General features: G+C 40.8%; 2 protein-coding genes across 2 annotated transcripts; one reads left to right on the forward strand and one right to left on the reverse strand.

Annotated features, from left to right (window-relative positions):
* The first annotated feature begins 3,482 nt into the window (after nucleotides 1–3,482).
* ITGA9 (integrin subunit alpha 9) lies at nucleotides 3,483–209,463 on the forward strand. Its single transcript, XM_054384966.1, has 28 exons — nucleotides 3,483–3,652; nucleotides 10,245–10,372; nucleotides 11,670–11,776; nucleotides 18,700–18,823; nucleotides 27,513–27,580; nucleotides 30,133–30,262; nucleotides 31,796–31,881; nucleotides 34,442–34,510; nucleotides 38,140–38,277; nucleotides 40,414–40,519; nucleotides 41,927–42,021; nucleotides 44,992–45,082; nucleotides 45,623–45,668; nucleotides 48,624–48,778; nucleotides 55,788–55,948; nucleotides 111,636–111,791; nucleotides 122,978–123,054; nucleotides 136,391–136,541; nucleotides 156,308–156,394; nucleotides 157,780–157,859; nucleotides 162,319–162,408; nucleotides 164,947–165,055; nucleotides 167,783–167,890; nucleotides 183,939–184,064; nucleotides 184,669–184,788; nucleotides 186,392–186,493; nucleotides 193,706–193,825; nucleotides 209,365–209,463. Exons 1-28 carry the CDS (start codon nucleotides 3,483–3,485, stop codon nucleotides 209,461–209,463), a joined length of 3,099 nt encoding a protein of 1,032 aa, XP_054240941.1.
* A 76,446-nt stretch (nucleotides 209,464–285,909) lies between these two features.
* On the reverse strand, nucleotides 285,910–286,923 carry NEUROD6 (neuronal differentiation 6). The gene has a single exon (XM_054384963.1). The coding sequence runs from the start codon at nucleotides 286,921–286,923 to the stop codon at nucleotides 285,910–285,912; it is 1,014 nt and encodes a 337-aa protein (XP_054240938.1).
* Between the last annotated feature and the right edge of the window lie 1,435 nt (nucleotides 286,924–288,358).

The raw sequence follows: 288,358 nt of genomic DNA on the forward strand, positions 1-288,358 counted from the left end.
CTGAGCTCTACAATTTAAGTTATTTGTTAACAAGTATTGTCTAGGATGCTGTTTCACTGACCATCCTCAATTTACAGTTAAGTTTCCTAATTTCAAAGCTGATCTTGAGACTGAGCCCTGTGAAAACAGAGCATGTTCAACTCCAGTTAAGTGCTTAATTAGTATAGGTGGGTGTAAATTACAAATTAGTTCTCTAGTACAGGTGCAAAGCCTTCCTAGATGAAGGAAACATTGAGGTTCAAGCAGTAAGAATGGATATGGAAATGCAGACAGTTATTCCCAATCTGAACAGTTCCTTTACAAAGGATTTCATGTACAAGTCCTTGCTCTTGACCCTCCTTTGTACCATCACATCCATTTAAGAGTACATTATTACTGTGCTTGATGCTGCAGTTGGATGCTCCCTGTTGCTTTTCTAAAGGGCATGCCAGGATTTCAGCAGCAAAACTTATGCCATCAAGACAGGCAGTTTCTGTTTCTGCTTGGACTGACAGAATTCTCCTTGGATTAAATGTTGTGAGATGACTTCAGTACTTGGATGTGCAGTAAAAGGAAGAAAGGGATGGATGAACAGTTCCTGGCTTGTCTCTGGATAGGCTGCCTTGCCAGAATGGAGAGTTGAAATTTTTTATGGACTGACACAGTTCTGTCTCATATCACTCGTAGTTGAAATAAGTCCTCCCGAGAGCATGCTACATCAAGAGAGACAAGTGCTTCACTCACCTTGGCCAGCTGCTTTGCTGGAGACAGATGAACCCACTGCTCCCTCCAGCATATCAGCTCACATTTCCCTCAGCTTTGCTGGACAGCTGTCTGAGCAGCAGCAGCCAGTGCTGTGGTGATCACCTGAAAAGCCCCACCACTTTCTTGCTTCAACAGGCAGAGGATTTGGCTTGGTAAGGCTAATGGGATTGCATGTCATTTGTGGACCTTGCTTAATCATGGCATGTTGACTTTTTGGCCAAATCAGATTAATTTTATCCACATTGATTGCACAGTTGTAAAACCCCCATGAAAATCTTATAATTAGCTGTCACAAATCTCCCTACTAATAGGGTGTAAGTGCTCTGCTGTTGTCCCTTGATGCTCTAATGAGCCAATCAGTTCTTCCAGTTTGGTCAGGCATTGAAGGCTGAAAGGCTACTGATAAGTGACTTTTCCTTTTTACTGGGTGTGGAGCACTGCACCACTTACATCTAAGACTGGAAGGTGTTCACTTCTCCATAACTGTGGATATACACGAAGAAGAGAAGACTCAAAATAGTCTAACCTTTTTACAAGCCAGCTTGAACAAGAGCTTTAAGCAATCATGACTCCATGCTTTATCAAATACCCTGAGGCCTGGAAACCTCCCTTCCTTCATTGATGAATTTTTTTTCACTATGAAATTCCACAGTTTTTACTTCTCTGTTAAATTTGTCCCTAGAATATTCCTATACTCATGTCCACTTTCTAGCATCATAGCCAACATAAAAAATGGCAGTTTCTAAAGAGTAGCACACATATGGCACCAGGGCACTTGCTCTGATGGTGATGTGGACAGGTGGGAAAGTGTCCAGAGAAGGGCCACAAGAACGATCAGAGGACTGGAAGACCTGGATTTTTTTCAGCCGCGAGAAGAGGAGGCTTGGGGGAGATCCTGTTATCATGTTCCAGTACATAAAGGATGGCTGCCAAGAAGATGGGGACTCCCTTTTTAGGAGTCACATGGGAAAGATGAGGGGTAATGAGTACAAGTTGCTGCTGGGGAGATTCCAATTGGACTCCAAAGGAAAAAAAAAATCACAATGAGAACAGTCAGACATTGGAATCCTTTCCCAAGGGAAGAAGTGGATTCTTCTACACTGGGCACCTTTAAGACTCAGCTTGACAGGGTGCTGGGCCACCTCATTTAAACTTTACTAATGCCTAGAAAGGTTGGACCAGATGATCCTTGGGATTCCTTCCAACCTGTCATTCTGTGATTTATGAACAATCTTCTTCCTGACAAGGATGTTCCCTCCAGGAGCAGGCTGTGCTTTTGAAAGTCACATGGACATCACGAAACAGCTCACCACAAAATTATGTGATTCTGTGATTTATGAACAATATTCTTCCTGACAAGGATGTTCCCTCCAGGAGCAGACTGTCCTTTTGAAAGTCACACAGACATCATGAAACAGTTCACCACAAGAATCCCTGCTCACTGAACATGAATCCTGGTGCAAACCCTTTGTAGAAAAGGGTTAAACTTTCACATGGAGGTTCCTGCACTGAAAAACCATTCGACCTGCAACAGCGTTCTCCCACACAAGTTTTCAAACAGCCCTGACATCCAGCGCTCTTCCCTGGAGATCATTGTCGTCTTTGGAAGCAAATTCCCCAAGAACCACCCTGTACCTATGCAAGAAGTACTAGACTTGGCCACCTATCTCCAGCTACCTGCCAGAAGCAGCAATTCCTCTTCTATCAGAATTCCTGGCCCTTCTGTTATTGTGTTTCCCAGGGTGTGCTCTGCTTCTCCCAGTGCCCCTCACCATGAACAAGGGGAGTACATGGAAATAAACATCCAAAGCCAAAGCTGAGGACAACAAATGAAGATCCCAGTTACCTCTGAGGGAACATTTCTTCTCTGAGATCCTGGTCTTGATTCTCAAGAGGGGTCTAAACACAATTTCTCATGGATCACGAGCACTAAAATGTAATGCTTTTTACTGAAAAATAAAAGGATGGGATCCAAGGGCCCAAGGGTGTTCTAGCACTTCCCTCTATTTCTCCTTCAGGATGATGGGTCACTCATCTTGCCCACCAGGGAAGACCATATTCTTGTTTTTGCTCTTGCTCATCTTTTATTCCTTATTTGATTGATTCTTTCCCCAAATAGTCCAATAAAACATTATTTTCAATTTTTACTTATCCATGGAGGTTGTCACCTCTTTTTCAGACCTGAAAGACTTATTGAAGTCTTCTACTGAAAACAGTATTTTTAGCAGGAGCTGTTGTCACTGGACAAGTGGTGATGGCTTGAAACTGAAAGAGGAGAGGTTTAGGTATCAAGGAAGAAATGTTTTACAACGAAGGTGGTGAGACATTGGTACAGGTTGTCTACAGATTTGTAGAAGCCCCATCCCTAGAGACATTCGAGGTCAGGTTGGACGGGGCTCTGAGCAACTTGATCTAGTTGAAGACGCCCTTGCTCCCGCGGCAGGAGAAGGCGGCTTGAGGAGCGCTGGTTGGGGAGCTGGGGTGCCGGCAGGCGGGGCGGGGCGAGGCGGAGCGCGTCCTGTGCTCCCTGGCTGGGCGCTGCCCTGCTCCGCCCGCTGCCGCCAGGGGGCGCCAGCGCCGCAGGGCGGAGCAGCGCAGAGTGGACGGGGCGCGCAGTCCCCGCTAGGCGCAGCGAAGCTGATCCGAGCCGAGCGGCGGGGCGGGCACAAAAGCGCCGCGCCCGGCTGCACTGTGCTGGGAGTCGGCGCTGGGGGCTCAGCGGTCCCGGGGCTCGCAGGATGCCGGCGACTGCTCGGCGGCGTGGAGCGCGGGTGCTGTGCGCATTGCTATGGGTGGCCCTGGGGCGCTGCTACAACGTGGACGTGGGTCGCCCCGTGGTTTTCCAGGGTCCTAACGGGTCCTTCTTCGGGTACTCGGTGCTGCAGCACTACCACGACAACACGCGGTGGTGAGTAGCGCGGTCCTTGCGTTGGACGGTAAAGCCGCGGGGCCAGCTCTGCCGGGGCATCCCCCGCTCGGGCATCCCCCGCCGCTGCCTCCTCGGCCGCGAGCAGAGAGGTCCGAGCCCCGTTCGCAAGGACAGGGGCAGGCATGGAAGTGGCATAGTTTCCCCGGGTCCTTTCTGCCCCATCATGAGGGTGCAGCACCGAGATTTCACCCCTCTGTAACCCGGTTCCCGCTTCTTGGACGGTGATTAACATCGGGGTCCCACCCGGGCGCTCGGCACTGTCATCTCGCTGTCCTCCAGCGCCAGCAGCCCCTCGGTTCAGTGTTTTGCACCGTCCTGTGTCCTTGTGATGAGTGCCTAGCGTTTCATCTGTCCGGCAGACAAAGCCGGGGTGCGGGAGGTGACAAGTATTGCCCCGTTATACGGAAGGGCTGGTAGTGGTAATCCAGAGGGGGCAGCGCTGGTCCCTCCTTGCCCCGGAGAAAATCCCTCCGGTGGCTGCAGAGACCTTCCTAAATTGGCAGGCGTGCGCCCCTCCGTGTGCCCGCTCTTGGCAGGAGACCGCAGAGGAAGTGTCCATGTAACGGTATTTTTAATAAAGAATAACGAGCGATAATAGAAAGTTTGTCTACATCTCAAGAAATTATGCAAACTGGCAAGCTGGTTGTTTTTCCTGTGCAGTGAAAAGAGCCTTGGAGCATGGTCTGTCTTGCTCTTGTCTGGGTCAGGGGCTCTTTGTCAAAATTAAAACTGACTTCTTTTAATTGGACCTAGTTGATGTCAGCTGGTGCACTTCTAATGTGAGTAGGAGCCACTGCTGCCAGTAAATGACCACAAAGCTTGTCTTTATCTCTTACACTTAGATATGGCCTGATTACTCAGCTGTTGATGTTGGAACTGTGGTGCACTGTGATATAAATAAATGTATTCATGCCTCTGTCTCGTTCTTTAAAAATGAATTTCTTTCACACCCTTTAGTTCATCAGTAGTTGTGTGCTCTGCCTTTCTGCATGATGGCTTTCATGGAGCATTCATTTTAAGGGCTTATCAGAAGGCTTCATAGAGGAAAAGTCTGGGAGAAGAGAAGTGCTCAGTTTAAAGCAACACTGAACTTGGGGCAGGAACCAACAGAGGATGTGAAGGCTGAAAGCAACCAGTGTTCAACACAAATTGCTGGGCATTCATGGTGGTGTGAATGAAATGCTGATCTAGTGGGGGGTGGAGTGGAAATGATGTAACTTGTTGCTCCTTCTGTAGTGTCTGTCGTTCTGATTGATAACATGGTTTATCTTCAGGTAGCACCTGCTGGTGTGATGATTTTGACTTTTTTTTTTAATTTTTATTTTTGGAAGCGAAGGTGGACACTTGGGAAATGTTGCTGGGCTAGCAGTGTTAGGGGTCTGTCTGAAAGCAGGTGCCTCTAACTCGTCTGGTGCTTCAAAGTAAAAAATTCAGTTGTGCAAACTCCAGTTTTCTGAAAGCAGAGCTTCTTCACTGAGTCTTGGCTGTGGCACCCAGAAAAAAAGTGTCTAAGATCATGAAGTGCTTTTGAATAATGAAATTGCTAACCCCAACACACAGAAGGGTTAACAGCAGCTTAATATGGGCAGCATTAGCACTGGGCTGTTAAAAATCATGAGGATGGGATTGTCACCACTGCTGGGAACTGGGAAGTTTGTTTTCTTGGGTGCTTCAAGCTCCTGTACCCAGTTTAGGCTGAGGTAAGAAGTTGGGGAGATACATTTTTTTACAGTCTCCTTGACTCTAATTTGCTATGTGCAATTGTATTCCTAACCTGGCTATGCAGCCTAAATAAAGGTCAAGGCACAACAATGAATCTTTCTGCTCTTGAAACTGTATGCAGACATCTTCCAGTTTCCTGAAGATGGGAGATGTCACAGATGTGCTGAGGTTATTGTGTGTGTGGCAATGTCTTCTGCTCCTTCCTTAAGCAGATTTTATGGCTGTAAATCTTGAAAGATTTACCCGTTCCCCGTCATTGCCATTTTCAGTCAAGTAAGGAACCAGGTGGCTGCTTGCATTTGGAGTAGAGACAAGCCAAAGTGCTTCTGTTCTCTGGATGTAATTTTGAAGCTTGGAGTAAAGACCCTGCAAGGCAACCAAGAATGTTGCTTTCTCTGCTTTCCTTCAGACAGTTTAAGAAGAAACAAATGTCAGTTTTGCCCCAGTGAAAACAAGCTTGATAATGTGATATCTCAGATAATTCTTTTTAAAAATGTTACTTTATCTCTCTCCTTTACCTTCCCTTTAGCCCCTTCTTTCTGCACCCCCAAATCCCTCAACAAGTCCAGGGTAACAAGAGTATTCTTTCTGGCAACATGATATGGCAGGAGGAAGTGATGGAGTTAGTTCAGTTGCATGGTGTCCTGCTGTGAGTTTTACAATGAGGAATGAGTCTGGTTTCTGTGCTGTTGCTTCATTCCTTCATCCCCACTCTTCATCGCTCTGTGCTGCTGCTGTAAAGTGAAGGCTATTCTGCTCTGCAGGGTGATGAATACATGATTTTAGTGCTTGTGTGCAACAGAAGAAAGGTGCAGGAACAGACTGACCATGTATGGGCTGGGTTAAGGATGCCATGTTGCATAAACCGCAAACCTGATGCTGTAGGTGCTGCCATGGCACTTGGGGTCTGCTGTTCTTCATCACAGGTCCTCCACCTACTGCCCAAATAACAACCATCCTGCTTCTTGCTCTGCACATAAAGGATAAACCACTGGGGCTTTTACTTGAAGAGCTTAGCCAGTGATGGAGACTTTTCTGAAGGAAACTCGGCTGGGCTATGCTGTGGTGCGCCCTCCTCTGGTGCCGCTTTTGAAATCTGGTGTGGTATGTGAGGATATTTAAAGAGGTTTTTTCTCTGCCACTTAACATTGCAGTGAGGTGAGGCACCTACACTCCCCAGTCCTTGAGCTGCAATTGCCTAATCACAGCTGGCATGCTGCAGGCTGATGCTTAATGTGCTTGGCATCTCTCCATGCCATCGGTCAGCTCGACACTTTCATTCGCTGTTCCTTCTGCTAAATGCAGCACTTAATTTCCGAATCTCTATGTCCCGAGGGTCAATCATCAGCAAACTGATAGTTACTCTTCTGCAGGAAGTAATTTTAAGGAGGTGTGGATTTTCATGTGGCCAAAAATGCTTCTCATCATCCATTAATACTGGCTGCTGTGGCTCCTGCAATGTGATGATTTCTGTCCAGGTAGATGCGTAGTTGCTCCCATACAGATGAGAGCATTTGTCCTTGATTGTGTGACTATGAATGCAAAAAGAGAAGGCCTCTTTTCCTACTGCTCCTCGTATTGGTTTAGACTCTAATACTTGGTTTCACAGATCCAGTGGGATGGAGATTTCTGTGCACAAACCACACTGCTCTTCAGTTCCCTTCCAACTCTTTCTCCTGATGGGGTTTCCTCTTCAAGGTGTCTTCATGCTGCTATTCACAAATATCTTAAGGGATTCCTGCAGAGCATTACAGTTTTGGTGAGAGCTGGCTGGCACTGATTGCTAATCTATGCAAAGAGTATACTGCCCACATGATAAGCTGACAACCCAACTAGTCCTATAGCAGTGCTGGCAATCTGTGAAATCACAGCATTAGCCTATTTTAAACCAGAGCTAGTTAACATAGTTGGAATCTATTGGAAGGCTGCCCGATAAACAGCAGTTGTACTGTTGGCTGTTTATGTATCTTCTGTGTTTATGGCAGGCCAGACTCCAGAGCACTGAAATCCAAGAGGACTGTATTAGACTCTAAGGCTTTGCTTTGAGATGTATTTCGGATTTGAAATGGTACCAGGGAAAACCACCTTATCTGGTTGCAGCATTGTTTCATACAAATTGCAAAGCATTTCAAAGGTGTTTTAATATATAGGGGAAATACAAAACAGGTGTTTGTTTTGCTTGATGAGTCCCAAAAATGTTTGGATGCAAATGAGTCTTTTACCAGGTCTTCTGAAAGGCTCATGACAGTTAAATAGGTGACCTTTTTTTCCCCAATGGTTAAACTGTTAGAGACAGAAAATAATGAAAGAGTAAAGGTTCTTGATGAACAAAATATTCCATTCTCTAACCTTCAATAAAACTGAAGTAAGCAGTCTGTAGCAAATACCAACTTGACCAACCAAAAAAAGCATGTGAACCAGCAGAAAACCTTCGATTTCACTGAAGGGTGACAGTCTTGGGGCAGGGGTGAGTATGGGTCATGCCAGAAGGAACAGGAAATCTGCAAAGTTTTCACTTGCTGGGATCCAGATGCAAGAGAGAAAGAATGAAACAAGATCCAAAGATGACACAGTGTATGATGTTGGTGAAGTATCGAATTTGTATGTATGGACATTCAAGACAATCCAAAATAGATTTGCTTTTGGCACATATCACCACTTGCCTTTACTGAATGCTTCTTTTTGCTCTGTGTGCATGAAGAAATGGCAACAGACATTTTCTTTTTGGAAGGTATATTTTCTCAAGACAGCAATATTATTTTTGCCAAATCATTAATTATAATTTTTTTCCCATGCAGCTTTTTAAGAGCTGAAGAGCCTTTGATTTAGGCTCCATCTTAGGTTCTGCAACCCAAGGTATCTTAATGCACTGGTTGCTGAATTGTATTTACTTTTCATAGGTTAGAGCAAAGCTGCTTTTAAACTGGAGGTCAATGTGGCCTACATTATCTTATTGTCGTAACAGGTCACAGAAACAGTTTTTTGCTATTTGCAATTTGAACTCCTAACTCTTTAAGCTAGTAATATCCCTCCTTATTTATTTTTATTAGCCCTCATGACTGTCAATGAGTGAATGACACACATTCATCGCCTGTGTAAGTGAAAATGATTGGCATTTGATTTTCTGCTGCTGCCTGCCTGGTGGGATTTCTATTTTGAGCTATTATTTCAAGCTCTTTTGCACGCATTCCCAAGTGTGTGCAGACTTTGTAGGTTTTAGCAATTTAAGTATTTTGGTTATTAATTCTTCTCACTTGTGAAAACATGACGTGTGTTGTAGAGTGCAGCCCAAACGGTAGAGCTGAGCTCATGAAACTTCAGAGAAAATGGTCACTCAGGGTAGAGGTTTCTCTTCTTTTTGTAAACATATTTCCAAGTGCCACAGGACAGTTTTGCACATCCCACATCCAGGGAAGTGTGCAGGGAGAGGAAGCTTGCTGCTGTTTTCTAGACACCTGACAGATGCAAGAGCAGCCCTTCTAGGTGGCTCAGGTTGGCTCTGGACGTTTGCATGCCTTGTGCCTTGGGTCTCCCTGTGTTTACTAGGATGGTGATGATGGGTGGTACTTTGGGATGGAACTTTAAATTAGAGAATGAAGGAGAAGTTGTCTAAAACAGAATTGCCATGCTGGGGCTTGTGCTGGACTGTCTATTGTGGGTGGGCTTCGTTTGTGGACTGACTCTGCACTAGTAGTTCTTTACCTTTTTAATTGGTAAAACAGAACAGTGTCTCCTTGGATGGGAGCAGATGGCCAAGTAGCAGGCTCTCTGGATCCACACGAGTGCTGAGGGCTCAGTCTTCTAGAGATGGTCATCCTTAATTCCAGCCCTGGGCTTAACTTGAGCGAGGATTTTATTGCATACAGCAGCTCTGCCCTGCCTCACAGTGCAAAGCTATCAGCAGAACTGGTACTAAACTACCTGGTGCTCCCCACTCTCACTCAAGCTGCCTTCCTCCTCCTTAACCTCCCTCCTCACTCTCATGTGCTCAGATCTGGGCTCACAACCAAATGAAAAAGGTTGTCCCTTAAAATGAGGAGGTGGTTAAAGGGTTTGCTGAATAGTTGTGCCTCCCCTGTATTTCTCTGCAAAAAGCATCTCTTAGGGCAGCTCATTAAACCATCGACTGGATTGTGGCACAAGTGATTAAAAACTGCTCGTCATCTTTCAAGGGTATGTTAAGGAACCCTGTGGTCAGCACTTGTGGATTGGTGCTCCCCAGATACAGCAGCTCTCATGTGGACTCAATAGCCCAGGTACAATCTTCACAGCTTTAGTGCTACACATTGGGTGGTAGCGATGCATTGTGGATGAGATTTTCTCCTGTGTTGCTGGTTTGGTATTTTTGTTGTTTTTTAAAGTTACATAAAGTGTTCTGAGAATGGGATGCCTCAACCTTCTGAACAAGATTATTAAACTTTGGCTGGCTGGCAAGCACCCAGGTTCAGGTTTCAGTCTTTCGTGAGTGTGTGTATTAGCTCCTGTGGTTTTCTTGATTGATAGGTGTATTGTTAAAACTGAGGGAAAATGGTTGCAGCTGCTGTTGTCTGCCCTAATACCTTCCTAAATGTGCTTGGGAGTGAGGTGTTTCTTTAAATCTGTTACAATTCTAACTGAAATATAACTTGTTCAAGTATTTGTGGCTGCTCTGGGGAGAAATGCCTTTACTGTGTGTGGTGTTTTCAGTCATGATTGTTGATGTTGTAATTTTATAAGATTGCTGGAGAGAAGTCCTTCTGATGAGGAAGCTCTGGCCATGTGAACCTTGCTGTTAGTTATTTTAAAATTACAATTATTTTTTTCTTTTCTTCTGAAATTAATCACTCATTACTGTGCTTTTGGTCTCCAGGGTCTTGGTCGGTGCTCCCAAGGCAGAATCTAAATACAGCACCTCTGTTCAGTCCCCAGGAGCAGTGTTTAAATGCCGAGTCCATACTAACCCTGACAGAAGATGCACAGAACTGGATATGGGTCGAGGTAGGTTGTTGTGATGCTTGAGAAGTGAGAAGGGGGACACAAACAAACAAAAAAAGGCTCATGTGGCTAGCAATCCTCCTTCCAGCTTCAGAAGCCCTGAGACAGAGGGATTTGTCATCCTCTCCTGACACTTCTGAGCATTGGTAGAAAAGGTGTCATATTCTCTTCATTGTTATGAAACGGCATCCCACTTGCAGCTGGTGTCTTCCCAGTGGCCTTGCTTACTCCCTAGTGAGTGCCCAGGGAGAAGTGGGTTTTTCCCTGCTTACCCTAAGACACTGTTTTTTCTCCACCTGCTTCAGCATGACCCATCTTGTAGGTGGGTATGTGAATGTCTGGCAGTGCTGCTGCCCACGCCAGGCAGTGCTGAAACTGGGGTGTGTGGGATGACCCCATGCAGTGTGGTAGTGGGCCCATGGTCTTTTTAGCAGATTCTCTTGTAATACAGCAAATCATTCCTCGGGTTTGCTTTTCATGCTAAAAGAAATCAGTTTCTCAGTGAGAGCCATGCTTGTAGTAGGCTATTGCTTGTGATCAGGATCAACTTTGGTTTCTTTGATGTACAGTCTGAGTTGAAGGAGAGTCCTGAAGTAAGGCTCTGATCTAAAACCTTATGCTGGAGTCTAATGGAAAAAAAATGAGCCTTTTAATAGTTTGAGTTTCTTGGTGCCATACATTATTGTTTTTTCTGCCTATAAAAAAGGCATGTTAGTACTGTTCATCTGTTCATGACTGACACAAGTAGAATTTATTTTTATGAAGCTTACATGTGTTAAAACAGTGTTTTGACTAAGTTTTATTTTCTTTTTATCCCTTTTTTTAATTATTATTTTTTCCCTGCTACTGTAACATAAACTGTCTCATAGATTTGTGAATATTACTTGGCAGAACTAAAGATCTAGCCTTCAATGGGTTTTTTGTTTGGTGTTTTGTTTGGTTTTTTTAAGCACCCTAGAGTTATTTTTGCTTTGATTGCATTCTGCAGGCCATCTCACATCTCTCCCATTGACTTCAGTTGGATGGTTTACTCAAGCAGAGCTGTGGACATGCTGAAACAGCTACTGGTTGTTTAGGACAGTGTCTGTCTTATGCTGTGTATTTGTATGGTGCCTAGTAAAAGTGAGAGCATTGCCCCAACTAATGTGTACAAGAGTTAGTGATCAGGATAAAGGGGAAAAGAAAAGCACTGTCAGGCTGATGTTAGATAGCCAAACATCTCTCTTCTTGTAGGAATTCTTTGGTGTATGCTTAAAACTTAATGTCTCCTTGCCTTGCTGCCTTTCCCCCCTTTCTGTAGGCAATTCTCGGGGTGCACTCTGTGGAAAGACCTGCAAAGAAGACAGAGATGATGAGTGGATGGGGGTGAGCCTGGCTAGACAGCCAAAGGCTGGTGGAAGTGTGCTGGTAAGTTCACTTTTCACTTTGATCTCCCTAAACCTATTGCTGCTGTCTGACTCTAATGCTAAACACGTCGGGATTAATGTGTTCAGCAGTGACTGACAGAGCACAGCTTTGCAGGCAGCAAATTCTGTATTCCTTTTCTTTAAGCAGAGGGAAAAGTGAGCCCCAGCCAGAAAGCTTTATTTATAGAGGGTGGACTTCAAAGCTGTCACACCTGACTTGTGTCACCCAAGGATTTCTTCCTGTATCTGTGGGATTAAATCTTTGAGCCGAATAAATAGAACTTTGTCTGGGAGGTACCTGCTAGTTTCTTCTTTCTGTCCTTTGTCTGTGTTTGTGTAGGGAATATGTACACATCCATTTTACATGAGCATATGTATTGTGTGTCAGAAACTACAATGAAAAATATAAGATGAGTCTTTGTGCCAATGTTTTGTCTTTTATGTATGTTAAATTTCCATCAGGAAGGCAGAAGACTTGCAAGTAGAGAAGACTTAATGGTGTGTGGGTGGCCTTGTTGTCTGTGATATGGTTACCGTGCACATAGGTCAAGGAGAGCAGATGTGATTCTTAACGATGTGGAATTCGTCTTTGAAAAGCAAGGTTTCCTGTGTTGGAAAAAGTAATCATAAAGAGTGCTGGGCAAAAAGCTTTCCAAAATACATGAGTGTATTAAGATTAATAGTTGTCCCTCTTTATGTCTGTGGCTGGGTTCTAAGCGTGTGCCCAAGTGAGTCTGTCTGCAGGATTGGCAAATGAAAAAAACACAACTGCAACCAACTGTTGTAGATGTGGCAGGCAGATTTCAAGCTTTGTGTCAAAGTAACCCTGACAACAATCTAATTCTAAACACCACTGTTTGGGAGTTGGAAACTCGCAGTATGACTCCATCTTTCCAATGAGACAGGAGATATCCCTGCTATGTGGCATCAAACTGTCACAGAGCTGCTGGTGAGAAAGATCTTACACAACAATCACTGTGCCAACCACCTGTGTCAGGCAGGTGGACAAACTCACTTCACTCAAAGGTCTTTTTCTTAATATGCACGTAGAGTCCAAAGCCTTATGCTCTAAGTCTTTGCACTCCAAATTCCCCTTGAGGGGAGCAGGTGGTTTTGAAAGTTTTTTGTGGTAGCACTGTGGTATTTTATCTGATCATCTCTTTAGCTGCCAGTGCTATGGGACTGGCTGATGCTTTGCTTTTCTTGGATGTTATAAATGAGCATTAATAAAACATCTGTAAACCTGTACAGGGTGTAAAATTAAGGCATTAGTTCTAATGTAAGGGATATCCTGATCTGCATGTGTCTTAAGTGCTGCATGACAGCTAAGGAGTAAATTGCACTCATCAGGGTAATAATACCTTGAGACAAACATCCTCTCCATTTCCCAGTCATCATCATCGTCTACATAAAGTCTGGTCCCATTTTCAGAAGCTAGCAAGTATTTTTTTTTTTTTCCTTCCCCAGGCAACACAGAGACATTTTTGTAAAAGTGATATCTTAAGAATAATGGCCTTATGTATTTGACTTCAAAGGCAAGTGAGTTGCAAGCTGATGCTTAAGTGTCAGCTCCCTAGACAGAAGCAGCAAAGAAAGAGAAAGTTGGTAAAAGCCCGGCAGCTACCAAGGTTGGGGATAGTTGAGGGGAGGCAGTAAGAGGGAAAGACATGGGTAGGCTCTGAGGGCTTGGGTTGGGGCTGAGCTGATAAAAATTTCAGATGTGAAGCAGGTTAAAAGCAAAATGTAGCTGAAGTTAAATGTGCAGCTGGTGGTGTACTTAACCCAGTGCAGTGTTAGTGGTAAAATGTCTCTCCGAGTTACACTGATTTTAAGGCAGTCCTAAACCATCCCTCTGACAAGATTATGCTGCCCTCACCAAGCAGATCATGTCCAGATGCTTGAGGATGTTTAAATACCTAATTCTTGTTGATCTTAAACTAATTGCACATCTATATATATGGCCTGGAATGAAGGCATATGGATTTGTTTGTGAGTGGAAAGTACCTGGCTGTTTCAGAACATCGTTGCTCTCTATTTTGAGATAACTTTTTAGTGAAAAAGCTTTGTGCCTCTCCCATAAGCAGATAGCTTTTTAATACATGCACTCTTCTAATGTTAAAGACCAGGATTTCTTTAAAATGCAGTTCTTCTTTGAAGCCCCTATGAGAAACTGGTGTTCTGAGAAGAGGTGTCTGCAGGTTGAGGTGCAGCTTCAAGGACTGCTTCAAGGATTTGCATCTTTTTTTCCTTTATCATGGCCAATTTTTTAGCGTTTCAACAAAATTACTAGCTAAGTTTCATGAGGAATTTCCTGCAGTTACAAGTGTGTACAGTCTATATTTTTAGGCATTGTAGCTCTTGTTACTGCATCTCTTCCAGGAATTCCTTTAAGTCATGGTGGCATCTTTGTGGTCAGTAGCCTTGGATGGATTTATATACTTTTTTTTTAATTTTCTTTTTCTTTTTTGAATAAATAATCACTTTTTAAACCTCTGAGCTATTCCTGGTCTTGATGTCCAGTATTTGAGGAATTAGTCTCAGTTTAACTGTGGATTACACAAAGAAGTTGCTACTTTTGCTTTGAAACTGCTTAGTGTCTTAAATTTCTGCCTTATCAGCCTTCTTCAACTGCCCAATGACAGCACCAGCTTCAGTGGAATGGGGCAGTGAGGAGTGTGTGGGGTGGGGCGGGGGTTTAGCTGTTTTTTGGTAGAAAGTGGATTGTGTTTGATCCCATATTGTGCCAGGATGCTAACAGAACTAGAGTTTTATATTTGTGTGATGAACTAAATAGAAAAGCATCGAACAATGGGGATTTAAACAAGCAAAGAAGTAAGACTGGCTAAAAAAAGCTCTGAGTTTGCAGTTCAGTGATTTCTTGTCCTTGGGTATGCCATTAGTCAATATTTGCATTAATCTAAGTGCTTCAATAATACAGCTGAGACTGCCAGCTCCTTCCAAATGGATATGGCAGAAGTCATTTTGCTTTTGTTGGGAGAGGAACCAGGGACAGTGCATTCTGAGTTGGAGATAAGCCACATCCTTCAGTCTTGCTCTTACTAAACACCTGCTTGGTCTGTCCTTACTCTGGCTTTTATCAAGTGTTGCTATTTTTTCATTTTAAGCAGTTGACTTACTGGCACATCTAGTGATTGTATGTGTGTGTCTGTAGAAAACAAACAAATGACCAACCCCAAAAACAACACCATCAAGAAACCCCCAAACAAAACGAACCTCATCACTGCAGCAAAGCTGAAGTCCTCCTAGGGAAGAGTAAAACATATTTGGTCTGACAGTGGCGCATTCAAAAAGTCCCTTGTTTGAACTCTTGACTTCAGGAGTCAGCAGAGAGCTGTGTAAGAACCATACATTCAGGTGGGGCACTCAGCCTCTAAAGTGAAGCCTGAGTCTCTTATGTTGTTGCCTTTCCTATGGCTCAAAGCCCGTGTGTGCAAAAGAACAAAGTGGCTGCAGTTCTGAAATGGCCTATTCATTACACTGTGGTAATGCAGCGTCTGCCATCAGTAGAGACCTCCAAGTGTTTTGCCCAGAAGCATTTTATTTTCATAGAATCATAGAATTGTTTTGGTTGGAAAAGACCTTTGAGATTGAGTCCAACCCTTAACCCAGCACTGGCAGGTCACCAATAAACCATGTCACCACATCTACACGTCTTTTAAATACCTTCAGAGATAGTGACTCCACCACTTCCCTGGGCAGCCTGTTCTAGTGCTTGACAACCCTTCTGGTGAAGAATTTTTTTGTAACATCCAATCTAAACCTCCCATGGCACAACTTGAGGCTGTTTCCTTTCCTCTTGTTACTTGGGAGAAGAGACTGATCCTCACCTCAGTACAACCTTCTTTCAGGTACTTGTAGACAGTAGTAAGGTCTCGCCTAAAACCTCCTTTTCTCTAAGCTAAACAACCCCAGTTCCCTCAGCTGCTTCTCGTAAGACTTGTGCTGTAGACCCCTTGCCAGCTTCATTGCTCTTTTTTGAACACACCCTAGCACCTCAATGTTCTTCTTGTAGTGAGGGGCTGAAAACTGAACACAGCTTTTGAGGTGCAACTTCAAAGATTTGAATCCTTTCTTCCGTTTTCCGTGGTAGAGCTGGAGCCTGTGCCCTAGCAGCAGCTGCTGAACACTAAAGCTGCTGATGGCTTTTTTTATTGTACAGGGGCCTGCCTATGGCCTGCATCTAAAAAGGGTGTACAAGCTGTCAATTGTGCGCTGTCACATGAGGGGAAAAAAACCCAGAAGATAGATAAGAACCTTCTCCCCAGCATTGTATTCAGGTAACTCATCTCTGCAAGATGTTTTCAGACATGTGCAATCCAAGAAGGAAGGTGAGTTGCTGCCAAAGATGGCTTTGGTAGCACATCACCTTGCCTCAGCAACTTTGAATAATGCAGGGGCTGTGTATTGTAATCCAACTAAACACTTTTGGGAAGGCAGAAAATCCAAAAGCAGCTGTGGATGAGCTTTGCTGTGGTAGACAGACAAATGTACTGGTTGTCTGGCTTCAGAGAAATGATTTTCAGGGAGGAAGAGGAGCTGCTGAACTCCTGTTCATTGGGAAAATGTCAAAGTCTGCAGCTGTGCTGTGAGGGAGTCTGTGGAAGCCCCCACTGAAATAACCAAGGTGGAGCTCATCTCTGGGAGCTACAGTTACAAGCTGTCTGCAGACTCAGGCAGTCAGTGGTGAACTGGTATGCCTGAATACCCAGTGTGATGAGGGGACAGAAAAGTGGTCATTAAAAAGACCCTACACCAAAATCCAGGCCCTGACAGGTTAGGGCAGTGTGCCCAAACTTGCTAAACTGATCCCACAGCCTCCAGCTGATTTTTAACGTACTTTTTATGGAGCAGCTCCTTTCTTTCTCCGTATATTGTTCCATCTTTCTTGGCCTCTGCACCTCACTCCTGAGCAAATCCTCCTGCTTGTGATGAAATGCTGCTGCTCTCCCTGACTCTGTCATTTGTGCTCCTCTGGGAAAGATTAGTTGGTTAATTTATGTGAGTCCCTTGCAGTTTCCAAGACCTAAAATCTCAGGGAATTTACAATATCACGATCCTTTATTTATCTTTCTATAATTTAAAAAAATACTCTTGGTCTGTTTCCGCTTGAGTTTTTATCTGGAGTTGGGGTTGACTTGACTCTGGTTTTAATGGTATGTGTCTTTATGGTACTGTCTTCAAAAGGGCTGTGCATGTGCATATTTGTGCTCACAGCATAGATCCATCAGGAGAAAATCTGTTTCTTGGCTGCTCTGAAAATGAGCATTTCATGTGCTGTTTTTTTGTTGCAGTTAAATTTTGGATGGTGCATGGGGATTAAAGTCATAACTGAGCTTCCTTGAAGCACATAAGGGAGTCCCCAAAGCTGCTCTTTGTCAGAGTCCTCCCGTGTTTAGCTGTCAAGCAGTGTGCCATCAGAAGCATCCTTCTTGTCATGGGGGATAGCCTGTGCCATGTGGTAGCTTTCCATGACTCTCTACTCCCTTGTTATCAGTCTGCCCTAGCCATCTTCAGAACATGTTTTTCCTTGAAGGTGAAAGTTAGGAAAGCAATAAATATTAAACACCAAGTGCAGCACTGCTAGCAGCAGAGAAGGCTTTTGCATAATTGGTTTTGCTCTGCTTCAGTTAAAAAAAATGAGTTACCTTTTTACATCTTTCCAGGGTTAAGTATATGGGAAAAGAGGCAGTTGTTGACTGCTGGATTGAGTTTTGAGCTTCCCCGTGGCTGATACACTTTCCAGGTACTTTACTGGATGGGTAGCACAACTGTGCCTGTCTTACGCCTGCGCTTCAAAATGATGTCAATGTAGTCCTGTGGGCAGGTCTGAGGTGCTGAGGCAGAAAAGTAGGGCAGCACAAAAGGAAGGAAGACAGGGGGTATTTTGCCTGGGGTGAACAGAGTCAAATGTGGAGATTGTGAAGGGGGCTGTTGTGGTTTCCAGGAAAAGTTGAAAGTAAGTGAAGGAGATGATTTGTAGCATAGTGTCTTCTCTCTTTGCATGTGACCAAGCCTTTAATGATATAAATTGACACATCTACACTGACTTAGAGACCTAGACCAGCTGGAGATAAGGCCTGGCACATTCTGACGTTCAAAGCTCTTGCTGTTTCACCTTTAATCTCCTTTTATTCCAAGGAACACCTGAGCATCAGGGAAATTGTGGTTTGTGTGGCAACAATGCTGTGTGAATTTTTGGAGCAAATGGGTTCTAGGAAGTTGTGGACCAGGCTCCACATTGTTTCTGTGTGTGCCTGTGTGAGGCAGCTGAACTGGGTGGTCTTATTCTTTGCTATAAAGGGTGAAATGCATCTGCACCTTGACTAATGTTATGCCACAAAATCTCTGTCGCTTTCGCTTAAATGCTTTACCAGTAAACAAATCTCGGCTCTACTCTCATCAGAAAGAGAAACAAAGTTGCCTTTTGCAGCAAAACAAGCCTTTGATAGACGCATACATCCTCTGGTGGGATAACCTGCTAATATGGTCTTAGTAACCTTATGAGTCTTGGCATCCATTGTGATTCTCTTATGTGTATTCTCAAAGTCTTTTTTCCTGGTTTTCACCCTTTTTCAGTTTGACTGGGTTCTGTTAGTGCATCTTTGGTTAGAAGAGCTTCACTGGCCATGAGGATTCATACAGTGAGAGATATTGAGACGTCCAGCATGGGCTCTATCTTGCTCTGAGACCTTCTAAATATTTTTGTAGTTGTGTACATATGAAGATTGAAGTCTGAGCTGCCAGGTCAGGCAGCTGCAGAAGATAACAGTGAGAAGATACTTGACCTAGAAAGAGGGGGGATGTAAGGAGAGGCAATGCTGTGAGGTTTGTGCATGCTCTGCCTTGGTTGGAGGGCTCTCCTGTAAGTCTGGGTCAATAATGCATGTGATATGATCCGCTTAGGCATGCGCGCACCGCTGGAAGAACATCTACTACGAGACGGAGTACATCTTGCCCCATGGCTTCTGCAACATCATTCCCCCAAACCTGCAGCCCAACGGGAGGAAGCTCTTGCCCTGCTATGAAGGTAAGGAGTGTGGAGGCTGGGAGCGGGGCTTACCTCCCCTGCTGTGCTCTGTGCTCTCATTTTACTACTGCTGTGTTCTCTCTCTCTCTTATTTATTTATTTATTTATTTATTTATTTATTTAATTTTTCTTGACCATACAGCTGCCTTGTGGCACAGCTGAGAGGGGGTGGGTGACCACATGTGCCCTGTGACTTACTGTGCATGGCTGCACATACTAAAGGAATAATACATTTCTGTACTGTTATTTTGAAATAGTACAGAATAATCAGTGAATAATCAGTAGATATTGATCTGAGCTTGACCTCTTGTGTTTCACTGTAGCACAGACTAAAAATCCTGCATTACTTTGCTATTAGCAACCAATTTTTCCATCTTATCAAAGCCCCTACATTTTTGTATTGTGTTTTATCACAGGACTAGTGGGGAGGGGGAGAGGGAAGAGTTGCTTAACACCTTGCTCACTTCAGGGAACTGCTGCAGCAGTATTGGGTGCTTTAAAGTGTTTGGTTCCTGCTTGGATCCTCCAGAGTTCTGGGTCTAAGCTGCATGGAGAGGGCAGGCTCCAGCACTGAGCAGTGGGTGGCCATGCCTGTTGGTTCTGTTGCAAGTCCCAGGAGGCACAGTTTCAATTTTGCAGCTCTTTGGTGCATATGAGACTCTCGTATCATGTTTCTTTTCATAAAGGCTTCAGAAGACTGTGTCTCCTCAGCCAGAGGTATGAATGTGTTGTTAGGAAGAAGATAGGGTATTTCCTGAGATTTCTTGGACTTCAGAGAAACATTTGGTGGAAAGCACCTTCTTGGTTTCTCTTGTCTGTTCTGGTCATTCTCTTTCCCTTCTCACCTGAAAGAGCCTGAGTAAGTGTGAGAGTTAAGAGGTCAAGACACGGCAGGGTTCTTTGTGGGCACGGCATCTGATTTTATTTATTTGCCTTTATTCATTTTCCTCCTGTCCAAAGTTGCCAGCAGCAGACTTGCTGCTGATATTATTAAGTGGGAGAGGGACAAAGCAGTGGATGTCTCAGCAAGTATCTCTACTACTAGTTAGTGGCTGTATTCCAGCTCAGTGGCTGATGAAGCCAGCTCTGTGACAGAACTTGGCTCATTCTGTGCCTTCTCTTTCTCCTGAGGTGGGTCCTCACCTCGTTCCAGGCTTTGCTCAGGAAGCTGCAACCACAAACCCACACACCTTCTGGAGACGGCATACATTCATGCACTGAGCATTTCCCAGCTCTGAAACTGGTCGTTATTTGCCGTGTGAGAGGTTTTAGATCTCTTGACCCAGCAATGACAACTGCTCTGCAAGTAGAATGCAAGTAACTATCGCAGAATCATAAATTGCATTGGGTTGGAAGGAACATTTAAAGTTCATCTAGTCCAAACCCCTGCAGTGATCATGGATATCTTCAACTAGATCAGGTTGCTCAGAACCCTACCAAGCTTGACCTTGAATGTCTCCAGGGATGGGGCCTCCACCACCTCCCTGGGCAACTTGTTTCAGTGTTCTGCCACCCTGAAAAGTATATAAGCCTTCTGTTGGGAGCACTGTCCTACTGTATTTATTCTTTTATTTTTATTTTTTTCCTCCCTTGTTCCTTTCAACAAAATCAGGATAGGGCCTCACACTGAGGTAATGCACAGCAAATCACCTGATACTGACTTTATGGCCAACATGTATGTATGGGGATGCCTCTGGCCCTGTGTCTGTGCTTCTGCACTGCCTTAACAGTGACTTGTCTGAAGCCATGGCTGGGAGGTGGTTTCTGGAAGGGTTTGAACGTGCGTCATGTTTTTGGAGTAAAAGTGCTGCTAATCTGACAGGATATTTGCCAGGAATTGCTAGAAAATAGTAATGTGTGGGCCTAATATGCTCAGAGCAGCCAGTGGAAAGTTGGCAGGGCTGGTGCAGTATGATGTTGGCTTAATTTCAGTCCATGCTAGAATGAAAATTGGAGGTTTGGGACTGATTTTTCTCCATCCCCTCCCCCTGCCATCAGACATGAAATCACGAAGTATCACGAGGGATGGCCACATTTATTTACTCCTGCATCTTTTTGGTTTCAATAAAGCAAACTCAAAGAGAAATAGCCATGGTATGCCATGCAGAGGGATTTGTTGTTTGAGTTTTGTTGTGAAATAAGATTGCAGTCTTCCTTTTTTTCCTTTACTTTCTGGAAGCAGCAGAAGAAATTTTCCTCTGCTGACAATGAGGAAAAACCCAAAGGGCGAAGCACCAATTCTGACAGGGATAATAAAGGTGATCCTGCTCTGGCAGGGGATTTGGACTAGATGCTCTTTTGAGGTTGCTTCCAACCCCTAACATTCTGTGATTCTGTCATAAACGTGCATAATGCAGCTGAAGGCTCTCTGTGGCCATCACTGGGAGGCTGCCAGCCCTGTACCTGCAAACCTGGAACTGGGGAGTGCACCTTCACCTGCTGAGGTTCCAGGGTCTTGGTCTTCTTCAGGACTTGCCACGTGCAAATGCATGCAGGCAGCTGTGTGTTCATTTTCAGATGCCCTGCCTTTAGCATAGCTAAGGTGATAAGCCCTGTGGGAGGCTGGTGTGGCCTTATGGGACAAACCCAGAGTGGTCTCTCACCTAACTGGTAAAGGATACGGGCCACTTGAGCACATATCAGTCTCTGTCCACCTCTGTGTGCACCTTGAGATGGATTATTCATTTGTATAATGAAAGTTTTGTGACAGAAAGGGAGTCTGACCTTGGGACAGACATAATTCATGCATACAGTATGGCTTAGCCCCACATAAAGAGGGCTTAATAATTAACGACAAAGGAGGAAATGGAGGTTTCCTGACTGTATGGTAATGGTGCAACAACATAGTAGTACTCTCAATCCATCTTTTTTTTTTTTTTTTTGGCCAGCTTTCCTGAAAGGGCTGGCAGAAGTCTGGAAGTGCTTGAGAGCTAATGTGAACAGCAACAAGCCTAATAGTTAAATGCAACCTCTCTGAGTAGGAACTAATCTGGTTTATATGAGCTGGATGTCCTTTCTGGTATAGCTGGTGTATGGAGCCACAGTCTTCCAGGCAGTGTTTTCATTTGGTGATTTTTTTCCCCATAGTTCTAATGGCCTTCCCCCGCCCCCCCTTGTCCCCCCCCAAAAATAAAAGAGGAGCTGCCTCTTCAATCCCCAGCTGCATTCAGTTTTCAAAGAAGGATGGCTGTGTCTACCATGAGAATCAGCCCGATTGATGGGGAGAACTGGGATTGTTTCCTACTGCTTTGTGGTAGGAGTTGGTGGTGGAGGTGGGAAGAACTACTGGACCCTTTGGTTAGTAAATCGTTGGAACAGCACATGCTCACATGCCTTGCCTCCAAAGGGATAAGCAAGTTTTCCCACAGGGTCCAGACCACATTTGGTTTTCTGGTAGCTATCAAAACATCCTTACTTTGTGGTGCAAACCCAATACCACAATGCTAAAACAGAAAGATTACTAGCTTTTCTTCATAGTGTAGCAAAACACTATCTTAGATAGGAAGAGATGTCCAGTGCAAATAATAGTTTACTGTAACTGTCCACTTTGCTTCCATCTATGAAGATGAGAGATACAGGAACTTATTGCACTCTGGAGCTTATGCTGTGTTATGGTATTGAAGTTTGCTTAGATACTTTTATAGAGGTTTGCTTAGAGAAGAAGTTAAGGAGCATTTGCCTTCAGACTCATCACAGAGCACAGCTTTTCCTTTTTGTTTGTGTACTATTTAGTCCAATTCTTCCACAGCCTTACTTCTTTTTTAACCTGAGAGACCACCTTCTTCTCTTTTTTTGACTTGTGTATTTATTCGTGGCATGTGTTCAGAGTTGTAGAGGCAGCCACTTCCACCAGACTCAGCCTCATCTTACTGCTTCGCTCTTGTTGCCGCAGTTAGTTTAGTGACTTGTGATCTGTCATTGAGGGTGCATGGCAGTCTGCAGGCAGAGGAGAAGGAATAATAAAGAAGTGTAAAAACAAAAGATGTGTTCATGACAGCAGTTATTGCCTGGAGCTATGTGGAAACCACCAAATCCACTATGCAACATCTAAACCTCATGCAAATGTTGCTGTTCAGGTGTGCAAAAGCTCTGGGCTAACACAGTAACTGCATCATTTCCTGCATGGATGGATGGGAGTGTTGTACGAGTGACAGGTGTCACTACTATGCACCAAAGTGGAGAGGAGATAGAAGCAATCTTGATTTTCATGCCTTTTGGGCTGATCTGCTGCTTGAGAGAGGCAGACTCCCCTAGAGGGGAGTGTGAAGAGGTCTGTGATGCTGGGACATGACTGTTCAGGATGTGGGGCTGCTGTGACTATGAGTGTGTGGGTTGAAAGAAGCCTGGGCTTGGATGGCTATTGCAGATGATAGTTAGATGGGCTGATGGTTTTGTGTTTTTGTGCTGAAAGGGTTATGCTGGAATCCAGGAGCCCAGTGTCTGTCTGGGCTAGGTTGCTGGCTCCCTGTGTTGGACTGCATCTGTCTAGATTCTCCTAAAACACAGTGCTGATCTCTGCTCTATATTAGTGGAGTTTTAAGTGTCAAATACCTTCTGTATCTAGGGTATTTGAGACTCTGTGCTTCCATTTCCTCTTAGAAAACAATTTTAGTGACAGTTTGCTTCTCAGTGGTTGTTAGGAAATGAGGTTAATCAGTATATGTGACATTGTCAGACTCCATAATGATTGGATAGAGTCTTGATATCTGTCAGGAGCAAGGACAATCATTGCTTTGTTTTTTTGCTTTGTGTCATGCTGCACTGCTGGAATAAATTCATTTATTATCTTCTGTAAGCTCCGTTTTTTTATCCTGAGAAGTATTATCAGATATGTATTCAAGTCAAAATGTTTTGATCATAGAATGGTCTGGGTTGGAAGGGATATCTGAAGGCCATCTAGTCTACCTCCTCTGCAGTCAGCAGGAGCATCCTCAACTAGATCAGGTTGCCCAGAGCCCTGTCAAGCCTGACCTTGAATATCTCCAGGATGGGGCCCCAACCACCTTCCTGGGCAACCTGTTCCAGTGTTCCCCCAACCTCATGGCAAAGAACTCGTTCCTACCATCCAACCTAAATCTACTTGTCTCTAGGGTGAAGCCATTGCCTCTTGTCCTATCACTGCAGGCCTTTGTAAACAGTCTCATTCCAGCCTTCTTGTAGGCCCCCTGCAGGTACTGGAAGGTCATTATTACATCTCCCTGGAGCCTCCTCTTCAGGCTGAACAACCTGAGCTCCCTCAACCTGACCTCATAGCAGAGATGCTCCAACCCCCTGATCATTTTCATGGCCCTCCTCTGGACCTGCTCCATCAGCTTCGTGTCCTTCTTGTATTGGGGGCTCCAGACCTGGACGCAGTACTCCAGGTGAGGTCTCACCAGAGCAAAGTGGCAGAATCACCTCTCTGGATCTGCTGGCAATGCATCTTTTGGTGCAGTAGGGCTGTTAGTTCAAGTAGATAGTGCTAGCAATATAAGTGACTTAAAAGACACATAAAGTCATGAACAACATCTGTGAAAGCATGAGCTTCAGGGGACATACCACCTCAGTTTATCCTACAACCATTTAAACCACCAGATTTTTCCCATTTCAAATTTGTTTTGTTTAAAGAGTAATTGTTTTTTATTGCCTTACAATGAAAACTATAATGCATGTGTTTCTGTTCCTTTCTTAATGTATATATTGCTGTTAAAAGTTGGCTGTGTTGCATCCTCTTTTTGTTTCAAGCTACTCCAAGACATTAATTTGGTCTCTTTTAAAAAAAGTAGACAAAAACTGTAATAAAAGAATGTTGTGAATTCAGTAAGGTTTTTGACTTGATTGGAGAAACAGATTAAATTTGTGTATGCATTGTTTTATCAGAAGAAAAACCTCTGTCCTAAGAAATGAAGCAGTTTTACATGTTTGTTGAACACAGCAAGAAGGCACAGATCCATCTACCACCCTTCAATAACTTCATTGCTGAAGTTGCTGCCATTCCTTCTGCCATCCTACAGTTTTGCATGCCCTTGTTTTTTTCCAGCCTAATTCAGGGGACAGCTGGTGTGAACTGGGTCACTGACACCCACGGGGGTGTGTGGATGGGGCCTCTCAGGCAGCTGGAGTTATGTGGAGTGGTGGTTTGGAGGTGTTCCGGCTTCACCCAAGCCTGTGACAAAGCTCTGATGGCTAGGGAAGGTGCCATCATGTTTGAGGCTTTTTTGTGTTGCTGATTTGTGAAAAAAGTTCTGGAAATCCAAAATAAGAAACAAGTTCTGTTTGAAGCTTTCCCTGCAGTTATGTTATTGTTCTCCTGGGCTAAATCTTTCATTGTGCAAGTTAAATATCTCATGGCAATTTTCCTCTTTTATTTTAAAGCAAGTTGAGCTGTATGTTTTTTGAAGGAGACACTTAAGGAAACTGTGAGCCAAACAAAATACACTTTTATGGGGAAATACAACATTTTAAATCCATCAAATTGTTCGTGGGGCCTGCTTGCAGCGGTTGGTTGTGGGCTTGACGCGGAATAGCCATCAAGGCTTGCTCCCAAAAGAAATATGTGCATGAGAAGTCCTCTCCTCTCAAGTGCTAGATGAGGGGCCCCTTTGGCTTTTAAGCAGCCCTGCCCTGGCCTGAGTTGTGAGATATAGCAGGGACCATGGCTTCTAGTGCCTAAAGAGGTGGTGGGTACTCTGGCGGGCTGGGGGTCTGGTTAGCCAAGATTGTGTGGCCGGGGGTGGCTTGTCTGGCACAGTGCTCACTAGTGCTGCCTGAGCATCAGCCTGAGCCCCTCCAGCCCTCCATCAAAAAAAAACAAACAAACACTAATATGCTGTAAAGTGGGATTTAAGCAGGCAAGCCTTTAAAGCCTTGGGCTTTGACATTAAAAAGCCTTCTGCCAAGTTTAGCAGTGAAGGTCCATAGCCCTAGGGGCTAGGGTGTTTTATTCTGAATTACACTAGTTTGAGTGCAAAACCAGGAAAAGGCAAGGTTTGTTCACACTTTAGTACATCATTAAAAGGAAAAACCACGTCTGGAAGTGAAAACATCTGAATGGGCGAATGTGGGACTTGCTGGATTTCCTCCTATGCAAGGGTGGGAATCCAGCCATAGTGAAGGCAGGGCCTTTAGGACATGCACAGCATTATTTTTCAGGAAATGCCAGAGGGAGAAATCTCATCTCCTCAGCTCTCTGAATAATAACAAAAAAAAGTTAATATCAATAAACAAATATTTTTCTTCCCAGACAAGGAGTGCCTGGCTCTGTGAGAGACTGTATGTGGAGCTAGCAATTCAGACCCTTGGCACTTTCTGAATAGCTGTGAGCAAATATGGGCTCCGTTTCTCAGTGGAATCATTGTCGTGCATTCCCACTAGGAAACCCAAGTGTGCTTCTGGCCCTCCTGGTCTGCTGGGACACACATCTGCTTTTGCAGGACCCTGACTTGGCCAGGGCATTTGACATTTAGGCATTTGGACTGTAATTAGCTGATCAAATCACTGTCGTGCATGGCCTCTCCAATTAAACCTCTCCATGTGCAAGTGGTATGACATCAGCAAATTCCTTAAAATCTCAGCATCTTTATGATGTTAGGAAGAGTCTATATATATAACATATAAAAGGGGAATGGTGTGTGTATGTGTGCCTATATATAGACACACATACAATGATTTGAAAAAAATTTGAGATGGCAGCAGTTTATAATTAATATATTTTGATTTTTGGTAAGATAAAATGCAAATAAAAATTTTACCATTTAACAATGATTTAATCATGATTACTTAAAACAGATAAATTCACAATTAACAGACTATATAGTCAATGTTTTGGGAACCTGAATTATTGTAATATACAGGAAGTGGAAGTATGTTGCAGTTAGGCACTCATTAGCATGGTTAATATTTCTAAATAATGCTCTGGGAAAAAACCTACAAAGGTTCTGCTTCAACTCTCTTTCAAATGTTCCTAAACTGAAGTGTGGATTAAAGCAGGGTAGAAAGTTCTTTTCTTTCCTTTCCCCTTTTCCCTGCCTTTCCCAGATATCTTTCTAAAAAATCATTTTTTTTTCTTCTTCTGCAAAAAGGTGAAGTGAAAAGTCCTAAGATTTGGTAGGGGAAACAATTGCCACATTTTTGGCAATTATAGTGTTGATGGTTGTGTCCCCCTGTGAACTGTGAGCTCTGAGCATCCCTTAAATTTAACCCTCTTCCTAGTTACTGCCTCCCTCCTGGAGCTGGTGTCTTGAAGCATCTTTCTACCAAAAATATTTGTGGAGGCTTTGGTGACTGTCATGATAGAAGAAAAATCACTTTATTTCTCTGACATAGTTATAGGGTTGAGGATTAAATCTAGTGCAGGGTTGGTGGCATGCAGGTATGTACATCACCTTTTGCTCCTCTCTTTCTAGATGTGGTGCTCTAGCTGCCAGAGGTGAAAGCTTCTTCGTAATGCACCTTTGACTAGGGTGATGCTGCTTGCTTAGGGTCTCCCTAGGGAGCATGTCACCTGTCCCCACAGTTTCAGGCCCCTTGCTTTACTCTCTGATGTGGGTGAAGATGCTGCCATTGGTGGCAGATCCATTGGTAAGACTCAGGAGCCCTGCGTGCTGGTGTCTGTTCAGGCTGTGTGTGCAGCAAGGCAGATGGCTATGGTAGGGAGCATGTGTTGTGCCAGGGATGACCACTGTTTGTTTTCTTCCCTTCTCTCATGCAGAGTACAAGAAGAAGTACGGGGAGGAGCACGGCTCGTGCCAGGCAGGGATCGCAGGCTTCTTTACTGAGGTGAGCAAGGGTGCACACATAAAAGAGATGGGGCTGGTGAGCAGCTATCCTGCCACATGCCCCAGGAGAGGAGTGCTGAGGACTAAGTGGTCCTTTCCTGCCAGTAAACACTCTCCTGCACTGTCCAGCCTCCCAGGCGCCTGCGTCTTGCACAACCCCTGCCCAGTGGTTTGGAAGTAGGTGTATGTATCTTTCGAGGTCTGTGGACAAGAATGAATAAAATGATTCTGGGAAGCATCCTCAGGGAATACTTTTGTTGTGTACGTTCCAAAAATTGCTTAGAGATATTTCTGTGTCTAACATTAGCACTTTAAGTGATGATGTAAAACAGTCTTCCCTGCAAAGCTTTATTTATGGGTGTGTGTACATGTGTGTGTGTGTGTATATATATATATGTGAATATATATGCATATGTACATATGTATACATACATAAGATAAACACTTCATCTATCAGTTCTGCTTCAATTACTTATTGCAAAAAGAGGGGTAAAAAATAGCATGGTAAAATATGTGCTCCAGAGTTGTTCTAATAACCAGACCATATTCTTTCCTGGACACAAGTCTGTCAGCCGTATTTCAATTTTGTTAAGGGTTAATGTGTTCCATTATGTGTGTATTGATGGTTTCTTGTAATGTTTTGGAGTTGATTGGTTTTAATTTGTTGGTTTTGTTTGATTTTAGGCTTTTCATGTATTTTGTTTTTGGTTTTAGGGGGGAAAGGATATTTCAGCTTTAAGCTCTTTGTTACTATCACGTCATGTTCACACTTATTCCTAATTACAGATGTACTGGTCTGAGTTTATTTTCCAGGCTGATACAAGCAGAATAAAGATGTCCTCTCTGAAATTGCAGAAGGTGATTTCTGAGTAAACTGGGATGGCAGGCGATGTTGCCTCAGTGGCATTATCTGATAACTGGATGTTCAGCCAGCAGCAGCTGTTTCCTGGCTTGTCTGCTTTCTGCAGCATGTTTCTGTTCCCATGCTTTAAATCCTCCTATGCTACCCTAGTTCAAAAGATATCTTTGAACTTTCATTGCTTCAGCCTGATGGCAGCTCACTGAGCAGGAAACACAGATAAATGGCTTTTTTGGGTCAAACAGGCAAGTTCCTACCATATATTCAGTGCTGCTGATGGTAGTCGTTCCTGCCGGTAAACGATCCCTTGACCTCAAGGGCATGGCCCCTCTCAAGAAAAAAAGCTGTGGCTAAGCACATCCTACTCTTGCAGACCTTTCCCCCTGGTCTTATTAGGAAAATCCCTTGTTTAATGTCTCTCCCTGACTGGAGCTGGTCATCCAAAGGGATCCTGCTTATGGGAGCATTTTCCCTCAAGGATGGAGTCCACCCATTGAATGGAGATGTGAGGAAAAGCAGCTGTCTTCATGTCTCCGCCAGGGACAGAGAGCTTATGCAGGCTTATGCTTCCCCACCTTATTTTGGTCACTTGTTGGAGGTGTCTAAAACCACATCCAGGAGGAAGGTTTCCCTGTAAGGATGCTTGGTGCTCTGGAGCAATGTTTGCTCAATCTGTCTTGCATAGGAATGTACCTTGGGTTTTGATTCAGAAGCATTATCTGTGGACATCTACTTTTGGATGCTGGATCAAACTTTCCTTGATTTCTAGTCTCCTAAAATCCTGAATCATGCTGGGTGTCTGTAATGAAATACAGCCAGATTGTCTCTCAAATAGTAGAGCATATCTGAGCAGAGAGCAAGCCAAAATGTTCCAACCATGACATCACACACCCCCTGCTTGCTGAGTGCAAGGCAGCTCTTTAGAGTAGCAAAATCAAAATCCTTTGTGCTGTATCCTTAGTGATTGGTGTAGCATGTCAGCCAGAAACAGGGTGTGGTCTGTAGCTGAGGGGTGGGTCTGGGTGGGTTGAGGTATTTCCATCTCTTGATGAAGGGCTTCAGGTCTTTTGAAGGATGCTTGAGACGGGCAGCATGTGGAGAGAGATTTTGGTGTGGACTATTAGCAGGCATAAATTTGATGGTTAATAAAGCTAAGGAAGGTCTTCTATCGAAGCGGCAAAGCAGTTGAGCAGAAGTGGGCTGTGAAAAGGGAGACCATGTGCCTCTAATGTTTATTCAGTGACCTCCATGGCTGGGGATAAGGATAGAGTCATAGAATAATTTAGGCTGGCAAAGACCTTTAAGATCATCAAGCCCAATCATTAACCTAACACTACCAAGTCTGCTGCTAAACCATGTCCTAAGTACCATGTCTGCATGTCTTTTAAAAGACGTGTTTTAAGATGTATTAAAAGAGGTATTTAAATATCTCTAGGGATGGTGATTCAACGACTTCCCTGGGCAGCCTGTTCCAGGGTCTGACAACCTTTCCGGTGAAGAAATTTTTCCTAATGTCCAACCTAATGCTCTCCACATGGAGCCCATTATAGACAGGGTTGTAATTGGTGGTTTAAATTAATGCCCTGTTCCTTTCCCGTTAATGTGTATATCATGAATTGTTGTCTGGTATTGATTTTGATTTATGTTTTTAACCCATCATTTCCCCAACACCTTTCTTTTTTTTCCTGCTGTAGGAGCTGGTCATCATGGGGGCACCAGGATCCTATTATTGGACAGGAACTGTCAAAGTACTGAATCTCACTGACAACACCTATTACAAGCTGAACGATGATGCTGTGATAGCCAGGCGGTACACATACCTTGGTAAGCAACTCTCTGAGCTCCACTGTAAGAATGGATCAGTCCAACAGCATATTTCAAGGTGTTGATGATGTCAAGTTGATATTGATACATTTTTTAGTGGCTTTTTATGAAAAGTTTGAAAGAAAGAACATCTGAATTAAAAGGTTATCTACCTGGAAACAAATATGAGCAAAGCACCCTCCAGAATATTCCATTTTTGTTTGCTTCTTCTTAAAAATACTTTGCTAAAAGATATTTTTTCCTTAATATAGAAAATATATTTTAACAGAAAAAGCAGGTTGGATGGTAGCAGGCCTCCTACATTTCTGCTTTTGCTGTGTGACAGAAAAACTATTTGTTACTGGTTAGGTTTTGTGTCTGTTTACAACTGTCTAAAATGGGTACAACATAGAATTACAGAATGTCTATTGCAGATACAAATTCATTTCAATAAAATTAGCACCTTTTAAGCGAGTTATTTGCGACAGGCTGTGAAAGGATTTGCTATGGGTTTGTGTACATGTTTAGTTCAATTGGTTTTGCTTGCTCTAAAATCAGCTAATGTCCCCCAAATATTTAATTTAGAGGCTTCCCCCTAATTACCCAGTGCCTAAGACTGCTGAGACCTAGAAGGCATTTCCAAGAGTCAGTAGTTTGATATCATTTGACTCACACTGACCTCTCTTTTTCCCCTTAACCTTCAGTCTTTAAAAAAAATGCCACTTGGAAGATCCTGCTTGGTGATGGCTGAACGAGGAGTGTATATACACACGTATTGAAGGACATAAATGGGTTTTGCCACTAATGAGCCTGAATTACAGTGTTTACCACGTAGACAAGAGCCTCATAATTTACAGCAGAAGAGTGAGGCCAATACAAGACAGCCTTAGAAGGAAAGCGCTCTACTCTTCTTTAGTTATTATATATCATTTTAATATACCAAATAAGACTGAATCTTTGATCTCCTTCTTTCAAATACACTCCTCCTTTCTTTGATCTAGCCTCCCATTTTTCTTCTTGCCTAAACAAAAATCTTTTAAAGCCATTAATTTATTTGACCTCTTTGCCTACTGTCCTCTGCTCTCCCCACTCCAATCCTTACAAAAGGCATGTAATTTTCCAAGCCTTCCTGGGCAGTGATTTTTAGCTGAAGGAGGACACTTCTGTCTGGTCATGTGGCACTGGATACTTTCTCTGGAGCGAGCGCTGTAGTCTTTTTGGTTTGTTTGTGTTTTACAATGTCCCTTTACAATTATTCAACTGCTCCCAGTACATGCTTGCCCATCTCCACATACACTTTTCCTCGCTCAGCTTTTGGAAGAGGATTGAAGGGTGTGCTGTCACCTCTCACCACTGTGAGCTTCAGAGTGGAATATTGGTGCATCCTGAGCAGAATGGTTGTTAAATACTAGCTATGTGTGGCGCAGGAGGAGCAGTGAAGCTCGATGACTGTGATCCAGCTGGCTGACCTGTTTCTCAGGCTCTTCCCTTTCATGATTTATTTATTTAGTTGTTTCCTCTCTTCTCTCCCATCCCACCCCATCTCCCTTGCAGGATATGCAGTGACAGCAGGTCATTTCTCTCAGCCAACTACCACGGACGTTGTAGGAGGAGCTCCCCAGGATGGAGGCATCGGAAAGGTGGGTCTTTTAGCCAAATAGTGTGATCAGATACAAGGGGGCAAAAAAATTAATGCTGATGTAACTGCCATCTGCAGTGTCTGAGAAGCCAAGAGATTTTTGCCTACAGGGTAATTCTGGAGCACTGAGCAGGGGAGAGGTGAGGTAGTTTGACAAAGTCATAGAATTTTCTCGACCTGTCCCTTGCCCCTCTTTCCTTTCTTTCCCACCCAATCCTTACAATAGTTATTTTGGTGAGACGCAAGCAGCATTTCTTTCACAGTGCTGTTGTTTAGGGTTTGTTATTGCTTAAACCTTGCCTGAAGATGAAAAAGAGTTTGTCTTTTGCATTCCCGCCTCCCCCATTTCAGTATTTACTTACTTACTTACAGTAAATACTTACAGTATTTATTTACTTACTCATAAAAAGCCATTTACTAGATAATTTGCTGTCCCTCTTAAAACTTCAAGCTACATAGATGTGTAGTGGATTAGAATCTGGGTTTCTGCCAGCTGCATTTAGACATCTTGGTGATAGCCTGTTGAAAAGGAAAAGAATAAAGGTTTCCTGTAGGCATACATATGTTCAATGTCCTAAAGATGTAAGCAAGTGTATGTCTAGGTGGAAATGGCTGCTGGATTGGGTGTACTTGGTGTTCCTGTGCCAAGTACTTGGCTGCTATTGGGAGAAGAGGTTGAGCCCTGTAACCCTTAAAGACTTCTGAACCAAAGGGGAAGAAGTGGGAGTGGGGAAAGGAAGAGAAGGGATGTAAAGGATCAGCTTTCCCCCCTCATTCTTCAAAATCCAATCCTTTCAGGACCTGCTGTCACTCTTGCTTGAGCAGCTATGTTGTGCAGCATCCTTCCCTCTTCAGTCCCTCTGGCTCTCCTGCTCTATGGGAACATGAATTGTAGCTGAGTCATATCAATGAGGAATAAGAAGTCTCCACTACCAGGAACACTATCCCTTGGTTTAAGCAGATTTTTTTTTTTGTAGTACCTATGACTTAGGGCATAGCAATGCAAGTAGGGAAAATGGAATAAGAGTAGAGAATGAACTTGGTACCTATGCCTGATCTGGCATGACTATGACATATGGGGTATAGTAGCAGTGCAGTTGCTCCTGAGAAGACATGTGAGTGGGAGAAGCATAGTTTCCTTATTCCAGTTACTCTGTAACCTGGCTTTTCCAATATCCCTTACTTCCAACATGTTATTTCAGTGGAACAGATTCAACATCTGTACATTTGCCAACGCGAGAAAGCATCTGTACCTGTAGTTTAAAGACTACTGTTCTGTTTTCAGAAGTTCCTGTTGTTCTCCTTTGGTATGGGCCGTGGGCAGCGGGCAGCAGGAACACATGGCAAAGGGGTGATAAGAGGTGTTGAGCAGAGGGCATTGTGCTGAGCAGTCCTGTTGTGCTTTCCACATTCTCTAATAAGTTAATACTTTTCCACTTCCCTGATAGAAAGTGATTAGCATTGTCACACCCTTTTCACTGATGGTAAAGCCAAGATACTTAATGAGACTGAGTAATTTCTCCAAAGTCACCAAGAGTATTATTAGTTAAGGCTGGGTTTGAATTGTGACACCTGTCAACCTGCTCTTACTGCTAAACATGCCACTGCAAAACCTAGTGAGTCCTTTACATCTAGAGCAATTGTCCACAGTAAATCTGCGTTCTGTTTAGCTGAGAACAGCTTTGAACTCTGTCTCAACTCCTATTAATAACTCACCACATAGTAGAATATGCCGAGTGCTTGGCTTGGCTACATATCCTTAGAAGTAAGGGATCCTCCGTCCTGCAAACTGCCTGAGGACCTGCTAGGAGGTAACCTGACAAACACTGGAGGATTCTCCAAGCTGCCTGAGCCACCCTTCCTGCCAAAGGGAGTTCTTTTCTACAAGCCATGCACTTTAGGTCTTAAGTGTTGGTACAAGATCTGTTATTGAACCAGTATCCATACTTTTATCCCCGAGAGCTCCTGGTTAAACAGTTTCTCCTGTGGAAATGAGCAATAAATGGACTATGTTTGAATATTGTTCTGATTTATGGATTGTTTCAGATAGAAACAGTGCAAATGTCTTGGGTGGTCTGGCTGAGACTTCTGCTCTGACCTTTGCTGAAGCATCATGAAGCCTGCAACGCAGTATGTGCAGGCACATGTCCTTTAGAAGAGAAGGCTAGATAAGGGAAAGGGAGCAGGGCTATGCCTTCTCAGCCTTTTGTCCTGCTCATTTCCAGGCAGTCTCCAGATACCACTCATTTGAAAGCTGGAAAGTTATTTTACTAGGTGCTTTTTTAATACTCTTGTGCAAATACTCTAGTATCTACCAAAAAAAAAAGTAGACACCATGATACTATTCAAACATTTCTCATTAAAAGAGGTCTGTGATTCATCAGGGAAATGGAGAACTCGATTTTGCCTTTTAAAAGAAGACCAAGCAATGAAGTCGTAATGAAATTGGATGTTGGCAATAGCCGTGGTCAGGATTTAGATATTGCTTATAAAGCAGCAGTGCTGCTATTGTGTGCTTCATACTTAGTATTGATTAACTTTTTTCTTTTCTAACTTTTCAGGTTTATATTTTCAGAACAGACAGACGGTCAGGCTCTCTAATAAAGATTTTTCAGGCTTCAGGAAAAAAGGTGAGCTTTTATGTATGTGTTTTTTCTTTCAAGGGATAAAGAAGGGCAAAATCGCGGTAAGGTCATCTCAGAGGATCATTTTCATTCCACTACTTCACGAGTTGGCAAGCAAATTCTATTTTTCTTATCCTCCCGGATGAGTTAAACCTATACTACAGACAATTCTGCTGACGGTATGTCTTTTCTCCTGCAGCAGTTGTGACAGCAATGCCTGCTCAATGCCCATGGGACTGGAAGTAAAGATCTTGCTGAAAGTTATACCAGTGGTTCTCTTTAGCCTTATACAAGTGCAGCAATACCTTCTTAGATGTGGCATATATGCCACCAGGTGAACCTAGATGCAGAGATTTCTTCTTAGCATTACTGGGAGATGTGGAGGGGTTGGACCAGATGATCTTTGAGGATGCCTTCCAGCCTGTGTGACTCTATGTGGGTAGCTGGAGCTTAGTTTAATACACAAAGCCCCATTCTGTATTCTGTGTCCTGCTATGATAGGGGAGACACTAGAGTTATGCTCTTTTATGCAGGAACACCTTCATTGCCTTGAGAGATGATTTCCCCCTTCCCACCAGGAATCAGTGCCACGTTTTGCATTTAGGACCGGTGTCTTGCTCCCCAAATTTTCTGAATGCTACTGAAGTCCAGCTCCCACCATGCAGTGCTGTGTTTGTGTTCTTCACTGGAACTGGGGGCTCACTGGAAATGTGTTAAAGGGGAAACAAAGTGGACAGTATGTCCAACTATGGATAACATAAAAAAAATCTTATTTGAGAATAATGCAGTGAGGAAGTGGTGCCCCTTACCTGGGGTAGCCTGTGTTCACCTGGAAGGAGAGGAAATACAGAAGAAAAAGGTTACTAGTGGCTTCTGGCTCTAGGAAGACTTGTTGTCCTCAGAAGGACACAGTGTTTGACTGCATCATCAGATTGACAATGTTAGCGTATTTTGTTAGTCTTTTTTCCCTTGCAGTATTTAAAAACATGTGTGGAATACAAGACTGCAAGGATATGTAGGTGGATGGTGTGACTTGCATTTAAGGGCCTCTCCAAAATTTGTCTTTCTCTGCACAAGCAGAATTGCAGAGATCTTGAGAGGGAAAGACCTCCCAGTTCATCCAGGGCACCTCCTGTGTTTGATTGCTTCCTGTTAATTTCTTTCCTTGCTGACTTTTAAACGTCCCTGAGGATGTGCTCCTGAAGAACTGTACCTCAGCCTAATAAACAGAGCTACCAGGAAGTTTCCAAGTCTCAGCCAAAAACTTTCCTTTTTGAATTTAATTACATTATTCTTTTATGTAATTAAACTAATCAAGTATTTACATCCTTCAAGTACTTGTAGGCTATCATCTCCTTCCCCATTAGCATCTGTCTTCTACAAATTCTCTGAAATCCAAATGAGAATTTTATTTTCAAGGGAAAGTTGTCCTAAATTACCTTTTCTTTGTTTTGTGATTGAAACATAACCAGACATGCTCAGCAATGACCACTGCCTGGAAATCACAGAATCAAAGAATGTTGGAGGTTGGAAGAGGCCTCCAGAGATCATCAAGTCCAACCTCCCTGCCAAAAGCAGGATCACCTAGGGTAGTCTGCACAGGAATGCATCCATGCAGGCTTTGAAAGTCTCCAGAGGAGACTCCACAGCCTCTCTGACCAGCCTGGTCCAGGGTGCTCCAGTTACCCTCAAAGTAAAGAAGTTTCTCCTCATGTTGAGGTGAAATCTTCTATGTTCAAGTTTGTATCTATTGTTCCTTGTCTTACTACTGCACACCACTGAAAAGAGATTGGCCTCCTCCACTTGGCACCCACCCCTCAGATATTTCTAGGCATTGATCAGATCCCCTCTCAGTCTTCTCTTCTCCAGACTAAACTGCCCTGAGTCTCTCAGTCTCTCTTCACAGGGGAGATACTCAAGTCCCCTAATCACCCTCCTGGCTCTCTGTTGGACTATCTCCAGCACAAAAAGCTGCATCATTACCAGTGGTGCGAAAGTTCATTGCTCTTGTTTGACAGACATTAAAAACAGAACTTATTTATTTATTTATTATTTGTTTTAATTGCTGGAGGCAGAACTAGGCAATCAAATACAAAGAAGGAGAAAAGAAAATGCAGCACCTTGTTACCAATGTTGCTTGTGCAAACGTCAGGCTCTCACAGCGCCTTGAGCTCACCCACGCTGAAGGAGTAGCATGTTGCAGTTGAGTAAATAATAGCCTTTCCCTGAAAACTGCCTGAGTACATAGCAAAATACTTCTCATAACTTTCGCTCCTTACCCATGAGAAATTTGTTTTAAAACCTTAGTGGATAAAAACAAATAAATAAAAAATCCACAAAGGAACTTAAGCTACAAACTAACTGGAATCAAATGATGTTTGAGGTCTGACCTTAAACCCACACGAACACAAAAATCTGAATTACACACTGAAACTCTATCCTTAACTCGCCCCACTATATATATTTAGCAGGTTTTAAGTCTTATGGACTGCAGGGAATAGAGTTGCTGCTGTCCATCCTCTAGCATGCCCAGTAGCTCTGGCTTGTGCATCTGAACTTACCAGGAGTGGAAGGCTGTAGGTCAGAGATCCACAATGAGGAATGTAAAAGCATGAGACGTGTCATTTGTTCTCTTTAACCTAAATACTTATTTCTGTAACCTCATTTTTCCCTACTGTGTCAAAAGCTCAAATGTAAGTGGAATCTTTTAATTTTTCCTTTGGGAGTTGCTTTTAATTTTGAGACTATGGTTTGTAGTTGGTCTTAAAGAGTGGTACCTTGTGGTATTTTAGGAGAAGTGATGAAATTAGGGTGGAATATAATTACTGCTTTTGTTTTCCTTTTTGTGTTTAAATGTGGTTTGAAATTTCTAATTTGTATGCTGGTTGGGAGTTTGTTAACATTTAATGTTTACTTGTATCAAAAAATATGTGATGAAATGAATGTATTTCTTAAATTTGAGCAATTAATTTTTTTAAAGCAATAATACTACAGATTTGAAGTGGCTTAGATTTTGTCTCAACTGAAAAGCTTTTATTGAAAGTCTTCTTTCTGTGTCAATTCACCTGCCTGTACCTGGGAGGAAAGACTGTGATCAAAGTCCACAACCAGTACTTCTATTTGAAAGTGACTGATACAAATAGAGCAGAGGAAGGTAATCCACAACTGAGGAAATCTGAAATGACTCATTTCATGGATACTCTATCCCTTACCCTTTTTTCTTGTCCTTATTTCTTTAAGAAATCTATAAGAAGGTCTGTGGTACCCAATTTCAAGCCTGTTTAGGGAGCCTGGCACTGGACATGAACAATCACTAGTTATTTCTTCATCTGGGAAGCTTGTTTCACCCATTCCTGGTTTTAAGCATTTGACAAGTGAAAGCTAGTCTAAGAAACCTCTTTAAGTGTCTCAGTCAAGTACGTCCTAGGGCAGAAATTTTATCCTGATGCAGTGTTACAGTAAAGTGCTTAATTCCTGCCAGAATTATCCCCTGAGCTTTTTCTGTAGGAGTGCTTGTGAGTGATAAAGCTACGAATCATCATTTGAAATTAAAAAACCCCAACAAATGCCTAAATGACTTCCTCTTGTGTGTGGGCAGATACTGAATGCTTTGTTGTGACTCGGCTTGGTTACAGATGGGCTCTTACTTTGGCTCCTCCTTATGTGCAGTTGATCTGAACTCTGATGGGCTGTCAGACCTGCTGGTCGGAGCACCTATGTTTTCTGAGATCAGAGATGAGGGTCAAGTCACAGTCTATATCAACAGAGGAAACGTGAGTATGTACAGGAGATGACTTGGGTAAGATGAGGGTGTGGGTCTGTGCAAGGTAACCCTAATGGCCTCAACCTATAAAAGCACTGCATGATAAAACTCAATGTCTCAAATAGTGGGACTCTCTCTGGATGTCTCTGGCAGAGCAAGAAGTCATGGAAAATTCATCTGGTAACATGGTTTCCCAGGCTTGAGTCCACATTCATCACAGAGCTGTGAATCTTTCAAGGAGGTCTCAGAAATTTTCTGGTTTTATGTTGAAACTTGGTGGTATTTGTGGCTTTACATGAATTTGATGCCAAAACCAAGTAGGAGTCAGCAGCTTTGACTGAGTTTCCTTTGTGTTTTGGATGGTCAGTAGGACCTACAAATCAGAGCACAAATGTCTTGGGTTTAGGAAACCTTATAAAGAGAAACCAGAGATTGAATTTGTGTGCAGTATGCTCTGTATATAGACTATGGGAAGCTCTTATCAGCAGTTACTGCTGGATTTCATATGACCAAATAACAGAAAACCCTGAACTTTCTCGCATTGGCAAAACCATATCACTCTAATGTTTTATTTATGGAAAAACTTACATATTATTAAATATTTAATATTCATATCCCAAACCAGCTGTCTCAAAGTAGGAATTGTTATTGACTACAAGGAAATTGATTTGCTTCAGCAGTATTTTGTGAGCTTTTGTGTTTATACTAGACACATACTCACTACAAGTCCTGTAGGCAACATTTGGGAGACTTCAGAACTGCTTTTGGTCTGATTTTATTTTCTATTTTCACTTCTCTTTTAAATGACCTTTACTTTCTTTCAGTTTGATCCACAGGCTGTCCTACTTCTTATATAGCAGTGTGGCTGCTGGGTCCTTAGGTTATGATCCAGAGTGCCAAGCATATAATAGCCAACATTTCCTGCTCACTGTGAGGGCGTGCATGAGTTAATTTTTATCTTTTCTAAAGCAGTCAGGAAGCTAGTAGGAATTTCTAGTACTCCTGCACCAAGAATTCCTTGCAGGAGCAATGGCTTGCAGGATTGTGCCTTTTATTTTATTATTTGGATGTTTTAAACTGTTTGATTCTGGAAGTACCATTGCTTGAAAGTTCATTGCAGTGAACACAGAAGACTGCATTCTAATACAAGCATGCATAGGGATGCTGCACTTAACACACTTTTATATTTTGCCCTTTCCTGTGAGGACTGCAAAGAAATGAGTCACACATACAGGCCTGCCTGTCTCCTCTCGGTTGTGTTTCAATTTCATTATGTGGGATTTTCTTAAAGTCAGCAACTTCCCGCAGCCAAGAAAAAGATTTTATTACATGTTCCAGAGGGCAGTTTACTCTCATTCACAAAGGAAGCAAAAGCAAAACAAAACAACCCTTGAGGTGGGTACGGAGTTGGATTGCATAACAAAATTTTGTTTTCTTTTGGAAATATTCCTTTCCCCCTGAGGAAAGACTGCAAGAAGCTAAAGCTTATGTATCTGACCAGAAAGTAGGTAGGCAAATAATACCAGATTCATATAAGGCTTTTCATGGCATATGAGTACAAAGCTACTTTATTCAGAACTTTCCTCTGTCTCTTTATTGTATTAAGTCCCTTTCCATATTCTTCATTTCAGAAGTCTTTTGTGGGGCTTTGCTTTAACCCTTCTGTCCAATACTTTAAAAGTTTTCAAAGCCAATTGCTTAAATGTTCTTTGCTGTGGGGAAAATTCCTCTTAACTCTCTGGGGTTTAGCTGAATGAGTCTGGACTGAGGATTTCACTCCTTGGATGTAATCTGCTAGTGGAGCAAGCTCTGGGCTGTTACATTTTAGGCATCTGGAAACCTTCACGAACTCACCAAGTTCTGTGACTACATTTAGTTACATCATTGAGTTATCATTTAGTGAATGTAGCAGTTTAGTTCTATCTCTTACAAACTCATTTTTGTTTTGTTTTGGTTTTGTTTCTTTTTCCCCACTTAAAAGAGAGAAGATAATCAAATAAATAAGACTTTTGGTGACCAGGTGATCCATGTACAGTGAGGGCAAGAGTCAGACTGCAGCCCTTCCCCAGGCACTTCCTGCAGTGCAGGGGCAGCTCTTCAGGGCTTGCATCATTTCCCTGACCCTGTTTTATTTCATGCTTGCTAGGGAGTGCTGGAAGAGCAGCTTATCTTGGATGGTGATGGTGCCTATAACGCACACTTTGGTGAGAGCATGGCTGCCCTTGGTGACATTGATGATGATGGCTTCCCAGGTTGGTGCAATCTCCTCTCAGACTATTCCCTGTGAATACCAGTGGGGCTGGCAGTGTTGCTGGTCTCTTTGCATGGCTGGGTGCCACATGGCATCTATTGCTCCTCTGGATTCAAGCAGCAGCTGGGCCCGCATTAAGGATACATGTGCTCACGCAGGATTTGTCTGCTAAAGTCTTTTGTAGCTGATTGTCCTTTTTGTGGGTTTGGTCTATGTCCATACAACTTGCTCTGCAACGTCATTAACTCTGCTTTGATTTCCTTGGTATGGTTTATAAAATGATCCAGATACTAAAGCCCCAAACAAGACAGAAACCTATGTCTGACTCCTTTCTTCTTTCCTGTTTCCTTATGTCTTCAAGCCTCTCCATTTTTGTTGGCATATTGTATTTTTTTTTTATCATGAAGTCTAATTAAGAAGTAGCCTCTCACTCCTGATAGCATGTCCTCTATTAACAGTTTCTTTCCTCTGTTCTATTCTGCCCTGGCTCCTTTCACTGTGAGGGCTCATGCTGTGAGAGCAAAGCATTGATGAGGACACCTTTTCTGCCCTGATTTCTGGCAGCACAAACTACAGATTTCCAAGTGACTTACTCTTGTGTGCCTGTATTTCTTTCTTCCAGGCCATTCATGGCACTATATTCCATTAAGCCTAACTCAACCTCAATGCAAGTTGCTCTCTGAAATGGTGGGTGGGTGCCCTTCCTCAGCATTTGGACATGCATTTGTATGTTCTTGCTGCTGCATGCGGATCACTTGTAGTGATGGAGAGACTGCAGTGAGTTGTATCAGTCTGAGTATGAAGCCATTGGGAAGAGTTTGATTATACCAGCTGTGTAGTCGGTAGATCCAGCTAGGAGAGGAAGTGGGATCACTGTTTCTGCAGGAGTTTGCAGCAGGTAAATTGGATCAAACGTAGTTTGCAAGTGCATTCTCAGCAGCCCCATTTTTTTTTTACTCCTGCCTATCCGTTTCATACACCCAGCCTCAACAGGAGACTTGGGTTTTCCAGCAATGTAACACAACAATAAATGTGTTGGCAATGCTGTCTTGATTCACAAAGCTGGCATTTCCCTGTGTTGGAGATTTTGATATGGAAGGATTCTAAATTAACTTCTTGAGCACAGTTGCTGATTAATAAACACTCATTTTCATAATAAGCATGTTTCTAATAAGGCATAACTTAGCTACATGTGTGTACAAATCCAGATACATTTGTGTACTTTTAAAAGTTTATCTTAACCTGCGCTCTTCAGTAAATCAAACAAGTTCCTTCCGGCCAGGTTCCTGTGAACTGCTGATCATCATCATGGGGAGCTGTTTTCCTATGGGTTGCTGGCTTCTAAAATTGGGGAAAAGTTGTACTAATGGAATGGATTGTGAAGTTTATAATCTGTGCTGTTTTACAGATGTTGCCATTGGAGCACCTAAGGAGGATAATTACATAGGAGCAGTGTACATTTACCATGGAGACACCAATGGTATCGTACCTCAGTACTCTATGGTATGTGACATTATCATTCAAGATTCCTATCTGAAGTCAGTTTCAGAGGGCCTGCAAAAGGGAATCATACTGAGGGATCTCTTTATAGGTAGCCTCATCATAGCCCTACGTTCCTTTTCTCAATCCTGATTTGAAGATGGCTTCTCCCAAAGTTTGTTAGTGTCTGTGCTGTAAGGGTAAAATTATGTTAGTCAGGAGATATTTTGCACTATCTTTTGTTACAGTTATCAGCTGTAGCTTCCTTCTTGAAGCAAACTCTTGGGATTTGATGGTTACATTTTAGAGATAGTACTGCTGGAGAGGAGAAGTGAAAATCCCAGAGAGGCTGAGCATATACAAATGAAGGAGAGGAGAGTAGGAAGACAAGAGGTTGTGCTTTTTTTCTTGCAAAAGCAGGCTTAGTGAGAAGGAAGAGGTACTAAGTTTTCTTTTGTGCCCCACAGAAGCATCTTTGCCCATCTTTTTGGCCATGTCCTTGTGATCTGAGAATACATCACAAAACTGTTCTTGGGTGCTGTTTCTCCGATCGTTACTCTGGAATATATATATATATATATATATATATTCTGGAATAGACCTTGTGCAGACATCACACACAAGACAATTTAGCTGCTGCAGCCTGGCAGTAGAGGAGATGAATTTGTGCTTGTGCTGTCCAACACGTGTCCCCTAATTTCTGTCTAGCACATTTCTTTGTCTCAGAGCCTGAATCTTCCCTCCCTCTGTGTGTTTGAAGTTCTGGTTGTTTTGTTTTGTTACTGGGTGGGATCCTTCACAGTAAATCAGTTTAAGCAGAATTAAATAGCTTAGTGGTTATATTGGAGACTCTTCTAAAAGACCATAGAAGTTCAGTCCATCGTCTTTTTGCCTTGTACATGCCATGTGCTGCTTTTTAGAAAAAAAAAAAAAAGGAAGTTCAATGACTCTTCAGACTTCTAAAAGGCAGTAATGTGCGGTATGTGGAGGATTCTACCAGTTTCTTGCTGAAAGCCACTTTGTTAGGAGGTTCTTTTCTGGTTGTTGAAAAGCCTGGAGCTTTCCAGCTCTTGCTGGAAAGGATCGGATTGTTGGGTTCTTTTGGTCATTCATGGGAACGATTTACATTTTTGAAAGAGGCCAAGTCAGCAGGGTGGGAAGTGAAACACCCTGCTTGCAGTCTCACCCTCTCCATCAGAGCAAGGCCAGCAGACATGACGAGTGCCTCTCTGCTTGATCAATGGAACAAAGACGAGCTCGAGAGGATGGCAGGGTACTGTGATTATTGACTCTTGGTACAATTGCTATCATTGTCCCATGTCCTGAGGCAACTGAGGGGGAGCCGCTTAGAGGCTGTGTCTCTGTGCCATTTCCCAGTGCCTGCTGCAGGACACCAGACACACCACCACTTCACCTCCCACAGGCAAGCAAAAAAGATGTGTAACAACTTCAACTCTTTACCTGTCTGCCCTGGATTTGAACCCAGAGGTGAAAGACTCTGTATCTTATTACTATACTCCTGAGCTATTTTAATGCCCTGGATTTCCTTTTTTAAATAAGCTGAGAGAGGTGGAGAGGAGAGCTGCACAGTATATGTTTTTACCCTTTCCATTTTCTTAGCTTTCCCCTTCCCCCTTCATTTAAATTGCTGATCAATGTTGTTCTCTCACATTCCCTCAGCAGTTCTAGTGATGGCTTTGAGAAGTAGCTTAATTGGCTTTGTGGCCTGCTGTTTTCATTCATAGCACTCAAAAGCTGAGCAGCATTACACCTCTGCCTTCTAGGCTGTAATAGCATGCAGATGTCCACTGGGATGTCTGCAGGCAGGATTTATCACCCTAGCTGGAACCTCCCAAAAATGTGATGCAAGTGTAATGTGGGGAGGAAGTTACTTCCAGCTGTCTTAATCTTATCTGCCCACGAGTAGGAGAAGGAGATCTGCACACAGCAGAGCACTGGTTTCCCTTTAAACTGGCTGTCAGGACTGCAGGATCCCGTTCTTCCCTTCAACTTGTCTTTTTTTTTTCTCTGTGAATTTCCTGCCTGACCTTTTGTCCAGTATTATGTCCTTTTATGGGAGGCCGTGGAAAAACTGGTCACATACTGCAAGCTGTGAAGCCCCACCAACAGCCTCAAAATCACTTAGTGGGATAGGTTTACTCTGTCTGTAACTTCAGATGTTGGTTTGAGTTCAGGTCATGCACTGGTGGCCCAGTATAATGAATGGGAGCTGGGACACACCTGATTGCTGCCTTAGAAAATGAGATTTTGATATATCAGTTTGCTTCAGAGAAAGGCATTTGCAATTCAAAATGTTTAGAGAAAGTTTTTGTGTTAGTAACTAGAGAAAAGAAGTGATGTTGGAGGTTAATTAATCTTTGTATCAGGCAGGCAGAAATAACATACAGCTTCCAAACTGACACCAAATACTGCATAACACCTGATGGAAACCAGAATTTCCAAATGGGATAAAAATTAATCATTTTGACTTGAAGTATAATGGCAAATTTTCTAAAAAAGGAATGGTTGTGCAGGATTTTCTCTTTCAATTATTCATCAGTTTTGTTAAGATGCTGCTTAAAACATATTTGCAGAAGTGAAGGTAATTAAAAAAAGAAAAAAAAAAGAAAATCTCTAGGGTGCTGTTAAGTTTTCTTCTCCCCCAAGAAATGTTTGATGTGTTCTTGTGGTCTTTATTTTGCTTGGGTCTGCCTGAAGGTTGTCATGCAGGTGTGTTTTTCAATCCAAGTCAACACTGGCCTCCTCCTAGCCCAGAGCAGAAGGGCTTCCTGCAGTTGACAACCTTCCTGCTCAGGGCTGCGTGGGTGAAGTGCAAGCCTGCAGATGTGCAGCAGTTCCAGCCCGTGGAAAAGAGCTGTAATGACCATGAAGATTAGGCTTGCAGGGCTTTTTTTGTTTGCTTGATTTTTATTCCACCCCCCAGATGATTCTTTGTGTTACTGACTGATTTCCCTCGTGTGCTTTCCCCTGCAGAAGCTGTCTGGCCAAACAATAAACCCCATGCTGCGGATGTTTGGCCAGTCCATATCAGGAGGAGTTGATATGGATGGCAATGGCTATCCAGGTATGTCCGCTGCTCTGGCACTCAGAATGCTGGGGGAATGCCGCAGCAGGCTGAGGAAACAACAGAGATGGTGGTTTCCAGGTCGGTGGTGCCCACCATTGTGGGAGGCTGATGAAGCTGAGTATTTTCTTGCCCTTCTCATCTGTTATTTGAAGCTCCCAATAAGAATTTGAGCTGATTGCTTAATTCATGTGTTTGGGCAGTCATCAGGAGATATTAAAGTGGAAGATTTTGGTATCTGCCTAAGGTTGTAGGTTTTGTGGAAGCCACTCAGTCATTATGAGAGTCTTAGAAAAAAAAAGACAAAAAAAAAAAGACAGTATAGTACTAATAATTGTAAAAATTAAACAATGACATAGAAGTGAAGTAACATCACAGACCTATTCATCCTGTTGTAATACAATATTTGAAGGCATGAACTGTCTTGATTTAAATCAGAAAGCTTCTTTTAGATACATGCTCTTTAACTTATCAATTTATTTCAGAGAACTGAATTATATGTCCCTTTGTGTAACTGTCTCAATGTTACAAAAATTTCAGATGTGACCATTGGAGCCTTCTTGTCAGACAACGTGGTGCTTCTGAGGTGAGATGAATGTGTTTTTCAACTGCTCTTGTCTTCTTTTTTGTCTGTTTTTCTATCTTACATGATCTAAGTCCACCACCACTCCAATTGTCTCCTTGGTTTACTGTGGTCAGAAGCAGCAAGCTGGATGACTTTTAAACAGAATCTTAGACATGGATGGTGTCAGAGAATACAGTCTGATTTAAACAGAGTAGTGAGGGATGACAATACATAGACTCCTGGGGATAGGAAGAAAACAAAGGGTTGGAGCTGGAAGGAGATGTGTTGCATTTCAGTGCATCTTTAGAAAGGTTGCTCTGAATTTTTGAGAAGGCTTTTTTATTGTCCTTACATTTGCATAAAGTAAATAAATTATGATTTAAGGGAACACAGCTGAGCAAAAAGCCATCTGTGTATGATCCAGGATGTAATTTTGCAAGTTATAATGGGAGGGCAAATGAAATAGGACTCTTGAGGGAAATGGAATAGGGAGCCATTTTTATTCCACACAGAGTCTGGGCTGCTGTTTCAAGTATATGTGTTAAGTGCAATTGCTTTTCCTTCTGATGGAGAGAGGTGTGACATCTTGGTTCACGACATTATGCAGGTAGAAAGTTACAGTAGGACCAGGTTTGAGACCTGTGGAAGAGAATGGGAATTTGGATTTTGCCAATGTCTTCTTTGTTACACTTGTTAATATTTAATAGAAAAATCCTGCCAATACTTAGCTGTCATTAGAAATAGAAGTCACCAGGGATTCCTTCATCTTAATGGAAGATAGTGAGATTGGTGCTGGAGCTGCAGAACAGACCTGGCAGCCTGCTTCCTGTTCAAGGCAGGAAAAACATGGCTCTGTTTCTATTGAAGCAGTTAAACCAAAAAACCTAAATCCAAAAACCAACCAACCAACCAACCAACCAACCAAAACAAAGAAACAAACAAAAAAAAAAGGATAGAGGGGGGAAGAAATGCTCCTGATGATCAGCATGGCAGGTAGTCAAGTCTTCTGAAGAGTTTCTGTTCCTTCATCAGGCATGCAGAGGGAAGCCAACTGCTGCTTCTCTGAATAGGTGTGCCATGTCCAAGAGGGGATCTTACAGCCCCACATCTCTGAAACCACTAGGAAGAAAACTGTGCATCTTCTCCCACATTGTTGTTACTTACAGGGGAAGGCAAACAATCTGGAAGGCTTGCTATGATGTTTAAAACAACATACATCACAACAGCATGGTGACCTCTGTCTACGACTTCCCTCACGCTTGTGTATTTCAGAGAAAGTTAGCTCCTTACTGGCTTTATGGTCAACCTGATTAATTGCTGCTGCTGCCAATTTACAGGGTGTCCCTCTAGGTGTTTAGATTCAGAATAGGATAAAGAAATCAGCTTTTTCATTTTTTCCCCTCACCCCTCCAGAAGCCTTTGCAAAGTCCTTTAGCCAAAACTAACAAATGTTTTGCCAAGTGATATTAAAAGCTTTGGTGGAAGCCGCGGTGACTTGTTGTGGCAGATCGTGTTGTATTGCTTGTGTGTGTGCATGGCCATTTGACAGATGCACTGTCTGGCTTTGTTTTTTCCCTGTGAATTGAGCTGAAGTGAAGGGGAAAAAAAATCACACAGTGTGTTATGGCCAGAGGAATAATTTTCTCCATCATTTGTAGCATTTATGGTTTTTTATGTCTCCCCAAGCATTTGGAAAGAGTTTTTTTCCAAAGGTGAGAAATGCTCCTAGGAAGCTCACTCCTTTTTTCCTCCTTCCCCTACCCCTGTTGCTGTATATATTTCTAGGACTATCATTTATCTTCATCCTCCATCTCACAATGTGGATTTGCACTGTTATTTCAGGCTGTGGTCAAGGAGGTGGAGCAGCCATCTCAGAGATTGATGTGAATCTTGTTCCAGTTGATGTGAATTAGGTGTAACCACAATCTGTGCTCTCGTCTTTCCCCCTTTCCACTGCCTCTAAATTGTGAAGTGAGGGCCCCAAAGTGGTTTACTTATGTGGTCTGGCCTTGCATGACTTTTGGAACTACCTTAGAAGTGAATCTGCTGGTCGCTGCACATTTTTTTTGCTACTGGAGTTGATTTTGGAAGACTGTGTTCATCTTGAGTAGGTACAGAATGGAAACCATGAAGAACAACACTTGTGAATTTTTGGGCAGTGGGGATGGCTTAGGAGAGCCTGGGTCTCTGAACTGCTTTTCTCTACCAAACTGGAGGGGGTTCGGTGTTGTGTGAGAGAGGAGGGCCCACCTTGGCCCTGATGGCATTTGGCTTGCCCTGTGATTCTGGCTGAAGTCTTCTTCAGCCAGGAATAGTCATAACAATAACCTGATGCCACAGTTGCAAGGTTGCATTCACGGGGCACCAGTTAACTTCTGAAACAGAGTTCAGCAGCATGAAAAGTGTATTCAGTGTCTAACACTCACTGAGAGGGAATCAGCCAAAAGTTCCTTACTCCAGAAAATATGGATGTGTTGTCTGTTGTCCCTCTTACACTGTCAGAAAAATTATGTATGAATCAGACTCTGAACCATGTGCTCTCTTCTTGACTTTGAGGTCACAAATTTGACTGTAGACCATTCTCCTGAAACCTAGGGTCTCTGCCTACCTGTTCCTCACCATTCAGGCTGCTTAGGTTGCTGTCTCAGTTGTTTAAACTTGCTATCCTTAGTTACCACAGTGCTATTTTTGTTATCCACTTCAGTCATCAGGAAAGCTTTATGCAACTTCTTTTGAAGATGATGATTATTATATACTCTCAGTTTTCCCAGCTGCCTGCCTGCAGTCTGTATCTGAGCACTGAACTTAAAGCTGATGTTTTCCTTAAGACATTAACAGTCTTTGCCAGCCAATTTATGCACTCTATTATTCTCACCTGCTTGAAATTGTGCATTTTATGAGATTTATCTTCTTTTCCTTTGTCTGAGAACATCCCACTGCACAATCACTCAGCTCCACTTCTCTGTTGATCTCCAGATCCAGGCCTGTCATTACCATGGACATCTCCATTTTCCTGCCTGCATCCATCAATATCACAGCTCCTCAGTGCCATGACGGCTTGCAGCCAGTGAACTGCCTCAATGTCACAGCCTGCTTTCGCTTCAGTGGCAAGCGTGTTCCTGGAGCAATAGGTAAGGAACCTGCGCCAGCCCTGGGCAGGGGCATAGTAGCAGGTTAACCTGGAGTCAAGGGCTTCCTTCAGGGTCACCTCTTATGTGAAATTACTTGTATAGCTCAAGGTGAGCTGGGCAATACAATTCCAGAAAGTTGGAACATCCCTTGGCAACTTTCTTGGGCGTGTTTTTACTTTTTAGTGAGGATGCTGATATAATACTTTCACTTTCTCAGTTCAGGGAGAGAAATGTGTCCTTGGGCATACTGCAATTTATTTTACTGATGGCAAGAACACTTTTCAGGTTAGTTAATCTCTGTAAAACACATGGAGTTTCTCAGGTGATTAGAATAGTGTAAGATGTGTAATTGGTGCAAGCCTTTATGTCTTGGCTACATTAAAATACTACTTATGCCTTTTACATCCCAGTCTTTACAAGTGTTAGTTATTGTGTGAAGTGCTATGGGATGGATACAGTGTTTCTAACATTGTAAATCATGGTTCATTTAGTTCAGCCATGATATTTACCTTTGCCATGCTTTAGGCATGGCAGAGAACTTGCAGTGTGCTGCTCAGAGAGGTTATCTCAGCCTCGTAGTGTGCTGAATCTCAGTAATGGGTCTGGTGAGGAGATGGGGGAAGCAGTGACTCCTCCTGCTCTGTACACCAGCCTTTCTGAGTTGCTAATCAAGAAGGGTGAGAGTTGTGTCTCTACAGAGGTGCAGAGCCTGCTCTGGTACATTGGTTTTAAATGGGTCAGAGAATGGCTATTTCTGCCATTTACGTGGAGTGAGAACTACCAGCTGCTTGTTGAAGTTGTTCTCTGTAGCTTGTCACTTTATCACCTGAACAGTTCAAAAAAGTGGAGTTATTAAATTTAAGATTCCTCTGGATTTTTTACATATTGGTGCAACTGAGTGTTCAGTTTCTATTTTTTCCCTGTTTCCTTCCCTGTAAATGATGACTCTCAGCAGACAAATCCATGCTTGGATAAAGTATTTTTTGTACTGCCTACTACACTGTCAGTTAAGGAAATACTTATCTCTGAGTGCTCCAGGGGTTTTAATTCCATGCTGAAAATCACTGAATAGATTTGTAAATAGCAAGATGTTCTTATATTCCTGTGGGTACTGCTTAAAATATTTCCTGTGCTTTGATTTCATATCTCTGGACCTGTGGCTAAGAAGTGAGCTGCCTTTTTTTCCAATCTGAATCTGTGTTCCCCTTCTTTGCAAAAGACCAATCTCCCTGTTCATCATGTCTTGTAAGAGCCAGTTGAATTCTCCCCTGTGTTTTCATGTAAACTTTACTCCCCATGATGTATTGTGGTGAAAGCACATGTGTATCTTCTTTGATTAGTAAAGTCCATCTCATTACAAGGCATTTTTTCACTATTAAGCAAATGATTATAAAACTTCCAACCATTGTCCTTTCACACAATGCTTCTAGCAAAGTGATTTTTCTTGAAAATATTGCAGTTAGAAGCATCTGACTGTATAAAACCCCTTGGGGATATGATTTGGATAAAGTATCTCAAATAAGCTTTCAATTTGTAATCTAACAGCCAGGCCATTTTAATTATATTGCAGTTGAAGAGTATCAATTAACAAAGGGTGGAACAATTCTTGGATATATTACAATGGTTCATCTGCTGCCTGGTTAAATGTAGGAGGGGAAAAAAAATGTAGAATAGGCCTGTAAGTACATTGTTGTCCGGTTCAGATTCTGAAAAGCGTATGGTGGTGTTGAAATGCTATGTCAAAGTTTCGTGGCTAAGAATGTTGGCATTGTCTCATCTTTAGATGTCTGAGGGCGGTCTGTTAATGGCAAGAATGTAGTGCTGTCTGAGAAAGCTGCTCTTCTAAGGCTTGTCAGCATGGACTTTCAAGACTGCTGCTTACTAGTGAAAAGCTGGATGTTGCTGTTGCTTTTGGGCAGCTGAAGTTGGTCACCTACTACACAATGTTTAGAAAGGCAAGCTGAGCAAGCAGGCAGCATTCTTCCGTGGCAAATGTGTGTCTTCAATACCTGTTTGAATGTGTGGTTGTTTTGTTAACTGGCATGTGAAGGAAAGCTGTCTTGATCTAGTGCTGCCTCACACTTGCATATAAACTTTCCCCACCCTCTGTTTTTTCTTCTGGTCATGTTACAGCTATCTGAGGATTTGTGTTTACTGATGCCGTTTGATACTGTCAGTGACAGTATAATTCCCATCCATTTTGTGAGTACTGTTTGCAGACTACGGTCTTCAGAAGTATGAATGTATTGGCTGAAATAGGCTTGCCTGAAACATGGCCAAGTGAAACATGTGCTTTGCGCTGTGTGCCAGGCATTGTCTGAGCCTTTTCTCTGTCTCAGTGCTTGCTGGAGAGCTGAGCATCTAGTTGTAGGCCCACCAACAGAGACAGACTCTGGTACTTCTCAGATGTGTGAGAAATGCAGCATTTTAAGTTTTTATTCTTTCACCTCAGAATCTCACTCAGGCTGTCTCACAGGAAATGCAGGGATGAGAGAAAGGCCTTTCCTAGCCCCGATGACCAGGTTTTATCCTGTTCAGACCATGTGCTTCTGGGTGACTATGACAAGAAAAGGGAGGCTGCAGGCATCTCTGAATCAAGGGATGGTTTTGCGTTCATCTTTGCAGAAGAATGTGCCCACAGCTTGGATAATTTCTTCTACAATGCTAGCAACAACAATAATAATAACGTGAGAAATAACGTGTAAATGAAGGTTTTGGGGCATTTGTCTAGAGTTAGGCAGATGTGTTAGAAAATATTTCAAAATTTCTCCTGTGTTCTTCTGATGTGCATTGCTTCTGTGTTGATTCATTTCTAGGGAAATTCTCATGCCCCATATACTGTCACCTGAAAGGCTGGTGTGAGAGCTTAATGTGGCATAAGTGGCTGGTCGATATTTTCACTGTTTGAGTATGTTCCTAGAACTGAAGAAACATGCCTGATCCAAAACCTGACAAAGGTGGATGTTTCTTTTCTTACCAGTATCCTGCTGTACTTTGCTGCAGAAGTATTATTTCTGTCTGCCTCATTTTCCCAGTCTGCTTGGCTGCAGGGCTGAGTCAGTGCTACCCTCCGAACACCTCAGAAGGTAGGAACAACACTATGAGAAAGGATATTAAACAAGGTCTGAAGTGAGAGGAAAAGGAGAGTTTTTTTTGGAAGAGGACGGAGGGAATATCCTATGTATGTTGTAATTTCCTAGGGCATTTTTTATTTATCTATTTTTTAAAATACTTTTGTTACTTAAGAATTTTCTTTGCAAGCAAAGCTCATGAATATTTTTCTCCGTGTAGTTACTGGTAGAGATGGCAAAGAAACACATTCCTCTTCCGATGGCTTTTTGGTATTATTTAGGAAGTTCTTAATTTTCTCCATGTGGTGCCTCCCCTCCACACCTGTGATTCAGTACTATAGCTAGTGGTTAAACAAGCACTTAAGGTGTGCCTATTCCTGCTAGGCATTTTGCTGCCTGCTTTTTGTGTGCTGTAGCATCACCCCAGTGGGCGATGAAGGGGTGTGCCAGGCAGCTCGGGGTATGTAACTCCTCCATTAGCACAGCCAGCAGTCATTCCTGTTTTAGCTCGTGGGATACCCCTGCCTGATTTCAATCCCTCCTCTCTGCTTCAGAGTTGCCTTCAGCCCTGTGAAAGGATGACTCTTGTATCATGAGGATGCATGTGCCACTTAGGATGGAAATCCATTATAAGATGCTTGCTGCCATTTACTGGGTGCATCTCTTAGTGGCTGCAGTAATTCACCTGGTCTGCTGGCTGGTGGTTCTCTTGTGAGAATGGTGAAAAATTTCACAGAGGGAGCTGTTATGAAGCTTTTAGGCATTTAACTTGAGTTGTGGGGAAGGAATAGTCATTAGGAGAATCAAGTCCTTCATCTAAGGTCATCACATGAATGCCAGAGTTTTGTTTAGATCATATGAAGCTGGGTGGTTGGATTGCTAGAGACATTTGTAACCAGACACGCTTAAAGCTGCTGGAAAAAAAATGCTTGATGGCATTACCTGCAAGAGTTCATTTACTAGAGAAATTTACTAGAAGTAAATTTACTAATTTACTAGAGAAATAACTGGAAGTTAATTTACTAGATTTACTTATCTCCTGATTGCCTGCTGGAATGATCCTGAATAAATTATACCACCAGCAGTGTTAAGTGTTTGGCCAGTTATCTCTCCACCCTGGGTGCTGTTTGAAAGCAGGGAATCTGGGAGGGGAAAAAAAAAAAAAAACCTTACTCATGGTATTTCAGTTTTTCCACTGATGTGACATCATTGGATATAACATGGAAACAAGTTGTCAAAATAAAGAGGAGGAGGGGTGGAGGATGGGAACTGTGCTGCTTGATTGAAAACATCCACTGCCATTTCAGAGAGACGGTAGTTGGGATCACTTTGCTTGGAGGCCTGATATGGGGCTCGTGTTGGGATAGACGTTTCCTTTGGAGAGCCTCTGAGCCTCCCCAGGTGTCCCTGCAAGCTCTGCAGCCCTGCCTTGCTTTCGGCTTTGCTCTTTTGAAGAGGGCTGCATGTCCCAGCCAGGCTTTTTGCCTCTGCCTATGCAGGGCCTGGGTTTGTTAATGGGTTTTCCGATCTTTATTCTTGGGGTGCTGGTGCAGATGTCGTGTGTGCATGCTTGTGGGGTCTTGAAAGGAGAAGGGGGACAGCTGGGAGTGTGAGTGGGATGTGAGCACTTTAAAAAAGAAAAAAACATAGATGACACTATTGGGATTTTAAACAGCCTAAAACCTGTGTTCTGTTTAGGTGGGTGATTTTAGTGGGACTGAGAAAACACCACTTCAGTGAGAATTTTGGTGTTGAGCTTATCAGTTTGAAACACTTCTAAGGTATTATCCTTCTAAACAAGTTACTCTGCCAAAAGCACACTAAAAAAGTTCAGGTGGAGCCCTGTGATAGTAGCTATGCTGATTACTCAGCTGTGGCTTTTCTCACTACCTGGTGTATGCGTCTAGTTGCTTCATCACAATGCAACACACTGTGTGTGGAAGTGATGTTGGTTTGAACTATATGAATTCTGAATCTTCTAGAGACTTTTGCACCAAGTTTTACAATGTCATTAAATGCATTCTTCAAAGTAGTGACATTTTAGTGCAGAAATAATTGAAGGTGAGAGCATTGGCAGCAGTGTTAATTTAGAGAGAGAAGGATTTTAACTGATTTTAAAAAAACCTAGCAACCACTACAAAGCCAAATAAAACTGCAACAAAACCCAGCAAAGACTCCTTGCTGAAATTTGGTATAGCCAACCTCACTCCAGCAATGTGTTACATTTACATTGGTTGTTTATGAAATTCTGGCTTTAAAAAAAGAATTTACTTTATGGGGAGTGTATTATCTGGCATCAATCATTTAGGACTTAAAACACAAATAAAAGCCAGAGCAATAATTTGGCAAGCCCCCTACATATGTAACAAATCAGCACAGGAGCTGGTGCTGGCTTTTACAAAGATTATCAACTAATTAGGCCATTTATCACGAGCCAGTCTCATGGTATTCCCATTATTGCCTTGATAGCAGTTGAAATCAATACTGGCTGTGATCTGTGATGAGTAGAAGGACCTCACAGACAGGGTTTCCCTGGTCTGCAGACAGCAGCAGAACATGCATGCTTCTGTTGCAGTTTTATTCTTAGATTCACAGATTCATGGAATGGTTTGGGTTGGAAAGGACCTTAAAGATTGCCTAGTTCCAAACGTGCTGCCATGTGTAGGGACACCTCCCATAGACCAGGTTACTCACAGCCTCATCTAGCCTGGCCTTGAATACCTCCAGGAAAGGAGCATCCATGACCTCCCTGGGCAACCTGTTCCAGTTTCTCACCACCCTCAGTGTAAACAATTTCTTTTCTAATACCCAGTCTAAATCTGGCCTCCTTGTGCTTCAATCCATTTTCTCTCATTCTATCACTACATGCCCTTGTAAAAAAGTCCCTTACCAGCTCTCTAGAGCCCCTCTTTAGGTACTGGAAGGACACTGTAAGGTGTCCTTGGAGCCTTCTCTTCTCCAGGTTGAACAGCCCCAATCTCAGCCTGTCCTCACAGGGGAGGTGCTCCAGCCCTCTGATCATCTTCATGGCCCTCCTCCAGACCTGCTCCAACAGTTTGATGTTCCTCTTATGCTGGGGGCCCCAGAACTGGATGCAGTACTCCAGGTGGAGTCTGACAAGAGCAGAGTAGAGAGTCAGAATCTCCTCCCTCATTTTGTTGGTCACATTTCTTTTGATGCAGCACCAAACATGGTTGGCATTCTGGGCTGCATTGCTTATGTTGTTGCATTTACCAACAGGAAAAGTGTAGGCAGCTTGGATTATTCAATTGCTACAACTACTTCAGGTAACCCAGATACATCCAGTCATGACACAACTGATTGTGTTAAGCCACCTATTCTGTAGAACAGCAGGAAATAGGATTTACAGAGATACAGCTCATTAGTTTCTGGGTATGACTCCTATAAACTGTGTAGGGATGTGTAATGCCTAAGACAGGAATATTGAGTGCAGGACATCGACCTCTAATTAAGGTCTAAATGCTAAGATGACTGCAAATCAACAAAAGTAGTGGTCAGGAAGTGCTCCATGCTGGTTGACATTTGCATGGTTTGTGCTCTACTAGAAGGAAAACAAAGATTGAGACTGCTGCTGTTGTGTTGTGGTTTTGCTTTTGCTGTTAGCAGCATCGTTTAAATGCCTGTTGTTTCTTTTTAGTTTCATTAAGTGTGCTTGTCTAGATGTATTTTTACACATCACTTCCTATAGGAAAGGATGGGCTGTGGAACGTAGCAACACAAAACTGGGAGAACATTAGTAATTGGATTTGGTTTTGTGGGGCCACAGGAAACCTGGTGATTGATTGAGGGCCTGCAAGGGCTGACCTTTTTTCAAGCACACATGCCCCAGGGCCAACAGGATCCATTGATAGGTGGTTAAAAAATAACTATTGTTCACTGACATCCTTTGTTTTCTTCTTCTTCCTTTTTTAAAACAGGTTTGAATTATAACTTAACTGCTGATGTGGCAAAGAAAGAAAAGAGCCAGCAACCCAGAGTTTACTTTGTGACTTCTGGAGAGACAGCAGGGCAGATCACAGAGAAGTTACAACTCTCATACATGCAGGAAAAGTGCGAGCATTACCTAGCATATGTCAAGGTCAGTTCAGCCCTGTCCTTACTTGCATTGGTCTCCACTCTTCTTTAAAAAATATTAAACCAGTTAAAGTGGTGCTGGTGTTGCTTGGCTTCAGATGTTTATTGTCTCCTGACAGGTGCATGAAGTTTTTGGGTGGAAGCTCAGAATCTCTGGCTTGGTGTGATTTGTCAGTCTGAGCACCATCAGAACTTCAAAGACCTGATATTAAGAATATGTATTTTGCTTACTGTTGATTTGGCACGTTTGTGGGGAATTTCTTTCTTCTGGTGACTTGTTTTGTTGCTACATTTATACTCAAAATGAGGGAAAGTTTTGTCCTGGCAAAAGCATCGGGTTTAGTGTTCAATTCTGTGCAGGGTCAGAGTGCGCAAGGGCCTGGTGATGCATTCTGTGCAGGAATGTCAGGATAACATGAGGTATGACCTGAAGCAGTTGGGCTCCTCATTTTGAAGAACACCCTGTGTTTAATCTGGGCTTGAAAATAACAGTGGAAGAACTTAATTTCATGTTTCTTATGGTCCTCAGATTCAAAGAGTGCTTTCTAGACATGCTGGGACATAGCAAGGGTCTGTTCTTCCTGTGAATTCTTTCACTGATATCCTTAAGTAACAGCTAGTGGAACAAAACCAAATACCCTGAAAAACAAAAACTCCTGAAAACCAAAAACCTCTCTAAACTGCAACTGGAAATCTCCTTGATTGCATAGTTTTATGATGGAAGGGGTGATAAAAGACGTGAGCTTTCTTCCTTCCTTGTATTTTACTGTATGCCTAGTGAATTTGTCTCCATGGAAAACTGTTAGCAGTTGCATCCTTAATGTGTTCACTTTATTATTGTTCTTTTGAATTCCTGGTGACAAATAGGTTTAGATGGTAACACGAGGATGTCAGTTCTGGACTGCCTGTGACCAAGGATAGAGAAGCTGTGTGAATGTGTGACCTCATAAGCTAGTTTGACAAACGCTAAATAGTATACAGCAAAGCTCCAGAGGTTGTGTTAGTTAAAAGAAAGCCTTTGCCAGGCCTTGCTGGATGATAATGTCTTACCAGCATGTACTTCTAATATGTTGGAGGCATGAAACAGAAGGACTGAGAAAGTTGTGGAAAACCTCCACCTACAGAAGCTTGGTGAGATTTGATCTCAAGAGACCCCAATGAAACTGAGCACTGAAAGAGTTCTAAGCTGCAAATAAACTGAGAGGGATAGCCATTAAATTGTTTTTCAATTAATAAGTCTCAATGTTTCAAACTTGAGTTCTTTTCTGTTTGTGATCCCCTTTCAGGGCAGGTGCTAGTGTTCTTACTGCTGCTAAAGAAGTTGTTATTCCTCCTAATGGCATGCCTGAAACAAAGGGGTGTCGGAAGGTTTGTAGGATGTTTATATTTCAGAACTTGATCTTGTACAAGGCAGGCTACTGAATTACAGTTCCAGTTGCTAGAATTATGGTAATTCATAAGGAAATGTGTTTTTCTGGTTGAGAATGGAGAATGAAATGGAAATGCTTTGAGACTTCAAAAAGCTTTGACTTTGGTTTTGAAGTGGGCATGAGGAAATAGAGGAGAGATGTGGTTCTCTGATTAATTTTCTTTTCCACCATCCATCCCCTTCCTATTCATTGGAACTTGTTTGATGATTTCTTGTTAAGAAATTTAATGATACCGTGCATCTAGACAGTAATTCCATTGTTCAGTGCCTCAGGTGTCATCTGCAAAAGCTGCATTTTTTTAAATGCAAACAGTTTTGGGGGTTTTATACATTCAGTAGAAAACAGCTGGTGCCATTAATTGACATTCAGGAGTATTGCTCTCTGTTATATGTCAGTGTGTAGCTGATCACCGTCTCTTGGGAGGTGTTCTGCTGCTGGACAGTTCCTCCTCAACCACCCAGGGATGATGATGCTGACAGAGTACTCCAACAGTGGGTAAAACTAGTAACAGGAGATAAATATGTATCCTTCTGTCAATTTCACTGGAAGGCAATGAAGCAAAAGTTTAAATATGGTTAACTTTTACTTTTTTTCCCCCAGTGGATTTTTTCTTCTTTTTTTGTCAAAGGAATGGCAAACAGCAAGGTGAGAAAATAAAATGTGGTACTAAGAGCAGAGGTGCAGAGATGGATAGATGCAAAAAAGGTGAAGAAAATAAATGGGTTTGGAGGCTTTACACGTGTCTCCTTAATCTTAATTTCAGGGCCTATAGCTGAAATGTGAAGGTTTCACTTGGGAGGTGCATTTGTTTAATGGTGCTCAGGAGAGCTGAGCTGTGTGTTTAAGACATGCTGTGATCAAGGCATCAGCTCTGAGGAAATGTTGCTTTTCCCCTTTCCAATAACTGCCCTGATTGTTTCCTGCTTTTATGGGTTCCCTTAATATTTAGAATAAATTTACCTATAGATAAGACAAGAGAATTTGATGCAGACAGTAAAGCACATTGTGCCTTTATATTTATTCAGAGTCAGATCTCAACTTCCTTGATTTATCACAAAGTTGTGAGGATGATGATGATGGTCAAAGCCCCTTGTATGATTCCTGGATGTATTAAAGAAGCACTGTCTGTTTTCTTAATTTGCTGTGGCCCAGACAGCTGGGCTGCCTCTTGCTACCAGTCACTGCTGTCTGTGTGCAGAGTGAATAGCTTCAAACACCATCAGCAATCCTGGCACAGGATTAAACCAGACACAGCATTTATATTTTCCAGAGATCTTTATCTTGGTGACTCTCTGGTTGTTTTAAGTAGTCTCATGTTGCTGATCATATTAACTCTTAATCAATCTGATCTGTAGCTTGTGGGGAGGATGGGGCTGAGATGCAACAGAGGAGCAATGACACCAAAGGCTTTTCATAAAGGCACGCAGGTGAGGAGTTTTTGTTGTGTTTGTACAGGCAAGTTTGGGATAAAACACTGCCTTTTCAGCAGAACTTCCACAGCAATTTTTTTTTTTTTTGGCTAAATTCTGTAGCCAAAAATTTTCCTTTTTATAGGTGTGTTTCTGGCCTTTTCCACACATCACTGTTACCTCAGGTCTCTAAAGATACTCTGGACTGCTGATCTCACACTACATTTCTATTGCTTGCCAGTTTTAGTCACTGTCTGTGGTTGTGATTGATTCTCCTTCTGTAGCTCTTTGATCTCCTCTGAGGGAGATGTGTGTGTGTTCAAGTCTTTTATTCTTAATACATCACAATCTCTGCTTTTGTTTTGTTTTGTTTTGTTTTTTTTTCTGTAGTCTGGGTAGCAAGGCATTCAGTCTCACCATCACGTTGAACACAGACATGATACCACTTTGATCGTTTACAAGATGAACTTTCTTCTGAAAGTTGTCTACCTGTGAATTAGCATCTCTGTGTTAAGGCTTGGCTGGAGAAGAATGAGAACCAGAGACACTTGACAGGTTATTATGAAGTTTTGGATTTATTTCTTTTAAAACGAGGCCGGATTCTCCCAGATGGTCAACACAGAGCCTGTTGGAGAGAGGTTTATTGGCAGAGCTTGCTGCTGAAGCACCGAAATTAGGTTTGGCGGCTCCAGGCTGAGCCTGGTTGATCACATTTGGTGAGGGTTTTCCTGAGACATTGGTGCTACAGGTGAAGGATCATCTATTGGACAATAATCTGCTTTGAGGAGGGAGAGGTGAAACCCGGTCAGTGAGTGCAACTCCTCTCAGTAGTAACCCATCTGGTCCTGCTCAGCTCTCCCTGGGAGAGTAGAGAAATTGGAGCGAGTCAGGCCGTAACACTTGAACCAGAGATTGCTTTCACAGCAGCAACAGCTATGAAAACTTAGTCATGGTTATCTAAAATTTCACAGGGTTTGGACCACAGGGCAGACAAAGGGAGTGGTGACCTGTTTCAGCCTGCGGCAGGAAGTTTATCATTGCTGCAAGAAAGACGAAAGCCGCTGTGTAGTTTTGCCAGGAATGATGACTGCAGTGAGATTCAGTGCTAACACCAAGAGCAAAGCTGCTATCTTTGGGCTTGTTCCTTTTTGCTCTTTTATACAATTAATTTTTTTTCCCCTTTTGCTGAGCCAACTGGAGAAGCTGTCAGGCTGAGCCAGATGCAGTCATAGCATATGTTCAGCCTTAAAGGGCTCTGGTGTAGGTTGGGTGATCACAAAGTGCAGAGGTTTATTTACAGGAACACACTTTTCACAATAATTCTCTTTTCCAAAACTGCTCCAAGTGTGCTCATAACCTGTTAACACATTCTGCCTCCCCTCCAGCAGAGCAAAATAAACGCATTCAGAGTAAAATAAATAGTGCATTCTGGTCACTACCAATGGAGTGATCAGCCCTCTCCTTTTGGATGTGCTCTGGCCGGCACTGTGTGAAGCTGATGTCTTGCCTTGAAAAATAAGCCAAGAAGAAGAGAGTTACATTTTTATTGGAGTAGCTCATATGGGCAAGGGAAGAACAGTTGTTAGCTGCATAACTCTGGATTAATTTTCACTGTGTTTAAGTACAGAGATTTAGACTTACCAGAAAGAGTATTAAGAGTTGATGGGAAGACTGGTATCTTTGAGCTGAGCATTAACTCTATCAAGGTTTAAATACTATTGATAACCATGGAGTAGTCTTCAGCTTTTCCAAAGGTTTTGCAAGGTTCACCAAGAGCAGGTAAGATAGTCTTACAAGGATGAACTTAGAATCAGGTTCGCAACTGTCCTGCACAAAGTGGCTAAGATGAAGCCACTAAATATGCCTGGCACTAGAATCCTCTTAGGTGGGACCCATGCTGAAAGTGAAGTGCCCTAAGATCTACTAGGACTGGTAGTGCAGCTACATGGGAGAGCAAAATGTAGCAGATATTTGTCTATTAACTTTTCAGGGACTTTTTACTGGGCAGTGTAGCTAGTAGGACTTCATGGAAACCTAAAGAGCCTTGTGTCCTGAAGCCAGTGGAAGGTTTTCAGCTGTAAGATGAAGGCAGTTTTGTTTTTTTTTTTTTTCCCAGATGCCATCCTTTGCCAATCTTTTCAGGTTTTTAAGGAAATAACTTTTTTATTTAAGCCCTCACACTGATAGATGATGGAACTAGGTGGCATATATCTTTTCCTGCCTGATTAGAGGATGTCTTTGATTGTTTTCTGTAGTAATCTTGTCTATTATAACAATAATGAAACAAACAAACAAACAAAAAACCCTGTCCCTTTTGAAGTCTTGGCAAGGCAGCTAGTTTTACTTTAGTTCACTGTTGCTCTTTGACTTTTGACAGCATGTGTGAAAAAGGCCACAACTGGCCCAGGCAGAAACTTGGTTACTCTGATGAAGCTGCTGTTCTACAAATGCCTGCTTAATCATGTTCATGAATCTAAGTGGAGAGCTTTTATGCTCCCCAAATGAAATAAATATCATCTTGAATGAGACTCAGTCAGCAGATTTACAACACAGCAGCTGCTGAAATTCTGTTTTGCCTGCCTTGTATTCCATTTTACTTGCCCTTTTTAAACTATAGTGTTCCCTGCTAAACCCTAAATGGATCCAAATCTTTAAGCTTGAGCCTTTAATAAACTTGGTCCTTTGATATACTCTGTAGTGGGAAAGAAATATGATATATTTTTCAAATAAAAGTTAAGTTTTAATGGAGTTGAGAATTATTTCTATTACATATAAAGACTTGAAGCATGACACTTCACTGCTGCTTTTAGATATTCAGTAGCAGGCTTTACTGTCTGTCGACTGATGCGTTCCTGTTTGATACTGTATTTTCTCAAAAGGGTTTGACTTGCAGATAAACCTTTTGGAGACCCAGGAGGAGAAGATACTGACCTAGATGGAGCATGGCTCTATTAGGGAGGAGGATACCAGACCCCACTGTTTGGAGAGGCTGTCTATCCATAGGGCTTTTGTGAGAGGGGTCATTGTGTTTCCCGGTCACAGCACTTTTTAGGAAGTGAATGGCCAAACAGAGATAAAAGAGGTGCTGCACTTAGTGCTAGGAAAAGTCATTTCAAAAGGCAGGTAATGATGGACAGGAATATTTTTGCTTTCCCTGTCACTCCTGGTTAACCAAAAAGCTTGTTTTGTCAGGTGGAAAGAAGCAACAAAGAAGGCAGCACTAACATTTTGGAAATATTCTAAGCTTGTTTTTTGTACAGAGTGATATAAACTAAACACATAATAGCAAATTGTGCCATAAAAGTTTATTAGTACTTCTCTGGGACAAATTTACACTTAAGGGGGAACATGCTTAATGTTAGAGTATGCTACAGAAAATTACAATAGGGAACAGCTTGTTTATCTTAGTGGTTTTCCTGTTTATAACATATGGAGGAATATCACTCTGTGTGGTAATCTCAGACACACACATGTACACGCTCAGCTTATCCTGTCCAAACTGGGGAGTGCCTAAAATTACCACCCTTTCTTTTTCCTGCCCTTAGGAAGGAATGAGTAGGGCACTTCATCAGGAAGCACTGGAGGCAACTTCCAACAGAAAACACCTCTCTAGGCTAAAAAGAAAACAATTAATTTTGCTGGCTGTGGCTTCTGGGTATGTTCCAAACCTATAACCTCTTCTTAGAACAGACTGAAGTCTCCAGGGAGCCGCTTACGGATGCTGTGTTTGGTTTGGTTTGGATGGTAACACGTAATGCTAATCCAGTGCCCTAATTCATACTCAAAGTGCCTGACAATATGTTTAAAGAAATGTGGGAGTAATAGGTTGCAGGCATAAAGGTTTTTTGGCAAAAAAATACATTTTCTCCCTTTCTCTCCCACTATGTAACTTCGGTTGTGGAACTGAACTAATCTTAAACTCTTGAGGTCCAGAAACAGTTGAAAAAGGGCCCATTCTCTGTGCCATTACCCTCACTCTCACATGCCCACTGGTGTTTACAAATGCAATGGAGTAGTTGCTAATATTATGGTTGTGCTGGTGATCAAAAATTGCATCCTTGGTCACAGGCTTCCAGTTTGTTGCATAATTTTAAATATTGATTCCTCTTGTAGAGCTGGGACCTCTCCTGGAGTCCCAGGTGCTTTAGGGAATGTTTAGCTGTCTCTTGAACTTGCATGTTGTTCTATGCTAGCTGTTTTCCTCTGGAAATTAAATAATTATCCTGGAAATTAAATAATTATCCAGGATCTCAAATTGTTTTCCACTTGCCCACAACGTCTCTGACCTGCTGACATATGATTAAGATGGTTTCCTGGCTTGTATATTACAAGATGTTCTTATAGATTGGATACATTAGGCAAACTAGCTTGTGCTTCCCCACTTCGGTGTGTCATGATTTTACAATGGCCTTTTCTGCCACGAAAGATTTGTGGCCACTGTGCTTGCTTTCAGTGATTATTTTTACTTTGAAAAAAGGATCGTCTCTGAAAATTGGTGCACTTCTGAAAGCTATCCTCAAAGCAGTGAAGTAAACAAATATAAAGAATATGTGAAATTTAATGTTGAGGATTTCTTTCTTCCACTGGCATCCTCTGGCTGGCTCACAGTGTGATGTGCCATTTGTTTTCATCTGATGTTAACATTTGTGCTGCTGCATGTGAATTGATCAGCTTTGAAAGAACAATTTTCAAAAAGGGTTAGTGTAAAAGCTGTGTTAGAACATAATTCTTAAGCAAAACTCCAGTATTACTGCACCAGAGAGGTTTCTATGATCAAATGCCACCAAGAACTTCAGCATTTCACAGAAAATTTTAACAAAGGATCTTCTAGTCTGCCTTTAATGTCAGGTCGTTGGCAACTTTTTCTGCCTAAGTTGTGGCTGTTGTGTTCATGATTTCTCATACGTAACACAAGCAGTTTCCTATAAAGTCTTCCTTGAAATTATTTATGAACACTTAGTCTTCTCCACAAAAAAAACCAACCAACCAACCAACCAAACAAAAAACAAAAAGAGAAAAATAGTTAATAACAAATGCCTTTTTCATGCTTTTTGTGCAACTTGGATTATTTTACTGCCGTCTTGTTGGTCTAGCTGTCCTAAATCTCCATCTATGTGTAGGATATCAGGCACAGTGTATGTTTTATTCTGTGATATGTGAGTATGCCTAGTACCATAAGACTTGGAGTTGGTGATAGCTTGACTGTAATAATAAATAATGAAAAGGAAGATTGCTCCCCCTTTCCCCCCCTTTCAGAGAAAACTCAGATCTGGTGTTGAATTCTAAACTGAAATGTGAAGGCTTAGCTGTAAATCTAAGGGACCCTAATGTGAGAATAAAGTAAATTTACTACTTCCTTCTTTTGGCACACACATGGCATCATTTAAGACTTCCTTAGATGACAAAATATGTTAAAAATACAACTGCTTAAACTTGCCATGACTTAGTGATTTTCATCCTATTAGCAGGCACACAGCTTCTCATTTGGCAAGCTTGACTATAAGGGAACTGGCATGAATGTAACTTTGGTGTCAAGGAAAGAGTAAAAATAGAAACAGCTAACAAAGAATGTAAGTTAAAACAGAGTATGTCTTAAATAAATTTGTTTACATATTTTTGACCTGCTAGACCTTTAGAAAGCACAAAGTGGAACATACGGTTTGCCATGAAAAAGCCTTTTATGTGATATTCAAGTGTATAGAGACAATGGTCTATTAAAATCTCTTCCTTGTAAAAGACTAAGCACTGTGAGGGGAAAAAAGGGTAAAGTTTTTACCCACTTGCATCTCCCAAGTGGGAGCAGATCGTGGATGCCTTGAGAACTGACAGAATAGCTGAGGGTGTTTTGTAAGATATCTTGAACATTTTCAGGAAGTGTTGAGGTTTTCAGTCCTTAAAAAACTGTGCACAAACAGGAACAGTGTTGGAGTGGCACAACCTGCAAGCTTTGGTCTTCAAGTTCCACTCTGTCATTCAAATACAAAGTCTTTGAGACCAGATTGAAAAATTGTATAGCGGAACCTATTTTATTACTGTTTTCTCATAAGGATTTTCTTTCTTCAGAGAAAACAGGTGGTTTTGTGCAGCTGTGAGAGCTATATATGACTCCTATTAAATCATTGAACAGATCAGAGGGGTTTGGAATCACTCTTTTTGTTATGTGCCACCAAGGGAAATCATTGTTTCATGTCATGGTAAAGTACAAAAGCCTGACAAATTGACATGGTAACAAACTCAAGCTTGCATAAAAATATTACCCCTGTGAAAGTGAGTGAGTCCAGTCCCCATTTGTGGTGCGTGACTCCTCACCCCGCTGCCCCTTGTTTGCCCCCATTCAGTGAGCTCTGACCTTTACAGTGAAGAGGAGACGTGAGCACTCCAGCAAGCTTTGAGCTCCTTGTGACTTTGAGATGGTGGGGTCCTTGTCACATGTGAATGTTCAACTCATCCAGTGCCTGATTACAGGAAAGGATCTGGAGATGGTGGTTTCCATTTTCTTGTACCTGCGGGATCAGTTCTGTGAAAGCTGCCCCTGTCCACTCATGAATTGCAGTAGCAAAAATCATGAGCTGGCTTTGAGAGGCTGGAGTGCAGCCAGGTTCAGGAACCCAGTCCACAGGCTGTGTTGAGGCAACACAAGCACTGCAACCCTGGTGATATAAATCAATGCCAAAAACTATTTCAGGCTTCAGCAAGAGGTTGAGGATCTCACCTGGAAACCAGAGCAGACCCTACTCAGATGAGACAGTAATTTCAAAGCCTTTCCTGAGTCCACTTAAATTTCTGTTATGGGGGAATGGGTGAGAGTTTAAGCCAGCTGGGATAATGCTTCCACCTATGGCATTTCCATTTCTGATAAGTTGACTGGGGTAGATTGTTTGTCAGCATTTCATCTTGACCAATACACATGTAGTCAGTGGTGGCAAAATACATTCCTGAAACGGAGATACTGCTTGAAATTGTGTGGTGACATCATAGCCATTGCAGCAGTAAGTGTTACCTAAAGGCCAGTTTTCATTTGTCCCTTGCAAGAACTTGGCCAAAATGCAGAATTTATTTTTAAACTTTATATAAGTGACTTAAATATTTGTGATGGCTCATGTTTGTTTCCTTACTATTTTAGGAACAACCTTAACTTTGCCCTACATTGTTTCTGTTGGTCTTTTTTGATGACGGTTCCCTCTCTCCACTCCTTTTGTAACAAAATGATCTAATGTCCTGTGTTGATTGAAGGCTGATGGGTTCAACACAAGGTTGCTTGCTTCAGGGAATAAGAATGCATTTACAGGGCTTCTGCCATGTCCCACTTCTACCCACTAAGATGGCTACCTAAAAATGTAATGTTTCTGAATGCATAATCTGAATGTATCTTCCTTTTGGTGTTAAAACTGCATTTTTCAACTAGGAAATGAATATTCCAGAGTGTGGTTCTGGAGAGCTGCATGGTGGGCAGCCAGTTTAAGGCTTATAACCTCTTACTTTTGTAAGCTTTTACTTTATTTCTGTCCCTAATTCTTTAATGCAGTAGTTCTTACATTGTCAGGCTTGAAAATGTTGCAAAGGCAATAAAGGTAAAATGCTGCCTAGTAAGGTTCTGTAGATCTCTTTCTGTTGCTTTTCTGACTGCCACTACTGTACGGGAGCCACCTATGCCAGGGGCACAGAAGCCACCACATTCCTCATTGACTTCATTCTACAAAGTCAATGGGATTATTAAAGTAATGCAACGTATGCCTTTCATGATGATACCTCTTAGAAGCTATTTGTCTCTTTAGTGCCTGGCTGCATCAGTCCAGGATTCTGGATTGTGAGTTGTTGGAATCAGGGACTGCCTTTAGTACAGACTCTTGTATAAACAGCAGCAGTGCTCATGGCTATAAACAGCCAGGGTGACAGTCACCATGATGGATGAGGAACTTGTAAAGTTTGAGGGGTTGTTTTCTTAAAATAGACATCCCCAAAATAATCCAAAAGAGTATAAGCTGTCATTTAGACATTTTCTCAAGCGATTTACTTCAGAGAAAGCAAAGTTTAGGCTGGAGGTCCCATGAGAGAAGGTTTTTCTCTCCTACACTTCCCAGTTTTGGCTTGTCTGTAGATGCTTTGCAGGGGTGTTTCTGGGAATATATGCGCTGTCATCCTTCTAGTTCCAGTCAGAAGCAGAAAGAAGAGAAAGATTTGAAATAATTAGTGTCTTATTAAGAAAAAGAAAAGAAATCCAAGGCTTGAAAAGGCTCATGTAAAGTTTTGTATATGTGTTTTATTTTTGATATAGCTGCAGTCTTTGCCATCTGAAGAGTGCAGTATTCTGTTGGTGGCTGAGAAGCAGGGAATGAAGTAGATATCAAGAAGAAACCAAAGGCATCAGAAATATATATTCTGATATTCTGATTACAATATGTAAGGACTATTTAAGTGAGTTTAAGACACAAAGATGTATTTCTAATTGTCATGCTTCTCACATCCTCCCCTTCAGTTTTTCTCCTCACAATCTCTGTGTATAGGTTTGGAGAACTTAGATCTGTGCTATGTGCAAGGCAGAGAGCAATCCAGTCAGCCAGATAAATGCTTATGCTTTGTGATTCATTTTGCAAAAGACTTGTTACAAATATAATAGATTGATACCTAGGAATTGACTTCACAACCAAATGGATGTTATCTAGGGTCTAAATCTCTTCTCATTGTACTAAATGCAGTCCACCAGTGCCAAGCTGGATGATAGGTGTAGGCCAAGAGACAAGCATTGTGTAGCAGTTTTCCTTTGCCAACAGTTCAGCATTACCCAAGAAGAGCTTGGTTTATGATCCCTGGAAAGCATGGCGTGAAGGTTAGCTTAGACTGCCAAGAAGTGTGCTGCCAAGCTTGCACTCCACCTTGGAGCTCATTGGTTTGTGCTGGGCCTACAGCTAAATGTAGGATTTGGCAGAGGAGCTTAGCATCCCTCTCTTGCAAACCACTTCACTTTAAAATCTTTTGTCAACTGACAACTGGCAAAACTACATGTCTATAACGACAATTTGCAGTGCTTGTGCTAATACCTTTAGTGGGTGTTTACTTGGTAATAACATAGGTGAAGAGAAATATGATCAGGTTTTGCTCATTTCACAGTATTACAGTACATTAGAGGTTGGAAGGGACCTCTAGAGATCATTGGGCCCAACCCCCATGCCAAAGCAGGATCACCAAGGGTAGTCTGCACAGGAATGCATCCAGATGGGTTTTGAATGTGTCTAGAGAAGGAGACTCCACAACCTCTCCAGGTAGCCTGCTCCAGTGCTCCGTTTCCCTCAAAGTAAAGAAGTTTCTCCTCACATTGAGGTGAAATCTTCTATGTTCAAGCTTGTACCCATTGTTCCTTGTCTTATTATTGTGCACCACTGAAAAGAGCTTGGCCCTCTCCACTTGACACCTACCCCTCAGGACTTTGTAGACATTGATGAAATCCCCTCTCAGTCTTCTCAAGACTAAACGGCCTCAAGTCTCTCTTCATAAGGGAGGTGTTTGTGTGTCACTTGCAAGTTTTTAACAGTTGGAATATTCTTATTCAGCTTTCTCTTCACCACTAGATCTGTGCTCCACCCTCAGAAAAGTTTTTCCTTTTGAGGTGCTGCAATAAGTGTTTTTTGTGGATGCATACTGCTGAATCTGGGTATGAAAGGCAGGACTACATCAAGCTGTGGGCTGCAGATTATTATCTTATGTATACAGTAAACACAGATGATGAAAGCCTTGACCCAGGATATTTTTTCACTAGACAGATGGATGAAACTAACTGAAAACGTGCAAGTTTATTAAATTCCCTTAGGAAAGGCCTTTGGGTTATAAAAGGTCTCTGCAAACAAATATTTGTTTTTACTTTGGTATTATTACCACTAGTTTATTCATATTTTGACCCATATTTACAACTTCTTAGTATACATTTTCAGCTTATCCTTCATTTTATATAGACCATACATTTCTGAGTAATGAGCTGGAATAAACTCCATCCTTCTGCTGTTCCTCTTTTCTCTTGCTTTGGAGCAGTCTTCTTGATGTGAAGAGAGAGGGCGTGATGCTGTTTGTTAAATTTATTTACAGAAACTACCCCTAATCAAAATTTGTTTGAAAAAGAAAGCCTCTTTAGAAGGAAGCTTAAGAGACAACTTCTCTAGGAAAAGTAAACAAGTAAAAGGTATATTATAGGAGTGTCTAAAAATTCCTAATGAGGCATGAACTTTTACTGTAGTAGTCATGAACAAAAACATGTTTCGGAACAGCCCTTTGCCTTTTGGGTGTGGTAGTCTGGCAGGACAGCTCTTACCCTCTTTGCTTGAGAATCGCTGCTGGGTAATCCAGGAGAAGTCGCTGAAGGAGATGAGAGATCACAGAATCCTGGAATGTTAGGAGTGGAAAGGGACTGCGAATGATCATCTAGTCCAGCCCCCATGCAGGGCAGGATCACCTATACCAGATCACAAAGGAATGCATCCAGGAGGGTCTTGAATATCTCCAGAGAGGGAGACTCTGCAACCCCCCTGGGCAGCCTGTTCTAAGATGGCTGTAGCTCATGCACACATATAGATCTCTTTCAAGCCTGGGTTCTGTGAATGTAATTTCTGGGGGCAAAGGCTTAAATATCCATGGTTTTTATCATCAAGTGGTTGGGGGACTGTGGAGTTAAGCCAAACCCCCTAGAAGTGTTTACTGCCACATGCAAAACCAATGTACAGGGCTCTTTCCCATGGAGGCAATGGTGAGCAAGGTGAGATTGGGGCTAGACATCAGCACAGGCAGTCAGGGAGCAGACAGCTGCAGAGTTGGAACTTTGTTACTTTCTGGATGTTTTTATTTGTGACTCAAACAGGTGTATTGAAGTTTTGGTCTTGCATTTGCAAATAGATCTTTTCAGATGACCAATCTTCAGGGGTTTATTGAGGCACTGAGAACAGGTGTGATTTTCCTTTTTGTGTGTGTGTGTAGAAGAAAAAATTGTTTTTCTTTTTTTTGTTTGTTTGGGTTTTTTTCCATGTAATCTCTTTCCTAAATAGTGCAAAGGGACTCAGCTATGATGCTAACTATTTCTTTCCAGCTCAGACACTAATGCTTATTACCTCATAGCATTTTAGGCCCTCTGGAAGGAATTAATGATTCTACTGCAGGGGAAAGTAGCATGACTTAAGACATTTTTGAAGAGTTTGGAACAAGGTTGCTGGCACAGGTGTAAACGAAGCTGACATGCATGATGGGTGATACTCATCTCATCACACTTTCCATCTCTGCAGCTATTCACCTTTGGTTGCCCTTATAATTAATGATAAGAAAATAATTTTTAGGGCATGATTCACTTATCCCTCTCCTTGTGTGTTTTAGGGTGAGACAAGCTATACTCCATTGGCTTAGTCTACACTGGCTAGCAACAAAGCCAAGGGCAACTTCTTGGAGGTAGGCATCTGTATTCCAGATGTCTACATTTAGCCAAATGAATCACACTCAATCCAGTCCAGTGTGAATGACATTATTTGCAAGTTAAGAAGTAAAAATGCTCAGTTGCTAACGATGCACTGATCTGTTTCCAATATTCTATTGAAGTGGATCAGATTGAATTTTAGCCAAAAGACTGTAAGAGAGAAGTTACAGTCAAACCCCCACTTTCTACCCCCTGCAGTCACATAACAAGAAATAAAGACTTTTCAGCTATAACTCTGAACTCAACATGGGATAAGGTTTACTTCAGTCAGAAGAAATGAAAGTGAGCAGAAAGTGAGAAGAGCACAATTGCTGTCCAAAGTTTCTGTCTGCTGATCATAGGGTAAAAGATGTAGGAATCTTTTAAACATCCAAATCCTAGTAATTTTCTTTGGCTTCACCGAAATGTGATGTGATAGGTATCCATAATCAGCAAATTTGTCCTGTATGGTGGCTGGGTGCCCCACCTTGCTTTTAAAATGGCAACCAATGCATGTGGGAACTTTTCACAGCCTTTCTATTGGTAGTTGTAATGGTAGTTGGATCGGAGCCCCGGTGAACAATCCAACAGCTGTAAAAGTTGTTAGCTAAATTGTTTTAAATAGTTTCTATTACTTTCACTGAAGAGCTTAGGGGTAGCGTTGTTATGGTCTACTTCTTTTCCATGTTTAAAATGTGTGTATGTTTGAAGCCAGTCATATTTTACACCTCATTTTTTTTGCCAGGTGAGTGGGCATAAGGCTAAAATCTGCTTTGCTGGATATGAGATGTACATCAATTCAATAGTACAGCTCTCTTACGGTTTTCACCATCACTTAGAAGTTTGCAGAAGAGACTGTGGAGTGTAGAAAGCAGATGGTGTGGCATGGGAATGTTAATGCAAGAGGCTACCTGAGGTTTGTGATTGGACTCTGTCAGGATAAAGTGCCATCAACTTTTTTCTTCTTAGCGGTGTCCACAGCTGTAATAAACACTTTCTGCAAACAAACCTGTAGGAGTTCAGGAACAATAAATTCTGGCATTACTTTTGCTCCAAGCATTCACAGATGCTTCCAACTCAGTGTGGAGGGCAATATACTTCTTTTATTCTTCTGGGGAAATTATTTTTCTTTCTCCTGGATAGGACTAAAACCTCATCTGTTTCATTCTTCAAGCAACAACAAGGTAACAAACAGTGGTGCCTAGTGATGAGACAAGAGCTAATGGGCATAAACTTGAACATAGGAAGCTCCATCTAAACATGAGGAGGAATTTCTTTACTTTGAGGGCAATAGAGAACCAGAACAGGCTGCCAGGGAGGTTGTGGAGTCGTCTTCTCTAGAGTCTTTCAAAACCTGCATGTATGTCATCGTGTGCAACCTATTCAGTGAACCTGCTGTGTTTGGGGGGTTGGACTAGATGATCTCCAGTGGTCCCTTCTGACTCCTATCATTCTGTGATCTGATCTTCAAAGGAAACAAGAGGACAGGAGAGGAATGTGTCAACTGTCAAGAAAAGGTAGTGGTGACTGAGGATGAAATGGAGGTGGAAAGGGAACATGCCCATTCCTCCCAGTAGCAGCTTGTGTTTAAGAAAAGCATACTCTGTGTTTATATGGCCATTACCACACTTGTGACATCTAATTTGCCACTTTGTGAATGGAAATGTTAATCTCAGTGAGATGGTTTATTTATATCTAGTCTACAAAAAAGTAAAATGAAGGTCAGGCAGAGCTGGCTTCAGCAGTATACTGCATTAAGAAGTATGAATTTGTGAGTAGCACAAAAACTTTCAGAGTTTGTTTTCTGTCTCCTTTTCATAATAAACATTATTTCTTGTAAGGTAAAAGCAGTTCCTTGTCCTTTCTGAACACTGAAACAATCTTTGAGCTTTTTCTTTTAGAGATCTCTTTGCTTCATTTTAACCCATAAGCATGATTAAGGTGTAGGAACTTGATCACTGGCTGCATTGCAAAGAGGAGATTCAGTTCCTAAGGGACCACCAATGCTTCTTCTTGGGATGCTGTTCTTGTACCACAATTCACAATGTAGAGTTTGTTCGGGTCATGATGATTATTTCCTCTCAACCCAGAAAAAGTGCTACTAGTGACTTGTGGGATGAACTTCAGATCAGCACCTCAATCTTTGTAAACTTAAAAGTTTTTTTTGAATGATGTGGAGTTACTTGACTTGAACTTTACTGTAAAACAAATGCTTTTTCATCATCCAGGATGACCCCATCCCTACTGATGGCTTTATCCTTATTGCATACTTGCTGACATCAGCAAGGGTTTGTGACCTCTGTCTGCAGGTGAGGGAAGCTGAAACTTGGGGGTCTTTTTGCTCTGCCTGCTTGCCATGTAGCTACTTGGTGCAGTATGTAAAACAGGGATGCTAGGTGAGAGCAGTGGCAGTAATGCCAGGCCTAGTCAGATATTAGCAGCTTCTGACAAAGCAGGGGCTAGCTGGCATCCCCTGGTTCCTGTCTGTAGGGACTTCCTGCCTGCTACCTCTGAGGATATTCATAGAATTGTGGAATGGTTTGGACTGAAAGGGACCCTAAAGGTCATCTAGTTCAACATCCCTGCCATAGGCAGGGACGTCTTCCACTAGAGCTGGTTGCACACTGCCCTATCCAGGGAAGGAGAATCCTCAACCTGTTCCAGTGTCTCACCATCCTCAGAGTAAAGAATTTCTTCTAAACAACCAAGTTAAATCAATCCTCTTACAGCATGAAACCCTTACCCTTTACCCTATCACTACACACTCTGATGAAGAATCCATCCTATCTTTCCTCTAAGTACTGAAAGGTCTGTCCAGAGCCTTCTGTTCTCCTGACTGAATAATCCCAACTCTCTGAGCCTGCCCTCACAGGGGAGATGCTCTAGCCACCTGATTATCTTTGTGTCCTTCATCTGGGCCTGCTCCAACAGATCCATGTTTTTGCTTCTGGGGCCCCAGAAGTGAATGCAGTGCTCCATATGGGGTTTCAGGAGAGTAGAGTAGAGTAGAGGGTGAGAAAGAGTGGAGTAGAGGTAGAGAAGAATGGTTGCCTGGAAAACCTGCCATAATTAGCACTTCTTGTAAGTACTTCTATAGCAGCCGGGAAATGCCAGACCCACACACCCAGAAGCGTGGAGAAGTGTTCAGTGTGTTAGAGATGCACCTGCAGGAGCTGAGTCCTAATCATGGCAGCAGGCTCCCTTCCTGTCTGTGGGCTTTGCCCGTATTCTGAGGTGTCAATTCACACCTTGGAGATGTTTGTGTTTTTGTCCCCTATATTAGACTTACCAATGCATCTCAGAATAAGATGGGATGAAATAGTTCATGGGCCAGGGCGTGTTGCCATGTGAATGAATGATGGGTTTTAACCGTTCTCTCAGGAAATAAAAAGAAAATAGTGGGAGCTTTACTTTCTTTTTAAACAAACAAACAAAAAGCTTGAACCAACCAAACAACCAAAAAAACCCCCACAAAACCAAACCAAAACTCAAAAAACTTAAACCAAAAAAAGCCCCAACAAAACACAAAACCCAGCGCAAACTAAATAAAGCTTTATTGCTGTAAGCAAGTGGCTGATGTTTTCCCACTGGTAAAATTTTGTAGCCTGCATCTGATCTGTTAACCAGACATAGCAAATAATACTGCTGTAGAAAACCATCAGGAGCCTGTTGAGTAGGACTCATAGGGAAGAAGAGATATTAGTGAGGACACTGCTGATACCTACATTTTTCTCCAAGATCTGTTGCAGGGTTGCCTACTTTTTCATAGTCTGCCTGGTACAGGGTGGCCCTTACCATGTCCTTCATCCCTGGTTGCCCTACTGTGGTCGAGCTCATCCTTGTTCACTGTAGTGTGGTTGCTGTCTTAACAGCTGTCCTGCAAGACCTGTACTTCTGCTCACCCAAATTCATCTAGCCTGCACCTCACTGTGTGGTGCAGCTGCTGTAGTGGGAGGAGGCTGCCAAAGGGCTCACACAGCTGTGGCTCTCCTGCCTTCTCCTTCCTCTCTTTCAGATCTGAAAGCATCCCGCTGGTATGAGGTCTGGGATTTGCATGTTGCCACAAAACCTTGTAGGAAAGGGTGTAGAGGGTGAGAGTTGGTGGTAGGGGGCTGAGCAGGGCAGTTTCCCACAGGCAGTCAGGACCTATGTGTGTGAAAAGTGGTGATGAGAAAGCAGTCACTGATTTCTAGGCCAGTACTCATAGGAAGGGAAGCTTAGGAAGCCATATACAAGTTATAATGAAAAAGAAAAAAACCAAAACAACAAAAAACCAAAACAAAACCCCCCAAAACAATAACCAAACAACCTCCCCAAACCGTAAAATAATCAAATATTCTGGTTTAAGACTCAGACATCATAGAGAATTTGTTAATTTAAATTGCCTTCAGGCACTGAGTGCTATTGCTGTGACATGGTTCACTCAAATGACATGAGCTCTGCTCTGCTGCTTTTGCACATAACCTTGCTGAATGGAGTGCAGCTGTGTGTGCAAGCAGGGCAAGGAAACCTCCCATGGCTTCTAACCAAGTTGCTCAGAGTTCTGTGTGAGGATTTATGGCTCTGTAATAAACAGTCCCTCAGATTAGCATGATGATATTTTAGGTATCAAGTTACATCAATCAGTATGTGAAGGAAACCTTGACAGGGCAGGAAGCTGAGAGATAAACTCAGATGCCTTCAACCATAGCAGTTGTACAGCTTCATGTTCATCAGTAGCTGTAAGGCAACTTGTAATAAGCAAAATTATCCCTGAAGGTCTCTGATGGCAGAATTGTCATTTTCATGGCCCCCAAGGGGAAGAGAACAGACCACTCATGTATGTTCCTAAAGCAGTGTGGTGGGTTGCACTTACTTTGCCCAACTAAGTCTTATCTACGAATATCACCCACAGTATAAAAAGGGTGTTGTGGGAAGTCTGACCTCTCTAAGATGCCCAAATATATTGTATAAGGCTGTATATTGGCTCTTACGACTTAGGATAGAAGCTGTCAGTTTGGGGATCCCTACCTCTGTTAGCTGCTGCTCTCCTCACCCCAGGCTCCATCTTTCTCTGCTTTGTATTGCAGGTCTGTTTGTCTATGCTGCGTTCTCACAGCCCTTGTTTTTCCCCTTTTCTCCATGAGTGCCAGAGCGGATCTGGTCTTTGATGTTTTTATGGCATTGCTGCTTTCTCACAGTGTGTGGCTGCTGAGTCTGGTCTGTCACCAGTCCTCCCAGGCAGGAGCTTACAAAGTGCCTTGTTTAACTGAAGGAACTCACACTTAGTCCTATGACTTCCCTGATGTTCATTAACCATTTTATGCCACCATGTGTAATATAGAACAATGGTTTGGTGTGCCCCTATCTAGCAGCACAGTCCTGATCGCATTACCTAGCAAAAACACCAGTGTTCTCAGAAGCGCTTTGCTGTATATGCCTTTCTTGCAATAATACATCCAGAGCTCTGTGAAGTCTTCTTCCATTCTCAGATTTACTTAGAAGATCGACTCAGAAGACTTTTCTTAAAGAGATGAACACAATACTGTGTTCTGCCTGTTCCAAATACTACCCTCATCTGCTTGTTAATTTTCCTTCAGTTAAATTTATGCTTTTGGTATGGGGGATTTCTTACTTGTGTGAGAACAGCATCATTGGCTTCTGCTGTAAATGAGATTCTGTATTCTGTGGTGATTCCTAGTTTCAGTATTACCTGAAAAAAAGCCCAAGAATTACAGTTTTTTGGGTGGTGCTTGTTGTTTGGGTTTTCTTGACATATTTAGAAACAGTGAAATGTTTACTTCTTTTTTTTTTTTAAAAAAAAAAACAACTCTATATTTTTTCCAAGGAGAATTCCTAAGAGCCTAAGGGACCAAATTAAAAAAGAATAATGAAAAGTGTAAGATCAGAAAATAGATCCATCTCCTTTTGTTCCACTGCTCCTCTCATCTGTTTCATTTCAGTTAGACTAATTACAGTGTGCCATATTCCCATATAATGCTAACAGAAATAGTTTTTAAGCAGTGCTTCAGACAAAGGTGAAAATCCTGTCATAATTCCCTGTTCATTTGGTGAAGAAAAAAGCCTCTCCCTAGGAGAAAAAAAAAATTCATCCATCACATTTAGACAGGCAGAGGTAAAATTTTACTTACCAATCTTGTACCTGGGAACTTCTCTGCAGGGCTGCATGAGAAAGGAAGTTGTGGCCTGCCCAGGGAGGTGGTGGAGTCATTGTCCCTGGAAGTGTTTAAAATAAGACTGGATGAGGTACTTAGTGTCATGGTTTAGTTGATTAGATGGTGTTGGGTGATAGGTTGGACTTGATGATATCAAAGGTCTTTTCCAACCTGCTTGATTCTGTAATTCTGTAATCCTGCCAATGTGTCTGTCTATCTCCTGAGCCACCAGTGGCAGAGAATGCAGTTGTTTACTTGATTCTTCATTTTCATCAGAGTTCACTTTGTCAGGGTCAAAAGTATTCTGGGGATTTAATTATACATCGTATTTTCCTGAGGATCCCATGGGCATACTGCACACAAAGCTGGATGCCTCCATACTCCAATAGAGTGTAAACAGTCTGACTCAGGACATTAAGTAGCTGTGAGCCCTGGCCAAGCACCTCTTCTGCCACTTTTTCATTGACATAAATTTTTCAACTTCACCAAGAAGTGCAGGAAACCTTGTAAGAATTGCACAAAATTAGATGTGAACTAAAACTTCCCCTAGCATGGATGTGTGAGGCAGGATTTCTTTCTCTTGGCTCCAGAGCCAGACCCATAATGCAGTCTTCATTGGTCAAGCCTTAGCCAGCTCTTCAACTAGAAGACTTAGTAGCAAGTTTCTAGAAAAAGGATGTGGATGTAATGAGAGATTCATTAGACACAGCAGAACAAACTAGTTCATGGTAGATAAAAGCATCTGCACTTTTCATATCTAACAGAATCTCAACATTTAATTCAGTTGTCTTCATTCAGGTTACTGCCTTGCACAGCAGAGGAGGTGGCTCTGCCTGAACTGTCCACCTCTTTCTCTCCAATGGCACCCAATAATATAAATTAAATTATTTCTCTAAAGTGGCTATTACCCTAGCTTTGTGAAAACTAGATTTTGTGTGCCCTGGCTATCTTTTCCATTTTCTATATGTTTCTGAATTTCATGATGATCTTCTCTAGTTTTGGCTAAACTTAATAATTTGACATCACTTACCACTGCAGTGATTATTTATTTTTCCCAGTCATTTAAAATTACATTAAACAGGTCCTCCCTCTCTGAATACTAGACTGCACTCTTAACCTTTTGCTATGTTTCTTCTATTAATGGTTTACTGTGATAAAAAATCTGATATAAATCTTCTGGGGAAGAAAAATGTTCCTGCAAAAGACAATGCCTGGAGCATGGACCTGAGATTCTTGGAAAACAAAGCTTTTAGAAACAGTATCACATCACTCAGAATTTGCCCTCATTAACCTTTCCGCTCAAAAAATAAAACTTCAAAACTCAAAAACCAAAAGTAAGATAATAAAAGGCAAGAGATGCAGGTAAAGGCTAAGATTTTTTTTTTTTTTTACGAAAGAAGTTATTTTCTTTAAAGGAAATGGTGACAGAATGACCTTTTCCTTTTCACAAACATATCCCATGCTTTATAAATGAGTTTGGAAGCACTGAAATGTCATTGTTGACCATCTAAATATGGGAAGTGTCTGCATGCCTCCATGCTTTGGGTGAATTTCAGGTCTGGTCTGGTTCTTTGTCTAGCCTTGCTCAGTGTAAAAATAGACACCAAAGTGTTCAGTGGTCCCTCCATGAGCCCCCCCATGAGAAAGACAGTAATGTTCCAACTGTCCCCTGTTTGACAAATGTAATATTAAACATCCTGGGGTAGTTACCACATCCAGAAAAGAAAAGACAGCCTGGTGTTTGATCTCCAAGACACGCATCCCTACTGTTTGAACTTTATTAGCTGCTACCACTAGCAGTTGCCATCTCCTTTGTGAACCAGCCAGCAACTAGCCAGTGTATACCAAATGCTTCTGACCACCCAGTTTGTTGTTTAAATAATCCAGAGAGTTTAAAAAGACCCAGGCCCTTGTACCACCACCAAACCCACCAAACTTGGCATATTCTAGAGACCTTTGTTTGGAGCTGTCATTGTTCCCCTAAGAGGAAATATTGTATGTTTGAAGTTCTGGGCTGGGAGTTCAGAAATCTGAGTTGACTTCTCAGCAGTAAAGCAGTAATCTGGTGTGAAGCTGGGAGGGGAGTTTCTGATCTTTGTGCCTGTCTTCTCTCTTGCCCTTGAGGTGTCCATGCCTATTAGCTTCACAGGCTTTTTGCACTTTGAGGACAGTCTGTGACTTGCAGTTCCTGTGGTGATAATTTGTTTTATGTTTTTATGTATTACTGGAACACTAATTCTCTGAATTCAGCTCAGAATTCAGTGTGGTTTTGCCAGACAAATGAACGTGTTTTGATTATTTTATTTTATTTTATTTTTTCTTTTTCCTTTTTACTCTGTTTTTTCCTCTCCTTTTAGCTGTTCTGGCAAGGGCAGACGTTGCCATATCTCACTGCATTGAGGAGAGGGTGAAAGTGTGCAGATTGGTTACTCACAACTTCCAGTGGTATTGTAAGAGACAGAGTGCTCCAGGGTCAGGGGCCAAGGCAATACATCCCAGAGATGCTTTTAAGTGGGAGACATTGATTGTTTGCTTTAAAATTTTTCTCATCTTCCACACACTTTGTGTATGTGCACGTATCTGCCAGCTGGGCTACATCAGTCTCCTTCTATAAATATATTTTTCACAGTAGTTTCAATCATGTTCTCTGACTGGGACCTTCTGTTAGGCTGTTCCAATCACATCTATTTTAGTATCTATTTAGTATTTTAGTATGAAGATACAGCCACAGCTTAGATCTGTTGATGTTTTTCCACAAAAGTAAAATAAGCTGTTATTTATCCTGTTGGTAGCAAAGAATCGCACTGAGGGCCTCAAGCTATGACACCTCAAGTTGTGACCTTGGTAGATCTCATAAGAAAAATAGTCTAGCAAGCTGGGAAACTGTGTGGGAAATCTTGAAGACTGGAAAGTTGTAGCAAAGTGGGTGTGGGACTTTGTGTTTTAGCCTTCTTTCCTCTGACTTAGTGATAAGTCAGTTGCCTAGCATGATAATACCCTGCTCTGTTGTTGGAGGTGATTCTATTTCAAATGGACTAAAAAAATTTAGGCTTAGATTATTCCTTTTGGCTTCAGGCAGTTGACTAGTAAATTCAAAGGAGGCTGACATCTCTAGGAGGCAGGTGACTTTGGGTTCTTGGTGACTAGAGAGAGCGTTAAAGAAGTACACAGTCAGGAGTCTCCACTGAAGGTACTGACCTCAGGATATCTCACACCTACTTTTCAGGAGATACCAGTGTCACAGATGTTGGTGGAGTCAGTATTTAATTTGCTTCTTCTTGCCCTTCCACAGCTGACACCATCTTAGATCCAGAAGACAACCAAGGGAGGCAGAGATGAGGTTTAGGTTAAAAGACAAACCTGGGAGGAGTGTATCTCACAGCGTTTTTCTTTGAATGACTCTCAGTAACCAGGAGTATGTGTTTTGGGAAAAATAAGGGCTCCTGAGTATGGAAGAAAGTAGCTGGTTGGAACTGAGTTCCTCGTGGATGCCAAAAATCTGCCAATGTTCAAAAAGTGGTCACATGAATCCATGACATAATACTTCAAGGATAAACTCAAAGATACGTCCCTGGGCTTGGGGAGCCTTTACATATTGCTGGCAGTTGGGCCAATGTGTTGCAGGGGGTATCACTGTGTGCTTGCCCTTTGCTTATTCTTTGCTGGGATTTGCCATTGCCTCTGACTGGGAATGGGCACAGACTCAAAGGTCTTCTGATCTTACTGAGTACTCTTACCCCATATTCTTATCCTTGTGGATACATAGAGTCATAGGAGATCCTTAAACAGGGGTATAATGAATTTAAAATGTGCTTCAGTTGGCTGACAACCACCTTTCGGTAACTGGCTGCGCAAGTAGTGTCTTCATCTAAGGCTGCACCCAAAGTATGTTATGTTGTCGAGAAGAAGGCTACAAAATAATCTGTGCCTGTAGCACATTACAGGCACAGAAGAGTCAGGAACTGAGCTAGTGGGGAACGACAGAGACCAAGTCTGTGCTGTAACCTGAGGCAGGAACAAAAAGAGTTTTGTACCACAAAGAAGTAATTGTCAATGGGGCATGCCATTGATGAAAGAGTTAAAGGCAGAGCACTGAGACAGCATTTCCTCTGACTGTGGTTGTTCCTCCCAATTTTCTATAAATGCCTCATTTAATAAAGAGATGGCAAACAGTTCTGTAGTGTTCCTTTGCAGGTGTGCATTTGTTTCTAGAGACTAAGGGAGGAGGAACAGATTCTAAACTGTCCATATTGTTATTAAGCAGCAAGCGTTTTTATCACTGTTTGCTTTCAAGAAATCAACTTTTTGCACTGCTTCCTGTGGAAGTGTTCTTATTCACTGAGTAGGAAGCAAGTATTTCGTTAGGTTGCATGTGACATGAAGGTGATGCTGGCTTGGAAACCCTTCTTCCTCTGCTATCTTTTGTTCAACATTTTCTCTGAGTTATCATTGCAGAAGCCTAGGATGAATATCTTGGCAATTGTCAAAAGAGTGAAAAAATATGCAAGTAGTTCTCTGATTTTATTTTTATTTTTAAAAATAGTGGCTGTGTCTGGTCAACAGGTTGCTTGACAAGCCAAACATTCTTTTCTATTGCTGGACTTAAAAGCAGTGCTCTGATTTAATAGAAGGGGAAAGGAGGCTCCCAAAGAGGGGTTGAAGCAACTTTGGAAGCATTTTGTGGTTTGGTATTTAGCTTGTTAAAAATAAAGGGAAAACCTGAACTCCATGGGGAATTACTGGGCTGGGGAATATTGTGTGATTTCAGATGTTATTATTAAGCCCTGGCAAATGTGTTGTGTGATGGGTCAGGCAACTGTGAAGAGCTCTAGAAAATCTGATTTTCTGTGGGATAGAAAAAAGCAGCTACAGCTGATGGCTATGTTCATCTAATTCTCAGAAAGGAGGAAACACAGTTGACAGTTGGCAGTGTTCAAACATCTGAAAGTGTTTGGTCCCCTCTCAGATTACACTAAAATTTATTACTGTTCTTCTTCCCTGGTATACACAGAAACACTGATGACGGTATCTTAGCGATTCAGGCTGCTTTGGTTGTTTTCACCTCTGGAACCCCAAGTACTTCCGGTGCCAGAGAGGATAAAAATCATGAGATCTTAGTTTTATACCCTAGAGTCATCCTAGTTGTATCCTTCCACATGCCAGAAATGGCACCTTCCAAAATAAGGAGGTGTCCCACACAGTGATGGTATCTACTGTTTCTGAATGCTGCATAGGGTTTGGGTCCCAAGGCAATGTAAACTGATTGTTTGTGGTGATGTATAGGGACTGAAATGAGGGGCTGCTCTGAAGAGAGATATAATATTTAACAGGCTTGATGATTCATGGCTGGGAGCAGAAAGGATGCCAGAGCCACATGAGTAGGCAGAGATGGAGACTGGCTGGAACTTGGACAGCCCATTAGGACTGATTCAGAAGAAGAGATGAAGCACCCAATGGCTTTAATGAAGACTTCGGTTTTCTGATTAATTTGCAAATGAATACTTAGAGTGGTATTTCTTATCTCAGGAGCACTGGTTACTTAGAAGATAAGTGAATGCTAAATGAGTTTTGGCTGAGCTCTACACTGGAAAAAGTGGGAGGTAAAGGAGAAAGGAAACTAAAAGGATGTACAAACGTTGGATTGAACACAAGTGTTCTTGACAAAACTGTCCATTGGGGAAAAAACACCCACAGACATTTTCAAGTTTAATATTTCATTCTACTGAAGGCAATGGTTGTTTCTTCAGAAAGGAATTTTTTTTGCAGAAGGGAAATGATAGAAACAAAAAATTAAACTTCAAAAACGTTCATGAAATCAGTGAAAAGAGGTTGGTGGTGGACTGGTGGTAACAGCAGCTAACCAAGACAGTGAGGAGGAAGATAGTCAGTAAGGATTATTAGATTCCCTCTGCCTGAGGAAAGGAAGAAGCCTAGGTGAGAAACCAAAAGATAACCAAGCCATGACAGAAAAATCTCCGCCTGTTTAAGTTTCTTCTCAAAATGCTTTGAAGGCTTCCTTCATGACCTTTTCATTATGGGAGACAAATGAGGTGAGTTTTCTCCAGCTGAAGTGGCAGTGGAAAAGGTTGCATGACAAAGTGATGCAAACCAGCTGGTTTTCATCCAAAAGTTATGAGAGAACTCAAATAGTAAACTATCAACTTGTATTACACTTGCATGACAAAGTTTTGATAGTGGGGAGGCTACAGAGGTGGATTCTTTGAGAAGGTGATAGAAGCTTCCCCTGTGTCCCATAGAGCTGGTGCCAGCCAGGTCTGAGACAGACCCACTGCTGGCCAAGGCCAAGCCTCTGTGCTAACATGTTTTAAAAACTACACAATGGCAATGGCAGCCAAAGAGAGGGGTAAGAGAAACAACTCTGTGGTCACCAAGGTCAGTGAAGGAGAAAGAGGAGGTACTCCAGGTGCCAGAAGAGAGATTCCGCTGCAGCCTGTGGTGAAGACCAGGGTGAGGCAGGCTGTCCCCCTGCAGCCCATGGAGATTAATGGTGGAGCAGATGTCTGCCTGTAGCTTGTGGAGGACTCTATGCTGGAGCAGGTAGATGCCTGAAGGAGGCTGTGTTATCCCCCCAGGGAGCCTGCACTGAAACAGGCTCCTGGCAGGACCTGCACACCTGTGGAGAGAGGAGCTCATGCTGGAGAAGGTTTGCTGGCAGGATTTGTGACCCCACAGAGGACCAGTGCTGGAGCAGACTCTTCCAGAAAGACTACACTTCATGGAAGGGACCCACACTGGAGCAGTTTGTGAAGAACTGCAGCATGTGGGGAGGACCTAGATTGGAGAAACTCATAGAGTACTGTCTCACATGGGAGAAACCCCATGCTGGAGCAGAGGAAGGGTGTGAGGAGCCCTCCCCCTGTGGAGAAGGGAGAAGCAGAGCCAATATGTGATGAATTGACCACAACCCCCACTCCCAAACCCCCTGCACTGCCTGTGGTGGAGAAGGAAAAGAAAACAGGGAGTAAAGTTAAGCTCGGGAAGAAAACGAGCGGAAGGGAAGGTGTTTTAAGATTTGTTTTTATTTTTCACTGTCATACTCTGATGTGATTGGTAATAAATTAAACTAATTTATAAGTCTGTTTTGCCTGTGATGGTAATTGGTGAGTGATCTCCATGTCCTTTTCTTAACTCACAAGCCTTTTGTTATATTTTGTCTGCCTGGTGCAGCTGAGGAGAGGAGTGATAGAACAGCCTTGGTGAACACCTAGCCTCCAGCCAGGGTCAACTTACCACACAACTCTAGTTCATAAGCTTTCACTTGTTGTCAGATCAATGGCAAATGCGAGCAAAATTTAACAGACTTCATGGAGACTAATTACTGTTTGTTTTCCTTACATACTGGGGAAATAGGATGTGTGAAAGAACAGAATTATATCACAAGAAGTGGGAGATAAATAGAGAGCCAAACTGAAAATTCATTTGTGTTCAGAGTATGTCTGTGGTGCACATACATCCTGGGTACTGTCATCTTTCTCTGCTTTCAGAAAAGGGTACAGCAAAGCTTAGAAGAGGTGTAGAGAAATGAGGATGAAGTGAGATGACATCAGAAGGTGATTGGGCGAATTCAAGACAGAAAAGTCATGAAGGGCTAATGAAAATAGGTACAAAAAATTAAGTGCCTGAGCTTGGGAGCATTTAGCAGGAGTAGTGCTCTTCTGTCTTCTCTTGGCTCTTGTAGCCTCCCCATCAATATCCCTTACTGACACCTGTGCATGCTGCACCTACTGGTTTGTTTGATCCCATGCAGCTGCTCTGGGCTCCTGGTAGAAGCTGCATTTCTCACTAGCCATAGGAGGACCCTCATGACAAGGCTGGTTCTGTGCTCTTCTGGGCTGGGCTCTGCAGTGCAGGAATGCTGGAACAGCATTCCACTTCCTATCAAGTGTTGTAATCATGGGGGAAAAAAGTAATCTTTTGACCATAACCTGATCATGAACTCTGTGGCATGCCCTGAGTCAGGCTGAGAGTGGGTGTAAACTTGCTCAAGCAACTCTCATCCTGTGTCAGAAATAGAGGAATACTTCCATGGGGCAGCAGGATGGGGAAGCAGTTTGAGATTTTCCTTAGTAGTTTTGACTGAAAAAAATTATTCCTGCTGGATTCATAGGAAGACGGTGAGAGCCTTTTTCACCCTTTTTGCAGTAGGATCTGTGCACTCATTGGTGCATCCTGGCTGGAAGCAAAGGTCCTGCAGTCACTGTCAGCCCCCTCACAGGCAGATAGGAGGATCTGTGCATTTTGTGCAAGCAGAGCACAGGCACAGGAGAGGTTTAAGAAATAACATGTCTGGACTGAGTGATCCCAGAGTGTTGATTGCTCCATAAATAAGATGGGGAGGAGCAAAAGGTAGGTGTGAGTGTCCCCTCTAATTTCTGTGTGTTAGACAGTAGTTGGCTACCACTCCTGGTGACAGGAAAAAGTTCCTGAGTAGTTTTGTGCAGAAGTTTGTAACTGAGACTTCATTGCTTCTCAGAGGTTTTCATACTTTGTTGATCTAGTCTTCTCTCCTTATGCTTGTCACAATCCTGATAGAACATTCTAAGGAACTCAGGTTTGTTTATGATATTCTAAATAGGAGGAAACAAACAAACAAAAGCCTGGTAATGTGTTCTTAAAGATCTTAATTATGGGTAGAAACAGTAGAAACAGCAAACTAAACTATCATAAAGTCATGCTTTCTTTACACCATCTTCCCCCCACCCACTATGTGCATGTGAAAGGGAAAAGTGTGTATGAGAGTGAAGACTTGGGTCTCCAACAGTCTGTTGACACTGCAGGCATGAAATATGTTTGTTTATAGTATTTGGCAGGGGACTTCAGAGGAGATTCTTTGCTTTTATCTGCAGGGGGTAGGAAGTCCTCAGGCCTTCACTTGAGGAAAGTTATAAATATTAACTTTATAAAACCAGTGTTGAAACTCTACAGAAACCTGTAGAGCCAGACAGCAGAAGTCATTGTTGCAAATATGCTTGGGAAGGGGCAGAGCTGTCTAAAGAAAAGAGAGCCTGAAGATTTTGTGACCTTTTCATAGTATCATTTGCAACACAAAAGGGACTTCCAGGGCTGGGAACTGTTTTGGTCTCATCCTTTGACTCAGATCTGTCTTATTAGGTTGCACTCCTACATCTGATCATGGCAGGAAAAAATAATCTTAGCATTGGATTAAACTCACATGTGGGTTTTCACTGCTGGGTATCAGAATAGCTGCTTTTGTATTTGTTAATCTCTAGAAGCACTAGGAGAGTGGGAATGCAGCAAATAGATTTTGTGTGTTTCACTTCTGTATCAAGACAAACTGCAGAATACAATGTCAGGATAAAAAGAAGCAGATTATTTGTATCATGATGAGATAAGGTAATGACTATGCTTTACTGGAAGGAACAAAGTGTTAGTGGCTGAGCAAATCTTCTGGCGGCAGCTTCTTTTTCCATTCCAAACGCTTTTCCCCCACCTCAAACTGAGAGGAAACCTTGCAATGCTGCTTGTAAAAATTAACACTGGTGAGCTGACATTATTTAAGGGACGGGAGGTCACGCCAGCTGCTCTTCAGCTAGTGCAACAGATGTTCCTTCCTAAAAAGGACACTCTGTACTCTTTCTCCAGCGTTCTGGTGCCTCCAAAATGCTGTATATCAAGTGCTGCCACTTTTGTGCAGAAGTCTTGGCATTAGGTATTTATAGTTACTCCTACACGGCGTGACTCAACCCCTCTTTTACTCAAAAGAGCATGGTTGGTTAAAGCCTTCCAAAATTTGTCAAGTGGGAAAACTTTACAGTTGAAAAGGATCATGCCCCTGGGGCTTCCACTACTGTGTATTTTGATTCACTAATGAAGTGCTGTGGTAGTCTAGGTGCTTTGGTTCTTACCATTTGAAACAAACAAAAAAAGAATGAAGATATACTTCCTTAATGACTTTGCTACTAAAACCCCTCCAGTCTGATGTGAGGATGCACAGGATTCGTTTTTAGGCTGCTACTCGTTGACTTCTGCTGCTGCTGAAATGCAAAAAGACAGCTGGGGAAGAAAGATGTATTCAGGAGAATGCACTTCATTTAACTACAGTTTTGCATTTAGACTGACATTATAGATGGCCATTCTTTTTGTTACTCTCCTGAGATTTCACCTGCTGTGTTACATGATGCATTTTCATCCGTCTGCTTCAATAAATGACCTATCAACAAGTTTTTCAGATGAAGGTCCATTATTTTGATGCTCAGTCCTGGTCTGGACAGCTACCAAATAAGGTGATCCTGGGAAATAGCAAGGCTACTGAGCAGAAAGAGCAGTCACTTGTACACTGCTACCCCTATGCCTCCTATGACAAGTGGGATAGAACTTGCTGCTTGCATGCCAAAGCAAATAACATCTAGCTAATAATACTTTGATTTACTGGAAGTTGGAGATAATGGGGAGGTAGTGTCTTTTTTTGTGCCAGGAATTTAAAAATGTCAAATTTTTTTGGTTAAAAGATCAGATCTCAAGATGAGGGGGTGGTGGAACAGACTTCTGAATGCATTCTAAAGAGAAACAAATGGTTTTTCATCTGCTAACTCTGGAGCTAGTATACTTACTTTCTTTTCCTTCTCTTTTTTAATTTTTGTTTAATTTAAACAGTACTACAAGGACTGTGCAGTCCTATCACAGCATTCAGTCTCTGAAACATTCTTGTACACTTCTGAGCCTAAGGTCCGATGAAAACTTCTCACCCAAAGTCCAGTTCAAGTAGAGGTTTTGTAACTCACAAGACACTGTGACTTAGTAAATGAAAGTGCTGCAGCAAGAATCCAGCATTACAAAACTGAGTAGTCCATAGTCCCCAGCTGTCAACCAGAGTTTCCTACATGCAGTCATTTCTGTGTTTGACTATAGATAAGTTCACAGAGTATGCTGCAGCTCGTTGATTTTCATGTAACTTTAGGCTGCACTGAACAAATCTAACTACTGCTGCTGTGCTTTTAATCATTCAACTTCCTTCTTATTTAGTTGAAATAAACTAAATAAGTCAGTGGGAGGTGGCTGACTTTTAGAATGGTAAATATGCAATATAATAAAAATAGTTATTTCTGGGTTTCTGGGAAAAAAATGATGTTAGTAGCTATTTGGTTTATTAAATCTTACTGTGGACTAGGTTCTGGTGTCAGAAATTAGTCTCAAAGGCAAAAATCTCAGAGATGAGTTTCTCATGAAACCTGTAATGTTTCCTACCTGTGCCTTTTTCATTTGGAATTTTTAAATTTTGTTTGTTTGTTTGTTTGAATTGAAACAAAAATGAAACAACCCATCCTGCAGGTACACTATTTCCACTCATGTTAGCAGCAGTGCTGATCATCTGGTTCAAGTGACATGTTTCTTTCTGATCTAATGTCCCATTGCAACTCTAATTTTGAAATTGTTTCCCTTATTTAGTAACCAGTCTATAGCAGCACTCAAATCTATTGCCAGCATTGCATCATCCCTTATGTGGCTGAATCTGAAAGCAGCATTATCAGACTTTTCAGTTTCTTTTAGTGGGAGCTGCAGTGATTCTGAAAATGCGGTCTGGCAAATCTTGCAAGATGAAATCCTGCACTACAGCACAGGCTCTGAAAGTGCAAGGTCTCCTTCAGTGCACACTCTTATAATTGCACACTCTCTTTGCAGCTACTGAGGTAACTGCATCTAAGATTTGCACCTTGAACCCCAGCAGCTGTAAATCAGGAGTAAGTCCTAATTAACCTCCTCCCCTCCTCAGCAGGGTTGCTGTGGAATGGCAACACATTACACAGGGGAAAAAAAAAAATACCCCATATCCTATTTCCCACCACCTGAAACAGCCTGCACCTGGGTTTCAGTAAGGCAGCTGCACTGGTGGTTCTGCTGTTGGTTCACAGGGCCTTGGCTTCAGCCCAAGAGCAAGACCATTTTTCTGCTGGTCAGATGTTGCCTCTGAAGCGTGCAATGCACAGTGGGGCTGTGTGTTACTCACCCGAATGCCATGTTTCTATTAGTGCTGTTTGCTCTGAGCGTAAGTTTCATTGAGGTTTTTTTTGTGAGATAAATGATGTGTGATTACCCTGGAGACAATTTAGTATTTCTGTGAGCCTCATGGGAAACAATAGCCTTCTGCCTTGAGTTTAGCTCAGATGTTTTCCTCTACTTAATAAACACGATGGCCATAGGGATTTAGGTTAAAAAATGGTTCGGTTTGTGTTTAAAAAGTGGTTTTCTTCAGAGCGCCTTGTAGACATTAATTCATCAGTCTCAAGAAAGCTCCTTTAAGATAGGTGAATAGCATTAGCTAACTGTTACAGATGGGAAAGTGAGATAGCAAGACAAAATATTTTTCTCCAAACCACCAAGGACATAAGTGCCAAAATCCTGTGATTAATACCCTGGAGCTTTGGCTTCATTTCAGATAAGGTCTGGCAGGAGCAATAGGGCCAGATCAGCCAGTGGACGGGGAGGGACCTTGACCACGTTGTGCCTTGTGCAAGCTAAACCTGAGCACCAAGGTCCCCAGCAGTGGGTTAATCAGGGATAATTTCTATGAGAACTAGTTGTATTTATTCACTTGGAATGTTGGTTAGATGTAGTGGAATTTCTTTGTTGCAGGATTGTTTGTTTGTTTGTTTAGCATTCAACTGAGCTGTTTAGGTGGGGCCAAGAGGCTACGCAACCTTCAGAACTGTTCAGATCTCTTGAAGTAATTTTCTACTTTTATTCTAAGTTTTTTCATTCCTCCTCCTGTGTTTCTGTATATTCCTCCTTCTGTATTCCTGCTGAAGAGACTCTAAGTCTGAATGTAAGAGCAGCCAAGGAGAGAGTACAATGATTTTTTTTCCCCCAGACTTGAAAATTTCCTGTGGCTGCACTTCTTGATGTAGACTGTCTCCTGCCAGTAGATTTTGATAGGTTTTGGTAGAGAAAGATATTTCTGCTTTATGCATGATACCTTTGATATTTTGAAACTTGTTTTTATTCCAGTTTGGAATGAAAATGGCAAGTGTCACTAGAGAGGAATGGTGACTACAAAGATCATAGACTCTTAGAATGCTCTGGGTTGGAAGGGACCTCCAAAGGTCATCTAGTCCAACCCCCTCTGCAGCAAGCAGGAACGTCCTCAACTAGATGTACTGTCCTACTCTTGGCATCAACTGCCTTGCAGCTCAAGGTTCCCAGCCTTGGGTTAATTTATGTTGCTAGAGATTGGTGTGTAAATATTTATGAATTTAAGCACAGGATTTAGTTTTTGTGTCTGTGTCTGTATTACTGTACAAAGCATCACTGGAAGCTCTGCTGGCTATGGTTCAGTCACCTGTGGTGACACTTTTTAGCATAGCTCCTGGCATGTTTTTGGACCAAACTAGTCTTCTCCAATGATTCCCAGGCAGACTGTTGGAGCTGGTGAGTGCCGTGCAGCACTCCCAGTAAGTCACATGTTGAGATTGGAAGGGTAAAGAGTTGCCAGATGTGTTTACTTGTGGTCTTATCTGCCTCCTCCTGGGGTCCTGCACAGCCTCCAGGGTGGGTATGAATTTGGCCTATTAAGGATTTTTAAAGGGATTAAAAAAACTTTTCTTCTGTTATTGATTTTTCTTAAAAATAGCTTTTCAGAGATCCAAACTCATTTTGAAATGACTTTAAGAAAAAAAAAAATTAGGCATCAAGTTAAAACCAAGCCATTATGCTATCTCTGCTGGTGACTTAGCCCCAGAGGAACTGCTGTGTCAGCCTGTGGGCCGTTTCACCCTGGTGACAGCATCAGCAGGCACTCTGCCATCTTCTATTCTCAGTCGAGCTCCCCAAAACCACACCATGACTCCCCAGATAGCTATGGGAGCCCTGGGGCATGGCTTTGTTAGTGCTCTGCTGCAGTTAAAAAGAGAGAGCAGGGAGGAAAGCAGAAAGGGCATGTGCTCCCTGCAGTCAAGCCCTGGTGCTGCTCTGCCACTGTAGCTTGCTCCACTTGGCCCTGAAACACACACAGCCACAGTGTGTGCAGAGAGTTTAAAGAGGTGCATTTATTAGTGGAGAGGTTTGGTTTGAATTTGGAAGGTCAGTGAAGGCAAGTAACACAGATGGGGTGGCTTGTGAGGGTGCCTACCTCAATCATGTGGGGGCCTGAAAGCCTGTGGCATCCCATGCTGATTTTCCTGCTGTCCTCTTCTCCTCCAGTGCAGGGAAACTCTCTATGCTACTTGGGGAACTCATTTTCCACCCTGGCTGCATTCTGGTTCTTTATTTATAGTAATGTAGGTGAGGCTGTTCATTAAAGCAGCACTGTTTTCCCGAGGTGTGTTTTTCCATTCAGGGTAAGCTCTCTGAAGCTACTGCAGGTCACATGTGAAGGCTTTTTTCCATTTTAGTGAACCCATTTTTCTGCAAGCAGTTCCACCTGGCCCTCATCCTGGCATGGAGCTGCCCAAAGAAGGCATTGCATTGTCCCTGATAAAGCTCCCGTGGCACTGGGCAGCAAGGTTCCCTCCACAAGTGAGTGCGGCTCATGAAGCCCATCTGCTGCACTGTTCCTGAAAGCCTTCCCTCTCTGTGGGACTGCACTTGGAATTAATTTAAACCTCCAGCTAGTTTAATAATCCTCAGGGGACATATAGGTAGTGTTCAGTCCCCAGAGACCTAGTGGAGGATAGGATTTAATAAAGTGCAGCCACCACCATTTATCCTTGGTCAGGAAATGAGTCCCTGGGAAATTTTGAGGCTTTCAGGGTGGAAGAGTGTGATGACCCCTTGATAATTTTAGAGGGGAAGGACAGTAGCAGAGAGAGTGCAGATAAAAGCTTGTCCTCGCAGCTCAGCTTAGCCTTCTTTGATGGGATGGGTTTAATGAGAGGATATCTAATTCTTTCAGTCAATAAATCAAGATTTCTGCATCCCTTCTAGAAGCTGTCAGTGTCCAAGACTATACCCAGGAATGTGCTTGGAGAATTAAAAACAAAATTGAAGAAATATGGATGTATAAATCTCTTTGGCAGTTTTACAGGCAGTTTGTTTCCACTCCGAAAGGTCCAGAAGTCCCTCAAATTGCAAAACTGCAGCTACATACTTATCAGTAACTCCAGTTCAAAGCTAGTTTAGTTATAGCCACACAGATATACTCTTAGGATGTGACATGGATAATTAGATAATGGTCTTTTCCAAATCCTTCTGATTTATTCCCATTTATTTTATTCTGAATGTTCATTGTTTTATCCTCATGTTTATTTGTTTACTTTAAAGACATGTTTTTCATGTTCACATTTTTAGCTTATCTATACCTTTGATTTGCAGATAAAGTACCTTTTTTCTTCTTTTTAAGGTAGTATAAGCAAATTAATAGATCAAGAGATTAAAATATAATTTTGTATTATTTCCCTCTCCTTTTTTTTTCCCCTGAAGGCACTACTTGGAATAGTTTGAAAGACTGTGTTGTTTTTAAGGTATAAAGATGGAACTACTTATGTTATAGTTTGTAATAATGCATCTTCTGTTATACAATTGGTGGCATACATATATATGAGCAATATCTGACTCCACCCCAGTAAACCCTCAGTACTGAAACTGCAGCAGTCTTTCTGTGCCATCCCCAGAGGAATCAAAAAACTATCCCAAACCCAAGCCCTTTATGTGTGTTGCCTGTCTGATGAGTTTGGGAGCAGTCTTTGTCATTTGGATCAATCAGTGTCGGGTGACTTTTCATGGGGTAACTTTGTGCTTTACACACAAGCTTTTGTGGAAAGCATGGTGGCGTAGAAGAAATGAAACTAGTGTCTCATTGTGACCAGTCTGGCACAAACAAAAAAGAAAATGTGGTGTTTTTTACTCTGATGTGTAAGATGCATTGCATAGCAGTTGTTGCTCTTGGGAAAAGAATAGTGAAGTGTGTGAGGCAGACTTTTATATGGCTTAAAGTAGTGGGAACTTTCTGGTAACAGTGGGATAATTCTGTATAAATTAATTGGCATGAAGAAGAGATGTAAGGAAACCCTAATACTACTTTGTGTAAAGAGAGCTTTTTTTTTCTATAGAGACTATGTTTTGTTAAAAATGGGCTTGGTTTGATATGAGAAGAAGTTGCTGTAATTGAAATATGCATTTTCTCATCCTTCAGACCCCTGGAAGAAACAATTTGACAGTCTGGTTTACCTGTGTAAGCTCTGCATGATTGCAAGCAAGCAGCCAGTTGTACTGCTAATAAACATGAATGCTTTTCCGTATCAAATTCTGCTGTGAAGTACACTTTAAAAATATTTATTCCTCATAACATTTATCTTTTAGGTTAGATTTTTTTTCCACCCCCTATGTTCATCAGAACTGGGAGCTGAGTCAAATCACACTCTGTGTGATGAATGGCATTTGCAAGTGAGAGGAAAACTGTGATGTAGGAAAGTTAAGACATTATGCCTAAAAGGTACAGGGAATAAGGCGTAAATGGGGTTTCCAGGAAAAAAACAAGTTACATGCAGACATTTACGTGGCCATGAAAAAAGACACTATGCAGAAGTGGAAAAGATATAAAGTTACATAAATACTTAGAAGTTTGAAGATCAGGAAAAAAAAACAGTTTTTCAAGCTTTGGGCATTTTGTGCTGCAATATTAGAAAGCAATTTTTTTTTCTGCGTATGCTTATGTGGGAAGGAACAGTCTGGAACAGAAGAATTGGTTCCTCCCAGCTGTGGTTGGAGTGTTTTTTTTGTTTGTTTTTTTTTTTTTTTTTCAATCACCTTATTCTCAAAGTATTTTTCTATTTAGGATAGTAATTTCTGTGGGAATAGTTGTGAGTTGTGCCTTCATTTTTTTTCCACTTCCCCCCCCCTCAAATTCAGAACCAATTCTTTCCACATAGTTAGTTTTATTATTTTATTTTAATTTTAAAGTCCTTTCAGACGTTTCCTTGTTCATGACCGTTTTTCTTTCACCAAAAGAACAGACAATCTTTTTCCTTCAGTTTAGCAGAAGGTTTTCTGAACCTTGAATATAACAACTTTTAACTTTCTGTCTCAAAAGGGGCAGTCTCTAGAGTCCTGCTTATCTGTAATTACAGCTATAATCTTCAATAACCTTTTATCTCAAAGAAAAATTGTTTAAGAAGGGAAATGAGAAGCTATGAAAGCAAGGGATATAGACTTTCTATCTAAGTGGCTGATAATTAAGTAGTTTGGAAGGGGTGAACCAGTTCTTTGCAGTAATATTTTAAAGTTCAAGTGACTAAACCCAGCACTGTTTATTTTCTTGTAAATGTGGATAAAATGATAACTGTACTTTGCTGCTTTGTCAAAATGGATGCTTGTCCATGGTAAAAAGTGATACATGGATATTTTCACAAAGGTTTGTTTGTTGGCTAAACCAGCAATATGTCTCAAATGCAGGAAAAATAAAACACATTCTCTTTTTATAGATTAAAAAACATTATTTTAAAACTATGTGCAGAAGGTACAGAAAGAACTAAGATGGTTTATTTAAATAATGTGTTTAAGTCAGGATGATCACATTTAATGATTCCACATGATTACCATTTTTGACAACTGGGAATCCTCAGAGCTCATTAGCTGAGCCAATGCTATTTAAACTTAAAACACTACCTGATCTTGTAGCACTGCTGAATTTTGGAAAAATAGCTGATCCTGCTTGATTGAAGTGCAAGGAGAAACATGAGACCAAGCCCTTCTCTGAATTGTCTGCTTCTGCTTGAGCTGAGCATACCCCTCACACCCTGATCTCTCTCAGCATATAATAGGGGACCTGAAACATGTCTTCTTTAAAACTGGGAGATGCAGACATGGAGAAATTGTTTAAGTGAATATTTTTGTGTTGCTAGTATATCCGCTTACTCTAAGAAGCACTGGAAACATGTCAGATTATTCTCAGGAATTTTCATAGATTCATAGAATGATCTGGATTGGAAAGGACCTTAAAGATCATCCAGTTCCAAACCTGCTGGCATCCAAACCTTCCACTGGACCAGGCTGTTCAAGAGCTCATTTTACCTAGCCTTGAACACCTCCAGGGAGGGGGCATCCAAAACCTCCCTGGGCACCCTGTTCCAGTGTCTCACTTCCTTAGCTGCGTGGCTGAGTTTCTTTAGACCATAGGGCAGGTCTGGGAAGTTAGATTGGTTGCATGCATCCTTCAGCCTGTATTTTTCAGTGAATAAATCCCCTTGCAACTATGGTTACCTGACTGACTTGGATGGAGTTCTTGTGCCTGCTTCTTCTCTTTTCCATTAGCTTGTCAGACTCTTCTGATGTACTTGATGTAGATTAATAGCTTCTCTGTGGCCATATGAACATAAACCACTTCAGAGCCTATTGCCTACTGCAGAATTGGGACTTGCTTGTTTTGAAGATCATTGATTATTCAACTAGGAAGAGGGAGGATTCAATCTGGATAATGTTCCAGACAATTTACAATATCCTCTAATTGCATTGTGTTGCAAAAATACTGAGAAGCCTGGGTCCCAGCAGAGAGCATGTCTTTCATGTGTCTTCATGACCCCAGCCTTCACTACTTTGATTAAACAGCAGGAAAGGATGAAACCCTCCCTCATAATGTTCCAAAACAATTGCAGTACTTTTGTTCCTTTTGCTTTAGTCTGGCTTGCAAAAATTACAGCCTTGGCTTCATAGCAACTGCTATAATTACAGCTGCAAAAAGATTTCAATTATAGCACCCTTATTTCACACTATCATACCTTTTCAGGAGGCTCCTTTTTGGGGAATGAAATTTTCCGTGTGGCTTGGCTGGGAGATGTAGAAGAAATGGGACTTTTGCTACTTTCCTTGGGTTTGGGCACAGTTGGAAAAATCCACACTGAAGCTGTTTTATTTTTTTGTCTTTTTAATGTCTCCACAGACAGTTTGAATTGAACATGATGTGTAGATGCAACTGCTGAAGACAAAAATAGTCTTCCTCAAGGAGAATATTTTAAAAGTTTGAAACATTTAAGTGCCTACTAGTAAGCTCATAGTAATCCATAAAGGTCTAAAAGGCCTTTGAATGCTTTCAAGGGATGGGCTTTTATAATCAGAGCCTGAAAAATGTCCATTTTGTGACTGAATGTATTTTAGAGGCTGATGCCATGCAATGAGGGTGCACCAGGGACAGTATGGGTGAAAAGACAGCATGTATCTTCCTCTAAAAGCAGCAGAGAGCTGCTATCTGTTGAGATTTGGGGAATATCTGTGAAAGAGATGAAGGTACCACAACTTGGGTAAAATCTTTCAGTCTTTGAATAGCAGCTGTGCTAGATACCTGTACTGTTGGGGAAGATGAGGGGGTGTTGAACTGTGGAGATCATGAAGTACATATTTTGAAAGGAAGAGTGTCTTGAGAATAAAGAGGGCGTCAGCATTTCAATGCAGATAAGCTGTTCCTCTGGCCCTGATGGAGGCTGTCCTCAGAAGAGGAGGTAACTGAACCCAGTTGAAACTGGGCTGTATTAAGAGCTGTGCCAGCATAGCCAGGAGTGTGGCCCTCTGGATGTAGGAAGCAGCCCAGCATTACAGCCAGATTTTGTGTAGCATGGAAATGCAGCTACTGTAATCAGGGGGGTGCAGTTGGTCTGCACAGTGCTGGGATGGTCTGCAGCAGGGTTCCATGCTGGGGAGTCTAAGGCTGCTTTTCAAGTTTGTTGAGAAAAACAGTTTTACTTTCCATGCTGGGTTTTTTTTCCTGCTAGGGAGGTTTGCAAGATTCAAGCTAATGATCAAAGAATGGGTTGAGTAACTATGGGATGAACCAGTCTAGACCTTTGTTTAAAAAGTATACTCATATTTTTACCCACAAAAGCATACGAGGGTAGCAATATAATTTCATCAGTGTTTAAGTGTAACAGTGTTACTTTGAAAGGTTATCACCTGAGACATCAGTATGAGACCCCATGGTTTCAGCAGTCATTACTTGAGGAGTTTAGCAAATTTCTACCCGGAAGGTTGGAACGTATAAAAATATTTTACGTCACTAGGTGCTTCAAAGTAAGTATTAAAGATGAGAGTGAAGGATATGTAAAATACTACTGTCAAACTGTGTAAGATTTTTGTTGTGGCTTGCCACCAGTGTGTTTCAGGATTACCCAGCTGCTGTGAGAGAGTCGTACTCATTTGCCCTTCATCTATAAGGCGATAGTTTTATCAATCAAGTGTGCAGGCTTTCACTTCTTTCTTTGTGTATTTTCCTGTAGAAATGATTTCTGGACTTTTTGCATCAAGCAACCCAGACTTTGTTTGAAAGGGACAAATTTTCCCTCTATGGGTTTCCAGAAAAGGAAGTTAACAAAACTTTGTAATTTATTCTGAATCCTAGGGTAGTCCTGGCTTCTCCTGGGCAGCCAATTTTCATCAAAATTCCATTTGCTGCAGGCAAGCCTTCAGTCTTTACATAACTTCATCTTTGCAAAGCACATAGTATCATTAAAGTTTATGTGGTATGCAGAGAATAGCACAAATATCTCACTTGTTATTTCCAAAAGGTTTAACAGCACTATGTGTATCTGTCTTGCTCAAGGATTTGAAGTCATAGTGAAATATTTCATCCCTTTATGACAGGCTGGGGAATTGCCGGCAGTGAACACTTGCTACTTTAGGATCCTCAGGAGGATTTAGAATATATTTTAATGTTGTTTTGGGGGTTTTGTTTATTTTTTAAAATGCCCTTTTCCAAGGAAAAGATGTGGTTGTGGATTTGGTCAGCTCTAAAGGTAGACTTCTGAGATTATATGTGCTGCAGGCCAGCAGTTTAAGGAGTGGAAAAGTCAGTTGAGGCTATTTCTACATAACGGAAAGGGTTTTCCTCTCAGAGACCTTGGAAAAACTTGCTGGAGGTGGATACCTACTACCGTAACATGATCTTTATTTTTCCCTTTTTGTTTCCTTTTTAAATGTCATATGCTGAGAGGAGCCTCTTCTTTACTGATGAGTACTGGTAAAAACAGGTTTCTGTGGAAAGAGAATTCCACCCACTTTAAATAAAAAGAAAACCTAAACATCATTCCATATTTTTAACAAAATAGAGCTAAGTAAGCCTTTTCTTTTCATCCTGTCACTTGTGATGTCTTATTTTATTCTCTCTAGCCTGACAGAGGCCTTTTCAAAAGGAATCAGATCACCTGTGGGTGGCTGTAAATCATTTCTGCCGTCTAGTAAACACCTCCTGTGGTGCACAGAGCTTTTTACAAGACAGATTTCCATTCTTAGCAAAAAACTTTGTGTCTGTTGAACCACACAATACCAGTAACTCTAGGGTATATATTTGCCTTTGTGCTGTTATTTGTGGGTATTTTCATGATTTCAGATTACAGAGATTTCAAGCTGTCAGACTTGCAATCAGTCTGGATGGTTAGGAAGTTGAGGGTAGCTGTTTGGACACAGGCATTTATCTTTACAGTAAAGAGTAAAGGAAAAGGTGCAGTGTGTTTTTAGAGAGGTTTCTCAGCTCCCATCTCTTCCTATGTGGTTCTCTAAGAAGATAAAACATTTCTGTCCTATTGCCTGGCTGCTCCATGGCATCTGTAACAGGGCCATCAGTACTTGTGGTACAGCAGCTGTACTTTACCCACTCAGAATTTATGTGGGAGTCTTTTCCTTTGTGATTGTAGGCTCTTCAGAATAGAGTTGTGATGCATTAATTAAATAAATCCGAGCAATAATATTGGCCCATCATTTGATGATGGTAATAAAACTGTTCATACAAAAAGACAAAAGTGCTTCCATAAATGTTTATTCACTTTGTAAAGGAGGAGTGGAATTTCCTCTATATTTCACGGAGTTTACGCTGTGCTTTTAATGCATTTGTAAGTATCGACAATGTCAAATACTGTTTACCAGAAATAAACACACTAAAAATGGTCTGGAAGCTTAAGAGTCCCAAAGATCAGTTGAAGAGCTCTCTGACTCCATATTGTTAACTTTCCCTGATTCTTGTAATGCAAGGAAATTCCAGCAAGTATTAAGGGTTTTTTGAAGTGTCAATATACCAAAAAAGGGTAGGAAAGCTGATCTGAAAGCTAGTGGATTGACATCATTGTATAAGCAATATAATGGAAATACAAATAAGTCATGTTATTTCTCAAGAAATTAAAGGAAAAAATACAGTTTGATTAAAAAAATGTTAAGAAAGCCCATCAACAAACCAACCTTGAGTAATAAAATGACGAGTTTGCTCCGTGATGATATAATAGAGATTGAGGGGCTTGCAGTTTTGCTTAACACTATTAACTAAAAAAAACAACAAAAGAAACAGAGTTATACAAAACATGTGTGTATTAAAGTTAATACCTGGACAGCAGACTGATCTAAAGTGATGTGAGTGTAGGGTTATTAAGTGGGGTTGCTATGAGTGACATTCTTCAGAGATTGATAGGAAGCTTGAATTGAATGTAGTCATTAATAACGTGAAAATAAATACAAAATTATTCCTGCGTTTTGCAGGCAAAAATACTTGATTAGTAGGGGGGAATGGGGAATTTTTTATAAAGTGCTTTGAATCAGCTGCTAAACTGAGCCACTCAAGCAAAGTTTATTTTAATCCAGCAAAGTGTGAGGTCATACATGCAGGAGTGAAGAATGCAGGTCCCTCCTACAAAGAAGGAAGGGGTTTGTCTCCTGGAAAGCAGGGCCCTTGAGAAGGATTTCAGGGTCATAGCAGACCAACAATTTAACATGACTTCCCAGCATGATGCTTAGCAGAAAGGAGTAATGAGCTCTTTGGATATACAGAGAGAATGGTACCTTGGAGTGATTCTTCCCTTGTACAGATTACTGCTTTGGCCAGGGCTAGAGTTGTGCGTTCACTGATGAGATGCTTTCTATTTGGATGAAGTTGTAAGCAGGTGTAAACATCCAAGGGAAGGCCTAACTCAGAAATCTGAACTAGTCACAGCACTTATTTCAATGAAGACCAGGAGGCACCTAAGAAGGTATTTGTGATGTAGCAGAAAGATGTGACAAAAACCTGTGACTGAAAGGTGATGCCACATATATTTAAAGAAGCCAGACCTGGGACTTTTAAAGTTCAGGAGAGATTACTATATGACCTAACTATATGCATTTCTGGAAAATATGCTGTAGGTAAACAAATGATTTAATGTAGTGGAAGGTTAACAATTGAAATGTAATGTCTGGGATATAGAAGCAGGCAGACTAAATATAGAAGTAGAGAGACTATTACTGCCTCTTAGGATCATTTATTTTTACAAAAAGAAGAATTTAAAGGAGCATCACTGGTATCCCAGTGTTTATTTCCAAGAGTTTCCTGTTGATAAAATAGGGGCAAATTATAACAAAGCAGTATCAGTTTCTCTGTTCTGGATTTTTGAAGCAGTACCAAAGCATAGAGAGAGGATAAAATCCCACAGCCAGCAGGATAAAAAAAGAGCAGGATGTGGTTTGTGTCTGGGATTGAAGGTAGAATTTCTGAACCATTAATATAGAAATTAACATAAAAGTAAATATATTACAACTGCTAGTGCCAAGTGGGTACGTATTTAATACATTCATAGCATAGTTCCCTGAATATAGCATGCAGGTGGTAAATGTCCAAGTCTGGTCAAAGCCCCTCAACATGACTTGGTGCTTGAGCAGGCTGTGCTGGGAGTCTGATGCATGCTTGTGACTGTTTTGTGAAACACTCTCTTTGTGTCTTGAGTCTGACCCCTGAAGCTTCTTCCATAGTTATTTTCCTTTTGTTTCCTTTAGCTATCACTAAGCATCTAGAGTAGCTGGTGGTGATTTTTCCAGATTTAATATGGGCTGCTCGTGGGGTCAGCCTGTAGCTGTGGTTTCTTTTTCTTCTCCATCTCCCCTTTGCTTTGTCTTTCCCACGTTCTGAATGCCATGCTTCTGATGCACGTGCAGCTCTCTCAAAGTACTCCCTGGCCTCTGTTGTTGCTCCTTGCACTGTCTGATGTTTGTCCTTCAACACGTATACTGTTCTGCTTCAGCACTGCATCACAGCCAATTGGGACATGAACAGACCCTGGAAATAAGTTCCAAAATTTTGTGCAGGAAGAAAATTACAGAAAGACTTCACCCCTTGAAATGAAACAACTTCATATTTGACCTAGTTTCACAGCTAAGGTGAGCATTTTTGTTGCTGTTGGTGCTATGCACTGTAATGAAGCTGCTTCCAAGCCTGGTGCCACCAAACACACAGCCTTTGGAAGCTGAGTTACTCACAAGGGTAACCCTCATGCTGTGTTATGTGTTCCCAAACTGGAGAGCAGTGAAGAGCTCTTGTTCCCTTTGGGGCTGTAAACAAGGGTTGAAGTGATACCTTTTTGGCTGGTGATGGTGAAAGCTGCCTCCTGGCATGGGTCTGCCACGGTTCCCATTGTACAGCTGGTTCCAGTTGGCTTGTGCATGAGACTTGGAAAGATGCCTTTCTCCACAGTATTGGCTCTTGGTTTCTAATGGGTTGATGTTTGTGGAAAAGGCAATTTTATATCAGAACCCTGTATAAAAAGTGTACAGTGTGCCATGTATGAAGTGTACAGTGTGGTACAGTGTGGTACAGTGTGGTACAGTGTGGTACAGTGTACCACATAGATGATGATGATTGGGAGGAAAGTAGTGGTTATTTCTGGGCCACACAAGGAAAGCAGCTGGGTAAAAAGAGAAGCTGAAGAAGAGATGAGTTTTCTGATAATGTCACATAGTGTACATAGTGCTCAGTGTGCTGTCATGTCTTGTTGAGATTAATGTGAAATTAATTTCTACAGTGAAAAAGTAGAGTTGGCAAATGAAACCACCAAGCTTCCAACAGTTTGAATGTTGATGAAATATAACATGTTTCTCTTACTAGGGGCTGGTGGCTATTACCTGCACATGCTTTCAGATATTCTGTGAACTCTTCACAGATGGAGTGGTTGGGAAGTAAAATTACTGTCTTTGGAATTGAAAGTGTTTTTTTTTGTTGCCTGAAAAGGCAACATTTCAGGCTCTTCATTCTGGCATTTGTGTAGTTTTGTATCTCAGGATGATGTGCTGAATGCACAAACATTTTAGTTCTTGGGGTAAGACTGGTTGGCTTTACCTCCACTATGTAAGAAGAGGAGGCTTCCTGTTCAAATCAGTAACCTCGACAAATCAAGGTTATTTTACAGCTCTAAACTAAAAGATAATATCTAGTGCAGATAAACTTGTCTTTTTATGATTTTTTTTGTTGTGTTGCATTATGTCTTCTTTTTTCAGAGCTCTCTCAGGGATTTGTGCATGCAGTTGTCTAGAACCTGCAATTGCATAGGGCATACAACTTGCATAGGGCCTTACTCTGCCTTTTGTCAGTTTCGCTGGTCTCTCTTCTCCCTTGCCCCAAACCACAGCATATTGCAGTTATCTGTTTAGAGTCACTGTATGTTATCTATAGCAGTCTTATGTGTGAGCTATAAATTCCTGTTGCCACTGAAGCATAACATGTGGAAGTGAGAGACAGGGCTTTGAGGAAGTGCTGCTGTTAGGATGAGCACTCCTGTCTCAGTGGATAATATAGAAAATAAAAGTAAGAAAATGCAGACCGCAGCCGTATACAGTGGCAATACCTGCACTTCATCGTATTTGGTTAAAACCTTATGATGGCAAATTCAGCACTGCTGTTGCAAAGGGCCATTTTTGACACTCCCCATGAATTCACCTCCAGCTTCAGAGTAGAGCCCTTGACTTTGATCGGGGGAACCGTATGGTTTTGCACTTATTTGTGGAAACATTTGCCTTGTTTGTTTTTAAAGCCAGTGGAACTCAAAGGGGAAATTTTGTTTTTCCTTGGTTCCCCTGAGAAACACTCGTTCATCCCGCTCCCGTCTGCGGGTTTAAACAATCGCTCTTTGTCGTCGTGCAATATCCTCCAGCCCAGCCATTGCCGAGAGCTGGGCAGCCGTATCCGCTGACGTGCCTGCTGAGCGGGAGGCTCTGCCTCCTCCTGATTGATTATGGAAACGAGGGGAAAAGCCTTGTCCTTGCTGAAATGAATGGTGAGTTTTCCATTCAGTCATGAGTTCAGATATAAACAGAGAGCAATGGCCGTGAGGTTTCTGAAATATGTCCTGATTCCTTCCTCTTCTTCCTTCTGGATTTGTGTTGGTTGTGAGCAGAAGCTGGGAGCCTGAAGAGAGAAGGGTCTTAGCAAAGCAGGTCTGGATGTTCAGGAGAGGAAAGCGGTGGGGAGGTAGAGAACACAGAGACACTGTGTAACTCAGGTGATTGTCAGTGTGCTCATATGTAGGTACGTGCAGGGTGGGAGACCCAGAGGCTAAAGAAATGTTTTGGAGTCATCTGTAGTACCTGTGCTATGCGACGAACAAGTTTCCTTCAAATATTCTTCTCAATATTACTTGGTTAGTAATATTAATTCTGATTAATTATGTTGTTACAGAATAGTAAAGAATTTGTCATCTGTAGAGGCTCCGTTGTTTCCAGAACAATATGGTGGCCTCATCCTCTTCAGATATTGCAATTCATGTGCATACAGAAGCCATAACACAGGGGACCTGGTTTCAGAAGTTTTCTGGCAGGTACTTAGCACGTGAAATGCGAACTGTTTAAACATACAAGTAGATGTCTCAGAGGAACTCTCTTCACATTTTTAAATTCAAGTGACAAGGCAGACAATTGTAACACCTTTTCCTTGATTTAAAATCCTGCTTTTATCAGGATTTGACTAATAAATGCTATCTTCTCCATTTAACAGTGGAAGAATAGGCTTTCATCAAATTATTGCCACACTCTTCCCAGACCCCCATTGTGGAGCTCTCCATTCTCCTGTGACTGAAAGAGAAGGATTTATATTTTTGTCTATAAATACCTACAGATTTCTTATGTAAACTGTTTTCCTCTCAATAGTATTTCAAAGAGAAGTATATGAACACCATTCATGTCTGCATTTCTTCATTATTGAATGCATTCACCTCATGCATTAAACCTTTCTGTCTCAGATGCAGGCAAGAAAGGTGAGTAGTGTGCTGCTTTCATTGCAAGACTTCCAAGGACCATTCCTATCAGCTCTGCTCAACCAAATTACATTGCTGTCAGTAAAAACATCAATGATAACTTCTTTTCAGCTCTGCCTCTTCTCTTCTGCTGAGGATGATTCTACTTACTTTCAATCCTGACACAGTGCTACTAAATTTTTTTCTTTTTTCTTTTGTTTGTTTGTTTTTGTAGGATACTGGTCTTAAGTAGAACATTTCTTCATTCCACACATGTGTTTCTTATAAAACTGTATTTGTGAAAAGAATTTTGTCACAAAGGTGTTGATAGAATCATAGCAGTGTATTTTCAGGCCATAAAAGTATTTTTCTACTGTTATTCTGATGTTTCATAGCTTTCTGTCTTCTGCCCCGACTCTTCTGGTGGATGTTTAACCACCTTGATCATTTGAGATACCAGGGTTAGAACTGAAGGGATGTCTGGAGATCTGTCAGTTGGTACAGACTGATGCTTTTCTCAAACAAATTCACTGCCAGTCCTGGAAAGCAGCCAGATCTTATTCAGCCCGTCAATGTTTGACCTCCTGATAATAAGGTCACCTGCTAGATTTGAGGTAGACATACTTTATGGCACTGTGAGGTAATACGTGCTCTGGGACCCAGATACAAGAAGGAGTGTGGATCTGGTCCCAGTTTACATAAACTTCTGTTGCATGTTTACTCTCCTTGAGAAATAACAGGCACCTCCAAATGGGAACAAGCATTTAGTCAGCCACTTTGTGGGATGGTCAGTGGGAAACACCGAGAAGAGGAGCATGTCCTGTATCTCAGCCCTCCTTGGGGCTCCCATGTCCTCTGTAGAGATTTTGGGCAAAACTTTTTGATTATTTTGCCTCTTGAGATGCACTTGAAAAGGTGCTTCTGCCTTTTTTTTTTGATGAAAGGAGGAAGAAAATCTATCTGGAGAGCAAGGGAGTGAGAAAGGATGGCTGCTCTCTCTGACAGAGCAGCTCAGAAGTTTACTCAAGGCTGCATAGAAGCAGGCTGAGCTAAGGCAACGGCTGAGGGACAAAATGCGTTGGAATGTCCCCTGGCCATCACCTGCAGGGATGCATCACACCTCCTGTCTGACCTGCTACAAAATAAGTATAGGACCAGCAGGAAGGGCTTCTGACCACACCTGTGGGCTGTGATTTTGGGAAGGGGCTGGGAGGGTTGGACCTCAACCCTGATCCTTGCCTCTGAGGACAGCTTGTGTGTAAGATTTTGCACTGAAAGTTTGTTGGATGACACACATGCACAGCTGGTTTTATCCCTAGCTGGATGTATACAGGGAGAAGGCAAGAGAATGAGCAAGCAAATACAGTGTATGAATGCTAATGTTTACTGTGATGTTTTGAGCAAGCACCACTCCCCCAGGGTCCTTGGATTTGCTGAACTTTCAGCAGACATCGAGCCAAGAATCTTAAACTCCGTCTCCTCTAACAGCTTCATACACAGAGACCCTGTGTTGAGCTTCTGCATCAGAATTTGAGGAAAACTCTGTATAAAGGGAAGTAGGTAGTTGAATTAATTCATATTCAAGTCCCAATGTATTTTAAGACACTATTAAAGGAAATGTCTTTAAAGTTTGGTTTTAATAAAATCTTGTATCAGTAGGATATGACATGTGGTAACTCCAGTGGAAAAGACAAGTATATGATAGGGTTGCATGTGTGCAGGAAGGGTCTGGATTTAATTATTGTCTCTATTCTGCATATAATTCCCTACTGAAAGAGATTGCATTTTCAGAAAAAGAATGATATAAATAAATGTTTGAATTGTTATCCCTCTTCCTTCTTGGCTTCTCTTGGCTCACTTAAATTCAGGTCTTCATTTCACACAGAGCTGTTGGCTCCCTGACTTTTTAATTGTTCATATTCCTGTGCTGTCAGCATTGTAGGTATCCAGCCATGTGTTATGGAGATTGGCCTAGCATTAGGACAAAGCAAGGCATCTGGGCACAGCAGAGCTGCTTTCTTCAGAGGGAAGTATCATAATTTTAGGTAGCTGAGGAATTTTCCTTGTTTTTCATCTAATGAAGGGCTGAAAGTGAACTATAAAAGAGAGAAAGGGAATGGGTGACAAAGACATAACTGAAAACATTATATCCAATAAAAGACCCAACATTCAAATATATAGATGGGATGGGAATCTATATTGTCATCCTGCATTTTAGTACTGAGTTGGAAGATCAAGGTTTGAGCTCACTGATACATGATGATTGTATTTAGGTGACATGTATTGACTTTTCTTAGTGATTACCATGAAAGGATTGTCAGTAATGTATCATTGCTAAGCCTTTGTAACCTTTGACATGGAATATTTATGCTGTTGATCACAATCTGTCCCATGCCAACATTGTAATATGTTTGTCACTTCCCAGCTGATAGCAAGAAACCAGATGCACAAGGATGGTGAGCACTTAGTGAAACTGAGATCACAACTGTGCCAGACTGGGGTTTGAACTTGCATCTCTTCCCTTGCTATTTCAATATGTCCTCTCAGTGCACACAGGCTCCTGGGCACCTGGTGTTTATTTAACACTAGATTTCCCCAGGATTTGCCTTTTTTCTCTCTCACAACATGTTTCCAGTTATCAGTGTTTTGTAAAGAAGAGGCTGCTGACCTGATGGAAGCAGTTGTGTGCTGGACTAACATGTTTAGGAAGAGGATAAAGAAAGCACCCCCATTCCTCAAACATGAACACTAAATAACATTTGAGGGGGCAACACCCTGCAAATCCTCTGTTCTTTTTTAACCCTGCTCTAAACATTGTGGGATTCTTCAGAAGCCTTGTAATGTTTGAAGTTTAGCAACAAAGACTATTTGCCTACTCATTGAATTGTATCTGTCACAAGATCTTAAAAGAAAACAGAAGCCTCTATTACTGAAACATCAGGCCTCTGGTCACCTTCACATGCTATTAATTTGACAAGAATTTCACCAATAATTTTGTAAATGAGCTTTTACCAAATTTACCAAGTAAACTAGTCCTGCCTCTTCTTTGCAAAAGAATTTGCAGTTGATTTTTTCCCTGCTCTCTCTTTAAATACACTAGCATCTTGAAAAAACTCCAAACATACATACATATATCTATGTAAATATTAAAACCTCAGCTTGTGCATGGAGTAGAAACTAGATCTTTTCCAGTGCAGTGGAGAGATACCAATGCTAGAATTGCACCAATCTGAAATAAATTATATTAAATCTGAGAAATTTTTATCAAAGTAAGCACAGGACAGAAGAAGACTCTTGTGAGGATAGAAGTGAATACTTTTGCACGGGATTAGCAGGAAGTTGAAAATATGAGCTTGCACATGAAGGGATCTAAACCTGGACTTAAGTGTGGCAAGGGATGGAACAAGGAAGTTTAGTTGCTCTTTACTAATTTTCAGGTACAAGAATGTCAGGTACATATTCATTTGTCTAAGTGAATGAAAATTCCAGTTTAAAGCCAATCTGTCTAATTGATATTTTCATTTAACTGTATTGCACTTAAGCTTTTGGTCCTCAGTGACCCATGATTTAGAGAAAGAGGGGAAAATAATTCACTTTAAAGTCTAGCATTGTCATCTTGTTGGTTTATATGCCATAATGTATGTTGATTAAGACCTACAGCTAATAGTCCATTTGATAACTTGTGGAAGTAGTGGCCTTTGACTCTGAAGGCTGGTGGACATTTGAGTCATTTTTTATATCAGTGAACTGGGGACTGCTTATCCCCTGGGAGTTGAGGACTTTTGTGGCAGTGATCTGTGAGCTGTTTAAAGACTTATGCTGGATTAGCATTTCCACAATGGCTTTTGTACATATTACAGCATTAACATATTATCTATTAAATAGGGAATGTAAATTTTGTGTGTGTGTGTTTTAAAACTGTAAAAATTCCTGTAGACTATTATTAGTGCTTATTTAAAATTGGAAATAAATATGTTTAGACTAAAAGTTTTGAGTTAAGTGTTTTAAAAGCCAGGTTCTTTCATTCATTCTTAGTCATCAAAGTAAATAGAGCTCAGTTCTCAGAAGTACCGAAAAGCAGCACTGAATTCCATAAAAACTGTGGAATGTATGCATGGGTTGATGTCCTCAGGATCAAGTCAGAGGGAGCAGAAAAAAAAATCTGACATATCAGAGAATATTCCCACAGAGAAAGAGGAGAGAAACTCAAGAAAGATGTGAACAAGGACAAAAGCAAGGAGCAACTTTAGAAGTCACCCTGACAGTTCTGTTTATTTCCTCACTCTATGCTGTTCAGAATGATTTCATATTCATTGTTTTATACAACCACGTTTCATCCTTCGTTCCTTCAGGACTCTTGCTGTAGATTGTAGGGGTTATTTACATCTCAATTTATTTCTCACCCCATTGGCTGTAATTAAAAATGGAATTTGGCATTCTCCAAAGGCCCTGCTGGAGACATTCACCTTGTAGAAGAAAGGGAATTAGAAGTGATGATTTATTGTGCTCGTGTACAGTCCCCTGACTGTACTGTGGCACTGAGCCAAAGGAAAGCTGAAATGGTATTCAGTCCTCTTTGGCAACCACTCACGCTATGAGCAGTGCAAATCCAATCCCTTGACTAAAATCTTTTCTTGTTTTGTCCAAATTTGCCCAGGGTCCTGATGTGGGCTCTGGGAAGACAAAGTTAAGGTTGGAGAAGGCAGTGGCTGCCCACTAAAGCAGTGTGCCTTTAGCATGTTGGAATCTCTGTTTGGTGTGCTTGAGGCTGTGCCTATGAACAGCTCAGGAAATGATTCCTTACAGTCATCACACCCCATCTTCTAGAAGGAATTGAAATGATGTTCAGAATCTCAGCAGCGATGTTTTGTCATTGCTCTGTGATTACTTTTCAGATATTGTTGACATTTTAGTGCTAAAGTCAAACAGAAATGGATCATAAATCTGACAGAGGTTTTGCTTGCTTGCTCGCTTTCTTCTCCCTGGCTAAGCCAGAGAATAAAAAGGAAGAGATATATGCCTATGCCCAGTTTCTATCATAGCATTTAAAAAATGTGTATTTCTCTGAGGTGATTGTTCTGGGAGAGGTGATGGCAAGCCTGCTCTTTGTTAAGGTGAGCTTTCAAGACCTTGGTGTCTTTTGAATTGTCTCTAAGCACCTTATTGCTCTCCTAGAGACTCTTTTAAAAAGTGTGTTGTGCTCTTTTTGGACTCTGGAGTTCTTTGTCTTTGCTAGATACTAGTGAGGGATCATCCTGTAATGTCATTGAGAAAAACCCAGATGTTTTATACCAAAATGCCTTTTTCTTCAACTTGGAGTGATGTTATGCAACATACCTCACAGGACAGGACAAAAGGTCCTGATGGAGTGATACAGATGGCTAGGGCTTTTTCCATTGTAGGAGCGATGCTGGCAGAAGGGACTGGGACTGAAGTGTATTGATTTCTGCAGAAGCCTTATTGCAAAAGTTTCTTATACTCAGAATGAAATTCAGTCCAAAAGAGAAGGAAAAAAAAAACCCACCACACTAAAGAAACTGCTTATAGGAACAAAAAATAGCTGATGGCTGGTGAGAAACCCAGCTTTGGGTCCCCAGTCTAATTTGGGCACAGGAAAACTTGCAGCAGTTTAGTGACATGCAGTCTATAGAGACTGAATATTTATTGCTATTACTCACTGAACCCTTGTTGTGTGGCTGTTTCTGTTGATAATGTCACCTTCTTGGATATTACACTTGTTTTAATGTCCTCCAGACGTTTCTTCCATTAATGAAGCTATGCTGTCAGTGTGCTATGATTTGCCAGGGATGCTTTTTCATGATGCAGAAGTGACTTTAACCTTTGACACTTCCTCAGCAGTGTCACAGTGAAAAACTGTGAATACATCTAAAAGCTTCTTGTGGAGATTATTTCATTTGGCAAATCTACTTCATTAGGGCTATGTAACTGATATGAAAAGCAGCATGTACAGTTTCCATGACTTGAAGGATCTTTCAGTTTGTTTCAAACCTGATTGTCAGTGCAGCTTTTGCCTTCCTTTTAGAAAACAGGAATACAAAAATCTTTCCCTGGACTCTCATCAGTGCGTGATTCAACCACTTGAAGCAGTATGTTTGGGTAGACTAAAAGAGAAAGAAACTGAGTGTATTTCTACCCTAAAATATTGCTTCTTCAGAACATGTTTGGGCAGGTATTCATTATTCTCTTTATGTGTTCACATCCCAGACAGTCTGTGGTGTACCTGCAAGGCAGAAGTGTCTTGTCTCTGTGTTATTGAGGACAGATCCCATCGACTGTTGCCTTCATGTTTGTAGAACTGTGAGCAGAAGGGACTGAACATGTGGCAAAATTAATAACTGGGTAGCATTCATACTTTCATCCTTAATTAAAGACAAGTGGGTATGTGAAATTTATTTCCCCAGGGCTGTGGGTGAGGGAGTATCCACACGTGTAATTAATCAAGCTGCTGGAAGTCACAATTTCACCACTAAAACGAAGCAGAGACACCAGCGAACAATATGGTTACACTCCAACATTCATTGAAGTCAATGGGAAACTTGTCTTTGACTTCAAAGGGCATTGGACTGAACCTTACAAGACCATATTAAAACACTTAGGAAGTCATTAAGTACTTGTTTTGCCATACTGCAGTAATAGTGCTAGAAAAGTTATAGGTGGATTTTAATTTAACCCACTCCCCACATTTTTAATTATTCCGTGTTTACACAGTTGGTTGCATGCAGTTGGATTAGATGGTGATTTGCCTGGTGATTTATTGTGCTTGACTGTTGCTGCATGGCATGCTCTTTTAGAGCCTTCTTTCTTTCTGTAAGTAGTCTTCTTGTATGTGATGTGATCTTCCCTTAAGTTAATACGTGTGACTTTCTGAGAGGGCAAAGCTAGTAGCTTCTCTGAGTTGTAATGTTATCTGGTAATCTTGGTATGGTGCAGCCTCTGCCCTGAGCAAGGGACTATAGAAGGGACCAAAGGCATTCATGTCTCTTCTGCTGAGGGGTGCTGTGGGCTGCTACTCAGCACAAGGCACTAGCAGATGGTGGTAGCAGAGAAGGGAACTCAAGGCCTGGTTGAAGGCTTCAAGGTGCAGGAGGTTAAATGTCATCCAGTCTGGTCTCTAATACTCTTCACCTGGCTAACCAATTATTTGGGAATCTGGTTAGCCTCTAATCTTTGTCTGACTTCAGAGATCTGTGGTCAGTTGCCACATTAGAGAGAGCAAATAGTTGCCTTGACAAAGATCAAACTGGGTGGTCAGAAAGCCAGTTAGTGCCTGGGTTTCCCACATCTGGAAGCCGCAATTGAAATTGTATTGCATCTCAGTTGCTTCTTGAAGTTGGCAGGCTGTGTTCAGAGAAGTCCACTAACTGATGCAAAGCCGAGAGTTGGCTCACTTGAAGATTTGTTGTGCTTACTTATGGTATTTATTTATCATCCCAATTTTGTCTGTATGAATTCATGCTAAGTTTTTAAGTAGCTAGAATTTAAGAGGAATGTTTTCCTATGAAAAGGTAGAGCTGTCTGCAGCTTCTGTTATCTGGTAAATTGGATGTTGGAAGTCAGGAATGAACAGAGCACAATGAGCATTTGTCCTTGCACAGCAAACTGGGTTTTGGCATCTCCCATTGTGACAAGTGGTAGGAGTTTTGTGGCTTGGCCTCCAACAAGGAAAAGGCAATCTCTTTGTCCTATCAGACAAATAATGTGGCACAATTTATTACATCTGGTATGAAGTCTAGAGTATAGCAATAAAGAAATGGAAGAATGTTCTTCCTTTACACACTGAGTGTTACTGTGCTGAGGGTGGGGGAGCTGTGAGTTTGCTTTCAGGATCATGCTGGAAGACAACTTTTCTTGCCCCTGTATGTCTGTAATCTTGTTTTATAGCCACATTGGTATCTTGACCTGTCCATTCTTTTCATTGATATTGCAAAGAAGGCAAAGTGGAGTTTTCTTTTAAAGAGTGAAATGACCTCAGTCAAAATCCAGGATTTAGAAACCCCAGAGATGAAGATAATTTGCTCTTTGCTTCCCTGTTGTACAGGACTAATGGAAGCACTTCCTGATTAATTTAATTTTTTTCTGAGAAAATGTCTTAGTTTTATTGAAAAAAATGCTTGAATTATAGGTGTGTTAAATATGCCACTGATTTTGTGGAACCAAGGCCTTTTGTTTTTAATCCTCTGATTTGGTGGTATAACATACTTATTCCTATTTGACGCAGAGAAAAGTAAAGGAAGTAGAGAACCAGTCTGCAGTGTTGAATACAACAATCTATATGTGTTATTGTTGCATATAAATATCTTCTTGCCTATATGTATAATTGGAATATCTGTTTTCTTTTACAGAAAAGAGTCAAAGATGTCATATCTCCAATTGTATTTGAAGCTGCATACAGCCTTGGGGAACATGTGATAGAAAGAGGAAGAGAGGATAGAGAATTACCTGCTCTCAATCCTGTTCTCCGCTGGAAGAAAGGACAAAAGATAGCACAAAGGAATCAGGTCAGCTTTGGACTATGTTATTCTGCTAGAAAGCCTGTGGCTGACTGCCAGCAGTATGGACATAAAGCAGGTTGCCAAGCTCTGGGTCGTTTGCATGCAGTAGCCTTGTTTTACAATCCCTACTGTTGTTGCCAGCAGTGCTTTTTCATGATGTAGTAAAGACTCATGCTGATGAGGCTGGGCAGCTCTAGGTGAGGTCACTTTCTTGTTTCAGGGTGTTTGTGCTGGAAAGGAGACTGAATAAGGGAAAGGAAAGGATAAGGATGATCCTGCTCCTTCTGGTTCTTCCCATTCTATAAGAGGTTCTTGTGAAAGGCTTGGCCATGGCCATCTTTCCAGGTTGAGCCTTTGTTAGTTACAGGACAGGGCTGGCTTCAGCAGGGGATATGAAAACTTGCCTCTTTTAGGGGAGAACAATGGGCAGAATAAATAAAAATTTATCTGGCCAAACTACTACCCTGTTCTCTTGAGAGTTCCTCATGTTCAGCCATGTGGCAAGGGAAACCTGCTTTTGCGGTTATTGCAGTACATGCTGTGCTAAAATAGGATTGTTTTATGTCAGAGAGAGTAAAGTGTGGGTGTAGCCATGTGCTTACTAGCATCCTATTTTGATCCATTGCAGTGAAGAAAATGCCTTTGTCTTTAATTTTTGTGAAAGGAAAATTCCTTTAATGATGAAACACTTGTCATTGAGAGAGACCTTTTTTGCTTCAATTTTTCTCCCTAATTGTTGCCTAAGGAATTAAAGTGTGAGTGATTATCCCACTTTTCTTGTTTGCTTCACTTGACCTCACTAGTATCTTTAGAAAATGCTGGCTGATTTTGGCATGTTTTGACAGGAGTAATCAAGTCAGTGCTTATGAAGGTAGTAAACACCTTCAGGGTTCGTGAAGCAGGCAGACCTTTTGAAGAGAGAGACCTTCTTAGTGTTCCTTTAAAAGACTCCTGTCTGAGTGTGGTCATTTTAAGTGCAGGACAGTCTGGAGAGGAGGGAGCCTGCAGGACAATTCAGCCTCTTACCATGCTGGCACCAGAGTTTCCAAGCGTGAAACTTGAGGCTTCACAAGGAAATTAGACGACTTCTGTGTCTTGCAAAGCTTCTTGTGTGTCGGAATTGCAGGATTATTTAGGCTGGAGGGGACCTTTGTAGATTTGGTTCCTTGCTCAAAGCAGAGGAAACTTGAAAGTTAGAATGAGTTACACACATTCCATCCGTTCGAGCTTATTTCCCAAAGCATGCTGACAAGTTATCAGCTGACATTGCTTGTGAATAGGAAACATCTTTTTTTGCTTTGGTAATTTTTTTGTTTGTTTGTTCATTTCTTTGTTTTTAAAGGTAAAAATTATATCTAGAATCTGAGGTTCTTAGCAGTGAATGGTTAGGTATGATTTTTAACCCTGGGAAGTCCATGTCTGTTAAATGATGCTTGCATCATTGTCTATAATATTACTCTCTGATTCTGCTCATAAGGATATGTTCTTGTGTTGAATTGCAGGCATCTGAATAGTATTAAAAAATAAAATAAAATCCGGCCTACAATCTTAAACGATTTGCTTTGTTATATACCCAGGTGTTTTGAACTGTGTTTGGCTATAATCCTCATAATTAGAGACATGAGTATCTATTCAAGTATGCTTTATTTTTCTAAATGCATGAATGAAGAATGCTTCTAAGGATTACTTTATGAAAAAAGACTGTAGCTGTTATGTATCTGAATGTTGTATTGTTGCAACAGTGTGGTGGGAGTTTGTGGAGAACATGGAACTTGAGAAGTGTGCTGAAAACCTAAGTGTTACATGAACAAAACGGCTTGGCTGCTTTACCACTGGGTTTAAAATCAAAAGGTCATTTCTTGCCCTGCAGGCACAGTCTCAGATCAGTATTGAAATACCTAAATGCTGAGATTATGAAGTAGAAACAAAAATATGTTGAGAATTTCCCTAACTTGTTTTCTTGTGTAATTTGGATGAGAGGGAGCCAGTTTAACAGTCTCTTTCCATTTGCTTCCCAGATGTTGTTCACTTAGCTTAGTAAGAAAAGGATTTTGACATGGGGTGTGCCTGCAAGTGTGCTTTCAGCTGAGAAAGTGGGGAGAACTTCAGAGTTAGTGTGGCAGCCATGGTAACAAAGCTCTGACAGAGCAGCCTGGAGGCATGGTGGTGGTGTTCCTCAAAGCCTAATTTCATGGGAAAATCAGTGTAACTTTCTCTTTCAGGATTTTTGTTATCTCACAAATAGAAATTGCTTTAAAAGACCAAGGGGGATAGTAGGAACCAAAGTTTATATAGTAAAGATTTTGCATTTTAAAATAATTTAATGATTATGGAAGGACCTTATATTTAGGAAGTCCAAGACAGATTTAGTGGGCACTGTTTGCAGAAGATACAGCATCAGTGACAGCTTAGTGTTAGAGGAGTCTTTACATACAGGTAGTTGTGTGTGGTTTTCACAAGACCTAGATCCTGCTGATCCAGTAAAAAGTGACATTTTTAAATTAGAAATGTTGCATCTGTTGCTTCCAGGCACCATTTCAAGGCTGACACTTTTCTAAAAAGCCAGGTGGCTGGGTTTTGTGGAAGGATGCAGGAGAAGCAGCAGGAAATATTGAATAGCTGAGGAAAAGGGAGGGATCCATGACTGTGCAGGAAAGGGGAGGACTTTGATCTTTCAAGATCCTACTGCAAGTCTACCAGACCTACTTGAAAAGCCACAAATCCAGCAAATGTGGGGCTTTATAGTCAATTAGAAATGATTTTATTTAAATTAAAGTGATGCTAAAGCTGAAGTGATCCCTTTCACTGGGATGTCAGTTTGATTTTTGTGCACCAGATGTTCCCTGCCTGCATGCATGACTTCCCAACCAGAGTGTATAGTCCTGTGGCTCACAAACAAGAAGGTAGGAAAGCCTCCAAGAAGCCTCATGAAATGAGGATCGAAGATCATAATGAGCATATAAAGTTCTTTGCTTTAATACATTAAGGAGTCCTCCTGAAAATAAGTGTTTATGGACACCTGCCACTAGAAGTGACACCTCTGTTAAAAGATCACTGAAAAGTGTTTTGTTGGATACTCAAGCTTTAAAGCTATATTGCATTGTATGTGAGAGAATAGCCTGGTCTTGTATTATCACTTAGTCCAAAGCAGAGTTGAATATCATTCAAAATACTTTTATTTATTGGTCACCTTTATTTTCAAAGAATGCAATATTTACTGCAAGGCAGTGCAAAATACTTGTATTTAAAAATAAAGCCTAACCAAACCTTGAATGTTCAGTGAAGGAGCCTGTTTCTATTCCTAAATAGACCATGCTTGAAACAATCAAAACATGAAAAATAATTTGAATTTCTGATTTATTTGAAGAAAGAGATCTTAATGAAAATTGCCTAATGAAAAAACATACAATTATGAATCTTTGTGTACTGAGCATTTTTTGCAAGCAAGTAGGCTCTGGTAATTCAAAATGAAGGAATAATATAATTAAACTGGCCTGAGGGATTGTTTGGCCCAGGATATTTTCTTGGTTCTTGTATATACTCACCAGGAGTAATGGTTACTACAGCTTGGTGCAATTTTCTGTGGTAGCAAAAGAAAATACTTAAGGGTTATGTGAACACATCTACTAACACGTCTCAGCAACTTGTACAGTTATTGGGTGGAGACTTGTGTGGAGAAGATTTCAGTTTTCCAAGTTGTAAGTGGCTAGCCAGCTCAGTTTTGCTCAAATAGAAAAACTCTGATGGGTCAAGATTGGGTGGGGAGAAAAAAGGATGTTTTAATTTTTTTTGAGTGCATATTATGAAGTTTAAAACTTCCCAGCCTGAGGATGACTTTCCGTTAGCGTCTTTGTTGACTCCCAAGACCAGTTGCTACTTCTATCCACTGGAAAAAACTACTAAGTCTTCTTACTTCAGGGAAATTAATGTGTATTTAGGACTTGGTTTGGCTTAGTTCATTGTAAATGGTTTGTACTATAACATTTATTTTTGTATGCCCACTGTATAAATACTTGTCAACCAAGAAGGAGAAAGATCTCTTGCCAAATACTGTGGGGATTTGTTCCTAGTAGTATCCAGTAATGTATCTTAGAATTCAGAATGTGGTATGCTAGAGTTCTGCCTGTTCTAAACAGTAATAAAATCACCTGCTGTTATATGGATGGAGACACCATATTGTTATAGGAAAATATTCTTGGTAGATTTAATTGCATCAGTGTCTTCAGGACTTTGTGAATGGTTTTCCATAAAACTGCTTGTAAGTTATGAGAAGAGACAGAAAATGTTTAGGACATTCTGTTCCCAGCTGTGCTGCTGAGTTGCAGTGAGAATTTGGGTACAGTGCTGCACCTCTGAGTGGCTGAGTCTGCACGTCTTTGGGATAAACTTCAGCTTATTAAGGCAGAAGACTGGAAATACTTGTGTTTGGAAAGCTGGGTAAGGATTTGCACATAAATTAGATTAGTTGGCATATATGAGACAGTATAGGAGGAGTTTTATAGAGCTGAGTTATGAACACCTCTAGTGAGTCTTGGTTTGTTGCATAAATAACGCCAGTTCATATTTTAAAACATGCACACACAGCCCTCAGATCTCATACTGAGGTCAAAGCAATGACACACCTGGACAGGGTGAAATGTACACACAGTGTGGTCCAGGTTTGCCACTGGTGCCTTCCCCAGAGCAGAGATCCCTGTGTTCCTACTTGACTCAGGTCATGTCTCTGCCAGGAAACTGGGGCTTTTCTAGGCATTGGTAGAGAAAAGAGAGAAGATCATGTAAGCATTTGCAAGCTGAATCCCAAGTTAAAATTCTACTGGGTAGTTTCTGTGGTTCAGTGTAACAGTATGCACTTCAATTCCAAACTTCTCTGTGGACAGATTTGTAATTGTAAGGAAGGAACGGTTCCTGCTTATGGGTGGGGCTATAAAAGAAAATGATAATATTCTTAGAAAACCATAAAGATGGCAGACAGACTTTAGCAAGCCAGGCTTCCATTAGCTGTGTTCATATCTTTTCAGCAGTTATATGAAAGATGTGCAGAGCTTAATTGGAATGCCTAACATCTTGAGAGGAGATAATACGAGAGTATTAGTTCAGTCAGTTCAAATCCTTGTCAGTCCAGAGTAGCACTCATAAATGCAAACTCATTGAAGTGCAGGTGGATTATATGAGTGGACTCTGACATGCCCTTAGGAGGCTCAATAAGTTAAAGGCAGACATTTTGAAGACATTTTGAGCATTTCAGTTGACAAGACAGCTGCCACATCTGTTTTTAATTTGATATTGTTATTATAGATTTATATTTTTAATTATACTGTTGTGTGATGAGTAAAAGGTTTTGACTTGCATAAAATGTGTAAGTATGAAAGCATCCTGCATGAGAAAAATTCATCTTAAAGAGTTCCACTTTTAGTAGACAAATAAAGAGGTTTAGAGCAGAAAATGTTCTCAAATACAATTAAAGTACCCGCCTGAGATGATACAATTGATTTATTCTGTAGTCATCCAAAATAAATGGAAGACCATTTAAGACAAGGCAGGAATATATACGAAGAAATGTGCTGCAGCAATTCATCCTATAATGGTATGGGGAGATGGGACAATTAACCCAATAAGTCTTTTCCCATCTATTGTTCCATGAATTTATAAGGTCCGAAGTCCTGTAAAATGAGAACACTATTTGGATGATTTCAACTGTTAATGATTGAGAAAAGAAAAAAAAAAGCCTTATCCTGAAAAATGAGTGAGTCAGACTAGAAATCTAATAAAGCTCTGAAAGGCTTGGGGTCTGCTACAATTGGTGGCAACAGAAATTCTTCACCCCAGGAGAATATGAGTACAAAAGACTGCATTGTTAAATCCACTCATTGCAATGAGGAATAACCAATACATATGTTTGTTAATTTATGCTTGCTTACAATAGCTAACAGCTTTCATGCCTGGTCTTTTCTAAACACCTGAATTAATTTGAGAGTTCCTGTTCCTCCTCTCTCATTTTAGCTTGTTGCTCCAGTCCAGTTTCTAACCCTTACTGAAAGCAGGATGCAGCTAAAACAGGGGAGAAAGGATTACATTTGGCCTTAGGTCTTTTGAAAACTGTCAATGAGATTCAGGCCCACTCTTTCACTCAATAAAGTGAATGAATTCCCCTGTAGCCTTCCTCAGCTGGAGAAGTTCACCTTGCGTGTTTGCACCCTTAGTAGTCAAATCATGATTACTGGCCAATTGCTGGTTTTGTACACTAATGCACTGTAAATAAGCACCTGTTTTCCTTGCATGAAGGTGTGCTCTGATGAAATCAGAAGTATGGACCTGAGGGAGCTTGCTAACTAACCTTGATCCTCTGCACCATGCAGGGCCAGCATGACTCCATGGTTTCGTAGTAGGATTCTGCTGAACAGTTATTGCTCCCCTGGTAATCTTGCCCTTGTCATGTGTTCACTTTGCCACCCATTAAGGAATATTGTGAAAACCATTTATTATTTTAGCCAGAACATCTGATGAAATCCTGGGAAGGTTTTCACAATATTAATTGCTCTTCTAGTGGGAATTAAAATCAGCCGTTTTGCACTTGGCTCAGCAGGATATATGAATGGACACTTTTCATGAGTAGTGTAGTGAAGCATAGGATGTCTAGGGAAAGTCAGTTGCTATTTCTCTTTCTGTGGTCAATAGACCACAAAATAAAGGTCTAAAACCAGTCTTCTGTATCTGTATTTAGATATTCCCTAGATATTCTGTATCTATAGTTAGATATTAATATCTAACTCATCAGTTTGTAAAGCTATAAACCAGGAAATAGTCCCTAAAAGAGGTAGTGAGGTTTGCTTATAGTTCAATTCTTTTGAAAATTGGATCACATATCCTGGTCCTTAAGTAATGACCTAAGAACTCAGCTTCATCAGGTAACATGGCAATAAGCCATACAGCATCAATATCTGAAAAGTAAGGAATTGTTAGACTAAGAAACCCTCCCTTTTCCTGCACCCTTTAAATAGAATTACTTTAGTCTTAACTAGCATGATCTAACTACTAAGTCATCCCTGCACAGACTATGTAGGATATGGTGACAATATACAGGAAATCAGTGTAGAGATCAGAATACTGTATTCTTAACCCACTTCATTTTGTATGACCTAAGATATCCTGCTGAAGGATGTGGCACAGTTTATGAAGTTAAAGGAATGGATCCTCAGTTACCAGAGCCAGCTCTCCCACCTTTTAAGAGGTGCTATCTGAACCTTTTGTAGACTGATGAGTGAGGAAGTAGTTAAAGGCCTGATCCAGAGTGAATCACTCTTCTTTTACCCAGACCATAACTCATCAAGTTTTCAAGAGTTCTTCTGAGAGTCGTGTATCTCCTCCTTCTCTTCAAGCATTGTCCTGCAGCTGTCAGCTGTCACTTTCCTTTTTCTGTGAAAGGATGGGCACAACTCTTACTGGAACATAGTACTGGCAACCTCTCAAAGTCTTGATTGAACATTTTGGCTACAACTTGAAATTTCCATGCTCTTTCCTGAATTTTTTGAGTTTGAACATCTGTAAATATGTTCTTTTTTCTTTGTTTATTGGATAATTTCCAGTATTTCAGTGGGCAGGAGTGCCATGAACACAGGCTTTTTCAGTTTTTCTCTGTTCCTGTTCTCTTCTCTACTCCCAGAAACATAAATGTCTTTAATTTTGATATCCATTGAGAGAAAGTGAGCAATTTAGCAAGCCAGACTTGAAATCACATGTTGCCTTCCTCTAAGCAGAGAGCTCTTGCAATTAGGCTGAAGCAAGGGTCCTTCTTGCTTGTTTTACCTTCTAGCAGCGTTCCTTAGCAGTCCACTATCAGCAGGAAGGAAAAGGAGAATATCTTCACACCATATACACAGCAGCTTTGTGCTTAGGATGCCTTGGGATGCAGGAACTAGGAGTTCATCCTCCTCCTCCTCCTTCCTGAGGCAGAGGCCTGTATGTTTACCCTTGGGCTTTACCAAAGTGGAATTTAATCCACTAACTCTCTTCAAAAGACAGAATGGGCATAAAGGTACATCATCTGAAGCCCTTATCTAAGTGTCTGTCTAGATGTATCCTCTTCCTTATCAGCTGGCTCTAGGTCTCTCCTTACTACACGTTTGATTATGTGCAGATTATGTGTGTATGTTCACTCTTTAAATGTGTAGGCCTTATGTCTAACTCTCTGGGATGCATGAGCAGCACCCATCTCCTCTAACCTTTTGGGATATACCTCACACTTTCTTTGACCTCTCAAGAAGCATAATTCTTTCTACTCAGAAAACACCCTTAGGACACAAACACCTATTTCTGTCCTGGAAATGCCAGACAAAAGTACAGTGGCTTTGAGGTATGAGATGCAGCTGTCTTTCTCATTCAGGACAATTTTTGCCTCTTCCTCCTGCTTTTAAATTTTTCTTACGTGTATTTCTTATGCAAATAAACTTCCTGACCATCTCTGATATACATATGTACAGTATGAGTGGAATCCAATAAGAATCAGTTAATTGGACTTTAGTGGAACCACCATTTAGACTTCTCTTCACTTTGGGTAACAGTAACTGCAGAAATCGTGAAGTGTTTCTACACTTCTGCAATTTTTTCTGGTCCTATTTCTGTCTTTTTAGTTCTGCTAATACACACAGCCCATTGGTTGCCCTGTTCAATCTCTACAAATCCCTAAAGCTAAACTAAAACCACTTTAAAGATTGCTTAGAGTTAAAATTAGTGACCATATCGTAGCAGAGCCTGCGCATACCTCAAGCATGGACTCCTGTTCTAGCAACATGCAGTGCTGAGTTAGTTTCTGATCCAAAAAAATCAGAGCCCAAGTAGACAAGTAAGGGCACAGTAACAATATATATAAGCAGTATGCACAAATGTTATGATGACTTACAGTGTGTTTACTCAGTTCTTTAGGAGGGATCTGAGCAGGCAGGAATTAGTCAACTGGAAAGGCAGAAGAAGCAACAGGCTGGGGAAGGGGAGGCTCAAGTTAGTAGAGAAGAAAATAGAGTAAGTAAATTGACTGTGAGGATTGAGGCTCCAATTGGCATACGAAAACGGGAGGTAGAATAGAGTGGGGAACGATCAGAAAATAGCAAAATAATCCATAGTTGTTATTAGCTTATGATGGAACTGTGACTGCATTTATGGGTTCTAGCAGCTGACTAGACTGGAAATCCTTTCTCCTTCCTGTCGTGAATAGATTCAAGATCCTCTGCAAAAGCAAAGGGTTTGTTCCTACACAGTTATGCATCTGGGAACTTGTTGTCCTTATTCTTTCTCCCATTTCAGCGCTGTGTGGGAACTTGGGTTTCTATGACATAACAAAATACTCCAAATGTATTTCAAAGTAGCTTGCTGTCTAGTGCATGACATGTTGGAAGTGATACAAGCTCAGTAGTTTTACAAAATGAGGTATTTGTTCATTCTTTATGAAGAACCACAGCTATAGATTTAGTAACAAAATTCCAGGGTTATTAGGTAGTTACTTAAGTGTACTTACAGTACACTTATTCTTGGGAACGTGCAGGTCATATCTTTGATTGCTCTGTTCACTTTGCCAAGAGTTCTGCAATGCAAACAGGGAAACTGTCAGGCAAGAGTGTTTTTACACTTTATTTTTCTTTCTCCTCTGAAGGTCAAATGGTCTTTCCTATATATAGCTACTATGGTGACTGAGGATTAATTCTGAGAACTTTTGAGTCTATACCTCTGGAATGTGCCATCTTTTGAGGGGGATACCTTGTTGTGCTAGTGCCTGTGTTGGGGCTATTCTCATCCTTTGATGTGGTATTCTTTATTAAGGAAGAAGGGTAAATTCAGCCCTTGTGCTGAAATTCTCAACAATTTCCACTTCTGAGATTCTGAGAAAGCAAACACGAGAAAGTGAAAGGTTAAATATCCCCAAATGAACTGTCCATCTCCATCTTCCCTTTTTTTTTTTTTTTCACAACTCAATTCAACCTGCAGCATAATTCGATATCTGCTAGTCCAACAGCACAAAGGTCCACTCCTTTTTGGAGAGCTCTGACTCTCCATGTAGCAAAAGGAGAGCAAGCTGCCTTCTTAACCAAAAATCTTCCTGGAGAGACAAGAACTGGAAATCTCTGTGCCCTCTGGGCTTAAGTTTTTCTCTAGTGTTCATACAGTTTGGCAGAGCTCTTAAAAATGTATTAATTCTCTGTATTCTATTTTTCTCCCAAGTCTCTCCAACCCTATCTGACTATCATATGTCCTGCACAGATTTGCTGTCTTTGCATTTATGACTTAAATGTATTTACTTTGGTGATAAATGTAATGAAGCCAAGCCTGTAGAACAGAATATTCACATTAAAGGAAGATATCAGTGGATTGTCAGGTTTGCTATCTGAACAGGGTTGACAACCCTCATTTTGGGTGTCATCCTTTGGTAAGCTGAAGAGCATTAAAACTATGAAAGAATGAATCCTTCACCCTGAAAAGTCTGCTTATGTTCAGAAAGGTATCAGTCTCTGTTCTCAACAGCAGGAAAAGTAACTATGATCGTTACAGCACCTGTTTTTTTTTTTTTGGATGCCAGGAACATATTCCTGTCTTATTCTTTCACTGGTGACTCCCTGGTTTAGCCATGACAAACTACTGTAGAGGTTTGCATAGGCTCACAGACTTCTCACGTAGTCCCCTTAATTTTGATGCTTCAGTAGCATGCCTGTGTCTAGTGATATGTTGTCCCTTCACAGTTCCTAGCTTTATCAATCTTAAATTTTCTAAATGGTAGTCTTTACCAGAGCTCACAAGATTGACAGTGGTTCCATTATTTGAGTCTATTCCTTGTCTTTCATGAGTATGTTTGGTGCATTATTTCCTTATTTGGAATTCTGAGTACTGAAAATAGCTTCAAAGTTTTTCTGTTTCATTTACATGAGCATGCATTGGGAAGAGAAATGAGTGCCAGAGAGGTAATTCTTGTCAGATGAGAAGTGTGAATAGATTGAAGTAAACCTCCGAGAGAGTCTGATTTTTGGGAAACTTCATGTTCAGTTAGGACTGAATAAAACCAGTTCTGATAAAGACTTAACACTCACATTGTGTATTCATATATCACAGGTTTTGGTGTTTTCTTAATTCATCCAAGAATGTTCCTTTGAATTTTAAGCTTACTTCTCTCATGCTGTAACATTTCTTTTCTCTCTTTTTTTCCACAGACTGTTTTTGAAAGGAACTGTCAATCTGATGACTGTGCTGCTGATTTGAAACTTCAGGGTAAATTGCTGCTGTCCAGGTGAGTAGGTGAACTTTTATTCCCTTTCTTATAAACTAGTATGTTCTTCATTTTGTGCTAGATGGCATTGAAAAATAAAAATGCAAACACAGTCATTTTGTGTCCAGACTAGAAGGATGACGATAGTGATAGCATCTTTAGTGCAAAAGGATCTTGAGATATATGCAGAATCTGAACTCCTGTGATGGAAGGCACTGTGCAGGGCAAGACATCTTCACCTGCACAATCACAACAGAGAAAGCTGGAGAAAAAAATAAAATACCATAGCAGGGAGGGGCAGGGAAAGTAAAGATATGTGCCCACATCAAGTACCAATGTGTACTACTATATAATTTTCAAAGATAATAAAATACCATTTCTGACATGATTGGAGTAAAACTCCCTGGAGAAAAGCAGTCTTGTTCAGAAAAAAAAAAATGAAATGGAAGGTTAAAGATACCCCTCAGAATATTGCAAATTGTCATCTTCAAATTATCTTTCTCCGTTTCTGAACTAGCAGTTTTTCTAACTATCCTGAAATACTGCTCTCTTTTGTCAGATTCTCCTTATTAGCAGCTTGGAGAGAGATGTCTAATTTCACTTTCTTCTGAGATAATTAAGCCTCATCAGATAGACCAGAGGTGAAGTTTATGTTCTGTCCCTTGTGACTAGTGATCCTAGGGAAATACCTATTGTTTTGTCAGGATGTGGTTGTTAAATTTCGGGATAAATCAGGCTAAAGGTGAACTTTACACATCACTTCTGTTTCCTTTTTTTTTTTTTCCCTGCATTTTTAGCACATTTTTAGAAATGGAAGTGCTGATGTGAGTTATTTAATTGTGTGTCAGAGGTTTTTCTGTTTGATGGAGATGGTTTCTGTGAAATGCTTTGCTTTCAAGTCTGGAAAGAGGGGAAGAGACTCTCCTGCTTTTGGGGGGAGATAAAAAAATAAATAAAAACAAGAAGGCAGAAGTAAAAATCAGGAGATATACGCACATTTTATATGGGTCTACAGAATGTTGTAACTGTACTTGGAGACAAAACTGAACCAAAGACAAGTCTGACAAGTTAGGGGCTTCTCCAGACACAACTAAAGTCCACAGGAATATTTCAGGGGATTGGTTGGGAGCAGAGTTAGGTCTCAGGCTGCAGAGTCTGAGCTTTGACTGTGATTAGGCTAGATTTTTGACCTTGGGCTCCATCTTCATGGTGAGCAAAATCTGTTGGGAGCTGGGGGTGTTTCTGTGTAGACTAGGGAAACTAGCAAGGGATTTTGCTCTGCATTTTGAGGAATAATTAATAAAAAACAAGGGACAAGTCCTAAAAACTTGTTCATCGGTGTGTAGTAACCACAGCAGTAATTCACAATTGGAGCATTAGACTGTTTATTTTTGTGGCTGTTGTTTATGTTATCTGGGCAATTTAAAAGGCACAACTGTCAAAGAAAGCTTAGGATATTCAAATACAGTTTCCACATTTGTATAGCACAAGATGGAACAAATGCTCTCAAAGGTCTTTATCCAATAACACTCCAAAGTCCTGATTGAAATAAACAGGATGTTGTCAAATCCATCAGGTCTGCACAGAATGGCTTTTCTAAGCTAAAGGGCTGTGTAAGCTTTGGTTATTAAGAAACATAACATAACAAAATGGGTATCTCTAAAGAAAACAATTTTATTTTTTTTTAATTGCATGCAAAACTAAAAAACCATGCTATGGATTCTGATTTGAGAGAAGGGTCTGTCTGGAAGAATATGGTAGTTTTTCTAGCCTTATGTATTTCATGCTAAAGAATCCTATCAGCATTCTAGATAATCCCTGTTTATACTAAGTCAGCATACAAAGTATTTTTTTTAGCTGTATTCTTTTTTTAGAAGGAGCAAAAAAAGGTGACTCATTTATTGCTATCTGCACTAAACAATTGACTTCATTGTTAGCAATGTTATGGCAGTGCCTTTGTCTAAATAATCATCTAACTAAATTCGGTGGACTTACTGAAAAGACTGCAATTAATAACACATAAATACATTGGACTGAAATAAACAGGATGTTTTTTGGAGACATTAAGTGCATTTTTGGAGCAATTAAGTGCAGTCTCTCAGATCTGCTGCAGGTCTTTGAAGATGTCGCTGGACATGTGGACAGGATGATCCAGTTCAGATCATCTACCTGGGATTTTTATTAAGATTTCTCACTAAGGTTCACAAATTCAGTTGCTCAGATCTGAGAGGAATGATGTTTGGACATTATTACTTAATTAAAAGGTGGTCAACAAAGAGAAGAAATAAATAGTTTGTTTTTCTGATAGAGAAAACTCCACAAACACTTGTGCTGGGGCTAAGGGTGTTCAGCATATTCATAAATGAACAGCAAGATAAAGTTTGCTAATAATTCTAAACTCTTCAGATCAATGAAGAGAACAGATGAGGAGGTGTGATTTCATGAAGTTGGGGGTTGAGGATGTTGTGAATACTGAGGGTTTGCATGGTAAAGAATCGGCAAATATGAATGCTGGAAGCAGCAAAATAACACTGTGTGCTTGCCTTGTTTTTTCCATAGGCCTCTTGCTTTTAGGCATGGTTAAATACAGGGCTCTCTACTAGGTGGACCCACTTGATCTGGCTGTTTTTACACACTTTTCATGGATTTGTAACATGATAGGGCCAAAAGCAGTGCAGGAAGCCATATATTGTAAAGCATAGTTTTGTCCACCTCAATGTATAATATGCTTTCAAAAGTGTGTTGGTTAGAGCATATATGTGCATAGCAAGTTAGCTCAGATTACATTGCTACCAAGAGAATTGCTTGCTGAGATCACTCTTATGAGCTCAGGAATTGCACAAACTACTCTGATTTAAAGCTCACCTGGGATGTGTTTGAATCACCACAGTTGCCCAACTTTGAAGATGCCAAACCTGCATACCAAATGACTAATAGGAAAAACAGCTGGAAAGAGCTGACCTGGTTTGCTTTAATTTTGCTTTTCGTGGGATTCTCCTTCTCTTCTGAAAATTTTTTGTGTGCCTTCAAACAGGGAGCACTGCATTTTGATAAATAGACAGCTTGGGTTGTTAACCCTGGGTCTGGGTAACTACGTAATAGATGATCATTTATGCAAATCTACATGTAGAAAGTCAGAAACTTCACTGCCATTCTAAGCAGATATGACTGGGTTTGAGGGGCAAGAGCAGGAGACTGTGGTTTGCTAGATTTAGACCAGGAATTTGGAAAAACCCACTTGTGTAGGCAGTTTGTGCTACACAGGAGTGAGGTGTGCAGAGACAATGTGCTCTGCCATCCTGGGTTTCAGGACTTGGCTCCATAAGGTCCCTGCTGTCCTCATCTGTTACTATCAATAGACCTGTGTGGAAGAGCATGAGATGGATTGTATGACCTCTAGAAATCCCTTCCAACCAACTTTTCTTCACTTTTCTGTCTTGTCTCAAGGCAAATCCTCCCTGTAACATGAGAAAAATGGCCTCAACAGAAAACAGCTCTTTGCCAACATGGACACACCTTTCTTGGGTGGTTATGGGTGTCTTCCAGCCTCAGGGTTGGAAACATGCCTGTGAAACTCCTTGATTCTTGCTGATGTCACCTCTGCCATCAAGAACATGTAGTGTCACTAGAGGGGACAGTAATACCAAAGCCTGGGCCTGGCAAAACAAACTGTGAGGATTTAACTTTCTGTGGCAGACATTATGATATAGTGTATAGATACAGCTAGAGTGGTCTGTGCTAGTATTACTACAAATGGTCTTTTTATTAGCTGGCCTGGAGGTATTGGTAGGAGTATGAGTGCAGATGGCAACTTAAGAGCAAAGAAAAAGGAGCCATAGAGCGTGCTGGGGACTCAGTGAAAGCAGTGGTAGGAGAAATTGAAGGAGCAAAAGGGAGGTGTTTCATCTTTCTAGTCATGACTGGTTTCAAATCCATTTTTCTTAAAGAATAAATATGTGAGGCTGTAGCTGTGCAGAGCAGTGAGATTACTCATCACCTCCTCTTCAAAGAGTCTCCAGTGTTAAATCTTGCAGCTGTTGCGAGAGATGGCAAAATCTGGCCCTATCCGTGCAATAACGTTCTGTGCTGGAGAGAGATATATGAAGGGGAAAGACCTAAAAGTATCTTAGTGTAAAGAAAGTATTTATGTATTGCATATGGATAACTTTAATGACACAACCTGTAACCATAAGAGAAACAGGAATAGAATATTTTGCAATAAATTTTATTTTTACAGCCATAACTTTGGGACAGCAATAAGAAACCTGTTTTCCTTTACAGAAATCCAGTACTGAAATGCAAAATGCAATTAAAGAGTATTCTCTTAGCTATTAGTTTCAAATGTTGTTTAATATTGAAAAGATATTTGTTACATAGCATGCTTGACTTCAGTGTCTTACTCTCTTTTCTTAGCATGTCAAATGTCTTTTCCATCAGGTTTCTGTAGCAAATAGCACATTTTTTTTATTTCACTTCTACTTGTTTAGAAGCTGAACAGCATCTGTTTCCTCAAGATGTGCTGGGGGGAAACTCTGAAGCAGGTGTTCTGTAGAAGATTAGACCTCCCTGGCATTTAATATCTACTAATCCATTCCTCTGGTACTTTATGTGTGTGTGTGTGGGGGGGGAAATAATAATCTGGTCTTTTAAGAAAGACCTGAAAGTGCTGAGGGAGCCAGGTTTACAGGAGCACACATCTTATCTAACACATCAAGGCAGTTTCAGATCCCAAGCTGCTGCCTGTCTGTCAGATTGGCACTGCGAAGGCAACGGTAACAGCACTGTTTAGGCTGTGAGGGGAAGTAAGTGAAAACCATGGAGAAGACATCTGAGTTAACAGTGAGGGTGTTTGAAAAAACAGACTTTCTTCCAGCTGCAATAAACAAACCAGCTAAAAAGACCAGTGCAGAATGGGTAGTGGCTTCCCTGAGAGATTCAGCTAGGAAGGAAATCCTGTGTGGCTGTGTAAATATACTGACAGCCTGCATGTCACAGTGAGTAGAGCAGCTTTACTGAAAACAAACAGGGCAAGAAGAGAGATGATGTTGCAGCATGTCACATAACTGCTGTATTCCAGCACAAGCTGTGCACATGGTATGTAAATTGGATTGTAAGCACAGGGCTATGAGCCCCTTTGGACAGAACATGCCATAATAAATGCTGCTGTAATAAATATTACAGCAACAGAAAGTGATGGAATAAATAGTGCTATTCCTGAGAAGGTTCCAGGAGGAAGTCTGTCTTCCATATATTTATGTGACGTGAGGTTACCCTTCATCTGTCATTAGAAACAGAATTACTCACCCATCGGAGTGCTTCTGAGTTATGTTTTGCTGTTGGGAATAAGCAGCTTGCTTTTATGTGTTGGTTTAGAGCATCTTTAATGGCCACCATTCATTCATTCACCCTACAGACTGTCTGGAATTCCTGTATATACTGCTGCAAAATGTTTATATTGGAAGTGTGAAACTGGAAAAAAAAGTCATGGAAGGCCAAGGGGGTGACAGGTGCATTTTACAGAAATTTTCAAGGTTTTGCATATTGTTAGGGCTTTTTTTGAGTTGGAGTCCATGATTTTAAAAGTTCTCTTATAAAATGGGATTTTTTGAGAAATGCCCTTTTCCTGTTGAAAGGTCAAGTTTGTGACTTGAGAAGTTTCTGTTGGCTCCTCTGGAATTAGCTAAAAAAAAAAAAAAAAAACCAACAACAAAAAACCCCACCTCAGTCTGTCAAACATTTCAGTGTGCTTGAAATGTTTCCATTTTAATGAAATGGCATTTTATGAAAAAAGGATATTTTCCCAGTATTTTCTGGTCAGCTCAAAATAAGGTGCAATATTCTTCCCCCTCCAAATAAATTTCTTCTGTGACTTGCTGAAGGATTAACATATTGTCTGCTGACCCTCCTTTTGATTCTGTGATCTTCTTTGTCTTATGCATGGCTCTGTATTTGAGAGGCAAATAAATGATTTCATGTAGTGTTTCAGGGTGCATTTTCAAAGTACCTAACCCAGGTCTGGCTCAAAAGACAAGGGAGAATGTGCACCACCACTCTGTGCCCCCTGCTCCTAGCCCTTGATCTTACAACTCTGCACTTTATAAGCTTATTCTTTGTATTAGTGAAGACGGACTTATTGCACATAGATGACTAGCTATGCAATTGCAAAACTGGTTGTTTTGCAAATGTTGTGCATAGATGCAATGATGAATATGCTCATGGACCTACCAAAATCAGTGGAAGAATTCCCTCTGGATCACTGGGCACATCATCAACCGTTAGGCACCTGGATTTGACAAAATGAACCTTAGCAGTTTTATGTTGACTTGTCAATTATTACAGAACGTGAGCTGAAGGAATCCATAAATCATAGATAAAAGCATGTATTATGACAGCTTTGTCCAATTTGCTTTTCACTGACACAAGCTGTAATGGCACAGGGCATAGGTTAGTGTAGTAACAGTGCAGAAAGTCAGTGTCGTCTGAAGGAAGGAGCAATAACACCAAACTGTGATCAGAAAGTTTAAACCTTTTTGAGTGAATCTCATGAACACAGTAGTGTTTTATGAAAAAAATTAATGAAGGTTTTTGCTGATCACAGGCTTTTGCAAACCCATGGAGACAAGCTGAAAGCCTGTAATTTCATGTGGGAAGCAAAGCTTTTTCATAAATTTGACCAGGCTCACGCCTCAGCACTTATCTTCCTTTGATCACACAATGGGGATTTGTTTCCAGGGAAGCCTCACATTTCGTGGCATGCCCGCTGTGGTTTTACGCCCCTGAAGTGCATCTTAACAAAACAGTTGTGATGAGGAAAACCAATATCCTTTCATTTGGAGCTTAATTACATACTCTGATAATATCTGGTTTTCCTTTCCTCTTCATTCATAGCAGATGAAGAATTTGTTTTATCTTATTTTATCTTTCATTGAACAAACACTTCTTTCAAAAATATTTTTGACGGTCTGTTTACCCTAGACAGGCCACCCCAAACAGCAGAGCTGTTCTGCTCAGATGGAGATAATTTTCTGCTTTACAAAAACCAGTCAAAGCACAATGAACAAATGCTATGGTTTAGCATTTCTACTTCTAGGAGAGTGGCCTTGAGCTTTCAGTCAAAGTCCTCAGTGTATAAAGCTCTGTGTAGAAACATGGATATTCCCAGGACACAAATATGGAGGCGTGACAGTCACGTGAGGTTATGTGTGCAGTCTGCAGTGCTGTCCTAACTCACAATCCTTTAAAATACCAAAAGAGTTATTTCCAGGGAGAAAAGAATGACAAAGCATTGGAAAAATTGGATATGAGTACATTGTTTTCTGTTTTCTTAAAAAGTCATACCGAGTTTCACACTGTGATTGTAATGATTTCATAAATCAGAGTGGAGTTGAATGTTATTTCAAAGTAATTTGCTGCATTGTAAAGGGTTCAATGAAAAAAATGCTTATACAATTTCATGTGTATTAGCACATTTGTAATTCCTTTTGGGATTTAGTCTTTCAGTGAATCCAGGAAGCAGAATTCTGATTTTTAATTTATATTCATATTCATTGATCTTTTACCCACAGACAGTTGTTAGTGTGTTCAATGCTGCATTTGTGAGGCACATGGAGAACTTTGTTGTAGCTCATCCAAGACCAGATTTGTAGTTTCCTGAAAGGGCTACCCAGCAGAGCCCACAATTAATCAGGGTATAGTACAAGTTGCAGTGGGAACATTGCCTCCAGAATGAGTGGATATTTTCCCTTGTTGAGGCTGAATGGAGATGATTTCTTGGTTTCCATCTGGTTAGTTGTGCTCAAACCCTCATAAATCTCTCCCAAAATAAATGAGTAAGTGCTGTTTGATAGCAGTGGGCAATTCTGTTCCTCTTGAACATATGGTGATTGAACCCATATGGATCATAATAGAGCCATCAAGTGATGAGTGGTAACAAACCTCAGTAGTCCACATCTCATAGAAGAATACAAATTCGCAGTTCTAATAACTGGCCATTGATGATCAGTCAAGGATACTGTACAGGTCAGTCTTGTTGCTTCTTAAATATTGGATTTTTGTAAGAAACAATTGACTGTATCCTCTCAAATAGGATTTTAGTGTTTGTTTTTTCAAACTTGACCCCAAAAAACTGTTCTTCCATATAATTTGGGCTGATTGCCTAACTACTGTATAACCTGGCCCTCCTTGGGAACATCAGTATTTTATGGGCCTAAGATCACCATATAGTTTCTTGGTCCAGCTGACAAAACAAAAGCTTATCCTCAGGCAGATCTGTCAGATGTAAGCTGCCTCCAGAGGTGGAATGTCTTGGTACTGTACGGTCCACAATAAGTGGATGCAGCAATGTTTGCAGAGTACATCTTGACTGGTGCATGCATGCACGAGTCTGTCTGTATACATACATATATACATACTTGTTCATGATGCACCCATGTGAACTTTTTCTGTAGTATGTCCTGCAGTTACAAAATCTGCTAAAGCTGAGGTTCTTCACAGCTCACCAGTTACATTGTCTTGCTGGTTTTACATGAGCTAGAGAGAAACTGTGCTGATATGGATATACTTTGCTTATCTGTGATGTTTAGACATACTCCTGACATGTAACACCTGCTACTGCAAAATGAATTTCCTAAAGTAACAAACCTGTATTGTCTCTAATGTTTCACCTCTGATTGAGTGCCTTGTGTTGACCTCTGAATGTGATTGCTGGATGAAGCACTAGCCTTTTTCCTCCATCAATACTCAGCTGAGTATGCTTTTTAAATTGCATGGTGTACATGCAGGAATGGGAAGCTATCTGACAATAGGATATCTAGTTTTGATGGTAAATACATTACATGGTGTGATGAGTTTGTTAATGATCTAATTCCTAGAAACAGACTGAGTGCAACTTTCAGCTGTGTGCCTGGTACCATTTATCTTTAGCATTTCTTTCTGCCATGGGTAACTAAGTTTTGTTTATGTTCCAGCCTCAGGAAGATATCTTACACACATGTGCAGGGATAACTTTACCCCAGGGGCACAGTACCACTGATTTCAAGGAAGCTGCTTGTGATCAAAAAAGATGTGGGTTTGTATGTGTGTCTTCAAGGACGAATGATTAGATTAGAGCTTCTGTAGATGTTGTGGCTCATCTTGCTTTCATGTGACAGTTTCATAAACCAGGGTAGCTCCGTTCAAACCCAAGCTGCTTCCTGGAGTAAACATTGTGTGAAAACAGAGACAGTTCTTTCCCCATTGATTCTTCAGTTTTGTTTTTTAAAAGGTTGTGAATATCTGGGTACAATTGAAATCAGTGATAATAGTAAAAGGCACCAGATTTCTGTAGGCTGATAAGATAAGGGATATTTTTATGCAGATGTGGTGCCCTGCTTTGTCTTTTTTTGCATAAAAGTTTGAAGATATAGGTGGGTAAAAGTTATGTCTCTTGTGTAGTTTTGGGGAATTTGTGTGGAGAGATTACATTTGAGGGAAAGCTGTGAATATGTGGTAACTAGCTGTAACTAGAAACCCTTCTGATATTCCAATACCATAATAAAGAGCAAAAAGGATTTCCTTGAGCGTTCCTCCACTATTGTGCGCTCAGATGCATTCGTTTTTAAAATTGATGTGTAGGAAAGATGGAAAAGGCAATGCTCTGTGCCATATTCTTGAATTGCAACATATGTTATGGAACTGAAGCACTGGAGAGGGCAGCCCTGTGCCAGGAGGGTACCAGCATGTGCTCATCTGGGGTGTTCCACCTCCTTGGCCCTAGACTCACTGCAGAGAGTATTTATCCTATGGGATGTTTGGTGTCTTCCTATGGGGAAATACTGGCACGTTGTTACTCAGTCTTCCTAAGGAGCAATATTGGTATGATATTACTCCCAAACTGTGCTCTGCTGACACAGAACCTTGGTAAAACACTCCTCAAATTCTCCATTATGTTTTTCCCATCACGTCACGTCTGCTACTCAGAGCACGCTGGAGTTTCCACTTGAGAAATAGAAAAGATCTGTAATGAAATTATTTGATGAGCTGAGAGCTAGTTTACTACAGCCGACTTAAGTGCATCTCAGGCTGTGGTCATCAGCTACATCAGGTTTCTTTGTGCCTTTGCTAGCATAAGCTTCAATGAGAGACAGCATCTCAACTGATGCAGAATAAGTCATGGTATCTTGTTTGGCCAAGTCCTTAGTCTAAATTGTCTGTGACCTTTGCAGAAAGAATTGACATTGAATGCATATGTGATGGCAAGACAGTATAACCAAGTGGTGTAAAATCCAATAGCTTTGCTCCCTGTAGGGTTGTTTAAAAATTGTACTTATTTGGGTCTGTTTGTGGGGCTGCTACTTCTCAGTTTTGCACTCAGACATCAGATGAATTCCCAGAAGATCAGCTGAGCATTTCAGCTTTTCATTGTCCCTTGAGGTTTAAGTATTTGCAAAACCGCTCCTAAAGTTCAACTGACCATGGAACCTGTGACAAAAAACCAGCATGAGAAATGTTTTCAGAGTTGATGTAAAGCCTGCAGAGACGAAATTAATATTCAAGTATCATAGTAACTGTGAAGACCAATTGCAGCCCTCATTGGTGAAGGTAGAAATCTGTTTTATCTTTCACAGGACCAATGTTGATTCATTCACACCTGTTATTGATTTAAAATAAAGTGGGACTCCAATCTGATAGAGGTGAAGGACAGACTGGATTTTAGCTGTTTGAAGCACTTTTATTCACTTGCCATCTAAGTGGCCCCAGCAGTAACTTTCTCTGTCCATGGAGCAGTGCTGGTGATTTATCCATGTAGGTGCTGATTTGTTGTAAGGAAAGAATGGCTCCTAATATAAAAGGAAAATTGGTGACCCAGGCTAACAGTGTGTGACCCTACCACGTTCCTTGCCCTATGTATGATCTGCACAAGCTGAGAGGAAGTGCTAAATGCTTCTTAAAAAATTCTCTCTCGTGCAGGAAATAGAGAAATACATCCCAAAGTACCTTTTGGAATGCAGATTATGTCTCCCCTGGCCCATGTTATTGAAAACACCAGCATTGTGGGGAGTGGAGAAATGAAAATTGCAGATCTTTTCAGTTTGCCTTTCCCAGCTGGTCTTTCTTCCCTTACTGAACGTACTACAGAGATTAACAAAACATGCAAAAAAGATGATACTTGTTTTGTCCTGGAATTTAGTTTCCTTAGTCAGTTAGGAAGAACATATTAAATATGTGTTCTACTTGCATTTGATATGTGGTACCACAGACAGTGAATTCAAAACCACGGCAAAAATCTTGGAGCCTGATTTTCGGGACTGAATATTAACCTCCAAGTGTGGGTCATGCGAATGAAAGCTTCAGGAATTTATTTCTGAATATCAAATTTCCTTTGTTTTCCATGCAGCCATTGAAATATTGACATCCTTCACATGCATGTACAGATGTGCTTGCCTGTACTTACTGTATACATGTGCCTACAGTCTTCCCAGAACTTCTTCTGGTTCACTGTTTGTATGTAGCGTCTCATGTATTGAGATGGTGGTGTTCTGTCCAATTAAGTGATTATATCTTGATATTTTCTCACCTTTTATCTCCTTTTCTTTTTTTTTTTTTTTTTTGTTTGTTTGATTTGTTTGGGGATTTTGTTTGGTAAGGTTTTTCGGTTTATGTTTTTTTTTTGTTTACTTTTTGTTTTGTTTTGTTTTAAGTCTGATTTTATTTTTAAGCCTCTCCTCTTTGATGTGAACAAGGTTAAAGAGGGCTGTGGTGAGAATATTGGCAGCTTTGTAGTTAGCATCCAGCAAAACAAACTGAAAGCCATTGCTTGAATATGTTTCTTAAATGATTTTGACATACTTTGTTCAGATGGGGAGGTGACTTCAGTTTTTTGTGTTTCTAGTGGGTGACAAGTAGTTCTTTAGTTGCCATATTTTGCCTTGGCAGCTTGGCTGTTTCATATGCAGCAGGTGCTGGAGGAGGATGGCACTGGATTGGCAGCGGAGCTGCTCCAGCACTGCAGCAGGCTGTCTGCGCCCCATGACGTTACTCTCACAAGCAGCAAACAGCGTCTGGGGGCTCCTCTGTGAACAGGGAGATTCCTAATCCTCTTCTCACTGCAAGTGAACCTGATTCATTCCAGATGTACACAGATTTAATGACTCAGAAAGCAGCTCTGTTAAAATGAGGCATGCAGCACAATATCCTACAGACGTTCACAGGAAGAACTGGTTTTACAGAGTTTATTGGTGTGTGAATTTTGTGTAGGAGCAACTGCAGTGTGCTCTTAGAAAATGAGTTTTCTTTCTCTTCTGAGGAAAATGTTGTTACAAACCTCTTGCCAATGGCAGAGAGTTTGGAGTAGGTGATCTCTAAGATTCCTTTCAACCTAAGCCATTTTATGATTCTGTGATCATTTTGTTGTGATGTACTATTAACAGAGGAATGATAGCTTTAGAAAGTAGTAACACAATCCAGTGGTGTTTATTTTGACATTTTTTGTGGATTTAGTGTTAAATAGGGTTTAATACTGAGTATTTTTTATTATTCAGTAGGAAGGAGACCAGTCTTGATTGTCTTGACTTTATGTTAAACCTCAAAGTGCTGGAGGTTGCTTCAAAGAGGATTCTGTAGTGTGCATTGCATATGCAACCCAGCATAAGATGAATATCTTGTAATGTTCTTTTGCTTGTTGAAGCAATATTTCCAGATTTTATTAATGGCTTTGATAGATGCTGATTAAGTTTTTAAGTGATTGCAAGAAGTGAGATCATCAAATTTGTAAGAAATAATTTGCAGTAATAAATGGTTGGTTTATTTCTTTGCTTCCAAATATAGACTTTTGATTATTAGAAAACCCCAGCAGATTGTTTAGCATCTTTGTAATTTGTCACCTTTTCAACAGTAAATGTTGAATTTGGGATCCAGAAGGTTAAATGCTGCTAAGTGCTGTCACGTCATCGTGCCATTTATTTAGTATATACCAAGCAGAAAACTGGAACCTCTCAAACTAGTTTTGCAATCTGTGCTGTATCTATCTTCGCAAATATTTATTTACACCTATAGGTGACTATGAGAATAATGTTTAGGAAGCTTAGTGTCTCATTAAAACCAAATTGACACTAAGTGACATGAAATAGTTTCACATGAGTATTATGAGGTTTCCCTACAGTCACAGGAGTGTCAGAACCAGGACTCAGAGGTTATGTGTTCCAGTACGACCCCCCTGCCACACACACACATTGTGCACTGACTGTACAGCACGTTCCTGAGTTACCATCTGCTGAGCTTTTAAGCAGTTGAGTTGTGACATTTCCATGCCAGGCAGAAAGAAGGTCCAGAGTTTGAAAGGTGTCCGGAGTTAAACCAGTGTAACTGTTTCTGCCCACAGTGTTGATGACACAACTTCCTACCTGGCCCTGGGAGCAGTGAGGAACATCTCACTTAACATTTCCGTCTCTAACGTTGGGGATGATGCCTATGACACCAATGTATTCTTCAATTTTTCTGGGGAGCTCTTCTTCATCAAAATGTGGCAAAAGGTAAGAAAGGACAATCTTGCTGTAAGCAAAGCTCTTGAATTTAAGCCAATTTAAATGCAAGATGTGTAGGGACAGGGGGTGGCCTGCTGAGGCAGTTGGAAGTTATTTCTGGTTATGCTGGGCTTGAATTTCTTTCAGGCTCTTTACTGAGATTTTATTTTCAGGTTTGATCTGTGTAAATTGCACCCTTTGTGTTTCTGTTATTTGAGGTGCACAAAAGATTGTATGGTTGAACTATTAAGATATTAAGAGGTAGAGTGAGACGGTTTTGGAAGCTGGTTAAGGTACTGAATGGTGCTGAAATACGCAGGGTGCCTCTAGTTTGAGTAGTGACACACTGCATTCAGCAGTCCTGGTCATGTCCTGACCTGGCCTCCTAGGTTTTCTCCTTGTTGAAGCTATGATCCATGTTCTTTGCACATGTCCTTGTGCAAGTTTGGGGTGTGGCCAGGGCACCTCGCTAGATCCAAAAGCTCAAAAGTGCTTCTAATTTCAACTGCATGGAGTTAGGTGAGTATTTTGAGCCTTATTCTCATTATATTTAGGTTGAAATACTTGGATGTTTTCACTAGTATGAATTCATTTAGAAAGTTGTTGAAATTCAAAGCTTTTTTCAAACTGGTGGCATGAAAGCTGTCTGAGTGTGAGTTACATGACAATAATAGTGCAAAATGGGAGCTGTACAGTCTTAGCAATGGCCTCTCTGTCTTTTCCTGTTTTTTATTCTTTTTACTCATCTTTATTCATTTTTATTCATCTCTGTGCTGGAGCTTTCCTTTGCTGTGTGAGCCATAAGAGCAATACTGAAACCAGCAGTAGAACTATTGCAAAGTATGAACTCAGTCCATTGAACCAATGACATTTTGCCATTATTTGTCAGGGTTCATGATTAGACTTTGGTTGTTGTAAACCCCTTAAATGAATTTATTACATAATAAACCAAAATATGATAATTTCTTCTACATGTTACTTCTCTTGGTGTTCAGTTTTGATTATGATGTTTAATACAGTTGCAAGCTTCAGAAAGTTGTCCTTGTATTAGAAGCTTTTTTTTTTCATATATTATGTGCTGCAACTGTGCAATTTATCAAGAGGAAAAAAGTAGGGGATAAAATAGAAATGCCTTATGCCAATACACAATTTCTCCTTAATGGAAGTTTCATGTGAAGACATTCAAGGTCTGGCCCAGCTCCTGTTGAAGTCAGTGGGAGGGTTTCCATTCGTTTGCACTGGAAAAGAAATAACTTGAAGCATGTTCTTTTAAAAGGTTGTTGTGAGTTTTTTCCTTCTATGCTTACATGTTGAATACTTTGCACACATGGATTAACTGGAACACCAATTGCCTTAGCTGTTTTTCTTGGCCAGCACTGCGAGGGAACAAGCTGAAGATGATGTGCTGTTTCCCTTGGTATTTTACCTTGAGCCTGCGTCTATAGCAAGCTTAAAACATCTGTCCTGAGTGCTGAGTAGAAGGAGCAGTTTCTGGAAGCAGATGACATTGTTGTAGGGTTATCTCACTACTCAGTGTGTGTTTTGCTAATAGAAACTGTAATTTCTTTTTTTAAAGAGTAAAATTCAGGACGCATCAAGTAATTACACAGGCTTCATTCTCAAGTCTTGCCTACAGCATCAGGATATGTTTTATTCCTGCTGTTCTTATAATTGATTTGGTAGGGTTTGGGTTGGTAGGTTTTTTTTGTTATTGTTGTTGGTTTTCCCTGATAATTATTTCAGTAACAGTTTTGAAAAAACAATTTGTGCTGGCCTGTTTTACTTCCTCTCAGTCAACTTTTACCTTTAGAAAAACTAATATATCCTTGGCCTCACCGTTTGTCCAGTTGGGAAATTGGATTATGACCTCATAACTTCAGTTACAGTGTTATGTTATCCTTAAGCTCTTTCAACAATGATTTTTTTTTTTTTTTTGTAAAATATCACAGCCTTTGTGTTTCATAGCCTACTTCCATCCCTTGACATCTATGCATAACGTATATTGTGAATATATACTTGAAATAGATTATATTCCCAGTTAAACATTACCTAGGCAAAAGTCCAGAACCTAAAGCCAGAATGAAAATGATGACTCCTAAGATTTCCCTTAGTGGAACAATTTTTGAATCCAAAGGGCTTCTTGTTGTGGGAAAATTTTAGCAGCAATTACTTTTTAGTGAATAATGCTATAGTGGAAGAGAATGGTCTCTTCCATGAGGTTGCCTGAACTACAAGGTGAGAACAATGATCCCATGGTGGGCTTTTGTAATCAGTCTGGAGTCCTTTCATGTTGAGTCATCTGTGTGTTTTCCCTCTGTCACCACTGGGGATATTTCTAGCAGATTTAGTGCAGTTTTGATTCTTTCTATGGTCTGGTTACAATGAGACCAGACAGTGAAAGAGTTTAATGTTGGGGGTTTTGCAACAGAGTTATTGAGACAAAATGCCACATTATGTGTTTGAAATGGTCATGGTAATGTTCCTTGAAGGGTTTCAGTGGAGTTAGCCCTGCTGACATTTCTGGACACGAAGATTTCATGTGGCAAATTGGATAGAGATACTACCTAGAGGGCAGTCAGCTATTGGAATAATCTCCCCGGGGAAGTGGTATATTCTCCAAAAATCTGGACAGGGTACTATACAGTCTTGTATGGACTGTGCTTTTGCCAAGAAAGGTTGGACCAGATGATCCTTGAGGTCCATTCCACCTGGTATTCTATGATTCTGATAACTGGCAAGGGTTTGCTGAGTCTCTGTAAGGTGAAAAAGTGCTCACTGACTGGTATTTAGGAGTCTCCACCAGTTCCACTGTCTGATTTTCTTATTGCACTGCAGCCACTCCTCCCTGATTCAATGGCCAAAGCCCAGTATTTTCTTTCTGTAGTTCCTGACAGACAGTTTTTCTCTTCAGAGGTAAAGGAAGTGACACAGGCTGACTTCTCATTCCTATCTGTGCTCCATGTAGTGCTTTTAATTCACCACCACTGGTGAAGCTCATTTGAAAGTGCTGTCTTCACCAAGGCATCGCCATTCTGCACTCAGAGCATCCCTTCACCCCTTTTAAATACAGTAACTACAAAATGCCAGATTTCTCAACTGGTGAAATTCTTGAAGAGTTAGGAAACAGTTGCGGGTTTTGTCTTCAGTAGCTTATTGTGCATATTCTTTTATTTTATGTTTACATTTTCTGCCTGTTACTCTTATTGGGCATGACAACTCTTTTGTTATGAACCTTATCTTTCAGCTCCTAGATTTGATGAGGTTAAACTATTTGAGATGGGATTTTAGAAGCAAATTGGAACTACCATTTCTTATTTAAAGAAAGAAAAATACAAGTTCAGCTAAAATTAAAAAGTCCTTTCAGGGCTGGGCTCTTTTTTTAAGAGATTGGTGAAGATTAGATATTGATATGACTCTTGTGCAAAGTTTGAAGCTCCCATTCTGTGAGAACAGGTTGGTTTACAGGTACATGGAAGTACTGCACTAAGGTGAATTTCAAAAGGTGTCCACTAAGAAAACTGTTCCTTTTGAAACACAAAAAGATTTGATTATGCTGTCCTTAACAAAGAAAAAAAGAGAGACACCTTGTCCTGTATAGACAAATCCTGATCCCCTCTTTCTGTGTAGAGTAGATTTTTGTTTTTATTTTATATATTTTATTTTTTATTTAAATCCTGAAATTTTTGTTCCATAATCTTAATTGATCTTCAGGAAGAATCCTATTTCAGTATCTGAAAAAAATCTACTTAACAGGGGTGGTACCACTTTCTGATTGAAGAGTGCTGCTGAGTGCTGAGCCTGGGAAAAGAGTAAAAAGCTATTTGTACTAATTTCTACACCATTTCACATCTCTTGGAATTGCCTCCTGTCCTGTGATGTTCTGCTGCAAATAGATTTGTCAGCAATAGGCACTTTGCTTACCATTCGTTAGCTGCTGTATTTTCAGTACAGTGGCAGAAAGAGCATTGTCAGTGGCAGTTAAATAGTGTAGGATAGAGCCATATCTTTATTAAATCAGCTCAGCTATGCCATGAGATTTTATAGCAATAGTATCCAAATAGCATATATAACATGAGAATAGTAAGCCAACAGCAATAACCTAATATGAATAGTATTAATCTCTCACTGCTCTGCAAGGGCTAGCATCAGTCTGTCAGCTAACCCCATTTCAGCACTGGTTTCAGAGTGAGTCAGGAAATCCCACTGCTGACCGTCATTTCCAGCCATGGATTTCAGACAGGCTCCCAGCACCAAAAGCCAGCTGTGTGTAACATTAGTGCTGCTTCTCACAGCAGCTTTTGCAAGCAACAGCTGAGTGAGGTTAGCAGGGCTGGGCCAGGGCAGGGTGAACACCGAGGTGGTGTTTCCTCAGGCAGTCATTTCCCTTGATTTCTGCATGAGTGTCTACCTGAAACTTTGGTATTGATTGGGAATTTTGCTGATAATCAGAGCCATGCTGCTTACCGGCTCTGGGATTTTTCTTCTAATGTCGAGTGCAATACTATCTCTTTCTGGGTTAGCAGGGACCTTGTACAGTTTGGATATGAACTTTTTCTTCCTCACTCCCAGAGTGCTTCCTAGTGTCTCTTGACTAGGATTGCTCAGAAGAGCTGCAGAAACAGGCAGAGTTTAAGTTTTTCCAAATGGAAATTCTCTTAGCCTGGTTTCCTATAGTGCTCATATTTTCTAAGACTCTTAAAACTGTCCAAAGGCTGGATACTGATAGAGCACAAAAGCCAAGACATGCCCTTTTTGGATCCAGCTGTGCCACTGGAAGAAAATTCAGGTTCTGGGTATTCATTATGTCTCTTTTTCCAGCAGTTACTGCCCCTTTGGATCCAAGTTAACATGATCAGTCTCAATTCACATCCAGCTGGTTAGCAGAAACCTTTTAAATCAGTGGTTTGATTTAATCCAGCTGAGTTTGTGTGGAGTAAGTTGGACTTGCTCCTGTAAACCACTCTGCCAGAGGGTCAGAGGGGAGTGATGCCAAGTAGCATGAAAGCTGTGACCCGTTGTGCTGGTACAAGTGTGTCTGGAAGATTGCCCAAGCCATATATCACTTATGTGAGGGGATTTGATCCATTTTGCCAGGACAGCTTTGATAGCCAGGGCTTGGGAACGTGAGTAATGTGTCAGTAATCACACTGCCACACTCTGCCTCTGTTTAGGCAAATCTAATGCTTAACTCTAGCTCCGGAGAGCACCAAAATATTGTGCATCCCTGGAGTAAAACTGCCCAATGTCTTAACTAGGAAGAAAAGAAATGAGCAGTTCAAGCTATCCAATTTCATTGTTTAGTTTTTGTTTTCCTGTGAATGCTCAATGAATACCTCAGTTTTTATGCTTTCCTAATGATAGGTAAGGGACAGGACCTTTTTCAGGCTAGGGGCTTTTAGAGCCATGTAATATGCCCCTGCTCTTACTAGGTGAGAATCGAAAGCTACACTTTTGATCATTTATTAATCCAACATTCATGGAATGGGCATTGGATTAATTGTGCACTTAGTACCAATCAGAATCTTTTTTCTCCTGTACTGATTTGTCATGTACACCTGGAAGAAGTCTTTCTTTTTCCCCAACAAACTATATGAATAGAAGGAAAACCTCTGAAGTGTTTTGTCAAAATCTCAGTTGGACTAAATGATTCAGAAGCTGTGATTTTGCAGGACTTCAGAACTTGGTCTGCTCGGTGTTTTTAGAAGAGTCTATGTGGGTTTGATTGTTAAATCCTGTTTTCAGGAGCAGCTTAACACTTAGAAATCTAATTTCGGGTTGATAGTGTATTAAGGTGCCAAAAGCCTAAACGTCTCTGGCCTTGCAAACCAAATGTAGATAACTCCAACTAGCTTTAAAAAAAAAAAAAAAAAAAAAAAAAAAAAATTCAATCTTAAGCTACTTGCAGCAAAACAATGAGTTGCACCAGAAACTTTAGTTTCAAGAAAACAGGACGTTTGATGATATGCTTGTTTCTTTCCAGTGAGGTTAGGCAGAGTGAAAACTTTATATTGCAGTACAAAAAAAAAAAAAAAAAAAACAACTCTCTGTTTTTAAGAAATTGATGGTACTGGAATAACATATGTGACCAGATACATGGACAAGTTTTACCCTGATTGGTGGGTGTGGAGTTCGGATGTATATGATGTTGAAAGTACTTGTCTTGGAAGTAGCTCATCATGACTCTTGACTGTTGACAGTGAATTCTGTCCAAGTGAAGGAGGAAAAAGGAGATCTGAACTACTGAAATTTTGAGACTTCTTTGAAGGACTGGAGAAGGGCTTCCTGGGTGGCAAGCAGTAGTTTCCCACCTCCTTTTGGTCCCTGCATGGCCCAGGGCTTGCTGGCCAAGCTGCTTTCCCCTGCACAGCTTCGGAAGCTGTGCAGAACTGACAGCCACTGCTGTGGTCACATCTGTGCTGGCCATGTGAGAAGTCTTTGGAAAAGGAATTTGTCTCCTTCAGTTGCTGAGATTCAGCCACCCCAATCTAGGCTGTAATCCTGATAAACTACATTGCTAGGAGAAAGGGAAAAACCCTTTGCTGTGTAGAGCCTGAATACACTGAGCTTAATACACTTAATCTTGGATATGCTTATTTAAAGGCTATGCTGTCCCCACAGAGAGGTCACCAGTGACTTCCCTGTGTGTCATTGTCTCTCCTTGTTATATTTTACTCTTACACTCAGTGGAGAGAGACTTGCTAGTGTTTGAGGTGAGAAATGTGAGGGACAGGGTTGTTTCCTGTGTTTTTGTGATGAGGTTTAAAATTGAACTTTGACATCTTCTACAAAAGACTTAAATAAGAACCGATTTGCACTCCTTTCAGTGACTTTCATTACAGCAAGAAATGGGAGTTTGTTTTTGTTGTAACTTGAAGCTTAAAGTGTATTAAGTTTCTGGTATGAAAGGTCAATTCTATTCCTTCAGGAGTTTTCTTTGGTCACTTTTAAGACCTCAAGATGGTGCCAGAAGATAAATGATACCTCAAGTGGAAAATCCAATAGAACTGTAAAGAAACACATTTATGTTTACACTTCATGTAAACAAATATATTTACGTTATATGTATAATACACATGTACCATATATGTATGTATTTACATTGCTTAGTCCTGTGGGATGTTCTAGTCCCAGTGCCATGTGATTGGAAGTGGTGGCAAATTACTCTTCTTCACCTAGTTATTTGGATTTCCTCTGGGATGCTGGTAGACTCTATATGTTAAAATGGAACCCTCTTTAATTAATCTTATTAAGCACAAGGCATTATCCTACATCATAATTCAGGCAGCCTCTCTGAAGGCAACATCAGTTTTGCCTCTAGAAAGACTTAAACCCCATCCCCAGTTTGTGTAGTCAAAAAGATGAGTATGGATGTGGGCAGTTATTAGCTGAAAATCCAAGGAGAGGACAGCACTGCTTAAGAAATCACAGGATTTTCTTTCCTTGGGTTTGATACCAGGGCCTTGGGATTTTCCGACTCCCTGGTTTCTTCTGGTGTGAGATGAAAGCCCTGAGGTTTTGTTTGTTTGTTTTTCTTTCTTTCTTTTCTGTAACCTCTCCTTTTTGCTTGTTCTTTCTTTGCTCTTTACCTTCCTTCAAAACCATGGTGGAAGAGCTGTCAGGACAGCTTTGATTTCTTCTAACAAACTAGGTGAGGCATCCTCCCTTATCCTGGAGCAGCCAATAGTCAGGTATGAGCCCTGGGTTCAGCTGGCATCAGTCTGCGTTCCTGGTAGCAGAAACAGGCATGATAACCCCCCTCTGAAGAGGCCTCCAGGCCCCAAATCTGGTTTTGGTTGGGGTTTTTTTGTTGTTTTCTTTTTTTTTTTTTTGAGAGGGAGCTTCCTGTGGTGTTTCATCAAAACCAGAAGCATCGAGCAAGGCAGGCGGGAGGAGCGAGATGCATTTCACTTGGCTCTGTTTCAGGCTCTCTGGAGTTTAGTGGGGGACCCCCTCTCCAGGCCATCTCAGTGGACCCCCGCCCAGGCTGGCTGCAGAGGATGCGTTCACAGCTGGCAGTGCTTTCAGAGCCTGCTTTTGGAAGCAGGCCAGGAAACCTGTGCTTGACTTCTGGCTGTAACCCTCTGCACTTAGCAAGGGAAAAAGGAGGAGTGCACTAAAAAAGCTGCTCTATAAAGCAGAGTGGCACCTCTTAAAGTAAAGCCTTACAAGTGAACTGCTAAGCTTTTGCTTTAAAAGAAGGAAAAGATATATATTAAAATTCCTGTTTCAATATCCAGATGCAGTAGGTAATGGATTATACCTTTGCATTTCATCTGTGTCCCAAGGTTATGTAGCATTTATCATGTCATCAGGTTTTCCTGTGGAGAAGTCCTGATGTGCCTTGTAGTTGAATTTCTGAAAGACCAAAACCCCTAAACCTGTGTATGTTTGCAAAAGGCATTTCCTGGGGTTTCAGATTCAGCTTTGTTTGCTGGGGATTGTAGATTGAGCTAAGGTTTATTAATTCCAGGAAAATTCCTAGTGTCAAATTCATTATTGTTATTACCTTAATATTATTCTTTATTATTACCGCAGGAAAGAAAGAGGAGAAAGGGGTAGGGCTTGATTTTATTGATTGTGTTTACTCATCCAGTTTGGTTTTAGTTTAATTTTTTTTTAATTATTTGTGAGGTTTTCCATTTGCTTTCACATTGAATTATGTATAGCTGATGACATTTGAATTTATTTCCTGAACTCATTATTAAGTATGTCATTATAACACTAAGAGCAAATAGCTGTGTTGCAGCTGAATACATCAATGTGGAGTATAATTGATACCTTACACACAGAAGGCTGGCTTATAGTATATGGGGACATATATTATTTGTACTTTTAGAAATACCATTAGGAAATTGTTGGTTCTTTTATTTGGATTTGGCCACTTTTTTTTTTTTTTTCTGCATTTAATTATTAAGAGAAGCATATTTTGAGGAAGTTTTAGTTATTGCAGAATAATAATGTCTATAACCTATGGGTTATCTGCAATAATTAAAACCCAATTCCCCTGTTAATCACAGAATCACAGAACTATTTTGATTGGAAAAGATCTCTAAAATCATCAAGTCCAACCTTCAAACATGGCCATTAAAACATGTCCCACAGTGCCATGACCACACGTTTCTTGAACACCTCCAGGGATGGTGACTCCACGACCTCCCTGGGCAATCTATTCCAATACTTGACCACTCTTTCAGTAGAGATACTTTTCCTCGTGTTTAAACTAAACCTTCCTGGCACAATTTCAGTCTATTTCCTCTCATTTTGTCTCCTGATACTATGTAGTGTGAGATATGTGTGTGTGAGCACATATGTACATACATCTCCATGTGAAGTGAGGTGAAGGAAACCTCATCCCAGGGCCCTTTCTCCTCCCAGTGGCTTCCCTCTCTGGAATTTTTCCCTAGGTTATTGGAAACCATGCACTTGTATGCCTGACCACACACTGCTGTTATTAAGCTTCTTGTAACTTCTATGGTTGCTTTTTAAATGTATTACTGTGGTGTCAGAAATCTGATTTTCCCTTAGTCTTTATTTTCCTCAGGGTTTCATGATGTTTTTGTATGTGGAACTTGAAGGACCCAGTGAGTATATAGAAGTTGCCTTAAGCTTTGTAGTATATTAGCGTATGTACTAGCCAGCATAGTGATTTCAAAAGGTGGGTCTTCATGTATTTATAAGCAAGAGTTTTATCTTGGTTGGCAAACTGATGGTGCATTACAAAATAGGCACTTTGTAAGGTTTTGTGTTTTTCCATTCTGCACTAAGTCTCTGTTTTTCATGAAATCTTTGGTTTTACTTGAAAAATCCTGTGGCAATGTGTGATTCATAAGACTGGCACTTGTGCAGTGGGTTACCTTTTGAAGATTTCTTTTTTTTTTTAAGATGAGACTTGAAATCAAGGCATGCAGAAATTAAAAAAAAAAAAAGTGTATGTGAAATTCAACCATTTAAAAATGTCTCTTTTGCAAGGGGTTGAATTTACTGGCACAGTTGGCTCAAAGTCCAGTGATCATCTCTGCATGGGCCTTTAGCTGCTTGGCAGGATTATTAGACCAGACCAGTAATGGTACAAAAGCTAATACAAGGTGGAAGTACATGGGGAAGATGGAGTTTGAATTAGATTTAGTTCAAGTTTCCAGCTTTGTATCTGCCTGCATTATCTCAGGGACTGTTCCTGAAACTGTGGCTCTTGCAGTCGGCACTGAGATCCCACTGGCAAGAAGCATCCAGACCAGTGCTCCAGATGAAGAGGGGGTTGCTGAGTCCATTTTCCATTTGCCTTGTGAATGGTGGTAGTGTGCTGGCCAGCTTGCTCCCCAGTTATTTTGTTCCTGTTTACATGTCCCATTGTTGAATGCAAAAGGCTGTTGCCCACATCATGCCAAGACGTGGTACTGTGTGTCTTTAGAATGGAGAGCTCTACATCTCTTGAAATGAATGAAAAACAGTATATACATGACAACAAAAGGTTTGGTTTCTGAAGTGAGTACTTAAGATGGTAGCTGAGGAAGGCATCTAGTAAATCATCTGAGTGAACAGAGGAGTGGCAATGAGTTTTTCTGCTGTCCTGCAGACAGCAGAACCTATGTGACTAGAATTCCCATGAGCGTTGTTGGTTGCCATCCTTTCCAATATGGAGCTGGAAAACTCATGCAAAAGTGAATGGCATGTCTAAATTTCCTGAAAAGGCCTCACAAATGTAAGCATAACCTCCACATGCTTAGCTCCTCAACTATAATGTCTACTGATGGTAGTAACCTGTGAGGTACAAAATACCTGCTGTAAAGTGACTGTGTTTGGGTCATTTGTAGCATGCATGCAGTACTGATTTTGCCTCTAGGAAACAGTTTCTTTTGCTTGGATGCAAGTACAGAGTTGCCTTTCTGTTCTGCCTTATGCCTTGGTAATGAATGGGGCAACGTACGTGCGTTTGAATGTGTGATTGTGTGTTTGGAAGAAAGCAGCTGAATTTGCTCCAGAAGTGGTGCAGTGTGAAATAGACCAAAAATATAAATACTTCTGACAACACTGAGTCAACTCAGGGATTCTGTCTGTCCCTAAATCCTTCTCTAACTCAGACAGAACAGGCAATTTTTTAAAATAAAAATTTCAGTGGAATTAGTGGAATAGCAAGAACTTCTGAAAGTTGAATGATTGGTATTTCCACTTGTGTTGACTCTCTGATCCAAGAAGAAAACAAGGGCTAAGATTTAAAGTAATAGGAGCAACATATAATTTAGAAATATCTGTGGGGTCAAATTATCTGTGAAGGTACCTGGCATCATGTGAAATCTTACCAGCTCTGGTGAAATTGTGACATTCTTTCTCTCATTTCTCATCTGAGCAAGATTGAGGAGGAACTCAAACTGAGCAAGTTATGGGTCATGAGTGGAGTCAGTGGGTTAATCCAGGTTTGAAACTAATATACTTTGTCTGCCTGCCTCAGCTGGAAAATAGTATGAGCAGCAGACCTCGAATGAAGTTTGATGTTAGCTTTTTTTTTTGTTCTTACTTGCTTGCTTTCTTTTTTCCCCAGTGACTGTATATAGTTTTGAAATACTGCATGTAAAGAAGAGCAAGAGCAAAGGGGCTTGTTTATTGTTTTAGCCAGAGTTCCAAGAAAGGAATTCTTTCTCTTTCTATTCCAAGCAATAATTACATTTTTCTACTATAGAAAGTACTTGTTATGTGAAAGATGCTTGTGTCTTACTGGAAGTTATAAGCCTGATACTTTAGTGAGGGTTACAAAGGACAGGTGAATGGCTGGATCACTGGAATGGCTTTGTTTGCTTATTATTAAATGTGGATTCCTACAGGTGTAAAAAGGTAGTAATTTCTTGGTAGTGATAGACGTGAATTCCATTAAATTAATCAGTGGGTAATTCAGGCTTCAAAAACTGTCTTGAAGTCCAAAACTGATGCTTCACCTCTTTGCATTTTTAGTTTTAGTTGTAGAGTTACAGTGACTGCTCCATCCTACAAGCAAGCAGGCTTTTGGTCCTTGCTTTCCTTGGCTGACTAAAGAGAAGAAGTGATACAGTGAACAAGGCTACTTTGAGAGACAGCTGATCAAATTACAGCCTTAAATGAAGTTGTCTTGTTAGAAGTGCATTGTCATTGCTTAGCATCCTTTAAAGGGAGGGAGAATAAAGGAGCAAGTTAATTTTCAAGGATAAACCAGAAAGGGATCCAAATGCAAGCGGGACTCCCTGCCACAACCTGCTCAAGATGAGTTTTGCTTAAATACTGCAAGGAACACATGATTTCAGCTGACTTCAAGACTGGTGGTTCAGCAATATTTCCTGCAACACTTCCCAGTTCGTTCTTCTGTAGAAGCAGGCAAATCCCATCCCAAAGTGACCCCCAGCCCAAGTGTTAAAAGCAAGAAGTGTTGGCAGAAAATGGTTGGGCAAAGCTTTAAAGCCCTTACATGCTTCACCAAAGCCCCAGATAGCAAAATGCCCAGAAAATGACATAGCAAGATGCTTCCTTTGGCAAATTTCTGGTGCCTGTAGTCAAGGTAGCTGCTGGCCTCCTCCTTGCAGATCAAGTGGTTCTTCCCTCTTGGGATCTAGGCGGTATTTAGAGGCGTATGGGGATGGGAGGGAAAAAGAAGCTTGACGTTTCTGGCCCAGGGAAAATGTTTGATTTGGGTTGTGTTGTGGAGGTAGAGCAGCCCTCAGAAGCCTGCAGTTATCCTGACCAGCAGTCCCCTGCCCTGAGGAAAGAGGTGTGAATGCCAAACCTGAGCTAACACGTCTTCCCTGGGGCATGAAGGTAGCTGCAGGGGCCAGAGCCTCACCATGAGTTCCCAGACCAAAGGTGTCAACAATGATGTCACTTTTCAGATGCTAATTGGGGCTGAGAAGGGCTGAGGTGGACTCAGAAAGGCAAACTTGTCATTGAGAGCCTGATTCCAAAAAAATACATATTTTCTCTGCTGAGGACTGTTTTCCTATGTGATGTGTTTGTACCACTGTCTGTGGAAAGGATATAAAAGGAAGAATGTTTCCCATCTCTATTTCTAACTTTTATGAGATATAGTAAAGACATCACAGGGAAAGTCTGGGGCCTCCAGCTGTTACTGACCACTGGGGACACTGGTCATCCACCACTGTGAAATAGGCCTCCATTGTGTGCTTGGAGGATGCTGTCAGTTTATCCAAAATAACAAGCTCTGTGTGACTTAGTCACACAACCCTGTGCCCCGTTTTAAAGAGCATTCCTTATGTTATTAATAACACAGTCATGCCTGAGTGTGCTGCAGCGGATGAGTGCTGTCATGTGGCCAGGTGGAAGTCTGACCTTCAAGCTGCTCCTGTTCTGTTCTGTAGCCAGGAGAGGCTTGATCTCTTCTCCCAGGCAACCAGCACCAGAACAAGAGGACACAGACTCAAGCTGTGCCAGGGGAAGTTTAGGTTCAAGGTGAGGAGAAAGTTCTTCATGGAGAGAGTTGTTAGCCCTTGAAATGTGCTGCCCAGGGAGGTGGTGGAGTCACCATCCCTGGAGGTGTTCAAGTGGGGATTGGACATGGCACTTGGTGACATGGTTTAGTAGTCATAAGGTCTTGGATGACAGGTTGGACTTTGATCATCCTTGAGCTCTTTTCCAACCTTACTGATTCTGTGATTCTGTGCTGACAGTACACATAGCCATACATTAATGCATATGGAAAAGGGGCATACAGTCAGGCCTGACCAGACAGGGTAGTTGATATGTGGCCAATCTCACAGTGAATGAGAGACAGCTGTCCCCACAGGCCTATGGGAACAGTGGACCTTGCTGATGTTCCCTGGATTGTTTCCTATATCTTGAAGAAATTAAGTTCAGCAAGTCTCAAAAATTGGGGAAAAGAAAGATTTATCTTGTGAAGTACAGTGAAAGCCAATGCAAGTCTAATTTATCTGTTAAAAATGAGTTAGCATAGCTGCAAAGAAAGTGAAACTTCTCAGGATGACACCAAATGCCCCTTTGCCCTTTTAGCTTTACAACCAGCCCTGCAGGCCCCCAAAAATGGGAAAAACAAAACCACAAACGGCTGCTTTGACTGATTCTAAAAGTTGTTTAGGGGTTTAATCACGTGTGACCTGACCGAACAATTTCTGCTGCTTCTTCATTTTTAAAAGATCTGCTGCACTAGCTTTTCACTAGTTTAGGAGAGAGAGGAAACAAAAATATTTTGGGAATACCCAGTAAATAGAAAAGTTTTTTTTTCTGTCTTCCCTTATTACTCAAAGATTTGCTGCGTTGATTGGGGTTGGTGAGCTCACTATCTATAAATAGGTTCCATCCAGGCAGGAGAGGGAAGAGGCAGGAGGCTCTGATTAATTATATAGAAATAGTTGTTTTCACATAATAAGCAACAAATCCAAGATGTTTGAAGCCAGGCTCACTGGGCTGGGGGTGGGGTGTGCCTACAGCATTTACTAGTGAGATCATGGAATAGGACAGGAAATCTCTCCTTAATGCCAAAGAAAACTTGTTTTGTTTTTTGTTTTTTTTTTTGTCCCTACTTATTTCTTTTTATGAAGAAACAACTGTTGAGGTTCCTCCACTCCCTTTCAAGCTTATTTTCTGATAATGAATCATTATCCAAATACAGACCCAGGTGCCCCACTGCCCTGGATCTTTAGATGCACATCTGGCTGCGTGTATGTCAATGCACTGGGGTGTGTTTTTGCTTGCTCATATAAGCGCTGGAATGGCCAGGGTCTTTGCCTGTGAAACAGCAGGTTTTTTTAGCTGCAAAATTTATGATATGTGACATTCACATTTGCTCATTTGGATTCTTGAGGGAGTATCTGTGTGTTGAAAAGGAAAGGAAAACTTTCAGTCAGTGTGAAACTTTAGAAGCAGACCTTTGCAGCACACACACAAGATCTTTTTATTTTATTATATAAGTTGATTGAATATCCAATATTCTCCAATCATTGCATTCCAGAGATTAAATAGATTCTAGTTTCATGACAGTTGTCTAGTTGAGTAAATCCTTACTGAGTCCATATCTCTCTCTCTCTAATATTTTCTCTAGCAGGTAATGGCTGAGAATAATTTTCATGCTATAGTTATATTGCTGCTGATTTATCATTGGCTTGTCCTTCACGTTATTCACATTGTTACTTGTATTCCACCTGTGTTTGGAAATTATTTGCAACAGAAGAAACCTGTGAAGCTTAGGCAGTGGAGATGTTATGTTAAAAGAGTCAAGCCATCTTCATTTCTTTCCGTCATGAGCATCTTTTTTCCTCGTTATGTGTGATTCTGTCACATACTTGGCCTTGGCAAGTGGAGAAGTGCACGCAGAAGATTTTTGGAACACAGGGTGTTTGCTTGAAGTTGCCCAAGTAAACTATGTTTCAAAAATATGGAATGAAGCTCATGAGATTTTCACTCTGACAGAAAAAACACCCTGAAATGCACATGAGAATTTTTCACGGACCTTCAATTTTTTTTTTTTTCTAAAGCCATGGTCACCTGTGCCAGACCACTGCAGTCCATGTTCGAAGATACTATCAGTAGTAGGATTTTGTTTTATTCTTTCCCCAGGTTGCATTGCCCAGTCACAGCTCACAGGAGGCCTCATTATCTTCCCAAGTGCCACCACTTCCACCTGGAAAGCTGGCCTCAGGGGAGCAGTGCATCCCACCACCACACACAGCCTTCCCTGTGCCTCCCTCTGTCTCATCCACACGTTGTACAGTATAGGCAGCTGGATACCGATGGCAGTGGATGTTTGAATGCTTTGTGCATTTGTAACTTCTGAAACAGTTAACTGAAAAAAAAAGAAAACAACCCTCCAAACTGCTGTCTCCATATGTGAAGCACTGAAATTTCCAAACTGGAGTGAGTTGCTGATGCCTCTGGCTGTGGCTTTGGACTGAAGAACTTGGGCTCATGCAGAGTCAGGCCCAGAAACAGAAACATTAACTGTTCAGCTAACAGAGAGTAATGCTGACAAAGAGGCACAGCAGACATCGGGCTACTAGTTATATGAAGAAAACAGAGGCCCAAAGGACTTTCGCAGTGATAATCAGAGTATCTTTAAAGAGGGATCTGAGGTACTACCATTTTGGTCATGTCAGATGATTTTTTACTTGAATTACAGTACAGTGCCAACAATAGTTCCCAGTCAGTAATACCCCTGATCCTCTTTGTGTTCTTGTGGTTTTTAAATACTCAGTGAAGCCCCATTTTTTGAGGAACACGTGGTATCTGTGAATTTTGTGTCAGAAAAAACCCGAGCTATTGTATGCACAAGAAGGGGCCTCCAAGATTAAATTACTCTGAGCTGCACTTGCTCTCAGTCATAGGGAAACTCAGCCTGAGCCAGGTCTTTTTATTGTAAAAATAATCCCCAAGCTTTCCAGAGCTCAGGCATCCCTAACTGCTCTGTACATGTGGGTACCCGTGACCCACATTCTTTGGTGCCCTCAGTTACTGTGGAAAGAAAGTACAGGTGGGTATTAAATGAATTAACAGTCTTCATATCCTTGAAGCCTCAGTGAAAGCATTAAGAGGATTGTGAGAGATAAGGGTAATAGGAGGAAAACAAAAATCATGTTCTCAAAACCCATGAGAAATCCAAGTTTTGGTCAGGATGATGAAGGGCTCAGACCAAGATTATGAAGAGTGATTTGAAGAAGCTACCTCAAACATCATCAAAGAAATGAGCCTTTATTTTAGATTCCTGACATGGGAGGTGTTTGTGTGACACAGCTTTGCTAGCTAAGTGCTTAGGAAGGAGATTACCAGCTGCGAACAGACATATGTTCAGTGATATCTCCCAAAAGTAAGAGGCTTTTAAAATGCTGGTCAGGTCTATGTAATTGTCTTGTCGGTTGGAACAAAACACCTGGATGTTCATCTGAAGTCTCATTTGCAGAAGTGGCCCTCTGCACCAAAAGTACAAATTGGAATTATTGACCAATAAGAATATGTTTTAAATCAGGATCTGTGATGGCCATAAAAAAATGAACAAAATTAGCAAAACAACATTTTTTTTCCCCCAATGCCTGATGAAAAGCCTCTACCTTTGGTGCACACCAGACAACCTGTATTTCCAAGTAACTAATGGTAAAGTCTATAGACTGTAGAGTATATAATAGGAAGATGCATAGTACATAACTTGATTCCTAGCATAGTGTGGACAGTGCGAGTAGCCCTATTTTGTGTAATTTTCATAGTACATTTGTTTTATGACTTCTTGGATGAGGATACTTTTCATGATCCCCTGTGGTGGCAAGTGTAATAGTCCACAGACAAGCATTACAGAAAAGAAAAGCAGTAATAAGAAAAGCAATAACAAGTGTGTGTGCTCTGGCAACAAGTGCAGGGTTCCTCAATGTTCACTCTTCTCATTCTTCTTTTGTACCCTTTGAAAAATGTGCAGCAGCATGAAAAAATCCTTACAAGTTAAATAAATTCTCAACATCTTCAAAACAAGTGTTCTGCCAACACATTATCAAGGCTTCCAGGACGTTTTCTCCTCTATTCCAGAGTATGTGAGCTAGTAGTCAGGATTTGCAGGGCAGACTTTTTTCCATCGAAGCAACAACAAAAAAGCCTTAATTTGACTATAGCTTGGAAAGAGAAATATAAGCAGCTGGCTACTTATCTGATTGATTCTTCTAAGAATATGAAATGCTGTGAAAAGTTTCAGGAAGAAAACAAAGTTCACACTTCCTCATTGGAAGGGAAGCTTCCAACTCCTTTGGCTATGTTTTCTAAGCAACCTAGAAACTACTATTGAAAGTCATGCAATAAACTGGGTTCTCAGCTAGGTTGTGTAGTCATTGAGAAGCATTGCCCACTAAAAGTGTTGTCTAGCATCAGCATCCAAAACTTCTGTGAGCCCTGACTCATGATGTTTCTGTTCCCTATTTGTTAGATAAGACATCACCAACCCTTCATCCTGTTGGAACAATGTGAAAATTGAATGTATTTAGTACTTAATGAGTGTCCATGTGTTACAGAGCTGAACACCATAGGAAACCCTGTGAAACAATTTTCTCTGTCTTCAAAACAGTGCATTGCAAATAAAGCCTGAAGCCAGACAGTGAGCAACAAGGGGAAAAGCAAAATGTTTGTTTGGTAGCTGAGCCTTTCCATCTAATCACAGAGCAAGGCAGTGGGTCAATGGGAAAGGTTTTCTGGGTAGCCTGTGTAATTTAGAAATGTGCAGAAAACTGAACCAGTGTGGCATAGGCAGACTCATTTCTGGTATTTGTTCCACACCTAGAATTGAACAATTTGACTGTGCAGCATTAATGGAATCATACAATGTTTCAGACTGGAAGGGACCCATAATGATCATTGAATCCAGCTCCCTGTTCCTCACAGATCTACCTAAAACTAAATCATTTGACTAAGAGTATTGTCCAGACACTTTTTGAACTCTGACAAGTTTGGTGCAATGATAACTTTACTTGGGAGTCTGTTCTAGTCTTCTCAGTGAAGAATCTTTTCCTAATGTCCAATCTGAACTTCAATAATGTTGCATTAATATTAATCATTAAACAGGATGCTACGCTAATGAAACCAGAAGGTCATTCAAGTCAGTCTTACTGCATCCATCAAACTGTTGCAAGTAACAGCAGCAAAACCATCCAACGACACATTATCTGTCCTTTCCTTAACAAGAAAACAACTGGCATCTCCCTGCCTGCTGTCAGGCTGCAAAGGCAGGCAGCTTCCAACCTGCAAAATGAAGTACTGCACTTCATCCCTTATCAACAGGAGACTTCTTTCTGTTATCCTGGGTTTTGACATCTCTGAAGCAATATGGCCTCGAGGAGAGGAGGCAGCCTCTTGTGTCTGTCTGGTCAGTGTCACCACCAGACAGCTATGTAAATAGAAACTTCTCTTGAGTGAACAGAGGCTGGGAGTTGATGAAAGAGAGTTCATAGGTTGCCACAGTTAGACAGCAAGGGACATTTGAACAACATCAAACCAAGAATGTTCCCAGAGGAAACAGCTGTGAAATTTTTCATTTGGTTACGCAGCTGCTCAGAGCTTGTGTTTGCTTGGTCACTCATATAAAACTGGAGAACCTCCCAGACTGCCAAGAGGGAAAGGCATGTAAAGAGGATGCTTCACCCATGAAGCTCTTGCTCTGCTGTTTTGTGTTAAATGGAGGAGAAAATTGAGTGTAGCATATGAGGGTGAAAGGTTTTACAACTGAAGATAGGTGTCTGGTTTACTGGCTCTTCCGTCTACTAAAGAAAGTTGTCACTAAAAAAAGATTGGCACCCATTCTGATCCTGTGAACCAGAAAAAGAGATTAGGGCAGTGAATGACACCAGGGCTAGATGAACGTTTTCTCCAGCATCTGTGCATGGCATGATCTGGTCACCTTTGCCCAACATAGTTCTCCATGGTACTGGTACCTGGAAAAACTGCCTTGGGGAAGCTGTATTCTGGAACATTGGAAAGATATTTTTCAATAAGTGGAGAACAATGGATGTTCTGAGTTATCCAAGAAGTTGGCTGATACTCTAACATGTTTAGTCATGCAGTATTTCACCACTATCTGTCTCTTGGATTGCTGTTCTAGTGGTTGTCTTCTTCCCATTGCTTATCTGTCTGAGATGGAGTAAGGAAGTGTACTTTTCATTATTCCATGAGCATATAGCTTTCTGGGAATAGCAGTGATATAGTGGGAAATGTTTAATTTTCTGTGATACTTAATCACAATGATTTTTTTTTTTCCTGGCAATCTTTTTCTTCTCAAATTTGTCATCTCCTGATCTTTTTTTTTTTTTTTTTTTTTCTTACAGGAGGAGATGGGCATTGCCTGTGAGTTGCTGGAGTCAGACTTCCTCAAGTGCAGTGTAGGATTTCCTTTCATGAGATCAAAATCTAAGGTAAGGTGATATTTGATTTGTAGAGTGATGCTTTGTTCACTTCATTGTCAAGGAGTGGCTGGAAAGGCAACTACTCTGTTACATGTTCTTGATGCTCTCTGTAGCTTTATAGCTCAGACATCCAAGCCTTTCACAGTTACAGAGGGGAACCATCCCCATTCCCACCAGACAGAGCTGATGACAGTACCCGTTGAAAAATGATGCAAGAGTTGGCAGATACAAAATCCATGCATATTTTCTCTGCAGAAAACTGGAAAAGAATCCTCTGTCTTATTTATGCTGCCTTAGTCTGGTTTTATCTGTCTTACATTAAACTGCAACTGAATTTGTATGAATTACAATGAAAATGTCTTAATGACTTTTTCATATTTCTTAGCTTTTAAAGAGGATTTTGTTTGGTAGTAGAAGATGAATCACAATGTTTAGAAGTCCAGCAGGTTTCTTTCTGTCACTAAATTGAGGTGTGAAAATGACCAACCCAAAAAGGTGAGAAAATGAGAAATAAATTCAGCATGACCTGAACAAAACAAGTCTGCAATTTTCCTGAAAATCTCAATTTCAAACCCAAATCCTTTCAACTTGAATGAACGTGTCCTTTGACCCAATATGCAATTTTGTGGTTTATGTGTTGTTTTGACTGAAACTTGCTCTTTTGAAATATTTCAAAACGTTTTAAATGGAGTAGAAAGAATAAATTCAGTAGCAAGATATCATCTGGACCATAAGAATTTCAGTGTTTTGCTTCAGAATTACATATTTCTGTTATCTTCAGGATTTGTTTTTTTCCGCAAGCCATTGAAATTGGCATGAATTTGTTTAGTGTTTCACTTGGTCAGAATGTAGTTTGGAGTTAGGTAGAAAAGTTGTTGCATGGAGAAGCTAATGTAGTGGTACAGTGGTCATGAAAGCAGATTCTCTCTTCAAAATTAGTGCTTGATTTTAGTCATTATGATGGGAGCATTGAATGCTGCTTTAGCTTGTGCCAATTGCTCCAAGTCTCTGTGCAGGCCTATGATGAGATCTTTATTTCCCCAAAAGGTCTCTTCAACAAGACATAATGCACAGATTGGTGCTGAGGTAGCTTCAGGTAGTGATCCCCTTATATGGAAGACTCTTCTGGCAAATGATCTCCTCAAGAAGTATCTGAATGACAAGTCTAGTAAAGACCTTTTCACAATGAACAAAAAAATTGGACTCTCCTGTATCTGAACACAGACACAATTGCTAAGATGTAAAAGCTATTCTACAGTAGAGGAAGCTCTCTTAGCTGTATCAAAATACACTCTTTTGTACAGCCAGGCCAGTAGAATACATGTGATGTTTCAAAATAAATACACATTGAAGCCATATACAGTGTTGTTAAATATAAGATTTTCTTTCTGCAGTACGAGTTCAGTGTGATCTTTGACACAAGCCACTTGTCTGGGCAGGAAGAAACTCTCACCTTCCTCGTCACTGCCCAAAGGTAAGAGAACCATGGTACATTCTGATGATCTGAATATTCTTTGTCACATGGACTGTGCATTGCTTATATTTGAAGCTTGAAGAATAGTGGTGGAACACTGGAAGAGGTTGCCCAGGCTGGGTAGTGGACACTCCATCCCTGGAGACGTTCAAAGTTCAGTGTGATGGGGCTCTGAACACCCTGATCTAGTTAGGGATGTCTCTGCTTACTGCAAGGGGGATGGACTAGATGATATTTAAAAGTCCCTTCCAACCCAATGCATTCTGTGATTCAATGATTACTTGTAGACAAGTGTATGTATTATAAATGAGGTTAAATCAGTGGAGATAAATGTGTCAGTTTTGGTAATGCAGAGGAACCATGTAATACAGCTTCCTGAAAAAATTAAGTAAGAACTTTCCTAGGCATTATTTGCCAGCCAATTACAACTCTGAAGAAGCATTTTGTGTTCTCTCAGTCAGAAGGCCCTAGTGTTTCTGTGCCCATCCCTTTGGGCCCCATGTCAAGCTCAGCTCAGCTGCAGTGATCAGCACCAGGCAGACCCATTTGTTCCAGATTTTGAATGAAATAAATGTACTTGGATGCAAATCAAAAAAGATAAGTGCTTTAATCAGATGGTCAGGGATCTCACTCACAGTTTTCAAAGTTGCATGTCTGGTTTTTTTCCCCCTCTGGATCTTCACTGAGCTATGACAGACTGCATGAAACAGCTGAATAGGGTACTTCCCCAAGGGCACTTGGAGCAGGCATTCAAGTAGAGTGGTGCCAAGTATGTGTGCATAGGGGTTTTATCACAGGCAGAATAAATGACACACGCTCTGTGCCTCTGAAGATGATACACCAGAAAGACACAGGCTCTGTGGGTGGCAGTAACAGTGGCACAACTGCCTTAACCTGGGCATTGAACTGCTGCTTTCATGTGCTGGATGTGTGAATGGTTCCTCCTTCCTCTTACTGTGAGTGAGCAAACTCCATACCCTCCTGCATCACAATCAGGATCTTCAGCCTTTGTTCTCCTCCATAATTTGATGACACCTCACTGACCAGCTACAGATGAGAGATGAGTTGTAGCAGTTGCTGACTGACTGCTCTCATAAGGCATAGTCACAGCTGTAGGTGGGAACATGGTTCTGCAGCACCTGGGGCTGATATGAAACAGTGAAAATGAGCCCTCTTCAGAGAGACAAGACCATGTCCTGCACATTAGAGAAGTTTTATTCTCCAAGGGAGAAGTTCATCGTGTTCACATGACCCTGTGATGCTTCTAGGTCAGGGAGGTGCATCAGTATCTGCTAGGTGAATGCCAGATGGTGCAAAGATGAGTCAGCACTGCTTTACATTTTCCCAGACAGTGTCTTCCAAACTGTACTGCTCATTTCCCTGTCTTGGATGGCACAGGGCCTTTTTCTGTAACTTCACTCCTCAGATTTCTGTACCCTGAGAGAAGGATGAGAATCAGTGAGGAGGGTTTGTCAGTGCTTTTAACTGGAAGAAAGAAATAAACAGTAGTTTGTGCATGTAGTAGGAATGCTCAGAGGGGTGATGGATAAAGAACTGGTGATGGATAAAGAACTGGCTTGATGGCCACACCCAAAGAGTGGCTGTCAATGGCTCCATGTCCCAGTGGAGGCCAGTGACAAGCAGAGTCCCTCAGGGCTCAGTCCTGGGACCAGTCTTGTACAACATCTTTGTTGGTGCCATGGACAGTGGCATTGAGTGCACCATCAGCAAGTTTGCTGATGACACCAAGCTGTGTGGTGCAGCAGACACGCTGGAGTGAAGGGATCCATCCAGAGGGACCTGGACAGGCTGGAGAGCTGGGCCCACGACAGCTTCATGAGGTTCAACAAGACAAAGTGCAAGGTCCTGCATCTGGGTCGAGGCAATCCCAAGCACAAATACAGGCTGGGCAGTGACTGGCTGGAAAGCAGCCCTGAGGAGAGGGACTTGGGGGTGCTGGTGGACAAGAACCTCAACATGACCTGTCAGTGTGCACTTGCAGCCCAGAAAGCCAACCAGATCCTGGGCTGCATCAAGAGAAGTGTGGCCAGCAGGTCAAGGGAGGTGATTCTCCCCCTCTACTCAGCTCTGGTGAGACCCCACCTGGAGTACTGCATCCAGTTCTGGAGCCCCTATTACAAGAGGGATATGGACATGCTGGAAGGTGTCCAGAGAAGGGCCACCAGGATGATCAGAGGGATGGAGCACCTCTCCTATGAGGACAGACTGAAAGAGTTGGGGCTGTTAAGTCTGGAGAAGAGAAGGCTCTGAGGTGACCTTCTTGTGGCCTTCCAGTATCTGAAGGGGGCTACAAGAAAGCTGGGGAGGGACTTTTTAGGCTATCAGGTAGTGAAAGGACCAGGGGGAATGGAATAAAGCTGGAAGTGAGGAGATTCAGACTGGATGTGAGGAAGAAGTTCTTCCCCATGAGAGTGGTGAGAGCCTGGAATGGGTTGTCAGGGAGGTGGTTGGGGCCCATTCCTGGAGGTGTTTAAGGCCAGGCTGGATGAGGCTCTGGCCAGCCTGATGTAGTGTGAGGTGTCCCTGCCCATGGCAGGGGGGTTGGAGCTGGATGATCCTTGTGGTCCCTTCCAACCCTGACTGATTCTATGATTCTATAAGAGAAAGTTTCCTATTTCAGAAGGATGGACAGGAAACCAACTATTGTTTGAAAGATTCAGCTGAACCTCCAAAGGCAACAGTGCATGTCCCAGTATTGATTATAATTTTCTTTGTGACTTTGGGCAAATTGCTGAATTCCCTCCCTGTCACATAAGTGTAATAAAATTTTTCTACCACAAGAGAAGAAGGGACCCCTGGCATAAAATCAGTGATAAGGAACTGGAGAGGAAGTATGTATGCTGTGGCCAGGCAGCAATGAGTGGGGATATTGTTTTCACACAAAACTGGAGCTACTCTGTGAGAAAGGGCTGGACACAGAGAAGCTATGCTATGCTGTCGTAAGCAAGTATTGCCCTTCAAGTGGTCACTTAAGCTTGTCCCCTGGAGCTGCAAACTTGGGCAGTAACATCTGTAACAAGAGGCTGGTTCAACAGTGAGAGAGATCAATTGGAGAAAGAAATAAACATTACATTTACAAGTTTTGTTTCAAAAAAAAATCCAAATCTTCTTCTGTGCTTCCTCGCTTGAACTATTTTTCTAGAGCTAGATTCACTGAGATGTAGTCACCTTTCCTGGCAATACATACAGATAAGTACATACCCATGAACCTGGTATGGAATTCTATTGGCTTATTCTGCTTTCCACCATAGTATTTTGGCATTTGTGTTGAAGGAGAAATGTCTCTGTTTCAAACTCTTCTGTGAGCCTATTCAGAGGACCTTTTTTTTCCCCTCCTGGGACTGAAAGTTTGCAGGTTTTTCCATCTGGCCCATAGTTTTATTAGCAGACATGGCCAATGTGTCAGTTACTGAAAGCTGAGCTGTATCTGTGTATATAGCCAGCAGGCTCCATTTCTGTAATCTGAGCAACTCATCATCTGCATGGTATCATTTGGGATGTTACTGCCTGCTGTTGCCTCAGTGATACTGTCCTCAAATAAACAGGATCATATCTTTTGCCAGCTTAATTTGTGTGTAAATCCAATGAACTGCAGAGCAAAAGTGATTCCAGAGCCACCACTGAAGAAATTTGAGATATATGTAACACATCTTCAAGATTGTTCTTCTGAGCTGTCACCCACCAAGCAGACTCACCCTCAGAATTTATGCTAATTACAGGTTGGCATGTTGGATATGCATTTCAGGATTCTTTCCCATACTTCATATGTGTTCATACTGAAATAAATGGAATCAGATGAGAGATGATTGCTCACTTTTCTCTTTCCTCCTGCTTTTGACCAGTTAAGGCAATTGCCTTTGAAAATACAAAGTAGAAGTGCTTTCATTTTGGCAAACGAGTACAGGAAGAGAAGGGTGGAACTGCTGAGAGGTTACAGCCAGTTCATTATGAAGGTCTCAGCCAAAAAGCTGCTTGTAGTGGCACCAAATTGGTGCTGTGGTGCAATGAAAGTGCAGTTCCATTTACTGAGCCAAGACCCTCTGTGGGACATGTGTATTCCTCTGAAACTGACATGCTGTCAAAGTGGGAGAAAATCACCCTTGCACTGGAGTCTAAGTGTCCTTGTTTCTCTCAACCATGTGTGATGCCTGCTGTAGTTTTGCATTGCCCTTTGGATTACACCTTTGCTCCCAGACAGGTGTTTTGGTGTGAGCCTGGTCATGTCACAGCCCCAGAGGAAAAGCCTCAAAACAAATGCCCTCTCCAAGGTGGGTGAACAAATGTAGCTCTTAATCTTTAAGAGGCACTTAAGGAGAGCTGACATCACTCAAATAGACAGGCTCAGAATACAGGGCAGAGAGCTGGTGGCTGTGAAACTGTATGATATAGTGCAAAGGCTGACAATTTACAGCATGTTTGTTTTTCCTTTCTGGCACAGTGGAAACCTAGAACACACTGAATCTCTGCATGATAATACTCTAACCTTGTCAGTGCCCCTGATGCATGAAGTGGACTCATCTATCAATGGGTAAGTCCTAGTCACAAAATCAAAACAACAAAAAAAATAATCCTAACAATAACATCTGATTTTTTTCTAGCGAAAAAAATAAATTCTTCTCTTTGTTTACATGTAGCCAGACTGTTGCTTTTTCCCTGTTTCCCAGCCTCTGGAAATACAGACAACCTCGTTCATTATCTGGGAATTTTATTTGTCATGCCTTTCATTCCAGCACAGTTACCTCTTTCTCTCTCCTTTCTAGCTAACTCTAATTGATTATCATCACCTTTTTATTACGTATTTTAGTAAGCATATTTGAATTCATGTGATTCTGTAGATAGGATGGACCCTAAAATAAAATAAACCAGAACAAGTAAATCAATTCTTGTTCCTGATGGCATGTCTTTAATCACCAGGCCAAAGGTTAGGGTCAAATGTTCCACGATATTTCAGGAGCTTAGTATAGTTTAGCTGTTTGCCTTTTTGTTTAATTTGACAATCAAAATTCACTTTTGCTTCTGTTTATTTTCCCATTCCCTCTGCTCCCTAGTTTGTGAGGTGTCTGCATACCAACTGAGGAACATCACTCACCCTCTGACTAAAATACTGGTGTAACACATAGTCATTGTCCTCTCCCTGGGGTGCATATGTGCAAGTTACTGTCATTGTGCTCAGCAGTGTTCCCTTCCACTTCTGCATGACAATCTTAAGTCTAGAATAAAAGATTTGTGGTTAGTTCCAGCAGAGGGGCCCCAAAGACTGAGAAAGTTGACATTAACTCCTAAACTGAAGAAGCAAAAACTCATAGCAGTATCTGCAAGAGGTCAGTGTCTGTTTTAGTCACCATTTGTGGCAGGCATCAAAGTCAAAGATTCCCTTGACCAGCATGTATAGGAACAGAGTTACCTGCACTGACATGATTTTGCTGAAAAGCTTGGTGAACTCAGATTGATGGCCTAGTCTTAGGGTTTACCACATAAAGCTGATTTCCCCTCCTGTTGCATAGAAATCCCTTCATTACTGCCACAATAGTCAGAATGGGTAGAAGATGTGCTTGAGCCTGCTCAGGGAAGTGGAGAGTGCTGTCAGACCTCAAAAAAATCTCTATATTGACAGTACAGCCTCAGCACCATGTTCTATAAATTTTTGAATGCTTTCATTGAGATTATATAGGAATTTAACTATCCCTTGCTTCTCAATGCTTGGATACAGATGTATTTTTGTATAGCTTTGCAAATACAGATACTTTAATCTGTGTCTTTAGATCTCTGTTTATCATCTATGGAATTACATCATACTAAACTGATAAAAATTTGGCTTCTTTCATTCTCTTCAAAAAGTGCTTTTTTGAAGCACAAGGTCTCTGAATTTATAAGCCCCACCCAACTGGCTATGTGGATTACTTTTTTCTTTCTCATAGACAAGGCTTAGTTAATTCAAGTTCACAGAAATGTCTGGCTGCCAGAGAAAAGTTGGAGGGCACAACGTTCCCAGGCATGGTAACACTAGTAATACTCTTTTTGGAATTGTGTTTTTAAAGCTTATTTTTATTAGCTCTCCTGTATTTGAGTGTATGAGAGCAAACTTCACCCCTGGTCACAAATAGCCCGGAAGGGCTTGTACCATGTTTGGGAGGAGCCTTCTGGCATAATGCCATAAATGAGAGGAATAATTCTGTCTCTCCCTATTTTCCCTAGCAATCTCTGTCAGGCAGAATAAAAGGAAATGTACCTAAACAAGCTTAAAATCCTATCTTAAAAAAAAGTAACCTAGAGGATAGCCTGGGAAGGAATCAGAAATTTAGGCAGCCCCTCACCAAGGTTTGTCTGAAATTACACCAGGAACTTTCTTCAACCAGTGGAGCAGCTTGAGATCAGAAGGAGGCACAAAGGATGCTTAAAGCACTCCTAGTCCTCTTATGCAGGATTTCCAGGTACTGTGCTCTACTTCCAAGTCTTTTCTGATAAAACTCCACTGCATTTTGCTGTGTGGTAAGTTGATGAAAATAGTTGAGGGGACTTGGCCTGTGCCACTGTAGTAGGAGGCAGGTTTTATCCCCCTCTACTCTTACATTTATCCATCTGCTAATAATAAAGTTACTGAAACTCAGATGATTAATGAAGTGTTTATTCCTGCAATGCTATGTAAATGGTAGATAAAACCAAAATGTTAATTTAGTGAATATGTAACAAAGTATTCCTGTTAGTAACTATTTCTTCAGATTAATTTGGTAGTACAGTGAATTCCTGTCTTACACAAGCTACAGAATTTACACAAATCATTCATCCCAGGGGGGGGCTGAAGAGGAAGTTTTGTGATAGGAAAGGAGAAAAAGAGGTAAGTTACCAAAACAAGTCTGTTTCAATGATGGAGTGCTGGGGTACTACTTGTGTAATGTAGTGTTGTGAAGAGGCAGTCAAATCACAAGCAACAGATTCATGTAAAATACAAAATGGACCCGTGGAATTTTATATGGTCAGAAAGCAAGAGGTACAGTTTGGTCTGCCACAAGTATATTTCGTTTTGCTAACAAACACAGCTTACTAAATCTGTGTCTTGATCTTTCAGAGAAGTCTTCCCTACTTCATTTTTCTATGGAGATTCTGTGGAAGTATCCAACTTCGTCCAGTTGGAAAACCACGAATGCCTTTTCCAGTCTCTCAACTTCACGCTGCAGGTAAAAGTGATCCTTATTTCAGCTGCCCTCCTGCTTGATAGCACATTCAGGTTCTGTATCTCATTCTGAGTGTGGTATGACTTGGGGGAATGTTTCTGAATGACTATGCTGTGCAGGGCATTCTTGATTGGATGCCATATTTAGAGCACATAGAGATACTGTATTTCCTTATCTGGGTATATTATAACGAGAAGTGCAAATAGAGCATCTCACTTCAATAGGGATGAAGTTGCTGCCACTTGTTTCTCTTTTAAAAGGTAAAACACATGTTGAGTAAAGAGCTCTATATGCTAAAGTGCCACATCGAGAATGCAGTTGCCAGTTCAAAAGGGCAGGACTAATTCTTTTTACTGGTATAGTCATTGAGCAGTGGAGTGGACAGCCTTTATCCATGGAAACAAACACATACCTGCTCTAGAGATCTAGACTTCCCAGGGACTCTCAATATGAAAATGTTATAGCACTACTGATAACAGTACAGTACAGGGAGGAGACTGGCAGTAAAAAGCTGAGAGAAGATTTTATTAAATGTTTCATAACATCTCATTGTTACTCAAGTATTATCTATAGATTACACTTCAAGTGGCAGTTAGATGGGTTCCTGGTGTGGCAAAACATGATTTATTATAACAAGCTCTTTTGATGTGGCCAAAATGAACTCTTCTTGCTGCTGTGACTTTGTTTACAAGCATTTCAAATCCTTTTTGACCGCTAGATGGAACTAGGGAATGACAAATCATGGTGGGGGAATCATTTATTGTGAAAAATAGTCTTTTGCCTTTTTTCCCCTTTCTGTTCTCCTAGGCATGAATGCCACTCAGCTCTTAATGAATAACACGTGTCTGCCTCCGTGGACAGATTGTGGTCCAGAGCAATTAAGCCCCCACTGTCATGCAGTGCCCTTAGCTATTTACTGAAAAGGAGTGAAAGCAAAAATTTCAGGACATTAAAGCTTTTGTGAACCAAGCTATTAATTTGTGTGATTCTGATTTCATTCTTGAGGGTTTAGAGATCTTTCCCCACCCACAGCCAGTTGCTGGTTAAAACCAGATAAAGAGCAGATAAATTGATGCTTTAACTAGATTAATATTTTCAATAAAACAAAATGAGAACAAGGAAGAAAGAATCTATATATTGACAGTCACCATTTGTCATACCCCATACTCTTGTCTCTCATACACATGCTTACAAGTTGCAGTATTCTAGTTTAGTTTTTATTTTTCAATATAGAAGTAGAAAATTATGTTGTAACAAGTCACAGATCTACTTTTCACTGACATGTTAAACCTCTAACTGTGTGTGTCAGAGAGAAAGGGTAGAGTTTCATAATGGGCAATGCATGGTTAGTATCACTGTTTGCTTAATTGTTTTTAATGATTTGCCTTCCATTTATTAAACTCCAGATGGAGATAAACAGTAGTTTGTTAACCAGGAAAAAAAAGATGATTTGCAAAGCTATGGGACTTTATAGCAGTTTTTATATGTGAAAATCTATACCATGTCCAATGTTAATAAGGAAACAGAGATGGTTTTGGATGGGTAACAAGATGTGTAATGAAAATGTCTTTTCTGTATTAAGTCTTATATCCGATCTCAGTGAGATAATCAAAATTTTTAAAATGTCTAACATGAAACATTATGTTTGCATTTCATGCAGCATTTGTCATGCTCCACTGTAGTAGGATATCTCCCCCTGCCTGGAGCCTCAGGGTTTTTGTAAGGATTTGGCGTTGTAAACTGATTCTCTTTATCAGTCAGGCATTTTTTTTTTTCAAATATAAACAGTGTTTGAGGAATAAAAACTTATAGTTGGTTTTAATATTTGTACTTTACACAATTATTGAGTGATTGCTATGTCTTTTGGCAGTACTGTTCTAATGAGCTTAATGTTTTTACTGTATACCCTTATATATGAATTATTAGAAAGAATCAGGAAATATTTTTCCTAACAAAAACATGTAGATAGACAGGAAAACCTATTTTCATTGACATTTTTCCATGGATTGATTATTTTCAGCAACGCCCCACACGTTTGGAATTTTCACTGGATATGTTTCAGTGGTAGACTGTAAACTCTTGGAGTTTTTGTTGAAAATTTATTTTGAGGGTGGGGGGTATGTGTAGTGGGTATTGATAGAAAGTCAGTGTTTTCCACTAAAAGTTTCATTTAGTTGGAAAGCCCAGAAGTTGTATGGAAATTGTTCACATGCATTTCCTGGCAACTCTCTCAGCAAACCTGCGGTCCGGTGGTCACAATCATTATTACTTTGGCTCCTGCTCCATGAGGAAAACATGCGTGGAATATAATGCAGTGGTTTCCAGATGGAAGTGAGAATGTTAGCTGAGACTTCAGTGTTCCTTACAGTCTTCCAAAGGGTGTTACCAAAATGCTCAGACAGTACTAGCAGTGTCTCTGTATCTAAGGTAGAAGTCTTGTGATATTTGTATCAATGACTGGTAATTATCCTGCAAAGCTGCACCTCACTTGATATACGAGCTATGCCTAAAGACTGTTAGATAAACTAAACCTTTGACTTCATCTTGACACTTTGATGAAAGAATTCTTAGTCTGAAGACTGAAAAACTTGCATAGTATTTTAACTTTTTTTCGAATTTACCTATGCTGCCAGCTCTGTTTCTACAGTAGTTTTGCATTTATGAGCAGACATGTTTGTAATTTTGTTTTGATTTATTCTTTAAGCATTCAAATAATCTTTTTACTTATAGGTGTACAATGCAGGGCCAAGCACTCTTCCTGGAGCTTTTCTTGACATTTCATTTCCAAACCGCCTTTCTGCCACTGGAGCTGAAATATTTCATGTTCAGGAGATGATGGTGAGTACATTCTGATATAGTCTAAGCCCAGAGAGACACTGAGAGCTATCCATGATTGAAACAAACAAAAAAAGTCCAGCAGAACTAAATGAATCAGTTCCTTTTTTAGATAGTAATAGGTTTTCTGTATCTGTGTCCAGATCATCACAACTAGCTGAGACCCTCCAACCATTGACTGCTGTTCCTCACCTAGGGCAAGCAGCCAATTGTGTGTTCCTGGTTTCCAAAAAAGCAGTGCAAAACTAGGTCAGGTTAATCCCGAAGGGAATGAGGAGAACACTTCCCTGAGTTGCACCTCCAAAGAGGATTGAGTTTTAATCAGTCCTCCCTGATTAAATAGTGTATGGGATGTCTGCAGGATGTGTTACCAAGCTGACTCATATTCCCCATTTTCTGATGTGGTTACTGCAAAAACACCAGCTAGGTCTGAGTACATTATCAATATCTATTTTGCCATAGCCCATATTCTAATTTACTCTTTTTAAGTGTTCTTTTTACAAATGAAAGTGAGAAATTTATTCTTTCAACACAGTGTTTTTCAAAAGATAATTTTGTGTCAGCTACAAGGAAACTCAAAATAAATTGTGGTAAAGGAGACACATTCTTAAGTTTCATTTCTAATATTTATTTATTACTTCCAAAGTTTTTGTTAAACCACTAAAATACCATCATTTATATTGTGGTGGCCAAGAGACTGAAACCTTACAACTGAGTTAGATTTATTGCTGAAATTCAGAGTAATTTGTCTTTGTGAGATGGAACCAGCTCTTGGGGCTATTTGAAAAGAATTATTATAACTTTTGTTGTTTTTAGCTACTTTTCTAGCTTTTTGGCTGGAAAGTGTTACTGGCTCAGACATACAGGTAACTGTGGCACTCAATCTGTGTAAATATAGATCCAAGAAGACCTTTCTAAGAAGGGTTTCCAAGATTTGTGCTGTTGAGTGATATGAGGTACATATATATGGCTTACAGATGGGTAGTAAAGACAGAATCACTGAAAACAGATTTGGCACCAATATTGTATAGACTGAGTCAATTCTCCTACTGGAATTAATTCTCCAGCCTGTGTCTCATTTTCCATGGCGTTGCATTTTAATGCCTTTAGTCCAGCCTTATATGCAGAAGATCACCTTCACTTTGACACACTTCCTGTCAAAAGGATTGTAATCTCTTTCCTTGTCCCTTCCCTGGTCTCTGTGTACTGTGAGAGAGGATGTGTGTCTGTCTTCACAGCAACAGCAGTTTTTTGTGTGCCCAAATATTGGTGTCTCCTCTAAAGTCAGTCATCCTATATGCCCCTATATAACCAAGAGAGAGGAAGAGAAAATTCAGCCCATCTAACTTAGGATGTGATGAATTCTTGTGTGTTTCTCTGTGTTGACTCTTGCAGAAATCTATGCAGGTTGTGTCAGGCAAAACATGCTTGAATTAACTGAGGTGTACACTACCCACCAAGTGGGCAAGGGCTAATTTCCAGGCGTAGTTTGTCATCATTTCTACACAAGACCCTAAGTTAAAGTGACAAGGCTGGGATGGATGATATGGTTTTGAATAGCTGTTAGCAGGAGAAAAAAAAAAAGGCAAGGGAAAACCTTTAAATCTTGAACTTCCGTTGCTGTCATATCTCTGATGGCTTACTTGGAGGACATCCAGTTGGACTATGTGGTCTTGGACACTATGGCAATACTTGAAGGATTTGTATCCCTTTTCCCCATCAATGGGTTGTATTTTTGTCTCAAGTTATTTGATGTCTTCTGCTTTGCAGTTTGTCTTTGAGGAAATTTCAAACTACTTTTGAGACCTATTTGCACTGCAGGCTGAGGAGCGGTAGTAGGCAATTACAGTTTTATCAGGGGGTCTGTATGATACACTGCCATACCCTGGGTCATTTTGGCCACTAAATTTGGCTATATGGTCCATAGGGGTTTAATATATGAGTTTTTGAGCACTTCTGTCACGTTAATAAATGTTATCCAAACAAATCTTGTCTGGGATAGTGGTTATCCCCGCTTTACAGATAGATAATTGAAACACCAAATGGTTTGCCTGAGGTCACACAGGAAATTTGTGTCAAAGCCAGGCACTGAACCCATGTCTCCCAAGTCTTGCTATTGTAAGAAGAAAAGCATCCTACTCCCTTTCCTCCTGCCTCTCTCCCACTGAGATTTTATTGACTGAAAAGGGAACTAAAATCATGGAGCTTTTCATCTTTTCACAGACCAGACATACTTAAACAAACAAACAAACAAACCCTAAAAGCAGCAGGTTGGAAGGAACTTCGGAAAATGGGTTAGAGCAGCTCTTTTTTCAAGAGCATTTTTGTAAGCATAGTCATTAAATATTTCAAACTTTTGCTTATTTTGAACTTTCCAAAAGTGATAGTATCCTTTCAGACAGTGCAGGTGTTCCTAAACAGCTGTACACCTTTATACCTATCCATCGAATCATTCTAGGTGTCATCATTGCTCTCAGAATGGCTGCAATTAATAGAAGGGATTAGGAATTGTCCTTTACTGTAACTGAAACTGTTGATATAGCATTTGGGATCTGATTACATTGTGGGTTTGGTTTTGTAAAGCTAATAGTTGTGCTGACACTTCTCTAATAGTACAGCAGTGAAATTTGAAGTGTGAAAATGCGTAGTAAAAGCACTAAAGTTTGTGTCTCATACACATATACCACACAAGGTAGTGCTAGGAGCTAATTCCTTCATATTGTGTTGACTGATCTGGGCTTTCAAGCACAAAAAAAAAAAAAATAAAAGAGGAGAGATTCACATATGGCCCCCTGGAACGGTCTGTATCTCTGGGAGGTGTTAATAAGAATCATGATCTTGCTGCTCTTAGAGGAAATGACAGCCGTCATGCTTCCTCTGTTCCTTTTGCTCTAAGCTTTTGGCTTTATTGCAGAAAGTGCTTTAAGATTTTGTTCCAGAGAAAACCAGGTCACAGAGGTGTTTTGGTATTTGGAGTTTGCTTTAGAGATGTTCAGATGCTCTTCAGGGGGCTTTGGGAGTTTCTGCAATACTTCCCTCAACAAAACCTCTAATGTATAAAGAAAAGTAGAAGAAAACTAGGGGGGAAAAAAGTTAGCTTTCTCCCTATCAGAAATTTTAACAGTCATTTTAGCTAGGGAATTTCATCTTTGACATTCATTTTTACATAGTAGGTACTCTGCAGTAGTAAATGGTATCTTGGAAGCAGATAAGACAAATTGCTTGTTTGTTTTTCTGTATTTTTGTATTTGCCTTCTGGCAGAGGTTTCAAGCCAGGCTAGAAATTTAATAAATTTAATATCTCAGCTTGTTGGTAGAGGTATTGTGATAGCAACAGCGTAGGTGATGACACAGAAGAGCCTTACCCAAACAATAGTAGAGTAGAGTTAGTGTTAACAAAAACGTATATTTTCCACTCTTCAAGCCATGGATTATCTATTCTTCCACAAAGGAAAACAATGCTCATTATGCTTGTGTGTGTTTTGGTTTTGAAGTGAAAGATTAGTAATTTCCTTTGGGTATCCAGCTAATTTGGAGGGCAAGGGAATCGCTACTTGACTTGACAGCCAAAGAGCTGCTTTCCGGGGCATCCAAAAAGATTTTCACAATGGGATTTCCTACCAAATTAACCAGGGTATTTCCTCAAGCTGTTGATAAATTAGCAGTGTGTCCGGGATTACTCTGATGCTGGCTTGATGGAACTGGATCAGATTGTTGCCTTCCTATTTATTTTATTTCCATTGAAGGTAAACACAATTATGAGGAACAAGGGACTAACAGTTGGAAACCGAGTTTATCTGTTTGATCTGGAAGCCAACTGCAGTGCAAGCAGATGATCCTCACCCCTTCTCTGGAGGGACTGAGCTCTGCAGGGCTGCCAAGACGTTCAGACTCTAGTCAGACAATTGTCATCAGAATCAAAGATTCACAGTGTTAACCCAGTGCAAGTGCTGCGTGTGCTTGGAGGTTTTTGGAAGGAGCTATTGCTTCTTCTATTGCATGAGCCACCAAGCACTGATTTCCCATCCATACATATATATGTATATATAATATACATGTATAAATAATAAATATAAATAAATATATATAAAATAAATATAATAAATATAAATATATATATATATGTTACTAAATTTTTAAGAGCCTGTTTAGTTGAACAAATACTAAGGATATAAAGAACTGTTCCTTGCATATTGTTGCTGAGATAACAAAGTTGTTGGAAAATGAGATGCATGTGTTGCAAGACAGTCTCTTCAAAGAGTTTGCAGTCTAGACGATGAAAAAAAAAGGAATTTAGAAAAAGGAAGAAGGAAAGAAATACTGCCTTCAATTTTCTGATGAGAAACTCCCTCCCTGTATATAACTTTTGATATCTAGCTGCAGTAATGGCTAGCTTAATAATTGCTAGTAATAGAATATTTTAAAATTGGGATGTTCTCTTACTCTGGTAATCAATGGAGAGATTGAGACATAGAAAAAACAATGGAGAAACACTTGCTGGTCTCTGCTGAAAATACGAAAGCCATCTAGTCTCCTTGAGTTTCCTTAGGTGTCTAAGCTTAGACTTTGAGTATTATCTCCAGAGAGTGAAAAATGGGTTAAACCTCAGTCTTGTGAATCCTACTTCCATTAACCTTGAGTGTGCCAGACAGATCAAGCCCTTAATTTTTGATGCAGCATTCCCATCACTTCTTGGTTAGGGAGCAAAACAAAAGGTCCTTCTGTTGGAAATACAAACAGATGCCCTCCAGTTGTGCTGTTATGCTTTGCATATTCACTCCACGCTTCTCCTTTCTTCTGACTGAGTAGACAAGACCTTATGAAAACTAGATATCAGTTGTTGGGGTTTTTTTGTTGTTGTTTTTTTTTTAATAAAGAAAAACTGAGATGGAAATGAATTAACAGCATGAAGAGAATTTGTTTTCCAAGTTGCCTTTCGAGAACTGCTTGAGCATGGAACTGCAGAAGAGTTTGTCATGTTCAATAAGGAAAACAGTTGAAATAAACATTATTCTCTTCCTGTGAATATTGAAACAGACAAAGTAAAATGGAGTCAGTCCCAGAGCCACAAGTCTTTCCCAGCTGATGACAGGTTACATCTTTAAGGCCAGTTTTGTGTAGCATTCATGTCCTTTTTCTTCCTGGCTTTGGCACGGTAATGTCTGTAAGGAGCAAGAAGATATTATGGGGAAGAGTTAAAGCTTGCAGTCTTGTTCCATGTAAAGTCCCAGACTGCTTGAGGTTTTTCTTCATTTGTACAATGAAAAGGCAGCTTTGCAATTTCAAAAAATTAAATGTAATTTCTGCTTATCATGCTCCAACATAAGGACAAGATGCTTTGGCTACTGCATTACTGTTGTTTAAAACCATGAGCAAAGCAGGACTGTCAAAGCTCTCTAAAGTGCTCCTTGAAGCATAGGTTGAGATTGTCAGGCTTACTATTGCATGCTCCACGTACAGAGGAAAGCTCATATGTTGTTATCATTGTGTAGAACCCCCCTTTTTGTTGGCAACCAGTTTAAAAATTGTTTAGTTTGTGTCTTTTGAAGTTTTAGATCTTGGCTCTGAAAATATATATGCATAGTCCCACTGTGTGAAGATATAAATATTTGCTGATAGTACTTGAGGTAGTAATTTTTTTTTTTCAGCAGTAATTTATGCTGCTTCTGATTGCCACCATTGATGCAAGGATTGTTTAGGAACATTGTGGTCTTACAGCAGGATTTATTTTAGCCCTTTGTATAAGTCAGCCCCCCCGTAGTCTCTTTATTTCAGTGACTGTTATACACACACTGACATACACGTATTTTGGCACCATATTTAAAGGCATAGCTAGATTGCTGGAGGAAATTATTCATTCCAGGGAGTGTATTGTGCAGAAACTTGTTGACCTTCCTGCCTCTTTTATTTTAATTACTTCTTTAGGTGGCTGTTCCAAAACATTTTGCCTAGGCAGTTGTGTGTGTTCTTCCCACCCCGGTCTAGAGCATGTCTGTGATAACAACTGAATCAGGCCTTGCCTGGCACTCCAGTCATTTACTGGAGAAACTGATGCGTCTGCCCAAGTCTCAGGCTGGCTGTGAGGGGAAGCAGGAGCATGGTCCAGCATGGCACAGTTGCCGCTAGACATGGGAAGACATTCCAAAGCAGCTCAGGAAGCTCTTCTAAACATCTTCCTAATATCAGCATGATAAACTGAAGCTTTCAGTGAAGAGGAACTTAGCTCTCCTTTAAGTTTTCATTGTTATACAGGAAAGGGTGCTTGACCATAAAATTATTTCCTGCGTTGGATCCTTAAAATAAATCTAAAGAGGGAAAAAATCATGTTGTTTTTGCTTTACAGGAACCATCTGCATTGCCATACAAAAGCTCTGCCTTGTTTAGAGTTCACTGCATTTACAGAGTTTCAGAATAATCCTTTCATGCAGTGCTGGATATTGCCTTGAGAGTACATCAAAAGTACTTAACATGGTAGAAAGTTTCTGTGTGTTCCTAGTTTGGATTTTCAGGTGAAACAAGATTTGAAATAATTTTCTGACTTTTTCTTTTTTGGTTTGACCAAATCTTCTAGCACTACAAGTGGTCTAATAATTGCCTAAGCATATTTTTTTTTTAATTATGAAGGGAATGATCATGGAAAATACTTTTGAATGCAGAAAAGTAATTTTATCTTTCCAAGAAAAACTAGTACTATAAAATCAAGGCTGTTGAAACATGGAAAAAGTGCAATGTGATCTACATCTTAAATCAGGCCACGGCAAATCTTGACATATTTATTTATGGCCTGCTCATGATTAGCTTCTGAAGCAGTGAAATTTTTCAAATTACTGAGTTATTGACACTTTCCAACACTCTCTTTCCCCTAAATCCTATGACTTGTCAATGTAATGTGGCAGCCTGATTAATATTTTGGATGAACTGAAAGTCTTGCTGCTTTGTGAACTGCCCATGGTACCTGTTCTCTTGGCCGAGTATGTGAAATGCCAATTTTGACAAAGATGGTTGATTTGCCTTTTCATAGTGAATTTTCAGATAAAGAAAGAAGTCTTACAAAGTGAATTGGCTATACATGTTAGCTCTTATCAGATTAAGGGAGGAAGCAGGATGTTTGGTAGCTACCACAGTAATTAGAAGTTTTGAGGTATGGAAAATAATACACAGTAGACTTCTTGTAAGCTTCTCAGCCAGAGAAGGTAACTCCTCCTGATGAAGGAACTAATGAAGGTCCTAGAACTGATCTACAATATCTTTCTGATATATTCAAATACCTGCTTTAGTGAAATATCCCACTTGAGTTGTGTGATTCCTACAGGGAATGTATTTATCTACAGTTTTTAGAACTTCTCATTCTAACATCAACACAGCCTGTGAGGAAAGACCAATAATTAGGTGAAGAAAAACCATGGGCTAATTTATGTACCTAAGGAGACGTATATTGTTTAAGCACCATAGAACACATACCTTAAGATCTATTTACTGTCTCCTATGTTGGTGAAGCATTGCACAGTTCTCCATAAGGAGAAGAAATATACCTGTTGGTGACTCTTGGATTTTGACTGTTAAAGGCTGATACATAAGGAGCACATTATTTAAGAGCACACTCATAAATATTCTCAGTGGTTGGTCTTTCTTTACACTATATACATGTGGCAGTGCCTTCTGTCTAGGAAAGAAGCCACTGCCTTGTAAGTCAGGAACTTCAGATCAGAAGATCTTTGTTTTTCTTGTTAAACTGGGTAGGTGGCACTACTGCTTGAGAGCAGTGCCTCTGGTGACTGCTTCTAAGTAAGTGCAAAGCAGTTGCAGGGTCAAGACCAGGCAAGTGTTGCAGGACTATGCTGATCAAACTCAGTTAACAGGTTATTTAATTAAGCTACAGGGTTAAGTGCATGAGAGAAAGATCTACAGGCATTGCAATCATGTTACCACACTTTTATGCCAAACACACATCTGGTTGAAGAGCAGAAGCCAGAGCTACAATGAAGTGCTCTTCTATATTGATTTAATGCTCTAGCATCTCCATTTGCTGTTTAAATATTGCCTGTCCTCCTGGCCATGTAAGTTTACCTGTTGGATCTGTAGAGTACTGATTTTCTTTACCCGCGTTGCTACTTTTGCTCAAAATCTTTTGAGGGTTGTGTAAAACAGGTTATTTTTAAAAATTCTTTTGTGTTGTTTCAGTGGCTCTTGAATTTATTGCCAGAATCAACAGAACTGCTCTGATTCAAACATGTTTCATTATCTGTGAATATTAAACATTTTTGGCATATGGAGCAAGTACTCAGCTAATATTTACATAACTTATTTGTCTACTTTTGAAAGTCTGACCTTGTCTGGAATTTCTTGTCTGTTCCCTTTTTTTGCCTCAGTGTGACATGTTAGATTAACCATGCCCATCAATTTATTTCTGTTCACCTACTGAAGGGTGAATCAGTATCTTTGAAAGGGTGAATCAGTATCTTTGAATCAGGACACATACATGTTTTCCCTGATACTAGGGTGAATGTGCAATGAAACAACGAAGACAAACAAAAGCGCATCTGTTATTTATTATCCACTTCGCAAACTTGCACCACCAATCAGACGTGCACACATAAATAAAACAGTAAAAGAAGAAGAAGAAGAGGAAAGTAAAAACTATCTGGCAGCAATTTCAAGAAGAGTACAGCCAAACTGTCCTTTGAAGCCAGCATACCCTAGGGCTGATGAGAAAGGCATCCATTTCAGAGTTGAACAACGTTAACAATTTCATGAAACAACTGACCTGTGTCCAGACCTTGAGTGTCCTGCAGGAAAGCAGCTAAAATTGCTGTTCTAAATTCCCTGTGTTTTGTGACATTTTCCCTGAGCTTGCCCCCACACTTTTTCTGTGATCAGATGTAGGTTTGGTTCCATCAGATGTACTCATAGCTGAGTTCCACCTTTGTGCTTCATTTGTATCAGTTTAATTCTGCTGGATTCCAGACTCTCATTAGTAACTGCTGATGATTTAACTCAAGAGAGGAATTGGGCTTACTGGAAAAGCCTGGAAACTTTTAAGTTTTAATACCATAATTAATTCTTTTGCATTAGTGGCAGTGTAGCGTTGTCTGTAAGGAATAAGCCAGGATTAGTGCTTGACTTACATGCAGCAATGCAGCAGGGAGATTGTACTTAATGCTTCGCTAGAAGCAGCCGCTCCTTTCCTCTTGTTTTTCAGTCTCATTCTTCCAAGAGACTCCTATCACATGCACGTATTTAACCACATGCCAACTGTTAATTTCCATTTCCCTGTGCTTGGTCCCCAGCTGACCTTCCCAGCCCCCTGTCTGGAAATAGTACTTGTTTCACTCTCCCAGGTTGATAACTTGTGCAGGATACAGAGCCTTGTGCAGGCTCTGAAAAAATGGAGAGTCTTGCCTTTGATGCATATTAAACAGGTTGAGGTCCAGAAGGGACCTCTGGCTTTCAGTCCACCAAGGAAGTTTATGTTATAGGCAGTATAGCCTGTAAAATGCAAACAGATCCAATGATTTTTTTAAAGGCCCCGAAGACATTTTAGAAATGGACGTGTTCTGAGAGTAGCTACAGATGAGCAGAAATGATGTTACGAGCACCCTGAAGGTGGAGGATAGAACTGTTAGTAGAATGGGAATGTGCTGGGGCAGAAGGTATGTTGTTTCTCCCAGAAACTCCAGACCCTCTAAAACTATGGCTGATCTGGATTAGAAATGCATGAATGGTTTGATTGGCAGTCCTGGATTATCCTCTATGTTCTCAGGGGAGCACATGGTGATTGTCTGCCTTGTACTGGTATCACCTTGTTGGAGTGTCAAACCCAGTCCAAGTATTCTCGATACACATACAGGGAAAGTCAGAGAGAGTGATCCCTGTAGACACAAACCCATGCTGTCTCCATGCAACCTTTTCAAATATCTTGCAATTTTTAGCCTCTAATGTGTGCAGAGTGTACACAAGATGTTTTACATTCAGCTGTTGTGCTCTGAAATGTCCCTCTGACATTTTTTTTCTGAAGAGAGGTGTAATCTGATATGACTAAAAATCATTGCTACTTTAGGGGCTTGCCCCTGCTCTGTAACACCTTTCAGAGTACTCTGAAATTTTCTTGTGGAAATTTCTTCCTTGTTGCAGATACAGAATTTTTAAAGCATGAAGTAAGGCATGTAAGTAATGCTTTCTCCAGTGGTTACATCTTGTCTTGGAGAAGCTTAACGGTTTGTGCTGGCAACAAAAAAAAACAGGCTGAGGGAGCTGGGGTTGTTCAGCCAGGAGAAAAGAAGGCTTTAGGGAGACCTAATAATGACCTTCCAGTACCTGAAGAGGACCTACAAGAAGGATGGATAGAGACTGCTTACTGTAGTGATAAGGTGAGGGACAAAGGTTTCACACTAAAGAAGAGGAGATTTAGATTGGATGTTAGCAACAAGTTCTTTAGCATGAGGGTAGAGGAACAGGTTGTCCAGGTAGGTAGTTGAGGCTCCATCCCTGAAGATATTCAAGGTGAGGCATGACAGGGCTCTGGGCAACCTGATCTTACTGCAGAGGAGGTTGGACTAGATCAGCTTTGGAGGTCCCTTCCAACCCAGACCGTTCTATGATTCTGTGAACAAAAAGTTGGCAGAGTAACCCATTGTATATGCTGTCCTATTTAAATGTTTTTCACGCATGCTTATGGACTTTTGAAGAGGACAACAGCTTCCAGTAAGTTAACAGAGCTAGAGACTAACTTGTCTGTAAACATGTGGCCATTTATGGGTAGGGTAGGCAACATTCTGATTTTCTGCATGATGATAGATTAATAATAATCTTAGCCTTTGCAGAGTTATATATAGACACCTTTTATGCAAGGAGACACGTATGGTCTCTGTAGTACAAATGTTCTGGCTTATATCTCTTTGTGTTTATGTATATTCCAAGTATATGTACATGGGTTGAATACAATAGAACGTTCATGAGTAAACAGTGATTTTCAGTCTCTTATGTTGTGGGTGTCCAGCTAAAACTCTCTAAAAGATTGTAATTTTTAAGTGCCACATTTCAGCCTTCTGAAAGCAGGACTGTTAGGTGTCTAAATTGAGACAGCTAACAATAATGTCTCCCTAGAGAGAATTGCAGATGGCTGTTCTGGCAACCAGTGATGTTCAAGAATGCAGGTGAGATCTGAATGCAGGCTGTGCTGGCTTTAATCACACTGACATACCATGATGGGACTATCAGACTGTGGGTTTTTTAACCTTTCTTTTCTTTGAGACTAAACAGTTGGACAAAAGGGCCTTTGAACTTGAGATAAAAACTAAATAAATTAAAAAAAAAATTAAAAGCCACTTGATTCATTGATGTTAGAGGTTTTGCAGGCTTTAATAAGACGTTCCTAGAGAATGTGCATCTCCATGCACAGCCAGCCAGGTAAAAGGAAACCATTGTCACTAAAAATTTGTGTGGAGAAATTTTCCTTTTGCTCTTGATATTAGTTTGTCTCACTTAAAAGTTGAAGGCATTATTCAAAACATGCTTCATTTTAATCAGAACATTGACAAACGGTAGTAAGTATCTCCAGTTGTAAATAGTTTATGGAAAAGTTTTTTTTTAAAATGTTTGGGTTCCCATCAGAAAGTCACCCCCTTATGAATTTTTCAGTTTAGAATTGAGAGTATAGAATGAGGAAATGTAGACAGTAATTTAACACCTTTGAAACTGGTTTTATGCGATTTTTTTTCCTGCAATGTAAAGCTGTTCAGTGAAATCTGCCAAGTCAGGTTAAAAATACATGTATAACACTTCCAGTTATAGAGGGATTTTGTATGGTCAAGACTGAATGTAGTGTATTTTGCTCCAGAAGGATTTGTGTGTGTTGAAATATAACAATCCAAGTAGGTAAGAGACAGCATGAACTCCAGGAGCCCTACTTATAGGAGTTAATACAATATCCATGTGCATAGGTGAAAAAAAATAGAAAACTTTTTCTTATCAAGCATGCATAATGTATATTCTGTGCATCTTCAGAGTCATCAACCTTTGCAGAAGTTCTGCTGGACTGAAGAGCAAAGTGTGCCTTAGAGTGCTTCTTTGCTAGCACCTTCGTTCGATACAGAAGTGAGTTTTTAAAGCAAAATCTCCAGCCCTCCCGGTGCAGGAGCTGTCCTTCACATCACAGAGTGAAACCTGCTTTTCTTTGGGTCGAAAAGAAACACAATGGAGCACTTGAGGAGTGCACTTAACACTCATTCATAGCTGCAGCACATTCAGGCTACAGGATTAGACTCGGAGAAAGTTAGAAAAGGAGTTGAGATGCACTGTAGGTGCTGAGGTCCCCCTTATTGTTTGGCCTGGATTAGGTGCTCAGGTAGACTTCTGGGTACAGATTTTAGGTACACTTCCAGTACAGGAGATTTAACTGTAGTGCCAGCACACAGGATCACATTTTTTTTTAATGCAGAACTTAAACCACTTAAGTACCTTCGGGAAAATAGAATGAAACAACCTTTAGCAGAGACAACTCCAACACAGCTCCTTGAAAGTCCCTCCTTGAGAGGCTGCAGTGTTGCTCCTGCTTGGTACCGTGCTTGGGTTGTGTTTTTATTTCCCAAGCTGCTGTTTTAATGTAGGATTTAAGAAAGCCTCCTTTCTGTCCCTGTTCCCTCTGCCCCAGTTTTGTTGATGTTTGTTTGTGTTAGGAATTGGATGTTGATCTTTCTCTGTGGCTTCTGGATAGTCCTTGTACTGAGTATAAAGACAACATACATCTCTTTCTATGTCCTTTGCACTGCTTTGAAAGCATCTTTCTGCTATTTCTGTGAGAGTTTGATCCCAGGTCCTGCGAAGATAACTTTGGGGATAGTCCTTTTCTCTTTAGAGGCTGCTGAGAGTGCATGGATATTGCCAAAATGCTCTAGTATGTCACATATCCTGAAACTCCAAGACTTTGTCAAAGAGCCTGGCTACCTACTCCACTTCAAAAACTTGTGCACTTATTGCAGCTATAAATCATAAGCATTTGTTCATGCAAAGCCCTTAAATTTTCTGGAAATTTACTTCTCTGTGTACTAGATTATGAAGTTGGTCCCAAGGAGAAAAACAGGTGGCTGGGATAGCACCATGTTTGAAGAAGGAAAGCCTCATGTGTGAGGCCGAATCCTGATTTGTATTTCAGAGGTGCAGTTCAGTCCCAGCATAATGCAGGCAGGAGCTTTGTGCTAAGATTTTACTTACCAGGATGATCTCCTAGAGCTGATTTCTCCATTGAGAAGAAAGCTTAATGAAAAGTCACCATAATTTTGTCTGACTGGTTGACCTAACCTTACCTTTATGCATATAAATGTTTATGAAAGTAAGAGATAGTGTGAAGTTTTAAATGTCTGACAGTCACCCTAACAAACCAAACAAAAAAAGCCCAACCAAAAAGAATCCCAAGCCCAACAAAAAAACAGAATAAAAGTTCTCCCTAATAAACAAACAAAAAACCCCACCCGAAACCAACCAACAAAAAAACCCAAAAAAACCTGACAAACAAACCAAACCAAAAAACAAAAACAAACCCTGAACCTATAAAGACTGAAACCAAAAAAAAAAAAAACCACCAAACAACCCAACTGTAATCAGTCCTTTGTAAAGGCTGACTTTCCTTCTACCTCAGTGTGATCCACTCAAGTTTTTTTGTTATTTTTCCCCTAATTCTGTGGCTCTGCTCTGTGCTGAAAGAGGCAGTGCTTCTCAGCTGCCTTGCAATCCTTTCCTGCCTCCTGACCATCAGCATACACAGATTGTTTGCAGATACACACATGAATAGGACCTAATTTCTGACTGCTTGAATCTCTCCAAATTCTTCAGGCCAAGTAGTAGTATCTGCCATCTTCTAGAAAGTAGTGTCTACATTTGGCTACTGAAACAGGCTGTAGGTGACCTGCTGGTCTGTTCCAGGGCAGTGCAGGTGACAGAAGGTGCACAGTCCATGCACGTGTCCCTTCTAATGTGGGCAGAGACACTGAATTTAGTAGCTGCTTTGTGTAGGATTGCTGCATAGCTGGCAAAAGAGATAGGATATTTCCAAGTTCAGACTTAGTCATCTTTTCTGTGTTTCAGCTCAAGTGTTTTAAAAAGGATAAGCTGTAGCCAAACTTCAGTTTAAGAAAAGGTAATCATTCAGAGAAGAAAGGACTGGATTGATGTTGCTTCATGCCAGATAGTTCCATTTAGTCTTGTGAGATATTTCTGCTTTGGTTTGTTCTTATGTCGTATTTGTACAGGATGTAAAGCAAGACTGTTTGGGGGATGTGCCAAAAGCAGGGATAGTGCAGAAGCTCATAATGTCCTTTCTGTATCTCTTGTGTGAATCTAATGACATCTGTCCAAGTGTCTGGTAATTTAAACTTTCATGAAGAAAGAACAACTACTGAATAGATCTTGACTCTTTGCTATTCTTGATTTAACATAAACCTTCTGGCTGATCTGGATCTAATTCCTATGTGAATGTTCAAAGAAAATAAACGTCAGTGGGCTTTGTGAATCTCTTGCCTACAATAAACAATGAAAACTTATTCCAGGGGATCTGAGAAAATAGTGGACATTGTATTCTTAATTTTCAGATGATCTCAAGGACACTGCAAGTAAAGAGTAGCTACCTGTGCCTATATCTATTGGAAAATTAAAGACAGATTAGGTGAAGGCAGATTATGAGTATGTACTTCAAAGAACAGATTATGAAGAGCTTGTGGGCAAATAAAGCAGAAAAGATACATAAATATCTCTTGTCTGGAAAATGTCATTTAAGATCTAGACAGACTTTTGGGGTTTTCTTTTTTTGGCAATGTTTTGGCTAACTTGGCTATAAACGGTTTAATTTAGAATTGGAAATCGCAGTAATTTTATATCCATAACAATTGTTTTTTATCCCTCTCTTGTGATTAGAGTGAGGGGCAAGTTTTATTCCTCTCAGAGGAGAGGATGTGTGGAGGTCAGCAGCAAGATATGTAAGAATGTCACTTAGTGGTTTATGGGAAAACCTCCATCTCTCTCATTCTTGTAGGTTTTAAGGATTGCAGCAAGAGTAATTTGCTAATACTTTGCTGCCACAGTTTGTATTGAATTCAAATAGTCTTTCTTAGGATAATTGGTAGTACTAGGGGGAATGGAATAAAGCTGGAAGTGGGGAGATTCAGACTGGATGTGAGGAAGAAGTTCTTCCTCATGAGAGTGGTGAGAGCCTGGAATGGGTTGTCCAGGGAGGTGGTTGAGGCCCCATCCTTGGAGGTGTTTAAGGCCAGGATGGATGAGGTTCTGGCCAGCCTGATCTAGTGTGAGGTGTCCCTGCCATGGGCAGGGGTTGGAACTGGATGATCCTTGTGGTCCCTTCCAACCCTGACTGATTCTATGATTCTATGATTCTTCAGTGGTGATTCATAAGCTGCAAAAAGTGAGAAGGGTTTTATAGTGCAAGGTTATTTTAGGTGAAGACCATTTTATCAAAACTTGGTACATGACACTTAGTTCAAGCATCTGCTTTTCTGGACAAGCAAATAAGCCAATGATACAAAAAGGTTTACTCTTGTACTATTTGTGTCGAGAGGTAAAAGAATATATGCAGTGTCCAGGCTTGTGCATTTGCACAAATATTTAATTTAACTCATTAGTTGTGATATAAACTGTGAAACAGCCAAGTTGTCCAAAGCATCAAATAATACAATTACAAAAAAGGAATACACAGAGTGACACTATTGACTTCGAATGTTATGTGGTGGTTTATATCTTTTGCTGAGATTTTTCTTCTCTGTCTCTAATTCCAGATTTGGAGAACACAGACACCTACATGTGAGCTAGGTTAGATAGGTTTGTATTTTCTCCCATCAAGAGAGCCAAGCATTTCCATTGTTGGTCTGGCTTGAGATATTTTCTTCAGGATTATTTGACTCCCAAAGCACTTTTTTCTTTCTTTTGACTACTAATAGGTGACATTCAACTCAGATATCACTGTATTTTTATGGACAGGCTTATTTCACCTTCTTGTGTCGTTCAATTTAATTCAGAATAATAATTATGGTTTTAATTGTGCTTGCAGGTTGGTCAGGACAAAGGAAACTGTTCTTTTCACAGAAACCCCAGCCCATGCATTGTTCCTCAAGCAAATGAAAATATTTTCCACACAATATTTGCTTTTTTCACAAAGTCTGGCAGAAAAGTATTGGTAAGAAAGTCCAGTTATGGCAAACTTGAACATACTGTGTATCATACAAAAGCTTTTGCATGGCTTAGCATGAAGGACTCAAGCAGATAGTCCATTATAAAGCAACGGTTTGGTGCATGTGTTCTGATACTGATGTTGTGTCATGGAGATGTTTAGTGGGTTTAGTTATCTGATTTTTAAAGGGAAGTAAGAAGTTCCAGGAGGTGTAGTAGGGAGGGAATTACCTGGCATGGCAGTACATACTTGGTGACCAAAGCCCTTGCTCCCATGTTTTGACAAACCATATAGGGCAGCAGGGCCCTGCTCTGTGCTCGACACCTGACCTGTGCAGAGGGCTGATATGCAGCAGTGCCCCTGCTCCCCCTGGCCCTGAGTACTCACCTGGCTCAGCAGCAATGAAGAGGGATGAATCTTACCTGACTTACTTTGATGCAGGTCTTTGTAATGTCATCAGGTCTTGAATGCCACCACTATTGCAGCGCAGAAGTGCTGTATTTTAGCAGCTTACCAAGTAACTTAGTCAGTTGATGTGTTTGCTGTTGCACAATTTGTTGCTGAATTGTTTTCCTCATTTGCCTAACAGCTTTTCCCATATTTCCTGTAGGACTGTGAAAGACCAGGCAGGTCCTGCTTAATTATACGCTGCAACTTAAGCTCACTAGCCAAAGCAGAGTCCTGTGATATAAGTATCTACACACTGCTGAATACTGAGATACTGAAGAAGGTACGTGCTTCCTTTGTAGTTTAAGTACCCACTGAAGTATGTTTATGTGCATCAATGGACTCCAAACTTGCATTCCTTCCTCTCTTTAGTAGTATGTTACCAAGAAAATCATGCTGTCATAGAAAACAGATCTATTTATCAACAACACATATGGAGGTGTTAATCGAAGTTCTTACTCTGGCTGCTAATGACAGAATTAAATTATGTTCAGAAATGTATACAATGAGAAAGAATAAGTGAGGCCACTAATTGTGTGCATTGTGTTAAGGGTAGAGGTTTCTGAAAGTTGAATTGATTTCTGAAAGTTTTCATCCTGAAAAATGAAAAGTAGAGTAAGTGCATGTAAACTGTGACCAACTATCCATCATTCCTTCAGTAAGAGACATGGCAGGTTTTTGTAATTTTTTACTTAGAATAATTATTATTCAAAGAAGATACATCACAACTGTATTAATGCTGAGCTTGGCATTTGTGACAAGTAAGGAATGGTAGCAAGTTAATTCCTGTCTTCTCTGGACAGCAAATCTTTTGCATTTCTAGTGATTTACTGCATTTTGCCCTGTTTGCTTACAAAAATGCTGACTGTGTAGTTGTGGCAAGATGCTGGAAGATTATGAGGGTATAAGATAATCAGAGGAGGAAGCTGATAGCATGAGCCTACTAAAACCTGTCTTTGATGGCTGTAAAATTAAAAGCATTGGAGAGAGCAATTATTATAAAGCAGTTCCTAAAGCAATTGGTAGCCCTGAGCTTTTTCCAGCTGAAACCAACTCATCTGTTAAAGACTGTTCATAAAACAGGAAATGCAGGCAAGGCCAGAAGTTGTACTTGTTGCATGCTTGCAGAAATTCTGAAATATGTAAGCAAGTACCTGACTTCACAAAAAATGTTTCTGGCAAATTCAGTCCTGGCAATAGCCAAGATTCCTCCACTTTTCTGGGTTCTTTCCAAGATGACCATTAGCAACACTCCTTTAAAAGATATGCAGTGTTTACATATGCCTTTGGGTCAGCATCACCAATACGTTGCCATTTCCCACTCACCTACCCTCTCCAAGGTGAAGAGCATTCAAATGTCTAACCTAGGAGTTGAAGTGGCAACTGATTGGAATGCACTGTGTAAAATATAGGAGAAATAGATATCAATAAGGGGAGGTGAATAATGAAGCTATATGCAATGCACAGATTCAAATAATTAAGTTTTCATCTTGGGATATACCAGAACTTATCCCACATTCCATAAATCATTGTTCTGTTCATTTGAAAAAGAAATAGGAACTTTTCTTTGATGGTTACTGTTGAGTCTTTCTTTTGCACTAAAGCTGGCAAATATCAATAGGCCAAATACAAATGATGTCTTTAAAGTCCAGTGTATGAGATTTTGTTTTAATCTGAGATAATGTCCTCAGTTTTATCTCTTAGGAGCACAAACTATCTTCTTGCAGAGCAGGATTGTAACCTAACCTCCACTAAGCATTGTCTAGATGTGTTTGTTACACTGCCAAATGTTTGATGGTTTTGTTTGGAAGATTTTTGGTGCCTCTTTTTTCAACTCAAATCCAATTCTTCCTTTTTTTTTTTTTTTTTTTTTTTTCTTTTCTCAGGACAGTTCATCAGTCATCCAGTTTGTCACAAGGGCAAGGGTGAGGGTGGACCCTGACCTCAGAGTTGTGGAGGTGCCCAATGGAAGCCCAGAAGAAAAACCAGTAAGTAAATAAACCTGATGAGAAAGGTTTCCTGATCCCAGTGCGCTGGAGATCTCTGAGGGCTCTACACAAAATGGAATTTGTGGCTGGGCTTGGGCTAGGCTAGCCCACGAAAATGCCCAGACTTTGTTTGACTGGGCTAGCAGTGCCATGAACTGTGGTTTTGCTCTCTGTGATAACCATGCCATCACAACGAGTGATGTTATGTGAAGCAGGAGGATCTGTGCTGTACTAGCCAAAATTGTAATACCCTTGAGGTATTTGTGCCAAAACTAGGTTTAGCTTCCTCTGCTAGGATTAGTGTCTGCTTTAATCTAATTCAGATTTTCCTTGAAAACCTAGCAGAGACTTGAAACCTCAGAGAAGTCTTTTCAGATGTGCCAGTAAGAAATATTTAGAAGTGTTAATGATATTTTGGGGGCTGTGAAAACAGGCAAGGGGTGTCAACTTTCAGAGATATATTTAACTGTTGCACTGTGCTGAGCTGGTGGAAATCATGTATGATCTGATACCCCATTTTATGTTGATCTGCATGAGGCTGGATTGAAAACTGAAGGGGAAATACTAAAGTTCAATTCAATGTGTAGCTTTGGCTATAAATAAATCTGTGTGGGGCTATGCTTACAATATACCAGAGAAGGGGGAAGTGCTGGGTTTGGTTTCCTTCAACCAAGTCACCTAATACTTACACATGAAAACTGAATGAGGGCTACACCCAAATTCAGCTTTCTTTTTGCCTGGTGAAAATTTAAAGTTTTAATTCTCGTTTCTCTCTCATGTGAGGGACCAGAGGTTATCTGGACTACTTTCAATTTCTCCTGTTGCTATGTATTCTTCAAGTATGACCAAGATCACATCTCTCAGTTAGCCTTTTATCCCTAGTGATTGTCATCACTACTAGCCCATGCAAGCACTTTCTAGTTGGCTCCATTTAAATGAGTACTATTAAGGTTTGAGTGTGAGACTTTGGAAGACACTGATGTCCTAAACTAATGCATTCATCTCAGCAATACTGGATTTAAAACCCTACAGGCAAATGAGGAATTGAACTTGCAGCTACTTAGAATCATAGAATCATAGAATCAAGAAGGCTGGAAGAGACCTCAAAGATCGAGTCCAACCTGTCACACCCTAAACCTCATGACTATCTAAACCATGGCACCAAGTGCCACATCCAATCCTCTCTCGAACACCTCCAGGGATGGTGACTCCACCACCTCCCTGGGCAGCCCATTCCAATGGCCAACTTCAGCAGCTTTGCCAGCTGGAGGTCAGGCACAGCAGCCCTTTCCTCCACTCATACTTACTACCTTCAGTTTGAAAGCAGAGACACCACTATAGTGACCATCTTCTCCACCATTGTGTCTGCAACCCTAGACATAACTTCATAATTTATCAGACCTGTCAAACTAAAAGAAATTATTTTATGTGATAGGACCTTATTTTTTCTCCTTCTATTTTCTTTGCCAGGTTTCTGGGCCATTCTAAAGAGCATTAAAAAATGGCAGCTGAAATGGAAAACATAGCTAGCCTTGCTTGAGGATATGTCTTTTAAGTGATCTGCAGCCCTGATTGTTAATATGTTGCTTGATCTCTCTTGGGTTCTGCAGCTTGCAAGGAGAGAATCCTACAATTTTTTTGGCAAAATTTCATTGATGACTAAGTAACACCTGGCTGTGATACCCATGCCCCAGCTGAAATAGAAGAAGTCAGGATCTCTCTGTCAAATATTTTGATCTATAAAGGGGTTTGGAATCTCTAGGAATGATAGGCACAAGGTAAAATGTGTGGGTTTATTTAAGGCTTAAAATTTAGAAATGGTTTTATCTAGGAAAGCAAGCTCTGCTGTATTTCATTGCTATCTAATGCTTGGAGTAAAAAAAAAAAAAAACCAGCAACTCAAATTTTCTTGTTCCTGGAAAGCTTTTCATCAAGCCTTGAGTTGCAATGATTATAAAGCGCAGTGTGTGTGCTGGGAAACTATACTAATCATCAAACAAGGGCTTGCTCCTAGCTCCTGGGAAGCCCTATCCATAAAGGAGCGTGCTTGACATGTTGACACTATGTAACATCCATTTGTAATTTCAGGTCTTTTCTAATGTGAGTGCCATTTGCTGTCTCTTTTATGCTCTTTCCATATGTTGGTTGGCTTCACTGTGACTTTATGTTTTGCACAGGGTCATGTTCAGGGAAAAATTTAAGACATGTGGTTTGGCTCAAGGTGTTCATTTTTCTCCCTCCTCTTTTTTTGTGGAATGCAGAAGGGAATAGTACTTGTTGCAAGCCACAGCTATTCAGCTGGAAGTGGAGACAGGAGAGACAAAATGTCTTTGTTCATACCCTCTCCTTCCTTTTCCAGTTTATCCTGTAATCTTTTCATTGACCATGGACTGCTGTACTGTATCTGTTTGGGTAGCATCTCCTTCTGAATGCTTGTGCATGGGCCTCTTTTGAGTCTGTTTATGGATGTGTTCCCTAAAAATGAGAAATATTTTTGTGGGTGCTTTATCATGGCAAATTTGAAAAGGCCTTTTTGCTTTCCAGAGCTAAGTGTCAATTTATTAGCACATGGTTCTTCAGAATGAGATTCCCTTACTTCACTGACCACTTCTACAATGTGGTGTTCAACAGCAGAGTGCAAAGTATCTGTAAAAAAGACAAGTGGAAAAGGAAGGCTGATATTTGTGATGGCAGTGTGAGAAGTACTAGTTGTGGTAGGGCTGCCCATAAATATATCAGCTTTGTCAGAAACTCCAGTAGGTGATTCATAAGGGAGTTTCAATACTTATGTAAACAACTGCAACCTGGGTAGCAGGCTTTGAAATGAACCCTTTAAAAAAAAAAAAAAAAGGCATTCATGCAGTTTTCAGAAATCATTTATCTGGATATGATTTTATGTGATTTGGAATGATTATTTTCCATCTCCAGTTACAAGAGGCTGTTTGAGCTCTTATATTGGACAAGTCACATGAAGAAAGTGAGCAGAGTTTGGATTTGGCTCTGTGATGACAGTTGTATTAACATGAGTATATATTAGCTGAAACCAATGGCATGGTACTTTCAAGAGGCATATTTTCTTTTCTTGAGCATATGGGTTTCCATGAAGGTTTGGCTCCCTTCTTCTCTGCATGTGAGGCAAAACCAGCAATAAACTCCATGAGACCACAGTGGTCAAATACCAAGGTTCTGCATCTTGGGCTTACTGATTGTGTGCAGAGGGATTGCTCCTATGGAGCTAAAGGACATCCCTCTGAGTGCCGCTGTGGAAGGACAAATAAGTTAGATTTCACTATGTCAAAACCAGCTGAATTCCTTGGAGTCTCACCGTCTCGAAAGTGTGGGGGTGCAAAGCTGAAGAGATGAAAAGGGAACCCCGGATAAAATGCATACAGCTGCTTCAGCAAAGTGCCCTATAATATAGGCTGAAGGCTACCATACAGCTGTGTTTGTACCATCAGCTCAGAGCAAATACATTTTGTCAAGCATTTAAACCTTTCCCTCCTCCTGGGTAGAGTTCATTGTTCTCTCATTTTCATCCCAGTCACCCAAATGTAATTCAGCACAGACACTTGATTGCCCCAGATGGATTTTATTTTTTTTTCTCAGGGTTTGGATATGTTTCTGTTTGCAATGATAAACAGATATATTTCAGGGAAAACAACAACAAAAAAGAAAAACTTTTAAAAATGAAGTTTACGTTTGTAAAAACCTTCAACATGTTTTTTTTTTTAAGAGGTCTTTATTTGCATATTTTTATGCATGAAGATTTAAATGCATATTCGCATGCCTAAGCTTTAGCAGTCTGCTTGTGGTGCAGAGGACTCCTTTCTTTGGCCTGTTCTGCTTGTCTGAGTTAGATGGAGCAGTCTGGGGTACTAGACAGTCACAATGTCCTGGGCTTTTTTTGACGCACATGGGGGTACCTTTTCCACTCAGCAACCTGCTACCACCACCCCCTTTTGCCTTTTAGAAACACAGTATTTTAAAGCAACTATTCTCTTCAGCTTACCCTTGAGATGGGTGCAATATCCTAGCCTGACTGGAGCCAAATACATGCTCCCTCTAGCAGCTTTGCAGCCTCCTTTCCAGTAGGTTATTTCCTGCCTTACTGTTTTCACCATGTTTTGTTTTTAATTTTGTTGTTTCACCTTTACATCTGCTTTCATAGCTTTTCCTGTATTTGTAGTGCAGTCATAGAATCCTAGAATGGCTTAGGTTGGAAGGAACCTCAAAGATCATCTACTCCAAACTCTCTGCCATGGACAGAGACACCTTTCAGCTTGACCCAGCCGCTCAAGGCCTCATCCAGCCTGGGCTTGAACACCCCCAGGGAGGAGGCTTCCAAACCTCCCTTGGCAGCCTATTTCAGAGTCTCACCACCCTTGTACCGAAGAACTTCTTCCTAAGATCAAATCAAACCCTGCTCTGTCTCAGCTTCAAACCATTCCCCCTTGTCCTATTGCTAGACACCCTTAGGAAAAGTCCCTCTCCATCCTTCCTGTAAGATCTTTTCAGGTATTGGAAGGCAGCTCTAATGTCCCCCAGGAGTCTCCTCTTCTCCAGGGTGAACAACTTCCAGGGCTTGGGAGGCATAAGGACATTAACATGTGCAACATGCCTGCCCCTCTCCAAACCATGAAGACATGAATGAGGGGTTTTATGTTTGCATGTTGATTCCAAACTGCTAGTAGAAACTGGATAGATAAGAAGCTGCTGTTGTTCTCTCCCATTATAGCTCAAGCTGTGACTGCAGAAGCTGCAGCTAAGGTCTTCTAAGAAGAGTGCTTCAAACCTGAAATGTGGGACTCTTGCTCTAGAGATGATGTATGATTTGATCTCTGCAGCTATTGCTGGTTCTGTCTGTTACAGTATGATGGACTTGCAGGTCTGTTGTGCTGGTATGCAGAACAATACTATACTGTCTGTGGAATGGAGAGAATGCACTACCTCGTCTGCATCCAGGGATTGTTTGAAAAGTCTCTTCACTAAAGCTGGCAATACTTAAAATGTTAGGAGTTGGGGTTTTTTTGTTTATTTGTGGCTTGGGGTTGTTTTGTGTTTTGGTTTTTTGGGGGCTTTGTTTGTTTGTTTGTTATCCTTAAGAGTCAGAGAGGAAAGTAAAACTAGTTGCCTTATTACCTAAGAAATAATCATCTGAGTTGTGTCTGCAAGACTGATGCTAACCATAGCCTCTGTGAGAAATGGACTGCCACATCAGATCATCTTTCCAAGCTGGCTCAGAAATATGAAAAAGGCACAAGATTTGTGTTTGATCTCTCTGTCTGGAATTTCGTTTACACTCATCTTGGCTATGAGGGAAACTGCTGCTTAGAAAACTTTCTCTGTTTAGCAAGGTGTCTTGAAAAGTCTGGCAAAGGCTTCATGCTAAGGTCTGAAACACTGAAATTACTCTTTTTCTCTGGTGAAGAACTGGTCCATGTTCAAAAGCTATTTTAAGCATTGTGATACTAGTTACTGGAATATGTTTGGATAAGCCTATCTATGTATAGCTTCATTCCTGTCCATTTGTTATGCTTTCATTTCTCTGCCATCAAATTCCTGATAATATCTCATCAATAGCAAAAAAAACCCCAAAACTGTGCATAGGTCAGCTGTGTTAAAATTCCTTGTCTAGAAAAGCTGTGATCTTAATCAGTGTTATCCTGTGAAACTGTGATCTTCAAGTCCTTCTGCATGGGAACACCATGACAAAACAGAACTATATCATAGATCACCTGCTTTCTCTCATCTGTGCCTGTAATTTTTGTGGGTGTTTGCTAAGGCTGTGTGCACTTACACTAAGAGAGAAATGTTCCTTAGGGGGAACATGGGAGGCTGTCCGGTCCCATTTCCTATCCAGAGCAGGGCTGTTGATCACACTAGTTCAGAATCCCCATAGTTTTGTTTGAGGCTTGGAAACCTATAAAGATGGAGAACCCAGAGCCTCTTTAACCCCTGTTTAAGTGCTGCAGCCTCCCTGTTGCAGCCTTTTCCTGAATGCCCATCTTCAACATCCATATGAATTGTATGATATCACTTTCCCTCTGCATCAAATGATGCTGTTTGAAAGGTGCCACCAGTGAGTGTAAGTATTTCATCCCATTTCAGTGGGATTTCATAATTGTTTCTGACTCTAACTCCTGGATTTCCACCCACTTTTAACTACCTTTCATTTAAAATGTTTTGTTTAAAATATTGATTTAACAATTCATATCTATGAAAGGGTTTTGACGTTTTTTGGTAAAGAAGACAAAAATGGTTTGTGGAGGAAAGAGGAAAACGTCTCTTTGCCTTCCAAAACAAATCAAAACAAAGCCAGACAAAGCAAACGCATTACCTTTCAAAAAATCCCGTCTGCCTCTGCATTCGATGGATATTAAATTGCAAAACTTAACACAGAAATAGGATTCAGTGAGGAGAACTGGGTTTGAGTTTTCCACTGAGGAAATGGTTTTGATTGAAATAAGAGACTGGAAATTCACATAGAGCATGCAAGTATAATTTGGTCCCATTTTCTTCTTAAGGCACATGGTTAAAGAAAGCTCTTTATAGGCTGTATTTTCGTGCCATACATGGCTATACAAAAAGAGAGAAGAGAACAGCAGGGGACTGCTCTCTCTGTTCCCAGAAGAACCCATGACTTCACGCACCCTTCCCTCTTTCACACAGTGTGTCATGTGAAGCACAGCAGGGACTATCTGTATGCAATAAGGCTGTATGTCAGTTGTCCCATTTTTTGTGGGGAAAAAAGTTAACCAGCTCAACACGCAGGAGTGTTTCATGTAAAGCATTGGGGTGTTTGGCAAGGCTAAGAGCATGATGAGTAAGACAAATGAGGCAAGATGTCATGGCAATCCCTGCCAATCCAAGGCATGTCATTTTTCATGATAACATTTGTGCACCTTTGGTGGCTCAGCACCAGGAGAACAAGCTCGGTGTCTGGGGTGGGGGCGCTGTCAGGGTAAAAGTTCCTTGGAAGTAGAAGCTGCTCTGGAAATAGATGCTTCGGATCCAAGGTATGGCTGCTCAAGCTCCACTTGAAAGCTTTAAATCCCTTGCAAAAAATAGATGGAAAGCATGAAATAAAAGGTACATTCCATATTTGTTTGACAGATGAAATATGATCAGTGAGGCCACCATGCAATTTGTTTAATGAAGAGAAAACAGTACAACTTCCAGTCATAAAAAGATCTCTTTCTAATTGCTTTGTAGGTGGTCTTTGAGGCTTTACACAATCTGGAGCCTCGTGGGTATGTTGTTGGATGGATCATTGCCATCAGTTTGCTGGTGGGAATTCTCATCTTCCTGTTGCTGGCTGTGCTCTTATGGAAGGTAAGGTAACAGATGCAATGTGAACACCAAGACCAGTGTCATGAAACAAAAGCTTACATTTATTCTTGCATTGAATGACCATTTGCTTTAGGAACTCTATTACAGAAGCCATGGGCCAGCAACATTTCATATCCGGGCTTTTGTGAGGGACAGGGAGAGACCCATGACATAGAGCAGTGCAAAAGAGGATTTATTTTTAGAGCCTGGTTGTTAAAAGTTGAAATATCTTGGTACCATTTCAGGACAAAGGAGGATCCCTCTTTAAAACCTGCTGTTATCTCACGCTTAGATACTCCATCTATCTGTGTGGTTTTCTGATGACTGAGGCTCACAGGGTTTCCTGAAAATCAGGTCAAATTTGCTGAACTATCTTGAGTGCATGCCTAGCAAAATCCAGTCTGTAGCTACTGTTTTCAAGAGGTAAGTGCCTGGGGGAGAAGGATATCCAGCAATAAATTCTTCAGATCTCTCAAAGCAAGAGTCCCAGGTGATTAAAATACACTACCAGAGCATGAAGCACGGGGACCTGTTAAAAGCCAGCCTTCACGCCGCCTCTGATAAGATACAATCCTTGTACCCAGGCTCTGTTACATGGTAAAAGTGGGCTGATGCTGACACTTAGCAGCAGCCATCTGGAGTGGTAAATATGAAGGGTAAGGAGCTTCAAGTGTTTTCATTCCTCAGTTCCCTGTTACCAATCCATAAATTTCAAAGGCCATGGTCAAGGTCAGGGACTGTCTTTGAGAGAAATAAATCTCAAATGCGCACATGGGAAGAAGTCCAGCCTTACTTTGCTTCCCGTGGCAGAGGTCCAGCAGCCTGCTCTGCACTGTTTAGCAGCGTGTGGCTGCAGGCTCTGCTCGCCGGCTGTGCCGTGACTGGAGGTCACAGCCCCAGTGTGCTGCAATACGACACATTGCTGCAGGTTGGAAGGCTGGGGTATGGAGTCACAAACCTGGGCCAAAATCTGGCCCTGCACTTCATAGTAGAGATTATACAGATGTGTGTATAGCTGTGTTGTAGATTATACATCTGCTTCATCGAGTATATAAATTTATTATGGGTTAAAGATTTAAAGTATTTTTATAGTCAGTTTTGAAGGTTGCAGAATCACAGAATGTTAGTGGTTGGAAGGAACCTCCAGAGATCATCGAGTCCAAATCCCCTGCCAAAGCAGGATCACCTAGGGCAGGTCACACAGGAATACTTCAAGGTCAGTTTTGAAAGTCCCCAGAGGAGGAGACTCCACAACTTCCTTGGGCAGCCTGTTCCTGAGCTCTGTCACCCTCACCATAAAGTTTCTCCTCATGCTGAGGTTGAACCTCCTGTGTTCCAGCTTGTAGCCATTGTTTCTTGTCCTATCACCAGGCACCACCAAAAAGAGACTGGCACCTTCATCCTGATACCTACCCCACAGATATTTATAGACATTAATAAGATCCCCTCTCAGCCTTTTCTTCTCAAGACTAAACAGCTCCAGTTGTCTCAGTCATTCTTCATAGGAGAGATGTTCAAGTCCCCTAATCATCCATAAAGCATATACTGGCCAAGTCGAAATTAACTGTGCTTTCCATTTGGAAAGGAGTTACAGCTGCTGATATCTATGTGACTGATTTCATATGGCTCATTTCCTGAAGGTAAAAAGGAACTAGATGAACTGTTGAAAATATGCAAGATAAGAGGAGTAGCACCTTTCACTGTGTGCCTCCATGAGAATCTGACAGAAGTTCAAGTCCTGTTTTCTACTAGAATTAATATAGTCCTTTTCTTCCTGGCTTAATCTTGAGACTTGAGCTCTTTTTAAATTTTTCTAGGGATCATTCCAAATACACATAAAGAAGCTGCCATTTTGTGGCATGAAATCCTTGAGGGAAATTCTGAATGACAGAAACAAATAATTATAACTAACACCAGGCTTATATAGCCCTTTCTGCATGCAGATGTGTGCAAAGCAAAGCAAGATGCCTTGCCCCAGACTCCTGTGGTAGGGATGGCAGCAAAAGTGAAGTTAGTGCTCCAGTGCTTTATCCATGGAGCTGCATGATAACTAAAGGAACCAATAACTTATGATTTTGTTGTAGAGAAAGGTGATTAAAAGTCTGCTAGTATCAGCCAGTGTTTTATTTTCATTTAAGTTGTAGTCTGGAACATAAATACACGTAAGTAATCCTTCGCACTCACTAGTTGCTATATTTATTAAAGTTACTGGCAATATTAAAGTTGTCTGAGATAAAACTGACATGGGAAAGTTGCAGTCCTACAGAGGAATCTTAATTGTCTGATTGTAAATATTTGTTAGACAAAATTGGCCGAGTATATCATAGAGTCATTCCTAAATTTTGCGTGAGGAAGTCAAAAAAACCCATTGTCTTAGAAGTGTTTTAGTCTTTAACTGTGGAATGAAAGAGCAGATTTGAATTAAATGGAGTTTTGGCCATTTTAGGACTGCTAGTGAGAACTAGAAATTAACCAGATTTTAGGACTGGAGTATAAAATAAATTATATTTTTATTAAGAAATTAATTAGAACTAAAATGTGGTCCTAGGAAGCATCTATTCAGACAAAACAGAGCAGGGGCTGGAGCAAACTCACTACAAGGAAGGTGAGCAGTGGCAGTAGAGCAGGGCTTGCTGGCAGCCACTGTGTCTCAGCCCTGTGTGGAGGATGCAGTCCCTGTGTGCATGGCTGTGCCCTGAGAGGTGCCCTACAATGGACAGATACAATGGACACACTGGTGTTTTGCAGACACAGTCAGCAGCTCCTGAAAACTGCAGAAAAATTATTAGAATACAGTGTGTAAATGTTTCACTTTACACACTGCTAGAATGAATGGTGTTAACAGGAGTGAGACCTCTGTGACATTCCAACACAAAACCCTGTTCTGAATTAGAACAAGGTTACTGTGCATACAGTAAGATAAGGATGGTGATTATTTCATTATTTGCAGGTCTAAAACTGCAGTGTTTAGGGGGTCCATGTCAATGAAAGTGATCTTAAATGTCTGGTTATTTCACTTCAGATAAAAGCTTATTTATTCACACACAAGACCACAGCCAAATTTGTATACACATAACACACTTTTCAGCTTGATCTTGGTCAGTTTTTTGACTGGCTTTTCTTCTCTACTTATTTTACTATTTCATGTAGACACCATGCTTCCTCTGGTTTAAGTGTGTACAGATTCAGAGGGTGTGAGCAGCTTTGCTGTGACTAACACAAGATGCCATTGCTAAGGCAGACCAGCAAGAGTTGCCCATTTTTCCAGTTTTCTTGAGTAACCCAGCATTGCTGGGTCTCCCCACTCATGCCTTGCCTGTGATCTCTTGTATGCAAAAGGAGCAGGAGAGGTTCTTGTGCTGTTGCCCACAGCAATACATTTGGCTTTTTACTGTGGAGATTGGGCTGCACCCCTTTGGTGGCCTCCAGATGCTTGTGGAGAGTAGAGCAGGGGAAGAAGCTGCCTTGCTTCAGGCCAGCTACCCTTGTGCTAGACAAGCCCATGGTTTCACAAGCACTGGAAACAGTTCAGGAGGGAAAGGCAGTCATGGCTGTATTATTTTGGGGAGTGATGTCCCCCACACACTTCCCTCAGCTGTTAGGACTGCAGCCATGCCTGGGGACAAGGTTCCCTTTGGGCAGAGTGGATTTATGCGTGCATAAACCAGGAGACAATTGGCATACACCATGTAAATGAAAAACTGAGGCCTGATATAACACAATAAATGTTCTATTAATAATAGCTGTGCTTTACAATGCTGTGGATTGAAGTTTCTGTGTTTGAACTGGCTTGAGTTGTGAAGTGAGTTATTCAATCTATATCATTTTAGATGAAGTGCACAGAAAGGAAAAAAAAAATTATTTGTGCCTAGAGGATATCAAAGAAGAGATGTGTAAACGAGTACCAGACCAGACATTTGGGCTGCTGAGTGATGTGTGGAGCCAGTTGTGGAAGTGATTTACAAACCAAAGATTTTTATAGTCATTGCAATAACATTATTTTGTTTCTTTGTGGCATCTTTAACACAGGAGCTGGGCTCTAAACTTATTTATCTAGACATTGAGCTTCTTCCTGAACCAAGCCTGTCCCTGTGGTATTCAAGATGAGACTTGCCTAAAATGAGGTTTCTAGGACTATTTTATAGTTTTTTTGATTCCTGGGGCAAATAATTATCTGTGGGTGTCCCTTATGTGATAAGACATTCTTCTGCTCCAAACCTTGCATTTTTGACAGGGTTGCAGAGAGAAGGACAAGCAAAATAGCAGCCACATATGTTGTTTTTTTTTTTGATCAGCCAGAGGGTTCCTGCTCTTCAGTATGTGCTAGACAGAAGGTTCATGCCCTTGTCTTAAAATGAGAGTTTGAAGTTGTTGTGGGTTTTTTTTTGTTGTTGTTGTTGGTTTTTTTTCCTCTATTTTTTTTGAGAAATATTGTGAAGACACTTTCATCCACTGAGCTGAGCTAGTGCTGGCTTTTTCCAATGAGGAGCATGATTCCTGCTGAGTGCTGGACTCACAAAATCCACACTTAAGCAGAGGCTGTATGTGTGGATGCAGCTGTGTGCTAGCACTGCTTTAAGGGACAAACTTTTAACCACAAATGTTTCTTTATGAAATATGAAGTTCTTTAAAAAAAAAGACAGACAAACCCAAGCAGTATTTGGGCTCCTTGCTTGAAGAAGTTTGACTTTTTTCTGTGATTACTTAAGTGTCTTTGAAAGGACACTTGTATTCCCCTACATGCAGTAGTTGCCATTGCCTCGCATGTTGTTTAAGCGTTCGGAAAATATCTGAAACTGACTAAGGCTAAAGCTAACTTGAAATTCACCTATGTAATAAAACTGATTCAGCATTCAGAAAATACCTGAAACTGGCCAAGGCTAAAGCTAACTCGAAATTCACCTATGTAGCAAAACCTAGAGCTTCCCCTTACTTAGGAGCTCAAACATTAAGTCTTTTCACAATGGGCCAAAGTACACAGCTCACCATTTTCCAGCAAAGGAAGAAAAAAAGAAAACCCACCCTCTGCACTTATTCTTTGCCAGTTATTTCTCTGTATCCTGTGTTACAAACTTGAAAACATTTTCTCTCCCTTTTATCCACACCTCAGGTGACAGAGGCTAACTACCATTTCCTGACCAGTCCTTGTACTGACTCCCTTTCCTGTTGGCCAGTTTTTGGTGTAATAGCCCTGCAATGAAATAAAATTGTTGTTTCTTTTTTTCTATTCTTCCCCAGAAGTGCCTAGGCATGTACACTTATGGCACAAAACCTCTTTGGATTTCAGCATAGGGGATAAATCTGGATTTTCTTATATAATATATATTTATATACTATAAAGAGGTTTTACAGGTGGGGACAGAGAGATCTGTTGAAACTGAATGACGTTTCTTGTCTTTGGTGAAAGTTGTGCCTATTCAGAGTTCACATGCTTCTTCCTTTCTCTACATACAATTCCAAGAATAAACCATTATTTACTCTGGTGATGCTTTAAAATTAAGAATCATAGTTGATGTTCTAATAAACAAAGCAGTTGGCTCTGCTTGCTGTGAGCACTTGTCAGAAACTAGTGGTGAGAAGGGTGGATTTCACAGCTCATAAAGATCTTCTCCATAGAGATGCACACAGGCAAGCCAGCTGCCCCAGAACTTGTTAAGATAAGTCTATACTTCTCTTTTTCTTTTTTTTTCTCCACCATCTCTCCTCAGTTTAAACCATGTCAACAATTTCTTCCAAGTTCCTGCCCTGCTTTGTTGTCTCATTTTTTGGTTTGTCTCATTTATAAAAATACGATCCCTACCTGTAGGAACTACATAGTCTGTTCCTGTCTGTCCATCAGAACTACAAAGACATTACTCATTTGTGTTCTCTGAAATTCATCTTTCTGTAGTCCTCAAATCATTGCATTCTGTAGAGTTTTTCTGGTAAACTTTTCATTTTGTTGCTTTTGTTACCTGTTTATCTAGCTGCTCCAAGTAAGTTGTTGCATACTGTCTCATATGTAGACTTCTCAGGGGTACAGCTCTGGGGCCATGTATTCTATGTTCAGTAGGCCTAGAATTAAGGTTTTTCAATATTTTCCTGTTATAAATAATAAAAATGCAGTCAGATGATAATTAACTTCTGACATTCTGTGATATTATGTCCTAAACATGGACAGATCTTCGTTACATATAACAACTAGGAAACCCTCAGGAGAGAATGGGACAGTGGAAATGATTGGTTGTCTGTATGAATTATTATGTTTTTACCAGACAGACATTAGGTGGATCATTTGAAGTGTGTTTATTTTCTTAAAGAACAGTTAGAACCGTGTGTTATTTTGTTTCCTTTTCCTGAACCAAAGTGAGCATCACAAAATGTTTGTAGATGCTTGGCTTCCCAAGCCCTCAGAGGGTTTGTATTCCTGCAACAGTTACTCAAATGTTAGGTTTTCTGTAGCAGACCTTTTGTGTGATTTGCTCTATAATTTGAAATCTGACTAAAGATTACAAGAAGGTTGAGCCTGGGCACGTTTTATTTGTTCTTACCCAAGTAAATGGTTAACACTGCAGTTGTAGCCCAAACACTGCCTTCCCCAGTGAGTTTTTCCACTGCCATCTAATATTTGTTCACCACTCTCAAGACCAAGGTTGGCAACATTTCAATGGTGGTCCAGTACTTGTGAAATACCTTTGTTATCTTTCTTGATAAAATGAGCTATGAAAATGTACAACAATGATGTGGTGGTTGAGCGTTCTCTGTGGTCTTGGTGTCCTCCAAATGGGAGCTATGCATGCCAAGACACTTGGAGAACATCACAGCCATGACAGCTATGTTGCTCTCATCCTGGCACCATGTGAAAAAAAACTTGAATCCACTGGCAAGAGAGAGGTTGGGTTGTGGTTCAGAATATGTTTTCTGAAAGAAGAAAGACAGCCATCATTTTCAGGAGCCCAAACCAGAAAAAGAACGTATGTGTAGACTGAAAAATTGCTAATAAGTACCTCTGTTTCCAAGGTTCCCCTCTGCTGGAATACAACATGTGTATTTGTTGGAGGTCATTAGCATCCCTCAGACCCAAGTACCAATAGCAGAGAAAATGTGATTTGCATAGTCTGAATTCTCTCTTCAGACTTTTTGTCATGGTGGGAAATGCTGTCTTATGAGTTACACCAGCCATAGTAATTTCCTCCTGCTTCAGCTAAACCCAAGGAAGTAACTTATCCTGATAATTATGGATGTAGTGCAATTTCCATTAAAAAAATTTTGGCAGGTCTAATATATAAAAATGTGATTGTAAAGATGCTTTTTATTGATTCCAGAAATAGTTTTTAATGTTTAGTCTCTGGTTTTCAAAGCCAGAAATATATCAGTAGGTTTGGGGGTTGTTTTATTTTTTTCCTTTGGAGAGGAAATGGAAAATGTGGATTGAGATATCTCTTAAATTAATTTGGCTTACAGGAATGATATATCTAATTACTATGGTATTCCCTGCTGAGATTTAAGAAATCAGTAATTTGTCCAGACATATCTGCAGCAGACATTGTGTTCTTTTTGAGACTAAGAATCGGAGATGAACTTTAGATGATGGCTGTGTTCATTCTATGACTTTTTTTTTTTTTTTAATAAACTACTTAGTAAAATTTTGCAATAGGAAAAAATCTTTAAACTATTTGGAAGTGTTTATAAGTTTTCATGTTGGCTAATTTGCTTTTTGATTGCACTCATAAGTGTACTGGTAACATCTGTCATGCAAGTTATTGTACACAGTCACCATCCTGCAAGAAGTTCATGCTTCCATTAAACTCAAGTTACCAGAAAACAGCACTGAAGGATGTTTAGAAGTCCAGTCATGCAATCACAGAATCACAGAATGGTAGGGGTTGGAAGGCACCTTTGGAGAATCTCTAGTCCAGCCCCACTGCTTAAGCAGGTTCACCTAGATAAGGTTGCACAGGAATGAATCCAGGCAGATTTTGAAAGTCTCTAGAGGAGGCTCTGTCACCCTCAAAGGAGAGGAGATTTTGCTGGAGTTCTCTTGATTTCTAAAGTACTGTAAGTACTAAGTCCTTAACAAAATATATCATGCATGCACAAATCAATCAAATACTAGGTGCAGGAATCTTGTCTGAAGCAAACTAGCTCTTGCTTGCATGGTAAATATCTTCTAAGAACTACCAGAACTACTAGGTCCATTAAAGTTAACTGAGCAACTCTGGGTTGCACAAGTAGTGGTTAGAGAAACCAGGCTGGGCTTCCTGTTCAGAGTGAAACACTCTAGAACCAGTGTCAATAGGAAAGCATGGTATATTAGAAAAGTAGTACTAAATTAGATTACCTGCACTGGTGTAGTCTCTGCTTGCAGTTATCTCTTTCACACACCTAAATGCATCTTTTTCATGCAGGCTCCTCTGAATTGCCTGTCTCCTTGGAGGTACCTAGCCTTAGTGATGTGTTTTGAAAATTTGGCCTTCAAGATAGAGTTAGAGCATTTGGTTAAATTAATACTTTATTTAATGACCACTTGAGCTAAGTCGATGAATTGACTGACTGCTCTTACTGGAAAGAAAAGCAAAAAAAAAAAAAAAAAAAGGCACCTACATTTTTTTTCTTGTTATTTCAATATTACAAAGCAACTTCCTCATAAAATATGTTCTAAAATCTACGGTGAACTACAGACCTTCACCTGGAGTACCAACAGTAATATCTTAAGTCAGTTAAGATATGTGGAAGAACTTTAAATGTTAATTTTGTGTGCATTGCTAATTCTTGTCTGCCATGGCAATGTCTCTGTGTTGCAATACGTTGGGATCAGACACAGATGCTAGGTATCAAATTCTTCCACAGTAGCTAAACAAAGTGTTTGTAGAGGAGAACTTGTCTTCGAGCAAGCTGCTGAATTTCTGCTTGCTTCAGTTCCCCAGCTGCTTAATATATGTTAAAGCATTGTGTGTATATGCAAAGTATATATCATGTGTGTATCCATACACACCCCAGCCACTTGTGGAATAGTGATGTTTGAAGCATATGTATTGTTTCATTGAACAAATGGGGGACCTGCATTACAGGAAGGTTAATGGATTTGCCTCTCAAAAAGTCAATGAATGACTGAATAATCGAAGCCAGACCACTCGAGTGCTCATGAGCTTACCTAAGCCACACTATCATCCTGCCTTCTGAATATACAGTTTCTCCTTTAACTACAGGCATGACATGTGGCTGCTTTCCAAACATGCCTTTTCCTCACAGGGGACCCAGGCAGTAGCAGTTTGCTGGTCCCCTATGGAAAAGCTGTTACACAATATCTGTTCATGACCCCTCTGTACCATGGCAAGGGTCCTTTAATAGGGAGGAAGGAAATGATGCATCCTTTTGGTGCTGGTGGCTTGCCAGAATTATCCAGGGCCATGTGAACTGAAGTGCAAAGTGTTTTTTTCCTGCCTTCTTGGCAGCAGCAGAGATGCACTTAATAACTAGTGATCGGTCTCTGCATGGCAATCTCAGCAGCACTGCTTTGAAGAGATTTGGGGTGTTGCTGCTTTGCTAACCAGTGGCATCTCGCTCAGAGTGAAGTTCCCAGACTCACTTTGAACCATGATTAGCTGCACATTTTTCTAGCTGTGGTGCTGTTTATGGGAGGGGAGAAGTGTCTAAGGGGCATACACCCAAATAAGATGAAGAGAAGATTAAGTTAATTGTTTCTGAACGGCAAGGAGATTAATGTCTTGGGACCTCTGCCTAAAGAGCTGTGGCAGTAAGAGATTCATGATGTAAATCTAGACTGTTCATCAGATATGGCTGGACAGGGCTTGTAGCAGATGAATCAACTGTCTAATAGAAGAAAGACAGCTTGTGATTAAGGCACTGAGACCAAAGTATCTTATCAAAGCCTAGTTTGATGGGAGATTTCTTCAGTGGTTCTTAAATTTTGTTTTATTTCATAGTTACAATTTTTTACTTTCAGTTTGTACTGTGGTCAGTAACCTTCATCAGAAGACATCATCAGAGCCATACTGAGAAAAATTAATACATTTTTGGTAAAAATTAGTACCTCAGTGTATAACAGAGAAACTTAATGAAAAAATTTTGCAGAATGTATCAAAAGTCTCTGATAAAGTTTTGGATTCTGTTTGAACATTGTTGTTCACAAACATTCTCTATTCATAACTCAGTTATAGTCTTGAAACAATACTGTAAATTAAGATATTTTTTAAAGCAGTGTGTAAGTGTTCTTATCCAATTTTTCTCTTCATGGATGAGGTTAATGAGAAGAAAACTTAAAAAAAAGATACAAAACTACAATCCATGTTTCCAACTATTTGCCTTTATATTTGTGACTGAGCCTTGCTGAGCATGATAAAAATGCAGTAGACACTTACCCAGCAGTGATGCTGTTTGCCCTCTGATCTGCTTTGTTTTTTTTTTCCAACTGTATATTAGATTTTATTTTGTAATATTGTCGCTCTTCAAACATAATCCTTCTAATTGGCAACCTGGAGAGATAGCCACAGGATGGTACTTCAGGAAATGTTGGCTAAATACTTATTCTTTTGGAATTTAGAAAAATATGAAGTCCAGTAATTCAGTGATCAGCCTCTGTATGTGCAGAATGTAGTAGCAGGGGGTAAAAAAAAGAAGACAATTTATTGTAATATTGATTCAACACTGAAATCACTTTGAGTTTTCAGTTTGTGTGATGAATGCAGTGTTATGTCAGTGTTGCTGATGTGACTAACCTGTCATTTTTAAGGGATTTAAACCTGGCATGACAGCTAAAAACAGTTGTGTGTGCTAGTGAAAGAGACTTTAAATACTCAAGATTGAATAAAGGACTTGACAGTGCTGTCACATGGCAAGAAATAACTTCAAATAACAGGTGTAATTCCCTAGCCTGCAAGTAAGAACAGATTTTCTGTTGTTTTATTGTTCAGTTTTGCCAGGAACATGCTTTCTGCTCAGCACATACTGTAGATGGCAGTAAGGTTATGCTAGAAAAGGGTGCATGGGCTGGAATAACTAAATTAAATGCTTGTGTGTAAAACCTACAGATGGTTTCAGGTTTTGAGTCTAAGCCACTGATTTATAGTGACTCTAGTACTTAAAGCACCTCCAGCAAGGACTGGTTAGTTTTTGTCACTTCTGGCAAAGACCAGGCCAGCTTTTTCTTTCTATTTTGTCTGATTCTGCCTGAATTTGTTTGGATTTGTTTAAAAGTAAGCAGACATTGCTGCAGATTGTCATGGCAGATGTGAAACATGACAGTTTCTGGATTCACAGACAATTCAGATGCTTTCTCCCTTCCCTGGTGTAGGATGTGAATCCCTTGTGAGTGACACTGATAGCCCCAAGATTTCAGCACTATCACTATATTCCCAAAGTCTTTCTCCTCTCTGTTTGCATACAGAAGAAATTAATTAGAACATGGTGCCTGTGTCATAGCTGTTCCTCTCTGATGGATGTCCATTGGTCTTAAAAGTAAAGCAGGATGCATGCTGAGCAATGTCCCACTCTTGAGAACTTTTTCAGCTACACCTACCAAAAAGGCCCATAACTCAAGATGACCTCCTCAGACTTCCCAAATAATTTCCACCCAACTCTGAAATCCTGACTGTGGTTGATGTTTTTCATGTCTTTGGTAGCTGATTCCTCTTCTCCCATTACAAACCTTCAGCTTCCCATGGTACTCTCTCCTTACCTCCTGTAAATATGCTCTCCTGTTGCACTTCCTCTCATGAGTGCCTTCCCCAGGCAGAGGTTTACTGATCAAAATATTGTCATCAGTCCTTTCCTTGAGTGTGGTGGTGTAAGATCACAGCTCTGGACTTGGGTATTCCTTTGCCATATACCTACAGCATTATGTGTGTACACACACACACACACAATGTATGTCTGTATATATGGAAAGCAAAATCTGGGAGAATTAAGCAATATTAGAGACTCATTGCCCATGAAACATGGGCTGGAAACCATAGGCACACCACAAACACTCATTCCATAAATTCCATAAATCACAGCAACACTCCTGTTAAAGCTGAGGATCTCTCCTCCTCTTCCTGCTTGAAGTCCAGGACTGAGTTCCAGCAGTCCTGTCCTCACTGGCTGTTTGGAGTTCCCTTAAGAGCTCTGTGTTAGCCACAGAAAACAGATCATCTGGTGTCATTTCTGCCCCAATGACAAAAGAGCCAGGGTATGTATACTCAGCCCCACATTGCATAAATTCTGGTCCAGGTGTCCTCCTGCTTATTCCCCCTGTATCTCCTCACTGTATGGTAAATTAACTTGTTCTCTCCAGCTTGCCACAGGCGCTTATCAGCCCTCACCATATGGGTTAATATTGCTGTCATTTTTAATGTAACCATCCTATTGTAAGGAGGTGGATATGGGGGTTGTGTGGTCTCCTGTGAGACAATGACTAGGTTGTGATTTCTTCACAGCCATTGCCCAAACCCCCCATTCTGGTGTTGATAGGGACTCTATCAGCTGAAGTAGAAATATGTGGTGTTAATAGTAGGGAACAGTATCCCATAACAAGGCACATCCTTGCCTTTCAGGGATAGAAAACACATTTAACCTCTGGAGGATACTTTTTAAAGTCTTTAAAGAAACCCAACACCTTAAAGTCCAATTTCTCTCTTTTCTTGCATTTGATTTACATCCTCTACAGAATTTTAGATTATCCATATCACTTGCATCAAGAACACAATCATATCTCTGTAGTGGAAACTCTTCTAGATGTAGAATTTTGTGCTTCATTAATATTTATTGTGGTCTTCATCTCACTTTCTTGCCCTCCTGGAGATATGCAAAAGCATCCTGCATCCAGTAAGAAAACAGTAAAACACCAGAACTATCATAACCAACTTAAAAAAATAATTCCTGAAGCAGATGTTCACAAACAGACAATTTTTATTAAAATAACAGTGGGAAGGAGTTTGCTTTTGTTTGTTTGGCCCTCGAGGAAATTAAAAAGCCTTTGTACAATTTGAATATAACTTCCAGACAGGATTTTATTGTACCAAGGATGTGGTTGCATGAAGGATGGAAACCTTAAGGGTTTAAAAGTTGTTTTTATAAGCTAGAAATTGAACTTTTCTTGTAATCTTAGGAAACAAAGTCCTGTGGCAATTTTCTTTTCTAATGTGCAGAACATTTAGGTCTGTTATAAGAACTGATAATACAAAAACTGGCACCCACTTGTTCCACACATCTGCTCCCTGAGTGTATATGAGGAGTATCTGCAGATTCCTCTGACTAAAACAAGTACCTATAATTAATCCTAGTGGGGCAGAACATCAGAGGAGTAGCAGTTTCTTACTTTTTTTTCTTTACCTATAAACTAATTCACTTCCATTTTAGACCATGTAAATATAGAGTAAATTCTGGAGTCTCCTTTGCTCCAAAGTATGGGGCTTCAATGGTAAAATTTCACTGGGATTTTATGATGGTACTGTCTTGAGGATGTCTTCTCAAAGTACATCATTTGCACTGCTGTAGCTTGTAGGTACAAGTAAAAAAGTTGCTGATAGTGATATTTTTCTACTGAAGAACTTGCTACAGCAAGTTTGAAGAATAGGGAGCTAGAGAAGCTCTTCAATTCTCTTTTTCTGTACCCTTTTATACACTGTTCTGAAAGATGCTGGGAGGTGAGGGAGACTCAGCCCTCCAAAATTCAACAGTGTCCCTTTTGTGAGGTGGTTTTTCAGAACAGAACCAGCATTATCCATGCATTTTCATGTACTGACCAGCAGATGAGACAGAGAGACTATTCCCACAGCCTGTGCAGTGCGATCAAACGACTTTTTAAGGTCTCATTCCACTAATTTGTGGGGACCTCCAGAAGGTCATGGGTCCTCTGTGAAAGTGAGGCATTTATGTGTGCATCTACCTATTGTGTATTTATAAAGTGGTTGTAGGTGAGCATGTAATATACATCTATGTGCTTATCAGAGTACAACTATCTCCAAATTAACAGCATATCTCAGGGCTGGAGTCCACAGTCATCCCAGAAAGGGGCTTAATAGACCATGATGTAGCTTCTGTGTTCTCTATATGGCCTGTTCTCTATATGGTCTGGTGTCATGTTTTGTGAATTCAGGGTATAGCTGTGAACCCTGGCAAGGAATCATAGAATCAGAATGGTCTGAGTTGGAAGGGACCTCTAGTCCCATCTAGTCTAACTCCCAGCCTGGGCTTTAGGAAGCTTGATTGCAGAAGCATTCTTGGCAATTTGAACAAGCTGCCTTTGAGACCCCTGTGAGGTAAAATGTACTTGAAGAAAATTGAAATCGCTGAAGAGCTGAAACTAAAAAGCCCAACTTAACAGAAACTTATTAGTGACAAAACAGCACAAAATATTCCTACTTATGGTCAATTAGGGAGTAAAGGACTGCAATAACTGGTTGATAAAGGAAGACTTAAGCATCATGTTTTACCCAGCAGGAGTGAGAAAACAAGTTTAGAGTGGTAGGAGTTACATAAATGTTTAATTATGATGAACAAAATATTGATTCGATGGTCCCCATAGTGCACTGTGAAGTTTGAGAAGTTATTCTTGAATGCTTACCAAAGTCTGTTATTAAAATAATTTTTGTTAATTTGGAAGACTTAAAAAGCCCAGAGATATGAGAGGTTTTTATCCAAACTGAAATGAAAACTGCTTGGATTTTTTGACTAAGTCCAAGGATTGAGGAAAAAAGAAGATATGCAAAAATTATTCTCAGCCCTGCAGCATCTTGAAAGCTTGTGGAGGAGTGACTGTTGACACTCTGCATTTTGCAGGATGAGGCTTGTATTTTGGCTCCTGAATTACAGATTGCAGGACTAAGAGCAATGTGACAAGGGAAATCATTTAGCAAAAAGAGGAGTCTGTAACTACCAATTTCCTTCAAAGCATCTTAATATAAATGGTCCTCAAATAGATCTCAGTTCAGGTCTTAGAGTGATGACTGGCAAGAAAGAGGAGTTACCTGATGAGGCTGCAAAGGTATGCTGAAACAGCAGCAGAGCTCTTCAGAATGGTGGTGGAACACCCACGATAAACAATATACCATGTTGGCTTTTCAGAAGAGCTTCTGATGAGAAAGGCTGGTAGTTGGAATTTGGATTCTGGGAGGGGGGTGTTGTTTTGTGCAGTCGTGGACACTGAGAGCACAGTACAAAAAACTCTGGCAGGATTTCCTCAGGACCCACGTGCTGGCCTGTCTTTAGCTTCAGATCCAAATTCTGCATTAGTCTTTGTCTGAAACCTGTATCTGCTGCTTCTGGTCTGTGTTTGTTAGAATTACTTGAGGTATGGTTTTTTAAAAAGTCATGTTTCATGCAGGAGAACTCTGCCCTCAGGGTAGTTCATCCATAAGGAGCAGAATACTCGTGAAGATCTGGGGCCTGTTTTGGTTTCGTTTATATTGATGTAAACAAAGAGCTCTGATTCCAGATTGACATTAGGGAAAATTCAAGGTTAACACCCATGCAATTTTTTTTCTGCACACCGTTTTCTGACAAAGTAAATTTCAGCTTCACGATACTGTCACTTACCACTGTCATCTCTTTTTGATTTACAGATGGGCTTCTTCCGCCGGAGGTACAAAGAAATAATTGAGGCCGAAAAGAGCAGAAAGGAGAATGAAGACAGTTGGGACTGGGTCCAGAAAAATCAGTGAACTGCCCATGAAAACTAAAGCCCAGTCATGTGGCACGTGCTTGCTAGCCTATAGGTCCTGCTCTCGTATCTTCCATATGTGGAAGAAGGAATCTTCTCCAGATTTTTCGGAGACCCTGTTGATGCTGTGTCTTTATTACTCCAACAAGCTAGGGAACATATCCTGAGGCAACCACTGCGGCCATGTCAGGCCACTGGAGCGATTTACACTTCATTTAAGAGCTGAACTTTGAACTTTGGTAACCAAGCTGCAGTGCAGAGCAATATTTATAAATCCAACTATGTGGTATACCCTCAGGGGAAGACTGTTACCTAAAAATATTTTTTATAAATATAAGCTTTTTATATTGATTATGTCTTTATATTTGTATCAATGTTTTATAGTTTCTATTGAATAGCTATATAGTTCACTCAAGCACTGATATCTGGCTAAATCCTTGGAAATACATATATGTATATATAAATCCTATTGTACTTTTCAATGCAAGAGAGAAAAGAGAGATTTGCAGATAAAAGTAGCTGAAATCCTCATTTGCTTAATTCACAAGGCTTGGTAATGTTGTGCATAGACCATTTCATGGCAATAAGCCAAAGTCTTTTCACTATCTCTTTCTTTGAGTTGAATTTGGTGTTTGATTTGTAAACTAAAGAATCTAAAGAACATTAAAAAACTAAAGAGCATTAAAGAACTAAAGAACATTACACAGATGTGATGTTCTATATCTGAGTCTGTCCTGTATGGGCCTGAATGGGAGAGGATGAAAACTCTTCCTCCACGACATGTAGCATGACTTGTAGCTCCCTTTGGCTCCCAGAAAAGAGGATCACAGAATATTTTCCTTTGGGAAGTTTTCTTTGTGCAGTCTGTAGTGCTTTGATAATGGTCTAGGACTGTACAATTGATATACCAGAAGGATATAATTGGGCCAACTAATATGGCATTGACAAATCCCTTAGAATGAAAAATGAAAAATAAAAAAAAAGAGAAAGAAATAAATAGAGCCATGTGAATGTTAAGGAGAGTTTTTAAACTACTGTTTATGATTGTGATCTGTTGCTATCAAAGCAAGTGATAAATTGCTGCCAGCAATGAGCATTATACCTGCCTTGTGAGTTTTAAACATGAGTCATGAGTTTGTTTATATGGCAGTTTTAAGACAGATAAGTAGATAGAAGGGTTAAGATGCCCAGATATTTGAATCTTGAAATTCCCTATCTGGGTGTTCCAAGTACTGAATGTCATCCTTCCTCAAGCATTAAGAAGGAAATTAGTCAAGGTGCAGACATTACCAGATCTCAGATTGCCACTTTGTTCACTGGTAATTCCTTAGCAAATAATGTGTTAAATTAGAACTTCAGTTGTAATTAATTCAACCATGTTTCTTTAAAAAGCTCTTAAATTTCCTGAACAGAAATAGTGGAATTCTGTAATACTTGGGTTTAGACTCTACTTGTACTTTGCACCTTGTGTAAATAAGAAGTAAATGTCATGTTGGTATAAAATCTATGTAAGGGAAAGAAGGGTCAAGCCCTGTGGTAGAAGGTGAAGGGGAAACAGGAATGAATGGATTCAGGATGTCTTTTTCCATAAGGGAAAGGTAAAAGAACTGCTGAAAGTTTGGAAACTTGAATTCAGAGAACATGAAAGAAATCTGCATGAGAACAGGTCTTATTCTTGCTCTTCCTTGCCAAATTCATTATAGCTTGAAATTTTACAAAATTAACCAGGTCCATATTCCTGTTTGCTTTTCTTTCCCCACACTGACATTAAGTGCCTGCTATTGCTACAGTACTGATCAATATTTATTAACTTAACTCTCTGCACCCATTAGGCAGAAGATGGGTTTTAAGTGAATGAAGTGTATTGATTCAACCTTTGACAAGAAAAGCTATTAGCCTGTTCAGTTATCTTTCTTAAAGCAGTCATTGGTGAGTTGACAGATTTCCTGTAACAAGTGATCACTTAAGCCAGAATCTGGGAAAAAAAAAATTCTTAGGTAAAATCCTGTTGCAACCACATGTAGTGAACTGTAGTGAGTGCAAAAACAAAAGGCTGATGGCTTTGACTGCACTGTGGTATTAGAGGCTGCTCAATGCCTCACAGTGTAATATTCAGATGTCAGTTAGTTTAATAGTATTTAAACTTACTCTATTTCTTCTGTTGCTGAAAAATACCTGACTGGCAGATAGAAGAACAGGAGGTTGATTCACAGCTATGAATAACAAGTTACTCTAAATACTTGCTGAAAAAAAGAAGTAATTTCTTTAGCTGTAAGAACCTTCAATATCTGCCCTCTCTAAAACTGAGCCCCTCAAAAAATATTTAAAATTAAGCTTGATGAAAAAAATAATTCAGGGGACAAGGAAATTGTTTGTGAATTTAGCTGAATTTGAAGGTTTCCATCCAAAAGGAGGAAGGAAATTCACTTGGAAAAGTTGAAATGCCTCATTTCCAATTTTTAAAGAAAAAATTACTTGCAGATCTTCCAAAATGATTCATTACAATATTTTAAAAATTACAATTAATTATTCTTTGGAAACATCTTTTCAAAGTATATGTAAAAAAAATGTGTAAAGGTAAAGCATCCATTTAGTATTTTTGTGTTGGACATTTTTTGGTTACTTCTGTTGGGATTTTTTTTTTTTTTTTATTTGGAGGCATTTTGGTGTGTTGGGGTTTTTTTTGTATGGTTGGGGTGTTTTTTTGGTGGCTTTTTATTTTAGGTTTGTTGGGGTTGGGTTTTTTGTGTTTGTGGGTCTTTTGTTTGATTTTTTTTTGTTGTTTTGGGGATTTTTTTTGGCTCAAGGCAAAAATATTTTTCTCATTGGGTTAAAGTAAAAACCAAATAAAAGTAAATCCCATTTGATTGAGCCCATGCTGGACTTTTTTTGATCTCTGACTTGAATTGTCTGCTATTGATCCAGCACAAGTCATCACTCAGTGAAAATCCAGTGACATATTCTTGAAATCCATGAATTCTTAGTATCATCACTGTTAGGTACTTAGCAGTTCTGTTGTCACAGATGCTTTTGGGTTTATATATGTACTCTTCATCTTGCAATTTAAAAAAAAAAAAATATTTATTTCCTCATATTCCTTTGTGGCTCTTGTTTGGTTAGAGTTAGGTTAGCCATATTTGGCAATGAAACATGCCAGTACTTAATATTAAAATCCTGCAGATGCACCTTTCCACTCCTTACAAAGCAACCAAACAGAACCCCCAACCTACTAATGCCAGTTGGTTGCAATCAGTTTCTAACACCAAAGTCTTATGAAAATGTAATATACTTTGAGAAAGTGTAGGAAATAGCTGTGCAGGGGATCTGGTGTTTGGTTTTGTTTTTGATCTCTTTAACCAAGAAATCATAATAGATATAATTGTATCAAAATCTAGAGACATGGTTACTTTGGAAATTGCTTCTAGGGCTCTGGAAGGTCTCATTTGTCAGCTGCTTGTTAGTTCCTTTGTGCTGTTCTTCTTGTGCAGCACAGCTGTGTGTAGCCATTGCACCAGTTCTCTCCTGTTATTCCATTTCAGGACAAAGTCTTGGACAACTTCATTGAAAGATTTACTGAATTAGCATTGCTTCTTTTTTTATTTTTATTTTTTTCAATGTGCTAACTTTGCACTGGCTCTGACCTATATGTGTGGAAACTTATAAGCAGGGCAATAACATTTTCAAATGTTTCTGGCACCTGAGATCTTTTCTTTAAGCCCTGAAGCTTGCACTGTGCAGAGTGTCTTCTGGTATATAGTACCCTTGAAGTTGCTTTTAGAGTAGGAAGAAAACAATCTCAGAAAATTGTGATTGAAAAGAAAGGCTGCAGGGGGGGAGGAAATTAAGGAAAAACTGACTTGATGCAGAGCCATGCTGTTGCAACCCCATTTAATTTCTAACCTGACACTAAGAGGGTCACAGTCATTACAGAGCAGGCTTCCACAGCACAGACCTGAATTTCACTTCCCAAGAGCTGAAAGCATTTGCCACCTTTCACAGCACTTTTTCTGACCATTTCATTTGAAAACCAAGGGTCTGCTTGTGGAAGTGAGTTTCCATCAGTTCACCACAAGCAAGACCAGGGCTAGTGTATTCTGAGGCTGTCACTGGTATGCTCTGGTACTTGGTTATTGTTTTTTTCTGAACCTTTCTAGTTTTTAATTTACTTGGTGACCATGAAGAAGTCAGCAAACTGTAGAAAATACCACAGCAGCCTCTGAATTGAAGTCAGCTCACAAGTCACTTGGATTATCTGAGAGAAATTGTGCTGAACGTGAACTCCAAGCCTGTCAATCCTTTTGTCTCGAGGAGGCAAAGGCTTTCACAATGCAAATCAGTGTAGAGAACCCTCTGTGCCTTGAGACATGAATTGGGAAAGACCCAGCTGTTGCACAAAGGTTGTGTTTGGCAATATTTAGTACTGACTTTAGTACTGAAGTCTTCTGTCCTTCTGTCTGATGGCACGTTTTGGAGACTTGCATAAGTGTAGTATCCATGTGGTGTGGGAATATATGGTATTGCTTTCACTGGAGGATTAAAGGAGTCATGGAACTGCCTTTGTCCAAGTTCATCCACCTGCTAGGGTTTCTTGGATACAAATGCAAATAGGATTTGGTTCATTTAGTGTACATTCATTAAACTGGCCTGAAGACTATAACTGCTTTTGGAGCATGGTTTGCATACACTGTAGGGTACCCGCACCGTTGTCACACCTTCTTCTTAGAATGTCACTCCCTATGTATCGTAAAATTGTATGTTTCTTTTTGTGAACTTGTGGTTGGAAGAATGTGTTCACTCTTATTGCTGTTACCTGTATTTAGAAGCTCGTGTTCACCTGTATTCTAATTCACTTGCACTGTTTTGGAAATGTCAGGTTTACAAAAATACCACCTTTTTTGGAATAAAAAGTGGCTGAAAAATTATCCTAATAATATCATTTTGTCATTTATTGTCCTTGTCCAGCTCAAATATTTTCCTATGAACTGAGTGAGGCCTTTTCTCCTGTATGTTTGAGTTAAATGGTATGTGCATGTGTTTGTTTATCTGTGTGTGGGTACTGGACATCTTTTATTGTCATTCTATAACTTGCATAAAATCAAGCTATTTAGAGACTATATGACTACAACTAGCTTGGGTACCACGTTGCAGAACATGGAAATTATATGATAGCAGTGGGAATTATTTCTGCTTCAGCAGTATTGCCTTATCAACATCACATTGAACCCCACGTGGTGGTGATACTGCCCTGTGATGAGTGTCACCCTGTGTATCTTGAGTCCTCTTTCATTCTGCATGAATTTGAATGAAAGTCAAATTATTCAGCTTCATTATTTTTTTTTCTACAAGTATTTATATTCTGTGAGCAACTAAACAATATATTTGAAAGGTTTTCTCCAACTTCTTGCACCCCTATGCTTACTTTGTCCAAGGGAGTAGAAGCTGGATAGAAGCAGTAAAAAGAACTGACTGATTTTTATGGCTGTGATGCACCTCCTTGGATTTCTTACACCTGTTAGAGGTCACATTGACATTTTCTTCTCATTATAGGGTGGGTGAGACCTCTGTGGTAAAAGTATGAGCTGATCTGAACCTTCATTCTAAAACAAAACTGGAAAACTGAACCTGAAATTACAGGTTCTCCCTTCCTCATCTTCAGCTTCATTCTCTGTTTGTTTGGGGTTTTTTTGGTTGATTGTTTGGTTTTTGGTTTTTTTTTTTTTTTTTTTTTTTGTGGTTTGGTTGTTTTGTTTTTTTTTTTTTTTTGGAGACTCTCTTGTTAAGTGTTTAAATGTTCTGTTCTCAATCCATACAGAAATACTGAGTTTCCTCTGTGTTAGCCTGTCAGCTAAATATCTGAGAACAGACTGAGTAGAGTTAAGACCTAGTCTGTGACTCAGAGGTATTAGGAGAGACTCCAAGCAGATGTGGGTCCTGGCATGTAGGTAGCACCCTCAAAGTGAAAACAAATGTTCTCAGTGAGGAAATCTTTCTTCGGGGAAAAGAAAACATCATTGGGCAAAAGTAGTAGGAGGAGGATGCTGCAGAGAGGAATGCAAAGCACAGTTTGCTGTTGGAGATTAGTGGCAGCTTTAGTGCATCAGCAGTTAAAATAATAAGCAGAAGCTTGTAGATGTAGATGCAGGCAGCTGCTGCCTGGGGATGGCGAAGCCTGAGGTAACATTGCCCTCTGTGGGGCTTGCTCCCCTTCCTAGTGGTTAAGGAGCAGCAGGTTGCACACTGCCGCATTTTGTGTTGCCTTCCCCCTAAGAGGCTTTTAAGAAGCTCGCAGGACTTCTGTGGCAAAAGTATTTTGTTTTAGGAAACGGTCCCCTAACCTTCTATAGATTTGTTTCTTCCAGATTCACCAAGAAGGAAAGAGCTAATGACGCCTCACCTCGAGTACTGTGGCACCAGCAGGGCTAGGGATGTGATTCTGCCCCTGTGCTTGGCACTGGTGAGGGCTCACCTTGAGTACTACGTGCAGTTTTGGGCCCTCACTTCAAGAAAGATATTGAGGTGTTGGAGCAGGTCCAGAGGAGAGCAACAAGACTGGTGGAGGGACTGGATGGAAAGTCTTATGAGCAGAGGCTGAAGGAGCTGGGGTTGTTTAGCCTGGAGAAGAGGAGACACAGGGAAGTCTTATCACACTCTATGACTACCTGAAGGGAAGTTGCAGTTAGGTGGGGTTGGGCTCTTCTTCCAGGCAACTTATAGAATCATAGAATCATAGAATCCGTCAGGGTTGGAAGGGACCACAGGATCATCTAGTTCCAATCCCCCTGCCATGGGGGGTGATATGGCGAGAGGGCGTGTGACAAGGTGAGAGGGCATGGTCTGAAGCTGCACCAAGGGAGGTTTAGGTTGGATGTTAGGAAGAACTTCCTCATGGAAAGGATAATTAGACTCTAGAATGGACTGCCCAGGGAGGTGGTGGAGTTGCCATCCCTGGAGGTGTTTAAGGAAAGACTGGATGTGGCACTTAGTGACATGGTCTAGTCAATGTGGTGGTGTTAGGTCATAGGCTGGACTTGGTGATCTCAGAGGTCTATTCCAGCCTCAATAATTCTGTGATTCTGTGTAAACCTGATCAGAGTTCAGTGAAACAAAGATGTTCTTTTTACCATGGGAGAAACAGCTCATTTGTTAGCAGGCTGCTCAGCCTGGCTCATATAAGACTGCAATTGGTCTGGCATTTTGACTTCCAATGCTGGCTATTGGCCTCCTCCTAGGACTGGACACCACAGGAGCTCCTCGACTATATCTTTTCCATTTAGTAGTGAAATACGCCGTGAAAAAGAAAGAAGTAAACTTTTTCCCACATCTTTGGGTCTAGTGGGGTTGATAATGACCTCCTTAGTTCTAGGTAAGTCATTTTGATTTGATTCAAATTTTGAGTGCCTATAACATGCTAGATCATTAAGTCCCAGAATGACTTAGGGGAGAGCGTTGTGGCAGTCATTAAAGATACAGAATAGATCTTTTGGTCCTCTGGCCTCAGCTGGCTTTCTACCAGAATTAAAACAACCAAAGGAGTTATTATGTGAATATTCAGATGCACAAACAGATTTAAAGTCATATGACTGCTCAGTCCTGCATATCTGATATTGTCAGTGGCTGCAAACAGAGATTTTATTTGCAAGTAATTTTTACAGAAGTAAGGGAATGAAGCCTCTTAACAGAAGAGATATGAAAATTGGTTGTGGGTTTTTTGTTTTGTTTGTTTGTTTGTTTTTTCATGTATTAGCTGTGCTATAATTTCTTGTGACTATCAGAAAGGATTAATTCATGGATTTCCAGTTCACTTCTTCTTTGCTTTTGTTGTAATTAGTGTTGGTTTAGTACCTGAACTTCTAAATGTGCAGTGCTTTGGTAAGTTAATCAGCAGTTCAAGAGTTGTAAAGGATCAGAAGTTAATGAAGTAGTAACCCTGAGCAGAAGTTTCCCCCTGTATTTGGATATAAGTATTGACTTTCCTGAAAGGATTCTTGATTTATACTAATTCAAGTGAGAAAGGGACTCCAACAGACTCCCTAGAAGCTTAAAGACACACATCATGAGACAAGGTTTGCACTGATCTGCATAAGTGGTAATGTACAGTAATTTCTGTCATTTAAACAGTATTCCTCTGGGTTTGCTATCTGAGAGCTGTGTAATTCAATCCTAATGATGCTGCTTCATGAAGAGAAAAGGAATAATAAGAAAGATCACTTCATCCAGCAAAGAGGCCACTTCATAGAGATGATGTAGTCTGTCCTTCATCAGTCTCTCAGTGGAGATGGGGCACCTGAGAACTGAACACAACCTGCCCCCTTTACCTTATCTAACTGGAATAATCAGGCTGATGGCTAAAATTCCTATTATGTGTCTTGCTCTGTTGATTTTAGAATGGCACAGAATAGGAAGCTGGCAATAAAGTGATTACCTAGTAAGAGACCAGAGTACTTGCTCAGTATTAAGTTTGTGGAGTCTCTCTCTATATAGGGTTGTATACAAGATGATAGTAATGGAGTAAAACATAGTAAGAAAGGACAAGGGTTTTGGTTTTTTTTTGGTGAGATTCCCACGTGCCAGCTTCAAGGTAGCATGTTGCCCTGTTTCTCAGTCTCAAGACTGTGTCCATTGAAGGAGAGATCCATGCTTCACCCTGACCAGGTGGCACACATCATCCTTGTCTTATACTCCACTGCCTGCTCAGCTGTCCTTTACACTCTCACTCCCATCCTACAGACAGTACCAACTTTTTCACCTGGCCTCTTCTTAAGTTTCTCCTCTGCTTCATAAGCGCTACTACTCTTTTCTCATAATTTGTCTGAATAACAAACTCAGAGAGCTAACTTAAATTTAAGTAATTTTTCCTAACTTGCACTGAGTTTGAAATATGTCACTTGTGTTTCAGACCCAGAGAAAGATTTGTCCTGAAATCTTGGCAGTTTTCCCAACTACATCAATAGTTCTGAGGCCTGTGGGAGGTTGTATCGGGCACTGTGGTCCCTTCCTAAGATATCACGCACTTAAAGCACCATTAATTATTGTCTAATTACTTTCAGCAATGAGCCATGGGCAGAAAAATAGTGCTCTGAGATGGTGAAGTTGTCAATTATATCTGATAATTAAGGGGCCAGGTGCATGTTTTATTTAACAAGATAAATATATCCCCAGATGCTGAGTATCTGAAAGTTCATAAGCACACAGGTACTTGGTACCTGATGGTGCCAAAGTCACCTTCATCAAGTATTCACTTAAGGTGGCCCTTTTTTTGTACACAGTAACGTTTGGATTGGCATATGAGCACCTCACCCATTGAACAATCTGCTTCTATTTCTCTCTCTGAATGCCAGGCTGATTTACTTTAATATGCACTGTAAATGTTATTTTAATTTATTGATTTGGTCAATTTTCTGACTAGTATAGCTGTCATGTACTTCTGAGTGCTGCCATGCCCTGCAGAGAACAGTCTTACAACAGGGTAAGACAAAAAATACTTATTTTGATAGCAGGTATCAAAAGCTGAAATAAATTATGAAAGGAGCTCTCAGGTATCAAACATTTCTATTTACAACAATCTTTTCTTCAATAAAGTGAAAAATAAAAAACGTTTGAAGTGTAAAAGGATCCTAAAGCCCACATATTTTCTAAGGAAAGAATGTTGTATGCTTAAGTGCCATGGAAGAATCTGGAGTCCGTTCATTTTAATTTCTTTCATTAGGTTACTCTTGATGTTGTTATCCCTTGGGAGAGTAGCACTAGGTTTAGGCTAAGTCTTTTGCAAATTACTTAAGTATTCTTTACTAACTCAGCTGGACTAGATGGTGGTTGTAGACTGCTTCCAACAGAGCTAGTCTATTATCTTCTAGTTCAATGACTTTTCAATTAAGACCTGTATGACTCTGATTTAAATACAGCTTTACATTTATATCTTTAATATACCTACCGATGAAAATTTTTGAGAAATATCATCTGTGGCACCTGGTGTAGAGAATTCTGAATGGATTCAACTGCTTTCCTGATGGTACAGAGCCTTACCACTCTCATGAAGAAGTAATGCAAGCACCTTTATCCTGGCAGAATGGATCTGCCCTCAGAGTTTAGGGGGTGTATATGTAAACTGGGACAGTTCTAGGGTATGTAGAATACACTGGAAAATACTCAGACTTTACTGCAGTGATTTTGCTTTCAGTCTGACATGTAAAAGAAAAATCCACTAATAGTTATTAAAAAGAAGTAGATGACTTCTGGTGATTTCTGCACTGGAAGCAGGATGAGTGTACTGAGAAAACATCAGTCCCCACTTGATTTCCTCTTTTTTTTTTTTTTTTTTTTTTTTTCCCTTCCCCTGTGTGTCTTCCCCCAGACAGTTTTGGAGACAAGATACTGGGTGAGATGGACCTTAGGTCTGGTGTGGAGCCAGTATTTATACATCTTCATGTCTTTTTAGCTTGCCTACAAAAGCAAGGGAAATTCCTCAGATGAGTTATGGCACCAGAGAACTCCTCTGGCATCCTAAGGAAATTCCTTATGTTTCATTTCAGTGGTAATAATAACAATAATAACAATAATAATAAAATAATAGCAATAATAACAATAATAATAAGAATAACAAGAATAAATTTCTCTTCCCATATAAGTAGAATAAAACATCCCCATTCCCATGTAAGTCAGCTGCCATCTCTCTTAAAAAAAATAACAGAACATAGTGAAAGATCAAGGAAGACTGAGGGCACAATTTTAAGGTTTTTTTTTTAAATCTCAACCTTCATGGCTCTTTTGCAGTTGGACAGTAAATTATTTCAGTAGCTCTTTCACCTTCCCAACAAGCTCCTTCTGAAGAAAATATTTCAGACTGTACTGTCACAGGCTCTTTGTATCAAATATCCCAAGTAGCCAATATCAAACACTCCAAACATCTAATTTCCCAATAAAATTTTGAGTAATTTCAAAACTCACCAAAGAGATACCTAATATTCCATTTCTTTCCGTCATTTAAAGTTTTCACTCCTTCTGTCATGTCTTTATAATTTACTGTCTAACATTCTCCCATCATAGTCGATAGCAAATACCTTCCCCCTGCCACCCTGAACATATGTTACTGCAGCAAAACAATTCAGGTTGTTCCCAGAGGAAAATTGTCCTTCAGATGCCAATCAACAATATTAATAACAACAATGAAACAAATTCCACTTTGTTTAGCTCTTCCTAAAAGCTAAAGTTCTGCTAAAGGCTAGTCAGGAACATGACTGGAAGTTAAAGGTGTCCATCTAAAGAGCAGCGAAGAGCTGTAATTTGAAATTGCAATTGTGTCTCAAAATAGCAGGTGATGTCTGCTTCTTCCATGGCTTTGTGTTGCTGCAATCACATAACATAAACTGCTGATAAGTGTTTATGCTTTGTTTCCCTGTTCTGTTTTTTTTTGTTGTTGTTGTTTTTGTTCTTTTCCAGCAGAGATGTAAAGCTTTGAGAGGTGGCAGAATGAAAGCTCTGAAGGACCAAGTCTTCTCCCTGGGGAGCAAGTAGGCCCTCAAAGTGCCACTGGTGTTGTGATGAGTGTTGTCATAACAAGATGCTCTGAGAATGTGAAGCTGGATCCAAATTTTTACCTGTGAGTAAAATTTCAGTGGGACTCTTGATGGTGGCATTGATGTGTGTGTGCTGTCTGGCAGAGTCAGTCTTAGTCCTTGAGCCTGCTACAGCAGATATGTCCAAGAGGAGAAGTTATGACTAAAGTCATGATCAATTTCATGCTGACAGTTTTTTACCAGGGATAAGGCAAGCATCATTTCATGTAGACCCCCAACACCTGTCATATCAAATTACTGGGTAATTTTAAATATGTACTCTTAAAGCTGACTAGCAGCTGCCTCAGCTACCTGTCTCCTGAGCTGTTGTTTGTACATTGATGTTACACTCCTGCCCAGATGGTCCAAGCTCTAGATCTTGTGGTGTGAAATTAAAAAAAAAAAATAAAAAGAATGATCCGAGGCTTCTGTCCTATTAGAAAATCTTACAGGATTTTGGTCTTTATCTGATTGACCAAAAATGATGTAAAAAGGCAGAGCATGAAAGAATTGAAACATATAACCTCATTTTTAGCAAAAGTAACTCTGGCCCTATGATTTAAAAGCAAATTGTTCTGCTATGATGTGGCATCCTCTTTGTCATTCTCTTTTGAACACACTTTGAACAACAGCTGCACTTCTAGAGTAGTTTAAATGTTGATATCAGGCAACTTTTCATTGTGCTTTACATTTATTAGTCAAACCTGAAAAAAGTCAGCCACCTAACTTTGCCAAACAATGAGTCTATGCCTTGCTCAAGCAGTGATACTGCTATAAATTTTAGAACTTGTAGGCTGGGGTAAGAAAATGTGGGTCATATCCTCTAATGTGAATATTCTCCTCATTTGCCCTGAGTTTGAATCACTAGTGTGCTCAAAGCCACCTTGGATAATTGGAATAATCTCCTTAAATTGCCTGTGTCTCATGATGCCTACAATAACACCACAACAGCATTTTGCCATGCCATTTACTGTATTATCTTGCTGCTTCATGCAATTGTTAATTCTTGTATACATTCATTTCGCCTTGGACTACAGAAACTGCAGAGCTGATTTTTTTTTTTCTTTGCTATTTGGCACGTCCTCATTTCAGTCTGTAGCTTCAAACAAGATCTTATGGATACAACAAACCTCAGACTACTCGAAACTTGGATAGACTTTGAATTCTAGAGAGAAAAAATAAAACAAAAAAACCCCAACAAACCAAGGTTAAAATGTTTGGTTGTTAAAACCCATCCTGTTTAGTTTAGTTGCTTTCATATCTTCATGGCAAGCACCTCCAGCATAGCCACAGCAGAGATAATTGGAGCAGCCGGGTGAATGTAAATCTGAGGAGGATTAAACCCACTGCCTATAAAGCTTATGTAGCTCTCAAGCAATCCAGCAGTGATCAATTAATTATCATTACAAGCAGCTTGCCAATGAAAACCTACAGGCTATTGAAGGCAAGAGGACTGTAAAATTAGAGATCAGACCAACTCTAATGTTCACTAATGGACATGAACATTAGCCTTGCAGCTTTAGCCAGCTGCACCAAAAGAGACCCTAGTGACATTTTTGGGTAAAGTACATTAGGGATTTTCTTTTCTTCTTTTTTTTTTTTTTTTCCTTTTTAATTTGTAATTTAACATATTGATTTATTTTTTGTATTGGCAGTTAAAGTGGCTGAGGAAAGAAAAAATGTTGGAAAGGATAGTGGAAGTGGGTAGGAATGAAGATCGCCTGTTGGCTCATCTTAAGTATTCCTTTCGTAGGTTTTTGCAATATTCAGCACTGGAATCTCTGAGTGAACATTTTCTCCCCACAAAACTTTATTTATTTACTTTACAGTCCAGTACTAGCATTTTCAAGCACTGGATGCCAAATGAAACAAGGGAGGTTAAACTGACACTACATAAACACAAAAAAGCCAAGTCTATGTGTACAGAAAGCTACTCCCTGTCAGTGAGCGGATCTTGAACAGCAAGTATAAAACCCAATTCATTTCTACCTGAGAACTTTATTGTTAAAAAGCTGTGGTAACTTCTTGACAGAAATTATGACTTTTACAGTATTTAGGGAGCAACTTCAAAGATACATCAATGCCTATGCAGCAGTCCAATTTCCATACTCCATTTAGCATCTCATCAAGGAACTTACTTTATGTTTTTCTTGCAGAAATGACATCGAAACAAAAGCTTCTTGCGCTCCTTTTCTCAGTTGTGCTGAGCTCATTACTCTGACTAAACTCTTTTTATGCTTTTAGATGTCCAACAGCTAACCCCAGGATTAGCTCTGCCCTTTTCAGTTCTTTTGTACAGCATTCCATAACAGGCTCTGTTACATAAAATAGCATGGCCACAGTGCTGGAAGTTACATGCAGTACCCTGGGCAGGACTCCTTCTCTGGCAGCCACTTGGATTTGGGGTTGGTTACACATTTCAGTCTTTGTGTAGACTTCAAAAAGCACATTCAGAGAAACCCAGGGTTGTTGAAAAGCTGTCCTTTCACTGATGTTTCTGAAGCCTTTAAGCAGAGACTTCTGTTATTGACGCTAGAAGTCTGTGTAGTCGCATAACTACCACAGAGTGTTCTGCATCTTCCCTGTAGAAGTTCTGTGCAAGAGTTCTCAGCAGCTAAGAGGGACCCGGGTGTGTGGCCAAGGTGACTCCCCATTGTTGTAGCCCAGTAAGCACTGGATGCGGCAGTGTGCAAAGCCCAGGCTTGCAGGGTGGGATCGTAATGACCTCACTGGCTTTGCAGCATGCTCTTCCCAAAACCATGCCGAGGTAAAAAATGGAAAGTTTTGGGACTGGGAGGCTCAGGCAGAGACCCAGGGGATGCTGATTCCTAGGATGGACCTAGCCTTAAGAGAGTTGCTTTAATTTGCTGGGGAGTTGAAGACAGCAGAGACAGATAAAAGAGGGCAGTAACTAAGGTGTAAGGTGTGCCTAAGGTCTGGAGAAAGAGGGAAGGAGGTGAGGGAAAAGCTCAGCATTTAGGTTTTTGGCTATGCTCGCCCCCATGCAGTTTATTTTTAAAAGAATCATAGAATCATGTTGGTTGGAAAAGACCTTTAAGATTAAGTCCAGCCCTTAACACAGCACTACAGAAGTCCAACACTAAACAATGTCCCTAACCACGAGAGTTACATGTCTTTTAGATACCTCCAGGGATGGATGTAAAAGAAGTGCTAAGCATGAACATTTTCAGTGCTACATGTCCACATTTTGGAGGGTCTGCAATTGAGATGTACTCTTGATGCCAAATGACTACTGCCCTAGCACTGATTGAAGCTAAAGGTATCTGAGACACTCCCCAGATGTATGCTGTGTTCTTACACCAAGACACTTCCACCTCCCTCCCATACTCTTCTTTTGTCCATATTTGTGATCCTACTTCTCTTTCTTTCTCAAATATTATCCTAACTGCTCTAACAACAAAATCCTGAAGAAAATAACAGGCAACTGAGAAAATAACAGGAGTGTTGACCCCTTTCCTCAAGAAATTTTGCTAGAAGTCATAAATGATTCACATAAAGGAGGCGAGACAGTCTTCAAGTCTGTCATAATTTGCTCAGCTTTACCTAGTTATCACTGAATTGATGGATGCCTGTGACTTTGGGAGGGAGGGGGAGCAAATCTTCTGTTTGTGTAGCAAAATGCAGAAAATGCTTCTGTTGAAAAGCAGTCAAAAGCTGGAAAAGAGCAGTGAAAGGGCAATGAGCTATCCTTACATAGCTGTGTGAATGAAAACTCAGTTTTGTGGTACCAAAGCTGCTTCCAGGACTCGAGCTTAGATAAGTCCCCTGTGCTCCCCTTTTAGAGAGCTGCCCTTCTGCATGTTTTAGGGTGAAATCTTGTCCCTTTGAGATCTTTATTGTTGATCGTGGCAGGAGCAGGGACTTAACCTAAATATTTTATAGTACCATCACATAGCATAACATCTTATAATTCTTGGGGGAAAAAAATCAGATATTCATTTGTGATGCCATGTGGCAAAGGATACGTCCATATGGCCATGTTCACAGCAATCAAACAGATAATGCCACTGAATTCAGTAGGCACCATCACAGCACAGCCCTGCGGAGGCTGAAAGAGATTAAAAAAAAAAAAACCAACAAACCCATGATTCAAATGAGGCCAAGATTTCACCTCATGTTTTTAGTGTATCAAATGTTATTGCAAGCCCACACAGAGACAGCATGAAGTGCAAATTACCACAGGAATTTGTCATGTTCATTACCAACCTAGCATCATTCGTTTATATGAGTGTAGGCAATTAGAAGAGAGGTTTCAGTTTCTTTCTTTGAAAATGTGAATTTTATTAACAGAGTGACAAGCTTTCTTTCAATGAAAGCAAGTCATATGCTGCAGGAAGGATCATAAATTTAAGGGAAGAGCTGAGAGCCAATGTTTAGTGAAGGCAGCTTTGCTTCACAGACTAGAAAGCAGACAGTAACTCAATTCCTCATGTAGATGGGAACCCAGTAGAATAAAAGTAACCATGACTGAGGAGGCTCCATTTGCAGAAGGAGATTTAAAGCTACTAAAGACAAAGTAGAGACACTTGGGAGACATCTGTGTACCTTATTGTCAGATGCTTTACCTACATTTGATTATTTTCCATCAATTGTTCTTCATTGTTTAGCTATTTCGTGCCCCTTTCCTGTTCGATAACCCCTGTATGTAAAGCAAACCTGCACTGCTTATCAATAGCAATAATATTTGTCCCAGAAAATTAACATAACTGATGAAGATGCTTACCCTCTCCCCCCCCCCCCCCAAGATTTGGTCCCACCTTGAGTTGTTGCTTATTAACTCATCTGGTTCTACTGGATTTATTTATTTATTTATTTGGGCTTATTGTGTAGGAAAAAAAAAAAAAGGAAAAACAATAGCAGCCTTGTCCACTTATGTGTAAACATGATGCATGTTTGAAAAAGCTACAATTCGTCAAAACCACCCCAACTCATTTTGGTGCAACTTCTCCTAGTCCAGGGCAGCTGTATTTGCTGGGATGCTGTGGCTGCCCAGGCTTAACAGGAGCTGTCAGCACGGTTAATCCTGTTCTAGAGCGACCTCTCGTGTTATATCGGTTAACTCCTGCTTGTGTTTGTTTTACCCGGTTTCCAGTAAGGTGGTGAAAATATCACCAAACTGCTTTGGATGCTGGTTTTGCTCTGTGCAGCAAAGCTGGGTTACGCTTCCCCTGTTCATGCTCCTTGCTTAGTCAACGTGCTGTGGCTGCAGCGGCTCCCTCTTCTCCTGAAATCATCCCAACAGCAGTAGCGAGAGGATTTCCCCCCTCTTTTAAATTAATTTTCATGTACATTCACTTCTGTTCGGAGTCTTCACCTTTCAGTGAAATGACCAGATGTCTCAGAAAGCCTGGAGCAATGTTGGCATCAGGAGACTTCGCCCCCATCCTGAGTGACTGCAGACTGAGATGCCAATATGTTCTGGTTTGTAATGGATGATTGATTTGCAAGGCTGTTTTGCTCTGATTCTCCTTTGCTTAAAGAAGCATTGGGCCATTTTTTATTTTTTTTTTCTGCAGTTTGTGTCCAATAAATCCAATCATCATATTCTTCTAACTAGCTGCTCTTTTCTCTGTGATTTTAGTAATTTCTTTCTTTTCCTCCATAGGGGTTCTTATTATTTGTATCCTTGATGGCACTAAAACTAATTACATTGGGGAAACAGCCAGAACAGTCACCTAAAAACCTTTGAATGTAGAAGGACCATCCATGGGGTGAGGAGGTAGAAACCCACTCCTCAGCAGCCATGTGGACGGACCTCCACACTGTCTGTCATCTCCTTGGGCCTGCTATGTGCCTCCTCCTCCTCCCATCTCAAGAGTCAAATCCAAACATCTAACATCTATGCCTCATGTGGGTTTCAAAGTTGTGTCTTTGGGTACCATGGGCAACTCTCTGGTGAGACCCCTCAGGTTCTGCCAGGATGTGAAGATGTGCAGCAATGCTCCACCTGTGCTGGCATTAGAAAGCCACCTGTGTCTAGTGAAAAGACCAGAAAATTCTTTCTTTGTGTGTAGCCTCTCTCTCTGTGAATGTTCACCTCTGAAACACCAGTATGGGCCAGACCACCTCCGGGGAAGAGCCTGTGAATAGTCAGGAAGTCAGATCTTGGACCTTCACAGCAGCTGGCATGAGACTGGAAGTGGGATTTAGAAGTTACAACCTCCAGTTGTCTTTTCCCTGAGAACTGTAGTATAGCTTGGTTGAACAATAGTAAAATTACTAATTTAATCTATTCCTGTTCCCCAGAGTTTTCTAATGCATACTACAAATTAATTACATGACTTTTTAAAAATGCCAGGGACTGAGTTTTGAATTCCTCATGCAGTGGGGAGTGTGCTAAAACAACCTGCCAGTGAGTACATTAATCTGACAGACTTTTTGTGCTACTTGGGCAAGGGACAGGAGCCTCCAAGTAAATGGGAGTTGGATTCTCAGTATTTTAAAGCAGGAACAGGCTCTCACAGAACAACACTTAAAAATGACCTGCTTTCAGGTGTGAAGATTGCTGGCTTGCTTTTAAAGGCATTTTGTGGCTGAAGTTCCTTTGGGTAGTAGTAACTGAATGGAAGGCAGTCACCCATAGCATCCTTTGCTTGCTAAGGTGAGTGTGAGTCAGTTTTCAACAGTCTGAGGGTATGGCTCAAATTTATTTATCTTAGTTTTGTTTTGTTTGGGCTTTCTTTACTCTGAGGTGGTATTCTCACTCGACCCATTACATTGATCTGTTTTCTGAGAATCCACCTTTTTTGTGTCAAGTTCTTACCCGGAAAGACTTATTCCTAGTTTCATATATCTAGATGCACTGGTGAATCCTCGTGAAGGATTTTTGTCTGGTCCTCAGGAAAGAAAAAGTTCTTCGGGAGACTCTTTTTGTGTAGAAGAAAACCACTTTCCATCTCCAACGCGGGGGTGAATCCTGCAGATGTAGAGTTTACCCCTAGAGGTCACTGCGACCCAGGAATTCCAGCGAGCCCTTCACCAGCCCACCGAAATTGGTATCTTGATGCTGCAGAACAATCAATGCAGGTCCTTGGCTGGCTGGGAGGTCTGCAGGATGCCCATAACTTTCCCGATGAGCTTGCCCTCCTCTCTCTTTTTCTTTTTCCCAGTTCTTTTTCTGAGGTTTAAGGCTTCTCACCAGGAACCAGGCTTTTTTTTTTTTTTTTTTTTTTTTTTTTTTTCCCTAATGAAATTATCTTTTTTGGTTTGAGAGGTTTTTCATTTTGGTGTTCTTTGTTTTTGGAGGGGGGGAATTTTTACTTTCTTCCTTTGTACTTGGAAAAATGAAGGATAAATATGGAATATCTGTTGCCAATTATTTTAAATTCGAGGGAGAATTCACTTTCAGCGGGTGAAGAAAATGAGTTATGGGCTCTTCAGTGTAAATTCTTTGTAGGAGTGAATTTTACTGTGCTGCACAATTTCGGCTGCATCTTATTTAGCTTTCTGGCACAATCTACCAGTATTTCCCATTTTTTAAGCATATGATTTTAGATTTCTTTTTTTTTTTTTTTACTTAGCTCTCCAGTTTTGCTGCAGATTGCTGGTAGCTATGAGGTTCAGTGTTATGCAGGCTGGTTCAAAAGCATCACTCCATGTTTTCAAGGATTTTGTACAAAGATCTCTTCACACTTTGCCTCTTAGATAAACACGAAATTACCTGGACCTGCAATATTAGTAGCATTCTAATGAACTACATGCTGGTGTTTTAATTTGATGAGAGGAGTGATACCAAACTGTCCCTCTTTATTAGGCTTTTCCAGGTCTGCTAAATTTTTGAAACACCTTTGAGGTGTGAGCTTCTCTGTCTCAAATCTAGAAGAATAAATATTTATCAAAACATGAAAACTCTAGGAAAAAAAAAATCTTTTCTGACTTTTTCGAATACTGTGATCATACTCTGCCCACAGATATTTGCCTGAGTAAGTTCTAGGGAAAAGCAACTATATGTAGCCAGAGTAAGTGAAAAAAGAGTTGAGCCAAACTTCCTTCATAAAAAAACTTTAAATATGGGAAAATATCCATGGCTAGAAATGAGTGTATTGGTGGAACTGGGTAGGCTAGGGTCCCTTCTATATGACATGCACTGTAATTGAATAAAGCAGAATCCCACCTTTGCATCCTACTGCAAAATATGCAAATTTCTATGAATAATGGATTTAATCCTATTAGAAAAGAGATTAAAAGTAGTTAAACATGTCAGCCTTGATTCTGCTCTGTGAATTGTTAGCAGAGACAGAAGTATATGCTTATCCAGTTGATGAACTGTTGTGGCATCAGCAGCCACAGCCCTCTCTTGGGAACCTGGCATATTTGCAAACCCAGCCTGTTGTATTTTTCCTTATCTGAAATGACTTTTAAAATAGCATCAGCTATCTAATGCTATACATTCTGGTGATAATCCTATGCTCATTTGTTTTGGACCAGCCTAGCGCTTGGAGGAGAACTCACAATTCCAGAAAGGATATGGTGAACTTTTTGTGCCTGGCTTTGCTACCAACCTTTGGTAAGCCCTCCAGCAAGTTATTTAACTTGCCTTACCCTCAGTAAGCCCTCCAGTAACCCACTTAACCTGTCTTACCCTTGGCAAGCTCTCTAGCAAGCCATTTAACCTGTCTTACCCTTGGTAAGCTCTCTAGCAAGCCATTTAACCTGTCTTACTCTTGGTAAGCTCTCCAGCAAGCCATTTGGCCTCCCTACATTTTGATTTCCTAATTGGCACAAGGTTCAGCATAGCTACACTAGTTAGCACTGTGTGGAGCTGACCAGTTCCTACCACAAGCTGGGTGATCTTGTTTGGACAGTATAGAAATTACAGAAAGTGCAGGCATTTGGTTACTGAAATAGCCACTGTCTGACCAGATAGCTGTGATAAAATATCACAGCGGTGTAAAGAGGATGTACTGTGAAGTATTAAATAACTCCAGGGACAAATGGAAAAACTACCACAACTCCCTAAATAAAGATATAAATTGCAGAAACTGACCTTTCCAAACTTCCTAAAATGAGTTATGTATATTGGGGGTGGGTAGGGCCTATGCATGGGATAGTTAAAAATGGGAATTTTGGAGGTCAGTTGAGTCAAACTGAATAAGGTCTTCTCTGGTAAAGGCTTTGTAGGCAGCTATAGTATGGGGAATGCAATTGTCTGAGGGAAGTGAGGAAACTGTCAGAAGAAGTTGCTAAGATTCTTTCCATCATATTTGAAAAGTCATGGCAATGTGATGAAGTTCCCACTGACTGGAAAAAGGGAAACGTAACCCTACTTTCAAAATAGTTGAAGACCCAGGGAATTACAGGTCAGTTAGTCCTACCTCTGTGCCAGCAAGATCATGGAGCAGATCCTCCTGGAAATTCTGCTGAGGCACATGAAAAAAATGAGGAGGTAATTCACAGCAGCCAATGTGGTCTCACCAAGGGCAAATCCTGCCTGAAAAATTTGGTGACTTTTTATGACGAGGTAACAGCTGATGGACTAGGGAAGAGCAACTTTTGTCATCTACCTGGACTTGTGAAAAGCATTTGACACTGTCTCTCATGACTTCCTGGTCTGCAGATTAGAAGGACATGAATTTGATGGATGGACCACTCAGAGGATAAGAAATTGGCATGATGACTGCACTCAAAGAGTGAACAGTCAATGGCTGGATGTTCAAGTGGAGACAAATGACAAATGGTACTTCTCAGGGGTTGGTATTGGAACTGGTGATGCTTAACGTATTTTTTAGTGATGTGGGCCGTGGGACTGAGCATGTCCTCAGCAAGTTTGATTACTACTCCAAGACATGTAGTGAAATCAGCATGCTGCAGGAAAGTGATAACATCCGGAAGAACCTTTACAGACTCACCAGGTAGACCAGGAGAAGCCTCATTAAATTCAACAGGGCCAGGTGCAAGGTCTGGTAACTGGTTCAGGGCAATCCCAAGCGCCAATACAAGCTGGGTGGAGCACGGATAGAGAGTAGTTCTGAGGAGAAGGACTCAGTAATGCTAGCTGACGAGAAGCTTAACATGAGCTGGCACTGTGTGCTTGCAGCCCAGAAAGCCAACCGTATCCTGGGCTGCATCAGAAGTATTATGGCCAGCAGATTAAGAGGCAGCTATTCCCTCTCTGCTCTGGTGAGACCTCACCAGAGGTCTAGCTCTGGAGCCCCCAACAGAAGAAGGACATGGAGCTGTTAGAGTGGGTCCAGAGGAGGGCCACAAAGATGAACAGAGGGCTGGAGCACCTCTCCTGTGAAGACAGGCTGAGAGAGTTGGGATTGTTCAGCCTGAAGAAGAGAAGGTTCTGGGGAGACATTATAGCAGCCCTGCAGTATTTGAAAAGGGTTTTACAGGACAGCTGGAGAAGGACTTTTTACAGAGCCATGTAGTGACAGGATGAGGGGTAATGGCTTCAATTTGGAAGAAGCTCTATTTAGATTAGACTTTAAGGAGAAAGTTTCCCCCATGAGGGTGGTGAAACACTGGAACAAGTTGCCCAGAGAAGTTGTGAAGGCTCCAACCCTTGAAGTGTTCAAAGCCAGGTTGGATGGGGTTGTAGGAGGTGTCCCTGCCTGTGGTAGGTGGCATGGAACTAGATGATCTTTAATGTCTCTTCCAAAGCCAAACCATTCTGTGATTCTACGATATGGGTTGGCTACAGTGGAAGTACTTTCTCCGTAAGGACTGCAGTCCTTCAGTATCTTTCCAAAGCAAAGCCATGAGAATCTTCTGCAGCATGAGGTCATGGTGGGGCAATCAGAAAAGGTAAAAATGTGTATATTCACATGTGTGTGGGGACCTATGTGTGTGGTTTGCTAATAAGAGAAGGTATTTCAAGAATCAAAATTATAAGCAGAAATTTCTTTTAATCCTTGTTTTTTGTGGTTTTGTTTTGGTTTTTTTTTGGCTGTGGGTTGTTTTTGGGTTTTCTCTGTGTGTGTTTTTGGTCTCTTTTTTAAAAAATTTCAGGTTTTGTGGTTGTTTAAATGCTTGGCAGCTATGACATCTTTATAATCTTATTGATATGTGAAATTTATGGTAAGTAGCTGAAAATCTGCTCAGCCTCAACTCTTCAGTCTCTACTTCAGGCTGGAAAGCTTTAGTGTTTTGTAGGATGGGGTTTCACCACATGGCAGACCCTTGCTCCTTCCTGTAGTGTTGATTTATCATCTGTCTGTATTACTTTGCAACTGTTTTTACTCACAACTGCTTATGACAGAGGGTGAGATCACCTCATTTTTTATATCAGTGGCAGAAGTCTCCTGCAGCCCACCTGGCCTTTGGCTGAGGTGGCACCACTCAGGAGAAAGCAGTGTCCTACTTTGTGGATTTTTTCCACCTTGTTTAGTGAGAGAACAGCGTTCTTTATCATTTAGCCATGACATAAGATGGGACGAGGAAATCCAGAGAGATTTCTTAGAGCTAACAAATTTGTTGTAGTTCTGTGAAGGATATTTCTTACCAGTGAGAAATCCTTCCATTTCTTGTTCCCTTCTCATTACCAAAAACGTATCTGTCCCACTCTATAGGTCAGCCTACTTCCTGGCAGGCTTGCAGCACTCCTGAAGAAGTAGGACACTGAAGGGGATAAAAAAACATTGAATGGGAGGGTTTTGTTACTCCCTAATTAGCTCCCACCAGAAAGAGCACAAAGACTCTGCTTCCTTGTGTCTCATTTGGGACCTTTAGAGTTTCTGCTGCAGTTATGGACATAAGAAGGATGCTCCTGCAGAGAACACTAGGGCAATCCTCAGGAGCTGTAGAGGAAGACGGACAGCTGCTCCAGAGTTGTGGTCCAGCAGGACCAGGAGAAGGGGATGCTATCAGAGGCTGAAATGGTGTTTTTGACAACTGCTACAGTGAGTAGTAGAGAGGAAGATGATGACCTTGTTGCCAATGAGACCCTGCTTTTAATACAGCACCCCAGCATCAGCTGTGGGTCTGTTTAAAAGTGGGATTGATTTTACTGCTTTGCGGCAGGGGAGGAGGGATCAGCAGGAAGAAGGGTGAAGAGCAAACAGGGGAAAAAACAAGCAAAGGGAAAATGAGGCCTCAACCTGGCCCAGCTCAGTTCCCTGCAGAGGGCAAACAGGGGCAGAAACCGAAAATAGGGAGAAGGAGCAGGGAGAAGGAAGAGCTGGGGTCTGGAGAGGGCTGGTCCTGCCTGTGATGCTTGGTATCACTTCTACCTTGTATGGTATCTCCCTTCCTGCCTGGCATGAGGGCACTGAGCTGCCCAGGTCAGACAGGAGCTACCAAGAGAAAGTGCCTGCCTGTCTCGCCAGAGGCACAGCCCAGACAAGGATTGTTTCCTCCACAGTACATCTGCCGCGCTAGACTTAAATTCACCTTCTCAAAGAGCAGGCACCTGCCATTTCTTGAGAGAAAAAGGCGGTCTCTGCACCACGGTCCCTGGGGACGCAGGCAGACAAACAGCACAGCAGCTTGCTGAGGCACTGGCTGCTGCGGGGATAAAGCCGAGCGGCAGAGGCCCATTGATGCCCGACACGAACAATGGAAACCAACTGCTGCGGTGAGAAAGCAGCCATTTGCCGTGCCAGCTGCAGTCAGGGACGGTGGAGGGAAGGGACTGGAGGGCACGGGTGGGGTGGGAAGCTGCAGTCTTCAGCCCCAATGCAGCCTGGTGTGGCATCCTGGTTTTGCCACATTTCAGTGGTTACAAGATGAGGAGAGGAAAACAACGAATGGTGTTGTCTGCCTCGCTTTTTCTCCTTTGAAAGCTGTGCTGAGATCAGCTTTAATTGCCTTCAGACTTGAAATGTCCCAGGGAGGTGTCTGGAAGCTAGTACCCAACATATCTTGTCCTGAAGGTCCATTTTAGCTTCCTGTGCTGTCACTTAATGCCCTTTCATTCTTGAAATCTGGCTTTCTAACTGGTGTGCTGCTGTGGACTTTCTGTTCTTGGATTGAGTTGATGTGGGTCTGCCAAACCAAAAATAAGGCAGATATGTCTTAGCCCATAGCTCTGTCTGGGTTATGGCTTGGTGACACTGTTTGAGGGTCTGTGTAGCTGGCTGGCAGGGTGGTAGGCTGCCTGTTCTTGTTGTGTGGTAAGCTTTCTGTATGATGCTGAGTCTTTACTCTGTCTTGCTAAGCAGAGTGCCCAAAGCTACCAACAAAACCCCCTTCAATTGATTTTGGTACATCAGCAGGTTGTGTAGAATTCCATCTCTGTTGGAGAATGATGTCAAGTCCAGGGGCATGTCTGTGGCAGAGTGCACTTTTTGGGTAAGGGTTGCCAAGCTGCCGTGCAAAATTCAGCCTCAGGCAGATGCCAGTGAAATCTGCAGATCCAGGCTTTTCCCCAAAGCTGTACATCATTAAGCTTCAAACCTCACTTGTGGTTTTCTGACGAGATCTATTCCTCATGCAGAACCACAACAGGATTGAGTGGGCATTGCTGTTCCTCAGTTGTTTAGCCACAATAATTAGGTGCTGTAAGGGATGGAGGATCGATAGGGAGTTCCATGCATCGTCACACACCACCAAACACTCCTGAGATATTGTTACAAACTAAGAGTCAGTAGTAGAAGACTGACAACCATGAAATAAGGGAAAACTAAAGATCTGGGGTTTGGTCCTTTCAACAGATATTATTACCAAAGATTCTCAGAGAACTATAACAAGGGGGCAGTGGTCCATTCTGCTCATAGCTGTTTCCAGTCTCCATTATTTCAATGGAAGAAGGTGAAAAAATGCCCCCAAAACCATGCTATATATATTGGAGATCTCTAGTAGGTGTTGGTCTCCTTCCAAATCTCTTTGGAGACATTGTCACATCAGGGGTCTAAGGATTCAACTCAAAAGATCAATTCTCTATTATGCCACCCCTTCCATAAATCTACTGGCAAACTAAATGAGAGAAGGGGAATGCAGTGGCATGATGGCTTACATCAGGCATAGCCTGAAGAAAAAAACTTTCAGACACATCAGCATTTCTCCTAATTTCTCCTAATTTCTCCTGTGCTTTAGTGGACAGTTTATACAGCTGGGGCAAGCCACACAAAACCCACAATACCAGCCCCTATAGCACTTTTTTTGTAAGGCTTATTGCTAGAGAAAAGCATCAACTTTATGGAGAGATGACCTTCAGCCCACTCTTCAGAAGCATACGTGGGGCTGGGAAAACTTGGGGAAATCACAGCAAACATCCACCTAGCCTGGTGGTAACAACTGGAAAGCAAGTAGTGTAACTGGAAGGCTAGAGAAAATGATTTCTCAGCTGTAGCTTTGTTGCTCCAGATACAGTGTTATTGGAAGAAACAAATAGATGTCAAAATATTCTTGCTGATTATTTACATTTTCATACAAGAGTTTCCTATCAGGGTTATTTTTTACAAGAACTGTGAATTTAAAGTGAATATTAGGAGGGAAAAAAAACCCCAACCTTTAAATGCAATCATTTATTGGCATCCTAACTCTGAGATTCAGTGTGACAAGAAGATATGAAGCAAGGAACTTGTTTTCCAGTAGTAAGTAGTTGAATCTGCCCAAACTGGCATATCAAATGGCTGTTCAAAATTGCTTATGAGCCTTGTTCAGTTGGGAACAAAAATGGTAACAAAATTCCTCCAGTTTTTGCAGTAACTGCAACAGAGAAAGATATCAAAACCTACTAGGGGAATAAAGGGAGAGAGGAGGAGACGTCCCTGGTTGGTACATCAGGTTTTCCATCTGATTTGTTCCCAGTACATGGGAAAAACATAGCAGATTGCATGTTGTGATTCCTAAAGAACATACACATGCATTTAAATCACTTACAGCTTCCTTTTTTAATGGTGCAATTGTGAATTATGTTCTTTTTGCATTTGTAATTAGAGGGCAGAACAGATGTGGAAGCTGAAAGTGATGTGTCCATTAAAATCACCTCGAATGCCGAGTAATTGTTCACTATAATGGGGGAATATGCCCACTGTAAGAGTGGGTTTGTTCTCGCTCAGTGTAACGAAGGGACACAAGTACTCAGCAAATGTTGCTCAGATTGAGAAAGATCCCGAATCAGGGTGGTGTTGTACTAGTTTTTATTTGTTTCAGAGGCAAAAAAATGATGCCAGCACCACCATACCTTGTTCTGATGTAAAGATTCAGACTGAAGATTTAAATTTTTTGAGAAGTTCCCTGTTTTTTCATAAGAAAGCTTTTGTTTTCCTCAGTAGGACTTCTATTTACAGTGGCACTCAGGCTACAAAACATTTTAAAATATTAACTATCAGGTTTTTAATTTTGAGCCAAGACTCAGGAAGGACTCAGGTTTTGATCAAGGCAGCTGCCCTATAATCTGTAGTTATGCTTGATTGAGATAGGCTCTGACAGCCAACATAACAATAGACAGACCATTCTTTAACATATTAACCCTTGTGACCTAATTAGCCATCCAAAAAATGCAAATAAGATCCTCAGCAACCTTTTTAACCATTCCCTTCTCAATGACATTTGCTTTTCCTTTTGCAATGCCAGCGCACTTGTGCTAAAATTTTAAAGATGCTTCTGCAGAACAGATGCACGCATTAGGCACTCGCACGGCTCTAATTGAAAACCTCTGTCTTTAGCCACCAGTGCTCACAGCAACATTTGCAAGCTCAAGGTTGAAGATCTTGGCTAAACAGAATGTTAACCATCCCGACTACATCGTTTACACATTCGCTGGTGATCAGTAAATACAGTTGAAATTGCAAACAGGGGATGGCGGGTGGTGGTGAGGGAGCAGAAGGGAAAGAAGAGAGGAAGGAGGGAAGGAAAAGCTGAAATCACAGTGTCCTGTTTACTTTTGCAAAGAAGTCTGTATTGCTCTGGGTCATTTCCAAAAAGGCTTAAAAGGGATAATTCACACTGTGCAACAGAATATATAATAATGAGGCTAAATCCCCACCAGTGAATTGTTGTCTTTTAAACTGACATTATTTTGTTTGTGTATGTTAACTGTAGCATATCTTCAGCATCTTTTCCCCTTTGAAAACAAAGCCATAACATTCACTAAAAGCTAACCCTGGTTTGTTCTGGTCAAGGAGATTTAGACCAATATCTGTATAGGAAGGTTTGGATTCTGTATACAGTAACCCTCAAGTTATTCTAGTTATGTGCTCACTTGCAAATGTTGTTGTCCCCTTTCCCCTTGTATTTTATGGTGACCCACAGAATGAAAGCACATGTCAGTTTGTTGGTTGTCTGGGTTTTTTTTGGCTTCTTTTCCTTTCTTGCCTTCTCCACCTCCATGTGGTGCCTCCTACCAGCACTTTTTGTGTACACAAGGTTTTTTGTGAGCTGGGCAGGAAGCCCTCCATCCCGGTAGGTCTGTTATTTATCACCTAAGCTCATACATATCATGTGCGTGCTCTTTGGGACTGGGTAATGGAGTAATATCACGATGAGGGCTCATGAGATAAGAACCTGATGTTCACTCAGGGTGCATGAGTGAACCTAAAATGCTCTGTCACTGAAGTAAATCTAAGAGAACCTGCAGTCTACACTGTTGATGTAGATGGGTTTTGGACTCTCTGAGGCATGTATCTCCTAAAATGTTGCGTGTATGGTTGAGCATACATTAGTGCAAGCACACGCATAATAAAACTTCCACTGGCATCCAGTGTAGAGACCAGCAGATGAAGTCCTGTAAGAAGCAGAGAATAAATTAAAACACGACGAGCAGCACCTCCTGCATCTAGCCCTCAAAAAAAATCTCTAGAGACACTTGTCTCTTCGTTTGATTTTTGGGGTTTTGAGAAGGGAATTCTCACTTGCTGACTTTTTTTTCCTAGCTGATGATTTAATTTTTGCTTTCCTTTTTGTAGACAGGAGGCTGAACTTGCTGATACAATCGCATGATCTGAAAGTACAGGAATTCAGAAAGATAACCCAAATAGCTCATAATTGGCAGGAAACTCACAAAAGCATCTTCAGCTGAAGATGTTTGTCATGATTATGGTTATAGTGAGACTTGTTACACATTTGAGCATGTATCTACACAAGAGTGGCTGCTGTGATCGCGGTGTACCTGGGCTGGCTTTATCTCTGCTATCCGGGGATGCTCAGCAGGAGCTGGTCTGCTTCTGTGCTGTCTGTAGGGTGGCTCTGCCTCCACACTGCTGCTGGTTTAAAACTAGCTTGGACCGTGGGCAGAACTCGCCGTCTTTGTTGTGACTGCAGCACAGACACATATTGTGTTTCTCCGCCTAAAAGAACAGAAGACAAATGGGGATTTGTGGCAATCTGCATTAAGAGGTTTATTCACTGTAAGTGTTAATGATAACTGGGGAAAAATAACGTGCCAGAGCGTGGTGGCAGCTTACGCTGTCAGAGAACACATCTCATCACACCTCTGACCAACACAGCTGTGCTGTCAGAACGGGATAGAGTTGGCCTTTGGAGGGGAAGTAAATGAGAAAGGAAGGCAGCAACCATCAGCAAACAGTGCCAGAAATGCTGAGCTGACGCCTGATCGCGACTGGAGTATTGACAACCCTTGTTCCCCTAGCAAAGTTCTGCCCCTCTTTTGCAGGTCAGTCACAAGAAGCTCTCCTCTGGCCTGCCCCTGGGCATTTCCAGCCTTGCTCCCAAGGAGCACTCACAGCCAACAGACACGCCTTGACTTGTGCAGTTTGTGAGTTTAGCACAGTCTCTCCCACACAGGGAAAACCACAATGAATGCTCAGTGCACAGAATGAGTGTGGGCTATGATATTAATTTTAAGACTGCGACAGGATTAGGTATAGCTCTGTATCTCTGCCAGCCTTAGAGGAGCTAAAATCTGCCATGACTAATTCACTGATAAGTCTATTGCCATCTTCCCCCCTCCTTTTTTTTTTTTTTTTTGTTTTGTTTTGTTGTTAATAGGCTGACTTGGATTTAGAAAAAAAAAAAGGAAATTAATTTCTGCAGTATTGTGCTGAGTCAACTCTCCTTATAAGTTTCTTTTGCAGTTGAAGGCTCACATTTAGCAATGCTTTACTTCTTGAGGTTGATACCTCCATGTCACATCCATAATTAGCACTGGAGACAACAGAAAAGGCAGCAAAGGAAGCACTAGCACCAGGGTTGTTAGTATCCTGGAGGGGAAAATGCCCTGAGGAAAATGGACCCTAAGGATAATGCTAAACACTTTCCTGAGGACTGATGGAGCAAGAAACATTACATTGTAGCTTTAAGTCAGTAAAGGTTGACTGCAACTTGAGTCATGCTCTTTGAAGGGAGAAAGCAGCAGGAAAAGGCAGTAATGAAATATAATGGGCCAGCTTCTGCAGAAAGTTACTGTTGGAGGTCTACAATACATTAAGTCAGGGCAGTAAACCACTCCTCACTGAAGATTTTAAACAGTGTAAGAAAAAAAATGAAATACTCTTGCTGCTCTGGTGGCTTGTTAAAAACACCAGGATTCAATGTCATCTCCCACACAGAGTGAAAATGTTTCTGCTGTCCATACCCAGGAGGCATAAACTTCCTTCACTATCTGGTCCAGAGCCCAAAAAGCTACTGAAGCTCTGCAGAACCTGTGTGATGGGCCAGACCTCACAGACATGGCAAGAGGCCATAGCTTACAGGGGAAAGAGAAGCTGCTGATAGCTCCACTGTGATGAGTTTGCAGGCCGTAATATGTCACAGGTGGGTGCTGCTGCTGTCAGAAGGGGAAATGAGAGTTTGTGGAGAGCTGGCTGGTAGGATTTGGTTTACAGCAACAGGAAGAGCAGCAGCGCAGGGGCTGCTGGTAGGGAGATGATGTTTTTTCTTTCTTCACGTTGGGGAAAGCGATCAGTGCTCTTCCTTTTTGCCAGTGGGAGATGATGGGCAGCTGAGCCTCGGGGAGACTGAACAGCAGGGAGGCTGGACAGCAGGGAGGCTGGTGGCGCAGAGCAGCCTATGATCCTTCTGTAGAAGATGACAGAAGAGCTTCCCAGCGCTGAGCATCAGGCATCTTTTGACCTCTAATTCCACTGGCTATGCCTGTGGAGAGATAAGGCTCGGATTTTTGTGTAACATACTTGTGGTAGAAATTTTAACCCTTATGGGACAGCAGCATTCTGCTGTAATAACTCTGAATAGACACCTGTCTCCAGTTCTTTCTATATTGTCCCTGACTCTGGATTTTTAAATCTTTGTTTTATCTCTGCTTTGTCCTGGAATAATTGTTTATCTTGATCTCCTGTTGCTCCTAGATTGCCTAATATTGCCTGTATGGCTAAATCCTCGATGTTCTTGCAGTGGAGCTGTGGGGTGCCAAAAAGCAGGTAACTAATCCCCAAATGTGTTGATGAGGTCCAGAGGAGAAAGAAATATGATGCAAGGGCACAGGAACAAGAGCTGCCCAATGAAGGAGGCTCTCAGCCACTAATTATTAGCGCTTTTCTCTTCTAACATTTTCATATATCCATGGTTCACCAAATTCACTCATTTAATTGAGTGTATGACCACAATATGTTGTTCCAAAGAGATTGTGTGTAAACCTGATGCTTATGGATTTAGGTAATATTTACCCAAATTATTGTCCCTGGTCTGCCAGCTTTAAACTTTATGTGTAATGGATTTGCTGGTGAAAAACTCAGTTCTCAACAACTTCCAGAGCAAACTCAGGCCACACCTTACCAGTGACTTGTGAGCTGGAAGGAAAGATGTATGTTCACAGCATACCCATAGTGACAATTGCCAGCTGTCACGAGGGCATTTGGATGCAATTTTTAGGCTATGGAAGGAAAGCAAGTGGGCTGCCTGCATTACACAGAGCAAGAGTCAAGCAGCTGGATAATCCCTGGAGCAGGAGGTGTCCTTCATCCTTAGTGGCTGCTTTCTGAGATGGCTTGGATTGAAGCTAATAGTGTAGATTTTAGATAGGGAAAAGTTCTTTCATGTCTCCTCTTCTCTTAACTAGGAATACCAAGTTACAAATAGCTATAGGACCAAATACGCAAGAGGGTAATAGGCACCCGATGCTATTGTAAAACCTTTCCTGCCAGTTACAGAAAACAGCTGTTGCCCTATAATGACACAGATACTTTACAAGTCCTTTTTTTTTCTTGTAACACTTCTGTATAATTGTTGCTTCCCCTTAATTTTTCCATTTCATCACTGCTGCTTGACAATTGTTGTTATGTTAGATATTTTCCTTGAGTTGACATTTCTCACAACAGCTAGAACAAAAGTGATTTGTTTAAACTGTAGGAGGTACCATGAATTAATAGCTCACTTCTATTATTGTGTTGCTGTTAAGAAAGACAAGTCTTTTTCTTTTTCTTTTTCTTTTTCTTTTTCTTTTTCTTTTTCTTTTTCTTTTTCTTTTTCTTTTTCTTTTTCTTTTTGTTTTTCTTTTTGTTTTTCTTTTTGTTTTTGTTTTTGTTTTTCTTTTTCTTTTTCTTTTTCTTTTTCTTTTTCTTTTTCTTTTTCTTTTTCTTTTTCTTTTTCTTTTTCTTTTTCTTTTTCTTTTTCTTTTTCTTTTTCTTTTTCTTTTTTTTTTTATGACTAACAGTTTTACCTTGGAATCTTTCACAGTGTGCAAGGACAGCCCTGGACACCTACGATGTCTCAATCAGAGGGTGACAGACACTGCAGTAGCATACACTCTGTCTTCAGTATGCTGCTGCCAGTCACTGGTGACTGAAGCTATTCGTGGTCCATAATAATGCACAGCTGCTGTGCAGGAGAAATGCCATTGCTAAACAAACACCGTGTGGTGTTAATCGTTTAACTGGTTTTAGACTTCTTAAAGTTCTGATAAATTCCTTTTAAAAAGAGAGATTATTCTTCTTCTTTGCAGCATGCTAAAGTGATTTCATGGGTTGCTTGTGTAACCCTCTTCCACGCAAATCCTCCCTCTTCTGGACTTCTCTAGGACTATTTGCAAGAGCACAGTGGCTTTGCATGTTATGGTGCTCACTGTCGGCAACTGGAAATACACCAAAAAAATGATGGGTTTTAATTTCTCACAATAATGTTCACAATAACCTTTAAAAAGATTAGAGCAGAAATATGTTGTGGGTAATAACCTAGCTAAGTGAGAAATAGCTTTTAAACAAAGTATTCACCAGTATTTCACGAGGCAAAGGTTTGGGGTATAAAACAGTATTGGCAATTGCTTCAGGACAGAGCTTCTGGAAATAAAAGGGCTGTACCCATTGAACAGTCTTCTCTTCTTTCATCTTCAAGTCAGAAATATTGGACAGTCCCCCAGCTGTGTAGTACAAATGAAAGGCTTGGCCAGAGTCCCCAGTAAGGAGTTTGTATTTGATTTCTTAAAAAGTGATATGGGGTCTAGGTAATTAAGAAAGCAGTTGTATGAGTGTTAGAATAATAGCTCAGGATTAAAGATTGTCTTCTTTTGGGGTGAACTCTTACCCTTTTGGAGTCCATGGTCCACTGTCATCTGTACAACTGGGATTTCACCATTAATACTGTTTAAACCATTCCTATTAAAAACAAAACAAAACAAAAACCAAGCTCATACACACACACAAAAACAACAGAAAAAAACAGCCAGCCCCAAAACCAATAAAACAAAACCAACAAACCCAAACCAAAACCAAACAAGAAATTGAAAAGAAAAAGCCTTTCCCTCCCCTTTTTCTTATCTTCACGTAATATGCCCACTTGCACATCAAATGTTTTCGGTAACTCTTATTTCTTGCCTTTGGGCTTGATTTCAAAATATTCAAATATATTTGGCTTTTGTAACTTTCACTAATTAAACCATCTAAAGCAGATGGAATTACAGAAATTACAGGGTTTAAAATATCATCCTAATTGGTTTACGATCTATGTGACACTACAGTGCCATTCAGACTGTGTGATGTATAAGGACTGCACAAAAGAGAAATCTTGCCAATTAATTTTCTTAAACTCCATTATCTACGATTTTCCCTTCCTTATAAACCCTTTTCTGTTAAGCTTTTCCTGGTATCCTTGTTGTTGAAGGAAGACAGAAGGCATCCCATGATCATAGTGAGAGTTTTTCTGTTTGCTGAACAAAACCCAAATAATTTATTTTTCATGCGCGACAGGACAGGACAAGTGAATAATAGAGCAAGTGAACTTAAGAGGAATCAGCAGCTAAATGCAGGGGAGTTACAGAAAAAGCCTGATGCATATTAGAAATGTAAAACAGTCATTGTGCACTCTGACATGTTTTCAAATGATGGAGATTTGAGAATGGATAGAGAAAGGTCCCGTTTTTTGGAGAGTGCAATCATGCGAAGTTGTAACAATACCGAGCTCCTCTTTCACAGATGAAAAACCGAACCAAACCACCAAAAAAAAAAAAAATTTAAAAAAACCCTTGTGTTTCTTTAAAGTATCTCATTTTGCCATTTAGACATGATTTTTAAACTCACGATTCCCTTTAGTTGCCATGGTAACAGGTTTTGGCCCTCATGGTAACAGAAAAGTATCTCAGTTCTTGTTCCTCTTTGAACGCATATGTTTCTGTGTATAGCTGTACAGGCAGAGGGAAGGGAGGTGTGAGGAGATCGCACCTTTCAGAGCGAGGTAACTCCCTGTGCCAAGCCAAGGCTGCGACAGAGGAAACTGCCTGCAGCAGGGACAGATTTATCCCTCCCCATCCTGCCTGCACTCATTCAGACTCCAGCTCTAATCATGCCAGATAGGTTCATTCCCTCCCTCTGCTCCCCCTGGCACCCTGTCTTTCCTAGGTGACATTTTAGGGACTTTTTCTATCTAAAGCAAGTATTTGAATGAAATCTGGTCTTGGGGGATTCCTGCAGAGCTGGCTGCTAGTGTCTTCCAGTGTTGCAGGGGTCAATTAAGAGAACTAATCATCTGATTTTAAAGCTTTAATAAAACAAAACAAAAAAGCCCCAAACCAAAAAAAAAAAAAAAAAACAACAACAACAAAAAAAACAACAACCCAAACCAAAGGAAAAAAAACAACCAAATCAAAATAAAAAACCAACAAAAATCAACAAAACACTGAATAGAACAGAAAAGCAAGAAGAGAGGAAAGAAAAAAGAAAAAAAGTGGACAAAAAGTAATGTTAAATAGCATGGAGCATGACTAATGGCACAAGCATGTTAAAATCATTGGGAAAATGTCCTTGGAAGACAAATGAATTTTCAGCAGAATAATTAACTTAATTAACAAATTTGCATGCATATTCATCAGGCTATTGAAGTCTTTCCAGCACAGCTTGATGAGCATTGGTGTAATAATTGTCTCATTTACATTCTGCAATCTACTACAATTTGGGGCATGCAAAAAAAGCCGACCTCTTCCCTTTGACTTTCTTTAGGACCCTGACCCTCTTAATAAACACATGCAAACAGCGGGTAGTGTCCACTGCTTAGCCCTGTGTCCCACCCTTTATCAGGAAACCTGCTCCTACTCTGCCACGCTTTCCTCCCTTTCACTCCCCTCTTCCTTTGCTTTTCTTTTTTTTTTTCCTTTCTTTTTTTTTTTTTTCCTTTGGCCCAGGTTCTCTGTTTTGCCTCTGCTTGCTCTCCTGGGTAAATCTTGGCACCAGTTCTGACTTCAAATCTCCTGGGCCGCCAGACTGCATCATGTAAAAATTGCCATTTTCCTCTATCTCTGCAGGGCAATCTTTAAAGGCAGTAAGGTGTGACGCTCCAGACTGGCAGCTTGGCAAGAAAGAGCCCATGGATACCAGCACACAGGAATCTGGAGGGTTCACTCTGACAGGCAGTCAGTACTGGGAACAAAAGGAATTAAAAAAAAAAAAAAAGGCAGCAAATATATTTTTACATATTGCAGGCATATGGCCACAAGACCAGCAGAAATATATTTAATTACTGATCTTGTGTGTTAAGCAGAAATAATGTACCAACAGCAGTACCTTATTTATTTTTCCCCTTAGCAGAAAGAAAAAAAAGAAGGGAGGCCTCTAGAACATAGTTAATAGTGTTACTTTTAAGCTCCATTTATACATTTTGCCCAAATTTTGCGATCATTTGCAAATAGAAACTGATTGCTTGTTTTTAGACTAGTGTGGTTATTGTAGCATGATTTTCTTTTTAGGTGTGGACACACATTTTTAAATGCACCTAGGTCATTTACCAGCCTTTTTCTTGCCTTGGTTTGAATTAAACATCTCAACCATGCAGTATAGAGTTCTTGTAACACTTACAACTGATATTAGGTGCAGATGCAAAGCCTGTTGTAACTGAGCTGACTGGTAAGTAGTGATGTCTGAATGTTTTGTACCAAAAGTCAATGTAAGTCTCACTGTGGTATGTGTGTTGCAGGCTGCACAACAGCACTGTAACAGCTATTTCTCTCAGAGCCTATAATCACAGTAAAAACAAGTTCCCTGACTGCTGGTTAGAGGGTTCCCTGGTGAAGAAACGGGGAGCCTAAAGCAGGATGGAAGGACGAGATGATGGTCCAGAGCTGCGATGCAAAACTCCTGAACCTCTTAGCCTCTGTGTGCCTCCTTGTGACTCCGGAGGTTCCTAGAAGTGCACCACACCTTTGAGCAAGGTAATACTGATTTTCAGGTAATTTAACTATGGGGAGGATCCAGAAGCCTCCATGTTCAACTATTTCAGTCTCTTCAGCAGCTTCATCCATAACGTATGTGATGGGTATGTCTCATGAGTATCAACAGGTTTGGACCTTTCAGGAAATGCTATTGTGGCTATTTCCCTCTAAAATATTGCTGCTTCTGGGTTTTGTGCAGCAAACCAGAGTCTTCAGGCTGAAGCAATCAAATATTACTCCCTTCTCAGACTGATGGGATCCAAACCCATTGTTGCCTAAGTAACTGGTTATAACTTTGACAGAAGAGGATATCTCTGCACCTCTTTTGTTGGAATTATTCACTTAAATACCTACAGTATAGCTACATTCAAGTAGTAAATTTATAAAGGTAAGATCTCTTTCAAGAATGTTAAGTTGCACTGACTTGCTTGATGGAGGTGGTTGCCTCATCAAAGTGAAAGAAGAATGGATCAGAAAACACTTAAAATTAAGATATCTTAATTTGCTAGAATACTTATGGTCTATTCAAATCCAAAAAAACAGATAACACCATGGAGGCACAGGCCAAAAGTTACAACTCAATATTTTTTGGCTTACAGAAAAGAGATTAATCTCTGTCTTTAACTCTGGGCAGTGCAGTTCATCCTCACCAGACTTTGAGCTCTCCCTTTACAAGTATTGGATGAATTTCCAAAGGCTTTCACATAAAGCCATTCATTATTTTGCCAGTTACAACTAGTTTTAAACTAGGTCAGTTACAAAATTTAGCACCTTTGTCAGTCTTTGCCTTCTCACAAATGGTCCTAACAGCATAATAGCCATCATTTAAGACTTTTCATACAAAGCTAATTCAGACCTTGTGTTTGGGCTTTTTTGGAAGAAAGTAGGCTATAATTAAGCAAAGTTAATACCATTTATTGTTTCTAATTGTAATTATTATAGGCTGTAGATGTGCCTGGGTCAACATTTTTAGTAACTGTTAAATAGAGCCTATATAATACAACTAATTCTGCCAAGAATGGTATTTCCACCAATGTTAATTTGCTTGTAGCAGTTCTCCTGATTTCAGTGGCTTCAAGGAAACTGCACGTGTCAACAGAGAGTTTCTTGGTCCATTTGTCACTGCCCTTTACGATTATGTCACTACACAGAGATGGGCGACTTGGAGGCTCTCACTACTCTGCTACTTTTGCATTCCTGCAAACCGAGGCAATAGCACTAGGGAGAACTGAGGAACAATCTGAGTAGGAGACTTTCAAGAACAGAAGCACTGAAATATATGTACTGCTCAGGACTGTTGAGGCATTAAACCAACCCTGTCTCAATCCTGTGATCACAAAGGGAATTTTTTTTTCCCTAGAAGAAATAATCTAATCTGAATTACAAGAAGAAAATACCAAAGAATCATTTTGGGGGAAGATGGAGATTTTTCTTTTGTGTGCTGTGATTTTGCTAAGTTAATGACATGTATCTGTATCATGTTGTGTAAGGGTAAGTGGAACACTTTCAAACATTTCATTTATTTGCAATTTTACCTTCTTACATTAATTTGAAGTTTCAATGAGTAGACTGAAATAAAAACACTGGCCAAATGTTTATTTTTATACAAAATTTACTGCTTTTATTTTGGGACTCTGTAACACTTCTCAAAATATATCTATATATTTTAAAATTGAGTTACATTGAAACCAAAATCTCAAATAAAAGAACAACCAAAATATTTTACATTGAAATTCTAAAGGAAAAATTTCAACTCCTCAGGAAAAAAAAACACTTTTATTAGATGAGCCTGTTCAAGGGCTTCAACATGACTGCAAATAGGGTCCTGTTGGTTTTCCTAATGGTTCCCAAGCTGCTGTTTTGTTCTGTTTTCTATTAAAAGAAACTAAATTCTCAGCTCTGAAGATGATGCTGGCAGACCTGCCCAATGCGAGACCAGAGGTGAGCCCAGGGGCAGTGCTGGAGCTCACGATTTCCTCACTCCTTGTCCCAGCAGTACCTGGCAAACCCAAGACTGCAGCTTTCCTTCTTCTTTACTCACACATGAAAGAAAAGATGTGCTCATCTTATACCCTGTGGGGTAAAACCCACCAACCTCTGCCAGGGGTAAGGCAACAACGTGCAATCAACTATGAGTCCAAATTACGTAGCATTACGGCTCTTCTTGTAAGCAGAGGAGATGTAAGAGGTAAGTGAGGATAAGGAGAAAGGCCAAGGCAAAGAACTGCCAAGAGACATCCCAAGAAGAGCAGAGACCTTGCAGGTCTTTGGTGCTCTGCTCCCACTCTATGAGCTGATGCCAACAGGAGAGATTGGGGCAACAAGGGAGAAGACAGCATTGGAGTACTGACTCTCATGGACCTGAAAGAAGTGTTTTGCCCCTAACTCTTCGATGGTAATTCCTTTACTGCTCTATGTGTACTAAAGGTATTTCCTCTTATTTGCTACCAAATTAAAAGTCTCTTTGTCACTACTAATAGCTTCATTTTTCTTTTCACTTAATGAAAGGGACTTTTAAAGAGTTTCATTTGTCAAGTGCATCACGGTTTTTTGGCGTTTCTAAAGTACATAGCATAATTTTTGGGGGGAACAAGAGAGACCAGTAGAGATAATTTCTGCTAGTCTTGCGTGAGAGAATCTTGTGTGTGCATTCTATACGGTACCAGTTGATGCTGTATTTTGTAAGTATATGATTATCCAAACTTGCCTTTCTATTTGAGGAGTTACTTAACAACCTATGTGTAGCTTATAACAGAGAGGAAAATTTGGGTACTGTAAATATGTGACTGGCCATTTGGATTTAGCTGGAGGTGCTTCCAAATGCAGGTCTGTTTCCATAAATGGATCAGATGTTATTCTGGTCATAGCCATATCACTTGTCTTTATACTTGTGAGATGCAGTAGACTAAGTGTAATGCACATTGAAGTTGAGCACAGATATTGGTATTCAACATTGCCATTGTTAAGGGTATTTTTAATATTGCCCATTGTGTAATGGGGATATTGATTTGACAACCCTAGGCAGCCTTGGTATAGGTCTTGTTATTTATTGACTTCTACTGAAATAATCCTGACAACAACTTCTCTGGTGTGCAGCTGTGCCTGGCTTGTGCCATGAATTGTGATTCCTTGTCTCTCTCTGAGCTGCTAGGATACACTTCTTACCACTAGCTACAGCACAGTTTTTGATAGTACACTGTAAGACATACTCTGACTTGTTTCTCTTCACACTGCCTTTATGTGTTTTCAGTTGGATATGTTCTGTCTACTTAATACCTGCAGACATGGTCTAGGGTATTTTGATAGTTGAAAGAAGCTTACTCTTGTTACCATCCCTTGGGGGAGAGTGGATTGGGATATTCAATAACAACATCACTCACTTGATCTAGTAAATGACTTAAACATTCCTTGCTCTCATTAAATATGGCTTAGAATGGTAGAATCATAGGACTGTTTCTGTTGGAAAAGACTTCTAAGATCCAACCATCAATCCAACAGCACCATGCCCACTAAACCATGTCCTGAAGTGCCATGTCTACACGTTTTCTGAACACATCCAGGGGAAGTGACTCCACCTCCCTGGGCAGCCCATTCCAATGCAAAAATGAGCTGAACGTTCTTTGGTCTGCTTAAATATGACTTCTAGTGTCTTGTGTGATTACTGGGAAGTTTGAATATGTAATGATTAGCCAGTTTGTTGTCTATAGAAAACAATTTTTAAATATGATGGCTGCAGCTCTCCTTCAGGTTCTGCAGCTGGGGCCCCATTTCTCAATGTTTTGAATAGTATTTACCTAGGATTTGGCTGAGACATGCGAGCAGGAGGTGGCATCATCCAAGCTGTTGGCTGCTGCTTATTACAAGTGTCTTCCTACTGCAGTCAAAAATTTGGAGGCAGGATCAGCTCCATCTAGCAGGAACACTTATGGGTCATCTTGAGAAGCTGGGATTTTTGCTATGGGAAGAAGCAAAATTTGGAACAGAGAATCAGGGTATCATTTGAGACAGAGGCAAAGGGAATCTTAAAAAGAGAAAATGAGCCTTAGACTTTATTGTAGCCTCTCACAGAGGGAATATCCCTGGCTTTCTTTAAAGCAGTGACTCAAATTTTTGCATATTTGTTTTTTTTTTCAGTGACTCTCTGTTGACAATCTCTGATTAAATCTTAAGATTTCAGATCAGATACCACCAGCTCTTTCAAACTGGCTCTGTCTTTAGTAGTGACATGACTGTTCCCTGGCCACAAGGCCATCTGGCACAGCAAAGCCTACACTCATATTATCAGTATTTGAACCATGCTGCAGAATGATTTGAGGGGGGTTCTGGCAGGCTATGTCCAAAAATGGGCTGCAGACTGTTCTGAGAATTAGACATTCAGCTTTCAGTGGCAGGGAAGTTTCCTTGGCTCTATTTAGGCTACAGGCTAAGTAGCACTTAACTGTCTCTTTCATCTCTTTAGCTGGTGAAGGAAAAGTAGAGGGAGAGCTTTAGTGTTGCACAGGGGCAGTCAAAGTCAGGATTCCTGTGCCCATGAGAACAGGTGGGAGCCTGCTAGATTAGATGGCCTACACTCTCCAGTGATATAAACTAATTGATGATTTAACCTTTATCTAGTGCTAGTAAGGGGCCAGAACACCAAGCCCCTTCCGGAGCTGCAAGTTTCTATTTAGTACGAAAATAAAAGCCTCTGGCAGTAGTAGAGACAGCCTTCAGGTTACAAGAAAACGGATACTTAGGGAGATGCCTCACGTAAGAGCAAATAGAGTAGTAGGCAGCTTCTCAAACTTCTTGGTAGGATTTTTTTTGACACCATACTTTGTGCATTCTTGTCATGCATTGCCAACATGCCATATGCTTACAACACATGGTAAAAGCATGGGTAAGAAAATGTGATTGTGACATGTAAAGACAACTCTGGATCTGTAATACTTCTGAGCTAAAATACATTTGTGCATTTGTTATATAAGTTTAGTGGATATTTTTTTTGTCAAGCGCTTTGGATGTATATCACTGGAAAGGATAGAGTAATTCCAATTCAGCAGACTCCATCCACAGAAAATAAGGACTGTATCAAGTGGTTGACAGCCATGACTTCAAGGCCATAGATTGCCACCAATTCTCAGAAGTTAGGGCTAGTCACTTGAGTGTCAGTTTAGTACTCTGGAAAAGCAGATTTAGCTAATTGTTTCTCAAGTGCTTCAACACTACATGCACGTACCAAAGAAATGAAGTGCTGTATTTATTATTTAATTGTGTAATGGCTAGCCTAAGTCTCTGGGTTTTCTCTATGTGAAGAGTTGCAACTCCCATTTCAGAGAGTTTATACCATGAAGAGATAAAATAGGGAATGAGTGGGAGAGAAGAGGAGATAATAGGAGGTAAAAAATATTTGCCAAAGTTCAGTCACACAGCGCTCAGTGACAGATTTGGAATAAAATCCAGGCTTCCTGCATTCCCACCAGTTTCAGATTCTCTAGGCCTTGCTGCCTTCAACTACCACTGTTACTTATGTCTCTGGAGAGCCAGGGAGCCTAGCAGCTGTCCTTGGGTGCTGCCATATGGGGCAGGCTCCTCTTCAGAAGTTGTTGCAGGAAAGCGTCTTTCCAAACATACCATTGATAAACCAAATTGCATTCAAGAAAAGTAGGTGATAGAAGAAAATGCATGAGAAACTGCAGTTGGGGACCTCACCCTACTGAGATAATGAGGAAGGTGGTCTCCATGGGCCCTGCCCATAATTAAGCTGAGAGAGAAGTTCTTTCATAACAAATGAACATAGCTAAGAACCAGACCAGTCTTATGTGTATTTGTAAGTGTGGACACTGAGGCTTGGAATTTACATGCTACCATCCATTGAAGAATGTTTTGTCAACTTACCCCTGCTAAAAGCATTGTATGAATGCAAAGTGATCTGCCATCAGGCAATATGCAGACTTCTCAGAGACGACATGCATGTTTTTATCACAGACACCTACCAGAAGACACTGCAAACCCAACATTGGTCCATTCCTTGTCTCTCCCTTCTCTCAGCAGGCCACTGGGCTTATTACAAACTCAGAGAAGAGGGGAAGGAAGGCTACACTTCATTCATCATCCCTTCAAACTTTAAAACCCAAGTGGTCGCTCGGATCAGACACGTTTGATTTAATTCATTCATCTAACAATAGAAAACAGAGCCAAGGCTAACATACATTTCTGTTCATTTACAAATGCCCCCAGAGGGTTCATAATGGAGTTTACTGATACCTTGTTGGCAATGATGGTGAAATACTCCAGACCTTTACCTCCAGAGATTTCAGCATTCTTGCTGACAGGACTGCAGATATAAAAAAAATTACAGAACTGATGTCTTCACCTCCCTATCTGCATTCCTGGGGCTTAATACAGTTACTCATGTACAGTGCCAGGGCTTGCTCAGAAAGATTGTGTTGAAAATATCAAACATATGAGTCTGCTCCTCCCTGGTTGATGAAAAGGAAGGTTTTGAAGAACTGATGCTGCTCACACCCAAACCAGGCAATGCTTTTGTCAGGAAATGGTGCATCCCATCCTCCTTCAAAACACAGAATAAGGCAACCCACACAGAAGAAACTCATTTTGGTTACATCAGTCTCAGCTCCAGCTTCTACCAGCAGCTCCCAAAAAGGGTACCAGGAGCCCCTTTGTCCCATAATGACATGAATTTTCTCCCTGCAGTATCTCCATGTGCAGGTATTAGCAAAATGTGAGACTGAAACAACAGACATGTACAACTGACAAGTAAAGCCCTCAATTGCCTTTCACTACACATGGCCTTACATTTTCCTCTGTGGTTACCCGCTAATTTAGGACAGTGTCAGCTGAAGTGATCTTTAAGAAGCTGCATGGCTTAGGAATGTTTGTAGAATTTTCTTGAAAGGTTTCACACAACTTCATTTTTCAGTATTGACTTTTAATATTTCTGCTTGACATCTGTATGTCTTGGCCAGTCCTTACTTAAACATGTTCCTGCCACTTTTGACCTGTCACAGTATGCTTATGCAATCTGGTCTTGTATTAAGAACACCACCAGCAAGACACATCACTGAAAGATATTTGAACAACAGAGACGTGTGGATGCTAAACACTCTCCATGACAGGTGAAATCTATTCTCAATTCTCAGCCTTTTGTATTCAAGACATTTGGTTGTTGCCCTTTAATTTCTGAAGAAATCATTTACATCTCCAGAAAGGAGACTGTACTAACAGCTCTGTGTTTAGAGCCCTTGGGAGCTCTTGTCAGACTTAACCTCATTTGTGCAGAACCAACAATGTGGTGGTGAAAAAGTTAAGGAGAGCCTGAGAACTCAATTAGCCCCAAAGCCATGAAACCTGATGGAATTATTGACACACATGATAGAGCAAGAGTTGAGAGGAGAGCTGATAGGAGGTTGAAAAGAAAGGGATAAGGCTCCAGGGTCTGACCTCATCTGGTTTTGTTTTGTGGCCAGTACCCTACATTTTGTGGTGTGCCCATTTACATGGGCAAAGAGGTCCTGCCTCCTCTGCAGGCACCTGAGCTTTGGTTTTATATAGGCTATTTGCCTAAAATTTCCAGAAAAATATGTCTCAGAAGGGTCATTAGCATGGAAGACTAAGATGGAAGAATGTAAAACTCTTCTTTTGGTGGTGGTGGTGGTGAGGGTTTTTTGGTGTGGTTTTGTTGTTGTTGCTTCTATGTTTTCATGACCAATTGAAAAATAGACTGTTATGATACAAGTTAACAAGCAAATTTAACAAGGAAATGAGCGATTTAAGGCACTATTATGTTAGAATAAATCTGGCAGGTAGATGCTGATTAAATTTGAGATGGACATACTCTGAGTATGAAATTTTAACAAAGAACTATTAAGATTGTTAAACTCTGACTAGAATAGGCCAAAATCAATTTCCAGACTTTAGCACTGGCATTAGATCCAGATCTCTGTATGTAGGTGTTCTCCTAATGCTCTTCCTGGTCTCAGGCTGAAGGAGCCTCAGGGGACTGTGTTCCCTTAGGTGACAGTGAGCCTCAATCCTGTGGGAGAGCAGTGGCAACCTGCACCTAGTTGTGATGCAGCTTTCCAGGATTAAATCCCCCAGCTTGCCGTGAAAGTGCTTATTATGAGAATTTTGCTCTTTTCATTTTGCTGTCAAACTCAAAACTGGATTCCTCTTGTTGTCAGGGTTTTCGAACCTTGAATTTTAATTTTGATGGATTTATCACCAGCCACCCTTTGCACACGGTTGTTTCCATCTATTTCTGGACATACTGGCTGTGCTGGGATAGCAAACGGTAGGAGAAGGTATTAACTTAAATGAGCTACATGAAACAGATTTCTGTCCGTGTCCCCTCGGCATTTCTTGATAACAACACTGTCAACAGATCTAAACATTGTCAAGATGTGTGAAAAGAAGCTAAGTTTATGCCTGTGACTAGAACTTTTCAGAGAATGGGCTTCAAAAAGTTTTCATGTTTTTATTTTTTTCAACCAGCAGGCAAAATTTCCTTAGAAAGTAGATACTTTCTGTAAAAAAAATTGATTTTAGTCAGAATGCCAGTTTTTCTTTGGAAGAGTTTTGTTGGGAAAACGTTGACAAGCTCATCTTGGTGAGTAAGTGGTTTCAATGTTTCATTACATAAACTAGTGTGTCTGCTAATGGAAAAGATTCCAGCTTAGGCTTTCAAGAATTCTAGTGATGGTTGTGACCACGTTTTCACCACTGCTCCATTTATTCCAGTGCTGATGACTCAGCCCTCATCAGCTCTAAGCAATAAGTACTTAAGGTAGGTCAACAAGAGACAATATCTTTGTATACAGGGATAAACCATGATTTTGCTCAAAGCAGAAAGTTAATCTCTGCATGGGTTTGTAATATTTTGGCATGAAGATGAAGTACTATAGCAGAATTTATCATCTTTGAAACTGACACAAGCCTTTCACTCTGGCTTCCCCAGCATACATCTTCCCCAGCAGTTTGCGTGTGCAAGAAAAAGCAAAGGGAAAACACCACACACAGTTGTTCCCTTGGGGAGAGGAAGAAAGAACAACTGCGTGACACACTTGAGCTGTGCTGTGAACTGCACTACTGGAAGGTGCTCTGATGCTATTTTGATAAATGCAATGCAAGAGATTGAGTAGAAATACTTTTTTTTTTTTCTTTTGCTATATTTTCAGATTCCTACTGGTATTTTTCTGGGATCATGTAAAAATGAGCTATATGGATCCTCACATATAGTTCTCCAAGAAAAGCTTTTATATAGCTAAAGAGATGACAAAGTGTAAGACCATTCCACTGAAATTCTGAGCTCGTTGTAGATAAAGTGTTTCTGCTAGCCTAGGAAATACAGCTATTTATGTATGTTTATATACATTCTTCATTATGTTGAATACATTTCACCTTGTTTTATACATCTGGCATTTATATAAATTCCTTTAGTACCTACATTTCTCTGTGTCTGTGGCTCAAAGAAGTTTGGAGCTTTTCTGCTTCTTGATTCTTTCCAAATTGCAAGCTTGATCCAATATTTAAGCAGTGAATGTCAAATTGCAGAGAACAAGTGATTTCTCCTCACACAATTCCTTTCACATGCAGAAACTTCCCTTCCTAAGAGTTAACTAAGGCTAACTGTCTGCACCTCTGCCCCAGTGTCCTAGATCTGTTGCCTGCTCAAGTTCTAGCAATGGGATGGAGATAGGGAGGTGTTCTTGTCCGTAGGCAGCAGAAAGAAAGGTAATTTAGGGCTTTCTTCACTGTATAGTGAGCACAACACATTTGATAGCATGATTTTCCTAATATCCAACCCAAAACTCCCTTAGTGCAACTTCAGGCCGTTTCCTCTTGTGCTATCAGTTGCTACTTGGAAGAAGAAACTGAGTCCCACCTCAGTACTACTCTTTCCAAGTAGTAGTAGAGAGTGAGTATATATACATCTACATGTATGGGGTTCATGATTGCATTTTATCTCTTATCTAGCATGGCTCCTAGGGATTTCTCCACTGAAGGTCTCAAGAATTAATTTTCAAGAGGAAGGGTGAGTTTGAAGTCCATTAAACACAGTGAAATTTTGTAATGTATCACAATTACAAAACCACCTGTGCTAGGCAGAGTAACTTTTTTTGTTGAGTCACTGGATTAGACTCTTTAAATCAATGTGCTTCTGTTTTATTTATAAATCACTTTAACAAATAAGCAGCATCCCAAATTGCAATTTACTTTCTTTAGATAATTTGATAATTGCAGCATTCCTTACAGTATTTATATGAGATTGGCAATTCATAAATGTTAAATTATACTGTTTCTGCCTATTTGCCAATTGCATAAAATTACTGAACTAAATCTTGCAGCTATCACAGTAGCAGCTTAAGCTACAGTAAATTCTGAAGTACAGCTATCCTGCTCTAAATAAACTGATACCAAACACTGTCAGTGCTGTGAAGAGATACTACCTGTTATTCAGAATGGGTACAGTCACATTAAAAGTGCAGTGTACTGGGGAAATTTTCTCTGTTCCTTGAGATTGTTAAAGGCTTTTTCACTGATTATTTTTCCCCCACCCAAATTATGATTCTTAGTAAAAAAAAAAATTATTTATTCTCAGTTTTGTGGAACTACCTTCTTTCAGTTGTTTTATGAAATATGCTCCTGTTCTTAATTATTCCCTGTGACTATTTACATGATTTGTTAAATTATCCTGGGTAGGTTCAAAATATCTGCTGAATTTTAGCTGAGGTTTTTGTTTGGTTTTATTTGCTTGGGTTTTTTTGGTTGGTTGGTACTTATAGTACAAATCCTAATGATCAAAGACCTGGATGGGCTGTTGTGGTATTCTCCAACAGTTTGTGTTTGTTGATGTGTAGTTATAAGTAAATCTATCATCATTTCAGAACAGAACATTTATATTGTGTCTTGATGGAATCCAAACTACATTATTCCTCCCCTGAAAAACAGAAGTGTTCTCCTTCTGCCTCGGGTGTTCCTTTCCACAGAATTTGCTTGTGGCTCTCAGAAGCCCTGAGCTCCCTTGATAATTAAAGGAGACAGAATGGATATTTTTTTTTTCAGTTTGGCTTTTTTTCTTGCTCAAATGTGGTGTCCAGATATGCCAGCCACGAGCAGTGCAGCCCAGGCTGAAGTGAGTGAGGCAGAATGTCAGCATATGGATTCCTCAAGCACCAATCTGGTGCACAACTCTGTTATTAAGCCAGAGAACAGGACAGGGCACTTGACCCATTGATCTTTCTCTCTGGAATTCCTGATAGTCTTGAGTTTCCTGCAGTGGTGGCTGTCTGAGCTGGTCAGTTGCAGAAGTGTTTCTTTACCATCAGATCCCAGTGAGATCCTTGGCATGTAGACCTGCTTTTGGAGGTCCTGTATCTGAATCTTCTTTTTCATTTATACTTTTTTCCCTTTTGAACATAGCAAAACTTAAGCTGCAGCCTCATTTCTTGAATATGAGCATGTAGCTAAACTCTTAGGCAGGAGTTATTAGAATTTTTTTCTTTGTAGCCATTTTCTAATCATTGTGCAGATGAAGTATTTCAGGATGAGAAAGTTACTGTAGTTTTTTAGCAAGTACCTCAGGCAATTTGCTGACATATATCAGTGCACTTGTCAAATGCTTTGACACAGATGTCTAGTTTTGGCAACCACAGAATTTGAATATCCTACCCTGTACATATCTATTCATAGAGTCAATTCAGATCCGGTGTAGGTGGGTGCAATTTCATTGACTTCAACTGTGAGGCAGCCGCCTGCACTTGAGCTGAATTTAGGCTTAGAGAAGTGTGCCCAAGAACAGCCTGGAGAGCACTCAAAATGGTTCTCCAAGACCTGTTGCTGTCTCTACCTGTAAGTGGGGATGTGTCACAGGTGTTACTGAAGCCCTGGGTCCAGGATGGCCTTGCCTTTCTCTCCTCAGCAGGAGTATAATTTGTAGTTGGAGCGAGCCATGAGTGATGGGGTAGTCTGGCTTACACTCATGTTCTGATGCCCATCTTTACCCTCTGGCTGTTACACTGCTTCTCCAGTTAGCCCAAGAGCAACTGTGGAAGTTGGGACTCCATATTTCCCCTTGCATGGGGTTTTTGGCCTCTGTAAATAGCCCAAACATCAAAAAGTCTCTGTTCTCCCTCTGGCCAGCTATTCTAACTTCCTGCAGCTTCAAATCCCCAGGATTATTAATCATTACTATTACTCACTTAACTGAGCTTCTCATTGGTTTCCCAGTAGGCATATTGAGAGTGAGGGTTTCTTTTCCTCCCTCAGAGGAGCAGCCACCCCAAACTGTCACGGCGATGGAGGTCTGTGCTGGAGCCACAGGGGCCCTTTGTCACCTCAATTGGTCCCAGTCACTTTGGGTACCCGCCAAAACATACAGCTTCCCCTCTGCTGCCCCAAAACCCTTTCAGGAAGTTTCACATTGCAGAGAGGACAACCAGGAAATTAATGCCGACAGGATCAGCCTTAACGTACCTGCTAATATCCCATGGGTCTGTGGTGGCTGGTGCTGCCTCTGCAGCTGTCACTTCCCCACTCAGTGATCCTCCTCACCGTGAAATACATTAACGTGGCTGGAGGGGAGAGGGAGGGTGCCTGTTCCTTGCCTTGCCTCTTCTGCTCCATCTCAACCCAGAGCTTTCGGGTTCTCTTCCCATCTGTTGGGTCAAGGGGGCCTGATAAATGCTTTGTGGTTTGGAGCATACCCCCAATATTAGCATGCTAATATTCCCTGACATTGGGATTTTCTGAAGGTTTGACTTGTTCTCGCAGCACTATGAGAGAAGAATAAAAACATTGTTATAGATGTTTGTTTGCCCATAGACAGAAACACAATCGCTGCGGTATACTTGGAGTTGTCATTGCATATCGTGGCCAGATTTGATTTTTCCCAAGATGGTTGTGAAGCGAAACCCAGTGGATTGACACAACATCTTTGCCTGTAAATCATTGCACTGAGCTGCCCTGCCGCTATCGGAAATGGTCACAAAATGCAGTGCTACATGACACAGATCATCCTTTGGTTTGAAGAACACAGTGTTAATTTTATGCTCTCCTTTCACATAAACACCCTCACTTGCACCTTAACAAGCCCCCAAACATTGGTTACCAAACGACCATATTATATCAAACCCTCCCCCCCCCCCCTCGCCTTTTTGTTCACTCGCTATAAAATTGAACAACTGGGACTGAGAGAATTTGGCCTCGGTCCAAAACATGGCTAGATGCATCTGCATTTGGCTTGCTGCCCAAAGATATAATATTCAAATGTGAGTTGTCCTTAATTTTTGTTTAAATCATCCTTTTTACTTTTTTTCTTGCTGGATAGGGTACAGTGCTTAAAAGATATTTTCCCTTCTCTTCAGATTTTTATTTTTTAATGTAGTTTCTATCTCTTCTTTCCCCCATGGAATTCAGAGGAGGTGAAACCTGGTGAGACTGTTTAGAAACTGAATGTCCCCCACCCCCCCAAACCTACTTTTTTCCAGAACCATTTAATAAAGAATGGTACCATTTCTGTTGTTTTTAGAAACATCCTACAAAATATTATTTTTATAGACAGAAATCTTTTTGCTTATGAAATTCCAGGGGGTTGCTGCTTAAACAGCTTTAATTGGTAATGTTGCTGGTTAATAATTATAAATGTGCTGTGGAGAATAAGGTCTTGGTGCAGATTGTCATGGAGGACCTTCTCTGACTGCAATAGACTGGGTCAAACCAGAGCAGATCTTTGCTTGCAATGGAGTTTCACATAAATCCTTTGTGCATGAAGCTGCCTGTGACTGAAGCAGGGCAGGACTTTGAGAAACACTACAGTACAAAATCAGCTGCACATTCAATCTTGTCCTGCACTTCTGTGTTCATGCTGCCTTAAATTTAGTGATGTAAACTGGGGAGCAAGTCTGTGGAGAATGTGACCTTCAGCTGAGGAATCATTTTCTTCATTTTCCGTGCTTTAGTTGCTGTTATTAATACTGCTAATGTTTAGCAGCAGTACCAATTAGATTGGTGTAAATAGAGATTATAATGTGGTTAGGGATAACGCAATTGACAATACGTGTATTTAGTAAACAAGACTGACAGTATGTATAAAACATCAGCAACATGTTAAAGCTTGATATTTCATGAGACAGCAGAGCATAGGGATTGCTTTGAGACAACAAGCTGAAGAAAAACACCCAAAATCATCACGTTTCATTTACAAGTGAAACATGGTTTGGTGTTACAAACCCCAGCAGGAAATTCACTCACTGGGACTAATCATTCAAAACCTGCTCTTCTTTGGTAGCAAGCTGAAAGAGAGATGGAGCAGCATTTCCAAAGACATTGGGGGGATTCTTAGTCCTTAGGAACAAGTTTATTTTAGTTCTATGTTTTGAGGATTCTTTTTCAGATTAAAAAAAAAAAAAGAAGCTGTTTTCTGTAGTTCTAAAAGGTTAGATTTATTAATATTGTCCAGATTTACATGAACTGTTAGGTAAACAATGACAAATATGGAGACTTAAAATATACTGCCACATGTGGTGGAGAAATTAAGCTTGTTCCTTAGTTACCTCATCCAACAACCTTGAATAAGGTATTTAAAACTAGATATGGTGAATAATTGTACACCAAGTACTTGAGTGGCTGAAGCAGTTAACAAAATAAGTTGATGCTTATTGTCAAAGTATTTCCAAGACTGAATTGCTCACTGTCACTTCCTAGACTATTGTTACTGCTCTCCCACAATGCTGTGGTCTTAATGGGAGACTTCTCATCAGGGCTGACAAGGTGGATTGCTAACATGCTGAAGCAGATGATGTTCAGATTTTGGTAGGTGGATACGAAAACTGGAGTCAGAGTTAGCAAATGCCAATCTTCAGGAGATAAATAGGTTCAAAAAATGTAATATTATCATTTATGTGGAATCAGCTTTTAATGAAACTGACTGAAAAACTGCCCATCCCTGGTTTAGCTTCCTCTCTACCTCTTCTTTTCTCTTTTTCTTTTTCTTCGAGCTATAATTGCAAATACAATGCAGATCTAGGAGACATACAGTGGCTGTGGATATGCCATATTTAGCACTTTAAAAGAATGTGATGAAGCAAAGTCACGAGAGAAAATACTGAAATACATTTCTGTAAAACTCTGGTCTTGATGGCCACGTGGGTTGCAGTTGGCCAGAGCTGGGAGGAGACTCAACAAACCCAAGAAACACTTTTAAAACATACTGAGCATAACAGTGTGTTCCCTGCTCCTGTTACTACTTTCAAAATGGAGTTTTACTTAAAAGGCACTGGGAAGGAGATCTTATGTTTCTTAAGTGGTATAATGAAGGTCAATTAGAAATGGAAAAATGTAAATGATATAACAGAGTTCTTTTGTATTGACCTTAGAAAAAATAGATGTTGGAAGTTGTTGATGAGGCCATAAATACAGCCTAATTTAAGAAAAATTGCTGAACCTAGTGACAGAATTAAAAAAAGGCAAAGTATGAAAGGGTCGTCAGGCGTTGGAGTGGTTGCTCAAGGAGGTGTTAAAAAAAAGATGTAGACTTGGCACTTCAGAACATGGTTTAATGGCCATGGTGGTGTTACTCTGATGGTTGGACTTGCTGATCTCAGAAGTCTTTTCCAACTGAAGCAATCTTATGATTCTATGATATAAGTTGTAAGGGGAAAATTGAGTATTTTTCCTAATCTGTTGCTTTCTCTTTCCCAACATGTTCTTACTAGAAGATCTCATAACTAGATATTTGTTAATATTTAATCTATTCCTAACTGCCTCTCTACCTTAACCACTAGCAAGAACAAGGTTGCTGGAAAAGAGCATTAAAATAATGTTGCCTCTCTTCAAAAAAAAAAAAAAAAGATGGTGGAGGCAGACCTAATTTGTATATATGGCTGTTAAATTGTAGAGCAGCATCAATGAAGCATGAAGCATCACCTGCTGACATTTTGTTCAGCTGACGGCTGCAGAGCACAATGTTTGTACAGTTAGACACTGATGTCAGACTCGGTGCAGATGTAGAGGTATAGAAAGAATAGAGATCAGACAAACAGATGCTTGGTATGATTTGACCACCTGGGTATTGTCATTTCTCCAAGGAATGATGTTGTACATGTCTACACCAGGAGGCTGCGGATGATGGCAACAGTGTACAAGATAGCCCTCCAGCTGCAGGAAGCTTCCATTCCCACCAACCTGTGGGTCTCTTGTGGAAAAACACATGGCAGCTCTTCAAAACACCAGAGCAGTGAGGGCACCATACAGGTGGTTTCTATCAAGAGACCCTGAAACTAAGCTGAAGCAGAGATGCCTATGAGAGCTCAGTCCCAGGGCAGGGAGGTAGATTTAGATTGAACACTTCTTGTTGCTGACTCCAAAAAGTCATGTGTTGATGTAGAGGTCCACATGCCAGTGCACTAAATGTTTCTGATTGAGTCAGCAGGTTGCTTACAAGCAAGAGCAGATGTACATTGTGTTCACATTGGTCAATTATTGTTATGCTTAAGTTTGACAGGGAGAAAGTTACGAGGAACTGTCTCTGGTGAAACTCAAGTGCTGGAACCAATGGCTGTGCTATGCGGAGCCTCAGGTTCCCATGTGCTGACCATCTGCCCCTCAGGTATAGGCTGTAAGCTGCTGCTTAGCTTTGAGTCATTTCTGAACAGCACGTGTGTCATGTTAACTTCCCCTTATCATTATTGACAAGTGCTTATGATTATGCTTTCAGTGCAGATGCTTTCTTCTCCTCCTCAGGCTTAACATGTGTTTCCTGGCCAACTGTACTCTGGGTCTTTCCCACAGCACCTTTTCCATCCCATCTCCTGTGCAGTTCCCCATGGCAAAAGCTACACTGGCTCTCCTTACAGCTGCCTCCTCCACAACAGTCAAGCTCTTGTGAAAGCAATTCAAAATGTTTGAGTGACTGCATTATGGACATCATGGATCACATATGCATGCTCTATCGCTGGATTGTGCTGTCTACTGCTAATTTTAGGTTATGGTTTTCTCAGGAACATATAGCTTTTTCTGTGGCTTGTGCAGCTCTAACTTCACCTTTGGTGCCACATGGTTACTGAGAGGCACCCACAATCTTTGCAGCTGGCTTTTTTGACTGCCAATATGTTCTAGAAATAGTTTAGGTCTACCTCATAACAAATCTTTTATCTACATTTTTCCATAGATTTACTTTTGTTTTCTTATTGAAGCTTCTTACACGTCTAGAGAGAGGGATTTATTCTCCTCTGTGGGAAGGAAGGACTCCTTTACTATAACCCTTTCCTTTTATTTGTGATTTGCTTTCCCTTAAACCTGTGGCAGCTGTTTCTTTCTGCCCTTGCCCAGTGAAATCCTGACAAGCTCCACAGACTGCAGCAAGTACCACTTTCTACCTGAAATACCTCAGCAGCTGAGATTTTGATTCTAGCAGAAGTGATATTCAGTCCTTACAAGATAGCTGTCCAATTATTCCAAAATTCCAGTTAAAGACAAACACAGAAGGTTCATTATCTGACATACATAATGTAACAGACACAAAATTAGTTATGTGTGTTCTCAGTAGGAAAAAAAAGTATCTAAAGTGAAAAGCTACTCACTCCTCAGCAACAGCTGTAAAAAGTAAATCCTATTTAGAAATTTTAATTTTTCTTTTAAAAATCTGGCATCTGCTTTAGGATATCTCAAGCCTCTTTCTATCCCAGCCCCTCCATTGGCGTGCAGCAGGTTACAGAGCGGCCTCACATTTTGTTTTCCAGTGTCCAGCTCTTGCTCTGGGGCTCTCTGTGCATCAGTCTCCTCCAGCTGAAGTTCATGAGTAGTCAAAACTTCTCTGAACACGCCTTTGACACAAGAGTGATTTTGCTGTTCCCATGTCAAAACACAACTAACTCCTGCCTATTGCTAATAAGAAGATTAGGACCTATTGGTTATATTTGGCAGTACAAGGGCTAGTCTTTAACGTATGTCAGAAGTGAAAGTCAAGAAGCAATGATTTAGTGCTTTTTCTCCTCATGGATGTTTAGTTGTCACTGAAGAGAGCACAGCAGAGAAGTGATGCAGAATTGCACACCCTTGCAACTGCTGTGTAGTGTAAATGCAGTTACTCCGTGGTTTGTTACTGGAACAGGGATGCATCCAACTCTCTGAATGATGATTACTATTTTAACCCCAGACAGCTCCTGAGTCTTCCAGAATAGCTCAAAGAAAAGACCTATGTAATTTATAAAAGAAATGGGGATTCTTTTAATATTTTAGTTTCCCCTAACCAGCAAGATTTAAATGCATCTTTACTCTCATCTCTTCTGTGTTTTCTCCTTTTCCCACCTCCCCACAGAGTAAGGGTTTTTTTGAGTAAGCAACTGATGATCACACTATTTCTCTAGATCCTCTTTGGCAGCAGGATTATTGAAAAAGAAAAAAACCCAACCAAACAATAAAAACTCCGCAAGGATGTTTCTCCTCCTTGTTAGCTCATCCTTATATTTCAGCTTTCTGCAACCAGTAATTCCAGAGGAGGCATTTCTGCTATTTCTCTGAAGACTCACTTCTCATGTGTAGGTACCTAGAGGTTAATCACCTGAAGTCTACCTTAATTTAGTTTAAGTATATAAGACAAAATCACAGAATTTCCTAGACTGGAAAAAATCTTTGAGATCATCAAGTCCAATCATGAAGCTAACATTGCACCAGGGGAAGTTTAGGCTGAACATTAGAAAAAATTTCTTCACTAAAAGGGCTGTGAGAGACTGGAACAGGCTGCCCAAGGAAGTCACCATTCCTAGAGGTATTTGGAAAACATGTAGATGTGGTGCTGAGGGACATGTTTTAGTGGTGACCTGGCAGTGCTTGGTTAATGGTCTTAGAAGTCTCTTCCAACCAAAATGATTCTATGATATATTTCTCCCTTCCCCAAAACCTGCTGTAAGGTGGTGAGACATAACATATTAATCCATAAAAGTTTTCTGTGGTGGTCTCAAAGAAGTATGGAAATAGAGCTGAGTGACTGCACTGTAGTTGTTAAAACACGTATGAACTGCATGGTTGAGTTCTTCTGTCAGTTGTCAGCTTTCGGGAATCTGTAACTTTGTCAAAATGACCCTGCGTGTGGGGAAGCAGCTGAAATAAATTAATATTAATTTTTTAAAATTCCTTTTAAGCATGCAATTTTTCACAAATTTTAGTGAGTTTGTGTCAAGGCAGAAACGTGAACCCTGGATTATGAAGAGCTAGATTATGAAGAGCTAACTGTGTGGCCTCCTAAAGGAGCTTCTGACCAGCATGGAGACAGTTCCAGTCCCCACAAGAGAGAACTCTTTGATGAAAAGTGATTCTAAGGTCTCTCATCTGTATAAAATGACCACAGAACAGTTTGTAAAAATTGTGGTGGCAAAATGCTACTTTAACCTAGGCAACAGTCAAATGCTTCATTGGCTTTGCTTCTGATGAGCTTGGACCCTAGCTTGGAGTGTACAGTTGGACCTGAGCTTGTTACAGGGATCTTATTCTACAATATTTGCTTGTGTTTTGACAGCCATGTAGAAACCTCTGGCCACACACTGCATTTATCTGGTTTGGTGTTTTTTCTTTCTATTTGCCTGTGAGCAACAGGTTAAGCACAAGACAGTTAAGTACCTCTGTATGGAATATAACCTCAGACATTGTAAAGTATTCATCTGCTCAAAAACTTGACCATAAAAATACTGTTTGCATGTTTCCTACATGGAGTTTTGATCCTTCCTAGTTTCTGCATTGTGTACATTGTATTAAATATCTTAAGAAATACTCTTACAACCTCATCCTGCCACCCAAGAGTCCAAATACCTTCTTCTCTAGTTGTTACCATCACCAGTGGTGAAAATGCAACAGGCCACCTTTTCCACTACCACAGTTTTTCGTTCAAGATTAGATTTAACATAAAGTTGAGGTTAACGCATTACCCATGGATTTTGAAATGTGTTGTCAAGTGTGCTTTCTAAAAAGAAATAACCACAGCTCATTCTTTGTTGTTTTATCTCTGCAAGGCTGATAAGGAGAAGAAACAACAGCAGCAGATATAATTTAAAGGGAGTGATAAAATGTTTTCTAAATGCCTTTTTTATTAATTCAGTAACAGTGATACTCTTTATTCCAAATATTTAGGATATTAAAGGATTCATGCATAGTTTCTTTAACAACACAAAGGTTCTGTGTTTTGCCTTCTCCAAAAGAAATAATATCATGACATTTTTTTTCTTTTTTGAAATATGCAGTTTCCCCCATAGGAAAATCATTATATTCCCTAATAAATTTGTTAAATTGTTTGCAGGTGTCAGTTGTAAGTACAGACATGAATAAACCAAAATAAGGGTTGTATAATATTAAAGAATCATAAACCAGAAATACAGCATAAATAAACTTTAACATCAAAGGGTCTTGAAAAAACTTCCAGTCTTTTGTTGCACATGGTAATCTCTAGACTGACCATGCATCTCCCCTGTTTTACTGATACAGCCATCTGCTACAGCTTTATTTTAGTATGGCGGAGATGTAGTTTTTTTGGGGGAGAAAAATGTTCTGCTCCAGATCAATGTCAAGAACTGTATTCTTGGTATATTATATGATTACATGATCTGTCATCTAACATAGAGAAATGTTGTGATTCCCTCATATAAATTGCAGCAAACTTTCTTTAGCATCCATGTATATCAGTGCACTAATCACAGAATCATTCAGGTTGGAAAAGACCCTTGGGACCATCAAGTCCAACCATTAACCCCATTCTACACAGTTCATGCCTAAATCATACACCCAAGCATCACATCTAAATGGCCATTAAACACATCCAGAGCTGGTGACTCAATCACCTCCCTGAGCATCCTGTTCAGTGCCTGACCACTCTTTCTGTGATCTTTTTCCTAATGTCCAGTATAAACTTACTCTGTTGCAGTTTGAGGCCATTCTTTCTTGTTCTATCACTAATTACCTGTGAGAAGAGACAATCACCAACCTCTCTATGACATTCTTTCAGGTAGTTGTAGAGAGTGATGGGGTCTTCCCTTAGCCTCCTCTTCTTCAAACTAAACGGCCCCAGTTCCTTCAGTTGCTTGGTAGAATCCTTGACATTTAGCAAGTATTTGCTGTACACTGTGCCTGCTTTCTTCCTTGATATTACAATGGCTTTCTTAACAGCTAAAGAAAGTGCATTCATTTCTATTCCAAGGTGGCTGTTTCACTTTTCCATGCTGATTCAAACAAATACGGTTGCGTGGCTTATTTTCCTTGACTTCGTAGAGGGTAACAGAAACTGAATAACTATGTTCCTGCTACAAAGAGGTATAACAGAAAAAAACTTCCTTTCTAGAGTGCTCTGTTAGTGTTGTAGGTTAGAGATTCACTGTCCTACCCATAGAGATTAAAAAGTCCTCCAGGGGCTGAAGAGTCCCACGGGTAGGACACAGGATATTGTAACCTGTGATTCTGTTCCCTTTTCCTGTATCTCCCTATATAAGGAGCAGACTGTTCAGCCAGCTCTTTCCCTCCCTCCTGCCTCTCTGCTCTGGGCCTATCTTGGGGGAGGAGGTGAGGGCTAATATTGCAGGGGGGGGAGGTTTAGATGGCTGGGAGGGGTATTTTTGATGCATCAGTGAGGCCTAATATGGGGCTTAGCCTGGGGGCTATGCCAGAGCCGATTCTGAGTATGAATACATATCCTTCTTGATTTGTACCTTTTGTGTTTAGTTTGCTTTTGTAAATAGTATTTCTATTTAACCTCCACTTCTGTGTGAGGGTTTATTTACTCCTTTGGGGTAAATTCATTCTGTCCTCAGTCTGGAGCTATTTCAGCTCAAACCAAGACAGTTAGCTATCTTAATCTTCATTTTCTGCACTCAAGGTTTTGCGAACAAATATGCATAATATGAAAAAAGTTACATGCCTCAGTAAAATGTAACAGATTGAAGCAAATCATCAAATATCTTGTCCAGATTTCCAATGCTGTACACAGCTGTGTGTGTGCAGTGAGACACCCATCTCCAAAATATTTTAGCACTTGGACAAAATTCATCATATTGCAAAGCTCTCCATAAGCATGGTGAGTGGTCTGCATTTATCCAGGCTCGGGCTTCTGGTGACAGAGGAGGGTACAAGCAGTTGACGTTGTGGTCCTAAAAGTACTCTAGTTTTAGAGTAAATGAATCAGCAGTTGTAGAGTTTAGGAGAGGTTTTATTTGTTCAGTAAAATTAACTGTGGCATACGGATGCTGCAGAGATCCCACGACCCTTCTCTTTCCTTGGAGCTATTCCCTCTGCTTTTGAGGGTAAGGAAAGGATGCATAATGCAGATGCTTCATCAGAACAGAACCTGTCAGGAATGTTTTGCTAGATCACAAAAAAAAAAAAAAAAATCCAACAACAAAAAAACCCCATTGCCCTTTTATGTTACCCTATGATATCTTGACAACAACACTCCACCAAAAAACTTGGTGCAACCATGTTATACTTGTAATTATAAGACCTGAGGTAAGGTAAACCTGGCCTCATCAGTGATCCTAGAGATATCTTGCAAGGGTTCTTCCAGCATTGCTGTGCTTCCACAGAAAAGGCATAGCTTTGTTTTGATGAAATGAGGACTGCTAAGAGAGAGCAACGTGTAGACAGTATTTCCCATCTACCCCATCAGCAGCCCATCCATCCTGGGAAATGTGCTGCTGATAGATTGGCTGTAACAGTGTGTTGTCTACAGTTCTTGATCAATTATTTTTCCTTTTTGTATTTTTGGCTCAGGACATCTTTCTGTAAAGTAAATGCTGGGTCAAGTATTCTGTGCTTTTTCTCTTGGTGTGTTTGCATGTCTGCATGGTGGATATATAATGATGTGATATCTCTACATTTGGAGCCTGGTAAATTTTGTTTTGTGGTCTAGGTCAAATCTTCAGGCATAGCTGTGTGATGCCATGAAATCAATCTCCCTCAGCGATCAGTATAGCAGTGGCCGACTGAGCCAAGCTTAGTGCCCGTCAGCAAGCAACAGTTGTGCTACTCTGCTGCAGTATTAACTTGCCTCTTCCCTCTGAGACAGAACTATAAACTAGGGCTTGGGGAACAGCACCCACTTTTTGGGGTCATAGTCAGCCCAGTGGTTCATCCACAGGGCTAGAGAAAACCCTGTACCTGGACTGCTTTGGTGAGTGGGCTGCTCTTTGGTGGCAGAGACTTCTTCAGAGTCCCATGACCACTTTGCCAAGGTAGCTGGTTGCCCAGGTGGGGTTTTATTTGCATGCCTGGCTTTAGCTTTTGAAGGTATGCAAATCTGAGTGTCCTGCACCGCCTGGTAATGACAAGGAGTGGAGTTATTTTTTTAAGGAGAAGCCATATAAGCACAGCACAGTTAAAGTTCTTGATGTAAAGAAAGTCACCAATTCACAAAGGAATTTGATTACCTCTATCCATTATACACACACAGTGAGTGATCGTGCTACTAACCATCTGTCATCTATTTCATTTGCATCATCAACACCTGCCCTGTTTATCTGCTACATTCTTTTCTTCCCTGAATTCTTACACCGCTTTAATAAAATACAGAAATGTTATTGTTAAAAACCAATTAATTTACAATCCTCCATAGAGATAGTATTACTTATAATTCAATTTAGCTTCTAATGACCTGCTTTCTTGCAAAATGACTTAATTCTAGTGTCAAAGATTAGTTATTAGACATTACCCTGCTGCACCAGTCGTGTACTGCTGAGACAGGCAAAGCAGCTCTAGGTGTCCCTGGTCATTAATCAGAACTCGGAGAGACATTTTCCTTCAAGTCATTACAGAACCCGATTTCATCTGCCATTTTAACTCTTTGTTTTACAGAACAGTTTGAATCTACCTCTTTTTGTGGTTTTGTATTTTTGGCCTTCGAGAGAGAGAACAGAGATGGAAGTTTGACTTCAGAAAAAAAAGCTGTCATTGCCCATGCTTCCTGCTGACCCTCAGCTGAGAAGCTTCACTGCCAGCCACTTCCTTTCCAGGCTTCACAAAAGGCATTGTGGAGAGAGTGGACAAATGCAGCCAATTCTCCTGGCACTATCTGGGCCCTCGGACATGTAGAAGACATGTTTTACAGCTCATGCACTGAGGTTTCATACACCAAACATCATATGCAATCTAGGGCCAAATCAAATTCTTCTTTCTTGCTCTATCTTAGGCAAGGATTGGCTTTTCTTACTAATTTAAAATTTTTTTTTACAAATCAATGCTCCACTTTCCATGGAATGTTGGACGAGATGACCCAGATGATCTTTTGAGGTCCCTTCCAGTCTGAGCTATTCTATGCTTCTGTTACCAGTATGTCTTCTTCCTCTCCCTTAAGTGATCTAGCACTTTCCTGGGAGTAACCCTATTTCCAGGGCATTTTCAGACTGTGATATGACAGTAAGGATGGATTTTCACAGAATCACATAATTGTCAGGGTTGGAAGGGACCTCAAGGATCATCTAGTTCCAACCCCCCTGCCATGGGCAGGGACACCTCACACTAGAACATGTTGCCCAGAGCCACATCCAGCTTGGCATTAAAAACGTCCAGGGATGGGGCTTCCACCACCTTCCTGAGCAACCTTTTCCAGTGTCTCACCATCCTTATAGTCTAATCTAAATCTACTCTCCTGTAGTGTGGATCCATTCCCCCTGCTTCCCCTAGATTTTATCTTTGGAAAAGAGTTTAAAGAACTATTCTTTGGGTTTTTATTCTTGTGACCCAACAGGGTAACACCTACCATTAAATTAAATCCCAAATCTTTGCAACATTTCAGCAACAAAGGGTGTAAAAATAGCATATAGAGAATATGTAGAACATACAGAAATTAAAACTTTTAAACACTTTATGCCAGCTTAAACTTTTGAACCATTGCATGCAGAGTCTTTTTAAAATGCATTACAAAGTTAAAATTTCAGGCTCACCAAAACCCATTCATGGAGATGGGACTACTGGCAGGATTTAATGTGGAAAAGGTTATTTCTTCTATTCACAGCCAAGTCTATATACTGCAGTACCGCTTCCAATAAAATCTTATTTTTAGCATGTTTAAGTGGTGCAGCTTAGACTGGGTGAAATAATTTCCCCCCCCCCCCAAACCACAGTCACTTCTGTCTTTCAGAAATTGAGAAGCTACCTGGTGTTACAAAAGGCAAATAATGTCTCATCTGACTTCTTGACAACTGCATGCCATGCTGGAAGAATAAGAGGTGCTCATTATTTTCCTAAAGCACAGGAATTGGCTGCACAGTGTAGGCTGATGAAACTTCAACAGCTGTCTTCTAAGAAGCAGGTTTGTTTTTTTTTTTTCACAATAGACTATCAAGGGACATGTGAATAGTACACCAGACTAACTCTTAAACAACAGGCATTCTTACAAATGATCAAACTCAGCTATGAGCGCCTAAGAATAACCTCCTTGGATGGCAGGGGTGGGATGTTGCTCTTCGTGTACTGCAAATGCTAAAGCTGTACATAAAGGATGTTGCTGGGTGAATGCTCTGTTTATATAGCTTATAACATTTGCAGACAAAATCCATCTGAAACACTAATATCTTAAATACTGTGAGGATGAGCCTTTTGGACAATATGGTAAATCTCTTTGTATGAGCATCCTTAACACCACTGTTTCCCAACTGATACAGACTTATTGCTTCAATCAGGCTAATAAATAATTCACATTTCTAAATGGTTTCTACACAGGGTGATGGAGCGTTGTGGTAGGGTAGGAAACATCCAGCTAGAGCCTCAAATCTCCTCAGACATAATCCTGAAATAATCCTGTTTTCAAATGGTAAAAGTTCGTGCCTCCTGCTCAGGCGGCACATCACCAGCATCCAGATCAGGAGTTATGCCAAACTAGCTGTAATCTAATATGGAAATGAGATGTTGGCCTTGATATTGTGTCATTCTTCTGAATGGGATCACCTGCACCCATATCTCCTAGGAGGAAATTTCAAACAGAGTTAGCTCCTTAAACCTTCTAATTAAAATGAGAAATCCCCAGGCTTCCATGACTCAGCCTCGGAAAAAGATTATTAGGAATTTAATAGGGAAAATATCGCATCTCAGACCATCTGTGACCCAGTGCTCTGTGAGAATTTAAAGAAAACTGGAGGGAGGAGGTGCACGCTCCAAAGCACACTCTAGGAGTACTTTGTTGGAGCTGCAATAAATCAACATAGTTAGAGTACAGCCTTTTTCAGATTTAATTACTGTTACATAATTATTAGCAAAGCAGTCTCCTCTGAAACTGTAAAACTCATTCCATCAAAAATCCCCAAGCTCCTGATGGAATTTATGAACTAGTTACTTTCTTCCTAGCTCTGGAAAAATGCAATGGGATGCATTTGGTTTTGTCTTCAGCTATTTTTTAGAGTGCTAAGTTATTCTATGCTTCTTAGTTTTGGGGAACTTGCCCTAATTGCCACTTTTTTTTTTTTTTAATTATAAAACATGTTCATTTTCATTTGTTTGCTTTTCTGTTCCTGGCAGGGAAGCTAGACATAAGCACTTGGGGACAGATACCCTTTCCCCCCTTGCTGAAAGGGATTTGCATCTCATTTCCTCCATCACTCTAGCAGCTACTGATTGAGCTAAAGTATGGAGTCTCTCATGGAGATGCCAAAGAGCAAAATTTTCATGGTATTTTCCCAAAGGTTTTGCTGTGAATACACAGCTTTAAAACATACCAATGATCTGAACAAATTGCCACCAGGGAAGGCCATTTGGAGTCTGTATCAAGCAAGCCTGAGGCCAGCTCTTCCCTGACCACTGCTGCCCAGTTTGAGACTGTTGACATCTGCCCCCTGGCTCTCCTGCAGGGTAGAGGAGAGATTGAACAATGTCCTAACAGACAGGCTGACCCTTAAATCCATGATATCACCTCATATAGAAATAATAACAAACATCTTCCCAGGGGGCTGAAAGAACAAGTGAAGGATGGCAATGGGCTTCCTTAGGGTCACAGCTGGTGGGTGTGGGCTAAACAAGCAGCAAGGTCTCAACTCAACCAGGTGAAAACAACTAGAGCAATTTCCTCTTTCCCACTTCTTCCCGCAGCTAGGAAATGGTATTTCTTAGCAGACACTGTACTAGCACAGCCCATCTATTAGCACTGGGAGGTACTCCTGAAGCTATGCCTGACCTTGGCTACCTGTGAGCTCAGGAGTCACAAGTCTAGGGAAAGCATGGCAGTATATTCAGGGGTAAAGCTCACGGAGAATCAGTGCTTGTGTGCTACAGCATAAATCTGCAGTTGCTATGATAATGTCATGGTCAGATGGGAGAAGACCAGCCTGCTTTTTGTTGAGCTGCCTTGGTGAGTTTGTGAGTAACTGCTCTCCCTGTGTTTACTGCCTCCGACATCTGACTTTGTGGTTGTGTAAGTGACTTGCTTTTTGATGCCAATTTGCAAATCTTGTCACAGTCAATTTATAGATGCCCAAAATTTCTTGGCTCAAACCAGTTTTATTTACCTGTAAATATAATAGTAAGATAACATTTATCTCAAGGTTTAAACTAGTGACTTAGAAAACTTGAGATAGTGAGGTAGCCTGGGTCAGGAATATAGGGGTATTCACTTTTGTTCTGCATTTAATATGACTTAATTATCTTCCCAGATATTTCTCTTGGTAGATATTACAAGTTGCAAAATAACAAGAAATCCATGCGAAACAATAAAATGTAATTTAATTTTGCATAACAATTTAATGTGATCTGAATCCTAAAATGCTTACTAGAGTTAAATGATACATTTATAATACTCCAAAAGAGAGATTAAGGAAGGAAGCAAGAACAAGTAAAAGCCCCTTTTCCAAAAAGAGGGATATGGCTCAAAGATCAGGATGTGCATTTCACACGGCACCAGCTGAAGTCTCCTGCACTATATTTCTGGTAGACAATAGATGAACAGATGGTTTAGAGAGGAAGAGAGAAGGATAGAGACAGTTTGGAACTGGATTTTCAAATGAAGGAGGAGTCAGTACAGTTTAGTGAAAACAGGGTTATGTGGATGATTTTTTAAAATTATTTTATTTTTTATTTTAATTTTTTTTCCCTCAAGGAAAAAGCAGTTGATTTAAGTGTTTTGGAGAAGATATTAAGGAGATCATAAGGAGAAGAAATTACAACAGTTAAGATTAATGAATAGTGTAATCCTTGTTGGTGTGCTGGAATAGGAAACATACAAGAAAGAGAAGATAAAGACAGAAAGATAATTCTAGTACCATCCATGGAGTTAATTTGAATTGTGGAGAGCCCTGCCCACATCTAGGTCAGGGAGAGAAGAATTAAAAGCATCCTAGAGGGATCTTTCCTTATCTGAACAAATCTTCTGAAGCATCTCACTGGAAAATTGGACTGAGCTTATTTTCTTGGGCACATCCTTACTTTGTAAAAGATGGGCACAGGATATTTGTTGGCATGGAGGCAGAAGGCATGATTTGGGCAGTTATGTGGGCCACTGGGTAAAGCATCAGATTGAGGTCTCAGACACTTGAGCAAGTTACCATAGCTTAATGAGTTCCTGTGTAGCAGCTGAGCTGTTGCAAATGTAGGGTAGCACAGGCTAATTTAAACTCTTTTCACTGGGGCTCAGCTGATGCATGGCAGCCATTAAGCCAAGGTAGACCCGTCATATGTCTGAAATCTGGTTGAAGGAATCTGGGTTCAGCTCAGTTCAGGAGGTAGGTCACCAGGCTTCTGCTCACTTCATGACTTTTTTGGGCAACCATTTCATCTTGGCTTTTCTCATGCATATAGCAGCAGTAATGGTGCCAACTCATAACTGCAAACTGCTTTGAGGAGCAAGAGAGAGGAGGAAAAATCGGGAATGCTGTAAGAGCAGGATGATTCTCTTTGTTGCTGAGTGGAAGTGTGGAGTATGTTGAACTTTGCATTGAATGCAAAATTTTCATGCTTGCCCTCATTAATACTGGAGAAAATTCAACGTGTGTCTAAAGGGGGGTTGCTGGTACAAACAAGATCATAGGGACCTAGCCTCCTGTTGGTGAGCATGCCTAACCTCAGCTGAGATTTATAACAGTTCCTGGGAAGTGCTGAGGGAGAAGCAGAAGAATCATGTGCTTTTTGCTTACCACTTACTCTCTTTAGGGCTCTGAAAAGTTCAGAAGTGTCCATCTTTATTTTGTTGTGGGGTTTTTTTATATAATCTATGCTTGGAAATCATTGAATATTGAGAGATTTGGTTTCTCCCTTGTTTGTAATGAGGGTGTTCCCTGTGGAAGCATTTTTGTTCTTTCTTTGTGTGGTGATCATAACATGTGGCACTCCAGACAGCTATTCTGCTCAGAGCTGAAAAACACCAAGCATTTCCTTTAATACTACCAATAAACATTTGTGTTATTTTTTTTCTGTAAAGTGGTACACCGAGCATCGTGCCAGTTCTCCAAGTGACAGATTCTTTTGGAGGCGAAAGAGAAGTATCAGTATTTACTGGCTACCATAAGTATTGCCAAACAATTTAAGTAGCACCAAGTCCTAAAATATTTATGTATGCACATCAGTTACAGTACTCTGCTACCATTTATTGGGCAGAAAGACAAAATAAATGTATCAGAATTACAACTGCTGTGATAATTACTTGAGGGAATCACTCTGTAATAGAAATTAAAAATAAAACCAGAGTATCATGTACAGCGATTAAATATTTGCAGAATGATTTATTCTATGGTCATGGAGGTAGTTTATATGTCAAAATGTTTGATCCAGAAAATGAACATCTTGCTGCAAACCCAATAGCCATGTTCTTACAATAGCACCTTTAGAAGTTGTAAAGGACTGTGCTTCCCTAGTCCCCGCAGTCAATTTCCTGTCTTGCCCCTCCTGTTACAAAGAACTTTCAGACAATATACTTGCAAACTGCTACAAAAATCCCCAGTTATCACCTCCGGGTGTGTTTGCAGCGGGTGGTAATGGGGAACTGCAGAGCAAGAATAGGAGATCTTGGTTTGGGGGTCCTGCCTCGTAAACACAGGCAGCTTCTGCCTAGTTATTCATCAGACTAAAGATTTTCAACAGAGCTGTGCTAACCCCCTCAGCTACTGCTTCTGGGCTGGCAGTAGCAGCTGTCTCTTACCATTATGCCCCGAGGAAGCAATGGCATTTGCCAGCAACTCCCTTTGTGTCTAACTCATTTCCTACGTTCTCTTCTTTCATTTGCATAGTCAACTGGTCCTTACGCCTCAAGAAAATCAGGAGAGCATCTGAGGAATAAGTTGTTAGAAATGGAGTTTTTAAACATCACACCAGGAGGTGCATGCACAGACCTCATTATATTCCCAACAGGTCTGCCAGCTCACGAGAACATAACGCACCAGAAAGAGACTCTCTGTGCTAACAGTTGACAGTACTAAAATAAAGGCAGCTCCCTCCTCCCTCCCATCTCAGGAAATCATTGTGTGAATGCAGTGGAATATTTCTGTGAGCCTGCTTTCTATCATGATGCCCTTCTGGTGGACAAGACTTATTGATGTCAGGAGTGATAGAAAGAGTAGGGCTTAAGTTATAATAGGCTGCCTACTTCTATTGTTCTTCCCTCCATCTGTCTCCCTTCACAGTAATTTAGCCTGGGGTTGTCCCAAAAGTGTCAGCTAGAAATTAGTCAAAATAACCTGAAATCCTAGAAGGGGTTGGATCAGAGACTTGTTTCGCTGAACCTCTTCAGAACCAGGGCTTTAGCTTCATTAGTGCTTTGATCTCTGATGGTTTTTCCCATCTGTGGCTAGCTGGACTGCAATGGCATGCTAATGTCTTTGCTGCCCAGGAGAGATCTGACAAAGATGTTTTCCAGGTGAGGGGTTCTGTGGACATCAACCACCCTGAACAACCAACAGCTAATGATGCCTTAAAGGTGTCTCTGATAAATAACAATCATCAAGATCCCCCATCTCCTGCCTTCTCATTCTTTTTGAATAGCTCAGTGGCTATCTGTTGAGATTGACCTCCTAGTTCTGGTTGCTGTCCATATCTTTATATGGTGCTTTCAGGCTGTTGCTTGAATGTACCTTGGTCTCAGGATGTGAAAGGCTCTTTTTTGCCCCAGCCTCATACCTTCTTATTCTGGGTTTGAATATGACTGAGGATGTACTTGATGTAGTTTCTTAGATGTAAGTAGAACCCAGGCACAGCTGAACAATGCTGAACCAAACCAGCTGCTGACTTATCGAACAAGTGGCAAGGGTTCAATCACAAATGTTGTTAATGAGAAAAAAAAAAAAAGAGAATTCTATGCCTCAGAATCTGGCCTTATTCACTGGTGACCTCATGCTGACTGCCATGCCACAGCTGATGCCAGCTGCCTGCTTGAAGACACAGAAAAAGCACACTGGGCATCTCTGACAATTTTATTAGCAAAGCGGATCAGAAAACTTCCAACAAGGCAAAAGTGCTTTGAAATATCTTGCTTTGGTTATGAGAAAGACTTAATCTGCAAGAGAGGGAAGAGGGATGGGATTAATATTGCTGTGACCTGAGTAGGCTTGCAGCCTAGTGACTAGAGCTGTGGTGCGGGCTTCTTGTGTTTGGAAACTGCTCTTGTTTGGAAAAGGTTGAGTTTATCCTCTCAGTCAGACGATGAATCAATTGGGCTTGAATTGGAGGGCATAAATACACTGCAATCACTCTTCAAGTGGGCTTTGTTAGGCAATGATGAGCCTGGTGTTGCTGAAGTTTGTTATGGTCTTAATGTCTGAAGAGGGTAAGAGAGAGAACTTTGAACAAGAACTGTTGCTCATTCAGACAAGTCAAGGTTTTGCAACAAGCATATTGAAAATTAAATGTGCGACGTTCTGCCTTTATCTAGTTGAGGTGATCAAACTAATCACAGTGTGTGCGCAGCTTCAGGGACATTATGCTAAACCCCAGAAGTACTTCACTAGCAGTCAACCTATATGTCAAAAATTAGGCTTGCTGACTGTTTTTAAGCTTTGTAGTCAATAGTGGCGTTGTATTTGTTATGCTTTGGTCTTATTAGCTCCAAAAGAGGTATTGGATGCTAAAGTGATTTTTAAAAATGTTCCTTCACGGTCAGAAGGCTGAACTGTTAGTAGCAGTCTGAGTATGGATGCCTTTTTTTATAAACACTGCTTAAATCTGTGATTCCATGAATGCATGTAGGTATTCTTTGGTCTTATACAGGATATGATAATCCTAAATGGTCTTAGTGGCTTTGAACCCATTTAGAGTATTGTGCCTATGTAGGAACCATCTAGAACAGCTTTTTCTGCCAGTAAGAACAAGCTGACTTCATATGCCTACAGACCGTACTGCAAATGAGCCTCTGTAGTGACCAGGGAACCTAAAATTGAAGCCATATGGAAACTTACTGTGCATATTAAATTGCATGCAGCAGTGTTAACAGCATTTTGATTTGTGGCTGCAAGTAATAAATGAATTATATTAATTTTGTAGCTGCAAGCTAATTTCTCCAGAATTACTTTTTAATAACCAGCATCATGTTCACTGGTAAGATTTAAATACATTTAGGAAGAAATCTGAGGATTTTTTTCTTAAAAAAAAAAATATATTGCCAGATTATCATTTCAAACTGAGTTTATTTAATAATTCTCTAGATATTTCAAAGTAAAATATCAGATGGCAATTGAGCGACCCAGGGATCAGATTATTTATACATATTGCTGGGGTAAATCACAGGTGAGATGGGTAAACCAAGCAAAGGATCTGTATTGTCTACTGCTAATTTCACACATACTGGTGTGCTGGAAAGAAGGGGCAGGTATAGCACTCCTTCTAGCATATTTGAGCACAGGAGTTATCCTTCCTTGTGTGTGGTCCTCCCTTGTCAATAACTCATCATTTAGAAGGAGGAGTTACTTCCTGTTGATGCCTGTAGGAAGGCAAAGAATGATGGTGAGTGTATGTGTGCAGCCTGGGTTTGCTAGAAATGTGTGACCGTGTATAAAATATCTTCTCTTATGCCTTGGCTCATTACCAACATGTTTAATATACACTAGCAGCATCAGTATTAATATCAGTTTTTTTCTCAGATCAGTGCTAAATTTGAAGGGAGGGCACATCCCAACAAGTGGATAGAAAAAAGAGTGTAAGGAATGTGACCACAGTAGTAGTGAGATATTGCAGTCAGGCAGCTTGTACTGTTAGTCTCTCATGGAGGCCACTAGGCACAGCTTAAATGAACCACTGAAGAGCTTTTCCATAAGGCTGTGCCTGTGGTAGAGGCCATTACTCATGGCGGAGTCACCATCTTCCAGAACATGCTGACATCTGTGTGAGTACCTGAGGGTGCAGGGAACCCGTGATTAAGTAAGATGTGGATGTATTGTACAGCAACATATCTCCTCTAGGGCATCTTTCGCAGGCTCAGCTGTTGTGAAGTGCCTGTTAATCCAGCATGAAGGCTGAAGTAACTGTTATGGGGTAGATGACCTGCTGTGCAAAGCAACTGCGTTGTTCAGCGTGGGGATAGACAGAGTTGTAGCTGGGACACACTTACTGTCCAGGCAAAGCACGCTGGTACCCCAGCTCTACGTAACATACCTGTCTCTGAGGAGGTAATTATCCTAATTTGTTGTGACCATGAAGTTGCTTTTTCCCTGCAGAAGCCAAATACTCCTTTACCTGTGTTTCCATTGGGTGCCACGGTGCATCCTGCATGGAATTACTCTATCTGCTAGGAGAGACATGGTCTCTTCTGGTGGCATTTATTTGCATCCCATGACAATTGTTATGTTAGGGTGGTGTTTCTGTGATTGTGATGTTCGTCATTCTGTTTTCTGGGGCTTGTTATCTTAAGCTTCTCCTAAAAAGAGAGAGTGAGATAAGGCATGGGGACAAGGTTATCTCTTTAGTTAAGTTTCTATTATTCTGTTGAACAAGGGGAAAGCTAGGTGTGTCAAAACAAGAAGAATATCTGAGAGTTAGGAGATGAAGGAACACAATGGCTGTGACTAGTTTGAATCCATTGGCTGAAAGTCTGTGTAACCTAATGCCTGGAAACCGGTGGCTGGACATACTGACTTGCTATTCTATCACTGTCCTATCATACTCCTACATTTTGTGACCTTTTGGCATCAAAATTAATATAATTACATGCATTCAGTCAAATGATTTCCCCACTTTCTGATGGGGACCCACAAAATCTGCATCCTAGAGGGTATAAGTGTGCCTCTGTGTGAAATGAACCAAAATTATGGTTGTATCTATTGTGGGGAACACATTTACTTTTGTAGAGAAATGCCTGTTATCAAAACAAAGATGCTAATCACAAGAGCAGCTCTCTTTGGAAATCCAGAGGGAAAGGGCTTTGCGTCATGGCTGACACGGACACTCCCTCAGAATTTGGGGATGGAATCTCAATTGCTTAGTTATTAAAATTAGCAAGAGTCCTGTTCTGTGTCTGGACGAGACTTCTCTTTCTTCTATGTACTTCTGATGCAGACCAAATGTCCACTAGCGTTCATTTGGGCTTTCTCCTGGATTCTAGGGTAGATCCCATGACAGTTTCTTTGTTTGCAAGCTGTCTGCCCAATAGAAAGATCATTTCAGTTGCATCTAAGCATTATGCATCTGCTCATGTGGTTGTAAATAAATAACATAGTGAATAATGCTACGTTTAGCTTCCTGTGTGACTTAGAATTCAATCTGGTATCTGCTGAACTCCCACAGAACAAGAGTAGACCCAAGTTGTCAAATCCCTGCTTTCAAGAGTACAAATTTTAAGTTACAATCTCTGGTTTAGCCTGGATTCTCTCTCTGTACAAGGTCCTCCAATTCAGTCAATTATTATCTTTTTCACTTGCAAACAGATGTCCAAGGACTTCACAATTTATAACGTTTTACATGTGGGTATACTTACAGAACAGGTAATGTCATCCGTTTGAAAAACACTATTTCACAATGTTAATCAACTCTAGTTAAAAGCAAACAACAAAACAACAACCAAAACCTGAAGAAGAAAAAAAAAACCCACATACATAAACCTCACCTAGTAATTTTCTACAGAAATGCAAAAAAAACCCCAATCCCTAGAATGTCAGAAAATACAGTGGTTACTAGGCTGAAGTGGGAATGGAGGTACACCAAATATCCTAGAAGAATGATGATTCACTGTCCCAAATTTATTTCTTTTTTTTTTTTTTTTTTAACTTCTTGTAGTGGTCCAGAATTTCAGCTACAGCTAGGTCTGGCTTGCTTCTGTATGTTATATTGCACGTACATGTTGTCCTAGAATTGAATAATGCAGGTAGTGCTGTGACAGGGATAAATGTGGAAGTCTAAGGAGCAAGTGACAAAGGACAACATCCAAAAGAAAACACTGTTTTGAAGAAGGAGGAAGAAATCTCTTTACAACTCTGTAATGACCTTTGTGGGAGACCACATTGCAGGCATTAAAAAAATAAAAGGAGACTTTTTAACTTTCCCCCATCCCCCCCTCCCCCGAGCTCTTTTGTCTGTGAATTTGGCTTTCCTTTCCCTTTTCCTACCTCATTCTTCCATATCCTCTGGGGTAAGGGGGAAGGCTCTGCAGGAAAATAGGCCATCTTCTTGGCATAATGTGCAAGAATTTTGCAAGGCAACTCGCTCAGGTCTGATAGTGAGACAGAGAGGGCTTGGGAGTGCGATTCTGCATGGCAGCCCTATGTAGGGTAGTTAGATTTGTATCAGTGAGACACGACAGGTCTGCCCTTGAGATTCTGTGGTGGCACAGTGCCAGCTGTTCACCATGCTGATCTGTGTCTCTCCAGAGCAAAATCACAACCTGCTGCCATGGTTCAGCTCTGGGTCAGACCCACAGCTGGATTAATGAGAGGGGGTTGGTTTGGTTTTCTGTTTGTTTGGGGTTTTATTTTAATTTGGAAATTGCTGACATTCATTTTTTTGAGACAAGCTACTTTCTTGATAATTTGGCCCGAAGCAGTGCCGTCTCTGCTACTGGTACATCAAAAGCTGTAGGATTTTGGTACCAGGATTAAACCTGCTTTGACCTTGGGTATGGACAATAAAATACAACCATAGGCTTGAGTTAAATTAGGTTCACAATCTGGAAATCAAACCCAAGCAGCTAGTTTTTTAATTTAGGCGTGTATTATTTGCTTTTGCAAGGAACGATTCTGCTGTGTGTTACACTGGGATTTCATTCATCTTTATTGATGGCATTTCACTTAATTTGCTGCCATTTGAGAGCCCTACAGGCAAAGGGGAGAAGAGGAGTAAAGTAGGAGTAAAAATGGGAGAGGGAATTGCTAGCATAGACAAAAACCTGCCATCATTTTTGTGCCTGTGCAATCTCCACACATTTTAGAAATCCTTGTGCAGATAGCTATGAAGTGAAAGAACGCAGACAGTCCCAAAGGGAGCACAGCCAAGATGTGTCCTAAAATGAGTGAATTCCTACCGTAATGCAGAGGAGCTTTGAGATCTCCTCTGTGTTCTGGCAAAGCTATGGTTACCCCTCCCTCTCTCCTTGCAGTCACACTGGGACTTGTAGGACTGCAGGGGCTGGAGCCATTGGTTTTAAATGTTATTCTGGAGTCTTTCCTTGTGAAAAGGATTCCAGAGGTACAGTCCAGTGCCACCCAGTCCATCCTACTCAGTGGTCACTGGCAAGCCCAGTGTTTCAGAGGAAAGGGTGCACACCCTGCCTCCAGCCCCTTTTCCAATTTGGGCACATCTTTGTCTTGAACAGGGCTGGCTGAAATCCTGGAACATGATCGTTAGTTTATTTTCCAGCATTTTTATTGATAAAACAAATATTTATTTTCCTCACCCTGTTCTGACATCTCTGGGCATCTTTTTTTTTTTTTTTTATGCCTGAATATTGGAAACAAGATATTACGTTAGATAGATGTTTAATCTGAACCAGTACAGCCATTTTTAAATAATTAGTGTATTTCTGATACCATAAAAGCATACAGTGCCTTTAAAAAATCACACTAAAATGTTACTCTGTGAAATAATAAATGGGAAAGAGTTCCACTGTGTTCTACAAAACCACTTATAAAATAGCTTTTCTTCTGCCAGTTTTGTGGTTCCCACCTCTAAAATTGACAGAAGGGTTCATTACTCTTGTGCTAGAGGACAGGGGAGAATAGAAACTTCTCACCTAATTTTTCTGGAGCAGTTGCTGTTTTACATATTTCTATCCTCAAGGAAGTGAAGGTAGTTAAGAGGAGAACAAGGCAGGCAGAAATGAGCAGCTTTGTTTTGCTGTGTGAATGGGGCTGAAAGGATACAAACCTTATAAAGCAGAGATTACGGGTAAAGAAACCCACTGGCTTTTATTCCTGTGAATTTAAAGCACCAGAACTTTCTTGATGTTCTGATTTGTTCCCTAAAAAATAAGGTAACTTCAAAAGCTTTTGTAAATCACATCAGAACTCAGAGTACCTTATGTTGTGTGACTGGCCAGAGAAGGAGCATGGAAATGTTTGTTGTGTGCATGAAAGAAGGTATGCAAGAGAGCCTGCTCTCAGGGGATTACCCTACCTCCATGTCTCTAAATAATCCATACCCTCCTAGACAGGGAATGTCAGGGGTTTTTATTCTGTCTCAATATTTTTCTATTACTTGCTCCATTATTTATTCTGGACTGGCTTTCCAATTTGCAATGCCCTGAGCAAGTGTGGTGCCCGCCTTGAGCTACCAGAGGGGGAATCTGGCTGTGAGTTGCCTCCCCATCTGTCGTAGAGTGAACGAGAAAGATCTGAACTGGCAGGGATTAGTTTGTTTTATTTTTTCCCCTTTCCCTTGGCTTCTGTTGCCAGAAGGGGGAACTGGAACTGGCCCATGAGTTATTGAGTTAAGATAGGGCCACGGAACTGGAGACCCCTGGATTGTAAAGCCTGAAGTCTTAACACCCCTTGGGTGCCTACTGAGTGTATTGTGGCAGGCATTTCCTTCCCTTGGTACTGGCCTTTACAGATGTCTCCTTGATTTGCTCTCAACTTATGCAAACACACCCTTGCCTGGTGCAGTAATACTGCTCAGAGAGGCTTGGGTAACTCAGCCTCCTGGATGAGTCTCCTCTTGTGAAACTTGGTTAGACAAGTTTGCTGCCACTGCTTGATGGCATCTGTGCCCCCTTCAAAGTCTTTCCTATTTCTAGCCCCATTTATGATCTATCTCACTATCTCTTTGCACTGCTATAGCCCAGGACTGTGCACTTTCTTCTCCTTGACTGGCTTCTTCCCCTTTTTGCTTTCTCCTGTCACCTTTCCATGCATTGCCAAAATACAGCTAGTTCTGAATAACAGCAAAAGCTATTTATTTTACTCCTCATTCCCCAGTCTGCTCCTATGTTTGCTGCAAATCACCTGGGGATGCTTTTGATCTGACAGTGATCCCCATCACCTCTCATCCAAACAGAAAAGTGCTGTACCTTCCGGAGTACCTAACCCTAATGAAAAGTGGGATAATCCTGAGCCAAACCCCTTGAACTGTAGCTCAAGACTCTTCTTCAAAAGGCTCTATTCTGGGCCTAGTATTTGTGTCTAGAGAGGATGTTGGTCAAGCAAACACCATGTTTGCCCCTCTTCCTCTACAAGTTTGCAAGCATTTAGACCCTGATCCAAACTTTGGAACTTGTTACCCCTCTCCAGCATTTAGGGCAGCCTGGTCTCATTTAGAAGAGATGAATGTCAAGCTGCTGTTGTCCTGAAGGAGTTGTGATGCTCAATGGGGCAGACTGTTTTCAACAAGTCCCACTTGTGAAATTAAGCAAATTATTGGGAAAAATTGGCCCATCCCCTCTTTGTCAGCCTGCATACTCAAGTGAGGGGATGAGGTTAATGTGTCACTAACAAACTACATCCCAGGCTGTGATTCAGTCAGGGCTCTCTAACTTACAGGTGGGAGCTGCACATCTTACACAGTTTTTAACAAAATGATTCCCCGCTCCATGACAGCAGAGCGTTTTGGTACTTTGGGTGAGTGCTTGTCAGGTAGCTGTTATTTATCCCTCAAAATCAAGAGGTCTTGTTCATTCACAAGTTTAAAGGCTGTTGGCTTTTAGTTAAACTGTTCCCTCACTCTGTCAATCACGTAGCTTACTGAGAAAGCAATGAGAAGTTAGAAAACAAGGCTAGCTCTGTTAAGGCGTGAGGAGCCATGCAGACCCCTGTAGGTGCTCAACCACTATGGGTTGCAGCCACATCTGTAGCTTACTGATGCTATTTGTTAGCAAAAACAAAGTTTCACAACGTTCAGAGAGTCTTTATCTCTGCGGTTCTTACACTTCCCATGAGCCAGAGCTGGAGGGGCAGCTTGTGGCCCATGTATCTGCTCTGGGCCCTTTCCTGTCTGAAATTTGTCATTTCACTAAGCTATAAAGTTATCTTCTTCCTCTAACCTGTGTTTTGTTTAGGATGCAGCTCTCTCTATGGTATTCTGGATCTGCTTTTGCTGTACCACTAGTACCTCCTTCCGAAAACAGCGTGAGGTTTGCCCTCATCATTCCTGATTTCCTTCTCCAGGCTCAAGCACTACAGGATGCAGGGGAGAAAGTTGTGTAGGCAAGAGCAAAGGCAGCTGTATACTGTGAAATAATAAGTATCAGGCAAAATACAGTATCACAGCTAATAGATGTATTTTTAAAAGTGGAAACATCTATGTTTAATTGCATTTAAAGTACGTAGTGAGAAACCACAGTTATACATTGTTATAACAAACCTTTACATCTGAAGTCAGAATAATACAAAAAAGTGCTGATTAAATATGGTCAAAATAACCGAGGCAAAATTTTGACAACATCTTCTAAAATATTAGCATGTGGCCTCTGCCAGCAACACTCTAAAGGTCAGGCTGAATAATGTCAGTGACAATCACCGGTTTTCCTTAGATTATCCAAAAACAACCACCCAAAAAACTTTTATTTTTTTGTTTGCCTTTTTTTTTTTTTTTTTTGCATAGCTTTCAATATTGCTGCACTTTCACCTCTGCATATTGCAAGCCCATCTCAGTTCTGAGATTTCTTTAAAGTTCTGAATATTTTTAATCCAGTTCTCCTCAAATACATAATATATATTTTCTACCAATTATAAATACATCATTTTTATTCATCTGATTTCAATAACATGCATTTGTATAATTACTGTACAATCAAAATAGACATTGACTTTACACAGTGTGTATGCTTGTATTTTAGCGATATTGTTCAGACACACTGCTCAACAAATCAAGCAAAGAGGGAAAGAAAAAGAAAACAAAAGGAGGGGGAAATAACTTCTGGGAGGAAACAGAATCTCACAGTGTTTACAGACAAAAAAACAAAAGGAAAAAATACTTATCGGAAAAAGGATTTATTAATACATAGAAAATCCCCACAATAGTTGAAACACACTTTAGGAACTAGTAAACACGTTAAATAGAGTTGTGCCAATTATGCAGTGCCCAAGCATCTGCTTGCTCTTAATTAGATGGGGAGGTGAATGACCACTGTTTATTTTCATTTTCCTCATTAATTATGAAAAACTGCATTTAATTCATCTTGCATGGTGAGAGACTGGCTGCGCAGATGTAAGTCGTAAGGGAAGTGGCTCTCTGTAGGCAACCTGAACATAGAGCTCTGCCCAAGGGGACCCCTGGGTGGCACTGCACAGTAATGCATGCCATAATTGTAATTTTTGCCGTAGTCCAAGCTTTCTTCTTGCTTCAGGGAAAATATCCCATTATAGTTAATTGGGGGAGGACTTAAGGGACCTTCAAACTGTGGGCTGGCGCACTCAGGGGAAGTGCTTTCATAGAAGGACTCATAAGCGCTGCAGTAATTGTAAGGTTTCATGGACTTGGAGTTGTCGAGAGTCCCATGCCCTGGGGGGGTGCCGAGCTCAGGGCTGTGGTAAGGGGGGTAGAAGGTGGAGTAGGGCGAGCGGGTGTGATGGGCACCTTCACCTGCCTGGCCCATCAGGAAACTTCTGGCATTCAGCTGCAGGCATCCCGCCACCAAGTTTGTAGTTGGCTGGGACAGACCCTTGCACAAGTTTTGGACGAAGGTGAGCAGGTCGGGTCTCTTGCCAATTCGCAGGATCTCAGAAAGAGCCCAAATGTAGTTCTTGGCTAGTCTTAAAGTTTCTATTTTGGACAGTTTTTGTGTTTTAGAATAACAAGGGACCACTTTCCTTAAATTGTCCAGGGCGTCGTTAAGGCCGTGCATCCGATTCCTCTCTCTCGCGTTGGCTTCTTGTCGCCTGAATTTGATCCTTTCCATCCTTATCTTGCTCGTCTTTTTTTTCCGAAGGCCCCTTCGCCTAGGCAAACCGTTCTCATCCTCCTCTTCTCTCTCTTCCTCCTCCTCCTCTTTTTCTGTGTCTTCTCCAGGGGATCTTTTAATATTCTTTCCTCGGAGCACAATCTGCTTTGAAAAGCTTTCTGGGTTCTTCATTTGCTTTTGGTCATCACTTTCTCTGGAAAACTTTCTGCACATCTGGGATTCTGGCATTACAACAGACTCATCAAACGGTAGTGTTAACATGGTTCTATAATCTTAAGTTACCTGAAAGAATGCCAGCACAATATTTAAATATTTCCATTTTTAAAGTTTGCCGACTTACACAGTCCTCATGCGCCCTTCGTGCCTCTGCGTGCACACTCGGTGCATAGAGTCTGTGTGGCTATATACAAATGCACAATCTGCAATTTTATTTTAATTTTTTTTTGGCATAAAATGCCAGTTGCATTTGCTTACTTTTTTAAAAAAAAAAATCTGTCCAGAATTTTAAAATCACCCAAAACATTCAGAGTCTTGCAACTACAAAGCCATGTTTCCCATAGAGAAGAATGAAGTAAATCAATATTTAAGTTCTACAATTAACTCCCTGCTCATTTATCTTATTTTTAAACAAGCCCTTCGAACCCTTGCCACCGTGGAATTCAAAGAAATGCAAAACATGATAAAGCAATACAGAAATTTCATTAATCCAAATTCCCCTGGGTGAAAAAACGAGAGCAAGAGCAGTCTTAAAATTGAAAAGTGCCATATCTCTATTAGCTGATGGTTAAATATTTTTAAATCACTTTTGGACTTGTTTCAAAGTTGCCCTTTCCCCCCTCTATATTTCTTCCTTTATGAATCAAGATATTAAACTCCAGTAAGTTAGAGTGGGTGAGGAAAAAAAAATATTAATGAGCACCCCCCCCCCCATCACTCAGCTAGTAACATAATTAAAAATGAAGGATTTTTTTTCTTCTAATGATTTATATTAAAATTGCATATTCATAATAAGACAAAAATCAAAATGACCTAACCCTGAAAGTATTGAGTTAGGAATACCCCCCACACACCTTTTCTCCTTTTTCCCAGCAAAAATTCTAATTGATATTATTTAGTTAGAATCAACTTATTTTCTTTTTTTCTCATTTTATTTTCTCTTTTTTTTTTTTTTCTCCCCCATCAATAGTGGTGGGGGGAAGGTGAAAAATTCCCTGCACGCTATAGCAGTGTTTATGTTCTGCAAGGCTCAGACGTCTCCCTCCAGCTCGTCGCTGACAGGAGCGGTCCGTAGATTCTGATTGCAAGCCTGCACGTGTGCTCAGAATCTAGCCTGGAATGGGAAAATAATTTCCTTTTTACACCCCCCCCCACCCCCCCCTCAATTATTTTGCTTTTGTTTGCAGTTTGGGAGCGGCAAAAGCTTGGATCCCACGGTCCTCAAAGAGACAAACAAAATGAATGCAGGGACTTTCTGTAATAGAACAAAACTAAACAAAAACCCCAGTCAAAGACTAACTCTATCAGTATTGTCTACACACTTGCAATATTACATAACACCAATGAAAGTATGCAATTGCAGCAGAAGAATAAAATGTTAGGAGGAGTTATTAGACAGTAAATAGCATACAAAAAAAAATACAACACAATGATACTGTATCTTTAAACACTTGCATGCACACCCAGCACCAACTGAAAT

The sequence above is a fragment of the Indicator indicator genome, chromosome 11 (genome assembly GCF_027791375.1).
Source record: "Indicator indicator isolate 239-I01 chromosome 11, UM_Iind_1.1, whole genome shotgun sequence".
In the NCBI taxonomy this organism is placed as follows: Eukaryota; Metazoa; Chordata; class Aves; order Piciformes; family Indicatoridae; genus Indicator; species Indicator indicator.

Bases quoted from the DNA above. Each gene is read 5' to 3' on its own strand.
- NEUROD6 (XM_054384963.1), bottom strand. From the start codon at position 286,923: ATGTTAACACTACCGTTTGATGAGTCTGTTGTAATGCCAGAATCCCAG.
- ITGA9 (XM_054384966.1), top strand. From the start codon at position 3,483: ATGCCGGCGACTGCTCGGCGGCGTGGAGCGCGGGTGCTGTGCGCATTG. The intron at 31,882-34,441 runs GTGGGTCTTTTA...CTAACTTTTCAG, and splicing joins AGGATGGAGGCATCGGAAAG to GTTTATATTTTCAGAACAGA. The intron at 184,789-186,391 runs GTACGTGCTTCC...TTCTTTTCTCAG, and splicing joins ATACTGAGATACTGAAGAAG to GACAGTTCATCAGTCATCCA.